General features: G+C 45.6%; 5 protein-coding genes across 18 annotated transcripts in view; 3 read left to right on the forward strand and 2 right to left on the reverse strand.

Moving 5' to 3' along the window:
- Positions 1–16,420: 16,420 nt before the first annotated feature.
- Positions 16,421–22,132, reverse strand: rwdd2b (RWD domain containing 2B). The gene is made up of 5 exons (XM_045704113.2): positions 20,932–22,132; positions 20,282–20,349; positions 19,975–20,189; positions 19,214–19,385; positions 16,421–19,030 (listed from the first exon to the last, which is right to left on the reverse strand). The coding sequence occupies exons 1-5, from the start codon at positions 21,136–21,138 to the stop codon at positions 18,778–18,780; spliced, it is 915 nt and encodes a 304-aa protein (XP_045560069.1). The 5' UTR covers positions 21,139–22,132; the 3' UTR covers positions 16,421–18,777.
- A 1,031-nt stretch (positions 22,133–23,163) lies between these two features.
- Positions 23,164–56,247, forward strand: usp16 (ubiquitin specific peptidase 16). 5 transcript variants are annotated; one of them, XM_082966810.1, is made up of 20 exons: positions 23,164–23,456; positions 23,619–23,732; positions 24,120–24,202; positions 24,325–24,509; positions 24,593–24,696; positions 25,290–25,405; positions 25,636–25,913; positions 26,347–26,445; positions 27,630–27,760; positions 27,917–28,004; positions 28,356–28,431; positions 31,057–31,148; positions 32,967–33,020; positions 34,031–34,213; positions 34,949–35,489; positions 38,917–39,135; positions 46,729–46,823; positions 50,669–50,755; positions 50,986–51,133; positions 54,819–56,247. In XM_082966810.1, the coding sequence occupies exons 3-20, from the start codon at positions 24,148–24,150 to the stop codon at positions 54,932–54,934; spliced, it is 2,667 nt and encodes an 888-aa protein (XP_082822936.1). In that variant the 5' UTR covers positions 23,164–23,456; positions 23,619–23,732; positions 24,120–24,147; the 3' UTR covers positions 54,935–56,247. The 5 variants fall into 5 exon arrangements, with proteins under 5 accessions (XP_082822936.1, XP_082822935.1, XP_082822937.1 ...); XM_082966809.1 differs by lacking the exon at positions 23,164–23,456 and having other exon boundaries at positions 23,466–23,732; XM_082966811.1 differs by lacking the exon at positions 23,164–23,456 and having other exon boundaries at positions 23,471–23,732; positions 24,125–24,202.
- Positions 56,248–57,646: 1,399 nt separating this feature from the next.
- On the forward strand, positions 57,647–73,601 carry LOC106581548 (transcription regulator protein BACH1). 2 transcript variants are annotated; one of them, XM_014163665.3, is made up of 5 exons: positions 57,647–57,780; positions 58,435–58,694; positions 67,389–69,434; positions 69,533–69,739; positions 70,171–73,601. In XM_014163665.3, the coding sequence occupies exons 1-5, from the start codon at positions 57,774–57,776 to the stop codon at positions 70,411–70,413; spliced, it is 2,763 nt and encodes a 920-aa protein (XP_014019140.3). In that variant the 5' UTR covers positions 57,647–57,773; the 3' UTR covers positions 70,414–73,601. The 2 variants fall into 2 exon arrangements, with proteins under 2 accessions (XP_014019140.3, XP_014019139.3); XM_014163664.3 differs by having other exon boundaries at positions 57,653–57,780; positions 58,432–58,694.
- Positions 73,602–115,114: 41,513 nt separating this feature from the next.
- mtus2b (microtubule associated tumor suppressor candidate 2b) lies at positions 115,115–242,157 on the forward strand. Its single transcript, XM_045703428.2, has 14 exons — positions 115,115–117,465; positions 117,654–117,888; positions 132,056–132,247; positions 171,868–172,002; positions 175,794–175,883; positions 196,337–196,533; positions 219,261–219,327; positions 229,902–230,116; positions 232,469–232,574; positions 232,899–232,972; positions 233,057–233,155; positions 234,296–234,415; positions 234,880–234,977; positions 235,497–242,157. The coding sequence occupies exons 1-14, from the start codon at positions 115,435–115,437 to the stop codon at positions 235,741–235,743; spliced, it is 3,906 nt and encodes a 1,301-aa protein (XP_045559384.2). The 5' UTR covers positions 115,115–115,434; the 3' UTR covers positions 235,744–242,157.
- Positions 242,158–259,262: 17,105 nt separating this feature from the next.
- The window catches only part of slc25a15a (solute carrier family 25 member 15a), a 33,377-nt gene continuing 4,281 nt past the window's right edge, over positions 259,263–288,358 (reverse strand). For 3 of the 9 annotated variants that reach the window (XM_045704117.2, XM_045704116.2, XM_045704115.2), the window contains exons 2-8: positions 275,342–275,435; positions 267,088–267,199; positions 263,601–263,747; positions 262,350–262,490; positions 261,943–262,118; positions 261,352–261,510; positions 259,702–259,880 (exon numbers count right to left, since the gene is read on the reverse strand). In XM_045704117.2, the coding sequence (XP_045560073.2) occupies positions 259,717–259,880; positions 261,352–261,510; positions 261,943–262,118; positions 262,350–262,490; positions 263,601–263,747; positions 267,088–267,199; positions 275,342–275,396 (954 nt within the window). In that variant the 5' untranslated portion in view covers positions 275,397–275,435 and the 3' untranslated portion in view covers positions 259,702–259,716. Of the gene's footprint in view, positions 259,644–259,701; positions 259,881–261,351; positions 261,511–261,942; positions 262,119–262,349; positions 262,491–263,600; positions 263,748–267,087; positions 267,200–275,341; positions 281,708–288,358 lie in introns of those variants that run through there. The other 6 variants (XM_045704120.2, XM_045704119.2, XM_045704118.2 and 3 more) reach the window with 3 other exon arrangements.

Below are 288,358 nucleotides of genomic sequence, written 5' to 3' on the forward strand. Positions count from 1 at the left end.
AAGGAGTGTGGGGGCTGGGCGTTCCTCATTGAGGACCGTGTATGTTACATTGATCCGATCTGATGGGGAAGGAGTAGGAGGGGCTGGGCGTTCCTCATTGAGGACCATGTATGTTACATTGATCCGATCTGATGGGGAAGGAGTGTGGGGGCTGGGCGTTCCTCATTAAGGACCGTGTATGTTACATTGATCCGATCTGATGGGGAAGGAGTGTGGGGGCTGGGCGTTCCTCATTAAGGACCGTGTATGTTACATTGATCCGATCTGACGGGGAAGGAGTGGAGGGGCTGGGCGTTCCTCATTGAGGACCGTGTATGTTACATTGATCCGATCTGACGGGGAAGGAGTGTGGGGGCTGGGCGTTCCTCATTGAGGACCATGTATGTTACATTGATCCGATCTGATGGGGAAGGAGTGTGGGGGCTGGGCGTTCCTCATTAAGGACCGTGTATGTTACATTGATCCGATCTGATGGGGAAGGAGTAGGAGGGGCTGGGCGTTCCTCATTGAGGACCATGTATGTTACATTGATCCGATCTGATGTTGAAGGAGTGGGGGGGCTGGGCGTTCCTCATTGAGGACCATGTATGTTACATTGATCCGATCTGACGGGGAAGGAGTGTGGGGGCTGGGCGTTCCTCATTAAGGACCGTGTATGTTACATTGATCCGATCTGACGGGGAAGGAGTGTGGGGGCTGGGCGTTCCTCATTAAGGACCGTGTATGTTACATTGATCCGATCTGACGGGGAAGGAGTGTGGGGGCTGGGCGTTCCTCATTGAGGACCGTGTATGTTACATTGATCCGATCTGACGGGGAAGGAGTGTGGGGGCTGGGCGTTCCTCATTGAGGACCATGTATGTTACATTGATCCGATCTGATGGTGAAGGAGTAGGAGGGGCTGGGCGTTCCTCATTGAGGACCATGTATGTTACATTGATCCGATCTGATGGTGAAGGAGAGTGGGGGCTGGGCGTTCCTCATTGAGGACCATGTATGTTACATTGATCCGATCTGACGGGGAAGGAGTGGAGGGGCTGGGCGTTCCTCATTGAGGACCATGTATGTTACATTGATCCGATCTGATGGGGAAGGAGTGTGGGGGCTGGGCGTTCCTCATTGAGGACCGTGTATGTTACATTGATCCGATCTGATGGGGAAGGAGTGTGGGGGCTGGGCGTTCCTCATTGAGGACCGTGTATGTTACATTGATCCGATCTGATGGGGAAGGAGTAGGAGGGGCTGGGCGTTCCTCATTGAGGACCATGTATGTTACATTGATCCGATCTGATGGGGAAGGAGTGTGGGGGCTGGGCGTTCCTCATTAAGGACCGTGTATGTTACATTGATCCGATCTGATGGGGAAGGAGTGTGGGGGCTGGGCGTTCCTCATTAAGGACCGTGTATGTTACATTGATCCGATCTGACGGGGAAGGAGTGGAGGGGCTGGGCGTTCCTCATTGAGGACCATGTATGTTACATTGATCCGATCTGACGGGGAAGGAGTGGAGGGGCTGGGCGTTCCTCATTGAGGACCATGTATGTTACATTGATCCGATCTGATGGGGAAGGAGTGTGGGGGCTTGGCGTTCCTCATTAAGGACCATGTATGTTACATTGATCCGATCTGACGGGGAAGGAGTGGAGGGGCTGGGCGTTCCTCATTGAGGACCATGTATGTTACATTGATCCGATCTGACGGGGAAGGAGTGTGGGGGCTGGGCGTTCCTCATTGAGGACCATGTATGTTACATTGATCAGATCTGATGGGGAAGGAGTGTGGGGGCTGGGCGTTCCTCATTAAGGACCGTGTATGTTACATTGATCCGATCTGATGGGGAAGGAGTAGGAGGGGCTGGGCGTTCCTCATTGAGGACCATGTATGTTACATTGATCCGATCTGATGTTGAAGGAGTGGGGGGGCTGGGCGTTCCTCATTGAGGACCATGTATGTTACATTGATCCGATCTGACGGGGAAGGAGTGTGGGGGCTGTGCGTTCCTCATTAAGGACCGTGTATGTTACATTGATCCGATCTGACGGGGAAGGAGTGTGGGGGCTGGGCGTTCCTCATTAAGGACCGTGTATGTTACATTGATCCGATCTGATGGGGAAGGAGTGTGGGGGCTGGGCGTTCCTCATTGAGGACCGTGTATGTTGCATTGATCCGATCTGACGGGGAAGGAGTGGAGGGGCTGTGCGTTCCTCATTGAGGACCATGTATGTTACATTGATCCGATCTGATGGGGAAGGAGTGTGGTGGCTTGGCGTTCCTCATTAAGGACCATGTATGTTACATTGATCCGATCTGATGGGGAAGGAGTGTGGGGGCTGGGCGTTCCTCATTGAGGACCATGTATGTTACATTGATCCGATCTGATGGGGAAGGAGTGTGGGGGCTGGGCGTTCCTCATTGAGGACCGTGTATGTTACATTGATCCGATCTGACGGGGAAGGAGAGGAGGGGCTGTGCGTTCCTCATTGAGGACCATATATGTTACATTGATCCGATCTGATGGGGAAGGAGTGGAGGGGCTTGGCGTTCCTCATTGAGGACCGTGTATGTTACATTGATCCGATCTGATGGGGAAGGAGTGGAGGGGCTGGGCGTTCCTCATTGAGGACCATGTATGTTACATTGATCCGATCTGATGGGGAAGGAGTGTGGGGGCTGGGCGTTCCTCATTAAGGACCGTGTATGTTACATTGATCCGATCTGATGGTGAAGGAGTGGGGGGGCTGGGCGTTCCTCATTGAGGACCATGTATGTTACATTGATCCGATCTGATGGGGAAGGAGTGTGGGGGCTGGGCGTTCCTCATTGAGGACCGTGTATGTTACATTGATCCGATCTGATGGGGAAGGAGTGTGGGGGCTGGGCGTTCCTCATTGAGGACCGTGTATGTTACATTGATCCGATCTGATGGGGAAGGAGTAGGAGGGGCTGGGCGTTCCTCATTGAGGACCATGTATGTTACATTGATCCGATCTGATGGGGAAGGAGTGTGGGGGCTGGGCGTTCCTCATTAAGGACCGTGTATGTTACATTGATCCGATCTGATGGGGAAGGAGTGTGGGGGCTGGGCGTTCCTCATTAAGGACCGTGTATGTTACATTGATCCGATCTGACGGGGAAGGAGTGGAGGGGCTGGGCGTTCCTCATTGAGGACCATGTATGTTACATTGATCCGATCTGACGGGGAAGGAGTGGAGGGGCTGGGCGTTCCTCATTGAGGACCATGTATGTTACATTGATCCGATCTGATGGGGAAGGAGTGTGGGGGCTTGGCGTTCCTCATTAAGGACCATGTATGTTACATTGATCCGATCTGACGGGGAAGGAGTGGAGGGGCTGGGCGTTCCTCATTGAGGACCATGTATGTTACATTGATCGGATCTGACGGGGAAGGAGTGTGGGGGCTGGGCGTTCCTCATTAAGGACCGTGTATGTTACATTGATCCGATCTGACGGGGAAGGAGTGTGGGGGCTGGGCGTTCCTCATTAAGGACCGTGTATGTTACATTGATCCGATCTGATGGTGAAGGAGTAGGAGGGGCTGGGCGTTCCTCATTGAGGACCATGCATGTTACATTGATTTGATCTGATGGTGAAGGAGTGTGAGGGCTGGGCGTTCCTCATTGAGGACCGTGTATGTTACATTGATCCGATCTGACGAGGAAGGAGTGGAGGGGCTGGGCGTTCCTCAATGAGGACCATGTATGTTACATTGATCCGATCTGATGGGGAAGGAGTGTGGGGGCTGGGCATTCCTCATTGAGGACCATGTATGTTACATTGATCCGATCTGATGGTGAAGGAGTGTGGGGGCTGGGCGTTCCTCATATAGGACCATGTATGTTACATTGATCCGATCTGACGGGGAAGGAGTGTGGGGGCTTGGCGTTCCTCATTAAGGACCGTGTATGTTACATTGATCCGATCTGACGGGGAAGGAGTGGAGGGGCTGGGCGTTCCTCATTGAGGACCATGTATGTTACATTGATCCGATCTGATGGTGAAGGAGTGTGGGGGCTTGGCGTTCCTCATTAAGGACCGTGTATGTTACATTGATCCGATCTGACGGGGAAGGAGTGGAGGGGCTGGGCGTTCCTCATTGAGGACCATGTATGTTACATTGATCCGATCTGATGGTGAAGGAGTGTGGGGGCTGGGCGTTCCTCATTGAGGACCATGTATGTTACATTGATCCGATCTGATGGTGAAGGAGTGTGGGGGCTGGGCGTTCCTCATTGAGGACCATGTATGTTACATTGATCCGATCTGATGGTGAAGGAGTGTGGGGGCTGGGCGTTCCTCATTGAGGACCATGTATGTTACATTGATCCGATCTGATGGTGAAGGAGTGTGGGGGCTGGGCGTTCCTCATTGAGGACCATGTATGTTACATTGATCCGATCTGATGGGGAAGGAGTGGAGGGGCTGGGCGTTCCTCATTGAGGACCATGTATGTTACATTGATCCGATCTGATGGGGAAGGAGTGTGGGGGCTGGGCGTTCCTCATTGAGGACCGTGTATGTTACATTGATCCGATCTGATGGGGAAGGAGTGTGGGGGCTGGGCGTTCCTCATTGAGGACCGTGTATGTTACATTGATCCGATCTGATGGGGAAGGAGTAGGAGGGGCTGGGCGTTCCTCATTGAGGACCATGTATGTTACATTGATCCGATCTGACGGGGAAGGAGTGGAGGGGCTGGGCGTTCCTCATTGAGGACCATGTATGTTACATTGATCCGATCTGATGGGGAAGGAGTGTGGGGGCTGGGCGTTCCTCATTAAGGACCATGTATGTTACATTGATCCGATCTGATGGTGAAGGAGTAGGAGGGGCTGGGCGTTCCTCATTGAGGACCATGTATGTTACATTGATCCGATCTGATGGTGAAGGAGTGTGGGGGCTGGGCGTTCCTCATTGAGGACCATGTATGTTACATTGATCCGATCTGATGGGGAAGGAGTGGAGGGGCTGGGCGTTCCTCATTGAGGACCATGTATGTTACATTGATCCGATCTGATGGGGAAGGAGTGTGGGGGCTGGGCGTTCCTCATTGAGGACCGTGTATGTTACATTGATCCGATCTGATGGGGAAGGAGTGTGGGGGCTGGGCGTTCCTCATTGAGGACCGTGTATGTTACATTGATCCGATCTGATGGGGAAGGAGTAGGAGGGGCTGGGCGTTCCTCATTGAGGACCATGTATGTTACATTGATCCGATCTGATGGGGAAGGAGTGTGGGGGCTGGGCGTTCCTCATTAAGGACCGTGTATGTTACATTGATCCGATCTGATGGGGAAGGAGTGTGGGGGCTGGGCGTTCCTCATTGAGGACCATGTATGTTACATTGATCCGATCTGACGGGGAAGGAGTGTGGGGGCTGGGCATTCCTCATTGAGGACCATGTATGTTACATTGATCCGATCTGACGGGGAAGGAGTGTGGGGGCTTGGCGTTCCTCATTAAGGACCGTGTATGTTACATTGATCCGATCTGACGGGGAAGGAGTGTGGGGGCTGGGCGTTCCTCATTGAGGACCATGTATGTTACATTGATCCGATCTGACGGGGAAGGAGTGTGGGGGCTGGGCGTTCCTCATTAAGGACCATGTATGTTACATTGATCCGATCTGATGGTGAAGGAGTAGGAGGGGCTGGGCGTTCCTCATTGAGGACCATGTATGTTACATTGATCCGATCTGATGGTGAAGGAGTGTGGGGGCTGGGCGTTCCTCATTGAGGACCATGTATGTTACATTGATCCGATCTGATGGGGAAGGAGTGGAGGGGCTGGGCGTTCCTCATTGAGGACCATGTATGTTACATTGATCCGATCTGATGGGGAAGGAGTGTGGGGGCTGGGCGTTCCTCATTGAGGACCGTGTATGTTACATTGATCCGATCTGATGGGGAAGGAGTGTGGGGGCTGGGCGTTCCTCATTGAGGACCGTGTATGTTACATTGATCCGATCTGATGGGGAAGGAGTAGGAGGGGCTGGGCGTTCCTCATTGAGGACCATGTATGTTACATTGATCCGATCTGACGGGGAAGGAGTGGAGGGGCTGGGCGTTCCTCATTGAGGACCATGTATGTTACATTGATCCGATCTGATGGGGAAGGAGTGTGGGGGCTGGGCGTTCCTCATTAAGGACCATGTATGTTACATTGATCCGATCTGATGGTGAAGGAGTAGGAGGGGCTGGGCGTTCCTCATTGAGGACCATGTATGTTACATTGATCCGATCTGATGGTGAAGGAGTGTGGGGGCTGGGCGTTCCTCATTGAGGACCATGTATGTTACATTGATCCGATCTGATGGGGAAGGAGTGGAGGGGCTGGGCGTTCCTCATTGAGGACCATGTATGTTACATTGATCCGATCTGATGGGGAAGGAGTGTGGGGGCTGGGCGTTCCTCATTGAGGACCGTGTATGTTACATTGATCCGATCTGATGGGGAAGGAGTGTGGGGGCTGGGCGTTCCTCATTGAGGACCGTGTATGTTACATTGATCCGATCTGATGGGGAAGGAGTAGGAGGGGCTGGGCGTTCCTCATTGAGGACCATGTATGTTACATTGATCCGATCTGATGGGGAAGGAGTGTGGGGGCTGGGCGTTCCTCATTAAGGACCTTGTATGTTACATTGATCCGATCTGATGGGGAAGGAGTGTGGGGGCTGGGCGTTCCTCATTAAGGACCGTGTATGTTACATTGATCCGATCTGACGGGGAAGGAGTGGAGGGGCTGGGCGTTCCTCATTGAGGACCATGTATGTTACATTGATCCGATCTGACGGGGAAGGAGTGGAGGGGCTGGGCGTTCCTCATTGAGGACCATGTATGTTACATTGATCCGATCTGATGGGGAAGGAGTGTGGGGGCTTGGCGTTCCTCATTAAGGACCATGTATGTTACATTGAGCCGATCTGACGGGGAAGGAGTGGAGGGGCTGGGCGTTCCTCATTGAGGACCATGTATGTTACATTGATCCGATCTGACGGGGAAGGAGTGTGGGGGCTGGGCGTTCCTCATTGAGGACCATGTATGTTACATTGATCCGATCTGATGGGGAAGGAGTGTGGGGGCTGGGCGTTCCTCATTGAGGACCATGTATGTTACATTGATCCGATCTGATGGTGAAGGAGTGTGGGGGCTGGGCGTTCCTCATTGAGGACCATGTATGTTACATTGATCCGATCTGATGGTGAAGGAGTGTGGGGGCTAGGCGTTCCTCATTGAGGACCATGTATGTTACATTGATCCGATCTGATGGTGAAGGAGTGTGGGGGCTGGGCGTTCCTCATTGAGGACCATGTATGTTACATTGATCCGATCTGACGGGGAAGGAGTGTGGGGGCTGGGCATTCCTCATTGAGGACCATGTATGTTACATTGATCCGATCTGATGGTGAAGGAGTGTGGGGGCTGGGCGTTCCTCATATAGGACCATGTATGTTACATTGATCCGATCTGACGGGGAAGGAGTGTGGGGGCTTGGCGTTCCTCATTAAGGACCGTGTATGTTACATTGATCCGATCTGACGGGGAAGGAGTGTGGGGGCTGGGCGTTCCTCATTGAGGACCATGTATGTTACATTGATCCGATCTGACGGGGAAGGAGTGTGGGGGCTGGGCGTTCCTCATTAAGGACCATGTATGTTACATTGATCCGATCTGATGGTGAAGGAGTAGGAGGGGCTGGGCGTTCCTCATTGAGGACCATGTATGTTACATTGATCCGATCTGATGGTGAAGGAGTGTGGGGGCTGGGCGTTCCTCATTGAGGACCATGTATGTTACATTGATCCGATCTGATGGTGAAGGAGTGTGGGGGCTGGGCGTTCCTCATTGAGGACCATGTATGTTACATTGATCCGATCTGACGGGGAAGGAGTGGAGGGGCTGGGCGTTCCTCATTGAGGACCATGTATGTTACATTGATCCGATCTGACGGGGAAGGAGTGGAGGGGCTGGGCGTTCCTCATTGAGGACCATGTATGTTACATTGATCCGATCTGATGGGGAAGGAGTGTGGGGGCTGGGCGTTCCTCATTAAGGACCATGTATGTTACATTGATCCGATCTGATGGTGAAGGAGTAGGAGGGGCTGGGCGTTCCTCATTGAGGACCATGTATGTTACATTGATCCGATCTGATGGTGAAGGAGTGTGGGGGCTGGGCGTTCCTCATTGAGGACCATGTATGTTACATTGATCCGATCTGATGGGGAAGGAGTGGAGGGGCTGGGCGTTCCTCATTGAGGACCATGTATGTTACATTGATCCGATCTGATGGGGAAGGAGTGTGGGGGCTGGGCGTTCCTCATTGAGGACCGTGTATGTTACATTGATCCGATCTGATGGGGAAGGAGTGTGGGGGCTGGGCGTTCCTCATTGAGGACCGTGTATGTTACATTGATCCGATCTGATGGGGAAGGAGTAGGAGGGGCTGGGCGTTCCTCATTGAGGACCATGCATGTTACATTGATCCGATCTGATGGGGAAGGAGTGTGGGGGCTGGGCGTTCCTCATTAAGGACCGTGTATGTTACATTGATCCGATCTGATGGGGAAGGAGTGTGGGGGCTGGGCGTTCCTCATTAAGGACCGTGTATGTTACATTGATCCGATCTGACGGGGAAGGAGTGGAGGGGCTGGGCGTTCCTCATTGAGGACCATGTATGTTACATTGATCCGATCTGACGGGGAAGGAGTGGAGGGGCTGGGCGTTCCTCATTGAGGACCATGTATGTTACATTGATCCGATCTGATGGGGAAGGAGTAGGAGGGGCTGGGCATTCCTCATTGAGGACCATGTATGTTACATTGATCCGATCTGATGTTGAAGGAGTGGGGGGGCTGGGCGTTCCTCATTGAGGACCATGTATGTTACATTGATCCGATCTGACGGGGAAGGAGTGTGGGGGCTGGGCGTTCCTCATTAAGGACCGTGTATGTTACATTGATCCGATCTGACGGGGAAGGAGTGTGGGGGCTGGGCGTTCCTCATTAAGGACCGTGTATGTTACATTGATCCGATCTGATGGGGAAGGAGTGTGGGGGCTGGGCGTTCCTCATTGAGGAACGTGTATGTTACATTGATCCGATCTGACGGGGAAGGAGTGGAGGGGCTGTGCGTTCCTCATTGAGGACCATGTATGTTACATTGATCCGATCTGATGGGGAAGGAGTGTGGGGGCTTGGCGTTCCTCATTAAGGACCATGTATGTTACATTGATCCGATCTGATGGGGAAGGAGTGGAGTGGCTGGGCGTTCCTCATTAAGGACCGTGTATGTTACATTGATCCGATCTGATGGGGAAGGAGTGTGGGGGCTGGGCGTTCCTCATTGAGGACCATGTATGTTACATTGATCCGATCTGATGGGGAAGGAGTGTGGGGGCTGGGCGTTCCTCATTGAGGACCGTGTATGTTACATTGATCCGATCTGACGGGGAAGGAGTGGAGGGGCTGTGCGTTCCTCATTGAGGACCATGTATGTTACATTGATCCGATCTGATGGGGAAGGAGTGTGGGGGCTTGGCGTTCCTCATTAAGGACCGTGTATGTTACATTGATCCGATCTGACGGGGAAGGAGTGGAGGGGCTGGGCGTTCCTCATTAAGGACCATGTATGTTACATTGATCCGATCTGACGGGGAAGGAGTGTGGGGGCTGGGCGTTCCTCATTAAGGACCATGTATGTTACATTGATCCGATCTGACGGGGAAGGAGTGTGGGGGCTGGGCGTTCCTCATTGAGGACCATGTATGTTACATTGATCCGATCTGACGGGGAAGGAGTGTGGGGGCTGGGCGTTCCTCATTAAGGACCATGTATGTTACATTGATCCGATCTGATGGTGAAGGAGTAGGAGGGCTGGGCGTTCCTCATTGAGGACCATGTATGTTACATTGATCCGATCTGACGGGGAAGGAGTGTGGGGGCTGGGCGTTCCTCATTGAGGACCATGTATGTTACATTGATCCGATCTGATGGGGAAGGAGTGTGGGGGCTTGGCGTTCCTCATTAAGGACCGTGTATGTTACATTGATCCGATCTGACGGGGAAGGAGTGGAGGGGCTGGGCGTTCCTCATTGAGGACCATGTATGTTACATTGATCCGATCTGATGGTGAAGGAGTGTGGGGGCTGGGCGTTCCTCATTGAGGACCATGTATGTTACATTGATCCGATCTGATGGTGAAGGAGTGTGGGGGCTGGGCGTTCCTCATTGAGGACCATGTATGTTACATTGATCCGATCTGACGGGGAAGGAGTGTGGGGGCTTGGCGTTCCTCATTAAGGACCGTGTATGTTACATTGATCCGATCTGACGGGGAAGGAGTGTGGGGGCTGGGCGTTCCTCATTGAGGACCATGTATGTTACATTGATCCGATCTGACGGGGAAGGAGTGTGGGGAAGCGTTCCTCATTAAGGACCATGTATGTTACATTGATCCGATCTGATGGTGAAGGAGTGTGGGGGCTGGGCGTTCCTCATTGAGGACCATGTATGTTACATTGATCCGATCTGACGGGGAAGGAGTGTGGGGGCTGGGCATTCCTCATTGAGGACCATGTATGTTACATTGATCCGATCTGATGGTGAAGGAGTGTGGGGGCTGGGCGTTCCTCATTGAGGACCATGTATGTTACATTGATCCGATCTGACGGGGAAGGAGTGTGGGGGCTTGGCGTTCCTCATTAAGGACCGTGTATGTTACATTGATCCGATCTGACGGGGAAGGAGTGTGGGGGCTGGGCGTTCCTCATTGAGGACCATGTATGTTACATTGATCCGATCTGACGGGGAAGGAGTGTGGGGGCTGGGCGTTCCTCATTAAGGACCATGTATGTTACATTGATCCGATCTGATGGTGAAGGAGTAGGAGGGGCTGGGCGTTTCTCATTGAGGACCATGTATGTTACATTGATCCGATCTGATGGTGAAGGAGTGTGGGGGCTGGGCGTTCCTCATTGAGGACCATGTATGTTACATTGATCCGATCTGATGGGGAAGGAGTGGAGGGGCTGGGCGTTCCTCATTGAGGACCATGTATGTTACATTGATCCGATCTGATGGGGAAGGAGTGTGGGGGCTGGGCGTTCCTCATTGAGGACCGTGTATGTTACATTGATCCGATCTGATGGGGAAGGAGTGTGGGGGCTGGGCGTTCCTCATTGAGGACCGTGTATGTTACATTGATCCGATCTGATGGGGAAGGAGTAGGAGGGGCTGGGCGTTCCTCATTGAGGACCATGTATGTTACATTGATCCGATCTGATGGGGAAGGAGTGTGGGGGCTGGGCGTTCCTCATTAAGGACCGTGTATGTTACATTGATCCGATCTGATGGGGAAGGAGTGTGGGGGCTGGGCGTTCCTCATTAAGGACCGTGTATGTTACATTGATCCGATCTGACGGGGAAGGAGTGGAGGGGCTGGGCGTTCCTCATTGAGGACCATGTATGTTACATTGATCCGATCTGACGGGGAAGGAGTGGAGGGGCTGGGCGTTCCTCATTGAGGACCATGTATGTTACATTGATCCGATCTGATGGGGAAGGAGTGTGGGGGCTTGGCGTTCCTCATTAAGGACCATGTATGTTACATTGATCCGATCTGACGGGGAAGGAGTGGAGGGGCTGGGCGTTCCTCATTGAGGACCATGTATGTTACATTGATCCGATCTGACGGGGAAGGAGTGTGGGGGCTGGGCGTTCCTCATTGAGGACCATGTATGTTACATTGATCCGATCTGATGGGGAAGGAGTGTGGGGGCTGGGCGTTCCTCATTAAGGACCGTGTATGTTACATTGATCCGATCTGATGGGGAAGGAGTAGGAGGGGCTGGGCGATCCTCATTGAGGACCATGTATGTTACATTGATCCGATCTGATGTTGAAGGAGTGGGGGGGCTGGGCGTTCCTCATTGAGGACCATGTATGTTACATTGATCCGATCTGACGGGGAAGGAGTGTGGGGGCTGGGCGTTCCTCATTAAGGACCGTGTATGTTACATTGATCCGATCTGACGGGGAAGGAGTGTGGGGGCTGGACGTTCCTCATTAAGGACCGTGTATGTTACATTGATCCGATCTGATGGGGAAGGAGTGTGGGGGCTGGGCGTTCCTCATTGAGGACCGTGTATGTTACATTGATCCGATCTGACGGGGAAGGAGTGGAGGGGCTGTGCGTTCCTCATTGAGGACCATGTATGTTACATTGATCCGATCTGATGGGGAAGGAGTGTGGGGGCTTGGCGTTCCTCATTAAGGACCATGTATGTTACATTGATCCGATCTGATGGGGAAGGAGTGGAGGGGCTGGGCGTTCCTCATTAAGGACCGTGTATGTTACATTGATCCGATCTGATGGGGAAGGAGTGTGGGGGCTGGGCGTTCCTCATTGAGGACCATGTATGTTACATTGATCCGATCTGATGGTGAAGGAGTGTGGGGGCTGGGCGTTCCTCATTAAGGACCATGTATGTTACATTGATCCGATCTGACGGGGAAGGAGTGTGGGGGCTGGGCGTTCCTCATTGAGGACCGTGTATGTTACATTGATCCGATCTAACGGGGAAGGAGTGTGGGGGCTGGGCGTTCCTCATTAAGGACCATGTATGTTACATTGATCCGATCTGATGGTGAAGGAGTAGGAGGGGCTGGGCGTTCCTCATTGAGGACCATGTATGTTACATTGATCCGATCTGATGGTGAAGGAGTGTGGGGGCTGGGCTTTCCTCATTGAGGACCATGTATGTTACATTGATCCGATCTGACGGGGAAGGAGTGTGGGGGCTGGGCGTTCCTCATTGAGGACAGTGCATGTTACATTGATCCGATCTGATGGTGAAGGAGTGGGGGGGCTGGGCGTTCCTCATTGAGGACCGTGTATGTTACATTGATCCGATCTGATGGTGAAGGAGTAGGAGGGCTGGGCGTTCCTCATTGAGGACCATGTATGTTAAATTGATCCGATCTGACGGGGAAGGAGTGTGGGGGCTGGGCGTTCCTCATTGAGGACCATGTATGTTACATTGATCCGATCTGATGGGGAAGGAGTGTGGGGGCTGGGCGTTCCTCATTGAGGACCGTGTATGTTACATTGATCCGATCTGACGGGGAAGGAGTGTGGGGGCTGGGCGTTCCTCATTAAGGACCATGTATGTTACATTGATCCGATCTGATGGGGAAGGAGTGTGGGGGCTGGGCGTTCCTCATTGAGGACCATGTATGTTACATTGATCCGATCTGACGGGGAAGGAGTGGGGGGGCTGGGCGTTCCTCATTGAGGACAGTGTATGTTACATTAATCCGATCTGTAATATACTATGTCAGTATAGCGTATGGTTCAGCAGCCCGGACCTCATTGGAAAGGCTAAGAGGTCATACAGGATGAATGGATTAGGAGACAGCAGCAGGCAATGAATTATTGGGTCAACCTACAGGGACATGGGATGTCCCATCCTGCGAAACGGATTTTACAGGCGTGCTGGGAACATGAGCGAGGACAGAACACTTTGGGTGGGTAATACAGGACTGTATGGAAGGGAGTTTAGTCCAACGGTAGGTATTCCTGTCACTCCACCATGACTCCTCCCACCTCCAGTAGTAGATCTAGAAGAGTTGGAGAGACTACGGAAAGATAGGGAGGGTGATGATCCATCTGGAGAGACTACAGAGAGATGGGGAGGGTGGTGATCCATCTGGAGAGACTACAGAAAGATGGGGAGGGTGATGATCCATCTGGAGAGACTACAGAAAGATAGGGAGGGTGGTGATCCATCTGGAGAGACTACAGAAAGATGGGGAGGGTGTTGATCCATCTGGAGAGACTACAGAAAGATAGGGAGGGTATTGATCCATCTGGAGAGACTACAGAAAGATAGGGAGGGTGTTGATCCATCTGGAGAGACTACAGAAAGATGGGGAGGGTATTGATCCATCTGGAGAGACTACAGAAAGATAGGGAGGGTATTGATCCATCTGATTGGAGAGACTACAGAAAGATAGGGAGGGTATTGATCCATCTGATTGGAGAGACTACATAAAGATAGGGAGGGTGTTGATCCATCTGGAGAGACTACATAAAGATAGGGAGGGTGTTGATCCATCTGGAGAGACTACAGAAAGTTAGGGAGGGTGTTGATCCATCTGGAGAGACTACAGAAAGATAGGGAGGGTGTTGATCCATCTGGAGAGACTACAGAAAGACAGGGAGGGTGGTGATCCATCTGGAGAGACTACAGAAAGATAGGGAGGGTGTTGATCCATCTGGAGAGACTACAGAAAGACAGGGAGGGTGGTGATCCATCTGGAGAGACTACAGAAAGATAGGGAGGGTGTTGATCCATCTGGAGAGACTACAGAAAGATAGGGAGGGTATTGATCCATCTGGAGAGACTACAGAAAGTTAGGGAGGGTGTTGATCCATCTGGAGAGACTACAGAAAGATAGGGAGGGTGTTGATCCATCTGGAGAGACTACAGAAAGATAGGGAGGGTGTTGATCCATCTGGAGAGACTACAGAAAGACAGGGAGGGTGGTGATCCATCTGGAGAGACTACAGAAAGATAGGGAGGGTGTTGATCCATCTGGAGAGACTACAGAAAGATAGGGAGGGTATTGATCCATCTGGAGAGACTACAGAAAGATAGGGAGGGTGTTGATCCATGTGGGGGCAGAGGGGAACGAGGCAGATGATGATGTACTGGCTAAACAAGCACTCAGTAGTAAACAGAGGCTAAAAGTCTGATACGGACATGATGCTAGCTAGTGATGGTGCAGAGATGGCAGGAGCAGTGGAATAGAGATACTAAGGGGAGGCATTTATTTCAAGTACAGAGGAAAGTCGGGGAGGGGAGGATGGCAGGAAGGGACAGAAGGGAGGAGGCTATTTGTACAAGATTCAAGATGGGACACAGCAGGTTGAATACATCTTTAAATGTGATGGGAAAGCATCCAACAGGAAAGTGTGATTATTGCCTGGAAACAGAGGCTGTGGAGCATGTACTGATACAGTGTGGTCAGTATGAGAGGGAAAGAAAGAGACTGAAATCCAGCGTGAGGGAGAAGGGGATACAGGAAATCAGTTTAAAGAGTATACTTAGAAACGTCGCCATTAGAAACAGTGGCAAATATTGGCCCACACTCCAGTACACTAGGTGGCGGTAATGCGCCACGACAAACCCCAGCGAAGAACAATTTACAAGAAGTTTTATTTACTTTTTTTATTTAAAAGAAGTACATTATATATATTTTCCTAGATGTGTGATAATTAACTTGTTTTCAGTAATATCGTATAGCTTTGGAATCGTGACATTACGTACTTTCGAAGATAAAATGGCAGGTTTCTCGACTCATACCGTTGACTTTGATGAAGGGATTTTGCGTTACTTGAGTTTGACAACTTGGATCAGTCTGCTGAGTGGGGCGTTATACGTTCTCTCTCCATTTATTACCCACAGGGATTCCCATCTCCTCCATTCTATAATAATCTCTGTTACAGCTGTCATTTTAGTTAGTTAGCAAGAAATGACAAGTACGTAGCTAGAAACCACAAGATGCAGGCTAGCCAGAAGCCTCTAAATGTTAGCTCCCTCGCTAACCAGCCATGTTATATGCCAATAGAAAAGAGGCTGGCTAGCCAGAAGCCTCTAAATGTTAGCTCCCTCGCTAACCAGCCATGTTATATGCCAATAGAAAAGAGTCTGGCTAGCCAAAAGCCTCTAAATGTTAGCTCCCTCGCTAACCAGCCATGTTATATGCCAATAGAAAAGAGGCTGGCTAGCCAGAAGCCTCTAAATGTTAGCTCCCTCGCTAACCAGCCATGTTATATGCCAATAGAAAAGAGTCTGGCTAGCCAAAAGCCTCTAAATGTTAGCTCCCTCGCTAACCAGCCATGTTATATGCCAATAGAAAAGAGGCTGGCTAGCCAGAAGCCTCTAAATGTTAGCTCCCTCGCTAACCAGCCATGTTATGCCAATAGAAAAGAGTCTGGCTAGCTAGCATTAGCTTTGTAGCGGTTATGCTATGTGGAACCACTAGTTTTAATTCTTCTCTTCGTCAGTAACGCCTTGTCGTAACTTCCAAATTCTTTGAATATCATGTAGCTAGCTGGAAATTTTAACAAATTTGATCCACATTTAGCACGATGGAAAGTGTGCTTCCAGACCGGAACCGTGTGAAACGTGAAAGCCCGTTCAGGAAGGACAACAACTGACCGGATTGATCAGAAGAAAACACACTGTCCACCAGACCTCGTGTTATTCTCTGGTGCTTGTTTGCAGCTACAAAACTTTTGGCAGAGGTTAGACGCTAAATTAGTGCCAAAACTCAGAGCACACAGATTCGACATTGACAAATGTAGTTTTGCTTCACAGAAGATTCACCAGTTGCAAGTTTAGTAAATTAGTTGCATTCATTTTCAAATGTAGTTGTATGCTTGCAATTCCTATTGAATTTATTCACATATCAATTTACATGCTTACAAGTGTTGTATTTATTCACACACAGATTATGTGCTTGCAAGTGTTGCATTTATCCTCAAATATTTTTTTGTAACTACAAAATCATTATACAGGTGCAACTCATACTGTATTTCACATGCGCAAATCATGATGAACTGTGCTGAAGCCAAGACATTGGTTCAGGAAGCGAACATACGTTTTCAGTACTAAGGCAAGGTTACTCATCTCCCAGGCCAAACCATTCATAGCCATTAGCACAGTATTCTCTATCCAAGCACCATTGAGGTTTTTAACTCAGTCATTTAGGTGGTGCTAGTTAGGTAAGTAGTGGGTAGGTCACCAGGTGGTGCTAGTTAGGTAAGTAGTGGGTAGGTCACCAGGTGGTGCTAGTTAGGTAAGTAGTGGGTAGGCAGGTAAGGTAGGAGAGGGGCTTTGATATTTACTTTCTTTGCTTTGGTTCCGTCCGGCCCCTTTTCCCCAAAATTACCGTGCGACGGAATAAATTCTCTGTAAACGGTATTCTCTGCCTTTTGTCATCCTTACTCACACCTACAGTCCCATACCTCTTTACCTCCACCTACAGTCCATACCTCTATACCTCCACCTACAATCATACCTCTATACCTCCACCTACAGTCCCATACCTCTATACCTCCACCTACAGTCCCACACCTCTATACCTCCACCTACAGTCCCATACCTCTATACCTCCACCTACAGTACCATACCTCTATACCTCCACCTACAGTCCCATACCTCTTTCACACCACGGAGAGTTGAGTTGTAGCAGGGTGTTGCGTTGCCTCTTACTAGAGGTGTGCGTAATAGACCCCTATTCATACAGTTTACATATTTTACATGTTGTTGTTTTGCGTTTGTATTTTGCTTGTAGAATGTATTGAGATGTATTAAAACCATAAAATAAAGTTTGATCAGACTTGTGACAAATCTGTAAAACTACTCTCACTTTGTGTTTGTGTGTTCCATTTGACTGCTAGTATGGTCCAAACTACCATCCCACCTTTCAGGTGATCCTGGACTCACAATACAAAGGATTTGGAGCTGACGCTTCTGAAAATAGGGGCTGAAGGAGACGAGGTGTGGAAACCAGGCGTACACAAATCTGAGCAATGATATCCACAGCACTGGTGATTTTCTTTTCTCCCTGGTAGTTAGGGATTCACCCCCTACCTGGTGTCACAGTTCTGAATCTTAACTGTGTTTAGAGGGGAAGGATAAACTTCCAGTCGGGTTCAGACTTCAAGGCCTGTATTTGAGAAGGGGTTGAATAAACCCCCACTCAACCACCATTCTCACTTTACTGTGGACTCATCTCTGTGTGGATTAGCTATGGTTTTAAAAGGCTAGCAGACGGGATCAGCAGCACCCTCTCTCTTCATTTCTGTTGTCCCTGACTCCTAAGGCGCTACATCGGTCGGTGAGTGTCAGGCTAAGAACAGTCAGAGGGATTTTGCCGAGAACCAACTGTGTTCTGTATGTAAGGACTTTGTGGATCGTGTGTCTGTGTTCAATAATACAAAATGGTCTGTAGTTTTGAGCTCAACCTGTAGATTGTTTTGGTATAAAGCAGATTTCTTTAACATTCAAAAATAACACCCCATAGACAATGGCCGTGTCCAAAACCTGTCTTGCATACTACTTACTGAAACAACATACTGTGCTAATCGTACTATTTAGAAGGTACTGTTTAGTAATGAACGCAGTAAACAACAAATAAAGTCATACTAGACTCCTACTGAGAATGCATCATCTACTGTGCAATTGCTTTGATTCCTGCCATTGGTTCATTTGGGTACTTGATTCCCTCCATTGGTTCATGTGGGTACTTGATTCCCGCCATTGGTTCATGTGGGTACTTGATTCCCGCCATTGGTTCATATGGGTTCTTGATTCCTGCCATTGGTTCATATGGGTTCTTGATTCCTGCCATTGATTCATTTGGGTTCTTGATTCCTGCCATTGGTTCATGTGGGTACTTGATTCCTGCCATTGGTTCATGTGGGTACTTGATTCCCTCCATTGGTTCATGTGGGTACTTGATTCCTGCCATTGGTTCATGTGGGTACTTGATTCCCTCCATTGGTTCATGTGGGTACTTGATTCCCTACATTGGTTCATTTGGGTACTTGATTCCCTCCATTGGTTCATGTGGGTACTTGATTCCCTCCATTGATTCATTTGGGTACTTGATTCCTGCCATTGGTTCATTTGGGTACAGTGTTCATTTGGGTACAACCAACAGTTATGGGACCAACCCTACCAACTATACTATCTTCCTTCAATTCCAAAGTAAAGCTGAAAGACGTCTCCACATCCTCTCTCGTTGAGGTACTGATAGAGCTGGCCCAGGTTCATATGGTTTCCTCTGTTCCCGTGTGGATCAAACATGGCCTCCTCGAACCCTGTGAACCTACGGAGGGAATCCATGTTGTCCACCATGCTGGCCTCAGCACTCGGACTGTCCACAGCAACATCCTCTCTGTGGCGAATAATGATCTTCTTCCAGGTTAGAACCTTCACCCTGTAAGACAGACAGAGGAGTGTGTTCTAGAACCTTTAGAGTGGTGTTATGCTATATCTGATGTTAATGGTATTCCTATTGAGCCGTTTTATGTTTGTAAAAAACTATATACATGTTAAGGTGGAATGGATGGAGAGTCGTCCCCCCCCCAAAACAAACACATTAAACATTTATAACCCCTACCTGGCCCAGAAGTCTTCGCAGGCCGACTGAGGGCCTTCCACACAGATGATCCCAGGCTTGCCAGGCATACAGAACCCTGACAGACACAGCTCCTTGGACCACTCCAGAATGTTCTTCCTCTTCCTCTTATTATAGATGTGGTGGCTGTAGATCCACAGGCGACTGAACTGCTCTATAATAATAATCATTATAATAATAATACATTACAATGATATATACTGTTGGGTTCTGAAAATATGAAATGTACTTATTCATGTCACTGAGGGAGAGAGGGGAATGTATAACGTTTACATTATGTCAGGACATGTTATTGTCAGCCATCAGGGATCCTCTGGGAGGAGAAGAGACACTGTCTAGTACGAGTCAACATGACAGCGGTGAGTTGGGGAGGAGTGAGCACTTTGGGGTGAGAGGTCAGGTCAGATGAAGAACAGATATCGTTAAGGTTCTGTCTAGCAACCGAGATGTATTGGCTGTTCAGATGTGTAGAGGGAGACTCAGCATAGGAGAAAGGGTTAAATATCAGTGCTTGTGTGAATGTCTTGTGTCTTATGCAGCTGTATTGACCCAATGGGTGAATAAACTTGCTTTAAGCTTTACTAATCATCTGAGTTTTAATAGGTTCATTTTAGAACATAACAATACATTTTAGTTATTTATTTGTCAAAATTCCAAAGTGCTAAGGGTTATGTTTATTGGAACATATGCATTAACATACAGAAAATAATGTCATACAATAAATAAACCAGGTAAAAAGATACCTTTGGGCTGCGGAGATGAGGAGGTAGACCGAGACGCTTTCTTGCCAGGGGCTGCTGTTGATGATGTGCTCTTGTCGGTCAGGTACAGGTGTACGTTGTCTTTGATCCACTCCACGGCAGAGAGGACGCAGACATCTCCATGGCAGTTCTCTGAGAGGTAGGTGTTCATGTCTGAGTGAAGCTGGGCCTGCTGGGATCGGCTAAGGTCAGGACACCTGGAGGGGAGGAGGAGAACTCAATTCAAACAACTTCATTTGTGTCCTTCAGACAATTCTATTAAGGCTATAGGGTTACAGAACTGGCTTACCGTACAGCTATTTCAGGTAAGACATTAGGGTAGTCAGATGAGTAGGTGCAAGATATGGTCACGTTCACCTGAGCGGAAGAGGACAAAGGAAGGTCATTCATGTTTAAATGAATAAATATAAAATGCCGTAAATATTGGTAAGCTGATCCAAGTCAATAGATATCCCTAGCTACTGTATGACAGTCAGTGAATATAGAATATAATGTAGTGATTGTCAGGTTCTGTGTTTATATACCCTATAGCCCTCAAACTCAACTCTGGACCTCCAAGTCAGTTCCACTGCATTGTTTCATTGTTCTCTTCTAATCAGGGACTGGTTTTGACCCTGGGACACCACATGTGTGCAATTAATTATTAGGTAGAACAGAAAACCAGCAGGCTCTGGACCTCAAATGGCAATAGTTGAAAACCCCTGCCCTATATGTTGTGATGTGTGTTTTGTTCTATATTTATATTATTATTTTTATTTTTTTAATCCCAGGCCCCGTCCCCCGCAGGAGGCCTTTTGCCAGGCCTTCATTGTAAATAAGAATGTGTTCTTAACTGATTTGCCTAGTTAAATAAAAACAATTAAAAATGGTCTCAGCTGTGTGAATCAGTCATGCCAAGTGAATGTAGAATGATTATCATGTTCTGTGCTTTTAGCCTACCCCCTTCACAGTGTCCGTGTCCATCTTCTGTTTGATGAGGATGTGTGGTCTGGACAGAGGATAGGTATCTGTTGCTCCCTCCACATACTCCCTGAGCTCAGCTACAGCTAGTTGGTCAGTAATCACCAGCTCGTCTTCATCGGGGTACATACTAGAGAGTAGCTCTATCTCAGCCAGATGAGATTCTGCCTGCTCTAGATGGGCCATAAATATTCTCAAGATTCCTGCAGAAAGTATGTATTTGAAGCCTTGTTGCAAGACTCCTTTTTCAGAATTAGCCTATAAGGACATGTGGGGCAGTGATTATTTCAGCACCTGCAGATGTCAAAAAAAGATTGAAAGAACTGAAGTTACACGTCACCACCAGGTAGTGAGTGTCATGTTCTCTTGATAAGGCGAGCCGGAACAGATAACAGCATGCTTTTCATGGGCGGAGGACACAAACTAATTCGTTGTTAGCCATCAGCATGCTAGTTGCAAATCGTTAAAAAAATAAAAATTAGTTAGCTATCTATCTATGGCTAGCTGGACAGAAAATCCGATTCTGTAAGAGTGAATCAGTGATTATTTGCACCACGTCAACTTGACACACTACCAAATAGAATTAATTAAAATCCCTGCGATTTAGTTTACAAATGCTAGCGTGGCGTTTTAACAACCCGGTTACATTTACTTACTGGATCGTCTGTACACCGGGACAGATATAATGTAACACATATACCGTCGTCACAGATATAACAGTAAGACAGATATTTCACTGGACGTATAACTGTGAAGCTTCCGCTTGGCATTTCCATGAGAGGAAATGGATCGAGATGGATTTTGGCCGATATTCTGCAAAATGTTCTCATCGATTAAATAATTGTTCTCAATACAGTTGTCTGTTCCCAAAACTAAAATGTGTTATGAACAGATTGGACTAAGTTTTGTAGACTTTACCCTTTGCAAACGTTTTAATAAATCGCGTTGTTTAGAAGGTGCGAAAGGGCGAATTGAGTTTATTGTACAGAGAAGGCGTTTCCTAACAGAAATAGGAACTCTGCTTGGCTCCTTGCTTGTTCTGACCAGAATGACTCATTTGTTCCCGTTGGAAACTACAGACTGGGGTCTATCTTGGTTTAGTTATACAAAATATTTGGTTGTTATTAAAAATAAAAGATGTCCGATTATATTTAAACTGATTCGCCACTCTTTAAGGGGCCTTTAAAATGAGCAGCGACGCTCCTCTGGGTGTGAACTCTGTGGATTTGGAAACTAGAAGTGCTCCGGAGTAAAAATGTACCCCGTTTTACTGCGACACAATGTACAGCAAACGTTTAACTCTGTGCAATAAATGATTGGAATACACATAAAAAAACATTGTTCACCATTTAGACGAGAAAATAATAATAAAAATATATCTCATAAATAATTGTAATTATTATTTGTATGATAACTAGTATAAAATATCGATCATATTGTAGATGTCACCTAATGTTCGCTGTAATTAATAATTTACAAAGCATACAGGACGAGCCTCTTATTCTGAAGAATTCCACAAATTGGTGACCCGGAAGTATTTATTTATTGCCTACTTCAGGGAACGCAGCTACGACCGGAAGTAACTTTTTCGTATTTGGTTAGGAGAATGTATGTAGAAGGTTAGGATAATTCACGTGGCAGGTTAGGCGACCTGCATTGTTGGTTAAGTGTTTGTAAATAAGCCTTTCACTGTAAGGTCTACACCTGTTGTATTCGGCGCATGTGACAAATACCATTTGATTTGAATTATGTTAAGGTTAGGAAAAGGGTTCGGCTTAGTTAAAAATGCTCTTCTAACCTGCAACGAATAGTCATTTCCGGTCGTAGCCGTACTCCCTCTAGTCACAACCTTTCTTCACAATGGTACCAAAGATTTCTAACTAAACCAAGATAGACCACAGCCTGTCGTTTCCAACGGGAAGAAATGAGTCACACTTAGGCGGAACAAGCAAGGAGGTGGGCGGCGCCAAGCAGAGCTAGCGAGATCCTATTGGCGCGTTTCAGCATTATCTGCATATTTCCGTTAGGGAACGCCTACTCGGAAGTGCGCGTGAACATTAACTTAATTCGACGTTGTACTCCTAAACAACGCGATTTATTGTATTTTTTTCTTGCAAAGGGTAGCCTACAAACACTTAGTCCACTCTGTTCATAACAGATTTCGTTTTGGGAACAGAAAACTATTGAAATATGTTTTTATCTATGAGAAAATGTGCAGAATGTTGGCCAATATCTTCTCCCACTGCCGGCTTCCTCGACATTTACATTTGAGTCATTTTGCAGACGCTCTTATCCAGAGCGATTTACAGTAGTGAATACATTTAATTTCATGCATTTTTATTATATATTTATTATTATATATATATTTTTTGTACTGGCCCCCCGTGGGAACCCACAACCCTGGCGTTGCAAACACCATGCTCTACCAACTGAGCCACAGGGAAGACTCTCACACGCATATTTGATGGAAACACCAAGCGGATGCTTCACATTTTCTACATCCGGTAAAATATCTGTCTCATTGTTCTATCTGTGACCGTTACACCACCACAGCACTTCTTCTTCTTTTATTTTTTTGTTCAAGTATATGTGGCAACTGGCTTATTAAAGATGTTGTTTTAAAATATGGATAGTTATCATTTAGTTTGGTGTATTTTTTTCTTAAGGTCGTTAGCTATAGATGGGGACTCGGCACAAAGATATGCATAGTTTGAAGTCTTACTCAAAGAAGGAAAAACGAAACTGCCGACTGTGATTCACAAATAACGCTGCTTTGCCGGGTAGGTTGGTGACGGTTACCTATTTAACCACGTTACTGGCTGTGTTTGATATATTGTGTGATCTCTTTCTTGCAATTAGACAAATACATGAATCAAAACATTGTAGTGGATGCTTGAGACGCCCATGGACGGTAACGATAGCTACAGTAACAATGGCTGTTCTTATGAACTAACTAGCTAGCGTTACATAGCTTATAAGTAGGCTAACTAAATCTGTTCCTAGAATTGACAACTAGGTAGTAACGTTAAGTTAACTAAAGTTATTTTTTTCTTTCTTCCAAGTCCAGAAGTTTTTTTAAATTGATCTGAGTAACATGAAACTGCTAGCTAACGTTACACTCCTCTCTGGCTAACCTGCAGTTTGTGACGACTCCTCATTCTGTCTAGGTCAGGTGTCTAAAGTCTTCCAGACAAGATGGGGAAGAGGCGACAGAAAGGTCCTAGAGAGGACGAAGTCATAGACCTGACTGGTAGGGTCTTTCTCTCACACACACACACACACACACACACACCAATACAGGACAGATACAATGTCATTATTAACTACCACGAACTAGCCGAACTCCTCTCTGGTGTGTCCCTCTCACCGCAGGTCCGTCGTGCAACCATATCCGTAAAGGTGTAGACTCCAGCTTCCTGAAGAAGACTGGGATCGACTCCGCCTGTAACAGCTGCCAAGACTGTAAGGGTGAAGAGCCGGCAGCCGCTGTACAGGCTCCATCAGAGGAGATGAGAGAAACACCAACGATATGGATGTGCTTAAAATGCGGACACAGAGTAAGGTTCCTTGAATACATTAGTTTGTAGAGATGTGTGTGTGTGTGAAATGTACTTGACTAACAGTCTTTCTGGTTTGCCAGGGGTGTGGGCGTACCTCTGAGGATCAGCATGCTGTCAAGCACTACGAGAAGCCTCGGTCAGACCCTCACTGTCTGGTGCTCAGCCTGGACAACTGGAGCGTCTGGTGAGCCAAAGAACACTGTGTCTGCGAGCTATGTGTCCCAAATGGGATCCTATTCCCTACATAGTGCACTACGTATGGGCTCTGGTCAAAAGCAGTGTAAGATGTAGGGAATCGGGTGCAATTTGGGACGGGCCCTGTTCCTCTTATCGTACTGGGTCCAGGAGGTTTAACTGACCATTGTCCCAATGACCAGAAGAAAAATAGACCAGAGTTTTTCCTGAGAAAGTTGTGTGGTCAGGGTGAACTCCAGACCCTGCATCACTCTCACTGAAGACTGCACATGTAGAAGAACGACATATTGTACACAAGGATCAGTGAATTGTATTGAATAAAAGCTTGGTGACGGGCCCAATAACTAGGGACAGGAGTTTTACCTGACTACGTGAGTTGACCAGGCAAAACTCTGGGTCAAAGTTTAGAACCATGATAATAAAAATATTTATAATTTCATATTTTAAAGTGCGTTTTACCACATAACACTACACAATACGCTTGTTTTTTTTTTTGTGGGGGGGGGGTTTGGTTGTCAAAAACATCACCTTTTTTTGCCCCTCAACATTTTTTACATCCCTGACCATTGTCTTGTGATACAGGTGTTACATCTGTGATGATGATGTCCAGTACTCTAAAACAGGCCATCTGGCTCAGTTGGTGAACAACATTAAGAAACAGGCCTTGTCTGAGCCTCGGAAACAAAGTCCACAGAGAAGTGAGTCCCATATCCAGCCTACGTTTCCTGTTGGGCTTTAGTGTGTCGCTTCTTTGATCATTTCTATTGTATGTAATGTTGTCTCTGCTTGGAGCAGCCTTCTACTTTTGAATGATTAAATTAAATCAGTCCATCAATTTTCACAGAATTCTACCGCAATACGACTACATGATTAGATAAGCATCAGATTTGATTAGTATTGTAATGATATTATGTTGTGATTGACTCAGAGCATTCGATAGTGAAGCTGGAGGACAGCATGATAGAAGTGCAACAGGAAACCAAGCCAGAAGAGAAGGAAGAGAACACAGTGACACAACCGAAAGAAAACCAGAAGAAGAACGGCAAGAAAGAAAGTGGATTGAAAGAAAACAGCAGTTTGACTAAAGGACAGAAGGCAGTGGGAGGAGTCAGCAGCGGTGCAGTGGGAGGAGTCAGCAGCGGTGCGTTGTCAGTTAGAGGACTCAGTAACCTTGGAAACACCTGTTTCTTCAACTCCGTTGTTCAGGTAAGGAACCTTGGACTGTGTCCGAAATGGCTACATGGTGTAGTGCACTACTTTGGACCAGAGCTTATAGGGCCCCATATAGTGTACTACTTTGGACCAGAGCTTATAGGGCCCCATATAGTGCACTACTTTGGACCAGAACTTATAGGGCCCCATATAGTGTACTACTTTGGACCAGAGCTTATAGGGCCCCATATAGTGCACTACATTTGACCAGAGTTTATAGGGCCCCCATATAGTGCGCTACTTTGGACCAGAGCCCTATTGGTCCTGGTCAAAAAGTAGCACACACTATGTAGGTATTTGGCATCCCTTTCATACACAGCCTTGGTGTTAATGTGACAATTCAGCTTGTTTATACTGCTATTTATTAGTAGACTTATTTCAGAATTACTAGAGTAATAAACCATTATTCTCCATGTTTCTATTACAGACCCTCTCTCAGACACAGATGTTGAGACAGGTCATCAACAAGGTGACAGCTGAAGTGAAGACCAGTGTCACCATCACACCTGAAGTCTCCTCAGACCTGGTAGGTTCCCTTCCTCTCCTGTTAGACCTCCTCACCTCTCTTCACCTGGAGTCTCCTCAGACCTGGTAGGTTCCCTTCCTCTCCTGTTAGACCTCTCTTCACCTGGAGTCTCCTCAGACCTGGTAGGTTCCCTTCCTCTCCTGTTAGACCTCCTCACCTCTCTTCACCTGGAGTCTCCTCAGACCTGGTAGGTTCCCTTCCTCTCCTGTTAGACCTCCTCACCTCTCTTCACCTGGAGTCTCCTCAGACCTGGTAGGTTCCCTTCCTCTCCTGTTAGACCTCCTCACCTCTCTTCACCTGGAGTCTCCTCAGACCTGGTAGGTTCCCTTCCTCTCCTGTTAGACCTCCTCACCTCTCTTCACCTGGAGTCTCTTCAGACCTGGTAGGTTCCCTTCCTCTCCTGTTAGACCTCTCTTCACCTGGAGTCTCCTCAGACCTGGTAGGTTCCCTTCCTCTCCTGTTAGACCTCCTCACCTCTCTTCACCTGGAGTCTCCTCAGACCTGGTAGGTTCCCTTCCTCTCCTGTTAGACCTCCTCACTTCTCTTCACCTGGAGTCTCCTCAGACCTGGTAGGTTCCCTTCCTCTCCTGTTAGACCTCTCTTCACCTGGAGTCTCCTCAGACCTGGTAGGTTCCCTTCCTCTCCTGTTAGACCTCTCTTCACCTGGAGTCTCCTCAGACCTGGTAGGTTCCCTTCCTCTCCTGTTAGACCTCTCTTCACCTGGAGTCTCCTCAGACCTGGTAGGTTCCCTTCCTCTCCTGTTAGACCTCTCTTCACCTGGAGTCTCCTCAGACCTGGTAGGTTCCCTTCCTCTCCTGTTAGACCTCTCTTCACCTGGAGTCTCCTCAGACCTGGTAGGTTCCCTTCCTCTCCTGTTAGACCTCTCTTCACCTGGAGTCTCCTCAGACCTGGTAGGTTCCCTTCCTCTCCTGTTAGATCTCCTCATCTTACTGTTCTGTACTTGTTATGTAGTTGTATATTTTATGTAGACCCCAGGAAGAGTAGCTGCTGCATGTGCAGTAGCTAATAGAGATCCTAATGAACTAAACCTGGAGGTTCAGTAGATCACACTGTAACTAAATGTTTTCTCCTGACTGCCCCCCCCCCCCCCCCTCAGCCAAGTCTGGTTTATACTTCAACGGAATACCCTGTTCTGTTGTTACTGATGATGCTGTTTCCTCCAGGAACCCATCCTGGTGCAGCTCGGTCCTCCGGGTTCTCTGACCGTGGCCATGTGTCACATCCTGAATGAGATCCAGGAGACTAAGAAGGGGGTGGTCACCCCGAGAGAACTTTTCAGTCAGGTCTGCAAGAAGTGAGTAGTGAGATTATACATATTAATGTAGCTTTTTTTTTTTTTTTCTTTTTTGGATTTCTGCCTTCAAGTGAAGTTTCTGTTGAAATCAGCACTCTTACATCAGAACGTTTTTTTTATTTATTTTTAATCGCCCCCCCCACTTCACCTCATCAGAGCGGCGCGGTTTAAAGGGTTCCAGCAGCAGGACAGCCAGGAGCTTCTCCGCTACTTGCTGGATGGGATGAGAGCTGAGGAGATGAAAGTAAGACTGTTTTTACCAGATCTCATTCCTGGTACACTGGTAACCAATAATAGACTACAGACACACAGGAGAACTGTTTTAGTGTCATTTTTTTTTATTGTTATTATTATTATTTTTTTAAAGAGATAATGATCTCTTTTTCATAATTCAACATCTTTAGTTTGGACATTTTAGATGTAAAGTCATTAGGGTTATTTAGCTGAACAGGAAGTGTACCTAACCTCCAAATAAGACTTCCCTTTCCCCTCTAAATGGAATCCTGTTCTGCTGTAGCATATATATATATATATATATATATATATATATATATATATATACATACACCTGTATCATTCCTTTTTTTTTCTCCAGAGACTGAGCTCTGGAATATCGGAAGCACTGAAAAAACATGGAAGAGATGCTGAACAATGGAAGAAGTTAGTCAAGGGTAAGGCTAGGGGTTCTGCCTCTGCGTTGCTTCTTCTTCGGGGGTTTTAGGCTGGGTATCTGGAAAGCACTTTGACAACTGCTGACGTAAATAGGGCTTTATACAGGGCATTCGGAAAGTATTCAGACCCCTTGACTTTTTCCACATTTTGTTACGTTACAGCCTTATTCTAAAATGGATTCCATTAGTTTTTTCCCCCCTCATCAATCTACACACCACCCTATAATGACAAAGCAAAAACACGTTTTTAGAGATTTTTGCTCATTTATATATATATATAAGATATCACATTTACATAAGTATTCAGACCCTTTACTCAGTACTTTGTTGAAGCACCATTGGCAGTGATAACAGCCTCGAGTCTTCTTGGGTATGATGCTACAAGCTTGGCACACCTGTATTTGGGGAGTTTCTCCCATTCTTCTCTGCAGATCCTCTCAAGCTCTGTCAGGTTGGATGGAGGGCGTTGCCGCACAGCTATTTTCAGGTCTCTCCAGAGATGATCGATTGGGTTCAAGACCGAGCTCTGGCTGGGTCACTCAAGGACATTCAGAGACTTGTCCTGAAGCCACTCCTGCATTGTCTTGGCTGTGCGCTTAGGGTTGTTGTCCTGTTAGAAGGTGAACCTTTGCCTTAGTCTGAGATCCTGAGCGCTCTGGAGCAGGTTTTCATCAGGGATCTCTCTGTACTTTGCTCCGTTCATCTTTCCCTCGATCCTGACTATTCTCCCAGTCTCTGCTGCTGAAAAACATCCCCACAGCATGATGCTGCCACCACCATGCCTCACCGTAGGGATGGTATTGGCCAGGTGAGGAGCGGTGTCTGGTTTCCTTCAGACATGACGCTTGGCGTTCAGGCCAAATAGTTCAATCTTGGTTTCATCAGACCAGCGACTCTTGTTTCTCATGGTCTGAGAGTCCTTTAGGTGCCTTTGGGCCTTTTACTGAGGAGTGGCTTCCGTCTGGCCACTCTACCATAAAGGCCTGATTGGTGGAGTGCTGCAGAGATGGTTGTCCTTCTGGAAGGTTCTCCCATCTCCACAGAGGAACTCTGGAGCTCTGTCAGAGTGACCATTGGGTTCTTGGTCACCTCCCTGACCAAGGCCCTTCACCCCAGATTGCTCAGTTTGGCTGGGCAGCCAGCTCTAGGAAGAGTCTTGGTGGTTCCAAATTTCTTCCATTTAAGAATGATGGAGGTGACTGTGTTCTTGTGGACCTTCAATGCTACAGAAATGTTTTGGTACCTTTCCCCAGATCTGTGCCTCAACACAATCCTGTCTCAGAGCTCTGTGGACAATTTCTTTGACCTCGTGGCTTGGTTTTTGCTCTGACATGCACTGTCAACTGTGGGACCTTATATAGACAGGTGTGTGCCTTTCCAAATCATGTCCAATCAATTGAATTTACAACAGGTGGACTCCAATCAAGTTGTAGAAACATCTTAAGGATGATCAATGGGAACAGGATGCACCTGAGCTCAATTTCGAGTCTCATAGCAAAGGGTCTAAATACTTATGTAAATAAGGTATTTCTGTATTATTTTTTTACATTTGCAAACTTTTCTAAAAACCTGTTTTTGCTTTGTCATTATGGGCTATTGTGTGTAGATTGATGAGCAAATAATTGAATCCATTGTAGAATAAGGCTGTAATGTACATTTAAGTCACATTTAAGTCATTTAGCAGACGCTCTTATCCAGAGCGACTTACAAATTGGTGCATTCACCTTATGATATCCAGTGGAACAACCACTTTACAATAGTGCATCTAAATCTTTTAAGGGGGGGGGGGGGGGGGGGTTAGAAGGATTACTTTATCCTATCCCAGGTATTCCTTAAAGAGGTGGGGTTTCAGGTGTCTCCGGAAGGTGGTGATTGACTCCGCTGTCCTGGCGTCGTGAGGGAGCTTGTTCCACCATTGGGGTGCCAGAGCAGCGAACAGTTTTGACTGGGCTGAGCGGGAACTGTGCTTCCTCAGAGGTAGGGAGGCGAGCAGGCCAGAGGTGGATGAGTGCAGTGCCCACCATGTAACAAAATGTGGAAAAAGTGAAAGGGTCTGAATACTTTCCCGAATGCACTGTAAATACATTTGATTAGATTGATAGTCCACGAATTTGAACATCTTGCATACCAGAGTATATTAAATACCATGTAGTTAGTGTTAGCGGTTGATGTTACTCTTCAATAACAGACCCCAAAGCAAATCAGGGGGAGAAAAAGAGCTTTATTCAAAAGAGGACAAATCATATATATGTTATGCTGAGAGGTAGATGTTCATTCTCCCCTGTCCTCAGTGATTCTCTCCACAGAACGAAGAGACAGGATGTCGTTTTATAACCCAACCCTAGCCTGTGGTTGACCAATTAGAATTCCTTGCAATAAAACTGGGCCAATGGTCAAAGAGCAAGTATCCTGTTTCAGGCTCAATGCCTAGACAAATTCATCCCGTGTCTCTGACCCATTGATCGTTAACTCCCTCTTGACCTTTTTAGTCCTCTGCGTTTTTTTGTGTTTTTATCGTCCAAATATTCTTACGTTAGCCTAGGTAACTCTCCCAGGCGGCCCTAGTCCAATACGTCCCTTGTGTCTATGCTTCGTTATCCATGTCTCGTGGTTTGCCTGTTCCAGAATATGAGAAGAAGGGAGCTCCTAACAACTTCGTAGACCAGGTGTTTGGCGGGGAGATGACCAGCACGGTCATGTGTCAGCAATGCAAGACGGTACGTAAAGCAACTTAACAGGTCTTATCACTCCGCTTCAGTTTCTACCCTATTACACCAACAACTAAACACCTATTGGACTGAACCATACTGAAGATCATCCCCTATAAACACCTATTGAACTGAACCATACTGAAGATCATCCCCTATAAACACCTATTGGACTGAACCATACTAAAGATATTCATCCCCTATAAACACCTATTGGACTGAACCATACTAAAGATCTATCCCCTATAAACACCTATTGAACTGAACCATACTAAAGATATTCATCCCCTATAAACACCTATTGGACTGAACCATACTAAAGATCATCCCCTATAAACACCTATTGAACTGAACCATACTGAAGATCATCCCATCCCCTATAAACACCTATTGGACTGAACCATACTAAAGATCATCCCCTATAAACACCTATTGGACTGAACCATACTGAAGATCATCCCCTATAAACACCTATTGAACTGAACCATACTGAAGATCATCCCATCCCCTATAAACACCTATTGGACTGAACCATACTAAAGATCATCCCCTATAAACACCTATTGGACTGAACCATACTGAAGATCATCCCCTATAAACACCTATTGAACTGAACCATACTGAAGATCATCCCATCCCCTATAAACACCTATTGGACTGAACCATACTAAAGATCATCCCCTATAAACACCTATTGGACTGAACCATACTGAAGATCATCCCCTATAAACACCAATTGAACTGAACCATACTAAAGATCATCCCATCCCCTATAAACACCTATTGAACTGAACCATACTAAAGATATTCATCCCCTATAAACACCTATTGGACTGAACCATACTAAAGATATTCATCCCCTATAAACACCTATTGAACTGAACCATACTAAAGATCTATCCCCTATAAACACCTATTGAACTGAACCATACTAAAGATATTCATCCCCTATAAACACCTATTGGACTGAACCATACTAAAGATATTCATCCCCTATAAACACCTATTGAACTGAACCATACTAAAGATCTATCCCCTATAAACACCTATTGAACTGAACCATACTAAAGATATTCATCCCCTATAAACACCTATTGAACTGAACCATACTAAAGATCATCCCATCCCCTATAAACACCTATTGAACTGAACCATACTAAAGATCATCCCATCCCCTATAAACACCTATTGAACTGAACCATACTAAAGATCCATCCCCTATAAACACTATTGACTGAACCATACTAAAGATCATCCCATCCCTATAAACACCTATTGAACTGAACCATACTAAAGATCATCCCATCCCCTATAAACACCTATTGAACTGAACCTGAACCATACTAAAGATCCATCCCCTATAAACACCTATTGAACTGAACCATACTAAAGATCATCCCATCCCCTATAAACACCTATTGAACTGAACCATACTAAAGATCATCCCATCCCCTATAAACACCTATTGAACTGAACCATACTAAAGATATTCATCCCCTATAAACACCTATTGAACTGAACCATACTAAAGATATTCATCCCATCCCATATAAACACCTATTGAACTGAACCATACTAAAGATATTCATCCCATCCCATATAAACACCTATTGAACTGAACCATACTAAAGATATTCATCCCCTATAAACACCTATTGGACTGAACCATACTAAAGATATTCATCCCCTATAAACACCTATTGAACTGAACCATACTAAAGATATTCATCCCCTATAAACACCTATTGACCTCTAATGCCCAACGACGGCAACACATCCAGAATAATGTTGCATGTCTGTTGTCGTTGATTCTTGTTGTTGTTGTAGGTGTCTTCGGTCAAAGAGATGTTTCTGGATCTGTCCCTTCCTGTCTCGGACCAGGTAATGATGATGATGATGATGACAGATTTGTCTTTTTTTTGTACACTCGCTGGATATGACATCGTGAAAACAACATGTTGCACTAGTGGTGTATGACATCACGAACACATGCTGTCAATCCACGATGGATGAGGACATTTTGTTGACGTTTTTCCAGCTGTTTTATCTTCATGTTATGGCATGTTACCGTTATGTCATGTTGTGCCATGTTATGGCATGTTACCGTTATGTCATGTTGTGCCATGTTATGGCATGTTATGGCATGTTACCGTTATGTCATGTTGTGCCATGTTATGCCATGTTATGGCATGTTACCGTTATGTCATGTTGTGCCATGTTATGGCATGTTACCGTTATGTCATGTTGTGCCATGTTATGGCATGTTACCGTTATGTCATGTTGTGCCATGTTATGGCATGTTACCGTTATGTCATGTTGTGCCATGTTATGGCATGTTACCGTTATGTCATGTTGTGCCATGTTATGTCATGTTGTGTCATGTTATGGCGTGTTATGCCATGTTACCGTTATGTCATGTTATGCCATGTTACCGTTATGTCATGTTATGTCATGTTGTGCCATGTTATGGCATGTTACCGTTATGTCATGTTGTGCCATGTTATGGCATGTTATGGCATGTTACCGTTATGTCATGTTGTGCCATGTTATGGCATGTTACCGTTATGTCATGTTGTGCCATGTTATGGCATGTTACCGTTATGTCATGTTGTGCCATGTTATGGCATGTTACCGTTATGTCATGTTGTGCCATGTTATGGCATGTTACCGTTATGTCATGTTGTGCCATGTTATGTCATGTTATGTCATGTTGTGTCATGTTATGGCGTGTTATGCCATGTTACCGTTATGTCATGTTATGCCATGTTACCGTTATGTCATGTTATGTCATGTTGTGTCATGTTATGGCGTGTTATGCCGTGTTATGGCGTGTTATGCCATGTTACCGTTATGCTCTACTGCTTAACGTCATGGTTGCCGCGGTCTCTCAGACCTACAGGAAGAAGAGTCAGAAGAAAGGAGCGGGGAACCAGAGCAGTGAGGTGAAATATAATAACGGGGACAGCCCTAGCCCTCTCTCCATGACCAACGGTGACACCGATGACCTTCCTACTGGCGTGGGCAGCAAGTACCAGCACAAGAAGCAGAAGAAACAGGCTAAGAAACAGGCCAAGGTACTGTCAGGAGTATTCTGGTAACCTATTCTAAATAAACTTGGGATTTTCTTTGATTATATAGTGCACTACGTCTGACGAGAGCTCAATGAATAGCGTACTGTGAATTTAAGTTTTATTAATGGTATGTACACTATACACATGGTATACACCGTCCAACGAAATCCATTGTCAATGCAGTATTAAAGCAGTAGCAGTGTGGAAGCAGAAGTATTGTAGCAGTGTGGAAGCAGTGTGGAAGCAGTAGCAGTGTGGAAGCAGAAGTATTGTAGCAGTGTGGAAGCAGTATTAAAGCAGTAGCAGTGTGGAAGCAGTAGCAGTGTGGAAGCAGAAGTATTGTAGCAGTGTGGAAGCAGTATTAAAGCAGTAGCAGTGTGGAAGCAGTAGTAGTTTAAAGGAGTCGAAGTATTAAAGCCGTAGCAAGGTGTAAGCAGTAGCATTAATAAAGCAGTTACCGTGTGGAAGAAGTAGCCGTGTGGAAGCGGTAGCCGTGTGGAAGCGGTAGCCGTGTGGAAGCGGTAGCCGTGTGGAAGCGGTAGCCGTGTGGAAGCGGTTGCCGTGTGGAAGCGGTTGCCGTGTGGAAGCGGTAGCCGTATTAAAGCAGTATTTAATCATTAGCACAATTAAAGCAGTAGTAGTGTGGAAGCAGTAGCAGTATTGTAGCAGTGTAGACAGCATTTTCTTTCTGTATTAACTTTGAGCATGTTAACCACGCTGTAATGTCTGTGTCCACAGAACCAGAGACGTCAGCACAAGCTAGTCACCCTGGACAGCTTCACACCTTCAGAGAACACCGCAGAGAGCCAGGCCCCAGCAGAGGAGGGAGAGGAGACAGGAAATAGTACCCAGGGAGAGGAGGAGGAGGAGGAGGAGCCTCTGGTTGAGAACCAATCATCAGAGACCGAGAGGTCCGAGACCGCTCCCTCAGAGCAGGACCAAGAGAAACCTCAGGGGGCAGGGCACACAGAGGAGGAGGATTGTGAACCAGTGTCTGTATATTCTGTGTCCAACAACCACTCCACTGTGATGTCAGAAGAGCAGAGTCCCCCATCCCCTGAGGGGGTTGTAAAAAGAGACGGACACGAGGCTGAACTTAGAGGAGAGGAGGAGGAGGATGATGATGATGATGGTGACGCAGCCAAACCGTCTGGAGATGAGGAAGACACCAAACTGACAGACAAGCTGGGTGAACTATCTCTGAACGAAGCCTTTCTAGCCTCTGAGGACTCAGACCTGGAGCTGGGGTGCAGAGACGGAGACATGTCTGCTGAGACAGGTAATGTTGCGTTTTGTCCAGGGCACTTCTTTCGACCCACTAAGTTTTCTTTGTCACCTCTGCTTCTTTGCGGAGCATAGACGTTTAGGGTCCGGGGAAAAAATGTAATTACAATTTTTTTTTAAACTGGAAAGGTTCTTTGCGACATTTCAAAAGAACATCAGTTTGACCGGTTGTAAGGAAAGCTGTGAAAACCATCCAACATGTTTCTGATCAGGTTTCAGTTTGGTTTGGATGTATATTTTATGTGGTTGAAATACTATTAGCTTTTATGATGCTGATAAAGATGGGGATCGTCTGTAGAGGTGCTAACTGCACATTCACATTCCCTGAAGATGCTGAAAGAAAGAAATCATATTTCTCCACTCCTGTTCCCGAGTAAAAAAATGTTGCTTTACAATTTAGTGTATCATTTTACTGCAAGAAATGTTTCATTCTGCAGGAGTTAATATTAAAGGCTTTATGAGAGGTAATAGACCGACAGTCAGTGTCCAGTTTCCATTTAACCCATCTGAACAGTAGGCTACAGTTCCCTTGAAGTGCCGTAGGCCTGTTTTTGAAGTCCCTGTCTTGTGACTGTTAAATTTGTAGGCTACAGCGCCTCACAATCATCACATCGTAACATAGCTGCTGTCCTGTTCTACCACGTCACCAAATCTTTCCCAAACATGACTTTTCTGGCCCTCTCTTCTCCCGTTCTCAAAAGCATTTGGTGATTGGTGTGTAGGCTAATTTGGTGAGTGGGGCGTAGGCTAATTTGGTGAGTGGGGCGTAGGCTAATTTGGTGAGTGGGGCGTAGGCTAATTTGGTGAGTGGGGCGTAGGCTAATTTGGTGAGTGGGGCGTAGGCTAATTTGGTGAGTGGGGCGTAGGCTAATTTGGTGAGTGGGGCGTAGGCTAATTTGGTGAGTGGGGCGTAGGCTAATTTGGTGAGTGGGGCGTAGGCTAATTTGCTGCATGTACGGTTAGGCCTTTAAAGTTAGGTTTATTTCACTAATGCCAGATAACCTCAAAGTAGCCTATCCAGTGCATTCGGAAAGTATTCAGACCCCTTGACTTTTTCCACATTTTGTTACGTTACAGCCTTATTCTAAAATATATTAAATTGTTTTTTCCCCCTCATCAATCTGGACACAATACCCCATAAAGACAAAGTAAAAACGTATTTTTTTTAAAAATATTATCTTTACTGAAATATCACATTTACATAAGTATTTAGACTTGTCCCTAAGCTGCTCCTGCATTGTCTTGGCTGTGTGCTTCGGGTCGTTGTCCTGTTGGAAGGTGAACCTTCACCCCAGTCTGAGGTCCTGAGAGCTCTGGAGCAGGTTTTCATCAAGGATCTCTCTGTACTTTGCCCCGTTCATCTTTCCGTCGATCCTGACTCATCTCCCTGCCGCTGAAAAACATCCCCACATCTTGATGCTGCCGCCTCCATGCTTCACTGGATGGTGCCTGGTTTCCTGGCATTCAGGCCAAAGAGTTCAATCTTGCGTTTTGGCAAACTCCAAGTGGGCTGTCGTGCATTTTACTGAGGAGTGGCTTCCGTCTGGCCACTCTACCATAAAGGCCTGGTTGGTGGAGTGCTGCAGAGATGGTTGTCCTTCTGGAAGGTTCTCCCATCTCCACAGAGGAACTCTGGAGCTCTGTCAGAGTGGCCATCGGGTTCTTGGTCACCTCCCTGACCAAGGCCCTTCTCCCCCGATTGCTCAGTTTGGTTGGGCGGCCAGCTCTAGGAAGAGTCTTGGTGGTTCCAAACTTCTTCCATTTAAGAATGATGGAGGTGACTGTATTCTTGTGGACCTTCAATGCTGCAGACATTTTTTAGTACCCTTCCCCAGATCTGTGCCTCGACACAATCCTGTCTCAGTTCTACGGACAATTCCTTCAACTTCATGGCTTGGTTTTTACTCTGACATGCACTGTCAACTGTGGGACCTTATATAGACCAGTGTGTGCCTTTCCAAATCATGTCCAATCAATTGAATTTACCACCGATGGACTTCGATCAAGTTGTACAAACATCTCAAGGATGATCAATGGAAACAGGATGCACCTGAGTTCAATTTCGAGTCTCATAGCAAAGGGTCTGAATACTTATGTAAATAAGTTGTTTTTGTTTTTCATTTTTAAAACATTTGCAAAAATGTTTATCCTCGGGGCCTCCCGAGTGGCGCAGCAGTGTAAGGCACTTGAGGCATCACCACAGACCTGGGTTCAATCCCAGGCTGTGTCACAGCCAGCTGTGACCCGAGAGTCCCATGAGGCGGCGCACAATTGGCCCAGCGTTGTCGGGTTTAGGGGAGGGTTTGGCCGGACAGGATATCCTTATCCCATCGCGCTCTAGCGACTCCTTTTGGCCGACCGGACGCCTGGCAAGCTGACTTCGGTCGCCAGCTGGACGGTGTTTCCTCTGACACATTGGTGCGTCTGGCTTCCTGGTTAAGCGGCTACTGTGTCAAGAAGCAGTGCGGCTTGGCAGGGTCGTGTTTCGGAGGACGCATGGCTCTCGACCTTCACCTCTCCCAAGTAAGTAGGGGAGTTGCAGCGATGGGACAAGACTGTAACTACCAATTAGCTATCGCGACATTGGGGAGGGGAAAAAAAGGGGTAGAAGTACAACAAAAACTAAAGTTTAAAAACCCGTTTTGGCTTCATCATTATTGGGGTATTGTATGTAGATTGATGAGGGTAAAAATATGATTTAATCAATTTTAGGATAAGGCTGTAACTTAACGAAAAGGGGAAGAGGTCTGAGTACTTTCCAAATGCACTGTAGATATCAATTGCAAAAAAATTATAAATGTATGGATTTTTTTTAAGGTATTGTTTTCTCTTTATTCATCCCGCTTGCTAGCTTCATACACACTATTTAATGACCCTAAACCAACCCTCCTTTCATCCACACTATTTATTTAATGACCCTAAACCAACCCTCCTTTCAGCCACACTATTTATTTAATGACCCTAAACCAACCCTCCTTTCAGCCACACTATTTATTTAATGACCCTAAACCAACCCTCCTTTCAGCCACACTATTTATTTAATGACCCTAAACCAACCCTCCTTTCATCCACACTATTTATTTAATGACCCTAAACCAACCCTCCTTTCATCCACACTATTTATTTAATGACCCTAAACCAACCCTCCTTTCAGCCACACTATTTATTTAATGACCCTAAACCAACCCTCCTTTCAGCCACACTATTTATTTAATGACCCTAAACCAACCCTCCTTTCAGCCACACTATTTAGTTAATGACCCTAAACCAACCTTCCCTGCAGATATAACCGCTAGTATCGATGTCAATTTCATAAAGTCCTGTTGTATTGTGTTTTAAATTTACGAAATATTAGTAATTTTTTATTTTTTTTTTGTCAATGTTATTTATAAAAAAAAACACTGAAAAAATGTAATTCCTAGAAATGGAGACGAAGCTGGAGGGGAAGGAGTACACGGTCTCTCACCAGGACCCTAAGCTGGCCTTTCACACGCTGGCCACCAGGGCGGCGCCAGAGAAACAGGAGTGCTCTGTGGAGTCCTGTCTGTACCAGTTCACAGAGGTAGAGAACCTCACTCAGAACAACTCTCTTCTCTGTGTCACCTGCACCAAGAGACAGACCAAAAACAAGGCTGCAGAAGGTACGTTTTTGAAATATTTTGTCAATGTATTTATTTTTTCTCTTTTTTTTTTCTTCTCTCTTTTAAACTAATGAACACGAATGGTCATCCTGTTTGGTCCTGTTCCAGGTGTGTGTGTGTGTGTGTGTGTGTGTGTGTGTGTGTGTGTGTGTGTGTGTGTGTGTGTGTGTGTGTGTGTGTGTGTGTGTGTGTGTGTGTGTGTGTGTGTGTGTGTGTATACTATGGTTTAGGTCTATGGATTTCCACGGTTTGTGTGTGTGTGTGTTAAGGTTGGGCGATATTACGATCAGCCATCGTCGATTGTGACGACATTGTGATGTACGATGGTTTAGCCTATTTGAATTTCACTGGCGCCCCACAGTAAAGAATCGAGTCTCGCAGCAGGACAGTACGCAGCCGGACAGCAGGACAGTACGCAGCCGGACAGCAGGACAGTACGCAGCAGGACAGTACGCAGCAGGACAGTACGCAGCAGGACAGTACGCAGCACACAGCAGGACCGTACACAAGTGACATTCAGAGTAATCAGCCTATACCTGCATGCTATAGCCTATTTCAATACATGTTATATAGCCTACAGAACACAAGAGGAGAGTGTAGGCCAGACGGGGTGGGGGGGAGTGTAGGCCAGACAAGGGGTGGGGGAGTGTAGGCCAGACGGGGTGGGGGAGAGTGTAGGCCAGACGGGGTGGGGGAGTGTAGGCCAGACGGGGTGGGGGAGTGTAGGCCAGACGGGGTGGGGGGGAGTGTAGGCCAGACGGGGTGGGGGGGAGTGTAGGCCAGACGGGGTGGGGGGGAGTGTAGGCCAGACGGGGTGGGGGGGAGTGTAGGCCAGACGGGGTGGGGGGGAGTGTAGGCCAGACGGGGTGGGGGGGAGTGTAGGCCAGACGGGGTGGGGGGGAGTGTAGGCCAGACGGGGTGGGGGAGAGTGTAGGCCAGACGGGGTGGGGGAGAGTGTAGGCCAGACAGGGGGAGTGGGGGGGAGTGTAGGCCAGACAGGGGGAGTGGGGGGGAGTGTAGGCCAGACAGGGGGAGTGGGGGGGAGTGTAGGCCAGACAGGGGGAGTGGGGGGGAGTGTAGGCCAGACAGGGGGAGTGGGGGGGAGTGTAGGCCAGACAGGGGGAGTGGGGGGGAGTGTAGGCCAGACAGGGGGAGTGGGGGGGAGTGTAGGCCAGACAGGGGGAGTGGGGGGGAGTGTAGGCCAGACAGGGGGAGTGGGGGGGAGTGTAGGCCAGACAGGGGGAGTGGGGGGGAGTGTAGGCCAGACAGGGGGAGTGGGGGGGAGTGTAGGCCAGACAGGGGGAGTGGGGGGGAGTGTAGGCCAGACAGGGGGAGTGGGGGGGAGTGTAGGCCAGACAGGGGGAGTGGGGGGGAGTGTAGGCCAGACAGGGGGAGTGGGGGGGAGTGTAGGCCAGACAGGGGGAGTGGGGGGGAGTGTAGGCCAGACGGGGTGGGGGGGAGTGTAGGCCAGACAGGGGGGGTGGGGGGGAGTGTAGGCCAGACAGGGGGAGTGGGGGGGAGTGTAGGCCAGACAGGGGGAGTGGGGGGGAGTGTAGGCCAGACAGGGGGAGTGGGGGGGAGTGTAGGCCAGACAGGGGGAGTGGGGGGGAGTGTAGGCCAGACAGGGGGAGTGGGGGGGAGTGTAGGCCAGACAGGGGGAGTGGGGGGAGTGTAGGCCAGACGGGGTGGGGGGGAGTGTAGGCCAGACGGGGGGTGGGGGGAGTGTAGGCCAGACGGGGGTTGGGGGGGAGTGTAGGCCAGACAGGGGGAGTGGGGGGGAGTGTAGGCCAGACAGGGGGAGTGGGGGGGAGTGTAGGCCAGACGTGGGGAGGAGAGTGTAGGCCAGACAGGGGGAGTGGGGGAGAGTGTAGGCCAGACAGGGGGAGTGGGGGAGAGTGTAGGCCAGACGGGGGTGGGGGAGTGTAGGCCAGACGGGGGTGGGGGAGTGTAGGCCAGACGGGGGGTGGGGGGGGAGTGTAGGCCAGACGGGGGAGTGGGGGGGAGTGTAGGCCAGACGGGGGAGTGGGGGGGAGTGTAGGCCAGACGGGGAGTGGGGGGGAGTGTAGGCCAGACGGGGGGTGGGGGGGAGTGTAGGCCAGACGGGGAGTGGGGAGGAGAGTGTAGGCCAGACGGGGGGTGGGGAGGAGAGAGTAGGCCAGACGGGGGGTGGGGAGGAGAGAGTAGGCCAGACGGGGGGTGGGGAGGAGAGAGTGTAGGCCAGACGGGGGGTGGGGAGGAGAGAGTGTAGGCCAGACGGGGGGTGGGGAGGAGAGTGTAGGCCAGACGGGGGGTGGGGAGGAGAGTGTAGGCCAGACGGGGTGGGGGGGAGTGTAGGCCAGACAGGGGGTGGGGAGGAGAGTGTAGGCCAGACGGGGTGGGGGGGAGTGTAGGCCAGACGGGGTGGGGGGGAGTGTAGGCCAGACAGGGGGAGTGGGGGGGAGTGTAGGCCAGACGGGGAGTGGGGGGGAGTGTAGGCCAGACGGGGGGTGGGGGGGAGTGTAGGCCAGACGGGGGGTGGGGAGGAGAGTGTAGGCCAGACGGGGGGTGGGGAGGAGAGGGTGTAGGCCAGACATGGGGGGTGGGGAGGAGAGGGTGTAGGCCAGACATGGGGGGTGGGGAGGAGAGGGTGTAGGCCAGACATGGGGGGTGGGGAGGAGAGGGTGTAGGCCAGACATGGGGGGTGGGGAGGAGAGGGTGTAGGCCAGACGGGGGGTGGGGAGGAGAGAGTGTAGGCCAGACATGGGGGGTGGGGTGGAGAGAGTGTAGGCCAGACATGGGGGGGTGGGGAGGAGAGAGTGTAGGCCAGACATGGGGGGTGGGGAGGAGAGAGTGTAGGCCAGACATGGGGGGTGGGGAGGAGAGAGTGTAGGCTAGACATGGGGGGGTGGGGAGGAGAGAGTGTAGGCTAGACATGGGGGGGTGGGGAGAAGAGAGTGTAGGCCAGACATGGGGGGGTGGGGAGGAGAGAGTGTAGGCCAGACATGGGGGGGTGGGGAGGAGAGAGTGTAGGCCAGACATGGGGGGGTGGGGAGGAGAGAGTGTAGGCCAGACATGGGGGGGTGGGGAGGAGAGAGTGTAGGCCAGACATGGGGGGTGGGGAGGAGAGAGTGTAGGCTAGACATGGGGGGTGGGGAGGAGAGAGTGTAGGCCAGACATGGGGTGTGGGGAGAATTCCACCAAAGCATCACTAAATGTCCGGTCAGAAAATATTGTTTCTCCGTCGGATGCTTGGACATTAGACTACAGCCTAAAACAATTCAATTTTTTTTAAATATAAGGGGACACTCTTTGTAACTATGTTGCGTCTAGTAGTTTCTGAAAAACTTAGCCTATCGAATGAAGAGAGAGGAATATGGAGGCCGTCTTTTTAATTTTTATTCATGGGTTTCTCCCGTTCAAACAACGACTGTAACAGAGTTCCATCTCAGAAGTTATTGTAAAAGCCTAAAAACATAAGGTAGGAACTAATGACAGATCAAACTAATATCAATAGACTGTAGAAACATCTAATGACCAGTTTTAATCAAGTTACAGTTTATTTAGAAAAAGATATGTGGAGGAAAATCCCTCCAAGCGAGGTTGAAAAACCAAATGTCCAATAACCTTAACCTCATTCCTCTTACAGGCCAGTTACGGTCATCAACACTAGTTTATTTCCCCAAAGTATTGTAGTCTACCGAGGTGTTGTCCTAAATTTGGGACTTTCAAAAAGAACAAGAATGAGGGGAAAAAGGAAACCGCACACCGCTCTTGATAATATCACTGATATTTAATAAGCTTTACGTACCGACCTCACGGTCTTCATCAGAGCTTTACGTACCGACCTCACGGTCTTCGTCAGAGCTTTACGTACCGACCTCACGGTCTTCATCAGAGCTTTACGTACCGACCTCACGGTCTTCATCAGAGCTTTACGTACCGGCCTCACGGTCTTCATCAGAGCTTTACGTACCGACCTCACGGTCTTCACGTACCGGCCTCACGGTCTTCATCAGAGCTTTACGTACCGGCCTCACGGTCTTCATCAGAGCTTTACGTACCGACCTCACGGTCTTCCTCAGAGCTTTACGTACCGACTTCACGGTCTTCCTCAGAGCTTTACGTACCGGCCTCACGGTCTTCCTCAGAGCTTTACGTACCGACTTCACGGTCTTCCTCAGAGCTTTACGTACCGACCTCACGGTCTTCCTCAGAGCTTTACGTACCGGCCTCACGGTCTTCATCAGAGCTTTACGTACCGACCTCACGGTCTTCATCAGAGCTTTACGTACAGACCTCACGGTCTTCATCAGAGCTTTACGTACCGACCTCACGGTCTTCATCAGAGCTTTACGTACCGACCTCACGGTCTTCATCAGAGCTTTACGTACCGACCTCACGGTCTTCATCAGAGCTTTACGTACCGACCTCACGGTCTTCATCAGAGCTTTACGTACCGACCTCACGGTCTTCATCAGAGCTTTACGTACCGGCCTCACGGTCTTTCTCTACGCCACAAAATCTAAAGGTAGAAATGTCATGCTTTAGGTCGTTAAAATGTTCTGCGACTGGATAATCCCTGTCGTTTCTCCTGATTGAACTTTTATGTTCACTGATTCTCTGTTTGAGAGAGCGGGAGGTTTTACCGACATAGCAGAGCCCACATGGACATTTAATAATGTAAATAACATGGGTGGTGGTACACGTAATGATATCGTTTATTTGAAACCGTTTTTCCTGTGTGGGGGTGGCAGAAATATTCACACTTCATCATATTGTGTTTTGTGGCGTAGAGAAAGTTAAGACATCAGACAGGGGAGGTGATATTAATAATACTCTGAGTAGAAGATAATGTTTTGAGATTTTCACCCTCCAGACATTAGTTCCTAAAGGACTTAGTGATGAAATGTTATGTTGTGAATTTGAACATGAATTATGTCCCTATTTCAGATGACTGATGTTTTCCGTACGATGTACCCAGTGATTAATGAGAACTTGCTGGGTAGTTCTATGTCCTCGTTGTGGTTTTACAGACGTGTTTAATACGTCATATTTACACACTTTATTCTAATATTTATGAAATGCATGTTGTTATATTTGGTAGTAGTTATTTGTTTATCCTTCGCCTCCAACCCCTTTCGATGTGTGGAACGGATGTGAGAGTGGTGCTCGGTCTACTTAAGGGTGCTAATTTAAAAAAAACTCACAAAAGCTCTGATGAAGACCGTGAGGTCGGTACGTAAAGCTCTGATGAAGACCGTGAGGTCGGTACGTAAAGCTCTGACGAAGACCGTGAGGCCGGTACGTAAAGCTCTGACGAAGACCGTGAGGCCGGTACGTAAAGCTCTGACGAAGACCGTGAGGCCGGTACGTAAAGCTCTGACGAAGACCGTGAGGTCGGTACGTAAAGCTCTGACGAAGACCGTGAGGCCGGTACGTAAAGCTCTGATGAAGACCGTGAGGCCGGTACGTAAAGCTCTGATGAAGACCGTGAGGCCGGTACGTAAAGCTCTGATGAAGACCGTGAGGTCGGTACGTAAAGCTCTGAGGAAGACCGTGAGGTCGGTACGTAAAGCTCTGAGGAAGACCGTGAGGCCGGTACGTAAAGCTCTGAGGAAGACCGTGAGGTCGGTACGTGAAGACCGTGAGGCCGGTACGTGAAGACCGTGAGGCCGGTACGTAAAGCTCTGAGGAAGACCGTGAGGTCGGTACGTAAAGCTCTGATGAAGACCGTGAGGCCGGTACGTAAAGCTCTGATGAAGACCGTAAAGCTCTGATGAAGACCGTGAGGTCGGTACGTAAAGCTCTGATGAAGACCGTGAGGCCGGTACGTAAAGCTCTGATGAAGACCGTGAGGCCGGTACGTAAAGCTCTGATGAAGACCGTGAGGTCGGTACGTAAAGCTCTGATGAAGACCGTGAGGTCGGTACGTAAAGCTCTGATGAAGACCGTGAGGTCGGTACGTAAAGCTCTGATGAAGACCGTAAAGCTCTGATGAAGACCGTGAGGTCGGTACGTAAAGCTCTGATGAAGACCGTGAGGTCGGTACGTAAAGCTCTGATGAAGACCGTGAGGTCGGTACGTAAAGCTCTGAGGAAGACCGTGAGGTCGGTACCTAAAGCTTATTAAACATCAGTGATATTATCAAGAGCGGTGTGCGGTTTCCTTAATCTTGTTCAACTGTTACCACGCACCTGCAAAACAGACTGCTCAGATGTGCCAGTGCCTTTTTGACTATAATAACAAGAATGAAAGGAATCGGCTATTGTCAATCACAGCTTTATGATAGAATAAACCATATAATTAAAAAAAGTACCGTAATTTCCGGACTATTAAGCGCACCTGAATATAAGCCGCACCCACTGAATTATTATTTTTTTATTATTTTAAACATAAATAAGCCGCACATGTCTATAAGCCGCAGGTGCCTACCGGTACATTGAAACAAATGAACTTTACACAGGCTTTAACGAAACACGGCTTGTAACAAAAATAAATAGGCTTTAACGAAACACGGCTTGTAACAAAAAATGTCAAATTAGCAGTAAGCTTTAGTTGTCTTTTTGCACTGAGTCAATTCCTCACGCTGCTGTTTCCAACGTCTTATCATCGACTCATTAAGACCAAGCTCCCGTGCAGCAGCTCTATTTCCTTTTCCAACAGCCAGATCAATCGCCTTCAACTTGAAAGCTGCATCATATGCATTTCTCCGTGTCTTTGCCATGATGAGGGTGACAAAATGACTACCGTAATCAGAATGATGGGAAGTTTGCGAGCGCTCGATTTAATCTAAACACTAAACAACAAAGTTGTTTGACCGTAACCCGTTCGGCAATTTCATTGGTCTAATGAAAGCTTCATGCCGCCAAAAAACTGAGCACGTCACAGAATGTGTTTTTTTGGAAGAAAAAAAATTGAAAGCGGGAAAAATCCATATATTAGCCGCGTCATTGTTTAAGCCACGAGGTTCAAAGCCTGGGAAAAAAGTTGCGGCTTATAGTCCGGAATTTACGGTATATTATTATTCGGTTGTGAAGTCTGGTAGACTGCTTCTATCCAGCCCCGGATGTCACTACGGTAACACAGCCCGTTCCTCGTCCCACCAGTCACTGTTCTGTCACAGCACCACACACAGACAGACAGACAGACAGACAGACAGACAGACAGACAGACAGACAGACAGACAGACAGACAGACAGACAGACAGACAGACAGACAGACAGACAGACAGACAGACAGACAGACAGACAGACAGACAGACAGACAGACAGACAGACAGACAGACAGACAGACAGACAGACAGACAGACAGACACTGAGGCTCCTCCACCAGAAACTCATAGAAAAGATTTGCCTGTACTTAGTCTTCGTCCAGTCTAACGACATTATCTTTCATCCTGATTCGTCCAGTTTGTTCTAAAGGCCAACTGTCGTTTTTAAGCACTTTTTTTTGTTGGTTTTTCTCTCCTTAAACAAATGTTTTGGGTTGACCAATAAGGAGGGGTGATGTTTTATGGGTACATAATCACGATAGGACAATGGTTGATATCGCCCAACCATAGTGTGTGTCATTGTGTATTTACAAGGTGTGTGTGTGTGTGTGCTCGTGGTTTAGGCTCCAAGAAGAATGTGTACACAGATGCTCTGAAGCAAATGCTGATCTCATGTCCCCCTCCGGTGCTTACTCTTCACTTGAAGAGATTCCAGCAGGTAATCCTCTCCAACAACTAGGGCTGTGACGGTCATGGACATTTGGATGATTTTTATTTTTTTTTGTCACAGTTATAATCGTTCAAATAGCTATTTATTTTTATTTTTTATGTTTAGCTTCAAGTCCATAAACTTTATCCAAAAGCAGCAAAGTAAAAGTAAGCCTGGTTTAAATGCATGTTCTCCTCCACTCCTGTGTTATCGCAGCAACAGACTTCCACAACACAACATTTCCGTTTTGTCGCCTCTCTCCTTATATCGGCTGTTGGATGTAAACCACACTTACTTTTACTTTGCTGCTTATGGCTAAAGTTGTTCTACTTTAATATGAAGTACATATTTTTATATATACACTGCTAAAAAAAATAAAGGGAACACTTAAACAACACATCCTAGATCTGAATGAAAGAAATAATCTTATTAAATACTTTTTTCTTTACATAGTTGAATGTGCTGACAACAAAACCACAAAAAAATAATCAATGAAAATCCAATTTATCAACCCATGGAAGTCTGGATTTGGAGTCACACTCAAAATTAAAGTGGAAAACCACACTACAGGCTGATCCAACTTTGATGTAATGTCCTTAAAACAAGTCAAAATGAGGCTCAGTAGTGTGTGTGGCCTCCACGTGCCTGTATGACCTCCCTACAATGCCTGGGCATGCTCCTGATGAGGTGGCGGATGGTCTCCTGAGGGATCTCCTCCCAGACCTGGACTAAAGCATCCGCCAAATCCTGGATAGTCTGTGGTGCAACGTGGCGTTGGTGGATGGAGCGAGACATGATGTCCCAGATGTGCTCAATTGGATTCAGGTCTGGGGAACGGGCGGGCCAGTCCATAGCATCAATGCCTTCCTCTTGCAGGAACTGCTGACACACTCCAGCCACATGAGGTCTAGCATTGTCTTGCATTAGGAGGAACCCAGGGCCAACCGCACCAGCATATGGTCTCACAAGGGGTCTGAGGATCTCATCTCGGTACCTAATGGCAGTCAGGCTACCTCTAGCGAGCACATGGAGGGCTGTGTGGCCCCCCAAAGAAATGCCACCCCACACCATGACTGACCCACCGCCAAACCGGTCATGCTGGAGGATGTTGCAGGCAGCAGAACGTTCTCCAAGGCGTCTCCAGACTCTGTCACGTGCTCAGTGTGAACCTGCTTTCATCTGTGAAGAGCACAGGGCGCCAGTGGCGAATTTGCCAATCTTGGTGTTCTCTGACAAATGCCAAACGTCCTGCACGGTGTTGGGCTGTAAGCACAACCCCCACCTGTGGACGTCGGGCCCTCATACCACCCTCATGGAGTCTGTTTCTGACCGTTTGAGCAGACACATGCACATTTGTGGCCTGCTGGAGGTCATTTTGCAGGGCTCTGGCAGTGCTCCTCCTGCTCCACCTTGCACAAAGGCGGAGGTAGCGGTCCTGCTGCTGGGTTGTTGCCCTCCTACGGCCTCCTCCACGTCTCCTGATGTACTGGCCTGTCTCCTGGTAGCGCCTCCATGCTCTGGACACTACGCTGACAGACACAGCAAACCTTCTTGCCACAGCTCGCGTTGATGTGCCATCCTGGATGAGCTGCACTACCTGAGCCACTTGTGTGGGTTGTAGACTCCATCTCATGCTACCACTAGAGTGAAAGCACCGCCAGCATTCAAAAGTGACCAAAACATCAGCCAGGAAGCATAGGAACTGAGAAGTGGTCTGTGGTCCCCACCTGCAGAACCACTCCTTTATTGGGGGTGTCTTGCTTATTGCCTATAATTTCCACCTGTTGTCTATTCCATTTGCACAACAGTATGTGAAATTTATTGTCAATCAGTGTTGCTTCCTAAGTGGACAGTTTGATTTCACAGAAGTGTGATTGACTTGGAGTTACATTGTGTTGTTTAAGTGTTCCCTTTATTTTTTTGAGCAGTATATATATTTTTATTATAACTTAGGACTTTTTTTATTTTAATTAAGATTTTCATCCATAATTGTTGGTTACATGATTATACAATTAGTGTGCCAGACCTACTATTTTTAATTTTAAATTTTTTTTTAAATTTCACCTTTTTATTTAACTAGGCAAGTCATTTAAGAACAATTTCCTATTTACTAACAACCTTTACCAACACTCTGTTTATACTGCGTCCAGTTATATACAACAACATGAGCTCTTGGTCTGGGTTGAATCTGTACAACACAGTCGACAATACGCATTTTAAATAACCGATGTACCCCGTTTTTTTGCGAAGATGGCATTCACAGTAAACGCTGCAGATCTCGGCTCAATTGGAGATAAAAAATGTTTTAAAGTAAATCGTTAGTTGCTACATCCATTTTTGGACTTATAAATGAATGTTATGTACCCATTGATTCTTGAAGAATATAATTTATAAATGTCTCATGAGTTTAGTTCAACTGTCAACACTCCAGGAGAACCCAAAATATAAGCTTGTTTTACTCCGTTTGTAAACAAACACTATATAGCCTCATAACATGGTTTAAACTATAACGTTGATATCATGGAGGGTCAGTCCTTGCGTCCGTAGCTCTGTCTATTAATTTGAGAGTGGTATCATTTCTCAGCTGTTTACCAAAACAGGACCAGGGAAGGAGATTACTTTATTATTGTTTAAAGTGCTGATTGCTCCTTTTTTAAATGTCATGTCAAGTGCACTACAATGAGGCATCGGATTTGAATCCCGGCACTTGTTAGTAACACTAAATCCCTGAAGAGTTCACTAATGTTCCTGCCTGTGTTTCCCATTGATATGTTCCTTTAGCACTGCTGTGACCAGTGTACAGTGCATTTGGAAAGTATTCAGACCCCTTGATTTTTTTCTCCACATTATGTTACGTTACAGACTCATTCTTAAATTGATTAAATTGTCCCGTTCCCCCCCCCCCCCCCCCCCCCCCCCATGAATCTACACACAAATCAACATAATGACAAAGCAAAAACAGTTTATTTTTTATTTATTTATTTTTTGCAAATATATAAAAATAAGAAACTGAAATATCACATTTACATAAGTATTCAGAAACTTTATTCAGTACTTTGTTAAAGCACCTTTGGCAGCGATAACAGCCTCGAGTCTTCTTGGGTATGATGCTACAAGCTTGGCACACCTGTATTTGGGAAGTTTCTCCCATTCTTCTCTGCAGATCCTCTCAAGCTCTGTAAGGTTGGATGGGGAGCGTCGCTGCACAGCTATTTTCAGGTCTCTCCACAGATGTTTGATCTGGTTCAAGTCCGAGCTCTGGCTGAGCCACTCAAGGACATTCATAGACTTGTCCCGAAGCCACTCCTGCATTGTCTTGGCTGTGTGCTTAGGGTCTTTGTCCTGTAGGAAGGTGAACCTTCGCCCCAAGTCTGAGGTCCTGAGCGCTCTGGAGCAGGTTTTCATCAAGGATCTCCGTACTTTGCTCTGTTCATCTTTGCCTCGATCCTGACTAGTCTCCTAGTCCCTGCCGGTGAAAAACATCCCCACAGCATGATGCTGCCACCACCATGCTTCACCGTAGGGATGGTGCCAGGTTTCCTCCAGATGTGACGCTTGGCATTCAGGACAGAGTCTCATAGCAAAGTGTCTGAATACTTACGTAAAGAAGGAATTCCTGTTTTTATTTTTAATAAATTCTAAAAAAGCTGTTTTTGCTTTGTCATTATGGGGTATTGTGTGTTGATTGATTGACAAACCATTTTTTAAATTTTATTTAATCAATTTTAGAATACGGCTGTAATGTAACAAAATGTGGAAAAAGTCAAGAGGTCTGAGTACTTTCCGAATGCACTCTATGTGATTTCCAAGTGTGTAACTTGTCTCTGCCTCTCTTTGCCTCTGTTCCGGTCCAGATTGGATACAGTGTGTGTAAGGTGAACAGCCATGTTAACTTCCCTCACATTCTAGACGTAGCACCATTCTGCTCTGTCATATGCAAGGTAAAACACACTCAAATAACACCTTTTTTTTTTATGACGCCTTTTTTATAAAACGCTAATAAGTTACATGTGGAAATAAAAAAAAATAAAAAAAAAGTTTTGTTCTGTATCTTAGTGTAAACTATGGGGTATAGAGTCCTGAGTTGTTCCTGGTCTGGTTACAAAATGTCCTACATTAGTATCTGTAGGACATTTTTTGAACGCTGACATTTTGTTTGTTTGTTATTCAGGGTGTGTCGGAGGGAGATTCTCAGGTGCTTTACAGTCTGTATGGTATAGTAGAACACAGTGGGACTATGAGAAGTGGTCATTATACAGCCTACGTCAAAGCCAGACCTTTCTGCCCCTCCACTACACACAACGGAGTGGGCACACAAGGTAGGACTGCTGTTAATGTACAGCTTTAACAGACTGTTAGGTTTGTACTGAGCATGGTGGTCATTGAAACAATCCAAAAATAGATAGTTACATACTGGGATTTTAATTTTGACATATTGTATTATTTTTGCTCAACATTTTACGTTACATTTTAGTAATTTAGCAGACGCTCTTATCCAGAGCGACTTACAGTAGTGAATGCATACATTTCATACATTTTTTTTTTTCTTCTCCGTACTGGTCCCCCGTGGGAATCGAACCCACAACCCTGGCGTTGCAAACACCATGCTCTACCAACTGAGCCACACGGGACCTGTAGTTGGCTGTACCTGCACCAAAAGAATGATGGAGAACAGTAGCTCCACATCAGTCAGAGAGCTGTCTGCTGATAGAATGATGGAGAACAGTAGCTCCACATCAGTCAGAGAGCTGTCTGCTGATAGAATGATGGAGAACAGTAGCTCCACATCAGTCAGAGTGCTGTCTGCTGATAGAATGATGGAGAACAGTAGCTCAACATCAGTCAGAGAGCTGTCTGCTGATAGAATGATGGAGAACAGTAGCTCCACATCAGTCAGAGTGCTGTCTGCTGATAGAATGATGGAGAACAGTAGCTCCACATCAGTCAGAGTGCTGTCTGCTGATAGAATGATGGAGAACAGTAGCTCCACATCAGTCAGAGTGCTGTCTGCTGATAGAATGATGGAGAACAGTAGCTCCACATCAGTCAGAGTGCTGTCTGCTGATAGAATGATGGAGAACAGTAGCTCCACATCAGTCAGAGTGCTGTCTGCTGATAGAATGATGGAGAACAGTAGCTCCACATCAGTCAGAGCGCTGTCTGCTGATAGAATGATGGAGAACAGTAGCTCCACATCAGTCAGAGTGCTGTCTGCTGATAGAATGATGGAGAACAGTAGCTCCACATCAGTCAGAGTGCTGTCTGCTGATAGAATGATGGAGAACAGTAGCTCCACATCAGTCAGAGAGCTGTCTGCTGATAGAATGCTATTGTTGAATTCTCAAGAGTTTAGAAGTGAAACTGAAGCACAAAATGAGTCTGACGCTGAGCAGAAATTACAATAAGAACCATTTTAGATCTGCGTTTACAAAACGCAAAAAAATATTTCTTATGCGTTATACATTTAGGTTGGAGTCATTAAAACTCGTTTTTCAACCACTCCACACATTTTCTTGTTAACAAACTATAGTTTTGGCAGGTCGGTTAGGACAGCTACTTTGTGCATGACACAAGTAATTTTTCCAACAATTGTTTACAGACAGATTATTTCACTTATAATTCACTGTATCACAATTCCAGTGGGTCAGAAGTTTACATACACTAAGTTGACTGTGCCTTTTAAACAGCTTGGAAAATTCCAGAATATGATGTCATAGCTTTAGAAGCTTCTGATAGGCTAATTTACATCATTTGAGTCATTTGGAGGTGTTCCTGTGGATGTATTTCAAGGCCTACCTTCAAACTCAGTGCCTCTTTGCTTGACATCATGGGAAAATCAAAAGAAATCAGCCAAGACCTCAGAAGAAAATTGTAGACCTCCACAAATCTGGTTCATCCTTGGGAGAAATTTCCAAACGCCTGAAGGTACCACGTTCATCTGTACAAACAATATTACGCAAGTATAAACACCATGGGACCACGCAGCCGTCACACCACTCAGGAAGGAGACGCGTTCTGTCTCCTAGAGATGAATGTACTTTGGTGCGAAAAATGCAAATCAATCCCAGAACAACAGCAAAGGACCTTGTGAAGATGCTGGAGGAAACAGGTACAAAAGTATTTATATCCAAAGTAAAACGAGTCCCTTATCGACATAACCTGAAAGGCTGCTCAGCAAGGAAGAAGCCACTGTTCCAAATCCGCCATAAAAAGCTAGACTACGGTTTGCAACTGCACATGGGGACAAAGATCGTACTTTTTGGAGAAATGTTCTCTGGTCTGATGAAACAAAAATAGTACTGTTTGGCCATAATGACCATCGTTATGTTTGGAGTGAAAAGGGGGAGGCTTGCAAGCCGAAGAACACCATCCCAACCATGAAGAACGGGGGTGGCAGCATCATGTTGTGGGGGTGCTTTGCTGCAGGAGGGACTGGTGCACTTCACAAAATAGATGGCATCATGAGGCAGGAAAATTATGTGGATGTATTGAAGCAACATCTCAAGACATCAGTCAGGAAATTAATGCTTGGTTGCAAATGGGTCTTCCAAATGGACAATGACCCCAAGCATACTTCCAAAGTTGTGACAAAATGGCTTAAGGACAACAAAGTCAAGGTATTGGAGTGGCCATCACAAAGCCCTGACCTCAATCCCATAGAAAACGTGTGGGCAGAACTGAAATAGCGTGTGCAAGCAAAGAGGCCTACAAACCTGACTCAGTTACACCAGCTCTGTCAGGAGGAATGGGCCAGAATTCACCCAACTTATTGTGGGAAGCTTGTGGAAGGCTACCCGAAACGTTTGACCCAAGTTAAACAATTTAAAGGCAATGCTACCAAATACTAATTGAGTGTATGTAAACTTCTGACCCACTGGGAATGTGATGATAGAAATAAAAGCTGAAATAAATCATTCTCTCTACTATTATTCTGACCTTTCACATTCTTAAAATAAAGTGGTGATCTTAACTGACCTAAGACAGGGAATTTTAACTCGGATTAAATGTCAGAAATTGTGAATAACTGAGTTTAAATGTATTTGGCTAAGGTGTATGTAAAGTTTTAACTGTATTTATTTTTTTCCCTAACTGTCTTTATTGTGACAAATGTTGATGGATACAATGTTTTTGTTTTGTCTTCAGTTTGTTTTTGTAAATTATATTTGCCAAATAATTTAAGGTATTGCGGGGACATGTTATCAAATATAAAACTCTACATTTTAATTCTAGCTGCTTGCAAAATCAGTTTATTTAACAATAAAATAAATGTGTCTTTGCAGGACAAGGATTGTCTTGACTTTTTAAGAATGCCTGAATTGCTTCACGTTACAATTTTGAAGTTTCACCACCATTGTTATCGCCATGGCGATATGTTGGCACATGAGAACTATTAGAATATGGCAAATGTTAGTCAATTCTTGTATTCTATCCATGCTGCTTTTTTGCGGGATACCAGAGACATGATAGGTGAGCAGGGCATACAGGCTGGCTACTTTATTAATGAGCAAAGGGTGGTACGCTCAGCCGACTGCATCATAACCCTAATGGGAAACACTTCAACCACCTATTTATTTATTTTTTGACATTCTAGCTTTATATTTTTTTTAAGGAGTGAAGATATTACCTCCAGCTGCTTTTATCCACACAAGACACTTCGTGGGAAATGCACCGTGGCAATTCTTGTCTCATTTCTATGCAAACTGTCTAAATATCCACAACAAAAAAACAAATCACTGGACAAATTCATGGAAACATTGCCCTTTTTAAAAAAAAAAAAAATTTTTTAAAAATGTGAGCACACAGTAGCCATCTTGGTACATCCATTTTTGGGCATTTCAATTATTGAGAGATGTATGTATATGACTAGCCATTGATTATTTTTATAGTATAACTTCTAAATGCCTCATGAGCTTAGTTCGATTGTCGGACCTCATCATTGTTTATTTTTATGCTTATAAACAAACTTAACACCCATTACCTCTCCCCTTCCCTTCTCCCCCCAAGGCGAGCCGGTGAAAGGGTCTTGGTTCCACGTGAGTGACAGTAGTGTGCAGCCAGTCACAGAGAGCAAAGTGCAGAGCTCCCAAGCCTACCTCCTATTCTACGAGAGGATCTCCTAGACCTGCCTACGTCCCGACTTCTACCCTATTTACCAACCTACTGTACGCTGTGTTTTACACAGGCAAACCTGGTTCTGATCTTTTTGACAATAATTGTTCTTTTGACCGATCAGATCTTATTCCAATACTTGGGCAAAAGATCAGAATTGGGCTGGCTGTTTAAACGCAGCCATAGTGCACTGCTTTTGGCCAGAGTCTTATTATGCAGCCTTATGAGGCTTTTCCTCAGCCGAACTTAGTGCACTATAAATGCCCTATTCCCTACATAGTGCACTACTTATGGTCTGAGACATTGTACTGGTATTGATATAAGCCAGATGAGATGCAGAGTGACTACGAGTGGAGTATTTTTGTTTTTATAATCAATATGAAAGGGTTACGTCTTTAAATAGAACCCTATTGTCTATGTGGTGCATTACATTTCACCAGAACCTTATTTGCCCTGGTCAAAAGCAGTGCACTAAAATTGAGAATGAAAAAAAATTAGGGTGACATTTGAGATGTTGACAAAGATAATGAATTAAAAGATCAGGACTAGGGGATGTCCCTAACAGAAAAATATTTAGCTTGGAAGTATTTTTTTTGTCAATGAATTAATTGTATCAGCAAGGGACATAAAAAGAATCCCACGTATTTTTTACTGTGCATATGTGATTATACAGTGGGGTTTTTTTTCATTTTTTGGGGGGGAAAAGAGATCATTGTGGGTGTGTCCCAAAGTGCACCGTGTATAAGGGCACTACATTTTGATCAGAGGTCTAAATTGGAAATCGGGTGCCATTCAAAACGCAGCCATGCTATCCTCTTAGACTGGAAACCATAGAAGAGTTTGTTGATTGATCTGTCTGATTGCCTGGTGTGTTACACAGTATAAGCAAAATAAACCTGCCAATACCTTTTTTTTTTAATTATTATTATTGCTGCAATATGTGGCTTTTTGGGCAGACCTGACCAAATTCACATAGAAGTGCAGTTATAGATCTGTCATTCTTATTAAAGCAAGTTTAAGAATTGGTAGATATGTTCTATGTGTTCTATTTCTGAAAATACAATATTTTTGGTTATGGAAAATATATTTCACAGCGGTTAAGATGGTATAATTATTCTCTACACTATACTTGCTTATTTTGTCACGAACTGTAATTAGGCAAATTATTATAATTTTAGCAACCAGGAAATGGCATAGATTTCTGCATAGTGCTCCTTTTTAAATTGTTAAAAACGATCAGTGGAAACCCATACATTTTTTATTTGAGTACTTTTTATATTGTGTTGTCAAGATGCAAATTAAAAAGCTTGAAATACAGGAAAAATTCGCCTGAGTTATTTTGCTGTGACGCAATTAGGGTTGGACGAGTCTGAACAGCCGCTCATGGTCACTGTTTACTTGTCTTTCTGACATGCGCAGTCAAATCAGAGAGGAAGATGCGAAGCGAGAGGTTTTACTCCGCCCAAAATGTGTCTAGTAAAATCATTTTCTACTTGAGGCTTATTTGCTCGAATAGAAGTTTAGTAATGGTTAGGTTGTTAAGAACGCACTGATATACGTGAACACACGTGGAATTTTGGCAACTTTGAAAATATGTGCTTGTTGTCAAAGAGATAAAGGACACATTGCTATAACTTGGAGATTTATTTTATTTCACCTTTATTTAACCAGGTAGGCCAGTTGAGAACAAGTTCTCATTTACAACTGTGACCTGGCCAAGATAAAGCAATGCAGTTCAACACAAACAACAACAACACAGAGTTACACATGGAATAAACAAACACAGTCAATAATACAGTAGAAAAGTCTATATACAGTGTGTGCAAATGAAGTGAACAAGTCAGTTAACCCACTGTTCCCAGGCCGTCATTGAAAATAAGAATTTGTTCTTAACTGACTTGCCTAGTAAAATGCAAAATTAATTAAAAAAAGTAAGATTAGTGAGGTAAGGCAATGAATAGGCCGTAGTGGCAAAATAATTACAACATAGCAATTAAACACTGGAGTGATAGATGTGCAGAAGATGAACGTGCAAGTAGAGATACTGGGGTGCAAAGGAGCAAAATAAATAACAATATGGGGATGAGGTAGTTGGTTGGGATATTGACAGATCGGTCATGTACAGGTGCAACGATCTGTGAGCTGCTCTAACAGCTGATGCTTAAAGTTAGTGAGTGAGATATGAGTCTCCAACTTCAGTGATTTTTGCAATTCGTTCCAGTCATTGGCAGCAGAGAACTGGAAGGAAAGGCGGCCAAAGGAGGAATTGGCTTTGGGGGTGACCAGTGAAATATACCTGCTGGAGCGCGTGCTACGGGTGGGTGCTTCTATAGTGACCAGTGAGCTGAGATAAGGCGGGGCTTTAGCTAGCAAAGACTCATAGATGACCTGGTAGGGCTTCCACCATTTGAAAGTAGTCAACTGAGTGGGAATTCCTATGAGTTGGGCGCAATAAGCCAACAAAGAAAAGAATTGACTACTTTAAAATGGAGATAGCGTCTGTGACAGAACAAGCAGTGCAATTGAGGCTATAATGGCACAGATACAAAGTCATTTATCTCTATGACCTGTTTTTCACTTGCATCTGCCCTCTCATTGGCTAGAATGGAACCACCTGATCTCGCCTGCCTTCCATCTTTGAGGACGTATTTGCATTGTTTGAGCGGTCACTTGACTATCTTGTCAATATAATAGACAATCTTTGGTCAAATAGAGTAACGCCAAATACTTCCTGGTGCATACGTTTATTGTCACATGACATTTTGTTTCACCAGTGGAATGTAGACCAACCGAAAGCAGCATTTTATCATAAACTGATGTAACATTAAATGGAACTGTCATCTCGGTGACATGACAGGTAGGTGAAATAATATGTATATTCTAGACAGTGAGGTAGGAACGAAACGATACATTGTAACTGCTTGCAAACTCTGCCCAATGCGAGAAGAAAGTTATAAATCATGATTGCGCGTTATTCCCGTTGGAACAACGTGAAAGTAGAATATACGTTGTAAAAAAAAAAAAAAACTGTTATTTTATCGGTTGATCCGCTTTCTATAGGGAGGGTATGGGTCCCCCCCATAGTCTAACTCGATGTTTGCTATTCGATACAGTTCTGCTATTATAGATAGAAGTTGCCTATGCATAGGTCTAATTCATGTGTTTTTTGATTTAGTCATATTGAGGAATGAGGATAATTAAAACCTAAGAAATGAAACTCGGCAATATCCAAAACTGTTTTAAAAGAAGTCTAGAACGGAAGAAAACCCCCCCGAGGCTTCTCCTTCACTTGCCTAAGCATGAGTCAGCATTTCCTGCTGTTGCTCAACCCCAGGAAAACACACAAACACACAACGGACACAAAGGCTTTTAATTGGACATCCGATTCGGGCCAATAGTAGAGAATATATTACTAATATACAATGTTTAGAGAGAATTCATAGTTTACAATCCCAACAGTTGTTCATGTCTATTTATCTTGTTTATGTCTGTCTGATATTTGTCCCAGCAGCTTGTCAGGTTGTCACCACCATGTCTCTCAGGGGCCACCGTACCTCCGTGTTCACATTCCAGTCTGCGGTTCATAGCTCCCACGTCCTGACTCGTCTCAACGACCAGAGACTGAGGGATGTGTTGTGTGATGTTACACTAGTGGCAGGTGGCAGGACGTTCAGGGCCCACTGCTCTGTACTGGCTTCCTGTAGTGACTACTTCCACAGCAGGATCATCAACCACACCAGCCCCAGCCTGGTGCTCACTCTTCCTGATCAGGTCAGGGTCATACACTACACTGTGGTTGTGTTCTCCAATGGTACCCTGTATTCAGAAGGTTTACTACCTCGTTGCCCATAGCGCAGGGTAATACAGAACGCGTTATTAAGAAACGCTATCTTACTTCTGAAGTTGCGACAGTTGAATTCAGATCCCCTGATTTTTTAGATTTTTTTCCACATTTTGTTACGTTATTAGCCTTATTAAAAAAAAAATAGTTTATTTCCCTCGTCTATCTACACACAATACCCCATAATGATAAAGCAAAAGTATGTTGTTAGACATTTTTGCACATTTGTTAAAAAGAAAAGTCAATATTACATTTACATAAGTATTCAGACACTTTACTCAGTACTTTTGTTGATGCACCATTGACAGCGATTACAACCTCGAGTCTTCTTGGGTATGACGCTACAAGCTTGGCACACCTGTATTTGGGGAGTTTCTCCCATTCTTCTCTGCAGATCCCTCTCAAGCTCTGTAAGGTTGGATGGGGAGCGTCGCTGCACAGCTATTTTTCAGGTCTCTCCAGAGATGTTTGATCGGGTTCAAGTCCGGGCTCTGGTTGGGCCACTCAAGGACATTCAGAGACTTGTCCTGAAGCCACTCCTGCATTGTCTTGGCTGTGTGCTTAGGGTCGTTGTCCTGTTAGAAGGTGAACCTTCGCCCCCAGTCTAAGGTCCTGAGCTCTCTGGAGCAGGTTTTCATCAAGGATCTGTCTGTACTTTGCTTCGTTCATCTTTCCCTCGATCCTGACTGGTCTCCTAGTCCCTGCCGGTGAAAAACATCCCCACAGCATGATGCTGCCACCGCCATGCTTCACCGTAGGGATGGTGCCAGGTTTCCTTCAGATGTGACGCTTGGTATTCAGGCCAAAGAGTTCAATCTTGGTTTCATCAGACCGGAGAATCTTGTTTCTGATGGTCTGAGAGTCTTTAGGTGCCTTTTGGCAAACTCCAAGCGGGCTGTCATGTGCCGTTTTTACAGAGGAGTGGCTTCTGTCTGGCCACTAACATAAAGTCCTGATTGGGGGAGTGCTGCAGAGATTTTTGTCCTTCTGGAAGGTTCTCCCATCTCCACAGAGGAACTCTAGAGGTCTGTCAGAGTGACCATCGGATTCTTGGTCACCTCCCTGACCAAGGCCCTTCTCCCCTGATTGCTCAGTTTGGCCGGGCGGCCAGCTCTAGGAAGAGTCTTGGTGGTTCCAAACTTCTTCCATTTAAGAATGATGGAGGCCACTGTGTTCTTGGGGACCTTCAATGCTGGAGACATTTTTTAGTACCCTTCACCAGATCTGTGCCTCAACACAATCCTGTCTCGGAGCTCTACGGACAATTCCTTCGACCTCATGTCTTGGTTTTTTCTCTGTCATGCACTGTCAACTGTGGGACCTTATATAGACAGGTATCTTTCCAAATCATGTCCAATCAATTGAATTTACCACAGGTGGACTCCAATCAAGTTGTAGAAACATCTCAAGGATGATCAATGGAAACAGGATGCACCTGAGCTCAATTTTGAGGCAAAGGGTCTGAATACTGATGTAAATAAGGTATTTCTGTTTTTTTTATTTTTAATACTTTTTTTTTTAATGCAAAAAGAAATCTAAAAACCTGTTTTCGCTTTGTTATTATGGCATATTGTGTGTACATTTGATGAGGAAAATGTTTTATTTCATCCATTTTAGAATATGGCTGAGTTATGAAAATGTGGAAAATGTCAAGGGGTCTGAATACTTTCCCGAATGCACTGTATGGTGACATTATATGTAGGGAATACGGTGCCAGGACCCATAGAAGGGCTCTGGTCAAAAGTAATGCACTATGTAGGGAACAAAGGCCCGTAGGGCTCCAGGGTCTGTAGGGAACGAAGGCCCGTAGGGCTCCAGGGTCTGTAGGGAACGAAGGCCCGTAGGGCTCCAGGGTCTGTAGGGAACAAAGGCCCGTAGGGCTCCAGGGTCTGTAGGGAACAAAGGCCCGTAGGGCTCCAGGGTCTGTAGGGAACGAAGGCCCGTAGGGCTCCAGGGTCTGTGGGGAACGAAGGCCCGTAGGGCTCCAGGGTCTGTGGGGAACGAAGGCCCGTAGGGCTCCAGGGTCTGTGGGGAACAAAGGCCCGTAGGGCTCCAGGGTCTGTAGGGAACAAAGGCCCGTAGGGCTCCAGGGTCTGTAGGGAACAAAGGCCCGTAGGGCTCCAGGGTCTGTAGGGAACAAAGGCCCGTAGGGCTCCAGGGTCTGTAGGGAACGAAGGCCCGTAGGGCTCCAGGGTCTGTAGGGAACAAAGGCCCGTAGGGCTCCAGGGTCTGTAGGGAACAAAGGCCCGTAGGGCTCCAGGGTCTGTAGGGAACGAAGGCCCGTAGGGCTCCAGGGTCTGTGGGGAACGAAGGCCCGTAGGGCTCCAGGGTCTGTGGGGAACGAAGGCCCGTAGGGCTCCAGGGTCTGTAGGGAACAAAGGCCCGTAGGGCTCCAGGGTCTGTAGGGAACAAAGGCCCGTAGGGCTCCAGGGTCTGTAGGGAACAAAGGCCCGTAGGGCTCCAGGGTCTGTAGGGAACAAAGGCCCGTAGGGCTCCAGGGTCTGTAGGGAACAAAGGCCCGTAGGGCTCCAGGGTCTGTAGGGAACAAAGGCCCGTAGGGCTCCAGGGTCTGTAGGGAACAAAGGCCCGTAGGGCTCCAGGGTCTGTAGGGAACAAAGGCCCGTAGGGCTCCAGGGTCTGTAGGGAACAAAGGCCCGTAGGGCTCCAGGGTCTGTAGGGAACAAAGGCCCGTAGGGCTCCAGGGTCTGTAGGGAACAAAGGCCCGTAGGGCTCCAGGGTCTGTAGGGAACAAAGGCCCGTAGGGCTCCAGGGTCTGTAGGGAACAAAGGCCCGTAGGGCTCCAGGGTCTGTAGGGAACAAAGGCCCGTAGGGCTCCAGGGTCTGTAGGGAACAAAGGCCCGTAGGGCTCCAGGGTCTGTAGGGAACAAAGGCCCGTTGGGCTCCAGGGTCTGTAGGGAACAAAGGCCCGTTGGGCTCCAGGGTCTGTAGGGAACAAAGGCCCGTTGGGCTCCAGGGTCTGTAGGGAACAAAGGCCCGTAGGGCTCCAGGGTCTGTAGGGAACAAAGGCCCGTAGGGCTCCAGGGTCTGTAGGGAACAAAGGCCCGTAGGGCTCCAGGGTCTGTAGGGAACAAAGGCCCGTAGTGCTCCAGGGTCTGTAGGGAACAAAGGCCCGTTGGGCTCCAGGGTCTGTAGGGAACAAAGGCCCGTAGGGCTCCAGGGTCTGTAGGGAACAAAGGCCGGAGCCCAGATGAATCAGTTGGATGGGCATTTCATTTCCATAGGTGGACATGTTTTATTTGCAGAACCTCCTATGTCATTTTTTAAAAGAGTTTTATAGTAAAGGCATGTAATTCAACTGTAAAAAAATGTATTACCTTTTTTAATGTGGCATGAACACAACCAGTTTGCTCTTTGTTTTGGTTGTGTTTCAGATAATTTTCTGGCAAAAAGAAATGAATGGTAAATAATGTATTGTGACATTTTGGAGTCACTTTAAAAAAAAAAATGTAAATAAGAATACAATGTTTCTAAACACTTCAACATTATTGTCGATGCTACCACGATTACAGATAGTCTGTAATGAATCGTGATTAATAATTAGTGAGAAAGTTACAGACGCACAAATGTCATACCCGCAAGACATGCTAACCTCTCACCATTACAATAACAAGGCAGGTTAGCATTTTATATCATATCCCCAAAACATGCTAACCTCTCACCATTACAATAACAGGGGAGGTTAGCATTTTATATCATACCCCCAAGACATGCTAACCTCTCACCATTACAATAACAGGGGAGGTTAGCATTTTATATCATACCCCCAAGACATGCTAACCTCTCACCATTGCAATAACAAGGCAGGTTAGCATTTTATATCATACCCCCAAGACATGCTAACCTCTCACCATTACAATAACAAGGCAGGTTAGCATTTTATATCATATCCCCAAAACATGCTAACCTCTCACCATTACAATAACAGATGAGGTTAGCATTTTATATCATACCCCCCAAGACATGCTAACCTCTCACCATTACAATAACAGGGGAGGTTAGCATTTTATATCATACCCCCAAGACATGGTAACCTCTCACCATTACAATAACAGGGGAGGTTAGCATTTTATATCATACCCCCAAGACATGCTAACCTCTCACCATTACAATAACAGGGGAGGTTAGCATTTTATATCATACCCCCAAGACATGGTAACCTCTCACCATTACAATAACAGGGGAGGTTAGCATTTTATATCATACCCCCAAGACATGCTAACCTCTCACCATTACAATAACAAGGCAGGTTAGCATTTGGGGGGAGGGGTATGATATTTATTCCTCTGATTGGTGAGTCTTTCTGTCGGCGCGCATCTCGAGGAAAATAAATGATCTATATTTAAATAATTTATTTGGATGGGCAAGAAAGTACGGTAGGGCAGGCCATACCCTCTAAGGCCCACCCAAAATGCAGGCCCTGTAGGGCTCTACTCAAAAGTAGTGCCCTATATAGGGAATAGGGTGTCATTTGGGACGCTGACTAACTCAACATCAAATCAAACTTTTTATTTGTCACATGCGCCGAATACAACATGTGTAGCCCTTAACCAACAGTGCAGTTCAAGAAGAATTAAGAAAATATTTATCAAATAAACTAAAGTAAAAAGTAACACAATAACATAACAATAACGAGGGGGTACAGGTACTGAGTCAGTGTGGAGGCTATATACAGGGGGTACAGGTACTGAGTCCGTGTGGCGGCTATATACAGGGGGTACAGGTACTGAGTCAGTGTGGAGGCTATATACAGGAGGTACAGGTACTGAGTCAGTGTAGAGGCTATATACAGGGGGTACAGGTACTGAGTCAGTGTGGAGGCTATATACAGGAGGTACAGGTACTGAGTCAGTGTAGAGGCTATATACAGGAGGAACAGGTACTGAGTCAATGTGGAGGCTATATACAGGAGGTACAGGTACTGAGTCAGTGTGGAGGCTATATACAGGGGGTACAGGTACTGAGTCAGTGTAGAGGCTATATACAGGGGGTACAGGTACTGAGTCAGTGTGGAGGCTATATACAGGAGGTACAGGTACTGAGTCAGTGTAGAGGCTATATACAGGGGGTACAGGTACTGAGTCAGTGTGGAGGCTATATACAGGAGGTACAGGTACTGAGTCAATGTGGAGGCTATATACAGGAGGTACAGGTACTGAGTCAGTGTGGAGGCTATATACAGGAGGTACAGGTACTAGGTACTGAGTCAGTGTGGAGGCTATATACAGGAGGAACAGGTACTGAGTCAGTGTGGAGGCTATATACAGGAGGTACAGGTACTGAGTCAGTGTGGAGGCTATATACAGGAGGTACAGGTACTGAGTCAGTGTGGAGGCTATATACAGGGGGTACAGGTACTGAGTCAGTGTGGAGGCTATATACAGGAGGAACAGGTACTGAGTCAGTGTGGAGGCTATATACAGGAGGTACAGGTACTGAGTCAGTGTGGAGGCTATATACAGGAGGAACAGGTACTGAGTCAGTGTGGAGGCTATATACAGGGGGTACAGGTACTGAGTCAGTGTGGAGGCTATATACAGGAGGAACAGGTACTGAGTCAGTGTGGAGGCTATATACAGGAGGAACAGGTACTGAGTCAGTGTGGAGGCTATATACAGGAGGTACAGGTACTGAGTCAGTGTGGAGGCTATATACAGGAGGTACAGGTACTGAGTCAGTGTGGAGGCTATATACAGGAGGAACAGGTACTGAGTCAGTGTGGAGGCTATATACAGGGGGCACAGGTACTGAGTCAGTGTGGAGGCTATATACAGGAGGAACAGGTACTGAGTCAGTGTGGAGGCTATATACAGGGAGGAACAGGTACTGAGTCAGTGTGGAGGCTATATACAGGAGGTACAGGTACTGAGTCAGTGTGGAGGCTATATACAGGGGGTACAGGTACTGAGTCAGTGTGGAGGCTATATACAGGAGGAAGGTACTGAGTCAGTGTGGAGGCTATATACAGGAGGTACAGGTACTGAGTCAGTGTGGAGGCTATATACAGGGGGTACAGGTACTGAGTCAGTGTGGAGGCTATATACAGGAGGAACAGGTACTGAGTCAGTGTGGAGGCTATATACAGGAGGTACAGGTACTGAGTCAGTGTGGAGGCTATATACAGGAGGTACAGGTACTGAGTCAGTGTGGAGGCTATATACAGGAGGTACAGGTACTGAGTCAGTGTGGAGGCTATATACAGGAGGTACAGGTACTGAGTCAGTGTGGAGGCTATATACAGGGGGTACAGGTACTGAGTCAGTGTGGAGGCTATATACAGGAGGTACAGGTACTGAGTCAGTGTGGAGGCTATATACAGGAGGTACAGGTACTGAGTCAGTGTGGAGGCTATATACAGGAGGAACAGGTACTGAGTCAGTGTGGAGGCTATATACAGGGGGTACAGGTACTGAGTCAGTGTGGAGGCTATATACAGGAGGAACAGGTACTGAGTCAGTGTGGAGGCTATATACAGGAGGAGCAGGGACTGAGTCAGTGTGGAGGCTATATACAGGAGGAACAGGTACTGAGTCAGTGTGGAGGCTATATACAGGAGGAACAGGTACTGAGTCAGTGTGGAGGCTATATACAGGAGGAACAAGTACTGAGTCAGTGTAGAGGCTATATACAGGAGGAACAGGTACTGAGTCAGTGTGGAGGCTATATACAGGAGGTACAGGTACTGAGTCAGTGTAGAGGCTATATACAGGAGGAACAGGTACTGAGTCAGTGTAGAGGCTATATACAGGAGGAACAGATACTGAGTCAGTGTAGAGGCTATATACAGGAGGAACAGGTACTGAGTCAGTGTGGAGGCTATATACAGGAGGAACAGGTACTGAGTCAGTGTGGAGGCTATATACAGGAGGAACAGGTACTGAGTCAGTGTGGAGGCTATATACAGGAGGAACAGGTACTGAGTCAGTGTGGAGGCTATATACAGGAGGAACAGGTACTGAGTCAGTGTGGAGGCTATATACAGGAGGAACAGGTACTGAGTCAGTGTGGAGGCTATATACAGGAGGAACAGGTACTGAGTCAGTGTGGAGGCTATATACAGGAGGAACAGGTACTGAGTCAGTGTGGAGGCTATATACAGGAGGAACAGGTACTGAGTCAGTGTGGAGGCTATATACAGGAGGAACAGGTACTGAGTCAGTGTGGAGGCTATATACAGGAGGAACAGGTACTGAGTCAGTGTGGAGGCTATATACAGGAGGAACAGGTACTGAGTCAGTGTGGAGGCTATATACAGGAGGAACAGGTACTGAGTCAGTGTGGAGGCTATATACAGGAGGAACAGGTACTGAGTCAGTGTGGAGGCTATATACAGGAGGAACAAGTACTGAGTCAGTGTAGAGGCTATATACAGGAGGAACAGGTACTGAGTCAGTGTGGAGGCTATATACAGGAGGTGCAGGTACTGAGTCAGTGTAGAGGCTATATACAGGAGGAACAGGTACTGAGTCAGTGTAGAGGCTATATACAGGAGGAACAGATACTGAGTCAGTGTAGAGGCTATATACAGGAGGAACAGGTACTGAGTCAGTGTGGAGGCTATATACAGGAGGTACAGGTACTGAGTCAGTGTAGAGGCTATATACAGGAGGAACAGGTACTGAGTCAGTGTAGAGACTATATACAGGAGGAACAGGTACTGAGTCAGTGTAGAGGCTATATACAGGAGGTACAGGTACTGAGTCAGTGTGGAGGCTATATACAGGAGGTACAGGTACTGAGTCAGTGTAGAGGCTATATACAGGATGTACAGGTACTGAGTCAGTGTAGAGGCTATATACAGGAGGAACAGGTACTGAGTCAGTGTAGAGGCTATATACAGGAGGAACAGATACTGAGTCAGTGTAGAGGCTATATACAGGAGGTACAGGTACTGAGTCAGTGTGGAGGCTATATACAGGAGGTACAGGTACTGAGTCAGTGTAGAGGCTATATACAGGAGGAACAGATACTGAGTCAGTGTAGAGGCTATATACAGGAGGTACAGGTACTGAGTCAGTGTGGAGGCTATATACAGGAGGTACAGGTACTGAGTCAGTGTAGAGGCTATATACAGGAGGTACAGGTACTGAGTCAGTGTAGAGGCTATATACAGGAGGAACAGGTACTGAGTCAGTGTAGAGGCTATATACAGGAGGAACAGTACTGAGTCAGTGTGGAGGCTATATACAGGAGGTACAGGTACTGAGTCAGTGTAGAGGCTATATACAGGAGGAACAGGTACTGAGTCAGTGTAGAGGCTATATACAGGAGGAACAGATACTGAGTCAGTGTAGAGGCTATATACAGGAGGAACAGATACTAAGTCAGTGTAGAGGCTATATACAGGAGGTACAGGTACTGAGTCAGTGTGGAGGCTATATACAGGAGGTACAGGTACTGAGTCAGTGTGGAGGCTATATACAGGAGGTACAGGTACTGAGTCAGTGTGGAGGCTATATACAGGAGGTACAGGTACTGAGTCAGTGTGGAGGCTATATACAGGAGGTACAGGTACTGAGTCAGTGTGGAGGCTATATACAGGAGGTACAGGTACTGAGTCAGTGTGCGAGGGTACAGGTTAGATATTAACATATTTCCCTCTCCAGGTAACAGCAGAGGGGTTTGCACCATTGCTACAGTTCTGCTACACCTCTAAGCTGCTCTTCACCAAAGACAATATCGTGGCCATCCACAGGTGTGCCGGGCTCCTGGGGTTTCACAACCTGGAGACTAGCTGCTTCGACTTCCTTCTGCCAAAGTTCCTGGAGGGTAGCGACATTACAGCCCAGGAGGCAAGAAGAAGAAGAAGAGGAGGTTGCTGTCAGGGCAGGTCCCAGATCAGGTCCTCCAACCAGGGAAGATTGCCTAGTGGCAGGTCCCCCAACCAGAGGAGGTCCCCCAGTGCCGATTCAGCCCACTGTACAGGCTGTCAGTCCCAAAGCAGGACCCCTAACCAGAGCATGTCCCCTAGCCAGGGCATGTTGCCTAGTGGCATGACCCCCAGCCAGGGCATGTTGCCTAGTGGCAGTTTAGCCCACAATACAGACACAAACAGAGACAGAGATCAGCAGGTTATACCTCATCCCCAGAACACAGGCCCGGGCCAGACAACAGGAAGTGATGTCAGGAACATAGGAAGTGACTTCAGGGCACAGTGTTCAGATGCCAACCCAAGTGGAACAATGTCACCACAGTCACACCAGAGCTTAACAGTGCCTTCAGACGGAAACTTACAAATAGACTTCCAGTCGTCATCCCAATGTTCAAAGACCCTGGCCTTGCTAGTCAACCCGGTCAGCAGTGCTCGGGAGCAGTTCTGTTTGCAGACCTGTGGCCCCAACATGTCACCCTTATCTCTCGGGGGACTGACGTCCTCCAGTGGTCTTGGTGTCTGTCCCATCCTGGCCATGCCGTGTCCTGGTGGTGTTGACCGTAAGCCAGAACCTGACACCGTGTTCAGCGATAGAGACATCCTAGGGATGGAGGCAGCGGTGTGTCCGATGGCGATGGGTGAGGGGAGTCTGAGAGATTGCCCACTCTCCTGTGAACTGCCGTCCCATGACGATGTGAGCCCATCAGACCTTATTGGGGCAGCGGTTGGAGAGATGGATAATGACCAGCCTGCTGTTGGGAGTCTGATGGCTGATGAAGCTGGGTGTAACCCAGGTTCCTATAGCACGTGCCCACTGAGAGGCTCAGCGGTGGTAGAGGAGGCTGAGCTACAGCTACCTGTATTGGATCTCCTGGCAATACACAAAAGCCCTAGCTCAGAAAATAGTGAGGGGGAGAGCCATGGTGAATGCCTTATGCTCCCAAGGCCACGACGATTAAGTCAAGTAGATCAGCTACCTGTGTTAATGCAGAGAGAGAACCCTGGTCTGGATGGCAGCGTGGCTGTTGGGGGTCATCTCCCTGACTCCGCCCTCTCTGACCCCACCCTCTGTGGTTTTACCCCTGATGGTAGGGGGTACGGACTTGGAGAGCGGAGCAGCGTGGAGAGGGAGGTGGCTGAACATCTGGCCAAAGGTTTCTGGCCTGATTTATGCCCCTCACAGACTGAACCTCTCCCTAGTCTCTCTAATCTGGACACCATGGAGCACAGAGGTCTGGGGAGAGTTCCTAATCTGGACCCCCTGGAGCACGGAGGTCTGGGGAGAGTTCCTAATCTGGACACCATGGAGCACGGAGGTCTGGGGAGAGTTCCTAATCTGGACACCATGGAGCACGGAGGTCTGGGGAGAGTTCCTAATCTGGACACCATGGAGCACGGAGGTCTGGGGAGAGTTCCTAATCTGGACACTATGGACCACAGTGGTCTTGGAAAGGCTGCAGACTTCCCCTGGCAGCTAGACCTGAACTCAAATCCAGCAGACTGTCCCTTCCTTAGAGACCTGGGGACAGGAGAGGCAGGGGAGATGGAGGGGCTGGAAGAGGTAGGGGGGGTGGGGGAGATGGGTAAGGTAGGACAGACAGGTGGGATGGGTGGGGTGGAGGAGACAGGGGAGGCCCAGACCCCCGGGGGGAACCACAGCCTGTCCCAGTCTGAGATGAGTCCCTACATGTCATCTGTTAACTCAGGAGAGGACTCAGACGGAGACCTGGACACAGACGGAGACACGGAGAGAGAGGCCAACAACAGGAGAGCACAAGAGGTCAGAGTTCTTACTGAAAGGTCACAGTGTAATGAGTTCCCATATACTTTTGACCAGAGACCATCTGTCTTTTCATCCATCCCGTGTGTGTTCTCCAGGTTTGTCTGCCCTTCCCGGTGGTTCAGATATCGTCAGTGAGTCGTAGTGCCTTCCAGCAGCTCCTCAGATGCCAGCAGCTGACCCACGAACAGCTGGAATTCGTCCACGACGTCCGACGGCGCAGCAAGAACCGTGTGGCCGCCCAGCGCTGTCGCAAGAGGAAGCTAGAAGGCATCAGTAAACTACAGACTGAGATCGGCACACTGGTACGTCTGTGTTTGCTATCATCTCTCTTGCGGAGTTGGGTCAATTCCATTTCAATTCCAGTCCATTCAGAAAGTAAAACCAAATTCCAATTCCACATTTTCCTCATTGAAATGCATTGGAATTGGAATTTCAGTGTACTTCCTGAATTGACTGGAATTTAAATTAAATTGACCACAAACCCTACTCTTGTCATTTATAATCTCATAATATGGCATTACAGTCTGATTTTATAATCTGGCAATTTGATTTAATTGTAAACATTTCAACAATACATGTTATAAGTAGCGGATTATTCAACTGGAGTTTAGTAAATTGAGAAACACATAAATAATTAACCTCTTATGTGACTAATTACACAATGACATTCATAGCTGAGCTGTGTTTTATTGGTCCAGCGGGTTGTGATGTAACATCCTGTTCTGCCCCACAGAGAGGAGAGAAGAAGAGGCTGCTGGAGGAACGGGGCCACCTGCAGAGGAACATGGAGGAGACGTTACAGAGTCTGACAGGGCTGTGTCAGAGCGTCTGCAACGAGGCAGGGGTCTGTCATGAGCAGGACCAGCTACAGCTCCTAGCCAAGCTCCAGTCTCCTGACGTCCCTGTCTCAGCCCTCCTCAACACTCTGGCCTCCCCCGGCCTCCCCCGGCCTCCCCCTGGGACTGATGCCAGTTAGCTTAGAGCCCCGACCCCTGCCTATACCACCAGCACCAGCACAGCCCTAGACCCAATCACAGCCCCAACACTGCCTTAACCTGCCCTAGAGAACTGCCCCAAGGCTGCCCTGACCTTAACCTCCCTAGAGAACTGCCCCAAGGCTGCCCTGACCTTAACCTCCCTAGAGAACTGCCCCAAGGCTGCCCTGACCTTAACCTCCCTAGAGAACTGTCCCAAGGCTGCCCTGACCTTAACCTCCCTAGAGAACTGTCCCAACCTACCCTAGAGAACTGCCCCGAGGCTGCCCTGACCTTAACCTCCCTAGAGAACTGTCCCAACCTACCCTAGAGAACTGCCCCGAGGCTGCCCTGACCTTAACCTCCCTAGAGAACTGTCCCAACCTACTCTAGAGAACTGCCCCAAGGCTGCCCTGACCTTAACCTCCCTAGAGAACTGTCCCAAGGCTGCCCTGACCTTAACCTCCCTAGAGAACTGTCCCAACCTACTCTAGAGAACTGCCCCAAGGCTGCCCTGACCTTAACCTCCCTAGAGAACTGTCCCAACCTACCCTAGAGAACTGCCCCGAGGCTGCCCTGACCTTAACCTCCCTAGAGAACTGTCCCAACCTACTCTAGAGAACTGCCCCAAGGCTGCCCTGACCTTAACCTCCCTAGAGAACTGCCCCAAGGCTGTCCCAACCTACTCCAGAGAACTGCCCCAAGGCTGCCCTGACCTTAACCTCCCTAGAGAACTGTCCCAACCTACTCTAGAGAACTGCCCCAAGGCTGCCCTGACCTTAACCTCCCTAGAGAACTGCCCCAAGGCTGCCCTGACCTTAACCTCCCTAGAGAACTGCCCCAAGGCTGTCCCAACCTACTCCAGAGAACTGCCCCAAGGCTGCCCTGACCTTAACCTCCCTAGAGAACTGTCCCAACCTACTCTAGAGAACTGCCCCATCCTGCCCTAGAGAACAGCCCCAATGCTGCACCAACCTCAACCTACTATAGAGAACTGCCCCATGCTGCCCCAGAGAACTGCCCCATGCTGCCCTAGAGAACTGCCCCATGCTGCCCTAGAGAACTGCCCCATGCTGCCCCAGAGAACTGCCCCATCCTGCCCCAGAGAACTGCCCCATCCTGTCCCAGAGAACTGCCCCATCCTGCCCCAGAGAACTGCCCCATGCTGCCCTAGAGAACTGCCCCATGCTGCCCTAGAGAACTGCCCCATCCTGCCCCAGAGAACTGCCCCATCCTGCCCCAGAGAACTGCCCCATCCTGCCCTAGAGAACTGCCTAGCGCTACATAGCAACATATAAATCCAGAGCCATATACTGTATAGACTATAGATAATCTAGATCTGTTATTGGATATAACTCTATACTGTATAGATAATCTAGATCTGTTATTGGATATAACTCTATGCTGTATAGATAATCTAGATCTGTTATTTTATATAACTCTATACTGTATAGATAATCTAGATCTGTTATTGGATATAACTCTATACTGTATAGATAATCTAGATCTGTTATTGGATATAACTCTATGCTGTATGGCTCAGATGAACTCTCACTGTTATTCACTGTCTCAGTGTATGTCCCAAATGGCACCCTATTCAGTGCCCTACTTTTGACCAAGAACCGTAGGGCTCTGGTCAAAAGGTAGTGCACTAGATAAGGATCAAATCAAATGTATTTATATAGCCCTTCTTACATCAGTTGATATCTCAAAGTGCTGTACAGAAACCCAGCCTAAAACCCCAAACAGCAAACAATGCTGGTGTAGAAGCACGGAAAAGTCTATTCAGTCTGAAATATGAAGTGGAGCAGAATGACATGATTTTTTAAATTGTATTTATTTTTTTAGACACTTTTGAAGGACTTGGTGTATGAACCTATAGACTTTAGCCCAGTGGGATTACAACACAGTATCGTGACAGCAGGAGACCTGGATTCTAACCCTGGTCGGCGACGGTCACAAACACCTTTTTGAAGGATTTACTGTAACGTTTTCAAGATGCATGTACCTTTTTTCCCCATGATATTTATTGTAACAGTATGCATACCTGTTAGGATGTAGGATGTGGACCTCTTTCTGACTACATTTCCATGTGCTTTTTAGCTGCCTTAACTGTACAGCATAATATCCATGCAATTTAAATGCAGTATTTCTTACTTAACATAATAGCCATTCAATTTAAATACAGTATTTGTCATTAGCATAATAGCCACTCAATTTAGATAGAATATTTCTTACTTAACATAATAGCTATTCAATTTAAATACAGTATTTGTCATTAGCATAATAGCCGCTCAATTTAAATAAGTAAGAAATATTCTAACATAATAGCTATTCAATTTGAATACAGTATTTGTCATTAGCATAATAGCCATTCAATTTAAATAGTATTTGTGATTAGCATAATATCCATTCAAGTTAAATTGAATATTTCTCACTTAACATAATAGCCATTCAATTTAAATAGAATATTTCTCACTTAACATAATAGCTATTCAATTTGAATACAGTATTTGCCGCTAAATTTGAGATTCTCTTGAAGGTGCACAATACCAAGCACAAAGCCAAGAGACTTGGACCATCATCTCTCTTGCATGAATTAATTAATTGAATTCATGAATCTCAGGAAAACACTTAGCTCGTCTATCTGTTCAGCCATTCGTTCATTCGCCCGTCCATCAGTAGTTTTATGCTAATGAAGATCATGAAAGTTGTTGTCATTTTGATCATTTTAACAAGTCATCTATTTGTTTTTAAGAGCATTAATTGAGACATTTTATTATAATATCGATGACATGACATTCTGTCTTGTCAAATACATATAACGGTTTACATTTCGGGATCTGGTATTATAAAATACAGTATTGTAGGGTAGAAGGGATCAATGTGTACGTCCCAAATTGACCACTGTTGCCTATACGTAGGGCCCATTGTAGTTTGCTATAGACAATAGGGTGCCATTTGGGATTTAGCTAATGTGTATAATCTGCTACATTACGTTCCTTACTGATCTATTGCAAACACTTGCACATTCTTCACCTTGAGTGTATTGATTGTAGGCTTACAATTAATTGTTTAGTGTTTTGAATTCAAATTAGATATTTTGACGGCACCTTCATTTCAATAGGCGACATGTTTTACTGTAGATGGTAAAGCCTTCTAATTTCCACATTAAAGGTTTGTTAATGAATCTATTTTCCATTTTATGTTATCCAAAGTTTCTCGACGCCACAGATTATATTGACCAGATACCGCCCTCACAAAAAATAAATGTCTTTAAAAATGGGAAGGCAGTCGGGAGGAGGTAAGATCAGGTGGGATCATTCTAACCAATGAGAGGACAGGTACACATGTGAACAACACGCACAACTTTTTCCACTAGTTACCACAGCCACAAAGTCAAAATCGTCTATATCGTGAAAATTAATGAAAACAAAAAAAAAAACAATATTTTTGGTCCTAATATAAGGTTATGGTTAGCAGGTTACAAGGTTAGCAGTGTGATTAGGTTTAAAATCACCTTTTTAGAAGATCAATTGTAGAAATGTGCGGGGTTTTATGACTTTGTGGATGTGGTAACTAGTGACAATGACGAGGCACAACTCTAATATAAAGAGATATTTCTCCAAGTTGCCTTGATGTCACTTGTCCTATTTATATCAGTACACTCGCAGCAACCTAATCGTTAATAAACTTGAATTTGATCAAATAAGCCATTGCAATTTTTGTTAATCAAATTTGACACTTTCATTGACCTCCGTACAGAAACTACTTGCTTGTTGAGCGGGAAAAACACCTCCTGCTGGAGAAGACTGATTGACTGATTGATTGCCCAAAATCTATCAGTCAATCAATCAATCAATCAATCAGTAAAGCAATCAATCAATCAAATGTATTTATAAAGCCCTTCTTACATCAGCTGATATCTCAAAGTGCTGTACAGAAACCCAGCCTAAAACCCCAAACAGCAAGCAATGCAGATGTAGAAGCATGGTGGCTAGGAAAAACTCCCTAGAAAGGCCAATACCTAGGAAGAAACCTAGAGAGGAACCAGGCTATGAGGGGTGGCCAGTCCTCTTCTGGCTGTGCCGGGTGGAGATTATAACAGAACATGGCCAAGATGTTCAAATGTTCATAGATGACCAGCATGGTCAAATAATAATAATCACAGTAGTTGTCGAGGGTGCAACAGGTCAGCACCTCAGGAGTAAATGTCAGTTGGCTTTTCATAGCACAGCTATCGCTCTCGCTTCAACTCTTCCTCTCTTTGTGGGCTGTACTCGGCCTTGTCTCAGGATGGTAAGTTGGTGGTTGAAGGTATCCCTCTAGTGGTGTGGGGGCTGTGCTTTGGCAAAGTGGGTGAGGATATATCCTGCCTGTTTGGCCCTGTCCGGGGGTATCGTCGGACGGGGCCACAGTATCTCCCGGATGAACTACATACATAAGATTACACCAAATGTACAGCAATAAAGATTCGGTGGAACATGGGCCTTTACCTGGCTTCTACCTAGGGGTATCACCTGAGTGTGTCTCCTGTCTCAGCCTCCAGTATTTATGCTGCAGTAGTTTATGTGTCGGGGGGCTAGGGTCAGTCTGTTATATCTGGAGTATTTCTCCTGTCTTATCCGGTGTCCTGTGTGAATTTAAGTATGCTCTCTCATTCTCTCTCTCTCTCTCTTTTTCTCTCTTTCTTTCTCTCTCTCGGAGGACCTGAGTGTGTAAAACTGCAGAAAACTTGCTTTAAAACTGTAATATGTAACTTCTTGAGCGACTGACAAAATTCACATAGAAATGTGAGTTATAGATCTGTCATTCTCATCGAAAGCAAGTCTAAGAGGCAGAAGATATGTTCTGTGTGCACTATTTCTATGCGTTCTTAAGTTTTATTTTTGTGTCTTTTTGTACACCAACTTCAAACAGCTGAAAATACAATATTTTGGGTTATGGATAATATATTTCACAGCGGTTTAGATGGTACAATAATTCTCTACACTACAGTTGCTTGTTTTGTCACATAAACTGAAATTAGGCAAACTTAGAATTTTATCAACCAGGAAATTTCACATTTCATTTGTATGGAATTATTGTCAAATAGACGAATCGCCCTTCGTCTGCTCATAATGACTACGTTGCTCCGATGATAATACCAACCAGAAGGCGAAATAGTCTTGAAAAATGTTGGCTGTGATCAGTTCTAAAATATAACCTCAATGTCTGCGTTAGGAAGTGGTCAATCAGTAGCCAGTGTTGGTTGCAATTGAGAACTGCAGTGCAGGTTACTTTAGCCCATATTGATCATTTTTTATGAGGCCTGCTATTTACATCAACTAATACGATAGGACAATAAACATAAAAAAAAAAAAAACAAGGATATGACAGGTGTAGGCCATAGCCAAGGGAAGTAGGGTTTGTTGTGGTGCTCCAGCACCCCCTGAAAAATCACAATATATTTTCAATTTTTTTATTAAAATATTTTATTTTGGTGTGTGAATTTTTTCTTCTTCACTAAAGTAGTGAACTGGGCCTTTAATAGTGCTGTATTATGTCTCGATCACATTGCGCAAAATAGTACGCAGCATCATCTGGATATGTGTAGAACTAAAGTTGAACATTCACCTTCTGCTACCGTTTCTGTCAAGCCGTCTACACGCATACAGTTTTGACGCATACGTTCGATAAATCCAACGCACGCACCACACAGAACGCACTGCAACTGCCTCTGCAACGCAACGCTGCAAGGCAAAACGCAGCGTTCCAATGGAAACGAATGTACTTCTGGTGTACGCAAAATGCAGGACGTGGTCAGTGTGATGGAGGCGTTAGCTATAGCGTCTGTAGCGCAGGCAAACATTCTTTCAACACCCCCCCTTTTGAAAATGATAAATACAGCACCCACAACCCCGACACTACTTCCTGGGTTCTGGTATAGCGTATGTCTGCAGATGGGTGTGTAGAACGACCGACTTTTGCCACAGGGCGGCGCTCTAAACTCACTCCTCATTTGGGCGTTAAACCCCCCCCCCCCCACTCCACTCACTAGCGGTTCCCCTCGCACTTCTCCATCCCCGCTCCTGGCTCCTCTGTCTTCTTGTGATGCTGCAGAATGTTCCGTACCTCTCAGGTGTAAGGTTGGATGTACACTTTTGAAGAAGACTTGAGGCTTTTTTTCACACGGACTCTCGTGGATTTAAAGGTGAGGTGAATATTCTGTTAGATATGGGATGGATGTATATCCGAGGGGCGGAGGCATCGTTATACAATACACTATCACGTTGATTTACACTAGAATTGTCTAATAGGAAATCACAGCTCACACCTCCGCTTTGAATCTATAAAATACCCGATGTGATGCGTCTGCGGTCTATCTGGTGTGAAATGTATATTAGGCGCTAACATTATGCCATCTGGCAAATTGATTACCTTTTCAGGTATTCCCACCGTCTATAGCTGTGGAGCCTACCATAATTTAGGCTAAAATAGCAGTCTGTGACTGTCTTTTTTGAAGCATTTTTTCCCATTAGCCTTAGATAGCTAATGCTAATAATAGCCAAACTCAAACGTGATCTTGTGTGTGTGTGTGTGTCTGCTGTCACAGCAGCTTGCTGTGTGTCTGTCTGTCTGTCTGAAGGAGCCCTTGACTTCCTAACCAGTGTCTCTAATCAGCCAAACACATGCTAATGTAATCGGAACTTATCCCAAATGGCACCCTGATTCTCTATAAAGTGCCCTACTTTTGACCAGGGCCCTTTTGGGTTCAGATCAAAAGTAGGACTAGTGCTCTATATAGGGAATAGGATGCCACTTGGAACAGGCCCATGATAAGCACTGCATCATCGGGCTGCAAGGCGACAAATCCAAACCTCTCATTAGTGGTGCTCTCTCTCTCTCTCTCTCTCGCTCTCTCTCTCTCTCTCTCTCTCGCTCTCTCGCTCTCTCTCTCTCTCGCTCTCTCTCTCTGTCTCTCTCTCTCTCGCTCTCGCTCTCTCTCTCTTTCTCTCTGTCTCTGGCTTTCCCCCTCTTTCAATTTAAGGGTTTTATTGGCATATGTTAACATTGCCGAAGCAAGTGAAGTAGATAATAAACAATACAAATTAACAGTAAACATTACTCTCTCTCTCTCTTTCTCTCTTTCTCTCTCCTACACACAAAGATTTGACTTCCCTTATTTCAGTTCTTAAGGCAGAACAGAGCCCGTATGAGTCGGCTGCAAGCTGCTGTTTTTAGAAACATAGATACAGAGGTTCTATAACATAGATACAGAGGTTCTATAACATAGATACAGAGGTTCTATAACATAGATACAGAGGTTCTATAACATAGATACAGAGGTTCTATAACATAGATACAGAGGTTCGATAACATAGCTACAGTGGTTCTATAACATAGATCCAGAGGTTTTATAACATAGATCCAGAGGTTTTATAACATGATACAGAGGTTCTATGACATAGATACAGAGGTTCTATAACATAGATACAGAGGTTCTATAACATAGATACAGAGGTTTTATAACATAGATACAGAGGTTCTATGATATAGATACAGAGGTTTTATAACATAGATACAGAGGTTCTATGATATAGATACAGAGGTTCTATAACATAGATACAGAGGTTCTATAGCAGGTGTTCAGTTCAGTGTGTTATGCACACTGGTTCCCAGAGGTTATCTAGTGATAATTGGCTCAAGGATCAGACAGCTGAATGTTGTGAAGACACAGACAGCTGAATGTTGTGAAGACACAGACAGGTGAATGTTGTGAAGACACAGACAGGTGAATGTTGTGAAGACACAGACAGGTGAATGTTGTGAAGACACAGACAGGTGAATGTTGTGAAGACACAGACAGCTGAATGTTGTGAAGACACAGACAGGTGAATGTTGTGAAGACACAGACAGATGAATGTTGTGAAGACACAGACAGGTGAATGTTGTGAAGACACAGACAGGTGAATGTTGTGAAGACACAGACAGGTGAATGTTGTGAAGACACAGACAGATGAATGTTGTGAAGACACAGACAGGTGAATGTTGTGAAGACACAGACAGGTGAATGTTGTGAAGACACAGACAGGTGAATGTTGTGAAGACACAGACAGGTGAATGTGATCTCAGAGGTCTCTGTGTGTGAAGACAGGGTTTGTCTCTGGAAGACAGGGTTTGTCTCTGGAAGACAGGGTTGACTTTGTGATCACTAACGTTATCTAACCTGATTGGCTGGCGGGCTGACTGGCTGACTGGCTGACTGACTGGCTGGCTGGCTGACTGACTGACTGGCTGACCGGCTGACTGGCTGGCTGGCTGGGTGGGTGGGTGGCTGACTGGCTGTCCGGCTGACCGGCCGGCCGGCTGACCGGCTGGGTGGCTGGCCGACTGGCCGGCTGGCTGACTGGCTGGCTGGCTGACTGGGTGGCTGACTGGCTGGCTGGCTGGCTGACTGGCTGACTGACTGGCTGACTGGCTGGGTGGCTGACTGGCTGACTCGCTGGCTGGCTGGCTGACTGGCTGGGTGGCTGGGTGGCTGACTGGCTGGCTGGCTGGCTGACTGGCTGGCTGGCTGACTGGCTGACTGGCTGGGTGGCTGGCTGGCTGACTGGCTGGGCGGCTGGCTGACTGGCTGGCTGGCTGTCTGGCTGGCTGGCTGGCTGGCTGGCTGACTGGCTGGGTGGGTGGCTGGCTGACTGGCTGGCTGGCTGACTGGCTGGGTGGCTGACTGGCTGGCTGGCTGGGTGGCTGACTGGCTGGCTGGGTGGGTGGCTGACAATGAATCATCTTAGTGCAGACTTATGGAACAACTGCCTCCTCTCTATTTCCATCCAGTGTAGAACCACTCTAATCACCGTAATAGTACATTTCAGTATCAGGTAACTCGTAAAGCCCCGCTCAGTGAACATGCATTTTGTCCATTCCTCAGTGTTAGCACATTTTCTCAGCATGCATTTGAAATGGGTTTTATGTGCTTTACTTGCTTTGAAAGATTCTGAATGTTTGTGTGCTGTGCGTTTGTCTGTAGGCGGGCTGGCAGGTCCATGCTGACTCTGTAGTCTGGTTGTCACCTCTGAGAACTCTGAGTGGTGTAGAGTGTGGCCCCACTAGGGAGACAAAATACACAGGGAGAGAGCAGGTAGTGGATACAGAGAAATTAGGTAGTGGAGACAGAGAGAGGAGGAGGTGGAGACAGAGAGAGTGGAGGTAGAGGAGACAGAGAGAGTGGAGGTAGTGGAGACAGAGAGAGTGGAGGTAGTGGAGACAGAGAGAGTGGAGGTAGTGGATACAGAGAGAGTGGAGGTAGTGGAGACAGAGAGAGTGGAGGTAGTGGAGACAGAGAGAGGAGGTAGTGGATACAGAGAGAGTGGAGGTAGTGGAGACAGAGAGAGGAAGGGGTGGAGACAGAGAGAGTGGAGGTAGTGGATACAGAGAGAGGAGGTAGTGGAGACAGAGAGAGGAGGAGGTGGAGACAGAGAGAGTGGAGGTAGTGGAGACAGAGAGAGTGGAGGTAGTGGAGACAGAGAGAGTGGAGGCAGTGGAGACAGAGAGAGAAGGTAGAGGAGACAGAGAGAGTGGAGGTAGTGGAGACAGAGAGATTAGGTAGTGGAGACAGAGAAAGTGGAGGTAGTGCAGACAGAGAGAGTGGAGGTAGTGGATACAGAGAGAGTGGAGGTAGTGGAGACAGAGAGAGGAGGAGGTGGAGACAGAGAGAGCAGGTAGTGGATACAGAGAAAGGAGGTAGTGGATACAGAGAGAGTGGAGGAAGTGGAGACAGAGAGAGGAGGAGGTGGAGACAGAGAGAGCAGGTAGTGGATACAGAGAGATTAGGTAGTGGAGACAGAGAGAGGAGGTAGAGGAGACGAGAGAGTGGAGGTAGTGGAGACAGAGAGAGTGGAGGTAGTGGAGACAGAGAGAGGAGATAGAGGAGACAGAGAGAGGAGGTAGTGGAGACAGAGAGAGAAGGTAGAGGAGACAGAGAGAGTGGAGGTAGAGGAGACAGAGAGAGTGGAGGTAGTGGATACAGAGAGAGAAGGTAGAGGAGACAGAGAGAGTGGAGGTAGAGGAGACAGAGAGAGTGGAGGTAGTGGATACAGAGAGAGGAGGTAGAGGAGACAGAGAGAGTGGAGGTAGTGGATACAGAGAGAGGCGGTAGAGGAGACAGAGAGAGTGGAGGTAGTAGATACAGAGAGAGAAGGTAGAGGAGACAGAGAGAGTGGAGGTAGTGGATACAGAGAGATTAGGTAGTGGAGACAGAGAGAGTGGAGGTAGTGGAGACAGAGAGAGTGGAGGTAGTGGAGACAGAGAGAGTGGAGATGGTGGAGACAGAGGGAGTAGGAGGTAGTGGAGACAGAGAGAGGAGGTAGTGGAGACAGAGAGAGTGGAGATGGTGGAGACAGAGGGAGTAGGAGGTAGTGGAGACAGAGAGAGGAGGTAGTGGAGACAGAGAGAGTGGAGATGGTGGAGACAGAGGGAGTAGGAGGTAGTGGAGACAGAGAGAGGAGGTAGTGGAGACAGAGAGAGGTGATGGTGGAGACAGAGAGTGGAGATGGTGGAGACAGAGGGAGTAGGAGGTAGTGGAGACAGAGAGTGGAGATGGTGGAGACAGAGAGAGGAGGTAGTGGAGACAGAGAGTGGAGATGGTGGAGACAGAGAGTGGAGATGGTGGAGACAGAGAGTGAAGATGGTGGAGACAGAGAGAGGAGGAGGTAGTGGAGAGAGGAGGTATTACGGGAGAGACACGGAGGGTGGAGGGAGAGTGGAAGGAGGAATATAAGGAAGAGGCCAGAAAGAGAGAGCTGGCAGATGGCAGATTGAACGAGGGAGGAGGGAAGGAAGGGAAGCCATACCTTGATTTTCCTCCATCCTTTTAATATTTCATGAGGAGAGATTTCATCCAGTTGAGAGAGTAGAGAGGAACGGGAATTATTGTCTAAAACGTGGAGGGGGGGAGGGCTCAGGATGGGAAGCGGGGAAGTCAGGGGGGGCTTCGTCCCGTCCCGTCCCCCCCCCCCCCCACACACACACACACACACACACACACACACACACACACACACACACACACACACACACACACACACACACACACACAAAAGGACACGGGTGAAACATGCATCGGGGACGGTTTCCCATCAGCCCATGTTGTATTAACAGGCAGGTGCAGGGGTTAGGTGGGGGGGGGGGGGGGGGGGGGGGGGTTAGCAGACATGCTAGCAGGCTAGCAGACAGGCAGCATCATGGAAGTGTGTTGAAAGCGGAGAGTGTAAATTCTCACCATCTCCCTCGTGCCGTTATTGTGTCACGCCAACAGTGCTATCAGCAGCAGCAGGAAAGAGACCATGACAGAAAATGGAGCGGGGGAAGAAACAATGGTGGGCTGAGGCTTGTGAGGCTAGAGTCCTGACAGGCTGCATGAATGAAATTACATTTTATTCTCGGGTCAAATCGTCCGTTGACAACCCATCCCTTAGGAGATTAATTGACACATAAACAAACATTAGAATAATTGACTGTGGTAATTAAATGACCATTCTTCTTCTGGTGTTCTCTGCTTTGCCCATCGCATAAATAATTAAAAATGTAAGGTTGACATCAGTACATAATAGTAAATGATATCCCAGAGCAGTACAATAATATACATACATACATACACACATACACACTGTATAAATGCACATACATACATACATACACACTGTATAAATACACATACATACATACACACTGTATAAATACACATACATACATACATACACACTGTATAAATGCACATACATACATACACACTGTATAAATACACATACATACACACTGTATAAAAACACACTGTATAAATACACACTGTATAAATTCATACATACACACTGTATAAATAGACACTGTATAAATTCATACATACACACTGTATAAATACACACTGTATAAATACACACTGTATAAATTCATACATACACACTGTATAAATACACACTGTATAAATTCATACATACACACTGTATAAATAGACACTGTATAAATTCATACATACACACTGTATAAATTCATACATACACACATAGCATATGTAAATAAATTGTCACAGGCCTCGTATTGAAGAGACCAAGGCGTGAATAGTGCTCATTCTTGATACTTTAATGAATTACACTTTACAAAATAACAAACGACCAACAGTTCTGTCAGGTATCAACAACTAAACGGAAAATAACTACCCACAAAACCCAAAGGAAAACAGGCTGCCTAAGTATGGCTTCCAATCAGAGACAACGAAAGACACCTGCCTCTGATTGGAAACCATACTCGGCCAAACATGAAAAACGAAACATAGAAATAGAAAACTAGAACAAATTCCCCTAGAAACAAACAAACCCCAAAACACACAAAACAACCCCTCTGCCACGCCCCCTGCCACACCCTCTGCCACGCCCCCTGCCACGCCCCCTGCCACGCCCCGACCATTCTACTATGGCAAAATGACCCTTTTCACTGGTCAGGACGTGACATAAATAAATACACAAAAGTCATTTGAACCCAGTCTGACACAAAGAGAAGATTCATTTGGGAGAGAAGCCTATACACACTCTATTGTAACGGTCTTCGTCGTCCTCAGATGAAGGGGAAGAGAAATCAGACCAAAATGCAGCGTGGGAAGTGTTCGTCATTTTTAATGATAAAACTGAACACTAAATCCGACAAGCAAAGCAAAGCAAAGCAAAACAAAAGAACAACCCGAACAGTCCCGTCAGGTGCAAAACACTAAACAGAAATGATCTACCCACAAACCCCAAAGGAAAACAGGCTGCCTAACTATGACTCCCAATCAGCGACAACGATGTACAGCTGTCCCTGATTGAGAGCCACACCAGGCCAAAACAAAGAAACACAAAGCATAGAAAAAAGGACATAGAATGCCCACCCCAACTCACGCCCTGACCAACCAAAATAGAGACATAAAAGGATCTCTTAAGGTCAGGGCGTGACCTCTATATACACAATATATCTGGTGGTCTGTCTCCTCATCGCTCAGCCACATAATACCAGGGTATATCTGGTGGTCTGTCTCCTCATCACTCAGCCACATAATACCAGGGTATATCTGGTGGTCTGTCTACTCACCACTCAGCCACATAATACCAGGGTATATCTGGTGGTCTGTCTCGCATGGCTCAGCCACATAATACCAGGGTTTATCTGGTGGTCTGTCTCCTCATCACTCAGCCACATAACACCAGGGTATATCTGGTGGTCTGTCTACTCACCACTCAGCCACATAATACCAGGGTATATCTGGTGGTCTGTCTCGCATGGCTCAGCCACATAATACCAGGGTTTATCTGGTGGTCTGTCTCCTCATCACTCAGCCACATAATACCAGGGTTTATCTGGTGGTCTGTCTCCTCACCACTCAGCCACATAATACCAGGGTATATCTGGTGGTCTGTCTCGCATGGCTCAGCCACATAATACCAGGGTATATCTGGTGGTCTGTCTCCTCATCACTCAGCCACATAACACCAGGGTATATCTGGAGGTCTGTCTCTTCATCACTACATAATACCAGGGTATATCTGGTGGTCTGTCTCCTCATCACTCAGCCACATAATACCAGGGTATATCTGGTGGTCTGTCTCCTCATCACTCAGCCACATAATACCAGGGTATATCTGGTGGTCTGTCTCCTCATGGCTACATAATACCAGGGTATATCTGGTGGTCTGTCTCCTCATCACTACATAATACCAGGGTATATCTGGTGGTCTGTCTCCTCATCGCTCAGCCACATAATACCAGGGTATATCTGGTGGTCTGTCTCCTCATCACTACATAATACCAGGGTATATCTGGTGGTCTGTCTCCTCATCACTCATCACATAATACCAGGGTATATCTGGTGGTCTGTCTCCTCATGGCTACATAATACCAGGGTATATCTGGTGGTCTGTCTCCTCATGACTACATAATACCAGGGTATATCTGGTGGTCTGTCTCCTCATGGCTACATAATACCAGGGTATATCTGGTGGTCTGTCTCCTCATGACTACATAATACCAGGGTATATCTGGTGGTCTGTCTCCTCATGACTACATAATACCAGGGTATATCTGGTGGTCTGTCTCCTCATGGCTACATAATACCAGGGTATATCTGGTGGTCTGTCTCCTCATCACTACATAATACCAGGGTATATCTGGTGGTCTGTCTCCTCATGACTACATAATACCAGGGTATATCTGGTGGTCTGTCTCCTCATCACTACATAATACCAGGGTATATCTGGTGGTCTGTCTCCTCATCACTCAGCCACATAATACCAGGGTATATCTGGTGGTCTGTCTCCTCATCACTACATAATACCAGGGTATATCTGGTGGTCTGTCTCCTCATCGCTCAGCCACATAATACCAGGGTATATCTGGTGGTCTTTCTGGAATAAGAGCGAGCGTATATCGTGGTAGAAAGGACAATAGAGGATAAAATGAGTTTCATTCTCTATTTCTTCGAGGTCACAATAGCTACATAGGCTTTCCTCTTCCGTTTCACCACAATACCTGTTTCAATACGCAGAGGCAATATCCCTGATCTGACCTGTTTCAATACGCAGAGGCAATATCCCTGATCTGACCTGTTTCAATACGCAGAGGCAATATCCCTGATCTGACCTGTTTCAATACGCAGAGGCAATATCCCTGATCTGACCTGTTTCAATACGCAGAGGCAATATCCCTGATCTGACCTGTTTCAATATGCAGAGGCAATATCCCTGATCTGACCTGTTTCAATACACAGAGGCAATATCCCTGATCAGACCTGTTTCAATATGCAGAGGCAATATCCCTGATCTGACCTGTTTCAATATGCAGAGGCAATATCCCTGATCTGACCTGTTTCAATACGCAGAGGCAATATCCCTGATCTGACCTGTTTCAATACGCAGAGGCAATATCCCTGATCTGACCTGTTTCAATACGCAGAGGCAATATCCCTGATCTGACCTGTTTCAATATGCAGAGGCAATATCCCTGATCTGACCTGTTTCAATACACAGAGGCAATATCCCTGATCTGACCTGTTTCAATAGGCAGAGGCAATATCCCTGATCTGACCTGTTTCAATACGCAGAGGCCATATCCCTGATCTGACCTGTTTCAATACGCAGAGGCAATATCCCTGATCTGACCTGTTTCAATACGCAGAGGCAATATCCCTGATCTGACCTGTTTCAATACGCAGAGGCAATATCCCTGATCTGACCTGTTTCAATACGCAGAGGCAATATCCCTGATCTGACCTGTTTCAATATGCAGAGGCAATATCCCTGATCTGACCTGTTTCAATACACAGAGGCCATATCCCTGATCTTACCTGTGCACATAATCTGTTATGTCTGTGATCCTGGCTTGGTTTCTAACGGGGAAAACATAATCTCTTATGTCTGTGATCCTGGCTTGGTTTCTAATGGGGAAAACATAATCTCTTATGTCTGTGATCCTGGCTTGGTTTCTAACAGGGGGAAAACATAATCTCTTATGTCTGTGATCCTGGCTTGGTTTCTAACAGGGGGAAAACATAATCTCTTATGTCTGTGATCCTGGCTTGGTTTCTAACGGGGAAAACATAATCTCTTATGTCTGTGATCCTGGCTTGGTTTCTAACAGGGGGAAAACATAATCTCTTATGTCTGTGATCCTGGCTTGGTTTCTAACAGGGGGAAAACATAATCTCTTATGTCTGTGATCCTGGCTTGGTTTCTAACGGGGAAAACATAATCTCTTATGTCTGTGATCCTGGCTTGGTTTCTAACGGGGAAAACATAATCTCTTATGTCTGTGATCCTGGCTTGGTTTCTAACGGGGAAAACATAATCTCTTATGTCTGTGATCCTGGCTTGGTTTCTAACAGGGGGAAAACATAATCTCTTATGTCTGTGATCCTGGCTTGGTTTCTAACAGGGGGAAAACATAATCTCTTATGTCTGTGATCCTGGCTTGGTTTTTAACGAGGTAAACATAATCTCTTATGTCTGTGATCCTGGCTTGGTTTCTAACAGGGGGAAAACATAATCTCTTATGTCTGTGATCCTGGCTTGGTTTCTAACAGGGGGAAAACATAATCTCTTATGTCTGTGATCCTGGCTTGGTTTCTAACGGGGAAAACATAATCTCTTATGTCTGTGATCCTGGCTTGGTTTCTAACGGGGAAAACATAATCTCTTATGTCTGTGATCCTGGCTTGGTTTCTAACAGGGAAAACATAATCTCTTATGTCTGTGATCCTGGCTTGGTTTCTAACAGGGGGAAAACATAATCTCTTATGTCTGTGATCCTGGCTTGGTTTCTAACAGGGGGAAAACATAATCTCTTATGTCTGTGATCCTGGCTTGGTTTTTAACGAGGTAAACATAATCTCTTATGTCTGTGATCCTGGCTTGGTTTCTAACAGGGGGAAAACATAATCTCTTATGTCTGTGATCCTGGCTTGGTTTCTAACAGGGGGAAAACATAATCTCTTATGTCTGTGATCCTGGCTTGGTTTCTAACGGGGAAAACATAATCTCTTATGTCTGTGATCCTGGCTTGGTTTCTAACGGGGAAAACATAATCTATTATGTCTGTGATCCTGGCTTGGTATCTAACGGGGAAAACATAATCTCTTATGTCTGTGATCCTGGCTTGGTTTCTAACGGGGAAAACATAATCTATTATGTCTGTGATCCTGGCTTGGTATCTAACGGGGAAAACATAATCTCTTATGTCTGTGATCCTGGCTTGGTTTCTAACGGGGAAAACATAATCTCTAATGTCTGTGATCCTGGCTTGGTATCTAACGGGGAAAACATTATCTCTAATGTCTGTGATCCTGGCTTGGTATCTAACGGGGAAAACATTATCTCTAAAAGGAGAGTTTGTCTGTAGAAGATCCAACCTTTCCCTCTTTCATCTGTTTTCTTGAGCTCTGAGAGGAATTGATCACGGCTGTGATCGTGTACAGGATTGATCATGTTAATTCATCTCTAACTGCACCAACTCATGTCTAAATATCTGGGAGCTGTCTCTTTCTACAGAGCCTTAGGGTAGGTATCAGCACTGGTGGTCTGTCCAATATGGATTTTTATTTAGGTAGTAATTGAGAGGGGTACTCGGGGCAGTAATCAAGGGTACCGGTGGATAGAGAATCATTTTTCCCTCTCCTGAAATACAACCTAATTTTACAACATGTCACCTTTTGTTGCCAGTAAATCTGCTGTATTAAATACTGAAAATTGTGTTTCAAGGACACCGCACAAGTTCACACTCTCCGTTTTGTAGTAGCAGGCACAATTTTTACCGTTAAGTAATTGTTTGATTGAATATAGGATGGAATGTTAGGTACGTTCTGCATCAATACAGTTCTCTTGTATGAGATAGTAGCCTGGTAGAGACTAGGGAGGAGAGAAGCAGGTGTGTACAGTAAATTATTCTGATGTATGGCTTTTTGTTCTGCACTGCAGGTGCTGAAGCAGCTGCCCTCCCCTCCTCTCCTCTTCTCCTCCTGCCCTCCTCTCCTCTCTCCTCCTGCCCTCCTCTCCTCTTCTCCTCCTGCCCTCCTCTCCTCTTCTCCTCCTGCCCTCCTCTCCTCTTCTCCTCCTGCCCTCCTCTCCTCTTCTTCTCCTGTCCTCTCCTCCTACCCTTCTCACCTCTCTTCTCCTGCCCTCCTCTCCTCTGCCCTCCTCTCCTCTTCTCCTGTCCTTTCCTCCTACCCTTCTCTCCTCTCTCCTCCTACCCTCCTCTCCTCTTCACCTCCTGCCCTCTTCTCCTACCCTCCTCTCCTCTCCTGCCCTCCTCTTCTCCTCCTGCCCTCTCCTCTCTCCTCCTGCCCTCCTCTCCTCTCTCCTCCTCTCTCCTCTCTCCTCCTACCCTCCTCTCCTCTCTCCTCCTGCCTTCCTCTTCTATCTAGTCCTGCCCTCCTCCTCTTCTCTCCTCCCTGTTATACTGCCCTCCTCCTCTCCTCTCCTCTTCTCTCCTCCCTGTTATACTGCCCTCCTCCTCTTCTTTTTACTTTGTACATTTGGCACCACCAGCCGCTCTCACAATACCTCCTCACCCATCATGTTCATCCTATCATTTCCCACTGTGCAAAAATTGGTTGAATCAACATTGATTTTTGGGGTTGAAATTATGAGGAAACAATGTGATGCCTTTGAATCAATGTGGAAAACTGATTATATTTGCAAAAAGTCATTAACTTAGAGGCATTTTGTATTTTTTTCATCCAACTTTTTACCTACTAAATCAATTTTTTATTTAACTAGGCAAGCCAGTTAAGAACAAATTCTTATTTTCAATGACGGCCTAGGAACAGTGGATTAACTGCCTTGTTCAGGGGCAGAACGACAGATTTTTACCTTGGGGATTTGATCTTGCAACCTCTAACCTACCTGCCGCCCCCTTAACTAGGCAATTCAGTTAAGAACACATTCTTATTTACAATGACGGCCTACACCGGCCAAACCCGGACGACGTTGGGCCCAATCACGGCCGATTGTGGATGGATTCGAACCAGGGACTGTAGTGCCACTGAGATGCAGTGCCTTAGACCGCTACGCCACTCGGGAGCCCAATGACAAAGTAAATGTTTTTGTTAAATTCACTTTGGTTGAAAACTCAACCATATTTTACTCAAACCTAGACGTTGAACTGACAGCTGTTCCCAGTGGCACTTCTTGTTCTAGGCTGGGGCCAGTTCTCATTCTCCCAGACAGAGGCATCATTTTACTGAGTGTAATTATCTTAGTATTCTAGCACCCATGTTTTCTTATATCTGACTGTGAACCTGAAAAAAATGCAGTGTGTGTGTGTGTGCATAAAATTATGTAATTTGTTTTCGTAAATGTTGCCAGTGCAAATTAACTCATTGTAACCATTTAACCAGAAATTTGAGGTTCAAATTAACTCATTGTAATCATTCAACCAGAAATTTGAGGTTCAAATTAACTCATTGTAACCATTTAACCAGGAATTCAGGGTTCAAATTAACTCATTGTAACCATTTAACCAGGAATTCAGGGTTCAAATTAACTCATTGTAACCATTTAATCAGGAATTCAGGGTTCAAATTAACTCATTGTAACCATTTAACCAGGAATTCAGGGTTCCCAGACACTGACTAGCTAGGTGAAGGGTTGGCTGCTCGTTAGCCTTTCACAGAAATATTTGTATCGGTAATTATTCCACAGATATAGAATGAACAAATACTGTACATCTGCTCATTTGTGGTCATTTTTAGAAATCTTCAATGGTTACCTGAGGGACTCTACGAGCTGCTCATTGAAAATCATTCAGCCCGTAAGTCACTACGTGAGAGAGAGTGGTTTGACGGTGAGTAGTTTGCCACAGCCAGCGGTAGCGTATTGGAAATAATCAAAAGTACACTTCACCAAACTAAACAGCCCTATCCTCATCACATGTTCACTTAGTTAACGTTAGCTGGCTAGCTCACCGTCATTGTAGATAGCCTCTATCTAGCCAGTAAGGTAATAAGACTAGCTAGCTAGCGATCTGTGCTACTTATGTGCAAACACTGGACTGGCGCCAAAGTGAACACTGACTCATCCTTGATACAAAACTAAGACCATGTGCTTGCATTCATGATGAAGTAAGAGTGTTAGCTAGCTAGCTAAATTACTAAAACCAGTGCTGCAAACATTTTCCTGCATGAATATTTTCGGTCATTAGCGCATGCCATTTGCAGTTGAAATATATATATACTGTACTGTATTTAGCCAACATATTATGTATTGAGTAACAGTGTAATTTTTTTTGTAATGAGCAGCTAGCGTGTGCTTGCATGTCATAACAAGCCCTCATTGTGAGGTTCCCATAAAGTGTTTCTTTACATGACCTTTGACGGTTGTAATGCACTATAGGGACTCTACTCAATACAAATGCTTCCCTCTAGTGGTGACGGTGCCAACTGCATGTTACTGCATTTCACTGCATAGCTCGTGAACTTGTGGACAGTGCCGTTTCAGGTTTACTTTGAGACAAAGTGTAATTCATTCAGCCCGTGTAATTATATTACTGTGCTTGTGGTGTTTCAGCACAAACACTTCTGCATTCCAATCCACTGCCATAAATAGTCACATCTTTAAGTTGTAAAAAAAAAGAAAGAAAACTGAACAAGTGTATTATATTTACGTTCGCATTTATAGAGGATATAGATGCTTTTCGGTGGTTATCTTGGAAACCTCAAATAAAATGTTCTTAAATAATGTTCATCTTAATATTTAATTAAGAAATAATAATTTAGTGTATCTGTTAATCCTTTGAAGTACAATTTGTAAAAAAAATATTTAAAAAAATAAAGGTCTGTTTTACATTCTACCTGTAAAAAAATCACATATCGGTAATGGGGGACGTTTGCCTCCCTAAAATCGGTATCGGACCCAAAAATGCCATATCGATCAGGCTGTAGTGTAGTTATAATCGAATATATATATATACATATATATAGCTCTAACATATGGAGCATGTCTAGATTATGAAATACACATTTTCAAATAAATGTATTCAACATAAAAAAATATGAATATCTCAAAACTACCCTTTTAGGTTTTGTTCCAAGTACATCCAATTTCCAGACTGGGCTCTCTGCTAATTCTGAAGTTCTGATATATGTAATGAGCACCACCAACACAGTGAATGGGAAAATGGATTCAAAGGAAACTCCCTCTGCTGGTGATTTGCTGAATATGCCATCCTAAATGAGGGTTGACCTGTAATGTCAAATTTCTATGTATAAAATGGGTCACATCATTAAAAGTACCAGAGAACATTCTGGAAATGTGATGTGTTTGAAGAGTATATAGTTACAAACAAAAAATGTTTAAAAATTAAGTGAAATATATTTTTTTTTGTAGTTTTGAGATATTCATATTAATATTTGTTATGTTTTATAAATGAATATGAAAATGTGTATTTCTGAATCTAGACATACTCTATAAGTTTGAGCACGCTATAACAAGTATAAATAATGACACCAAGATGTTGCCTGTATCATGTACAGTTCATAAGGTCTTAGGTCCTAAAATGGCCATTTTCATCATGATTTCTCCCCCCCCACCCAACCAAAAAAAAATTGTGATACAAATGTAAAAAAAAAGCATGTCAAACATGCTTTCTCTCAAGTAAGTTTTCATTTGTGAATTGCCAGAACAACCTGAAGTATAAATATATTTCCCGCTCCTGCTGGAGTGGAATCGCCCAGGAATGGCTACTGCAGTTCCCCCTGAATCAACAGACAAAACCCCTTAATGTGTGACAACAACAAAAGACTCTTTAATGAGAGAGAGATTTACCAAAACTAACACAATTAGACCGCCATCGTCTCATTATGGCTCGCTAGCTGGCAGAGGGGCTGCGTTAACCCTGTAATCAGGTTCTAGTATGGCTCCCTATCTGGCAGAGATAGGGAAGTTAGCCCTACTAGGGCTCGTTATCTGGCAGAGATAGGGAAGTTAGCCCTATTAACTAGGGCTCGTTATCTGGCAGAGATAGGGAAGTTAGCCCTATTAACTAGGGCTCGTTATCTGGCAGAGATAGGGAACTTAGCCCTATTAACTAGCGCTCGCTATCTGGCAGAGATAGGGAAGTTAGCCCTATTAACTAGGGATCGCTATCTGGCAGAGATAGGGAACTTAGCCCTATTAACTAGGGCTCGCTATCTGGCAGAGATAGGGAACTTAGCCCTATTAACTAGCGCTCTCTATCTGGCAGAGATAGGGAAGTTAGCCCTATTAACTAGGGCTCGTTATCTGGCAGAGGGGCTGTGGTTGGTAGCAACGATCATTGAAATTGTTGAAAGGTTTTAAAACAATTCAAATAAATGCAACAGTTGGACAATGGATGAAGATATTGAATTTGTATAATCCATCCTATATTGACTGAATTATAACACATAAACATTTTACTGACAAGGACAAATAATAAAAGTTAAGGGATTTTGATGGAAATTCAGTTATTTAATTTACTGTAGAATTCCACATATTTTCTTCTTAGAAAGTACTCATATGAATGTTCTTATTGTATTTTTTTAAATAAAGTCAATGAAATGCGGCTAATTTGCATAAATACACATGGTGTATTTGCATATATGAATACATTAAATATAAATACATTTGATTAGAACATTTGATTTCATTAACATAAAGGGGTGGAACAGGACTGCAACCACCTGCTCTGTCTACCCTACCTGCACTCACCTGCTCTGTCTACCCTACCTGCTCTGTCTACCCTGCCTGCACTCACCTGCTCTGTCTACCCTACCTGTGCTCACCTGCTCTGTCTACCCTGCCTGTACTCTCCTGCTCTGTCTACCCTGCCTGTACTCACCTGCTCTGTCTACCCTGCCTGTACTCACCTGCTCTGTCTACCCTGCCTGTACTCACCTGCTCTGTCGACCCTACCTGTACTCACCTGCTCTGTCTACCCTGCCTGCACTCACCTGCTCTGTCTACCCTACCTGTACTCACCTGCTCTGTCTACCCTGCCTGTACTCACCTGCTCTGTCTACCCTGCCTGTACTCACCTGCTCTGTCTACCCTACCTGTACTCACCTGCTCTGTCTACCCTGCCTGTACTCACCTGCTCTGTCTACCCTGCCTGTACTCACCTTCTCTGTCTACCCTGCCTGTACTCACCTGCTCTGTCTACCCTGCCTGTACTCACCTGCTCTGTCTACCCTGCCTGTACTCACCTGCTCTGTCTACCCTGCCTGTACTCACCTGCTCTGTCTACCCTGCCTGTACTCACCTGCTCTGTCTACCCTGCCTGTACTCACCTGCTCTGTCTACCCTGCCTGCACTCACCTGCTCTGTCTAACCCTAGCCTGTCACTCACCTGCTCTGTCTACCCTGCCTGTACTCACCTTATCTGTCTACCCTGCCTGTACTCACCTGCTCTGTCTACCCTGCCTGTACTCACCTGCTCTGTCTACCCTGCCTGCACTCACCTGCTCTGTCTACCCTACCTGTACTCACCTGCTCTGTCTACCCTGCCCGTACTCACCTTCTCTGTCTACCCTGCCTGCACTCACCTGCTCTGTCTACCCTGCCTGTACTCACCTGCTCTGTCTACCCTGCCTGTACTCACCTGCTCTGTCTACCCTGCCTGTACTCACCTGCTCTGTCTACCCTGCCTGCACTCACCTGCTCTGTCTACCCTCCTGTACTCACCTGCTCTGTCTACCCTGCCTGCACTCACCTGCTCTGTCTACCCTGCCTGTACTCACCTGCTCTGTCTACCCTGCCTGTACTCACCTTGCTCTGTCTACCCTGACCTGTACTCACCTGCTCTGTCTACCCTGCCCGTACTCACCTTCTCTGTCTACCCTGCCTGCACTCACCTGCTCTGCCTACCCTGCCTGTACTCACCTGCTCTGTCTACCCTGCCTGTACTCACCTGCTCTGACTACCCTACCTGATCTCACCTGCTCTGTCTACCCTACCTGCACTCACCTGCTCTGTCTACCCTGCCTCCACTCACCTGCTCTGTCTACCCTGCCTCCACTCACCTGCTCTGTCTACCCTACCTGTACTCACCTGCTCTGTCTACCCTACCTGTACTCACCTCCTCTGTCTACCCTACCTGTACTCACCTGCTCTGTCTACCCTGCCTGCACTCACCTGCTCTGTCTACCCTACCTGTACTCACCTGCTCTGTCTACCCTGCCTGCACTCACCTGCTCTGCCTACCCTGCCTGTACTCACCTGCTCTGTCTGCCCTACCTGCACTCACCTGCTCTGTCTACCCTGCCTGCACTCACCTGCTCTGTCTACCCTGCCTCCACTCACCTGCTCTCTCTACCCTGCCTGTACTCACCTGCTCTGTCTACCCTACCTGCTCTGTTTACCCTGCCTGTACTCACCTGCTCTGTCTACCCTGCCTGCACTCACCTGCTCTGTCTACCCTACCTGCACTCACCTGCTCTGTCTACCCTGCCTCCACTCACCTGCTCTGTCTACCCTGCCTCCACTCACCTGCTCTGTCTACCCTACCTGTACTCACCTGCTCTGTCTACCCTACCTGTACTCACCTCCTCTGTCTACCCTACCTGTACTCACCTGCTCTGTCTACCCTGCCTGCACTCACTTGCTCTGTCTACCCTACCTGTACTCACCTGCTCTGTCTACCCTGCCTGCACTCACCTGCTCTGCCTACCCTGCCTGTACTCACCTGCTCTGTCTGCCCTACCTGCACTCACCTGCTCTGTCTACCCTGCCTGCACTCACCTGCTCTGTCTACCCTGCCTCCACTCACCTGCTCTCTCTACCCTGCCTGTACTCACCTGCTCTGTCTACCCTACCTGCTCTGTTTACCCTGCCTGTACTCACCTGCTCTGTCTACCCTGCCTGCACTCACCTGCTCTGTCTACCCTACCTGTACTCACCTGCTCTGTCTACCCTGCCTGATCTCACCTCCTCCTTCTACCCTGCCTGATCTCACCTGCTCTGTCTACCCTACCTGCTCTGTCTACCCTGCCTGCACTCACCTGCTCTGTCTACCCTACCTGATCTCACCTGCTCTGTCTACCCTGCCTGATCTCACCTGCTCTGTCTACCCTACCTGCTCTGTCCACCCTGCCTGCACTCACCTGCTCTGTCTACCCTGCCTGTACTCACCTGCTCTGTCTACCCTACCTGCTCTGTCTACCCTGCCTGCACTCACCTGCTCTGTCTACCCTGCCTGAACTCACCTGCTCTGTCTACCCTACCTGAACTCACCTGCTCTGTCTACCCTGCCTGATCTCACCTGCTCTGTCTACCCTGCCTGTACTCACCTGCTCTGTCTACCCTGCCTGAACTCACCTGCTCTGTCTACCCTGCCTGAACTCACCTGCTCTGTCTACCCTACCTGAACTCACCTGCTCTGTCTACCCTGCCTGCACTCACCTGCTCTGTCTACCCTGCCTGCTCTGTCTACCCTGCCTGATCTCACCTGCTCTGTCTACCCTGCCTGCACTCACCTGCTCTGTCTACCCTACCTGTACTCACCTGCTCTGTCTACCCTGCCTGATCTCACCTCCTCTGTCTACCCTGCCTGATCTCACCTGCTCTGTCTACCCTACCTGCTCTGTCTACCCTGCCTGCACTCACCTGCTCTGTCTACCCTACCTGATCTCACCTGCTCTGTCTACCCTGCCTGATCTCACCTGCTCTGTCTACCCTACCTGCTCTGTCCACCCTGCCTGCACTCACCTGCTCTGTCTACCCTGCCTGTACTCACCTGCTCTGTCTACCCTACCTGCTCTGTCTACCCTGCCTGCACTCACCTGCTCTGTCTACCCTGCCTGAACTCACCTGCTCTGTCTACCCTGCCTGAACTCACCTGCTCTGTCTACCCTGCCTGATCTCACCTGCTCTGTCTACCCTGCCTGTACTCACCTGCTCTGTCTACCCTGCCTGAACTCACCTGCTCTGTCTACCCTGCCTGAACTCACCTGCTCTGTCTACCCTGCCTGAACTCACCTGCTCTGTCTACCCTGCCTGCACTCACCTGCTCTGTCTACCCTGCCTGCTCTGTCTACCCTGCCTGATCTCACCTGCTCTGTCTACCCTGCCTGTACTCACCTGCTCTGTCTACCCTGCCTGAACTCACCTGCTCTGTCTACCCTACCTGAACTCACCTGCTCTGTCTACCCTGCCTGAACTCACCTGCTCTGTCTACCCTGCCTGAACTCACCTGCTCTGTCTACCCTGCCTGAACTCACCTGCTCTGTCTACCCTGCCTGCACTCACCTGCTCTGTCTACCCTACCTGCTCTGTCTACCCTGCCTGATCTCACCTGCTCTGTCTACCCTGCCTGCACTCACCTGCTCTGTCTACCCTGCCTGCTCTGTCTACCCTGCCTGATCTCACCTGCTCTGTCTACACCTGCTCTGTCTACCCTGCCTGCTCTGTCTACCCTGCCTGAACTCACCTGCTCTGTCTACCCTGCCTGCACTCACCTGCTCTGTCTACCCTGCCTGCACTCACCTGCTCTGTCTACCCTGCCTGTATTCACCTGCTCTGTCTACCCTACCTGAACTCACCTGCTCTGTCTACCCTGCCTGCACTCACCTGCTCTGTCTACCCTACCTGCTCTGTCTACCCTGCCTGATCTCACCTGCTCTGTCTACCCTGCCTGATCTCACCTGCTCTGTCTACCCTACCTGTACTCACCTGCTCTGTCTACCCTGCCTGCACTCACCTGCTCTGTCTACCCTGCCTGATCTCACCTGCTCTGTCTACCCTGCCTGATCTCACCTGCTCTGTCTACCCTACCTGAACTCACCTGCTCTGTCTACCCTGCCTGATCTCACCTGCTCTGTCTACCCTGCCTGATCTCACCTGCTCTGTCTACCCTGCCTGTACTCACCTGCTCTTTCTACCCTGCCTGCACTCACCTGCTCTGTCTACCCTACCTGCACTCACCTGCTCTGTCTACCCTGCCTGCTCTGTCTACCCTGCCTGATCTCACCTGCTCTGTCTACCCTGCCTGATCTCACCTGCTCTGTTACCCTACCTGAACTCACCTTCTCTGTCTACCCTACCTGATCTCACCTGCTCTGTCTACCCTGCCTGATCTCACCTGCTCTGTCTACCCTACCTGTACTCACCTGCTCTGTCTACCCTGCCTGTACTCACCTGCTCTGTCTACCCTACCTGAACTCACCTGCTCTTTCTACCCTGCCTGATCTCACCTGCTCTGTCTACCCTGCCTGATCTCACCTGCTCTGTCTACCCTACCTGTACTCACCTGCTCTGTCTACCCTGCCTGTACTCACCTGCTCTGTCTACCCTACCTGAACTCACCTGCTCTGTCTACCCTGCCTGCACTCACCTGCTCTGTCTACCCTGCCTGCACTCACCTGCTCTGTCTACCCTACCTGAACTCACCTGCTCTGTCTACCCTGCCTGCACTCACCTGCTCTGTCTACCCTGCCTGATCTCACCTTCTCTGGCTACCCTACCTGAACTCACCTGCTCTGTCTACCCTGCCTGCACTCACCTGCTCTGTCTACCCTACCTGAACTCACCTTCTCTGTCTACCCTACCTGAACTCACCTGCTGTCTACCCTACCTGAACTCACCTGCTGTCTACCCTACCTGAACTCACCTGCTGTCTACCCTACCTGAACTCACCTGCTCTGTCTACCCTGCCTGAACTCACCTGCTCTGTCTACCCTACCTGAACTCACCTGCTCTGTCTACCCTGCCTGTACTCACCTGCTCTGTCTACCCTGCCTGTACTCACCTGCTCTGTCTACCCTGCCTGTACTCACCTGCTCTGTCTACCCTGCCTGTACTCACCCGCTCTGTCTACCCTGCCTGTACTCACCTGCTCTGTCTACCCTGCCTGTACTCACCTGCTCTGTCTACCCTGCCTGCACTCACCTGCTCTGTCTACCCTGCCTGTACTCACCTGCTCTGTCTACCCTACCTGTTCTGTCTACCCTGCCTGATCTCACCTGCTCTGTCTACCCTGCCTGTACTCACCTGCTCGGTCTACCCTGCCTGCACTCATCTGGTCTGTCTACCCTGCCTCCACTCACCTGCTCTGTCTACCCTGCCTGTACTCACCTGCTCTGTCTACTGTGCCTGCACTCACTTGCTCTGTCTAGACTGCCTCATTAATTACTGTTGTGGTCACGTTCTCTTGTATAATTCAACAAGTGTGTCATTAGCAGGATACCCCCAGATTACAAAATCTACAGGTTTGGCTCTAGATTACACCTCTAAACATACTTTGCATTATTTGCCAGATCAGACATAATATCACCATAATCCGAATGTTCATTTTCGGAAGTTGCTTTCATTTCAGCTCATAGTTAAATAAAGGTTAATAAAATAAAATAAAATAAATACAAATAAATAAATTAATCTCATCTAATTTGTAAACATTTCAACTGTATTAAATTAGTATTTTTTTCTTTCTACAAAAAATTGACACCCATCAAAATAAAGTTATGTTTCTTGTAAGTGTAAGTGTAAGTGTTGAGACGGTGCGGTAAATCCCAGTGTCACATCCTGACCATGGTAAACTGTTATTTTCTATGGTAGAGTAGGTCAGGGCGTGACAGGGGGGTTTATTCTATGTGTTCTATTTCAATGTTCTTAGGTTCTAGTTTTTGTATTTCTATGTTGGTTTGTTTTGGGATGATCTCCAATTAGAGGCAGCTGGTCCTCGTTGTCTCTAATTGGAGACCATACTTAAGTAGGGGTTTTTCTTCCTGGGTTTTGTGGGTGATTCTTTTTGAGTAGTGTTTGTTTCTCCTCTGCGTCACGGTTTGTTGTTTTGTCTATTCAGTTATTTGATGTATTGCATAGTTTCACAGAGTAAATAAAATGTGGAACTACACACACGCTGCACCTTGGTCCTCTCCTTTTGACAGCCGTGACACCCAGATGAAGCTTTAGCCTCTACAGGATCGGTGTCCCCCCCCCCCCCCCGCAGGACAATTTAGCTAACGTGCACTAATGTGATTAGCAACAGGTTGTAAGTAACAAGAACATTTCCCAGGACATAGCCATATTTGATATGGGCAGAAAGCTTAAATTCTTGTTCATCTAACTGCACTGTCCAATTGACAGTAGCTATTACAGTGAAAGAACACCATGCTATTGTTTGAGGAGAATGCACAGTTATGAACTTGAAAATGCATTAATAAACCAATTAGGCACATTTGGGCAGACTTGATACAACATTTTGAACAGAAATACAATGGTTCATTGCATCAGTCTAAAACTTTGCATATACACTGCTGCCATCTAGTGGCCAAAATGTAAATTGCGCCTAAACTGGTATAATACATTATGGCCTTTGTCTTGCATTTCAAAGATGATGGTACAAAAACAAAATAAAAAAACACAGATCTACCAGATCTATTGTGTTATATTCCACTACATTAATTTAACATTTCCACAAACTTCAAAGTGTTTCCTTTCAAATGGTATCAAGAATATGCAAATCCTTGCTCAGGTCCTGAGCTACAGACGGTTAGATTTTGGGTATGTCATTTCAGGCGGAAATTGGAAAAAAAGCGTCCTATCCTTAAGAGTTTGGTTGTTACAGTGTATTCCATTGAGCCCATTTCAGCCATTACCGGAGTGTGTTTGACAGGTCATTAGAAACATTTCCGAGGTTGTAAAGTTAATTGGGGAAAAACGACAGGCACAAGCGAGAGTATGAAAGAGTGGCAGGAGTCAAGTGAAAACAAACAATCCAGTGAGCTTTAAGTTGATCCCTCAAACAGGAAATACATGTCTGAAAAAGGCAGATTGTCAGGTGGGCCGGGCATGCAAGTTGCTAGTAGTCTCTGTTCAAGGTCTGCTGAACAACTAAGCATAATGCCGTTATAACAGGCACCAGCCAGCCCTCTCCTCTCTTTAAGTAGGTCAGATGGAGAGCTGTGAATGTGGAATGAGCTGGAACTGAACTCAGGGGACCGAGCAGCGTCACTAGTTGCCTCATCATACATAGAGAGAAGATGGTGCTTTAAATCAGGTGTTAAAAAAAAATGCAACCGGGAAGTATCAATTGGCTTATTTGTGCCAATGTTTCCTCCTCATGGACTACTGCTCATGGACTACTACTCATGGACTACTGCTCATGGACTACTGCTCATAGACTACTGCTCATGGACTACTACTCATGGACTACTGCTCATGGACTACTACTCATGGACTACTGCTCATAGACTACTGCTCATAGACTACTACTCATGGACTACTACTCATGGACTACTACTCATGGACTACTGCTCATAGACTACTGCTCATGGACTACTGCTCATGGACTACTGCTCATGGACTACTACTCATGGACTACTACTCATGGACTACTGCTCATAGACTACTGCTCATGGACTACTGCTCATGGACTACTGCTCATGGACTACTACTCATGGACTACTGCTCATGGACTACTACTCATGGACTACTGCTCATGGACTAATGCTCATAGACTACTACTCATGGATTACTACTCATGGACTACTACTCATGGACTAATGCTCATGGACTAATGCTCGTAGACTACTACTCATGGACTACTACTCATGGACTAATGCTCATGGACTAATGCTCATGGACTACTACTCATGGACTACTGCTCATGGACTAATGCTCATGGACTAATGCTCATGGACTACTACTCATGGACTACTGCTCATGGACTACTGTATGTCAGGTGCTTATCAATTCAAATCAAACTTTATTTGTCACATGCATCGAATACAACAGGTGTAGACCTTACCGTGAAATGCTGAATACAACAGGTGTAGAGCTCACAGTGAAATGCTGAATACAACAGGTGTAGTAGACCTTACAGTGAAATGCTGAATACAACAGGTGTAGTAGACCTTACTGTGAAATGCTGAATACAACAGGTGTAGTAGACCTTACAGTGAAATGCTGAATACAACAGGTGTAGTAGACCTTACAGTGAAATGCTGAATACAACAGGTGTAGTAGACCTCACAGTGAAATGCTGAATACAACAGGTGTAGTAGACCTCACAGTGAAATGCTGAATACAACAGGTGTAGTAGACCTCACAGTGAAATGCTGAATACAACAGGTGAGGTAGACCTCACAGTGAAATGCTGAATACAACAGGTGTAGTAGACCTTACAGTGAAATGCTTACTTACGAGCCCCTAAGCAACAATGCAGTACAAGAAATATAGTTAATAAAATATTTACTAAATAAACTCAACTTAAAAAATGAAATCAATCAAAAGGTAACACACATACATTAACATAACAATAACAAGGCTTTATACAGGACTCCTTGTGCCTGGTCTGAAGAAGTCTAGATGATTTGTGGTTAGGCTCATGTTGTTTATTGTTAGCAGCCTGGTCCAACCAGGAATGAGCTCAGACCGTGACAGTCAACATCACATGTGTGTGTGGCATGCTGCTCATCAGCTGTTAGTCACACGCCAGTATGATATGATATAGGATATAGGATTCTGGGCAGTCTGTTATCAAGACAGTCAGTAGGATTCTGGGCAGTCTGTTATCATGACTGTCAGTAGGATTCTGGGCAGTCTGTTATCAAGACAGTCAGTAGGATTCTGCGGCAGTCTGTTATCAAGACAGTCAGTAGGATTCTGGGTAGTCTGTTATCAAGACAGTCAGTAGGATTCTGGGTAGTCTGTTATCAAGACAGTCAGTAGGATTCTGGGCAGTCTGTTATCAAGACAGTCAGTAGGATTCTGCGGCAGTCTGTTATCAAGACAGTCAGTAGGATTCTGGGCAGTCTGTTATCAAGACAGTCAGTAGGATTCTGCGGCAGTCTGTTATCAAGACAGTCAGTAGGATTCTGGGCAGTCTGTTATCATGACTGTCAGTAGGATTCTGGGCAGTCTGTTATCAAGACAGTCAGTAGGATTCTGGGTAGTCTGTTATCAAGACAGTCAGTAGGATTCTGGGCAGTCTGTTATCAAGACAGTCAGTAGGATTCTGCGGCAGTCTGTTATCAAGACAGTCAGTAGGATTCTGCGGCAGTCTGTTATCAAGACTGTCAGTAGGATTCTGGGAAGTCTGTTATCAAGACAGTCAGTAGGATTCTGGGCAGTCTGTTATCAAGACAGTCAGTAGGATTCTGGGCAGTCTGTTATCAAGACAGTCAATAGGATTCTGGGCAGTCTGTTATCAAGACTGTCATTAGGATTCTGGGCAGTCTGTTATCAGGCTCCTCCTCCACAGTCACACTAACAGGCTCCTCCTCCACAGTCACACTAACAGGCTCCTCCTCCACAGTCACACTAACAGGCTCCTCCTCCACAGTCACACTAACAGGCTCCTCCTCCACAGTCACACTAACAAGCTCCTCCTCCACAGTCACATTAACAGGCTCCTCCTCCACAGTCACACTAACAGGCTCCTCCTCCACAGTCACTCTAACTGGCTCCTCCTCCACAGTCACACTAACAGGCTCCTCCTCCAAATCAAATCAAATCAAATCAAATTTATTTATATAGCCCTTCGTACATCAGCTGATATCTCAAAGTGCTGTACAGAAACCCAGCCTAAAACCCCAAACAGCAAGCAATGCATGTGAAAGAAGCACGGTGGCTAGGAAAAACTCCCTAGGAAAAACTCCCTAGAAAGGCCAAAAACCGAGGAAGAAACCTAGAGAGGAACCAGGCTGTGAGGGGTGGCCAGTCCTCTTCTGGCTGTGCAGGGTGGATATTATAACAGAACATGGTCAAGATGTTAAAATATTCATAAATGACCAGCATGGTCAAATAATAATAATCATAGTAGTTGTCGAGGGTGCATCAAGCACGTCCGGTGAACAGGTCAGGGTTTCATAGCCGCAGGCAGAACAGTTGAAACTGGCGCAGCAGCACGGCCAGGTGGACTGGGGACAGCAAGGAGTCATCATACCAGGTAGTCCTGAGGCATGGTCCTAGGGCTCAGGTCCTCCGAGAGAAAGACAGAAAGAGAGAAAGAGAGAATTAGAGAGAGCATATTTAAATTCACACAGGACACCGGATAAGACAAGAGAAATACTCCAGATGTGACAGACTGACCCTAGCCCCCCGACACATAAACTACTGCAGTATAAATACTGGAGGCTGAGACAGGAGGGATCAGAAGACACTGTGGCCCCATCCGATGATACCCCCGGACAGGGCCAAACAGGCAGGATATAACCCCACCCACTTTGCCAAAGCACAGCCCCCACACCACTAGAGGGATGTCTCCAACCACCAACTTACCGTCCTAAGACAAGGCCGAGTATAGCCCACAACGATCTCCGCCATGGCACAACCCAAGGGGGGTGCCAACCCAGACAGGAAGACCACGTCAGTGACTCAACCCACTCAAGTGACACACCCCTCCCATGGACGGCATGGAAGAACACCAGTAAGCCAGTGACTCAGCCCCTGTAAAAGGGTTAGAGGCAGAGAATCCCAGTGGAAAGAGGAGAACCGGCAAGGCAGAGACAGCAAGGGCGGTTCGTTGCTCCAGCCTTTCCGTTCACCTTCACACTCCTGGGCCAGACTATACTTAATCATAGGACCTACTGAAGAGATAAGTCTTCAGTAAAGACTTAAAGGTTGAGACTGAGTCTGCGTCTCTCACATTGGTAGGCAGACCATTCCATAAAAATGGAGCTCTATAGGAGAAAGCCCTACCTCCAGCCGTTTGCTTAGAAATTCTAGGGACAATTAGGAGGCCTGCGTCTTGTGACCGTAGCGTACGTGTAGGTATGTACGGCAGGACCAAATCGGAAAGATAGGTAGGAGCAAGCCCATGTAATGCTTTGTAGGTTAGCAGTAAAACCTTGAAATCAGCCCTTGCCTTAACAGGAAGCCAGTGTAGGGAGGCTAGCACTGGAGTAATATGATCAATTTTTTTTGGTTCTAGTCAGGATTCTAGCAGCCGTATTTAGCACTAACTGAAGTTTGTTTAGTGCTTTATCCGGGTAGCCGGAAAGTAGAGCATTGCAGTAGTCCAGCCTAGAAGTAACAAAAGCATGGATTAATTTTTCTGCGTCATTTTTGGACAGAAAGTTTCTGATTTTTGCAATGTTACGTAGATGGAAAAAAGCTGTCCTTCAAACAGTCTTGATATGTTCTTCAAAAGAGAGATCAGGGTCCAGAGTAACGCCGAGGTCCTTCACAGTTTTATTTGAGACGACTGTACAACCATCCAGATTAATTGTCAGATTCAACAGAAGATCTCTTTGTTTCTTGGGACCTAGAACAAGCATCTCTGTTTTGTCCGAGTTTAAAAGTAGAAAGTTTGCAGCCATCCACTTCTTTATGTCTGAAACACAGGCTTCTAGCGATGGCAATTTTGGGGCTTCACCATGTTTCATTGAAATGTACAGCTGTGTGTCGTCCGCATAGCAGTGAAATTTAACATTATGTTTTCGAATGACATCCCCAAGAGGTAAAATATATAGTGAAAACAATAGTGGTCCTAAAACGGAACCTTGAGGAACACCGAAATTTACAATTGATTTGTCAGAGGACAAACCATTCACAGAGACAAACTGATATCTTTCCGACAGATAAGATCTAAACCAGGCCAGAACTTGTCCATGTAGACCAATTTGGGTTTCCAATCTCTCCAAAAGAATGTGGTGATCGATGGTATCAAAAGCGGCACTAAGATCTAGGAGCACGAGGACAGATGCAGAGCCTCGGTCTGATGTCATTAAAAGGTCATTTACCACCTTCACAAGTGCAGTCTCAGTGCTATGATGGGGTCTAAAACCAGACTGAAGCGTTTCGTATACATTGTTTGTCTACATTGTTTGTCTTCAGGAAGGCAGTGAGTTGCTGTGCAACAGCTTTTTCAATTTTTTTTGAGAGGAATGGAAGATTCGATATAGGCCCGATAGTTTTTTATAATTTCTGGATCAAGATTCGGCTTTTTCAAGAGAGGCTTTATTACTGCCACTTTTAGTGAGCTTGGTACACATCCGGTGGATAGAGAGCCGTTTATTATGTTCAACATAGGAGGGCCAAGCACAGGAAGCAGCTCTTTCAGTAGTTTAGTTGGAATAGGGTCCACAGTCACACTAACAGGCTCCTCCTCCACAGTCACACTAACAGGCTCTTCCTCCACAGTCACACTAACAGGCCTCCTCCTCCCACAGTCACACTAACAGGCTCCTCCTCCACAGTCACACTAACAGGCTCCTCTTCCACAGTCACACTAACAGGCTCTTCCTTCACAGTAACACTCCTCAGTCGTCTCTCTCTCTCTCTCTGTCTCAGCAGTCTATCAATCTGTTACGGCCCAAGTGGACCGCGTACAGAACACATGACAGCATAACACTCTCCCACAGAGAGACATTCGGCATTGTGGAATTGGTGTGACAGGCTCTAAGTCTGCTGTCTGTCTCAGCAGTCAATCCCACAGAGTGAATGTGAAACAGTTTGTTGCTATGGAGAAGGAACAGGACTGGCTGTACCTGAGGTAAAGCATGCTGTTATTATGTCCTTATAAAACACCTGTTCTGCTCTAAGCACAACACAGGGGAGGACCTTCTCTCTCTCTCTCTCTCTCTCTCTTCTCTCTTCTCTCTCTCTCTTCTCTCTCTCTCTCTCCTCTCTCTTTTCTCTCTCTCTTCTCTCTCTCTTCTCTCTTCTCTTCTCTGTCTCTCTCTCTCTCTCTTCTATCTCTCTTCTCTCTTCTCTTCTCTGTCCTCTCTCTCTTCTCTCTCTCTTCTCTCTCTCTTCTCTCTTCTCTTCTCTGTCTCTCTCTCTCTCTCTCTTCTCTCTCGCTCTCTCTTCTCTCTCTTCTCTCTTCTCTGTCTCTCTCTTCTCTCTCTTCTCTCTTCTCTGTCTCTCTCTCTTCTCTCTCTCTTCTTTCTCTCTCTCCTCTCTCTCTTCTCGCTTCTCTGTCTCTCTCTTCTCTCTCTCTTCCCTCTCTCTCTCCTCTCTCTCTCTTCTCTGTCTCTCTCTCTTCTTTCTCTCTTCTCTCTCTCTTCTCTCTCTTCTCTCTTCTGTCTCTCTCTCTCTCTTTTCTCTCTCTCTCTCTCTCCTCTCTCTCTCTTCTCTCTCTTCTCTCTCTTCTCTCTTCTCTCTCTCTCTCTCTTTTCTCTCTCTCTCTCTCTCCTCTCTCTCTCTTCTCTCTCTTCTCTATTCTCTGTCTCTCTCTCTCTCTCTTCTCTCTCTTTTCTCTCTTTTCTCTTCTCTCTCTCTCTTCTCTCTCTCTCAATTTCAATATCAATTTAAGCGGCAGTCTGTTATCAAAACACTTATTGGCATGGGGGAAACATATGTTAACGTTGCCAAAGCATGTGAAATGGATAATAAACAACCAAAATATGAACAGTAAACATTACACTCACAGAAGTTCCAAAAGAATAAAGACATTTCAAATGTCATATTATGTCTATATACAGTGTTGTAATGATGTGCAAATAGTTAAAGTACAAAAGGGAAAATAAATAAAATCTAGGTTGTATTTACAATGGAGTTTGTTCTTCACTGGTTTGACCTTTTCTTGTGGCAACAGGTCACACATCTTGTGACAAGTTAGGGGTGGTATACAGAAGATAGCCCTATTTGGTTAAAGACCAAATCCATATTTTGGCAAGAACAGCTCAAATAAGCAAAGAGAAACGACAGAGATAGTTTGGGATGAGTTGGACCGCAGAGTGAAGGAAAAGCAGTCAACAAGGGCTCAGCGTATGTCACATACACATGGTTAGCAGGTGTTATTGTGAGTGTAGTGAAATGCTTCTAGATCTGACAGTGCAGCAGTATCTAACAGGTAATATCTAACAACTCCACAACAAAACCTAATTTCTAACAATTTCCACAACAAAACCTAATACACACAATCTAGGTAAAGGAATGGGATGAGAATATATAAATATAAAATATATGGATGAGCAGTGACAGAGCGGCTAAGATGCAATAGACAGTATAGAATAGATAGTGAAGGATACAGTATATACATATGAGATGAGTAATGTGAGATATGTAAACATCCTGAAAGTGGCATTATAAAGTGACTAGTGTTCCATTTATTAAAGTGGCCAGTGATATCAAGTCTGTATGTAGGGCAGCAGCCTCTCTGAGTTAGTGATGGCTGTTTAACAGTCTGATGGCCTTGAGATAGAAGCTGTTTTTCAGTCTCTCTGTTCCAGCTTTGATGCACCTGTACTGACCTCGCCTTCTGGATGTTAGCGGGGTGAACAGGCAGTGGTTCGGGTGGTTGTTGTCCTTGATTATCTTTTTTGCCTTCCTGTGACATCGGGTGGTGTAGGTGTCCTGGAGGGCAGGTAGTTTGCCCCCGGTGATGCGTTGTGCAGACCTCACTACCCTCTGGAGAGCCCTGCGGTTGTGGGCGGTGCAGTTGCTGTACCAGGTGGTGATACAGCCAGACAGGATGCTCTCAATTGTGCATCTGTAAAAGTTAGTGAGGGTTTTCGGTGACAAGCCACATTTTTTCAGGCTCCTGAGGTTGAAGTCATTTAGTCATTTACTTCAGTTACCTTAGCTTTCTTGGGAACAGGAACAATGGTAGCCATCTTGAAGCATGTGGGGACAGCAGACTGGGATAGGGAGAGATTTAATATGTCCGTAAACACACCAGCCAGCTGGCATGCTCTGAGGACGCGGCTAGGGATGTCATCTGGGCCGGCAGCCTTGCGAGGGTTAAGACGTTTAAGTGTTTTACTCACGTTGGCCAAGGAGAAGGAGAGCCTACAGTGTTTGGTAGCGGGCCGTGTCAGTGGCACTGTATTGTCCTCAAAGCGCGCAAAGAAGTTGTTTAATTTGTTAATTTGTTGTTTAGAGGTTTTCTTTTTGTAATCCATGATTGTCTGTAGACCCTGCCACATACATCTCGTGTTTGAGCCGCTGAATTGTGACTACACTTTGCCTCTATACGTGATGCTTTGCTTGTTTGATTGCCTTATGGAGGGAATAACTACCCTGTTTGTATTTGGCCATGTTTCCAGTCACCTTGCCATGATTAAATGCGGTGGTATGTGCTTTCAGTTTTGTGGGTACAACATCTCCTATACACTTCCTTATGAACTCGCTCACCGAGTCAGCGTATACGTCAATGTTATTGTCTGAGGCTACCCGGAACATATCCCAGTCCACGTGATCGAAGCAATCTTGACGCGTGGAATCAGATTGGTCAGACCAGCGTTGGATAGACCTAAGCACAGACGCTTCCTGTTTTAGTTTCTAACTATAGGAGGCGAGCAACAAGATGGAGTGATGGTCGGATTTGCCAATAGGAGGGCGGGGGAGGGCCTTGTATGCATTGCGGAAGTTAGAGTAGCAATGGTCGAGCGTGTTACTCGCTCGTGTACTGCAATCGATATGCTGATAGAATTTAGGTAGACTTGTTCTCAAATTAGCTTTGTTAAAATCCCCAGCTACAATAAATGCAGCCTCAGGATATATGGATTCCAGTTTGCATAAAGTCCATTGAAGTTCCTTGATGGCCATCTTGGTATCCGCTTGTGGGGGGGTATACACGGCTGTGACAATAACAGAGGAGAGTTCTCTTGGGAGATAATATGGTCAGCATTTGATTGTGAGGAATTCTAGGTCAGGTGAACAAAAGGACTTGAGTTATTGTATGTTGTTACAATTACACCATGAGTCGTTAATCATGAAACATACAGCCCCGTCCTTCTTCTTACCGGAGAGATGTTTGTTCCTGTCGGCGCGATGCACTGAAAATCCCATTGGCTGTACAGACTCCGACAGCATTTCTCCAGCTAGCCATGTCTCCGTGAAACAGAATATGTTACAATCCCGGATATCTCTTTGGAAAGCAACTCTTGCCCTAATTTCATCGACTTTGTTAACTAGGGACTGGACATTAGCGAGTAATATACTGGGAAGCGGTGGGGGGGTGTGTGCATCCGAAGCCTCACTAGAAGACCGCTCCGGCTCCCTCTCCTCCGACGGCGTTGTTTTGGGTCGGCCTCTGGAATGAGTTCAAATGCCCTGGGAGGTGCAGACAAAGGATCCGCTTTGGGAAAGTCGTATTCCTGGTCGTAGTGCTGGTAAATTGACGTCTCTCTGATATCCAATAGTTCTTCCCGGCTGTATGTAATAACATTTAAGGTTTTCTGGGCTAACAATGTAAGAAATAATACATAAAAAAACTAAATACTGCACAGTTTCCTAAGGACTACAAGCGAACTGCTTCAGGACTGTTGGAAAAGCATTCAAGGTGAAGCTGGTTGAGAGAATGCCAAGTGTGTGAATCTAAAACATGAAATATATTTTGATTTGTTTACACTTTTTTGGTTACTACATGATTCCATGTGTTATTTCATAGTTTTGATGTCTTCACTATTATTCTACCATGTAGAACATAGTAAAAATAAAGAAAAACCTTTGAATGAGTAGGTGTGTCCAAACTACTGACTGGTACTGTAGGTCTCTCTCTCTCTCTCTCGGTCTCTCGGTCTCTCTCTCTCTCTTTGTCTGTTTTTGTCTCTCTGTATCTTTGTCTCTCTCTCTCTTTTCTCTCACTGCCTCTCTCTTAAATCAAATGAAATGTTATTTGTCACATGCGCCGAATACAACAGGTGTAGACTTGATCGTGAAACGCTTACTTCGGAGCCCTTCCCAACGATGCAAAGTTAAAAATAATAACACAAGAGGAATAAAATACACAAGAATGAAGCTATTTACAGGAAGTACCAGATCAATGTGGAGCTATATACAGGAAGTACCAGATCAATGTGGAGCTATATACAGGAAGTACCAGATCAATGTGGAGCTACATACAGGAAGTACCAGATCAATGTGGAGCTATATACAGGGAGTACCAGTACCAGATCAATGTGGAGCTATATACAGGAAGTACCAGATCAATGTGGAGCTATATACAGGGAGTACCAGTACCAGATCAATGTGGAGCTATATACAGGAAGTACCAGATCAATGTGGAGCTATATACAGGGAGGACCAGATCAATGTGGAGCTATATACAGGAAGTACCAGTACCAGATCAATGTGGAGCTATATACAGGGAGTACCAGTACCAGATCAATGAGGAGCTATATACAGGAAGTACCAGATCAATGTGGAGCTATATACAGGAAGTACTAGTACCAATACAACAATATCACTGTACAGGGGTAGAAGGTATTTGAGGTAGAGACAGTGCATTCAGAAAGTATTTTGACCGGTTTACTTTTTCCACATTTTGTTACATTACAGCCTTATTCTAAAATGGATTACATTTGGGTTTTTTACTCATCAATCTACACACAATACCCCATGATGACAAAGCAAAAACAGGTTTTTAGAAATGTTTGCAAATGTATTAAAAATAAACAGAAAAATGACATTTACATAAGTATTCAGACACTTTACTCAGTACTTTGTTGAAGCACCTTTGGCAGTGATAACAGCCTTGAGTTTTCTTGGGTATGACTGCTACAAGCTTGGCACACCTGTATTTGAGGAGTTTTACCCATTCTTCTCTGCAGATCCCTCTCAAGCTCTGTCAGGTTGGTTGGGGAGCGTCGCTGCACAGCTATTTTCAGGTCTCTCCACAGATATTCGATCGGGTTCAAGTCTGGGCCACTCAAGGACATTCAGAGACTTGTCCCGAAGCCACTCCTGCATTGTCTTGGCTGTGTGCTTAGGGTTGTTGTCCTGTTGTAAGGTGAACCTTCGCCTCAGTCTGAGGTCCTGAGCGCTCTGGAGCAGGTTTTCATCAAGGATCTCTCTGTACTTTACTCCGTTCATCTTTGGCTCGATCCTGACTAGTCTCCCAGTCCCTGCCGCTGAAAAACATCCCCACAGCATGATGCTGCCACCACCATGCTTAACTGTAGGGATGGTGCCAGGTTTCCTTCAGATGTGACGCTTAGCATTCAGGCCAAAGGGTTCATCAGAACAGAGAGTCTTGTTTCTCATGGTCTGAGTACTTTATGTGCCTTTTGGCAAACTCCAAGCAGGCTGTCATGTGCCTCTTTACTGACGAGTGGCTTCCGTCTCGCCATTCTACCATAAAGGCATGATTGGTGGAGTGCTGTTGAGATGGTTGTCCTTCTGGGAGGTTCTACCATCTCCACAGAGGAACTCTGGAGCTCTGTCAGAGTGACCATCGGGTTTTTGGTCATCTCCCTGACCAAGGCACTTCTCCCCCGATTGCTCAGTTTGGCCGGGCGGCCAGCTCTCGGAAGAGTCTTGGTGGTTCCAAACTTCTTCAATTTAAGAATGATGGAGGCCACTGTGTTCTTGGGGACCTTCAATGTTGCAGAAATGTTTTGGTACCCTTACCCAGATCTGTGCCTCGACACAATCCTGTCTCAGAGCTATACGGACAATTCCTTCGACCTCATGGCTTGGTTTTTACTCTGACATGCTCTGTCAGCTGTGGGACCTTGTATAGACGGGTGAGTATCTTTCCAAATCATGTCCAATCAATTTAATTTACCACAAGTGGACTCCAATCAAGTTGTAGAAACATCTCAAGGATGATCAATGGAAACAGGATGCACGTGAGCTCAATTTCAAGTCTCATAGCAAAGGGTCTGAATACTTATGTAAATAAGGTATTTCAGCTTTTTTATTTTAATACATTTGCAAAAATTTCTAAAAACTTGTTGTCACTTTGTCATTATGGGCTATTGCATTTAGATTGATGAGGATTTATTTTAATTTTTTTCATTTTAGAATAAGACTGTAACGTAACAAAATTTGGAAAAGTTCAAGGTGTCTGAATACTTTATGAATAAACATAAAGCTCTCTCTCTTAAGTGGTAGTATGTACCTTGTGATAGTTATTGCCTTATCAATACCATTTAGTTCAGCACTGACAAATCTCCCCTCCTCTCCTCTCCTCTCCTCTCCTCTCCTCTCCTCCCTCCTCTCCTCTCCTCTCCTCTCCTCTCCTCTCCTCTCCTCTCCTCTCCTCTCCTCTCCTCTCCTCTCCTCTCCTCTCCTCTCCTCTCCTCTCTGTCCTCTCCTCTCCTTTCCTTCCCTCTCCTCTCTTGTCCACTCCACTCCTTTCCTTCCCTCTCCTCTCCTTCCCTCTCCTCTCCTATTCTTCCCTCTTTACTCCTCCTCTCCTCCCCTCTCTTCTCATGTCCCACTCCTCTCCTCACCCCTCCTTTCCTGTCCACTCCTGTGAATGTCATATTCTGACTCTCTGTAGTTCGCTCATCGTTAGGGAGCTTTTCCAATTAGATGGGTTCGTTCTCTGCCTGGGAATAATCACTTCAGACAGAAAAGAAGGCCCAAACTATTCCTCTGTGTAATCTGCTCTGGTTCCTTTGGAAAATGTTTGTTTGTAGATGTTTGTTTTCTTGAAAATGTTACTGAGGGTTTCTATTCAGTGTCCAGATTTCAGTAGGTGTGTGGGCTTGTGTTCATGTAGTCATGTGTTAGTAAACATGTCTTCTCTTGGGAGAGCTACAGTGTTTCATAAGTAATGCCACTCAAACATCAAAAAGATCTCTAAATGCCTATGGTATATTTTTCATCTTCTTTTTGGAATAATTATTTTTGAGATGAAAGAATAAGTGTTTGAAAACTAGGGCAGACCTCGTAGAGGGAGAGTGGAGGAGGAGAGGGGGAAGGGGGGAAATCCCCAAAGACATTTCTTCACAGGATGTTTTGAATCCGTCTAAATCCCGAGACATTTCTTCACAGGATGTTTTGAATCCGTCTAAATCCCTAGAGACATTTCTTCACAGGATGTTTTGAATCTGTCTAAATCCCCAGAGACATTTCTTCACAGGATGTTTTGAATCCGTCTAAATCCCGAGAGACATTTCTTCACAGGATGTTTTGAATCCGTCTAAATCCCGAGACATTTCTTCACAGGATGTTTTGAATCCGTCTAAATCCCGAGACATTTCTTCACAGGATGTTTTTAATCCCTCTAATATTTCCCCATGCAACACCGTTTTATCAAAAAGAGTGACATGGTAATTTATGGTACCATGTTTTCAGGTACAGTTGTTTTCAAAGCATCCCCAGACATGAATCAGTATGTTAAAAAAATATGCAGTTTACTTCAGAATAATTAGCTTTACTGCTATCAGTGATAGTGAACCAGTGTACAGATAGCAGGTTATGCTATCAGTGGTAGTGAACCAGTGTACAGATAGCAGGTTATGCTATCAGTGATAGTGAACCAGTGTACAGATAGCAGGTTATGCTATCAGTGGTAGTGAACCAGTGTACAGATAGCAGGTTATGCTATCAGTGATATTGAACCAGTGTACAGATAGCAGGTTATGCTATCGGTGATAGTGAACCAGTGTACAGATAGCAGGTTATGCTATCAGTGATAGTGAACCAGTGTACAGATAGCAGGTTATGCTATCAGTGATAGTGAACCAGTGTACAGATAGCAGGTTATGCTATCAGTGATAGTGAACCAGTGTACAGATAGCAGGTTAGCATACCCTACACTCATTGTTATTGCAGTAGTTCCCTGTAGCTTATTCATTGAAGGTGGCTGCTGGCTGGAATATTGCTGACAGTTGGTGTGTGTGTGTGTGTGTGTGTGTGTGTGTGTGTGTGTGTGTGTGTGTGTGTGTGTGTGTGTGTGTGTGTGTGTGTGTGTGTGTGTGTGTGTGTGTGTGTGTGTGTGTGTGTGTGTGTGTGTGTGTACCTTAGGGAATGTCCTCCCACGGATTTGCTGAAGTGTAGCGATGCTCGTTGCTAGGGAGAACCAGTGATATGACAACATATGCATTACCACAGTCATATAGCATATCTATATATATATATATAGCTGAGATGCAGTGCCTTAGACCGCTGTGCCACTCAGGGGAGGGGGGTTACTATAAAGTAGCAAAACCCTCTGTATCAAAATGCATAAAATGTCTTGACATTTTCTGCTAACTTTTTAAGTGTCAATCTTTTGTCATAAAAACTTTACGTAGCATGTCATGATGTGAGATTATTCTACAGAGGTCATTAATACGATATGTCTACATGATTGGTTTGTCTTGTTTTCTGTCAGGTTAAGGATCTCCGATGCCATGCGACCCACCTCCTCTCCTCAGTGAGACAGCCCATACCCTAAACCTCCAGGACCACACAGGACAGGAGAGAGATGTGAAGCCAGCTCTGGGCTCATGCTATAAGGCAGAGAGAGAGAGAGAGACCCAGAGCCCCAGACCCTGAGAGTTGTGGGTACACAGCGTTATCTAATGGATGGCCGAGTGACTAAGTGAAGGAAGGAAATCAGAACAGAACTGACGTGAGGTCATAATGAGTGGCCAGCAAGGCGAGCCGGCCATCGGCCACAGCCATGTTGGTGAGGTCGGGAACAACAACCAGAACAGCCATGTTGGTGAGGTCAGGAGCAACAACCAGAACCAGCAGGCCGGGGGAGGGGGAGTGGGGGCGGTGACACCCGATGGGGATGCTAATGCGAACCAGATGATCCAGACGGGGGAGGGGGGCAGCGACGGCGGAGGGGAGAGTACAGGAGGAGATGTTGACACTCTGCCCCCCCTGATGTCTCAGACCACTGAGGTATGAGGCTCTACATTCATCCACTGACTTAAACATCTGACTGATTTAAACATCTGACTGACTTACAGATCTGACTGACTTAAACATCTGACTGACTTACAGATCTGACTGACTTAAACATCTGACTGACTTAAACATCTGACTGACTTACAGATCTGACTGACTTAAACATCTGACTGACTTACAGATCTGACTGACTTAAACATCTGACTGACTTAAACATCTGACTGACTTACAGATCTGACTGACTTAAACATCTGACTGACTTACAGATCTGACTGACTTAAACATCTGACTGACTTACAGATCTGACTGACTTAAACATCTGACTGACTTAAACATCTGACTGACTTACAGATCTGACTGACTTAAACATCTGACTGACTTAAACATCTGACTGACTTACAGATCTGACTGACTTACAGATCTGACTGACTTAAACATCTGAGTGACTTACAGATCTGAGTAACTTACACATTTAACTTACTTACACACCTGAGTGACTTACAGAACTGAGAAGTACTAAGCGATACACAATCGCCAATAAGCCAGACTGCCACATACTAAAGATCATTCTTAGCAAGAGCACTGAATTCTATTTATTTATTAATTTGACTGTTTGACTCTCCTGATGCCTGTCTATATAGTACACATAGTTGGTATCTCTTTTTTTAAAGTCTTTAATGCTATTTATATAGTGATGATGAATCAAACGTTTACCTGAACAGGTGTCTCAGACAGTCACAGAGGAGCAGAAGAACAAGATTATCATCTGGGGGACAGACTCTCGGTGTGACGACCCGGAGCTGGCCGAGTTTGAGATGTTAGAATGTCAGGAGCTGGAGGCATACCTGGTAGAGGAGGAGGAGGAGGAGGAGAGAGGAGGAGGAGGAGGAGGAAGTATGTGAAGGAGTAGGACTAAGAGTAGGAGTGAAAGGAAGTGCACGGCAGATTCTCCTGGATCAGCCTGTCTCCATAGTGGATCTAGTCTCTGACAGTAGAGAGGGAGGAGGGAGGAGGACTATTCAACGTGGCTCCAACGGGCAGGACGCCGCCACCATGGGCTCTGGAGGAACCAGAGGGACGGCGGAGTATGTGACGAGGACAGAGTTCAGCTCTGAGAACCATGTCTTGGTGTCCCGCCTGTCTACTATGTTCAGTCCGGATGGGAGTCTGGTCAGTGCTCTGGACACCGCTGGACGGACACAGGCCACCACCACAGACTCCTGGCATGTCCCCTCTGGACCCTCAGGACCAGACGGGACCATCTCAGAGGATCTCACCCTGGCCTTCCAGTCTTGTACCACCATCTCAGACCGGTCCAAGGCCTCTCAGCGATCCAAACAACCTCAGGCTCCATCTAAAAGCACAATACAACGAGCTGACCTCGATCTAAACCAGAACACAACTGAGGAGGTTGTCGTTGCGGAAGCACAAGTCAGTAACAACGTCGTAGTGGGTCGTTGTAAATGTCAGCAGAACATGGAGGAAGATCAGGGCAATGAAGAGCACAACCAGAATCTGGAGCAGAGGTACCAGGATGCTAGAGGTAGTGGGGGGAAGGCAGCTGGGGACCACCAGGATGCTAGAGGTAGTGGGGGGAAGGCAGCTGAGGACCACCAGGATGCTAGAGGTAGTGGGGGGAAGGCAGCTGTGGACCACCAGGATGCTAGAGGTAGTGAAGGGAAGGCAGCTGAGGACCACCAGGATGCTAGAGGTAGTGGGGGGAAGGCAGCTGAGGACCACCAGGATGCTAGAGGTAGTGGGGGGAAGGCAGCTGTGGACCACCAGGATGCTAGAGGTAGTGAAGGGAAGGCAGCTGAGGACCACCAGGATGCTAGAGGTAGTGAAGGGAAGGCAGCTGTGGACCACCAGGATGCTAGAGATAGTGGGGGGAAGGCAGCTGGGGACCACCAGGATGCTAGAGGTAGTGGGGGGAAGGCAGCTGAGGACCACCAGGATGCTAGAGGTAGTGGGGGGAAGGCAGCTGGGGACCACCAGGATGCTAGAGGTAGTGGGGGGAAGGCAGCTGAGGACCACCAGGATGCTAGAGGTAGTGAAAGGAAGGCAGCTGAGGACCACAAGGTGATACCCCCTGATATGAACCACAACTTACCCGCCAAGTCAGGCACAAATGGGATTCAATCTGTTGAAACCAGAAGCTTGAAGAAGCATGGCTCTTTTGATAAAACCTCAAAGGAACAAGGCTCCTTCGGACAAAGCATGAAGAAAACGACTTCGTTTGAACAAAGCCTAAAGAAAACAACCTTGTTTGAAAACACCACAAAGAAGTCGGCCTCGTTTGATAGAAGCTTGAAGAAAGAACCTTTCTTAGATAGAACGTTGATGAAAGAGGCATCCTTCGACAGAACGTTGAGGAAGCAGGGCTCGTTTGAACGTAGCTCCAGTCCTTCTAGCCTGGATGGGAGGAAGCCCTGGGGTAGCCCCAGCAGGAGCCCCAGCCGCCCCGCCACCCCTCCCTGGTCCCCCAGGAGACCAGCCCCCTCCTCCCCCGCCAAGACCAGCTCCAGACCTCCCTCCTCCACCTCTCCAGCCAAGGCCAGCAACCGAGCCTCCAGCCAGGACCGCAGCGACTCCCCACAGAGGGGTACCACCAGTGGCCTCAAAGCGCCGAGTAAGGTATGTGTAATCAGCAACATCCCCAAACCCATCTCCCCACAGCCACCTGCAGACCCTAGGAGGGCCTCTCCTCACAAACCCAAACCCGCCCGTCCCAAGATCATCACGTACGTCCGTAAGACCCCTCAGGTGAAGTCCCAGGGGACAGAGGTTGACCCAAATGAAGCCTTGACACTCCCTCTCCGCCTGTCCTTTTCCCACCCCAGCCCTCCTACAGCCCACAGAAAGCCCCACAAGGCAGAGCCCCATTCTAAGGCCTCACAGGTGCTCTGCTCCTCTAATATACTCTTTGATAAGTACCGTCAGGAGATGCAGAAGGCAGGATACTTTCCCCCGGGTACCGGCATGACGTCGCTGGGCATCAAACCTCCCAGCCACCCTCCTCCTCACAACCTCTCTTTGAACTCTGAGAGCTTTCATGGGGAACTGACTGACAGATACATGCATGAGGTGAGAGGGTGTGGTATGGTCTTGTGTGTATTTGTAGAAGCCAAATGTTCACATGCTTGAAAATCAAATCCTTTTCTGCGTGCTGACTGATACAAAACTTTAATGAAATATAATATCATTTAATGAATTGAGCTAAAACTGAAATGAAGCGAACTGATAATAACTGACGTTGTTTGTCTCTGGTCTAGTTGGCTCCAGCACCTTCACAGCTGGCTCCCCAGGAGGGGACAGGCCTCTACCGTTCCCCCAGGCCCAGAGGGCCCCAGCTGGGGTTAGGGGCCGTCACCCGGCAGCCTGCTGCAGCCAAGAACAGGACTATGTTCCAGGGCCAGACCGGTCAGCGGTCAGGGGTCGTGACCCTCAGCCATCCAGGACAGCAGCAGGCACCGCCAGGGAACAACCATGGAAACCATGACTCCACAGGTGAGACAGAGCCCAAGAGGCTGAGGGGAGGCTGGAAGGACAGAGGGAGGGTGAGGGAGAGGGGGAGAGGGGGAGAGGGGGAAAGGGGAGGGAGAGTCTTCTCTACAGCTGCTGTTCACCATTATAGAATTACAGTATGTTGCTGCTAGAATGTTACGCTATGTTCCTGCTGCGTGTTCTAGAACTATCATGTTGATATGTTCCTGCTGCGTGTTCTAGAACTATCATGTTGATATGTTCCTGCTGCGTGTTCTATAATTATCATGTTGATATGTTCCTGCTGCGTGTTCTAGAACTATCATGTTGATATGTTTCTGCTGCGTGTTCTAGAACTATCATGTTGATATGTTCCTGCTGCGTGTTCTAGAACTATCATGTTGATATGTTCCTGCTGCGTGTTCTAGAACTATCATGTTGATATGTTCCTGCTGCGTGTTCTAGAATTATCATGTTGATATGTTCCTGCTGCGTGTTCTAGAACTATCATGTTGATATGTTCCTGCTGCATGTTCTAGAATTATCATGTTGATATGTTCCAGCTGCGTGTTCTAGAACTATCATGTTGATATGTTCCTGCTGCGTGTTCTATAATTATCATGTTGATATGTTCCTGCTGTGTGTTCTAGAACTATCATGTTGATATGTTCCTGCTGCGTGTTCTAGAACTATCATGTTGATATGTTCCTGCTGCGTGTTCTAGAACTATCATGTTGATATGTTCCTGCTGCGTGTGTGTTCTAGAACTATCATGTTGATATGTTCCTGCTGCGTGTTCTAGAACTATCATGTTGATATGTTCCTGCTGCGTGTTCTAGAACTATCATGTTGATATGTTCCTGCTGTGTGTTCTAGAACTATCATGTTGATATGTTCCTGCTGCGTGTTCTAGAACTATCATGTTGATATGTTCCTGCTGCGTGTTCTAGAACTATCATGTTGATATGTTCCTGCTGCGTGTTCTAGAACTATCATGTTGATATGTTCCTGCTGCGTGTTCTAGAACTATCATGTTGATATGTTCCTGCTGCGTGTTCTAGAACTATCATGTTGATATGTTCCTGCTGCGTGTTCTAGAACTATCATGTTGATATGTTCCTGCTGCGTGTTCTAGAACTATCATGTTGATATGTTCCTGCTGCGTGTTCTAGAACTATCATGTTGATATGTTCCTGCTGCGTGTTCTAGAACTATCATGTTGATATGTTCCTGCTGCGTGTTCTAGAACTATCATGTTGATATGTTCCTGCTGCGTGTTCTAGAACTATCATGTTGATATGTTCCTGCTGCGTGTTCTAGAACTATCATGTTGATATGTTCCTGCTGCGTGTTCTAGAACTATCATGTTGATATGTTCCTGCTGCGTGTTCTAGAACTATCATGTTGATATGTTCCTGCTGCGTGTTCTAGAACTATCATGTTGATATGTTCCTGCTGCGTGTTCTAGAACTATCATGTTGATATGTTCCTGCTGCGTGTTCTAGAACTATCATGTTGATATGTTCCTGCTGCGTGTTCTAGAACTATCATGTTGATATGTTCCTGCTGTGTGTTCTAGAACTATCATGTTGATATGTTCCAGCTGCGTGTTCTAGAACTATCATGTTGATATGTTCCTGCTGCGTGTTCTAGAACTATCATGTTGATATGTTCCAGCTGCGTGTTCTAGAACTATCATGTTGATATGTTCCTGCTGCGTGTTCTAGAACTATCATGTTGATATGTTCCTGCTGCGTGTTCTAGAACTATCATGTTGATATGTTCCTGCTGCGTGTTCTAGAACTATCATGTTGATATGTTCCAGCTGCGTGTTCTAGAACTATCATGTTGATAAAAAATGAGCTAGGACTGTGGTCTGAGAGAGGGGCCTAATTGGAGGAGCCTAATGGGAGGGATGTGTAACCTGAAAACTAGCTGTTATTGACAGAGAGGACTTTCTTTACTGTTATTGGTTTATTAACACCCAGTCAAACAAGCTGGCATTTTCAGGTGGGCTTTTCAAACAGCTCTTACACTAAAATGCATTATCATAATTTTCCATTTCTCTAACCACATAGTGTGGAAATATATATAAAACATAAGAAATCTGTTTTTTGACTGCTTTTTCCATTTAATTGGGGTGGCAGGTAGCCTAGTGGTTAGAATGTTGGACTAGTAACCGAAAGGTTGCTAGATTGAAACCCCGAGTTGACAAAATAAAAAAAATCTGTCGTTCTGCCCCTGAACAAAGCAGTTAAACCCACTGTTCCCCGGTAGGCTGTCATTGAAAATAAGAATTTGTTCTTAACTGACTTGCCTAATTAAATAAAGGTTCAATAAAAATAATAATAATTTAGATGGAATACATTAATAAAGACTTGCTAAAGTGCCAAAATTCAGCATTTTGTCTGTGCACCCTCTGTGTCTTCTAGGAAGATTTTAACCCAGTTATACCCCAACATTTCTCCAAGTTTTTACCATCATTGTAAAGCCCTAGTTATTTTGTTTCTTTGACAGTCATTTTTGCTTTGACAGTCATTATTTATTTCATGTTATTAGTGATTCATTTTAAGAAAGACAAAATAAACCTTTCCCTCATTTTAAGGTTAATGAACTGGGTTGACACTAATTTTAATAATGTTTCTAAAGAAACATTGAACATCATAATGTAAAAGTAGCTGAGCTGGTTCCACAGTTTTAGGCCATTTTGTGGTGTAAAACTGAACAGGACGAGCATAACACGTCAACCCTGGCTGGAAATATTTTAACAATGTCAATGTTTTTTGTGAAGTTTTCATTCAATTGCCCCTCACCCTGTTGCACTCAACAAGCTTCCATCCCCTCTGTCACAAGGGCTGATTTATGGCTGATTTAAAGATGAAATTGATTAAACTCTTTTACTTTATTTAGCACTTAATATGAATTTACTGTAGTCTTTTTTTATTTGATTTAAAGGGGCAGTCAAACTAGATTTTCCATTTTTTTTATTTTTTATTGCACACCGAGGTCGAAATAACACTTTGAAACTGGAAAATGATGAAAATGCCCTTTCAGTGTAGAGCTTAAAGAAAGAAGGAAAAAAATGGCACACAGCATGACATCACAATCTGATCGGATTATTCTGACCAATGACCAGTCGTTTTTATTTGCATATGTATCCTCCTACATGAAGGGGTAAGCGGGGTGGGCTCTAGAGTCTAGATCATGGGTGTCAATTATATTTGGCCCGCGAGACAATACCAAATTACTACTAGAGCTGGCCCGCCGGTATTATACAGCGCATTCACCGCTAATACTACGAATCCCATAATGCTCTGCTGTTGTTTTCACGCGCCAATCAGGACAGGACCCAGAAACGCCCTCTCCTCTGTGACAGTAGTCATAGCAACATAGACGCTACAACTGTCAGCGCGCTATCCCTTCCTAAAAATGGCGAAAAGAAAGGCAGAAACAGGAGCTTTCTCGACAAGTGGGAGGCAGAATATCTGTTTACATATGTAAAAGACAAACCTGTTTGTCTTGTTTGTGGAGTCAACGTGGCTGTAAGTAAGGAGTACAACATTAGACGACACTATGAAACGAAACACCATGACAAATACAAGGACCTGGACATGACTCAAAGGAGCCAGAAAGTAGAGGAGATGAAAAGAAGTTTGGTTTCACAACAGAATATGTTCAAAAAAGCCACATCACAAAGTGAGGCTGCTGTAAAGGCTAGTTATATAGTGGCAGCAGAGATCGCAAAATCAGCCCGGCCCTTTAATGAGGGAGAGTTCGTGAAAAAGTGCATGATGAAAGTTTGTGACCTCGTATGCCCAGAGAAAAAGCAAGCATTTTCAAACGTGAGCCTGACCAGGAACACAGTAGCTGATCGCACATGTGATCTTGCCACCAGTCTGTATGACCAGCTGATGGAAAAGGGAAAAGATTTTGTTGCGTTCTCCCTCGCTGTGGATGAGAGCTGCGACGCATCTGATACTGCTCAGCTGTCAGTCTTCATCCGTGGAGTGGACTCAAATCTGTGTGTTACGGAGGAGCTATTGGGATTCAAATCAATGCATGGCACAACCACAGGAAAGGAAATCTTTGAGGAGGTTTCCAAATGTGTAACTGAAATAAAGCTGCCGTGGGATAAACTCGTTGGATTAACGACAGATGGTGCGCCAGCGATGTGCGGTAAAAAGAGTGGACTGGTGGGCATGGTTCGGGAGAAGATGCGGGAAGAGAACTGTGCAGGTGAGCTAACTGTTTACCACTGCATCATACATCAGGAATCACTGTGTGCCAAAGCCCTAAAGATGGAACATGTTATGACCACAGTAACACAACTTTATAAGAGCCAAAGGTCTGAATCACCGCCAGTTTACATTTTTTCTAGAGGAGTGTGGTTCGGAATACGCAGACGTGCCGTATCACACAGAGGTGAGATGGCTAAGCAGAGGAAAAGTACTGAACAGATGTTTCGAGCTGCGTGAGGAAATATGTCAATTCCTGGAAACCAAAGGGAAGGATACAGCAGAGCTCCGGGAGCAAAAGTTTCTGTGTGAGCTGGCCTTTCTCTGTGACATCTCGAGCCATCTCGATGCGCTGAACCTGCAGCTTCAGGGGCGGGGGGCGCATCATCACAGACATGTACGCTGCAGTGAGGGCCTTTAAAACTAAACTGTGCCTGTGGGAGAATCAGATGCTGCAAGGAAACCCTTGCCATTTTCCCTGCTGCCAAACCATAAAAGCGCAGATCTCTACCGCCGTGTTCCCATGCGCACAGTTTGCTGAAAAACTCAGTGTTCTCGCCGCTGAGTTTAGCCGGCGATTTGCCGACTTCAGGTTTGAACTGCTTAGTAATCCCTTCGCAGTTGATGTGGAAAATGCACCAACCAACATCCAAATGGAGCTGATTGAACTCCAGGGCAACGACACGCTGAAGTCAAAGTATGATGCTGTGGGCGCCGCACAGTTTCCACGGTTCATCCCTGACACAATGCCTCAGCTCCGCACCCAAGCTGCTCACATGCTCTCCATGTTCTGCAGCACTTATCTATGCGAGCAACTTTTCTCCTCGATGAAGATGACCAAAACAACTCACAGGAGACGTCTGACTGATGAACACCCTCGCTCGATACTGAGGATTTTTTTCAGCTCAGAGCCTGAGCCCAGACATTGATGAACTAGCATCCAAGAAGAGATGCCAGGTATCTGGCTTGGGCACATCAGATTAGATCAGTGTGCAATAATTAACGTTTTCTTTGTGCACTTTTTCTTGCTACAAGGCATGGGCTTGAATGGTTGATTGATTTATTATCATTTTATTTGTAAAATTATTAGCCAGTGGAAAAAGTTTATTTTGGTATTTAAATCAGAAGGCTGCAAATAGAAAAGAGGCATACGATTTTTATTTACATTTTATTTATTTAATAAATGAATGCCATTGATGTGTTTTTTCATTTGAAATTCGATTTTGCATGTCTCCACTATTAAATTATATATTGTATGGTAATAAGCGATGCTTGTTCCATATTCAATGTTAAAGCAAAACTTGTTTGGGTCCATATTAAAAGGTTCATTTGTTCAATGTTGGCCCGCGACTTTGTTCAGGTTTTACATTTTGGCCCACTGGGTATTTGAGTTTGACACCCCTGGTCTAGATGATCCTATCTGCCACTCAGGGCTGTATATGTAAATATATACTCTTTTTTTTTTTGTATTAACACTCCCACACAGTCAGACTGAGCATTTCAATGGCAAAAGGAAGCTTAGGGAAATAAATTACAAAGAATATATTTTCAGGAAATTAACACACACTATGATTTATTAGACAAACAGTGATGATTAAAAATGTTTTATTAAAAAGACTGCATGGGGACCTTTAACTTCTTGAAATGTGTTTTTAATTAAGTTAAACATTATGACAGAATGTTAAAATTAGGTGAAATAAAATCGGGTTCCCCCCCCCCAACAACTCACACTACTCAAAAGGCACCTAATTAGTGGAATGGTTCATTGACTGGTTATGTTAAGTTAATTTAGTCAGCAATACTTTGATGTTGAAGGATTTTTCTCCTCTCTGCTACCTTCGCCAGCATCGTCCTAGTTACCAAGCCCTGGGGCAGATGGACAAATTTATTTTCTAGAAGTTATTGTAAGAAATACCGTAGTCATTTCAGTTAATAAATATTAATGAGGCTTGACTGCAGACACCTACAGCCTTTGAAGTACAAATGACTGGCAGCAGTGGAACTGGTACATCGCTTGACAGAAGTACCAACTAAAACATAATATTTCTCACTGTGGCAGAACTGACTGGCTCATCTATTCAGCTTACAAACACATGATCGCTGATTGTTTATGAGGCGTTATGAATGTTTATGTACTGCTATGTAGCATTATGTACCATTATAGTGTGTTATGTAGCGTTATAGTGTGTTATGTAGCATTATAGAGCGTTGTGTAGCATTATAGTGTGTTATGTAGCGTTATTTAATTAGGAGATGTAGCGTTATAGAGCTTTATGTAGCATTATAGAGCATTATGTAGCACTGTAGAGCGTTATGTAGCATTATAGAGCGTTGTGTAGCACTATATAGCATTATAGAGCATTATGTAGGCATTATAGAGTCATGTAGCATTATATAACATTATTGGGCGTTATATAGCGTTATAGAGTGTTATGTAGCGTTATGTAATTAGGAGATATTTAAAGTGTTTCAAAACCATGAGTAATCATTCATGTGGCTCTCTCCATCACGGTCTCATCCTCCCTCCATCCCTCCATCCTATCAGACAGAGAGAGAAATGACTCTGACATATTAATAGGCTGTCATCACAGGGACCAGGCCTGCGGTAGGCACATGATCTGAGATTGAGCAGCTGTATGGCCAGCCTGCGGCCATAAGGGAGAACGGAGTAACAGTGTAAGGATGTGCGTCTTTCCCTTTCAAGATGATTCAATACATATCTATAATGAACAAAAATATTAACGCAACATGCAACAATTTCAACGATTTCACTGAGTTACAATTCATATAAGGAAATCAGTCGATTGAAATAAATTAATTAGGCCCTAATCTATGGATTTCACATGACTGGGCAGTGGCGCAGCCATGGATGGGCCTGGGAGGGCATATGCCCACCCACTTGGGAGCCAAGCCCACCCACTGCAGAGCCAGGCCCAGCCAATCACAATTATTTTTTTCTGCACAAATGGGCTTTATTACAGACAGAAATACTCCTCAGTTTCATCAGCTGTCCTGGTGGCTGGTCTCAGGTGACCCCGCAGGTAAAGAAGCCCGGATGTGGAGGACCTGGGCTGCTGTGGTTACGCCTGGTCTGCAGTTGTAAGGCCAGTTGGATGTACTGCCAAATTAGAAGCACCAACAAAAAAAAGAATAATGTTAAACATTTACAGGCTTTAATGGTGATTATTATAGATCTATTGTTGAAAAGTTAAGATTCACTCAACCCCTCTTAAATACAACATTTAAAAAAAGTTAATTGTTACATATTTCAGGGTACAAGAAAAATTCTTTGTTTTGTTCTGTTCTCACTTTGTTTTCTTAAAAAGCTCAGGTTGCCCAGGCTGGCGGAGATACAATCTTCGGCAAAATCATTCGCAAGGAGAGTCCTGCAAAAATATTATTTGAAGAGGCGGCTTATGGTAGAGACATTAGCATTCAAATCTCTGGCAACAGTTCTGGTGGACATTCCTGCAGTCAGCAGGCCAATTGGACAATCCCTCAAAACTTGAGACACCTGTGGAATTGTGTTGTGTGACAAAACTGCACATTTTCGAGTAACCTTTTATTTTCCCCAGCACAAGGTACACCTGTGTAATGATAATGGCGCCGGAGAGGATGGCTGCTGTTTTACGGGCTTCTAACCAACTGTGCTATTATTTTAATTTATTTTTTCTCGCATTGTTTGTAACTTATTTAGTACATAATGTTGCTGCTACCATCTCTTATGACCGTCAAAGAGCTTCTGGATATCAGAACAGCGATTACTCACCTCGAACTGGACAATTCTTTTTTCTTTAATCCCCGTATTCGCGTGAAGAAAATACTGAAATACAGGGGGCGGAGATCGGGGTACCTTGTGAGAATTCACCGGCAAGTTGGTAACCCGCCTCTACCATCCGTTCTGTTGGCCGACGTGTAATCACTTTAGAATAAACTGGATGATCTCTGTTCGAGACTATCCTACCAACGGGACATTAAAAACTATAATATCTTATGTTTCACCAAGTCGTGGCTTAACGACGACATGGATAATATACAGTTGGCTGGGTTTTCCGTGCATCGGCAGGACAGAACAGCTACGTCTGGTAAGACGAGGGGTGGGTGGCTGTGTCTATTTGTCAATAACAGCTGGTGCGCAATGTCTAATATTAAGGAAGTCTCAAGGTATTGCTCGCCTGAGGTAGAGTACCTCATGAACAGCTGTAGACCACACTATCTACCAAGAGAGTTTTCGTCTATATTATTCGTAGCCGTCTATTTACCACCACAAACCGATGCTGGCTCTAAGACCGCACTCAACGAGCTGTATAAAGGCCATAAGCAAACAAGCAGCGCTCCTAGTGGCCAGGGCAAACTTAAATCGGTTTTACCTCATTTCTACCAGCATGTCACATGTGCAACCAGAGGGGAAAAAACTCTAGACCACCTTTACTCCACACACAGAGATGCATACAAAGCTCTACCTCACCCTCCATTTGGCAAATCTGACCATAATTCTATCCTGCTGATTCCTGCTTACAAGCAAAAACTAAAGCAGGAAGCACCAGTGACTCGCTCAATACGGAAATGGTCAGATAATGCGGATGCTACGCTACAGACTGGAATATGTTCATCAAATGGCATTGAGGAGTACACCACCTCAGTCATTGGCTTCATCAATAAGTGCATCGATGACATCATCCCCACAGTGACCATACGTACATATCCCAACCAGAAGCCATGGATTACAGGCAACATCTGCACCGAGCTAAAGGTTAGAGCTGCCGGTTTCAAGGAACGGGACACTGATCTGGACGCTTATAAGAAATCCCGCTATGCCCTCCGATGAACCATCAAACAGGCAAAGCATCAATACAGGACGAAGATTGAATCCTACTACACTGGCTCTGACGCTTGTCGAATGTGACAAGGCTTGCAAACTATTACGGACTACAAAGGTAAACCCAGCCGCGCACTGCCAAGTGACGCGATCCTACAAGACTAGCGAAATGCCTTTTATGCTCGCTTCGAGGCAAGCAACACTGAAGCGTGCAGGAGAGCACCAGCTGTTCCGGACAACTGTGTGATCACGCTGTCCGTAGCCGATGTGAGCAAGACCTTTAAACAGGTCAACATTCACAAGGCTGCGGGGCCAGACAGTTTACCAGGACGTGTACTCAGAGCATGCGTGGACCAACTGGCAAGTGGCTTCACTGACATTTTCAACCTCTCCCTGACCAAGTCTGTAATATCTACATGTTTCAAGCGGACCACCATAGTCCCTGTGCCCAAGAAAGCGATGGTAACCTGCCTAAATGACTAGCACCCCGTAGCACTCACGTCGGTAGCCATGAAATGCTTTGAAAGGCTGGTCACCGCCCAAACAGATCCACAGATGGCACAATCTCTATTGCACTCCACACTGCCCTTTCCCACCTGGACAAAAGGAACACCTGTAAGAATGCTGTTCATTGACTACAGCTCAGTGTTCAACACCATAGTGCCCACAAAGCTCATTACTAAGCTACTTCCTGGTTTGGGGGCTTATCTAAACTTATGAAGGGGAAGCTCCAGATAGCCCAGAATAAGCTGATCAGGGTAGTGTTGAAGGTGAGTCCACGTACTCACATAGGCAGGAGCTGCTTTCAGGACCTAAACTGGCTGCCTGTGTAACAGATGTATATCGTACTCTCCTTGCGTTGCGTTTTCTCCTAATAAATCACATCAGCCAGTGGTCCCAGTTGAGCATCATTTATTCCTGTTGTTAAATGGGAAACAGCACGGTAGTTGTGCAGGGCTTAATGATACTGATGGCTGTCGATGGTAAAATCTGTAGCATGAAGACAACTGTGTTAGCAGTGGGCTTATGTGACCATTACGTCGGTGTCTGCTAGCTAACACACTTATTTACAGCAATTATATGCCAAAGCACATCCCAGAAAGCCCCTCAATCCCTAACAGGTACCATATACCCACACATGTATAAATCAGTAATGCACGGCAAACTTATACACATTGTAAAATATAAAATATAAAACAGTATTAAGAACGTGACCTACCCCTTGCATCACATTTTCATACTGGGAAGACCTGACGTTCACGATCTCCCTCTATCTGCAAGCGGGGCCAATCACAACACGCCTTATTGTCATCAGAGTTGAACCAACCAATAAGAATGCTTGAACATTAAATACACAATTCTTTAGAGGCAAGTGGAAACATAACCAACATAACCAACCCTGTTACACCTGTTGAGGTTAACGTATCCCAGATTAGACTAGATTTGTTTTACAGGAGTATTTATGGTCCTGCGCCCAGATATCTAAGTGATTACTTTCCTCGTGTTACTGGATGCACACAATCACAGCACCAGATCAGGTGTTGCTGATGTGTTCTTATACAGGTTCAGGAGTAATTCTGGGAAAGGTACTTTCTTGTATACTGGAGCCTCAGAATGGAATGAGTTGCCTCTGCCCATAAAAACAACGTCCTCTCTGGACAGCTTTAAAAAATAAAGTAAAAATATGTTTTGATGTCTTCTGTGACCATATGAATAACCCCTATGATGTAACTGGAATGATGAGATAGATGTTCTTCTTCTCTGTTTTCTGTTTTATTATTTCACTGCCGTACTGTGTTCCATCTTGTCCAGCCATCTTGTCTCAAGAGGACCACAATGGAAATAAGTCCCAGACCTTATTGTGTTTTATCCTCCATGATTTTATTAATGTGCATGTATGGCTTTTAAGTTTTATGTGTGCTTGTTTTTTTTAAATGGTCGAATTAATAAACTTAAGTAAACTAAGGACCCTGGGACTAATCACCTCCCTCTGCAACTGGATCCTGGACTTCCTGACGGCCCGCCCCCAGGTGGTGAGGGTAGGTAACAACACATCCGCCACGCTGATCCTCAAGACGGGGGACCCTCAAGGGTGCCTGCTCAGTCCCCTCCTGTACTCCCTGTTCACTCACGACTGCATGGCCAGGCATGACTCCAACACCATCATTAGTGGTAGGCCTGATCACCGACAACGATGAGAGTCGGTGATCAGTGTGGTACCAGGACAGTAACCTCTCCCTCAATGTGAGCAAGACAAAGGAGCTGATCGTGGACTACAAGAAAAGGAGGGCCGAACACGCCCTCATTCAAATCGACAGGGCTGTAGTGGAATGGGTCGAGAGTTTCAAGTTCCTTGGTGTCCATAGCACCAACAAGCTATCATGGTCCAAACACACCAAGACAGTCGTGAAGAGGGCACGACAACACCTTTCCCCCCTCAGGAGACTGAAAAGATTTGGCATGGGTCCCCAGATCCTCAAAAAGTTCTACAGCTGCACCATCGAGAGCATCCTGAGCGTTTGCATCACCGCCTGGTATGGCAACTGCTTGTAATCTGACCGTAAGGTGCTACAGAGGGTTGTGTGTACAGCCCAATACATCAGCGGTGCCAAGCTTCCTGCCATCCAGGACCTATATAATAGGCGGTGTCAGAGGAAGGTAAAAAAAGTTGTCAAAGACTCCAGTCACTCAAGTCATAGACTGTTTTCTCTGCTACCGCACGGCAAGCTGTACCGGAGTGCCAAGTCTAGGTCCAAAAGGCTCCTTAACAGCTTCTAACCCCAAGCTATAAGACTGCTGAACAATTAATCAAATGGCCACCTGGACTATTTACATTGATTTGATTTGATCATGCTGTTTAATCAGCTTCTGGATATGCCACACCTGTCAGGTGGATGGATTATCTTGACCACAGATAAATACTCACTAACAGGGAGGAATGTAAACAAATTTGTGCTTTTTGTGCGTATGGAACATTTCTGGGATAATTTCAGCTCATGAAACATGGGACACTTTACATGTTTATATATATATTATTATATATAGTATTTTTGTTCAGTATAGATACATGGGCTCCGATACGACACAGGAACGATTCGGTGCATTTGGGTTTGATTAGAGGAGCGAATCGATGTGTGTGTGTGTGCGTGTGTGTGTGTGTGTGTGTGTGTGTGTGTGTGTGTGTGTGTGTGTGTGTGTGTGTGTGTGTGTGTGTGTGTGTGTGTGTGTGTGTGTGTGTGTGTTACTACCTTTGTGGGTACCGGAAGTCCCCACTAGGATCGTAAAACAAGGAAAATTCTCCCTCGTGGGGACATTTCCCAGGTCCCTACGAAGGCAAAACCTATTTTAGGCTTTAGGGGGTAGGGTTAGAATTAGGGTGAGGGGTTAGGGAAAATAGTTTTTTTTTAATGGAAATACATTTTAGGTCCCTACAAGGATCGTAATACCAAACATGAAAACATGAAGGTATTGTTTCCCTGGTGTAGAGCATGAACCTGCAGGAGCGTGTCACTGCTTTGATGTTTGCAGAGAACGACAGGGCATTATCCAGGGTCATGCCAAGGTTCTTTGCATTCTGGGAGTGCAACACTGGAGTTGTTAACCGTGATGGAGATGTCTTGGAGCGGGCAGGTCTTCGCCTGGTAGACAAAGACAAAGACTGTTTTTTTCAAGGTTGAGCTTGAGGTTGTAATGAACACGAGGGGAGACAGAGAGCTGGTTTCGAGCGCAGGGCGCAGCAGATGTTTTCCAAGATGGCGTAGCAGTGCAGACGTGGTTTGTCGTCCTCTCGTTTACTTTTTGTATTTTTCGTCTTTTTGTATATATTTCAATTTATTTTCCAATCTCTTTTCTATTTTTAAATTAAATATACCTTCTGGTAACCCGCCTCACTCAATGTGACACAGATCCGCTTTTTCTCTGCCCATTCATCGCCATTTTACCTGTTGTTGTTGTCTTACCCGTTGTTGTCTTAGCTAATCCAATCAACACCTGTGATTGCTTTATGCAATTGCTTTATACCTGCCAGGTAGGATGCAATCCAGGAGTGTGCAGAGCCTGAGACGCCCAACCCTGAGAGGATGGAGAGGAGGATCTGATGGTTCACGGTGTTGAAGGTAGCGCATAGATCTAGGAGGATGAGAACAGAGGAGAGAGAGTGTCAGTTTTGAAAGAGCGGAGAGCCTCAGTTCAATTCTCCGTCTTGAAGCTTGACTGGTTAGGCTCAAGAAGATCATTCTGAGAGAGATAACTAGAGAGTTGGTCAGAGACATCAGCACAATCAAGGGTTTTGGAAAGAAAAGAAAGAAGTGATACCGGACTGTAGTTTTTAACGTTTAACGGGGTCAAGTGTTAGTTTCTTGTGGAGGGGATCTTGAATGCAGGATGCAGCCAGTGGTCAGAGATGAGTTGATGAGGGAAGATGCGCACAGCGCGCTACTGAAATTCCCTGGGGTTGTTCGGCGTGCAAAATGAATTGTTCGATCAATGACTGGCGACATGCTTGGTTAGACACTGAAGGAGAGGACACATCAGTTGTCACAAAGGACGAGAGGTATTTTCGAGAGCTGGAAAGAAAATAATTTGAGCAAAAGGTTGTCAGTGAATCAACTTTGTTTGAATAGATTTTTTTGAGCGATACGTGCTACATTTGGATCGGTTTGGATCGGTTTGGATCGGTTTGGAGTCCCTTATATTTTAAACAAATGAACCAGGGATCGATGTGTATCGGTGAATCGTTCCATCCTATAACAGAATCATCTGTGATGACGATCATGATCTCACGACAGCAGAGTCGAAGCTACGAATATCATCCCAGGTCCCTAGTGGGGTCACAGAGGCTGCGTCCCAAATGGAACCCTATTCCAGATTTGGGACGCAGTGAAGAGAGGGGTGAAGGACCTGAGTGGGGCCAGTCGATAGGATGAATGAATGGATAGGGACGATGGCTGGAATGTGTAGTATTGGTGTAGTATTGGAGTGATGTGTTATTACTCGTGGGACCAATCACAAACAGCCCTCCACCTTGCCTTCTGTAATCCCTTTGCCTCCATATCCCTATTAAATCCTTTCAGATCTGCACACGATCATTTATACAGTATATGACTTTGCCCACACTAAACCCCCTTCCCTCTTCCAGCAGACCAGAGGACGCCAGGTCCAGAGACCACCGTGGCCAGGACCCTGCTGCCTAAACCTGGTCAGTCTCGTTTGCGACCCCCAGGCTTCTCGGCCTTGCCACCTGCCCGTCTGGCTGCCTTCGGCTTTGTACGCAGCTCCAGTGTCTCCTCGGTTTCCAGCAACCACAGCGATCCCTGTCGACCCTCCCAACGTGAGTCACACACACACACACACACACACACACACACACACACACACACACACACACACACACACACACACACACACGCACACACACACACACAACCACACACACACACACACACACACACACACACACACACACACACACACACACACACACACACACAACCACATACAACCACACACACACACACACACACACACCACACACACACACACAACCACACACACACACACACACACACACACACACACACACACACACACACACACACACACACACACACACACACACACACACACACACACACACACACACACACAACCACATACACACACACACACACACATAGAGACACACAACCACACACACACACACACACACACAACCACATACATACACACACACACACACACACATAGGCACACAACACACACACACACACACACACACACACACACGCATGCACAGGAACGGACACACACACACAACCACATATCAAATCAAATGTATTTTTATATAGCCCTTCGTACATCAGCTGATATCTCAAAGTGCTGTACAGAAACCCAGCCTAAAACCCCAAACAGCAAGCAAAGCATGTGAAAGAAGCACGGTGGCTAGGAAAAACTCCCTAGGAAAAACTCCCTAGAAAGGCTCCGTGCAGTCAAGTTCTTCCACACCAATCTCAACAAACCATTTCTGTATGGACCTCGCTTTGTGCACGGGGGCATTGTCATACTGAAACAGGAAAAGTTCTTCCCCAAACTGTTGCCACAAAGTTGGAAGCACAGAATCGTCTAGAATGTTATTGTTTTCTGTAGCATTAAGATTTCCCTTCGCTGGAACTAAGTGGCCCGAACCCTGAAAAACAGCCCCAGACCATTATTCATCCTCCACCAAACTTTACAGTTGGCAATATGCATTCGGGCAGGTAGCGTTCTCCTGGCATCCGCCAAACCCAGATTCCTCCGTCAGACTGCCAGATGGTGAAGCGTGGTTCATCACTCCAGAGAATGCGTTTCCACTGCTTCAGAATCCAATGGTGGCGAGCTTTACACCGCTCCAGCCGATTCTTGGTATTGCGCATGGCGATTTTAGGCTTGTGTGTGGCTGCTCGGCCATTGAAACCCATTTCATGAAGCTCAATTATTGTGCTGACGTTGCTTCCAGAGGCAGTTTGGAACTCGGGGACAGATTATTTTTAGGTGCTTCAGCACTCGGCAGTAACGATATGTGAGTTTGTGTGGCCTACCACTTCGCAGCTGAGCCGTTGTTGCTCCTAGACGTTCCCACGTCACAATAATAGCTCTTACAGTTGACCGGGGAAGCTCTAACAGGGCATAAACTTGACAAACTGACTTGTTGGAAAGATGGCATCCTATGATGGTGCCAAGTTGAAATTCACTGATCTCTTCAGTAAGGCCATTCTACTGGCAATGTCTGTGTACTGATTGCATGGCTGTATGCTACATTTTATACACCTGTACAATCTTCAACAGTTAAATGAAATGTTTTGTTGTCCTGATCATCATCATTGTAATGACATGCTTGAATAATACAGGACTAGAACAAGATGGAGATGGATTTCTAGTCTCTTCATGAAGATTGAATGGCTACAGGTCTGAACAAGCAACAGCTATAGCCTACCACCATCCTGCGTTCTCTCTTCTTTCAGGCTCCACGGCCTACCGCCTACCACCATCCTGCGTTCTCTCTTCTTTCAGGCTCCACGGCTGTGGCCATGTTCTATTGGCTTCTGTATTTAACATTCAGCAAACAAGAGCTTGCTTCCCTCTTCCAATCAAATCAAATCAAATGTATTTTTATATAGCCCTTCGTACATCAGCTGATATTCTCAAAGTGCTGTACAGAAACCCAGCCTAAAACCCCAAACAGCAAGCAAAGCATGTGAAAGAAGCACGGTGGCTAGGAAAAACTCCCTAGAAAGGCCAAAAACCTAGGAAGAAACCTAGAGAGGAACCAGGCTATGAGGGGTGGCCAGTCCTCTTCTGGCTGTGCAGGGTGGATATTATAACAGAACATGGTCAAGATGTTAAAATGTTCATAAATGACCAGCATGGTCAAATAATAATAATCATAGTAGTTGTCGAGGGTGCAACAAGCACGTCCGGTGAACAGGTCAGGGTTCCATAGCCGCAGGCAGAACAGTTGAAACTGGAGCAGCAGCACGGCCAGGTGGACTGGGGACAGCAAGGAGTCATCATACCAGGTAGTCCTGAGGCATGGTCCTAGGGCTCAGGTCCTCCGAGAGAAAGACAGAAAGAGAGAATTAGAGAGAGCATATTTAAATTCACACAGGACACCGGATAAGACAAGAGAAATACTCCAGATGTAACAGACTGACCCTAGCCCCCCGACACATAAACTACTGCAGCATAAATACTGGAGGCTGAGACAGGAGGGATCAGAAGACACTGTGGCCCCATCCGATGATACCCCCAGACAGGGCCAAACAGGCAGGATATAACCCCACCCACTTTGCCAAAGCACAGCCCCCACACCACTAGAGGGATGTCTCCAACCACCAACTTACCGTCCTAAGACAAGGCCGAGTATAGCCCACAACGATCTCCGCCATGGCACAACCCAAGGGGGGGGCGCCAACCCAGACAGGAAGACCACGTCAGTGACTCAACCCACTCAAGTGACGCACCCCTCCCATGGACGGCATGGAAGAACACCAGTAAGCCAGTGACTCAGCCCCTGTAAACAGTGACTCAGCCCCTGTAAAAGGGTTAGAGGCAGAGAATCCCAGTGGAAAGAGGAGAACCGGCAAGGCAGAGACAGCAAGGGCGGTTCGTTGCTCCAGCCTTTCCGTTCACCTTCACACTCCTGGGCCAGACTATACTTAATCATAGGACCTACTGAAGAGATAAGTCTTCAGTAAAGACTTAAAGGTTGAGACTGAGTCTGCGTCTCTCACATTGGTAGGCAGACCATTCCATAAAAATGGAGCTCTATAGGAGAAAGCCCTACCTCCAGCCGTTTGCTTAGAAATTCTAGGGACAATTAGGAGGCCTGCGTCTTGTGACCGTAGCGTACGTGTAGGTATGTACGGCAGGACCAAATCGGAAAGATAGGTAGGAGCAAGCCCATGTAATGCTTTGTAGGTTAGCAGTAAAACCTTGAAATCAGCCCTTGCCTTAACAGGAAGCCAGTGTAGGGAGGCTAGCACTGGAGTAATATGATCAAATTTTTGGGTTCTAGTCAGGATTCTAGCAGCCGTATTTAGCACTAACTGAAGTTTATTTAGTGCTTTATCCGGGTAGCCGGAAAGTAGAGCATTGCAGTAGTCCAGCCTAGAAGTAACAAAAGCATGGATTAATTTTTCTGCGTCATTTTTGGACAGAAAGTTTCTGATTTTTGCAATGCTACGTAGATGGAAAAAAGCTGTCCTTGAAACAGTCTTGATATGTTCTTCAAAAGAGAGATCAGGGTCCAGAGTAACGCCGAGGTCCTTCACAGTTTTATTTGAGACGACTGTACAACCATCCAGATTAATTGTCAGATTCAACAGAAGATCTCTTTGTTTCTTGGGACCTAGAACAAGCATCTCTGTTTTGTCCGAGTTTAAAAGTAGAAAGTTTGCAGCCATCCACTTCTTTATGTCTGAAACACAGGCTTCTAGCGAGGGCAATTTTGGGGCTTCACCATGTTTCATTGAAATGTACAGCTGTGTGTCGTCCGCATAGCAGTGAAATTTAACATTATGTTTTCGAATGACATCCCCAAGAGGTAAAATATATAGTGAAAACAATAGTGGTCCTAAAACGGAACCTTGAGGAACACCGACATTTACAATTCATTTGTCAGAGGACAAACCATTCACAGAGACAAACTGATATCTTTCCGACAGATAAGATCTAAACCAGGCCAGAACTTGTCCACATACACACACACACACACACACACACATAGAGACACACAACCACACACACACACACACACACACACACACACACACACACACACACACACACACACACACACACACACACACACCACACACACACACACACACACACACACACACACACACACACACAGAGACACGTGACACACACACACACACACACACACACACACACACACACACACACACACACACACACACACACACACACACACACACACACACACACACACACCACTCACAAGCACTAACACCATACTTACAGTACATTCAGAAAGTATTCAGACCCCTTGACATATTCCACATTTTGTTACGTTACAGCCTTATTCTAAAATTGATTAAATTGTTTTTTTCTCTCATCAATCTACACACAATACCCATAGTAACAAAGAAAAAACAGGTTTTTAGAAATATTGGCAAGTGTATTACAAATAAAAAACTTAAATATCACATTTACATAAGTATTTGTTGAGGCACCTTTGGCAGTGATTACAGACGAGTCTTCTTGGATATGATGCTACAAGCTTGGCACACCTGTATTTGGGGAGTTTCTCCCATTATTCTCTGCAGATCCTCTCAAGCTCTGTCAGGTTGGATGGGGAGCGTCGCTGCACAGCTATTTTCAGGTCTCTCCAGAGATGTTTGATCAGGTTCAAGTCTGGCCTCTGGCTGGGCCACTCAAGGACATTCAGAGACTTGTCCTGAAGCCACTTCTGCATTGTCTTGGCTTTGTGCTTAGGGTCGTTGTCCTGTTGGAAGGTGAACCTTCACCCCCAGTCTGAGAACCTGCTCCAGGACTTCGTCAAGGATCTGTCTGTACTTGCTCCGTTCATCTTTGCCTCGATCCTGACTAGTTTCCCAGTCTCTGCCGGTGAAAAACATCCCCACAGCATGATGCTGCCACCACCATGATTCACCATAGGGAAGGTATTGAGAGGTGCCAGGTTTCCTCCAGATGTGACGCTTGGCATTCAGGTCAAAGACTTCAATCCTGGTTTCATCAGACCAGTGAATCTTGTTTCTCATTGTCCTTTAGGTGCCTTTTGGCAAACTCCAAGCGGCTGTCATGTGCCTTTTACTGGGCAGTGGCTTCCGTCTACTATAAAGGACTGATTGGTCGAGTGCTGCAGAGATGGTTGTCCTTCTGGAAGGTTCTCCTACCTCCACAGAGGAACTCTAGAGCTCTGTCAGAGTGACCATCAGGTTCTTGGTCACCTCCCTGACCAAGGCCCTTCTCCCCCGATTGCTCAGTTTGGCCGGGCGGCCAGCTCTAGGAAGAGTCTTGGTGGTTCCAAACTTCTTCCATTTAAGAATGATGGAGGCCACTGTGTTCTTGGGGAACTTCAATGCTGCAGACATTTTTTGGTACCCTTCCCAAAATCTGTGCCTCGACACAATCCTGTCAAGGAGCTCTAAGGACAATTTGAGTCTCATAGCAAAGGTCTGAATACTTATGTAAATAAGGTATTTCTGTTTAATTTTTTTTTTTTAAATGTTTGAAATATTCTAAAAACCTGTTTGCGCTTTGTCATGATGGGGTATTGTGTGTAGAATGATGAGGGGGACAAAATAAGGCTGTAACTTTAACAAAATGTGGAAAAGGGGAAGAGGTCTGAGTACTTTCCGAATGCACTGTAATATTGTTGTTTTAACTTTCATTGGAATAGCTAATAGTCATACGCCAAGGTCATAAAATGTAAGATTGAAACAAAGTAAAAGCCAATAACAAGTAAAAAATATTCAATAAGGCCTCCCGAGTGGTGCAGTGGTCTAAGACACTGCATCGCTGTGCCAGTAGAGATCCTGGTTCGTGTCCAGGCTCTGTCGCAGACGGCCGCGACGGGGAGACCCATGGGGAGGCGCACAATTGGCCCAGTTTCGTCCGGGTTAGGGGAGGGTTTGGCCGGCAGGGATGTCCTTGTCCCATCGCGCACTAGCGACTCCTGTGGCGGGCCGGGCGCAGTGCAAGCTGACATGGTCGCCAGATGCACTGTGTTTCCTCTGACACATTGGGTTGTGTTAAGCGGGCATTGTGTCAAGAAGCAGTGCGGCTTGGTTGGGTTGTGTTTCGGAGGACGCACGGCTCTTGACCTTTGCCTCTCCTGAGTCCGTATGGGAGTTGCAGCGATGAGACAAGACTAACTACCAATTGAATACCAAGTTGGGGAGGAAACGGGGTAAAAAAAAATTATAATAAAAACACATGAAAAAAATTATTTAAAAAATAAGAAAAAAATTTGATAAATAAATAATGCAATAATCCTATATATCAACCTCATAATAACTAACTCTTACCAGTCAATATTTATATCCTGTGCTTACTGCTTTTCCTCATCACGCCCACTATAGGTTGACACAGGAGTGAAAATGAATTACTGTCCAGTCTTATCAAATTTTTACATTACCAAACTTTTATGTTCCTTTCCGCTAGAAATCACTAACGTCATGTCCTGTGCTAATTTCTACACGCAGAAATCAGAAATCATTTTCTCCCTTAAGCTGCTCGTATGTCTGTCCCTCGCTCTCTATGTCATCAGTGGAAACTAGTTGTAGCTAAATAGGTATCAGGGACAATTTTGAGGATTTTTTTAGCTAACCTGCTACAAAAAAAACGTCCCTTGTACTGTTCAACACCGTCAGACATACCCTGAGAGCAGAGCGAGTGTCCACTAACGCGATAGTACGATCTGTGTGTGAGTAGCCATAGCAACTGCTCCGCTTGGCTGCTTCTCCGTAGCAACTGCTCCGCTTGGCTGCTTCTCCATAGCAACTGCCCCGCTTGGCTGCTTCTCAGCGCACAGCAGACAGTTGCTTGTACACACAGCTGAAGACTTTGGTAATAAAGGCAGCCCTTCTACTTACCCAATTACGGATTAACTCCTGGTATGAACATGTGCTATTGTCTCTGTGTAAAGTAGTGACTAGCTACAGTGAGCCAACGGAAGGGGAGAGGAGGGGGGTATTTTGTGAAATCGATTTTTATTATGTAAACTCTATTAGACCTACAGACAGTTGTAGTTTTTATGAAATGTTCCACACTACATATAAATATATATATTTTATAACTATTCCTGTACTGCCCATTCCTGTGGACTGTCGATCCTGTCCAGAACTTAACTCTACAACTAAACTCCCATTCCTGCAGGAATCCCGCTGGGGCCACCCACAAGACCAGCGGGATTCTTGTTCCTGTCCTGTGTCGATCTCTTCCTCCCACTCTAGCTCTATAACATTCTGTTAGGGTAGGACACACGACACACACACACACACACACACACACACACACACACACACACACACACACACACACACACACACACACACACACACACACACACACACACACACACACACACACACACACACACACACACACACACACACACACACACTGTTAAAGCCCTGTTGGTGCAGAGTCTGTCTTTCCTCTCCTAACGCTCCTACGTAGCCATTCTACAGGGTAATCAATATCTATATGGGACTGTTGATAAGCCTGGATCTGTGACAGTGTGAAGAGGGACTGTAATGAGCCTGATGATAAGCCTGGATCTGTGACAGTGTGAAGAGGGACTGTAATGAGCCTGTTGATTAGCCTGGATCTGTGACAGTGTGAAGAGGGACTGTAATGAGCCTGATGATAAGCCTGGATCTGTGACAGTGTGAAGAGGGACTGTAATGAGCCTGATGATAAGCCTGGATCTGTGACAGTGTGAAGAGGGACTGTAATGAGCCTGATGATAAGCCTGGATCTGTGACAGTGTGAAGAGGGACTGTAATGAGCCTGTTGATTAGCCTGGATCTGTGACAGTGTGAAGAGGGACTGTAATGAGCCTGATGATAAGCCTGGATCTGTGACAGTGTGAAGAGGGACTGTAATGAGCCTGTTGATAAGCCTGGATCTGTGACAGTGTGAAGAGGGACTGTAATGAGCCTGTTGATAAGCCTGGATCTGTGACAGTGTGAAGTGGGACTGTAATGAGCCTGATGATAAGCCTGGATCTGTGACAGTGTGAAGAGGGACTGTAATGAGCCTGATGATAAGCCTGGATCTGTGACAGTGTGAAGAGGGACTGTAATGAGCCTGTTGATAAGCCTGGATCTGTGACAGTGTGAAGAGGGACTGTAATGAGCCTGATGATAAGCCTGGATCTGTGACAGTGTGAAGAAGGATTGAGACATGAAGAGATGTTTTACAAGCGCCAGTCGTTAGATGCCTCTTTAACCAAGGCACACACTAATTACTCAAATTAACACCTCTCTGTTATTAAGTGTCATGATGTAGTACTCTTATCTCCAGCTGTTACTTAGTCACGTTTTTATTTATTGTTTATTTCATTTTTATTATTTCACCTTTATTTAACCAGGGAGGCCAGTTGAGAACAAGTTCTCATTTACAACTGCGACCTGTCCAAGATAAAGCAAAGCATCGCGACACAAACAACAACACAGAGAGTTACATATGGAATAAACAAACATACAGTAGCTTTGCTTGGCAGCTATGTGTCCAATCACTGCATCTAACTGAAGATGGATAAGCTCTAGTTGCAGGTCAGTGGGAGCGTTATCCACATTGAAGGTGAAAGGAGAGGAAACCAACAGCATGTCATTTTCCAACACTTTGAAATCCTCAAAATGACTAGAAAACTCCCTGTTCAAAGCACGCAGCAGTGATGTATACTTCTCCCCGCTGGTCATCTGATAGGGAACAGACTAGTAGTGTTGGAAGGTGGGTGAGATTGTTCTCATCTGATAGGGAACAGACTAGTAGTGTGGGAAGGTGGATGAGATTGTTCTCATCTGATAGGGAACAGACTAGTAGTGTGGGAAGGTGGGTGAGATTGTTCTCATCTGATAGGGAACAGACTAGTAGTGTGGGAAGGTGGGTGAGATTGTTCTCATCTGATAGGGAACAGACTAGTAGTGTTGGATGGTGGGTGAGATTGTTCTCATCTGATAGGGAACAGACTAGTAGTGTTGGAAGGTGGGTGAGATTGTTCTCATCTGATAGGGAACAGACTAGTAGTGTTGGAAGGTGGGTGAGATTGTTCTCATCTGATAGGGAACAGACTAGTAGTGTGGGAAGGTGGGTGAGATTGTTCTCATCTGATAGGGAACAGACTAGTAGTGTTGGAAGGTGGATGAGATTGTTCTCATCTGATAGGGAACAGACTAGTAGTGTGGGAAGGTGGGTGAGATTGTTCTCATCTGATAGGGAACAGACTAGTAGTGTGGGAAGGTGGGTGAGATTGTTCTCATCTGATAGGGAACAGACTAGTAGTGTGGGAAGGTGGATGAGATTGTTCTCATCTGATAGGGAACAGACTAGTAGTGTTGGAAGGTGGGTGAGATTGTTCTCATCTGATAGGGAACAGACTAGTAGTGTGGGAAGGTGGATGAGATTGTTCTCATCTGATAGAGACTAGTAGTGTGGGAAGGTGGATGAGATTGTTCTCATCTGATAGGGAACAGACTAGTAGTGTGGGAAGGTGGGTGAGATTGTTCTCATCTGATAGGGAACAGACTAGTAGTGTGGGAAGGTGGGTGAGATTGTTCTCATCTGATAGGGAACAGACTAGTAGTGTTGGATGGTGGGTGAGATTGTTCTCATCTGATAGGGAACAGACTAGTAGTGTTGGAAGGTGGGTGAGATTGTTCTCATCTGATAGGGAACAGACTAGTAGTGTTGGAAGGTGGGTGAGATTGTTCTCATCTGATAGGGAACAGACTAGTAGTGTGGGAAGGTGGGTGAGATTGTTCTCATCTGATAGGGAACAGACTAGTAGTGTTGGAAGGTGGATGAGATTGTTCTCATCTGATAGGGAACAGACTAGTAGTTTCGGAAGGTGGGTGAGATTGTTCTCATCTGATAGGGAACAGACTAGTAGTGTTGGAAGGTGGAACAGACTAGTAGTGTGGGAAGGTGGGTGAGATTGTTCTCATCTGATAGGGAACAGACTAGTAGTGTTGGAAGGTGGGTGACATTGTTCTCATCTGATAGGGAACAGACTAGTAGTGTTGGAAGGTGGAACAGACTAGTAGTGTTGGAAGGTGGGTGACATTGTTCTCATCTGATAGGGAACAGACTAGTAGTGTTGGAAGGTGGGTGACATTGTTCTCATCTGATAGGGAACAGACTAGTAGTGTTGGAAGGTGGAACAGACTAGTAGTGTTGGAAGGTGGGTGACATTGTTCTCATCTGATAGGGAACAGACTAGTAGTGTGGGAAGGTGGGTGAGATTGTTCTCATCTGATAGGGAACAGACTAGTAGTGTGGGAAGGTGGGTGAGATTGTTCTCATCTGATAGGGAACAGACTAGTAGTGTTGGAAGGTGGAACAGACTAGTAGTGTTGGAAGGTAGGTGAGATTGTTCTCATCTGATAGGGAACAGACTAGTAGTGTTGGAAGGTGGAACAGACTAGTAGTGTTGGAAGGTGGGTGACATTGTTCTCATCTGATAGGGAACAGACTAGTAGTATGGGAAGGTGGGTGAGATTGTTCTCATCTGATAGGGAACAGACTAGTAGTGTTGGAAGGTGGAACAGACTAGTATTGTTGGAAGGTGGGTGAGATTGTTCTCATCTGATAGGGAACAGACTAGTAGTGTGGGAAGGTGGGTGAGATTGTTCTCATCTGATAGGGAACAGACTAGTAGTGTTGGAAGGTGGGTGCGATTGTTCTCATCTGATAGGGAACAGACTAGTAGTGTTGGAAGGTGGAACAGACTAGTAGTGTGGGAAGGTGGGTGAGTTTGTTCTCATCTGATAGGGAACAGACTAGTAGTGTTGGAAGGTGGGTGAGATTGTTCTCATCTGATAGGGAACAGACTAGTAGTGTTGGAAGGTGGAACAGACTAGTAGTGTGGGAAAGTGGGTGAGGTTGTTCTCATCTGATAGGGAACAGACTAGTAGTGTTGGAAGGTGGAACAGACTAGTAGTGTGGGAAAGTGGGTGAGATTGTTCTCATCTGATAGGGAACAGACTAGTAGTGTGGGAAGGTGGGTGAGATTGTTCTCATCTGATAGGGAACAGACTAGTAGTGTTAGAAGGTGGGTGAGATTGTTCTCATCTGATAGGGAACAGACTAGTAGTGTAGGAAGGTGGGTGAGATTGTTCTCATCTGATAGGGAACAGACTAGTATTGTGGGAAAGTGGGTGAGATTGTTCTCATCTGATAGGGAACAGACTAGTAGTGTTGGAAGGTGGGTGAGATTGTTCTCATCTGATAGGGAACAGACTAGTAGTGTGGGAAGGTGGATGAGATTGTTCTCATCTGATAGGGAACAGACTAGTAGTGTTGGAAGGTGGGTGAGATTGTTCTCATCTGATAGGGAACAGACTAGTAGTGTTGGAAGGTGGGTGAGATTGTTCTCATCTGATAGGGAACAGACTAGTAGTGTTGGAAGGTGGGTGAGATTGTTCTCATCTGATAGGGAACAGACTAGTAGTGTGGGAAGGTGGGTGAGATTGTTCTCATCTGATAGGGAACAGACTAGTAGTGTGGGAAAGTGGGTGAGATTGTTCTCATCTGATAGGGAACAGACTAGTAGTGTTGGAAGGTGGGTGAGATTGTTCTCATCTGATAGGGAACAGACTAGTAGTGTTGGAAGGTGGGTGAGTTTGTTCTCATCTGATAGGGAACAGACTAGTAGTGTTGGAAGGTGGGTGAGATTGTTCTCATCTGATAGGGAACAGACTAGTAGTGTGGGAAGGTGGGTGAGATTGTTCTCATCTGATAGGGAACAGACTAGTAGTGTTGGAAGGTGAGTGAGATTGTTCTCATCTGATAGGGAACAGACTAGTAGTGTTGGAAGGTGGGTGAGATTGTTCTCATCTGATAGGGAACAGACTAGTAGTGTGGGAAGGTGGGTGAGATTGTTCTCATCTGATAGGGAACAGACTAGTAGTTTCGGAAGGTGGGTGAGATTGTTCTCATCTGATAGGGAACAGACTAGTAGTTTCGGAAGGTGGGTGAGATTGTTCTCATCTGATAGGGAACAGACTAGTAGTGTTGGAAGGTGGAACAGACTAGTAGTGTGGGAAGGTGGGTGAGATTGTTCTCATCTGATAGGGAACAGACTAGTAGTGTTGGAAGGTGGGTGAGATTGTTCTCATCTGATAGGGAACAGACTAGTAGTGTTGGAAGGTGGGTGACATTGTTCTCATCTGATAGGGAACAGACTAGTAGTGTTGGAAGGTGGAACAGACTAGTAGTGTGGGAAGGTGGGTGAGATTGTTCTCATCTGATAGGGAACAGACTAGTAGTGTGGGAAGGTGGGTGAGATTGTTCTCATCTGATAGGGAACAGACTAGTAGTGTTGGAAGGTGGGTGAGATTGTTCTCATCTGATAGGGAACAGACTAGTAGTGTGGGAAGGTGGGTGAGATTGTTCTCATCTGATAGGGAACAGACTAGTAGTGTTGGAAGGTGGGTGAGATTGTTCTCATCTGATAGGGAACAGACTAGTAGTGTGGGAAGGTGGGTGAGTTTGTTCTCATCTGATAGGGAACAGACTAGTAGTGTTGGAAGGTGGGTGAGATTGTTCTCATCTGATAGGGAACAGACTAGTAGTGTGGGAAGGTGGGTGAGATTGTTCTCATCTGATAGGGAACAGACTAGTAGTGTTGGAAGGTGGGTGAGATTGTTCTCATCTGATAGGGAACAGACTAGTCGTGTGGGAAGGTGGGTGAGATTGTTCTCATCTGATAGGGAACAGACTAGTAGTGTAGGAAGGTGGGTGAGATTGTTCTCATCTGATAGGGAACAGACTAGTAGTGTGGGAAGGTGGGTGAGATTGTTCTCATCTGATAGGGAACAGACTAGTAGTGTTGGAAGGTGAGTGAGATTGTTCTCATCTGATAGGGAACAGACTAGTAGTGTTGGAAGGTGGGTGACATTGTTCTCATCTGATAGGGAACAGACTAGTAGTGTTGGAAGGTGGAACAGACTAGTAGTGTGGGAAGGTGGGTGAGATTGTTCTCATCTGATAGGGAACAGACTAGTAGTGTGGGAAGGTGGGTGAGATTGTTCTCATCTGATAGGGAACAGACTAGTAGTGTTGGAAGGTGGGTGAGATTGTTCTCATCTGATAGGGAACAGACTAGTAGTGTGGGAAGGTGGGTGAGATTGTTCTCATCTGATAGGGAACAGACTAGTAGTGTTGGAAGGTGGGTGAGATTGTTCTCATCTGATAGGGAACAGACTAGTAGTGTGGGAAGGTGGGTGAGTTTGTTCTCATCTGATAGGGAACAGACTAGTAGTGTTGGAAGGTGGGTGAGATTGTTCTCATCTGATAGGGAACAGACTAGTAGTGTGGGAAGGTGGGTGAGATTGTTCTCATCTGATAGGGAACAGACTAGTAGTGTTGGAAGGTGGGTGAGATTGTTCTCATCTGATAGGGAACAGACTAGTCGTGTGGGAAGGTGGGTGAGATTGTTCTCATCTGATAGGGAACAGACTAGTAGTGTAGGAAGGTGGGTGAGATTGTTCTCATCTGATAGGGAACAGACTAGTAGTGTGGGAAGGTGGGTGAGATTGTTCTCATCTGATAGGGAACAGACTAGTAGTGTTGGAAGGTGGGTGAGATTGTTCTCATCTGATAGGGAACAGACTAGTAGTGTTGGAAGGTGGGTGAGATTGTTCTCATCTGATAGGGAACAGACTAGTAGTGTGGGAAGGTGGGTGAGATTGTTCTCATCTGATAGGGAACAGACTAGTAGTGTTGGAAGGTGGGTGAGATTGTTCTCATCTGATAGGGAACAGACTAGTAGTTTCGGAAGGTGGGTGAGATTGTTCTCATCTGATAGGGAACAGACTAGTAGTGTTGGAAGGTGGAACAGACTAGTAGTGTGGGAAGGTGGGTGAGATTGTTCTCATCTGATAGGGAACAGACTAGTAGTGTTGGAAGGTGGGTGAGATTGTTCTCATCTGATAGGGAACAGACTAGTAGTGTTGGAAGGTGGGTGAGATTGTTCTCATCTGATAGGGAACAGACTAGTAGTGTTGGAAGGTGGAACAGACTAGTAGTGTGGGAAGGTGGGTGAGATTGTTCTCATCTGATAGGGAACAGACTAGTAGTGTGGGAAGGTGGGTGAGATTGTTCTCATCTGATAGGGAACAGACTAGTAGTGTTGGAAGGTGGGTGAGATTGTTCTCATCTGATAGGGAACAGACTAGTAGTGTGGGAAGGTGGGTGAGATTGTTCTCATCTGATAGGGAACAGACTAGTAGTGTTGGAAGGTGGGTGAGATTGTTCTCATCTGATAGGGAACAGACTAGTAGTGTGGGAAGGTGGGTGAGATTGTTCTCATCTGATAGGGAACAGACTAGTAGTGTTGGAAGGTGGGTGAGATTGTTCTCATCTGATAGGGAACAGACTAGTAGTGTGGGAAGGTGGGTGAGATTGTTCTCATCTGATAGGGAACAGACTAGTAGTGTTGGAAGGTGGGTGAGATTGTTCTCATCTGATAGGGAACAGACTAGTAGTGTGGGAAGGTGGGTGAGATTGTTCTCATCTGATAGGGAACAGACTAGTAGTGTTGGAAGGTGGAACAGACTAGTAGTGTGGGAAGGTGGGTGAGATTGTTCTCATCTGATAGGGAACAGACTAGTAGTGTTGGAAGGTGGGTGAGATTGTTCTCATCTGATAGGGAACAGACTAGTAGTGTGGGAAGGTGGAACAGACTAGTAGTGTTGGAAGGTGGGTGACATTGTTCTCATCTGATAGGGAACAGACTAGTAGTGTGGGAAGGTGGATGAGATTGTTCTCATCTGATAGGGAACAGACTAGTAGTGTTGGAAGGTGGGTGAGATTGTTCTCATCTGATAGGGAACAGACTAGTAGTTTCGGAAGGTGGGTGAGATTGTTCACATCTGATAGGGAACAGACTAGTAGTGTTGGAAGGTGGAACAGACTAGTAGTGTGGGAAGGTGGGTGAGATTGTTCTCATCTGATAGGGAACAGACTAGTAGTGTTGGAAGGTGGGTGAGATTGTTCTCATCTGATAGGGAACAGACTAGTAGTGTTGGAAGGTGGAACAGACTAGTAGTGTTGGAAGGTGGAACAGACTAGTAGTGTTGGAAGGTGGGTGAGATTGTTCTCATCTGATAGGGAACAGACTAGTAGTGTAGGAAGGTGGGTGAGATTGTTCTCATCTGATAGGGAACAGACTAGTAGTGTGGGAAGGTGGAACAGACTAGTAGTGTTGGAAGGTGGGTGAGATTGTTCTCATCTGATAGGGAACAGACTAGTAGTGTGGGAAGGTGGGTGAGATTGTTCTCATCTGATAGGGAACAGACTAGTAGTGTTGGAAGGTGGATGAGATTGTTCTCATCTGATAGGGAACAGACTAGTAGTGTGGGAAGGTGGGTGAGATTGTTCTCATCTGATAGGGAACAGACTAGTAGTGTTGGAAGGTGGGTGAGATTGTTCTCATCTGATAGGGAACAGACTAGTAGTGTTGGAAGGTGGGTGAGATTGTACTCATCTGATAGGGAACAGACTAGTAGTGTGGGAAGGTGGGTGAGTTTGTTCTCATCTGATAGGGAACAGACTAGTAGTGTTGGAAGGTGGGTGAGATTGTTCTCATCTGATAGGGAACAGACTAGTAGTGTTGGAAGGTGGGTGAGATTGTACTCATCTGATAGGGAACAGACTAGTAGTGTGGGAAGGTGGGTGAGATTGTTCTCATCTGATAGGGAACAGACTAGTAGTGTGGGAAGGTGGGTGAGTTTGTTCTCATCTGATAGGGAACAGACTAGTAGTGTTGGAAGGTGGGTGAGATTGTTCTCATCTGATAGGGAACAGACTAGTAGTGTTGGAAGGTGGGTGAGATTGTACTCATCTGATAGGGAACAGACTAGTAGTGTGGGAAGGTGGGTGAGATTGTTCTCATCTGATAGGGAACAGACTAGTAGTGTGGGAAGGTGGAACAGACTAGTAGTGTTGGAAGGTGGGTGACATTGTTCTCATCTGATAGGGAACAGACTAGTAGTGTTGGAAGGTGGGTGAGATTGTTCTCATCTGATAGGGAACAGACTAGTAGTGTGGGAAGGTGGATGAGATTGTTCTCATCTGATAGGGAACAGACTAGTAGTGTTGGAAGGTGGGTGAGATTGTTCTCATCTGATAGGGAACAGACTAGTAGTTTCGGAAGGTGGGTGAGATTGTTCTCATCTGATAGGGAACAGACTAGTAGTGTTGGAAGGTGGAACAGACTAGTAGTGTTGGAAGGTGGGTGAGATTGTTCTCATCTGATAGGGAACAGACTAGTCGTGTGGGAAGGTGGGTGAGATTGTTCTCATCTGATAGGGAACAGACTAGTAGTGTGGGAAGGTGGTTGAGTTTGTTCTCATCTGATAGGGAACAGACTAGTAGTGTTGGAAGGTGGGTGAGATTGTTCTCATCTGATAAGGAACAGACTAGTAGTGTTGGAAGGTGGGTGAGATTGTTCTCATCTGATAGGGAACAGACTAGTAGTGTGGGAAGGTGGGTGAGATTGTTCTCATCTGATAGGGAACAGACTAGTAGTGTGGGAAGGTGGGTGAGATTGTTCTCATCTGATAGGGAACAGACTAGTAGTGTGGGAAGGTGGGTGAGATTGTTCTCATCTGATAGGGAACAGACTAGTAGTGTGGGAAGGTGGAACAGCCTAGTAGTGTTGGAAGGTGGGTGACATTGTTCTCATCTGATAGGGAACAGACTAGTAGTGTGGGAAGGTGGGTGAGATTGTTCTCATCTGATAGGGAACAGACTAGTAGTGTTGGAAGGTGGGTGAGATTGTTCTCATCTGATAGGGAACAGACTAGTAGTTTCGGAAGGTGGGTGAGATTGTTCTCATCTGATAGGGAACAGACTAGTAGTGTTGGAAGGTGGGTGAGATTGTTCTCATCTGATAGGGAACAGACTAGTAGTGTTGGAAGGTGGGTGAGATTGTTCTCATCTGATAGGGAACAGACTAGTAGTGTGGGAAGGTGGGTGAGATTGTTCTCATCTGATAGGGAACAGACTAGTAGTGTTGGAAGGTGGGTGAGATTGTTCTCATCTGATAGGGAACAGACTAGTAGTGTGGGAAGGTGGGTGAGATTGTTCTCATCTGATAGGGAACAGACTAGTAGTGTTGGAAGGTGGGTGAGATTGTTCTCATCTGATAGGGAACAGACTAGTAGTGTGGGAAGGTGGGTGAGTTTGTTCTCATCTGATAGGGAACAGACTAGTAGTGTGGGAAGGTGGGTGAGATTGTTCTCATCTGATAGGGAACAGACTAGTAGTGTTGGAAGGTGGGTGAGATTGTTCTCATCTGATAGGGAACAGACTAGTAGTGTTGGAAGGTGGGTGAGATTGTTCTCATCTGATAGGGAACAGACTAGTAGTGTTGGAAGGTGGGTGAGATTGTTCTCATCTGATAGGGAACAGACTAGTAGTGTGGGAAGGTGGGTGAGATTGTTCTCATCTGATAGGGAACAGACTAGTAGTGTAGGAAGGTGGGTGAGATTGTTCTCATCTGATAGGGAACAGACTAGTAGTGTGGGAAGGTGGGTGAGATTGTTCTCATCTGATAGGGAACAGACTAGTAGTGTGGGAAGGTGGGTGAGATTGTTCTCATCTGATAGGGAACAGACTAGTAGTGTTGGAAGGTGGGTGAGATTGTTCTCATCTGATAGGGAACAGACTAGTAGTGTGGGAAGGTGGGTGAGATTGTTCTCATCTGATAGGGAACAGACTAGTAGTGTTGGAAGGTGGATGAGATTGTTCTCATCTGATAGGGAACAGACTAGTAGTGTGGGAAGGTGGGTGAGATTGTTCTCATCTGATAGGGAACAGACTAGTAGTGTTGGAAGGTGGGTGAGATTGTTCTCATCTGATAGGGAACAGACTAGTAGTGTTGGAAGGTGGGTGAGATTGTACTCATCTGATAGGGAACAGACTAGTAGTGTGGGAAGGTGGGTGAGTTTGTTCTCATCTGATAGGGAACAGACTAGTAGTGTTGGAAGGTGGGTGAGATTGTTCTCATCTGATAGGGAACAGACTAGTAGTGTTGGAAGGTGGGTGAGATTGTACTCATCTGATAGGGAACAGACTAGTAGTGTGGGAAGGTGGGTGAGATTGTTCTCATCTGATAGGGAACAGACTAGTAGTGTGGGAAGGTGGGTGAGTTTGTTCTCATCTGATAGGGAACAGACTAGTAGTGTTGGAAGGTGGGTGAGATTGTTCTCATCTGATAGGGAACAGACTAGTAGTGTTGGAAGGTGGGTGAGATTGTACTCATCTGATAGGGAACAGACTAGTAGTGTGGGAAGGTGGGTGAGATTGTTCTCATCTGATAGGGAACAGACTAGTAGTGTGGGAAGGTGGAACAGACTAGTAGTGTTGGAAGGTGGGTGACATTGTTCTCATCTGATAGGGAACAGACTAGTAGTGTTGGAAGGTGGGTGAGATTGTTCTCATCTGATAGGGAACAGACTAGTAGTGTGGGAAGGTGGATGAGATTGTTCTCATCTGATAGGGAACAGACTAGTAGTGTTGGAAGGTGGGTGAGATTGTTCTCATCTGATAGGGAACAGACTAGTAGTTTCGGAAGGTGGGTGAGATTGTTCTCATCTGATAGGGAACAGACTAGTAGTGTTGGAAGGTGGAACAGACTAGTAGTGTTGGAAGGTGGGTGAGATTGTTCTCATCTGATAGGGAACAGACTAGTCGTGTGGGAAGGTGGGTGAGATTGTTCTCATCTGATAGGGAACAGACTAGTAGTGTGGGAAGGTGGTTGAGTTTGTTCTCATCTGATAGGGAACAGACTAGTAGTGTTGGAAGGTGGGTGAGATTGTTCTCATCTGATAAGGAACAGACTAGTAGTGTTGGAAGGTGGGTGAGATTGTTCTCATCTGATAGGGAACAGACTAGTAGTGTGGGAAGGTGGGTGAGATTGTTCTCATCTGATAGGGAACAGACTAGTAGTGTGGGAAGGTGGGTGAGATTGTTCTCATCTGATAGGGAACAGACTAGTAGTGTGGGAAGGTGGGTGCGATTGTTCTCATCTGATAGGGAACAGACTAGTAGTGTGGGAAGGTGGAACAGCCTAGTAGTGTTGGAAGGTGGGTGACATTGTTCTCATCTGATAGGGAACAGACTAGTAGTGTGGGAAGGTGGATGAGATTGTTCTCATCTGATAGGGAACAGACTAGTAGTGTTGGAAGGTGGGTGAGATTGTTCTCATCTGATAGGGAACAGACTAGTAGTTTCGGAAGGTGGGTGAGATTGTTCTCATCTGATAGGGAACAGACTAGTAGTGTTGGAAGGTGGAACAGACTAGTAGTGTGGGAAGGTGGGTGAGATTGTTCTCATCTGATAGGGAACAGACTAGTAGTGTTGGAAGGTGGGTGAGATTGTTCTCATCTGATAGGGAACAGACTAGTAGTGTGGGAAGGTGGGTGAGATTGTTCTCATCTGATAGGGAACAGACTAGTAGTGTTGGAAGGTGGGTGAGATTGTTCTCATCTGATAGGGAACAGACTAGTAGTGTGGGAAGGTGGGTGAGTTTGTTCTCATCTGATAGGGAACAGACTAGTAGTGTTGGAAGGTGGGTGAGATTGTTCTCATCTGATAGGGAACAGACTAGTAGTGTTGGAAGGTGGAACAGACTAGTAGTGTGGGAAGGTGGGTGAGATTGTTCTCATCTGATAGGGAACAGACTAGTAGTGTTGGAAGGTGGGTGAGATTGTTCTCATCTGATAGGGAACAGACTAGTAGTGTGGGAAGGTGGGTGACGATTGTTCTCATCTGATAGGGAACAGACTAGTAGTGTTGGAAGGTGGAACAGACTAGTAGTGTGGGAAGGTGGGTGAGATTGTTCTCATCTGATAGGGAACAGACTAGTAGTGTGGGAAGGTGGGTGAGATTGTTCTCATCTGATAGGGAACAGACTAGTAGTGTTGGAAGGTGGGTGAGATTGTTCTCATCTGATAGGGAACAGACTAGTAGTGTGGGAAGGTGGGTGAGATTGTTCTCATCTGATAGGGAACAGACTAGTAGTGTTGGAAGGTGGGTGAGATTGTTCTCATCTGATAGGGAACAGACTAGTAGTGTGGGAAGGTGGGTGAGATTGTTCTCATCTGATAGGGAACAGACTAGTAGTGTTGGAAGGTGGGTGAGATTGTTCTCATCTGATAGGGAACAGACTAGTAGTGTGGGAAGGTGGGTGAGATTGTTCTCATCTGATAGGGAACAGACTAGTAGTGTGGGAAGGTGGGTGAGATTGTTCTCATCTGATAGGGAACAGACTAGTAGTGTGGGAAGGTGGGTGAGATTGTTCTCATCTGATAGGGAACAGACTAGTAGTGTTGGAAGGTGGAACAGACTAGTAGTGTGGGAAGGTGGGTGAGATTGTTCTCATCTGATAGGGAACAGACTAGTAGTGTGGGAAGGTGGGTGCGATTGTTCTCATCTGATAGGGAACAGACTAGTAGTGTGGGAAGGTGGAACAGACTAGTAGTGTTGGAAGGTGGGTGACATTGTTCTCATCTGATAGGGAACAGACTAGTAGTGTGGGAAGGTGGATGAGATTGTTCTCATCTGATAGGGAACAGACTAGTAGTGTTGGAAGGTGGGTGAGATTGTTCTCATCTGATAGGGAACAGACTAGTAGTTTCGGAAGGTGGGTGAGATTGTTCACATCTGATAGGGAACAGACTAGTAGTGTTGGAAGGTGGAACAGACTAGTAGTGTGGGAAGGTGGGTGAGATTGTTCTCATCTGATAGGGAACAGACTAGTAGTGTTGGAAGGTGGGTGAGATTGTTCTCATCTGATAGGGAACAGACTAGTAGTGTTGGAAGGTGGAACAGACTAGTAGTGTTGGAAGGTGGAACAGACTAGTAGTGTTGGAAGGTGGGTGAGATTGTTCTCATCTGATAGGGAACAGACTAGTAGTGTAGGAAGGTGGGTGAGATTGTTCTCATCTGATAGGGAACAGACTAGTAGTGTGGGAAGGTGGAACAGACTAGTAGTGTTGGAAGGTGGGTGAGATTGTTCTCATCTGATAGGGAACAGACTAGTAGTGTGGGAAGGTGGGTGAGATTGTTCTCATCTGATAGGGAACAGACTAGTAGTGTTGGAAGGTGGATGAGATTGTTCTCATCTGATAGGGAACAGACTAGTAGTGTGGGAAGGTGGGTGAGATTGTTCTCATCTGATAGGGAACAGACTAGTAGTGTTGGAAGGTGGGTGAGATTGTTCTCATCTGATAGGGAACAGACTAGTAGTGTTGGAAGGTGGGTGAGATTGTACTCATCTGATAGGGAACAGACTAGTAGTGTGGGAAGGTGGGTGAGTTTGTTCTCATCTGATAGGGAACAGACTAGTAGTGTTGGAAGGTGGGTGAGATTGTTCTCATCTGATAGGGAACAGACTAGTAGTGTTGGAAGGTGGGTGAGATTGTACTCATCTGATAGGGAACAGACTAGTAGTGTGGGAAGGTGGGTGAGATTGTTCTCATCTGATAGGGAACAGACTAGTAGTGTGGGAAGGTGGGTGAGTTTGTTCTCATCTGATAGGGAACAGACTAGTAGTGTTGGAAGGTGGGTGAGATTGTTCTCATCTGATAGGGAACAGACTAGTAGTGTTGGAAGGTGGGTGAGATTGTACTCATCTGATAGGGAACAGACTAGTAGTGTGGGAAGGTGGGTGAGATTGTTCTCATCTGATAGGGAACAGACTAGTAGTGTGGGAAGGTGGAACAGACTAGTAGTGTTGGAAGGTGGGTGACATTGTTCTCATCTGATAGGGAACAGACTAGTAGTGTTGGAAGGTGGGTGAGATTGTTCTCATCTGATAGGGAACAGACTAGTAGTGTGGGAAGGTGGATGAGATTGTTCTCATCTGATAGGGAACAGACTAGTAGTGTTGGAAGGTGGGTGAGATTGTTCTCATCTGATAGGGAACAGACTAGTAGTTTCGGAAGGTGGGTGAGATTGTTCTCATCTGATAGGGAACAGACTAGTAGTGTTGGAAGGTGGAACAGACTAGTAGTGTTGGAAGGTGGGTGAGATTGTTCTCATCTGATAGGGAACAGACTAGTCGTGTGGGAAGGTGGGTGAGATTGTTCTCATCTGATAGGGAACAGACTAGTAGTGTGGGAAGGTGGTTGAGTTTGTTCTCATCTGATAGGGAACAGACTAGTAGTGTTGGAAGGTGGGTGAGATTGTTCTCATCTGATAAGGAACAGACTAGTAGTGTTGGAAGGTGGGTGAGATTGTTCTCATCTGATAGGGAACAGACTAGTAGTGTGGGAAGGTGGGTGAGATTGTTCTCATCTGATAGGGAACAGACTAGTAGTGTGGGAAGGTGGGTGAGATTGTTCTCATCTGATAGGGAACAGACTAGTAGTGTGGGAAGGTGGGTGCGATTGTTCTCATCTGATAGGGAACAGACTAGTAGTGTGGGAAGGTGGAACAGCCTAGTAGTGTTGGAAGGTGGGTGACATTGTTCTCATCTGATAGGGAACAGACTAGTAGTGTGGGAAGGTGGATGAGATTGTTCTCATCTGATAGGGAACAGACTAGTAGTGTTGGAAGGTGGGTGAGATTGTTCTCATCTGATAGGGAACAGACTAGTAGTTTCGGAAGGTGGGTGAGATTGTTCTCATCTGATAGGGAACAGACTAGTAGTGTTGGAAGGTGGAACAGACTAGTAGTGTGGGAAGGTGGGTGAGATTGTTCTCATCTGATAGGGAACAGACTAGTAGTGTTGGAAGGTGGGTGAGATTGTTCTCATCTGATAGGGAACAGACTAGTAGTGTGGGAAGGTGGGTGAGATTGTTCTCATCTGATAGGGAACAAACTAGTAGTGTTGGAAGGTGGGTGAGATTGTTCTCATCTGATAGGGAACAGACTAGTAGTGTGGGAAGGTGGGTGAGTTTGTTCTCATCTGATAGGGAACAGACTAGTAGTGTTGGAAGGTGGGTGAGATTGTTCTCATCTGATAGGGAACAGACTAGTAGTGTGGGAAGGTGGGTGAGTTTGTTCTCATCTGATAGGGAACAGACTAGTAGTGTGGGAAGGTGGGTGGGATTGTTCTCATCTGATAGGGAACAGACTAGTAGTGTTGGAAGGTGGGTGAGATTGTTCTCATCTGATAGGGAACAGACTAGTAGTGTTGGAAGGTGGGTGAGATTGTTCTCATCTGATAGGGAACAGACTAGTAGTGTTGGAAGGTGGGTGAGATTGTTCTCATCTGATAGGGAACAGACTAGTAGTGTGGGAAGGTGGGTGAGATTGTTCTCATCTGATAGGGAACAGACTAGTAGTGTAGGAAGGTGGGTGAGATTGTTCTCATCTGATAGGGAACAGACTAGTAGTGTGGGAAGGTGGGTGAGATTGTTCTCATCTGATAGGGAACAGACTAGTAGTGTGGGAAGGTGGGTGAGATTGTTCTCATCTGATAGGGAACAGACTAGTAGTGTGGGAAGGTGGGTGAGATTGTTCTCATCTGATAGGGAACAGACTAGTAGTGTGGGAAGGTGGGTGAGATTGTTCTCATCTGATAGGGAACAGACTAGTAGTGTTGGAAGGTGGATGAGATTGTTCTCATCTGATAGGGAACAGACTAGTAGTGTGGGAAGGTGGGTGAGATTGTTCTCATCTGATAGGGAACAGACTAGTAGTGTTGGAAGGTGGGTGAGATTGTTCTCATCTGATAGGGAACAGACTAGTAGTGTTGGAAGGTGGGTGAGATTGTACTCATCTGATAGGGAACAGACTAGTAGTGTGGGAAGGTGGGTGAGTTTGTTCTCATCTGATAGGGAACAGACTAGTAGTGTTGGAAGGTGGGTGAGATTGTTCTCATCTGATAGGGAACAGACTAGTAGTGTTGGAAGGTGGGTGAGATTGTACTCATCTGATAGGGAACAGACTAGTAGTGTGGGAAGGTGGGTGAGATTGTTCTCATCTGATAGGGAACAGACTAGTAGTGTGGGAAGGTGGGTGAGTTTGTTCTCATCTGATAGGGAACAGACTAGTAGTGTTGGAAGGTGGGTGAGATTGTTCTCATCTGATAGGGAACAGACTAGTAGTGTTGGAAGGTGGGTGAGATTGTACTCATCTGATAGGGAACAGACTAGTAGTGTGGGAAGGTGGGTGAGATTGTTCTCATCTGATAGGGAACAGACTAGTAGTGTGGGAAGGTGGAACAGACTAGTAGTGTTGGAAGGTGGGTGACATTGTTCTCATCTGATAGGGAACAGACTAGTAGTGTTGGAAGGTGGGTGAGATTGTTCTCATCTGATAGGGAACAGACTAGTAGTGTGGGAAGGTGGATGAGATTGTTCTCATCTGATAGGGAACAGACTAGTAGTGTTGGAAGGTGGGTGAGATTGTTCTCATCTGATAGGGAACAGACTAGTAGTTTCGGAAGGTGGGTGAGATTGTTCTCATCTGATAGGGAACAGACTAGTAGTGTTGGAAGGTGGAACAGACTAGTAGTGTTGGAAGGTGGGTGAGATTGTTCTCATCTGATAGGGAACAGACTAGTCGTGTGGGAAGGTGGGTGAGATTGTTCTCATCTGATAGGGAACAGACTAGTAGTGTGGGAAGGTGGGTGAGTTTGTTCTCATCTGATAGGGAACAGACTAGTAGTGTTGGAAGGTGGGTGAGATTGTTCTCATCTGATAAGGAACAGACTAGTAGTGTTGGAAGGTGGGTGAGATTGTTCTCATCTGATAGGGAACAGACTAGTAGTGTGGGAAGGTGGGTGAGATTGTTCTCATCTGATAGGGAACAGACTAGTAGTGTGGGAAGGTGGGTGAGATTGTTCTCATCTGATAGGGAACAGACTAGTAGTGTGGGAAGGTGGGTGCGATTGTTCTCATCTGATAGGGAACAGACTAGTAGTGTGGGAAGGTGGAACAGCCTAGTAGTGTTGGAAGGTGGGTGACATTGTTCTCATCTGATAGGGAACAGACTAGTAGTGTGGGAAGGTGGATGAGATTGTTCTCATCTGATAGGGAACAGACTAGTAGTGTTGGAAGGTGGGTGAGATTGTTCTCATCTGATAGGGAACAGACTAGTAGTTTCGGAAGGTGGGTGAGATTGTTCTCATCTGATAGGGAACAGACTAGTAGTGTTGGAAGGTGGAACAGACTAGTAGTGTGGGAAGGTGGGTGAGATTGTTCTCATCTGATAGGGAACAGACTAGTAGTGTTGGAAGGTGGGTGAGATTGTTCTCATCTGATAGGGAACAGACTAGTAGTGTGGGAAGGTGGGTGAGATTGTTCTCATCTGATAGGGAACAGACTAGTAGTGTTGGAAGGTGGGTGAGATTGTTCTCATCTGATAGGGAACAGACTAGTAGTGTGGGAAGGTGGGTGAGTTTGTTCTCATCTGATAGGGAACAGACTAGTAGTGTTGGAAGGTGGGTGAGATTGTTCTCATCTGATAGGGAACAGACTAGTAGTGTGGGAAGGTGGGTGAGTTTGTTCTCATCTGATAGGGAACAGACTAGTAGTGTGGGAAGGTGGGTGGGATTGTTCTCATCTGATAGGGAACAGACTAGTAGTGTTGGAAGGTGGGTGAGATTGTTCTCATCTGATAGGGAACAGACTAGTAGTGTTGGAAGGTGGGTGAGATTGTTCTCATCTGATAGGGAACAGACTAGTAGTGTTGGAAGGTGGGTGAGATTGTTCTCATCTGATAGGGAACAGACTAGTAGTGTGGGAAGGTGGGTGAGATTGTTCTCATCTGATAGGGAACAGACTAGTAGTGTAGGAAGGTGGGTGAGATTGTTCTCATCTGATAGGGAACAGACTAGTAGTGTGGGAAGGTGGGTGAGATTGTTCTCATCTGATAGGGAACAGACTAGTAGTGTGGGAAGGTGGGTGAGATTGTTCTCATCTGATAGGGAACAGACTAGTAGTGTGGGAAGGTGGGTGAGATTGTTCTCATCTGATAGGGAACAGACTAGTAGTGTGGGAAGGTGGGTGCGATTGTTCTCATCTGATAGGGAACAGACTAGTAGTGTGGGAAGGTGGAACAGACTAGTAGTGTTGGAAGGTGGGTGACATTGTTCTCATCTGATAGGGAACAGACTAGTAGTTTTGGAAGGTGGGTGAGATTGTTCTCATCTGATAGGGAACAGACTAGTAGTTTCGGAAGGTGGGTGAGATTGTTCTCATCTGATAGGGAACAGACTAGTAGTGTTGGAAGGTGGAACAGACTAGTAGTGTTGGAAGGTGGGTGAGATTGTTCTCATCTGATAGGGAACAGACTAGTAGTGTGGGAAGGTGTGTGAGATTGTTCTCATCTGATAGGGAACAGACTAGTAGTGTTGGAAGGTGGAACAGACTAGTAGTGTGGGAAGGTGGGTGAGATTGTTCTCATCTGATAGGGAACAGACTAGTAGTGTTGGAAGGTGGGTGAGATTGTTCTCATCTGATAGGGAACAGACTAGTAGTGTGGGAAGGTGGGTGAGATTGTTCTCATCTGATAGGGAACAGACTAGTAGTGTGGGAAGGTGGGTGAGATTGTTCTCAGCTGATAGGGAACAGACTAGTAGTGTTGGAAGGTGGAACAGACTAGTAGTGTGGGAAGGTGGGTGAGATTGTTCTCATCTGATAGGGAACAGACTAGTAGTGTTGGAAGGTGGGTGAGATTGTTCTCATCTGATAGGGAACAGACTAGTAGTGTTGGAAGGTGGAACAGACTAGTAGTGTTGGAAGGTGGGTGAGATTGTTCTCATCTGATAGGGAACAGACTAGTAGTGTTGGAAGGTGGGTGAGATTGTTCTCATCTGATAGGGAACAGACTAGTAGTGTGGGAAGGTGGGTGAGATTGTTCTCATCTGATAGGGAACAGACTAGTAGTTTCGTAAGGTGGGTGAGATTGTTCTCATCTGATAGGGAACAGACTAGTAGTGTTGGAAAGTGGAACAGACTAGTAGTGTGGGAACGTGGGTGAGATTGTTCTCATCTGATAGGGAAAAGACTAGTAGTGTTGGAAGGTGGGTGAGATTGTTCTCATCTGATAGGGAACAGACTAGTAGTGTTGGAAGGTGGGTGAGATTGTTCTCATCTGATAGGGAACAGACTAGTAGTGTTGGAAGGTGGAACAGACTAGTAGTGTTGGAAGGTAGGTGAGATTGTTCTCATCTGATAGGGAACAGACTAGTAGTGTTGGAAGGTGGAACAGACTAGTAGTGTTGGAAGGTAGGTGAGATTGTTCTCATCTGATAGGGAACAGACTAGTAGTGTTGGAAGGTGGGTGAGATTGTTCTCATCTGATAGGGAACAGACTAGTAGTTTCGGAAGGTGGGTGAGATTGTTCTCATCTGATAGGGAACAGACTAGTAGTGTTGGAAAGTGGAACAGACTAGTAGTGTGGGAACGTGGGTGAGATTGTTCTCATCTGATAGGGAACAGACTAGTAGTATGGGAAGGTGGGTGAGATTGTTCTCATCTGATAGGGAACAGACTAGTAGTGTGGGAAGGTGGGTGAGATTGTTCTCATCTGATAGGGAACAGACTAGTAGTGTTGGAAGGTGGGTGAGATTGTTCTCATTTGATAGGGAACAGACTAGTAGTGTTGGAAGGTGGGTGAGATTGTTCTCATCTGATAGGGAACAGACTAGTAGTGTTGGAAGGTGGGTGAGATTGTTCTCATTTGATAGGGAACAGACTAGTAGTGTTGGAAGGTGGGTGAGATTGTTCTCATCTGATAGGGAACAGACTAGTAGTGTAGGAAGGTGGGTGAGATTGTTCTCATCTGATAGGGAACAGACTAGTAGTGTGGGAAGGTGGGTGAGATTGTTCTCATCTGATAGGGAACAGACTAGTAGTGTTGGAAGGTGGGTGAGATTGTTCTCATCTGATAGGGAACAGACTAGTAGTGTGGGAAGGTGGGTGAGAATGTTCTCATCTGATAGGGAACAGACTAGTAGTGTGGGAAGGTGGGTGAGATTGTTCTCATCTGATAGGGAACAGACTAGTAGTGTTGGAAGGTGGGTGAGTTTGTTCTCATCTGATAGGGAACAGACTAGTAGTGTTGGAAGGTGGGTGAGATTGTTCTCATCTGATAGGGAACAGACTAGTAGTGTGGGAAGGTGGAACAGACTAGTAGTGTTGGAAGGTGGGTGAGATTGTTCTCATCTGATAGGGAACAGACTAGTAGTGTTGGAAGGTGGGTGAGATTGTTCTCATCTGATAGGGAACAGACTAGTAGTGTGGGAAGGTGGGTGAGATTGTTCTCATCTGATAGGGAACAGACTAGTAGTGTGGGAAGGTGGGTGAGTTTGTTCTCATCTGATAGGGAACAGACTAGTAGTGTTGGAAGGTGGGTGAGATTGTTCTCATCTGATAGGGAACAGACTAGTAGTGTGGGAAGGTGGGTGAGATTGTTCTCTTCTGATAGGGAACAGACTAGTAGTGTGGGAAGGTGGGTGAGATTGTTCTCATCCGATAGGGAACAGACTAGTAGTGTGGGAAGGTGGGTGAGTTTGTTCTCATCTGATAGGGAACAGACTAGTAGTGTTGGAAGGTGGGTGAGATTGTTCTCATCTGATAGGGAACAGACTAGTAGTGTTGGAAGGTAGGTGAGATTGTTCTCATCTGATAGGGAACAGACTAGTAGTGTTGGAAGGTGGGTGAGATTGTTCTCATCTGATAGGGAACAGACTAGTAGTGTTGGAAGGTGGGTGAGATTGTTCTCATCTGATAGGGAACAGACTAGTAGTGTTGGAAGGTAGGTGAGATTGTTCTCATCTGATAGGGAACAGACTAGTAGTGTTGGAAGGTGGGTGAGATTGTTCTCATCTGATAGGGAACAGACTAGTAGTGTTGGAAGGTGGGTGAGATTGTTCTCATCTGATAGGGAACAGACTAGTAGTGTTGGAAGGTGGGTGAGATTGTTCTCATCTGATAGGGAACAGACTAGTAGTGTTGGAAGGTGGGTGAGATTGTTCTCATCTGATAGGGAACAGACTAGTAGTGTTGGAAGGTGGGTGAGATTGTTCTCATCTGATAGGGAACAGACTAGTAGTGTGGGAAGGTGGGTGAGATTGTTCTCATCTGATAGGGAACAGACTAGTAGTGTGGGAAGGTGGGTGAGATTGTTGGCTTCTACTTGTCGGGTCAGGAGGAGTAATATTCCCTTGAAGGTTATGACCAGGCTGTACATCTGATGTGCAAAAAGGCCCGTCCCTCGTAGTGCAAAAAGGCCCTTCCCTGTGGCTCAGTTGGTAGAGCATGGTGTTTGCAACGCCAGCATGGTGTGTGCAAAGCCAGGGTTGTGGGTTTGATTCCCACGGGGGGCCAGTACAAAAAAAGAAATGCCTGAAATGAAATGGATGCATTCACTACTGTAAGTTGCTCTGGATAAGAGCATCTGCTAAATGACTAAAATGTTAATGTAGTTCATTCATGAGGGTCATGATGTCCACGGTGAAAGCAAAATCAACCAACCATTCTTTATCTTGCAGTTGAGGTAAATCCACATATTTTCCTTTCATTTGCAAAAACTCAGCGATCTCTGACTTTAGGTCCCACACTCTTTTAAGCACCTTCCCCAAACTCAGCCAACTCTCGTTTCTGTGGTAGGGGAGATCAGCATGACCCGACTCTGTCTCTTCCAACAGTGAGACAAACTGCCTGTGGTTTAAAGATTTTCCTCTTATGAAGTTTACCACTTTAGTTACTGTATCCACAACATGGCTCATTTTCAGAACACATTTACAGAGCACCTCCTGATGAATAATGCAGGAAAATCATTTTCTGATCTGGGTTCAGCTCAGCTACTTGATCTTGTATTGTTTTCAAGAGGCCAACGTTTTTACCTGTCAAGTTTGGGCACCCATCAGAGGTCACACTGGATAACTTTTCAAAACTCAGTCCCAGCTTTGCCACACACTTATTAACCTCCAATAAATCTTTCCCTGTGGTTGTGCTCTTCATTGACTGCACTGAAGCTCCTCTGTAATTTCAGTCTGGGGTTCTGGGGTTCTGGAGTTCTGGAGTTCTGGGGTTATGGGGTTCTGGAGTTCTGGGGTTATGGGGTTCTGGAGTTCTGGGGTTCTGGGGTTATGGAGTTCTGGGGTTCTGGGGTTCTGGAGTTCTGGAGTTCTGGGGTTCTGGAGTTCTGGGTTTATGGGGTTCTGGAGTTCTGGAGTTCTGGGGTTCTAGAGTTCTGGGGTTATGGGGTTATGGAGTTCTGGGGTTCTGGGGTTCTGGAGTTCTGGAGTTCTGGGGTTATGGGGTTATGGGGTTCTGGAGTTCTGGAGTTCTGGGGTTATGGGGTTCTGGAGTTCTGGGGTTCTGGAGTTCTGGGGTTATGGGGTTCTGGAGTTCTGGGGTTCTGGGGTTCTGGAGTTCTGGAGTTCTGGGGTTATGGGGTTCTGGAGTTCTGGATTTCTGGGGTTCTAGAGTTCTGGGGTTATGGAGTTCTGGAGTTCTGGGGTTCTGGGGTTATGGAGTTATGGGGTTCTGGAGTTCTGGAGTTCTGGAGTTCTGGGGTTCTGGGGTTCTGGAGTTCTGGGGTTATGGGGTTCTGGAGTTCTGGGTTTCTGGAGTTCTGGGGTTATGGGGTTCTGGAGTTCTGGGGTTATGGAGTTCTGGGGTTCTGGAGTTCTGGGGTTATGGGGTTCTGGGGTTATGGGGTTCTGGAGTTCTGGGGTTCTGGAGTTCTGGAGTTATGCCACGTAACAATATCAACAACTCTGCCGTGTCGTGTGCATCACTGCTCTCATCCAGGACCAAGGAGAAATAGGTGAAATCCTTTACCTCGTCTTTATACTGTTGTTCCACATTCTCTGCGATGTCCTCAACACGCCGTGTCACTGTTCGGCTTGACAGGGAAACATTTTCAAACAGCTCTTTCTTGTCGGTTGCAAGTATCGCTGCAGAGTCAATGAAACATTCTTTAATGAATTCACCCTCAGTGAATGGCTTGCTATGTTTAGCAATTTTGTGGGACAGTACATAGCTAGCTCTCACAATTCCCGTCATTTGCTGAATTCAGTTTTGTGAAAAGTCCTTGCTGCTTTTGCAACTGAGAAAGCAACTCTTTGGATGCACTTGCCCTCTGCTCAGAAGAGATATTTATATATTTCTCTGCATGCTTCGTCTGGAAGTGTCGGGAAATGTTGTAATCTTTCAAGACAGCGATGCTCTCTTTGCAACTAAGCACACAGCTTTCCCTGATACCTCAATAAAGAAATATTTCGATGTCCACTCTTGCTGTAACACCCTACATTCATTGTCTACTTTCCTTTTCTTTGAAATCTTAGAAAAAATATTTTTTTTGCGCAATTTCTAGCTAGCTACTATTTGTAACTGTGACGTGTGTGTCAGTCCTGTCGGTCACTGTCTGTCCTCGTACAGTTGTTATTTATACGTGCTTTCAAAATAAATGTCCCACAAGCATTGTGTAATGGCTGTCTGTGGAAGTAGACCAATGTGCAGCGGAGTTAGTGTTCATCTTGAGTTTTAATAAACGTAAGAACACTATACAACAAAACAAGAAAACCGACAGCCAAACAGTCCTGTCAGGTGCAAGACACTAAAAATAAACAATCCCCCACAAAACCCAAAGGAAAAACAGGCTCCTTATGTGTGACTCCCAATCAGCAACAACGAACTACAGCTGTGCCTGATTGGGAGCCACACACGGCCCAAAACAAAGAAATAAAAAACATAGAAGAATTAACATAGAACGCCCACCCAATGTAACACCCTGGCCTAACCAAAATAAAGAACAAAAACCCCTCTCTATGGCCAGGGCGTTACACGTTGGGAGTTAAATCATTACACAAAGGTGAGTATTTATTGGACTTTTAATTTGAATAACAAATACGTATTTCAAAACTTTACTATCGCAAATTCTTTATGTGATCTGAGCATGATTCTGCGGGCCGTATTGAATCAGGTCCCGGGTCACATACGGCGCCCTGGACCGGCCTTCGCCCAGGCCTGGACTAGATACTATGTCCTTTGATGCGGCTGACGGTGCGTTTTGGCTGCTGTTGCACCATCTACAGTACCAGGAATAGTCTAATAGTCTTTGTTGTTGAACTAGTCTTTGTTGTTGAACTAGTCTATGTTGTTGAACTAGTCTTTGTTGTTGAACTAGTCTTTGTTGTTGAACTAGTCTTTGTTGTTGAACTAGTCTTTGTTGTTGAACTAGTCTTTGTTGTTGAACTAGTCTTTGTTGTTGAACTAGTCTTTGTTGTTGAACTAGTTGTTGTTGTTGATGGTGTTGGTCAACTGTTGTTGTGGAACGTTTAGGGCCCATTGTCAGGACTCCTGACCCTAGGCGTGCTCTGATAGGCAGATATAGTAAAGGGGTGTGTCCCAGCATTTGTTCCCTGATGGAGAGAGACAGACAGCTGGGTCCTAAGAGCGAGGCCCCTGATCCTTTCACTTCACCTGTCTCTCTGTGTTGTCTGGAGTCGGCGGTACTACTGCTACCACAAGGCCAGACTGTGGCACCTGCTGTTCACTTTACTGCTTGGACTGCACCCTCCGTTCTTATTTACATCCACAGACACTGAGACTATGTGGGCCTGGCTGGGTGGGTGTGTGGGTGGCTGGGTGGGTGTGTGTTTCTCTCAGAAGCCATGCCCAGTAGCCTCCAGTTAGATTTTGTAGACTGAAACAGAGAAAACAGCTGTTAACATACCATCCCTGGGTGGACATCATCCCATCCCAGTGTCTGTAGACACTTCTCCTTTCTGTCTCTCTCTCTCTCTCTCTCTCTCTCTCTCTCTGTGTCTCTCTCTCTCTCTCTCTCTCTCTCTCTCTCTCTCTCTCTCTCTCTGTCTCTGTCTCTGTCTCTCTCTCTCTGTCTCTCTCTCTCTCTCTCTGTCTCTCTGTCTCTCGCTCTCTCTCTTTCTCTATATCTATATCTCTCTCTATATCTCTATATATATACATCTACTCGTCCATGAAACAGTAGCCTTGCTTGGTAGCTATGAGTCCAACAGACAGAGAGCCTGGTATGGTATGGTACTTGGTGGTGAGATAAGATAATCTGCCTATAATGTGTTTGGCTGAAGACAGACAGACTGACAAAGAGACAGACAGACAGACAGACAGAGAGAGACAGTCTAGTAGCTTCTGCCATGATAGCCACCAACCTCATTACTTAGAGTGATAAATACTTATACTAATACAAGATGCTACAAGATACTAAAGGAAACGACAAGATAATACATTATACTTGAGCTGACTTGAGCCATGAGTTCCTCTGGAACTTCCTCTGTAGTTCGTCTGGTGACTTACAGAACACTGTCATGGTTTCTGCCCTATCATTGATCTCCTGTAAGAGTGACTAACTATCACGCAGGAAGCTCCAATGTATACATTACTGGGATACTTTGGACCTTTTCTGACAGTGTTTCTTCAGAGGGTATCCACCAATGGGGAGGAGGAAGAACTGCGTACATGTGAGTGTTACTTCTTCACTTTGGTGGTTGATCTTGCAGTTGGCGCTGTTGTCTTGTGGTGCTGAACTTAAGATGCTTGTAGAAGAGATTCAACCATCAATTGAATTGATATTTTGGTTAACACTTTTCTTGAAGCTGCTTCTTATGAAGTGTTACATGTGCTTATTACCATTTATAGCAACTACGTATGCAGTCACAGAGTATTATGAAACAGTTCCATGTGTCTGTATGAAGGCTTAATGTCGTTACCTACAGTGTGTTTCAGTTACATACCATATGTAGTGGTTGTTTACAATCAGACATTGTAATACAGCATGCGTAGTATGTAGCATCTATGCTTGGTGGACCATAATGGTCTAATCACATCACATTTTAATGGTCACATACACATGGTTAGCAGATGTTAATGCAAGTGTAGCGAAATGCTTGTAATAGTCCCCCAGATACCTCTGCTAGGTTAGCACTGAGTTACTGTAATATAGACCCAGATACCTCTGCTAGGTTAGCACTGAGTTACTGTAATATCCACCAGATACCTCTGCTAGGTTAGCACTGAGTTACAGTAATATCCACCAGATACCTCTGCTAGGTTAGCACTGAGTTACTGTAATATCCCCCAGATACCTCTGCTAGGTTAGCACTGAGTTACTGTAATATCCCCCAGATATCTCTGCCAGGTTAGCACTGAGTTACTGTAATATAGACCCAGATACCTCTGCTAGGTTAGCACTGAGTTACTGTAATATCCACCAGATACCTCTGCTAGGTTAGCACTGAGTTACAGTAATATCCCCCAGATACTTCTGCTAGGTTAGCACTGAGTTACTGTAATATCCCCCAGATACCTCTGCCAGGTTAGCACTGAGTTACAGTAATATCCCCCAGATACCTCTGCTAGGTTAGCACTGAGTTACTGTAAGATCCCCCAGATACATCTGCTAGGTTAGCACTGAGTTACTGTAATATCCCCCAGATACCTCTGCTAGGTTAGCACTGAGTTACTGTAATATCCCCCAGATACCTCTGCTAGGTTAGCACTGAGTTACTGTAATATCCCCCAGATACCTCTGCTAGGTTAGCACTGAGTTACAGTAATATCCCCCAGATACCTCTGCTAGGTTAGCACTGAGTTACTGTAATATCCACCAGATACCTCTGCTAGGTTAGCACTGAGTTACAGTAATATCCCCCAGATACTTCTGCTAGGTTAGCACTGAGTTACTGTAATATCCCCCAGATACCTCTGCTAGGTTAGCACTGAGTTACTGTAATATCCACCAGATACCTCTGCTAGGTTAGCACTGAGTTACAGTAATATCCACCAGATACTTCTGCTAGGTTAGCACTGAGTTACTGTAATATCCCCCAGATACCTCTGCTAGGTTAGCACTGAGTTACTGTAATATCCCCCAGATACCTCTGCCAGGTTAGCACTGAGTTACAGTAATATCCCCCAGATACCTCTGCTAGGTTAGCACTGAGTTACTGTAAGATCCCCCAGATACCTCTGCTAGGTTAGCACTGAGTTACTGTAATATCCACCAGATACCTCTGCCAGGTTAGCACTGAGTTACTGTAATATAGACCCAGATACCTCTGCTAGGTTAGCACTGAGTTACTGTAATATCCACCAGATACCTCTGCTAGGTTAGCACTGAGTTACTGTAATATCCCCCAGATACCTCTGCTAGGTTAGCACTGAGTTACTGTAATATCCCCCAGATACCTCTGCCAGGTTAGCACTGAGTTACTGTAATATAGACCCAGATACCTCTGCTAGGTTAGCACTGAGTTACTGTAATATCCACCAGATACTTCTGCTAGGTTAGCACTGAGTTACTGTAATATCCACCAGATACCTCTGCTAGGTTAGCACTGAGTTACTGTAATATCCCCCAGATACCTCTGCTAGGTTAGCACTGAGTTACTGTAATATCCACCAGATACCTCTGCTAGGTTAGCGCTGAGTTACTCTAATATAGACCCAGATACCTCTGCTAGGTTAGCACTGAGTTACTGTAATATCCACCTGATACCTCTGCTAGGTTAGCGCTGAGTTACTGTAATATCCCCCAGATACCTCTGCTAGGTTAGCACTGAGTTACTGTAATATCCCCCAGATACCTCTGCTAGGTTAGCACTGAGTTACTGTAACATCCCCCAGATACCTCTGCTAGGTTAGCGCTGAGTTACTGTAATATAGACCCAGATACCTCTGCTAGGTTAGCACTGAGTTACTGTAATATCCACCAGATACCTCTGCTAGGTTAGCGCTGAGTTACTGTAATATCCCCCAGATACCTCTGCTAGGTTAGCACTGAGTTACTGTAATATCCCCCAGATACCTCTGCCAGGTTAGCACTGAGTTACTGTAATATAGACCCAGATACCTCTGCTAGTTTAGCACTGAGTTACTGTAATATCCACCAGATACTTCTGCTAGGTTAGCACTGAGTTACTGTAATATCCACCAGATACCTCTGCTAGGTTAGCACTGAGTTACTGTAATATCCCCCAGATACCTCTGCTAGGTTAGCACTGAGTTACTGTAATATAGACCCAGATACCTCTGCTAGGTTAGCACTGAGTTACTGTAATATCCACCAGATACCTCTGCTAGGTTAGCGCTGAGTTACTGTAATATCCCCCAGATACCTCTGCTAGGTTAGCACTGAGTTACTGTAATATCCACCAGATACCTCTGCTAGGTTAGCACTGAGTTACTGTAATATCCCCCAGATACCTCTGCTAGGTTAGCACTGAGTTACTGTAATATCCACCAGATACCTCTGCTAGGTTAGCGCTGAGTTACTGTAATATAGACCCAGATACCTCTGCTAGGTTAGCACTGAGTTACTGTAATATCCACCAGATACCTCTGCTAGGTTACCGCTGAGTTACTGTAATATCCCCCAGATACCTCTGCTAGGTTAGCACTGAGTTACTGTAATATCCACCAGATACCTCTGCTAGGTTAGCACTGAGTTACTGTAATATCCACCAGATACCTCTGCTAGGTTAGCGCTGAGTTACTGTAATATAGACCCAGATACCTCTGCTAGGTTAGCACTGAGTTACTGTAATATCCACCAGATACCTCTGCTAGGTTAGCACTGAGTTACTTTAATATCCCCCAGATACCTCTGCTAGGTTAGCACTGAGTTACTGTAATATCCACCAGATACCTCTGCTAGGTTAGCGCTGAGTTACTGTAATATAGACCCAGATACCTCTGCTAGGTTAGCACTGAGTTACTGTAATATCCACCAGATACCTCTGCTAGGTTAGCGCTGAGTTACTGTAATATCCCCCAGATACCTCTGCTAGGTTAGCACTGAGTTACTGTAATATCCACCAGATACCTCTGCTAGGTTAGCACTGAGTTACTGTAATATCCCCCAGATACCTCTGCTAGGTTAGCACTGAGTTACTGTAATATCCACCAGATACCTCTGCTAGGTTAGCGCTGAGTTACTGTAATATAGACCCAGATACCTCTGCTAGGTTAGCACTGAGTTACTGTAATATCCACCAGATACCTCTGCTAGGTTAGCGCTGAGTTACTGTAATATCCCCCAGATACCTCTGCTAGGTTAGCACTGAGTTACTGTAATATCCACCAGATACCTCTGCTAGGTTAGCACTGAGTTACTGTAATATAGACCCAGATACCTCTGCTAGGTTAGCGCTGAGTTACTGTAATATAGACCCAGATACCTCTGCTAGGTTAGCACTGAGTTACTGTAATATCCACCATATACCTCTGCTAGGTTAGCACTGAGTTACTGTAATATCCCCCAGATACCTCTGCTAGGTTAGCACTGAGTTACAGTAATATCCCCCAGATACCTCTGCTAGGTTAGCACTGAATTACTGTCGTATTCTCCATGCTGCACCTTCACACAGCACTGCTGACTAGGAATACTCTTCTCCTTCTCTTTCTCTCTTTCTCCCTCTTGACTATAATAAACACAGGCCTGGTGGCATCATGTCCCATTCATCAGCCTGGACATGACAGCTAGCCTGGGGATCTTCTTGTGTAGTCCTGCTATATTCCAAATTGCACCCTATTCCCTATGTAGTGCACTACTTTTAACCAGGGCCCTATGGCACCCTATTCCTAATGTAGTGCACTACTTTTAACCAGGGCCCTATAGAGAATAGGGTGCCATTTGGGAAAGGACCCTCTCTTTGTCTCCCCTCTGTTCTGCCCAGCTGGCATGTTAGTTTACTGCTGTCTGTTGCTGACTGTCTTAACGAGCTGCCTTTGGCTGGGATGAACTTGAACACGAGACTCAGAGTCATACAGTGTACTGGATATCCAGGCCACGGTTGAACACACACACACACACACACACACTCTCTCACACACACAATCAGATGCTTGCTTCATTATCTATGTGTCTATTGGCTGCCTGGGGGGGAAATAACTGCTCCTGCTGTGGTACCATACCTTTAAATCTCCCAGGAAATACACCAGAGTTGTGTCCCAAATGGTCAAAATTAGTGCACTAAAATAGCTAATAGTGAACCATTTGGGACGCTGATTTTACTCTAGCCTACAGTCATCTCTCTCTTGCTGTTGGTCTGTGAGTTTCACTTAGACATGGGGATGTACATTACACTACCTTATGTATTACAACAACAAAAAAACTATTCATTATATATTTTTTATTATTTATATTTAATTCAACATGACAGTGGCTTGGCTTCTTCTTACACGACTAAGCCAGCCGTGTCAATTCTGCTTTTAAAAAGACAGAGAGCTGAGAAGAAGAGCAAGACTCACTGATGAATGGAGAGAGAGAGAGAGATGGGACATTAATCTGAGGTCAACCTATCAGACGAGCTCTTCTGTCATCTAGGAATTCCGTGTTCTTCCCTTTATCTCCTCCTCCCTGTCACCTCTTGGTTATGTTGTTGTCACTTTGTTCCGTTTCAATGTCCTATTTTTTTGTTGTTGCTGCATTTGAATACTTCTCTTCAGTCCTGATTTTACTGCTCTGACTTCTAACATGTACATCATATACAGTAGAACAAGTCTCTTTGTTTGTTCTGATGTGCCAGTAGTGATTGTGTCAGTGTTATCTGGCTCTCATCCAAGTCTCCTCTGAGAACTGAAGACATTATTCTGCTGTGTTGACGATATTGATCTTCACCATGAAGAGTGCCGCTTCAATCCTATAGATTTTTTTTCAACCTGAAGAATGCTGCTTCGACTCAGCAGGTAAAGCTGAATACTTTCCGCTTCCTGCCAGCTAGTCAGACATGGCTTTATGGAAGCTGATGATTGTCCTGTATGGGGCTAGAGACCTCTGTCTTTAAGAAGGAGCTCATTGAAGATGGAGTAGGTAGGTAGGTAGGTAGGACCAGGAGACTGCCAGTCATTAATACAGACCTAGTGACCCAGCACACCTCCTTCTCAGAGATAGCTGTATTGACACTGAGAATGGGGGAAACCCGGTTATTACTGGTTAAACACTGTATGTTTAGTTTTTTGATGCCGTCATTGTTTTTCAATTCAATAGGATGTTACAACGCTTTCTTGTTGCACTGTTGTATGCAGCGCTAATTCAGCCAACACCAAATGTTGATTGTGGAAACATTTATCATGTTATGAATTATTGAGTTGTGTACAAACCAACTAACCAACAGGCAGCCCCCCCCCCCCCCCCGATTCAGAGGGGTTTGGTTAAATGTGGAAGACACATTTCAGTTGAATGCATTCAGTTGTACAACTGACTAGGTATCCCCCCCTTTCCCACATTCTACCTGGAACCAAAAAGGGTTCTACCTGGAACCAAAAAGGGTTCTACCTGGAACCAAACCAAAAAGGGTTCTACCTGGAACCAAAAAGGGTTCTACCTGGAACCAAACCAAAAAGGGTTCTACCTGGAACCAAAAAGGGTTCTACCTGGAACCAAAAAGCGTTCTACCTGGAACCAAAAAGGGTTCTACCTGGAACCAAAAAGGGTTCTACCTGGAACCAAAAAGGGTTCTACCTGGAACCAAAAAGGGTTCTACCTGGAACCAAAAAGCGTTCTACCTGGAACCAAAAAGGGTTCTACCTGGAACCAAAAAGGGTTCTACCTGGAACCAAAAAGGGTTCTACCTGGAACCAAAAAGGGTTCTCCTATGGAGACAGCCAAATAACCCTTTTTTCTAAGAGTGTACTGTATTCAGTAAATAGGTGTTTTATTGTATTGAGCCTAAACCTAAACCTAACCCTAACGTAACCCTAACGTAACCCTAACGTTTCCCTCCATCTGTCCCCTCTCTAGGTCCCAGCAGTGGTAGCGATGACACCCCCCTTCCCCTGTCCCCTGTACCCCCCAGCCACAGCAGCCCCCAGCCCCCCAACGCCCCTGCCCTCCACCGCCGCTCCGTGCTGCCCCCGGCCCGAGTCTCTCCCACGGGTAAGCTCTACCCCCCCCCACCAAATCCTCCACCCATCCCGTGGGTATCCCCCCCCCCCCCAGCCAGTTTGGTTCAACACTCGTCTCTCCTTAGTGGAGTCTGGTTCAACCCACTATTTGTGTCCTAGTATTGTGATGCCAGACTCCATAGTTTAGTCCTCTCAGGCTCCGATGGTGAGACATGTTGTGTATCAGCGTCTAGGTGGTGTTAACATTACCATTTGTCCCACACTAGTCCAGAACAACTGTCACACCTCGTGGCGCACTGACACACACACACACACACACACACACACACACACACACACACACACACATGCTCTCTCTCTCTCTCGCTCTCTCTCTCTCTCTCACACACACACACGCACACCAGGCATGCTATAACATCAGCTTGCCACTGTCTGTGACCACATGACCATTGGCATCCCCATGTCTGCTCTTACAGATGAACAGATATATTTCCATAAAAGAAGCTTCTCTCTGCATCGTGGTGTAACTCCAACATCTAAACGTGTCAATCACGTGTCAATCACATGTCAATCATGTGTCATTCATGTGTCAATCACGTGTCAATCATGTGTCAATCATGTGTCAATCATGTGTCAATCATGTGTCAATCATGTGTCATTCATGTGTCATTCACATGTCTTTCCTATGTTTAAAACGTGTAAATAAGTTCGGCACCACATTGCTATTACTCTGTTAGTGTCTCTAATGTAGCTGCATAGCAATGCTAGGAATGCTGGGTATGTGAGAAGCAGAGAAGCAGCAGTGGTACACACACACACACACACACACACACACACACACACACACACACACACACACCTGGGTTCAAGAAGTATCTTTTTTCTTCCACACATGATCAAGCTTTCCTGACGCGATAGAACCAATGGCATAGTCCACAAAAGTACAAACCCCGCCCATCTGGCTCAATCGAACGCTCGATAGTATCTGAAAGAAAACAAACGCTATTTAAACCCAAGTCTAGGTTATTCACAGCTCTACCAGTCCACTACAGACACTAATGGAGCTACAGTAGAAAAGGCTGACAAAACTAACTGGCCCATTGGGTCCTATAACGATCCTCAGCTAAATACACATACTTAGCTGTCAACACGCTTTGAACGTTTAAGAGCTTGTTTGTGTAACAGTTTAGCTTCCGTCCCTCTCCTCGCCCCAACCCAGGCTTGAACCAGGGACCCTACTGCATACATCAACAACTGACACCCCACGAAACATCGTCACCCATCGCGCCACAAAAGCCGAGGCCCTTGCAGAGCAAAGGGGAACAACTACTTCAAGGTCTCAGAGCGAGTGACGTCACCCGATTGAAACGCTATTAGCGCTCACCACCGCTAACTAGCTAGCCGTTTCACATCGGTTACATTTGGCATACCGAATCTCTTCAAACCGTTGATAGACGTACGTTCGATATGTCCGCAATTCAGAGGCTTTGAGGAATTAAGCATGAATTCAGCCCTTAGTAGTACTTGGTGTGTAGCATAATATGTATGTGAGAATATTTTATTGAATCCTAGAAGGCAATTGAAGAATGAAAAAATAAAAAAATAAAAAAATAGGTGAGAGACACAGCAATGATTTAAGGGCAAAAAGTCTGTAAGGATCATTACCATTGCGACCTCTTGCATCACGTAGATAGATAGTACTGTGTGTGTCCCCGACGCCATGCTTACTTATGTCAGCATTATCCTAGCAGCTCTGTGCTGTACTGTAGACTTGGGTCCTGCTGCCCTCTAGTGGTAGCATGGTGTACTGTAGGTGTGTTAAGCAGAACACTGCAGTGGTACGGTGGGCTCTGGCCAAGAATCATGGAGGAAAACTGGTACTGTGATGCCTCCTAGTGGCCACCGTTTGTCTCACACACCATCTACCGTACTGTATCATCTCTCTGTTTTTATCAAGTCAATTCAAGAGGCTGTATTGGCATGGGAAACGTGTGTTTACATTGCCAAAGCAAGCGAAATAGATCATGTACAAAAGGTGAAATAGACAATAAAAAATGAACAGTAAACATTACACTCACAGAAGTTTTAAAAGAATAAAGACATTTCAAATGTCATTTTATGTCTGTATACAGTGTTGTAATGATGTGTAAATGGTTAAAGTACAAAAGGGAAAATAAACATAAATATGAATTGTATTTACAACGGTGTTTCTTCTTCACTGGTTGACCTTTTCTTGTGGCAACAGGTCACAAATCTTAGTATTTCACCCAATAGATTCAGGATTTAACCAAAATTGGATTTGTTTTCTAATTCTCTGTGGGTCTGTGTAATCTGAGGGAAATATGTGTCTCTAATATGGTCATACATTTGGCAGGAAGTTAGGAAGTGCAGCTCAGTTTCCATCTCATTTTGTGGGCAGTGTTGCACATGGCCTGTCTTCTCTTGAGAGCCAGGTCTCTCTCTCTCTCTCTCACCTTATTGGTTACGTAACATATTGCCTACTTAACTGAAGAGCTCTTTAGATAAAACAGTTATGTTTTAGAAAAGGTTTGTAATAAACTATTAAGTGATTTCATGTGGAAAGCTCACAGATGTCAGTGTGTCAAGTCAACATGGTGCCAGAGAGAGTTATGGGTATTTAACTGACAGGGTCAAGTCAACATGGTGCCAGAGAGAGTTATGGGTATTTAACTGACAGGGTCAAGTCAACATGGTGCCAGAGAGAGTTATGGGTATTTAACTGACAGGGTCAAGTCAACATGGTGCCAGAGAGAGTTATGGGTATTTAACTGACAGGGTCAAGTCAACATGGTGCCAGAGAGAGTTATGGGTATTTAACTGACAGGGTCAAGTCAACATGGTGCCAGAGAGAGTTATGGGTATTTAACTGACAGGGTCAAGTCAACATGGTGCCAGAGAGAGTTATGGGTATTTAACTGACAGGGTCAAGTCAACATGGTGCCAGAGAGAGTTATGGGTATTTAACTGACAGGGTCAAGTCAACATGGTGCCAGAGAGAGTTATGGGTATTTAACTGACAGGGTCAAGTCAACATGGTGCCAGAGAGAATTATGGGTATTTAATTGACAGGGTCAAGTCAACAAGGTGCCAGAGAGAATTATGGGTATTTAACTGACAGGGTCAAGTCAACATGGTGCCAGAGAGAACTATGGGTATTTAACTGACAGGGTCAAGTCAACATGGTGCCAGAGAGAGTTATGGGTATTTAACTGACAGGGTCAAGTCAACATGGTGCCAGAGAGAACTATGGGTATTTAACTGACAGGGTCAAGTCAACAAGGTGCCAGAGAGAGTTATGGGTATTTAACTGACAGGGTCAAGTCAACATGGTGCCAGAGAGAATTATGGGTATTTAACTGACAGGGTCAAGTCAACATGGTGCCAGAGAGAGTTATGGGTATTTAACTGACAGGGTCAAGTCAACATGGTGCCAGAGAGAACTATGGGTATTTAACTGACAGGGTCAAGTCAACATGGTGCCAGAGAGAATTATGGGTATTTACAGGATCTCATATTCTGTCTATCAGCCTTACAACCATTTCAGTTTTCTTTTGACATGTTTAATTTTCTTTTTTCTTGGATCAATGATATATCTGTTATGAGGTTAGGGATCAAGTCAAAGTGTATTTGTCGTGTATAGAATACAGTATAGTGTACACACTGTAGAATGAAATGCTTACTCGTAAGCACTCGTAAGCACAAACAGTGCATCATCTATGGAGAAGTATTCAGGTGAAACGTAAAGCAAAACGTTGGGTTTTGACTGTTCTATTTCTGACGATGGATGGTTCTATGCTTCAGCTTCTAGGAAGGAGGTTCAGAGGGATGTACCACCCGCAGTCTCCTCCCCTAAACGGTTCGCAGTGGTTTCACCCAAACCCCAGTCCCCTGGTGAGTGCACAGATCATATTACACTCTGTGTGTGTGTGTGTGTGTGTGTGTGTGTGTGTGTGTGTGTGTGTGTGTGTGTGTGTGTGTGTGTGTGTGTGTGTGTGTGTGTGTGTGTGTGTGTGTGTGTGCATAGATAACCAAGGGGGAAGCTAGAGAGAAAGAGTGAGCATATCCCTCATAACCTGTTCCCGTGCGCTGACTGTTGTTGTTATGACAACGGAGAGAGCTTGAATCAAATCAAATCAAGCTTTATTTATACAGACATGGATGCAATGTGCTATGAAAATAAAACCTTAAATATTTACTACACAACAAACATAAGATAAAAATAAAAAAAACAATAACAATAAAAACTGAACAACTAAAAATCCACCAAAGGAAAAGCAAAGTTAAAAAGGTGTGTTTTAAGATCTATTTTAAATATGCCCACAGTTTCGTCCCCCATCAGGTTCTCTGGCAGGCTATTCCAGAGGCTGGGGGCATAGTAACTAAAGGCTGCTCTCTCCATGCCTCTTGGTCCTAGGCTTTGGGATAGTTAAAAGGCTGCTCTCTCCATGCCTCTTTAGTTAAAAGGCTGCTCTCTCCATGCCTCTTGGTCCTGGGCTTTGGGATAGTTAAAAGGCTGCTCTCTCCATGCCTCTTGGTCCTGGGCTTTGGGATAGTTAAAAGGCTGCTCTCTCCATGCCTCTTGGTCCTGGGCTTTGGGATAGTTAAAAGGCTGCTCTCTCCATGCCTCTTGGTCCTGGGCTTTGGGATAGTTAAAAGGCTGCTCTCTCCATGCCTCTTGGTCCTGGGCTTTGGGATAGTCATAAGGCTGTCTCTCCATACCTATTGGTCCTGGGCTGGGATAGTTAAAAGGCTGCTCTCTCCATACCTATTGGTCCTAGGCTGGGATAGTTAAAAGGCCAGAGGACCTGAGGGACCTACTGGGTAGAAAACTTAACATGTGACATGTATTGGGGTGAACAATTGTGGATTGATTTAAAAATCAATAGAAGTGTGGTGTGCTCTCTGTCTGGTCTTGTGCCGTAGCTAGTTCCATGGCTGTAGTACTACCATCCTGTCAGATCATCTCTCTACTAGTTCCATGGCTGTAGTACTACCATCCTGTCAGATCATCTCTCTCTACTAGTTCCATGGCTGTAGTACTACCATCCTGTCAGATCATCTCTCTCTCTACTAGTTCCATGGCTGTAGTACTACCATCCTGTCAGATCATCTCTCTCTACTAGTTCCATGGCTGTAGTACTACCATCCTGTCAGATCATCTCTCTACTAGTTCCATGGCTGTAGTACTACCATCCTGTCAGATCATCTCTCTCTACTAGTTCCATGGCTGTAGTACTACCATCCTGTCAGATCATCTCTCTACTAGTTCCATGGCTGTAGTACTACCATCCTGTCAGATCATCTCTCTCTACTAGTTCCATGGCTGTAGTACTACCATCCTGTCAGATCATCTCTCTCTCTACTAGTTCCATGGCTGTAGTACTACCATCCTGTCAGATCATCTCTCTACTAGTTCCATGGCTGTAGTACTACAATCCTGTCAGATCATCTCTCTCTCTACTAGTTCCATGGCTGTAGTACTACCATCCTGTCAGATCATCTCTCTACTAGTTCCATGGCTGTAGTACTACCATCCTGTCAGATCATCTCTCTCTACTAGTTCCATGGCTGTAGTACTACCATCCTGTCAGATCATCTCTCTACTAGTTCCATGGCTGTAGTACTACCATCCTGTCAGATCATCTCTCTCTCTACTAGTTCCATGGCTGTAGTACTACCATCCTGTCAGATCATCTCTCTCTACTAGTTCCATGGCTGTAGTACTACCATCCTGTCAGATCATCTCTCTCTCTACTAGTTCCATGGCTGTAGTACTACCATCCTGTCAGATCATCTCTCTACTAGTTCCATGGCTGTAGTACTACCATCCTGTCAGATCATCTCTCTCTACTAGTTCCATGGCTGTAGTACTACCATCCTGTCAGATCATCTCTCTACTAGTTCCATGGCTGTAGTACTACCATCCTGTCAGATCATCTCTCTACTAGTTCCATGGCTGTAGTACTACCATCCTGTCAGATCATCTCTCTCTACTAGTTCCATGGCTGTAGTACTACCATCCTGTCAGATCATCTCTCTCTCTACTAGTTCCATGGCTGTAGTACTACCATCCTGTCAGATCATCTCTCTACTAGTTCCATGGCTGTAGTACTACCATCCTGTCAGATCATCTCTCTACTAGTTCCATGGCTGTAGTACTACCATCCTGTCAGATCATCTCTCTCTCTACTAGTTCCATGGCTGTAGTACTACCATCCTGTCAGATCATCTCTCTCTACTAGTTCCATGGCTGTAGTACTACCATCCTGTCAGATCATCTCTCTCTACTAGTTCCATGGCTGTAGTACTACCATCCTGTCAGATCATCTCTCTACTAGTTCCATGGCTGTAGTACTACCATCCTGTCAGATCATCTCTCTACTAGTTCCATGGCTGTAGTACTACAATCCTGTCAGATCATCTCTCTCTCTACTAGTTCCATGGCTGTAGTACTACCATCCTGTCAGATCATCTCTCTCTACTAGTTCCATGGCTGTAGTACTACCATCCTGTCAGATCATCTCTCTCTACTAGTTCCATGGCTGTAGTACTACCATCCTGTCAGATCATCTCTCTCTCTACTAGTTCCATGGCTGTAGTACTACCATCCTGTCAGATCATCTCTCTCTACTAGTTCCATGGCTGTAGTACTACCATCCTGTCAGATCATCTCTCTCTACTAGTTCCATGGCTGTAGTACTACCATCCTGTCAGATCATCTCTCTACTAGTTCCATGGCTGTAGTACTACCATCCTGTCAGATCATCTCTCTACTAGTTCCATGGCTGTAGTACTACCATCCTGTCAGATCATCTCTCTCTACTAGTTCCATGGCTGTAGTACTACCATCCTGTCAGATCATCTCTCTCTCTACTAGTTCCATGGCTGTAGTACTACTCTCTCTACTAGTTCCATGGCTGTAGTACTACCATCCTGTCAGATCATCTCTCTACTAGTTCCATGGCTGTAGTACTACCATCCTGTCAGATCATCTCTCTCTCTACTAGTTCCATGGCTGTAGTACTACCATCCTGTCAGATCAACTCTCTCCAGTAAGTAGTCTAGTTTACAGTTTCACCTCCTGGCATGTTTTAGCTGAAGTAGTCTACATTATCATGTTTTAAATGAGGCATATTTTCCTAATGTACGTAACCGAGTGGTGCAGTGGTCGAAGACACTGCAGTCCCCGGTTCGAATCCAAGCTGCATCACATCCGGCCGTGATTAGGAGTCCCATAGGGCGGCGCACAATTGGCCCAGCATCGTCTGGGTTTGGCAGGGGTTGTCCGTCATTGTAAATAAGAATTTGTTCTTAACTGACTTGCCTAGTTAAATGATGGTTAAATTTAAATTATACAAAAAAACACATTATACTGCACCATTACTACTCATTGATTGCATAATAGTTTCAAATCAAACTTTATTAGTCACTTGCGCCGAAAACAACAGGTGTAGTAGACCTTACAGTGAAATGCTGAATACAACAGGTGTAGTAGACCTCACAGTGAAATGCTGAATACAACAGGTGTAGTAGACCTTACAGTGAAATGCTGAATACAACAGGTGTAGTAGACCTTACAGTGAAATGCTGAATACAACAGGTGTAGTAGACCTTACAGTGAAATGCGGAATACAACAGGTGTAGTAGACCTCACAGTGAAATGCTGAATACAACAGGTGTAGACCTCACAGTGAAATGCTGAATACAACAGGTGTAGACCTCACAGTGAAATGCTGAATACAACAGGTGTAGTAGACCTCACAGTGAAATGCTGAATACAACAGGTGTAGACCTCACAGTGAAATGCAGAATACAACAGGTGTAGTAGACCTCACAGTGAAATGCTGAATACAACAGGTGTAGTAGACCTCACAGTGAAATGCTGAATACAACAGGTGTAGTAGACCTTACAGTGAAATGCTGAATACAACAGGTGTAGTAGACCTTACAGTGAAATGCTGAATACAACAGCTGTAGACCTCACAGTGAAATGCTGAATACAACAGCTGTAGACCTCACAGTGAAATGCTGAAAACAACAGGTGTTGTAGACCTCACAGTGAAATGCTGAATACAACAGGTGTAGTAGACCTTACAGTGAAACGCTGAATACAACAGGTGTAGACCTCACAGTGAAATGCTGAATACAACAGGTGTAGACCTCACAGTGAAATGCTGAATACAACAGGTGTAGACCTCACAGTGAAATGCTGAATACAACAGGTGTAGTAGACCTCACAGTGAAATGCTGAATACAACAGGTGTAGTAGACCTTACAGTGAAATGTTGAATACAACAGGTGTAGTAGACCTTACAGTGAAATACTGAATACAACAGGTGTATTAGACCTCACAGTGAAATGCCGAATATAACAGGTGTAGTAGACCTCACAGTGAAATGCCGAATATAACAGGTGTAGTAGACCTCACAGTGAAATGCTGAATACAACAGGTGTAGTAGACCTCACAGTGAAATGCCGAATATAACAGGTGTAGACCTTACCGTGAAATGCTTACTTACAAGCCTTTAACCAACAGTGCAGTTATATGAAAATAGAGTTAAGAAAATATTTACTAAATAAACTAAAGTAAAAAATATATTAAAAATAGATACTCGGTAAAATAACAATAGCAAGGCTTTATACATGGCTTTATCATGGCTACCGACGTGAGTGCTATGCGGGCGGTAATCATTTATGGAAGGTTACCTTCGCTTCCTTGGGCACAGGGACTTTGGTGGTTTCGCGATCTGCTTAAAACATGTAGGTATTACAGACTCAGTCGTCAGGGAGAGGTTGAAAATGTCAGTAAAGACACTTGCCAGTTGCCATGCTCTGAATACAGGTCCTGGTAATCCGAATGTTGACCTGTTTAAAGGTCTTGCTCACATTGGCTACAGAGAGCGTGATCACACAATCGTCCTCGAGTAGCTGGTGCTCTCATGCATGTTTCAGTGTTGCTTGCCTCAAAGCGAGCATTAAAAAAAAAAAATCTATGTTTTCACCAACCAAAGATGCTTTCTTAAAACTGACTTGTCAAATAAAGTAAATATTAAATAAAGATGTTCAAGTGAATCGGTAGATTCAGATAAAAGTGTGATTGGTTGTTCTTTATTCCATGTCATAGCACAGAGGGGGGGAGGGGGGAAGGGGGAGGGGGGAGAAAAGGAAAGAGAGAGTGAGAAGAGATTTTTTTTTTTGGGGGGGGGAGGGTTGCAGGAAAAATATCTATAACGCTGCAGGCTTTCATTTAATTTTTAATCATTGTGAAAATAAATTAGAATGAAATGATTACCCCCAGGTTTTGGAGAATAACATCTTTCCAGATCTTTCCAGCGTTTGATAAATGCCCTTTACAGTATACACAAAGGATCCTTCAAGCAGTCAATGATCCATCTTCCTTCATCAATATTTTAGTGTGTGTGTGTGTGTGTGTGTGTGTGTGTGTGTGTGTGTGTGTGTGTGTGTGTGTGTGTGTGTGTGTGTGTGTGTGTGTGTGTGTGTACCCCTACTAAAGGAATCTCTCGTGTCTGATCTTCCAGTAATGAGGTCAATAGATCACCCTGTTGGGCTGTATGGTGGGCTGTATGGTGGGCTGTATGGTGGGCTGTATGGTGGGCTGTATGGTGGGCTGTGTGGTGGGCTGTGTGGTGGGCTGTATGGTGGGCTGTGTGGTGGGCTGTATGGTGGGCTGTATAGTGGGCTGTATGGTGGGCTGTATGGTGGACTGTATGGTGGGCTGTATGGTGGACTGTATAGTGGGCTGTATGGTGGGCTGTATGGTGGGCTGTATGGTGGGCTGTATGGTGGACTGTGGTGGGCTGTGTGGTGGGCTGTATGGTGGGCTGTATGGTGGGCTGTATGGTGGGCTGTATGGTGGACTGTATGGTGGGCTGTGTGGTGGGCTGTATGGTGGGCTGTATGGTGGGCTGTGTGGTGGGCTGTGTGGTGGGCTGTATGGTGGGCTGTATGGTGGGCTGTATGGTGGGCTGTATGGTGGACTGTATGGTGGGCTGTATGGTGGGCTGTATGGTGGACTGTATGGTGGGCTGTGTGGTGGGCTGTATGGTGGGCTGTGTGGTGGGCTGTATGGTGGACTGTATGGTGGGCTGTATGGTGGGCTGTATGGTGTATGGATTTTATTTAACCTTTATTTAACTAGGCAAGTCAGTTAAGAACAAATTGTTATTTACAGTGGCGGTCTACCAAAAGGCAAAAGGCTTCTTGCGGTGATGGGGGCTGGGATTAAAAATGTAAAATAATATACAAATATAGGCCAAAACACACATCACGACAAGAGAGACAACACAACACTACATAAAGACAACAACACAGCATGATAGCAACACCACATGACAACAACATGGTAGCAACACCACATGGTAGCATCACAAAACATGGTACAAACATTATTGGGCACAGACAACAGCACAACGGGCAAGAAGGTAGAGACAACAATACATCACACAAAGCAGCCACAGCTGTCAGTAAGAGTGTCCATGATTGAGTCTTTGAATGAAGAGATTGAGATAAAACGTCCAGTTTGAGTGTTTGTTGCAGGTCATTCCAGTCGCTAGCTGCAGCGAACTGAAAGAGGAGGGACCCAGGGATGTGTGTTCTTTGGGGACCTTTAACAGAATGTGACTGGCAGAACGGGTGTTGTATGTGGAGGATGAGGGCTGCAGTAGATATCTCAGATAGGGGGGAGTGAGGCCTAAGAGGGTTTTATAAATAAGCATCAACCAGTGGGTCTTGCGACGGGTTTACAGAGATGTTTACAGAGGAGTATAGGTATGTGTGTAAAGCTATTTTGTAGGCAAACTGAATGCGCACAACAGTAAACCGATAATCTCATAGATAACCTCACCTGAATACCATATTCATAATGTATCAAATATTAGTGACGTGACGTGTCCTAGTGACGTGTCCTATAAGGAGCATTGGTGGCAAATCTGATGGTCGAATGGTAAAGAACATCTAGCCGCTCGAGAGCAGCCTTACCTGCCAATCTATAAATAACGTCTCTGTAATCTAGCATGGGTAGGATGGTCATCTGAATCAGGGTTAGTTTGGCAGCTGGAGAGGAAGAGGAGCGATTACAATTTAACTTTAGCCTGCAGCTTTGATATGTGCTGAGAGAAGGACAGTGTATCGTCTAGCCATACTCCCAAGTACTTGTATGAGCTGACTACCTCAAGCTCTAAACCCTCAGAGTTAGTAATAACACCTGTGGGGAAGATGGACATTCTTCTTACCAAACCGCATTACCTTTGTTTTGGAGCTGTTCAGAACAAGGTTGTGGGCAGAGAAAGCTTGTTGGACACTAAGAAAGCTTTGTTGTAGAGCGTTTAACACCAAATCCAGGGAAGAGCCAGCTGAGTATAAGACTGTATCATCTGCATATAAATGGATGAGAGAGCTTCCTACTGCCTGAGCTATGTTGTTGATGTAAATTGAGAAGAGCGTGGGGCCTAGGATTGAGCCTTGGGGTACTCCCTTGGTGACAGGCAGTGGCTGAGGCAGCAGATGTTCTGATTTTATACACTGCACTCTTGGAGAGAGGTAGTTAGCAAACCAGGCCAAAGACCCCTCAGAGACACCAATGCTCCTTAGCCGGCCCCCAAGAAGGAATGGTCTACCCTATCAAAAGCTTTGGCCGTCAATAAAAATAGCAGCACAACATTGCTTAAAATCAAGGGCAATGGTGACATCATTGAGGACCTTTAAGGTTGCAATGACACACCCATAACCTGAGCGAAAACCAGATTGCATACCAGAGAGAATACTATAGACATCAAGAAAGCCAATCAGTTGATTATTGAAAAGTTTTCCAACGCTTTTGATAAACAGGGTAAAATAGAAATAGGCCTTTATCTTTCCATCTCTCTCTCTCTCCATCTCTCTCGCTCTCTCTTTCCATCTCTCGCTCTCCCATCTCTCTCGCTCTCTCTTCCACTCTCTCCATCTCTCTCTCCATCTCCATCTCTCTCCATCTCTCTCTCTTCTCCACTCTCTCTCCATCTCTCTCTCCCTCTCTCTCTCCATCTCTCTCTCTGTCTTTCCATCTCTCTCTCCTCCTCTCTCCCTCTCTCTCTCTCCATCTCTCTCTCTCTCTCCATCTCTCTCGCTCTCTCTTCCATCTCTCTCTCTCTCTCCATCTCTCTCGCTCTCTCTTCCATCTCTCTCCACTCTCTCTCCATCTCTCTCTCCATCTCTCTCTCTCTCCATCTCTCTCCATCTCTCTCTCTGTCTTTTCCATCTCTCTCTCCATCTCTCTCTCCATCTCTCTCTCCATCTCTCTCTCCATCTCTCTCCATCTCTCTCTCTGTCTTTTCCATCTCTCTCTCCATCTCTCTCTCTGTCTTTTCCATCTCTCTCGCTCTCTCTTTCCATCTCTCTCTCTCTCCATCTCTCTCCATCTCTCTCTCTGTCTTTTCCATCTCTCTCTCCATCTCTCTCTCTGTCTTTTCCATCTCTCTCGCTCTCTCTTTCCACTCTCTCTCTCTCCATCTCTCTCGCTCTCTCTTTCCATCTCTCTCTCCATCTCTCTCTCTGTCTTTTCCATCTCTCTCTCTCTCTCTCTCTCTGTCTTTCCATCTCTCTCTCCATCTCTCGCTCTGTCTTTCCATCTCTCTCTCTCTCCATCTCTCTCGCTCTGTCTTTCCATCTCTCTCTCCATCTCTCTCTCTGTCTTTTCCATCTCTCTCTCTGTCTCTCTCTCTCTCTTTCCATCTCTCTCTCTCTCTGTCTCTCTCTCACTGTCTGTCTTTCCATCTCTCTCTCTGTCTCTCTCTCTCTCTTACCATCTCTCTCTCCCTCTGTCTCTCTCTCTCTCTTTCCATCTCTCTCTCTCTCTGTCTTTCAATCTCTCCATCTCTCTCTCTCTCTCTCTCTCTCTCTCTCTCTTTCCATCTCTCTCTCTCTCTCTTTCCATCTCTCTCTCATCTCTCTCTCGTTGTCTTTCCATCTCTCTCTCTGTCTCTCTCTCTCTCTTTCCATCTCTCTCTCTCTCTCTCTCTGTCTTTCAATCTCTCCATCTCTCTCTCTCTCTCTCTCTCTTTCCATCTCTCTCTCCATCTCTCTCTCGTTGTCTTTCTATCTCTCTCTCTCTCTCCATCTCTCTCTCTCCATCTCTCTCTCTGTCTTTTCCATCCCCCTCTCTGTCTTTTCACATGTGCAAAATACAACAGGGGTAGACCTTACAGTGAAATGCTTACTTACAAGCCCTTAAACAATGCAGTTTAAGAAAAATACCACACAAAAAAAAAGAAATAAAGCAGCAAATAATTAAAGAGCAGCAGTGAAATAACAATAGCAGGGCTATATACAGGGGGTACCGGTACAGAGTCAATGTGGAGGCTATATACAGGGGGTACCGGTACAGAGTCAATGTGGAGGCTATATACAGGGGGTACCGGTACAGAGTCAATGTGGAGGCTATATACAGGGGGTACCGGTACAGAGTCAATGTGGTGGCTATATACAGGGGGTACCGGTACAGAGTCAATGTGGAGGCTATATACAGGGGGTACCGGTACAGAGTCAATGTGGAGGCTATATACAGGGGGTACCGGTACAGAGTCAATGTGGAGGCTATATACAGGGGGTACCGGTACAGAGTCAATGTGGAGGCTATATACAGGGGGGTACCGGTACAGAGTCAATGTGGAGGCTATATACAGGGGGTACCGGTACAGAGTCAATGTGGAGGCTATATACAGGGGGTACCGGTACACAGTCAATGTGGAGGCTATATACAGGGGGTACCGGTACAGAGTCAATGTGGTGGCTATATACAGGGGGTACCAGTACAGAGTCAATGTGGAGGCTATATACAGGGGGTACCGGTACAGAGTCAATGTGGTGGCTATATACAGGGGGTACCGGTACAGAGTCAATGTGGAGGCTGTATACAGGGGGTACCGGTACAGAGTCAATGTGGAGGCTCTATACAGGGGGTACCGGTACAGAGTCAATGTGGAGGCTATATACAGGGGGTACCGGTACAGAGTCAATGTGGAGGCTGTATACAGGGGGTACCGGTACAGAGTCAATGTGGAGGCTGTATACAGGGGTACCGGTACAGAGTCAATGTGGAGGCTATATACAGGGGGTACCGGTACAGAGTCAATGTGGAGGCTATATACAGGGGGTACCGGTACAGAGTCAAAGTGGAGGCTGTATACAGGGGGTACCGGTACAGAGTCAATGTGGAGGCTATATACAGGGGGTACCGGTACAGAGTCAATGTGGACGCTATATACAGGGGGTACCGGTACAGAGTCAATGTGGAGGCTGTATACAGGGGGTACCGGTACAGAGTCAATGTGGAGGCTATATACAGGGGGTACCGGTACAGAGTCAATGTGGAGGCTATATAGAGGGGGTACCGGTACAGAGTCAATGTGGAGGGTATATACTGGGGGTACCGGTACAGAGTCAATGTGGAGGCTGTATACAGGGGGTACCGGTACAGAGTCAATGTGGAGGCTATATACAGGGGGTACCGGTACAGAGTCAATGTGGAGGCTATATAGAGGGGGTACCGGTACAGAGTCAATGTGGAGGCTATATACAGGGGGTACCGGTACAGAGTCAATGTGGAGGCTATATACAGGGGGTACCGGTACAGAGTCAATGTGGAGGCTATATACAGGGGGTACCGGTACAGAGTCAATGTGGAGGCTATATACAGGGGGTACCGGTACAGAGTCGATGTGGAGGCTATATACAGGGGCTACCGGTACAGAGTCAATGTGGAGGCTATATACAGGGGGTACCGGTACAGAGTCAATGTGGAGGCTATATACAGGGGGTACCGGTACAGAGTCAATGTGGAGGCTATATACAGGGTAGTACCGGTACAGAGTCAATGTGGAGGCTATATACAGGGGAGTACCGGTACAGAGTCAATGTGGAGGCTGTATACAGGGGGTACCGGTACAGAGTCAATGTGGAGGCTATATACAGGGGGTACCGGTACAGAGTCAATGTGGAGGCTATATACAGGGGGTACCGGTACAGAGTCAATGTGGAGGCTATATACAGGGGGTACCGGTACAGAGTCAATGTGGAGGCTATATACAGGGGGTACCGGTACAGAGTCAATGTGGAGGCTATATACAGGGGGTACCGGTACAGAGTCAATGTGGAGGCTATATACAGGGTGTACCAGTACAGAGTCAATGTGGAGGCTATATACAGGGGGTACCGGTACAGAGTCAATGTGGAGGCTATATACAGGGGGTACCGGTACAGAGTCAATGTGGAGGCTATATACAGGGGGTACCGGTACAGAGTCAATGTGGAGGATATATACAGGGTGTACCGGTACAGAGTCAATGTGGAGGCTATATACAGGGGGTACCGGTACAGAGTCAATGTGGAGGCTATATACAGGGGGTACCGGTACAGTGTCAATGTGGAGGCTATATACAGGGGGTACCGGTACAGAGTCAATGTGGAGGCTGTATACAGGGGGTACCGGTACAGAGTCAATGTGGAGGCTATATACAGGGGGTACCGGTACAGAGTCAATGTGGAGGCTATATACAGGGGGTACCGGTACAGTGTCAATGTGGAGGCTATATACAGGGGGTACCGGTACAGAGTCAATGTGGAGGCTGTATACAGGGGGTACCGGTACAGAGTCAATGTGGAGGCTGTATACAGGGGTACCGGTACAGAGTCAATGTGGAGGCTATATACAGGGGGTACCGGTACAGAGTCAATGTGGAGGCTATATACAGGGGGTACCGGTACAGAGTCAAAGTGGAGGCTGTATACAGGGGGTACCGGTACAGAGTCAATGTGGAGGCTATATACAGGGGGTACCGGTACAGAGTCAATGTGGAGGCTATATACAGGGGGTACCGGTACAGAGTCAATGTGGAGGCTGTATACAGGGGGTACCGGTACAGAGTCAATGTGGAGGCTATATACAGGGGGTACCGGTACAGAGTCAATGTGGAGGCTATATACAGGGGGTACCGGTACAGAGTCAATGTGGAGGGTATATACAGGGGGTACCGGTACAGAGTCAATGTGGAGGCTGTATACAGGGGGTACCGGTACAGAGTCAATGTGGAGGCTATATACAGGGGATACCGGTACAGAGTCAATGTGGAGGCTATATAGAGGGGGTACTGGTACAGAGTCAATGTGGAGGCTATATACAGGGGGTACCGGTACAGAGTCAATGTGGAGGCTATATACAGGGGGTACCGGTACAGAGTCAATGTGGAGGCTATATACAGGGGGTACCGGTACAGAGTCGATGTGGAGGCTATATACAGGGGGTACCGGTACAGAGTCGATGTGGAGGCTATATACAGAGGCTACCGGTACAGAGTCAATGTGGAGGCTATATACAGGGGGTACCAGTACAGAGTCAATGTGGAGGCTATATACAGGGGGTACCGGTACAGAGTCAATGTGGAGACTATATACAGGGTATTACGGTACAGAGTCAATGTGGAGGCTATATACAGGGTATTACGGTACAGAGTCAATGTGGAGGCTGTATACAGGGGGTACCGGTACAGAGTCAATGTGGAGGTTATATACAGGGGGTACCAGTACAGAGTCAATGTGGAGGTTATATACAGGGGGTACCGGTACAGAGTCAATGTGCAGGCTATATACAGGGGGTACCGGTACAGAGTCAATGTGGAGGCTATATACAGGGGGTACCGGTACAGAGTCAATGTGGAGGCTATATACAGGGGGTACCGGTACAGAGTCAATGTGGAGACTATATACAGGGTATTACGGTACAGAGTCAATGTGGAGGCTATATACAGGGTATTACGGTACAGAGTCAATGTGGAGGCTGTATACAGGGGGTACCGGTACAGAGTCAATGTGGAGGTTATATACAGGGGGTACCAGTACAGAGTCAATGTGGAGGTTATATACAGGGGGTACCGGTACAGAGTCAATGTGCAGGCTATATACAGGGGGTACCGGTACAGAGTCAATGTGGAGGCTATATACAGGGGGTACCGGTACAGAGTCAATGTGGAGGCTATATACAGGGGGTACCGGTACAGAGTCAATGTGGAGGCTATATACAGGGGGTACCGGTACAGAGTCAATGTGGAGGCTGTATACAGGGGTACCGGTACAGAGTCAATGTGGAGGCTATATACAGGGGGTACCGGTACAGAGTCAATGTGGAGGCTATATACAGGGTGTACCGGTACAGAGTCAATGTGGAGGCTATATACAGGGGGTACCGGTACAGAGTCAATGTGGAGGCTATATACAGGGGGTACCGGTACAGAGTCAATGTGGAGGCTATATACAGGGGGTACCGGTACAGAGTCAAAGTGGAGGCTGTATACAGGGGGTACCGGTACAGAGTCAATGTGGAGGCTATATACAGGGGGTACCGGTACAGAGTCAATGTGGAGGCTATATACAGGGGGTACCGGTACAGAGTCAATGTGGAGGCTGTATACAGGGGGTACCGGTACAGAGTCAATGTGGAGGCTATATACAGGGGGTACCGGTACAGAGTCAATGTGGAGGCTATATACAAAGGGTACTGGTACAGAGTCAATGTGGAGGGTATATACAGGGGGTACCGGTACAGAGTCAATGTGGAGGCTATATAGAGGGGGTACTGGTACAGAGTCAATGTGGAGGCTATATACAGGGTACCAGTACAGAGTCAATGTGGAGGCTATATACAGGGGGTACCGGTACAGATTCAATGTGCGGGGGCACCGGTTAGTCGAGGTAATTGAGGTAATATGTACATGTAGGTAGAGTTATTAAAGTGACTATGCATAGATAATAACAGAGAGTAGCAGCAGCGTAGAAGAATGGATGGGGAAACGCAAATAGTCTGGGTAGCCCTTTGATTCGATGTTCAGGAGTCTTATGGCTTGGGAGTAGAAGCTCTTTAGAAGCCTCTTGGACCTAGACTTGGCGCTCCGGTACCGTTTGCCGTGCGGTAGCAGAGAGAACAGTCTATGACTAGGATGGTTGGAGTCTTTGACAATTTTTTGGGCCTTCCTCTGACACCGCCTGGTGTAGAGGTCCTGGATGGCAGGAAGCTTGGCCCCGGTGATGTACTGGGCCGTACGCACTACCCTCTGTAGTGCCTTGCGGTCGGACGCCGAGCAGTTACCATACAAGTCAGTGATGCAACCAGTCAGGATGCTCTCGATGGTGCAGCTGTAGAACCTTTTGAGGATCTGAGGACCCATGCCAAATATTTTCAGTCTCTTGAGGGGGAATAGGTTTTGTCGTGCCCTCTTCACGACTGTCTTGGTGTTCTTGGACCATTATTTATTACAAAAAAACACAAGGAAGGGGTAACATTAAAGTATTAGAACATGAAGGACAAACAATACAGCATCAAGACACTATCAAACATGTATCAGTCTTTCCACAACAGAGCCATCCTTATGTGTGAGGGTGCGTGTGCATGATAGTGATATATACAACAGAGCCATCCTTATGTGTGAGGGTGCGTGGGCATGATAGTGATATATACAACAGAGCCATCCTTATGTGTGAGGGTGCGTGTGCATGATAGTGATATATACAACAGAGCCATCCTTATGTGTGAGGGTGGGTGTGCATGATAGTGATATAAAATATATGTCATAGTTTCCTTTTTCATGATCACAATCTAGTGAAACCTCCAAGATCCCCCCCACAGCTCCCCAATAGCTGTCCCTCAACCCTCCAAGATCCCCCCCACAGTTCCCCAATAGCTGTCCCTCAACCCTCCAAGATCCCCCCACAGTTCCCCAATAGCTGTCCCTCAACCCTCCAAGATCCCCCCCACAGTTCCCCAATAGCTGCTCCCTCAACCCTCCAAGATCCCCCACAGCTCCCCAATAGCTGTCCCTCAACCCTCCAAGATCCCCCCACAGTTCCCCAATAGCTGTCCCTCAACCCTCCAAGATCCCCCACAGTTCCCCAATAGCTACCCTCAACCCTCCAAGATCCCCCCACAGTTCCCCAATAGTTGTCCCTCGACCCTCCAAATAGCTGTCCCTCAACCCTCCAAGATCCCCCCGCAGTTCCCCAATAGCTGTCCCTCAACCCTCCAAGATCCCCCCGCAATTCCCCAATAGCTGTCCCTCAACCCTCCAAGATCCCCCCCACAGTTCCCCAATAGCTCCCCCTCAACCCTCCAAGATCCCCCCGCAGTTCCCCAATAGCTGTCCCTCAACCCTCCAAGATCCCCCCGCAGTTCCCCAATAGCTGTCCCTCAACCCTCCAAGATCCCCCCCACAGTTCCCCAATAGCTGTCCCTCAACCCTCCAAGATCCCCCCCACAGTTCCCCAATAGCTGGTCCCTCAAACCTCCAAGATCCCCCCCACAGTTCCCCAATAGTTGTCCCTCGACCCTCCAAATAGCTGTCCCTCAACCCTCCAAGATCCCCCCACAGTTCCCCAATAGCTGTCCCTCAACCCTCCAAGATCCCCCCCACAGTTCCCCAATAGCTGTTCCTCAACCCTCCAAGATCCCCCCACAGTTCCCCAATAGCTGTCCCTCAACCCTCCAAGATCCCCCCACAGTTCCCCAATAGCTGTCCCTCAACCCTCCAAGATCCCCCCCACAGTTCCCCAATAGCTGTCCCTCAACCCTCCAAGATCCCCCCCACAGTTCCCCAATAGCTGTTCCTCAACCCTCCAAGATCCCCCCACAGTTCCCCAATAGCTGTCCCTCAACCCTCCAAGATCCCCCCGCAGTTCCCCAATAGCTGTCCCTCAACCCTCCAAGATCCCCCCCACAGTTCCCCAATAGCTGTCCCTCAACCCTCCAAGATCCCCCCACAGTTCCCCAATAGCTGTCCCTCAACCATTCGAGAACCCCCCCCCCCCCAATGCACCAACAACCAAGAGAATAAACTGAAGAGAAAAAAGGAAAATACAGAAGAAAACAGTAAACAATGCAAAAAACAATAAAACAAAATAATACATTCCAAACAAAGGACATGAAGGACAACTGAAATCATAACAGCAATGCCAGCTGTATATGTTTGTGTGCATGTCTGGCACTATCACATGTGTGTGTGTGTTCTTGTATGTGTTTATTTGAATGAGAGTGTGTGTATATGCATGTGTACCAACACCTGCACGGCATCAGCCTCAGGCAAACCGGCATTAGTTGTAAAAACACTGCCACCTAGTGTCATTCAAATGTACTTTTATTATGTTTTATTTTGACTTTTTCTCCCTTTATCTTTTGACCATCATTCTCTCTCTCACACAGCAACTCCACTCCCACTTGTCTCCAATTTCACATCCCAACCCTCAGCTTCCCTCAGCCCATCCCATCCATCTCTGCTGGCCACCCACTTCGTGTTTCTACTCAACACATATCTTTCAACTATGCTATGATGTTTAACGTACAATTTCAATCTATCTAATCGAATAGATCCACAGATTGCGAGTTGAAGATAAATACTTTTACTGAGTATTAGTATATTAGTAATTGACTGACCTGGTCTCTCCAGATCTCCTAACAGTACTATTTCTAGAGTCAATTTTAGATCAATGCTATGCATTTTCAGCCATTCCTGATCCTGAGACCAGAAACAGGCTACCTGAGGGCAATACCAAAATAAATGGTCTATTGATTCTGTATCCTCACAACAAAATCTGCAGAGCTTCGATGAATTTATGCCCCAAATATTCAACATTTTGTTGGTGGCAAGAATTCTATATAATAATTTTAGCTGAAAAGCACGAAGTCTTGAATCTTGTGTTGTTTTATATATCAACTCATACACCCTGTACCATGGAATTGGTACATCAAGAATCTCTTTCCAACAATTTTGCAATCTGTATGGCACAGCTGTCAACATCCTGGTCCTCAAATGAAACTGGTATACTTTCCTATTTATGCTATTTTTATTCCTCCGCCAGTTTTGATCCTTTATATTGGGCAGACAGACCAGTTCCCTACCTCCTCCCGCTGCCACCCGCCTCCTCCATTTTTGGGGCAATGCTGTAATCAATTGGTTGTACTCTTGGATTGAGCAGACCTTCCTGTACAATTATGATAACTCCATGAAGGACATAACCCTACCATTACAATTGACAATATCATTTAAGAACCAAATACCCTTTTCAAATATTTTCCATAAAAAAGGTATTTTATCAACCAGCACATTTGAGTTCCGCCATAATATGTGTTGTAATATTTGTTCTATCTTTTCAGGGGGATGAAATTGAAATTGTAGCCAGCTCTGCAATGCTTGTTTGAAAAAGACAGATACTTTGAAAAAAGTATCATTTTCAATTAACCTCTCCAGCGTCTCATCCCGTCAGCGGGATCAAAATCCAGCGAAAAATCATATCGCCAATTAGCATTAAAAAAAATCATAATTAAAAATAAAAAATAATAATATTTTTTTTTTATAGATACACCTCTCCTGAATCGACCCACGTCGTCCGATTTCAAAAAGGTTTTACAGGAAAAGCAAATCATTAGATTATGTTAGATGAGTCCATCGTAAAAAGCAGCTTCATAGCCATTTTCCGACCAACCACTTGCATCACATATAATCAAAAAACAGCTAAATGCAGCACTAACCTTTTACAAACTTCATCAGATGACACACCTAGGACATCATGTTATACAATGCATGCATTCTTTTGTTCAATAAAGGTCATATTTATATATAAAAACAGCATTTTACATCGGCGTCTGACGTTGACTAAATAATTTCCCCTCAAATGCGTCCCGGTAAACAATGCTACAATTCCCTAAATTACTATCCGATAACGATTTTTTAAATTTATATTGTCAATCTAACATTTATAGATGAATATCTCTTGAGAACACCTGTCATGCCAGATTTTAAATTAACTTTACTGGGTAATCACACTTTGCGATAAAAGGAGATGCGATACTCAGAAAATGAGCTAATATACAGAGCTCGGCGCCATCTTGGAACAATCGCATGTCACATCTCATCTTGTATAATATTGTCAATAATCGCCTACCTTTAGTTGTCTTCATCAGAAAGCATCCCAGGTCCACAACAGATGTATTTTCGGTCGAAAAAGTCCATACTTCACGTTCCATTAGCCTGCTGTTGGTAGCGCGTCCTAGGGCTCTCTCCAAGCGCAGGGCTGAAGTTCCGGATAAAATTAGATTCTCCCGCCTGTAGGTTCGTTCAAACATGTCAAACGTTGTAAAACATTAATCTTCAGGGCCTGTAACACCAAGAGAGCCAATAAGATTCGAGGGGGATGATTTCATTGCCTTTAAAACCGTTTCCAAAGGTGGGGGTAGATATGGCCGCCGGCGTCATAATGGTGATGGCCCATCCCCTGTGACCAATTTCCAATGACGCTCATTCACTGAGTTTCGACTGTATAAGGCTCAAACCACTGTGAAAAGACTGGCGACATCTAGTGGAAGCAATAGGAAGTGCTCACTGAACCATGGTTAACGGTGTGATTTATAGGGAAAGATGAGAAGTCGAGTCCACAATTCTGAATTCCACTTCCTGTTTCAATCGGTCTCGGGGTTTTGACTGCCATTTGAGTTCTGTTATACTCACAGACACCATTCAAACAGTTTTAGAAACTTTAGGGTGTTTTCTATCCATATATAATAAGTATATGCATGCCCTAGCTTCTGAGTTTGATTAGTAGGCCGTTGAAAATGGGAACGATTTTTTTTCAAAATGCGCTGTGGCGCCCCCTATCCTAGGGTATCCTCGAAAATGAGACATGGCAATCTGCACAAAGGCAAAAAGGCAATTTTTAAACAATGGATGAGCTTTTCTTAGTAATCTACTTGAGAGCCATTTAGGGTTCAAATAAAACTTTTGAATGAGTGAAGCTTTTAGAGAGAGGTTTAGTGCTTTTATATTTAATAATCTCAACCCACCCAAATCATATTCATTATATAGATAGGCTCGTTTTATTTTGTCTGGTTTAGCGTCCCAGATAAAGCGAAATATTCTTTGCTCATATGATTTGAAAAACGAATCATCAGGAGTTGGCAGCGCCATAAGTAAGTGAGTAAACTGAGATATGACTAAGGAGTTAATCAGGGCAATTTTTCCATAAATAGACAGGTATTTACCTCTCCATGGTTGCAGGATCTTGTCTATTTTTACAAGTTTTCTATGGAAATTCATTATGGAGAGCTTATTTATATATTTTGTGATATGAATACCGAGTATGTCTACTTCACCATCAGCCCATTTTATAGGTAAACTGCAGGGTAATGTAAAAGTTGTATTTTTTAAGGATCCAATACGTAATATTGTACACTTATCATAATTAAGTTTTAGTCCAGAGAGTACAGAAAAGTTATCTAGATCTTTAATTAGACATTGCAGGGATCTAGCTTGCGGACTTAACATAAAACTTGAGTCATCGGCATACATGGACACTTTTGTTTTTAAGCCTTGGATTTCTAATCCTCTAATGTTGTTATTGGATCTGATTTTAATAGCTAGCATTTTGATGGCCATAACGAATAGATATGGTGACAGCGGACACCCTTGTTTAACTCCTGTTGACAATTCAAAACTCTCTGAGAAGTAGCTGTTATTTACTATTTTACACCTGGGGTTGCTATACATTATTTTTACCCATTTTATAAGAGAATTACCGAAATTGAAAAAAATCTAAAACATTTTTTTTAGATAGACCGGGTCTTTATATTTGCCATCTGGGTCTTGTTTTAATAATGGAGAAATCAGACCTTCCTGCTGAGTAGCTGACAGACTACCATTTCTATAGGAGTAGTTAAAACAATCTAACAATGGAGATTTTAGTATATCACAACGAATACCTCTCCGGATGCCATCAGCCCGGGTCCGCTGAAAGGATTTAATAGCCTCAAAAAGTTATTCCTCTGTAATTTGGCCTTCGCACTGGTCTTTCTGTACATTTGTTAATTTTCCATTTTTTATATTATTTGGAAAGAATTCCTTACCATAATCTTCATTCACAGGATGAGACGGAAAAGAGAACATATTGGACCATGTTAGATTGTTGGTGATGTGGACACCAAGGTACTTGAAGATCTCAACCTGCTCCACTACAGCCCCGTCGATGAGAAAGGGGGCGTGCTCTCTCCTCCTTTTCCTGTAGTCCACAATCATCTCCTTTGTCTTGATCACGTCGAGGGAGATGTTGTTGTCCTGGCACCACACGGCCAGGTCTCTGACCTCCTCCCTATAGGCTGTCTCGTCGTTGTCGGTGATCAGACCAACCACTGTTCCATCTCTCTGTCTTTTTTTTATCTCTCATTCTCTCTTGTTTCTCCCCCTTGTTTCACTCTCTGTTTCCCACACTCCCCCCTCTCCTCCCCATCATAACCTCTCTCTCTCTCTCTCCTCTCTCTCTAGTCCGAGGTAGGCCAGCAGATCGTGGTGGTTCAGGGTCAGGGGTCGGAGGTCAGGAGTGTGAGCGTGCCCTGGTGCAGAAGCTGAGAGAGCGCTGTGAGGACCAGGCTAGGCAGCTCCTGTCTCTGCAGGCTGACCTGAAGAAGGCTTCTCTTGGACTAGAGGTGTTTGCCATTACTACACAACACTTCTGCCTGAAGGTAATAAACTGTATAACTTTGCTTATAAAAAATGATTTGTGAAGCAGCTATATAGTGTTTATGAAGCAGCTATATAGTGTTTATGGTTTATGAAGCAGCTATATAGTGTTTATGAAGCAGCTATATAGTGTTTATGGATTATGAAGCAGCTATATAGTGTTTATGAAGCAGCTATATAGTGTTTATGGTTTATGAAGCAGCTATATAGTGTTTATGGTTTATGAAGCAGCTATATAGTGTTTATGAAGCAGCTATATAGTGTTTATGGTTTATGAAGCAGCTATATAGTGTTTATGAGTACTTTACAATGCCTGTTTATAAGTTGTAGTTTGTTTAAAGTGGGACCATAAGTTATCTTGTCTGAGACATAACGTGCCATTGGCCAGGAGACTATCCCCTGTTTCTATATTGAGGAAGCTTGATGTACAGTACACCCCTGGATAGGACTCTAATCTATCTCCTGTTTCTGTAGTGAGACAGCTTGATGTACAGTACACCTGCTGGATAGGACACTAGTCTATCTCCTGTTTCTGTAGTGAGACAGCTGGATGTACAGTACACCCCTGGACAGGACACTAGTCTATCTCCTGTTTCTGTAGTGAGACAGCTGGATGTACAGTACACCTGCTGGATAGGACACTAGTCTATCTCCTGTTTCTGTAGTGAGACAGCTGGATGTACAGTACACCCCTGGACAGGACACTAGTCTATCTCCTGTTTCTGTAGTGAGACAGCTGGATGTACAGTACACCCCCTGGACAGGACACTAGTCTATCTCCTGTTTCTGTAGTGAGACAGCTGGATGTACAGTACACCCCTGGACAGGACACTAGTCTATCTCCTGTTTCTGTAGTGAGACAGCTGGATGTACAGTACACCCCTGGACAGGACACTAGTCTATCTCCTGTTTCTGTATTGAGGCAGCTGGATGTACAGTACACCTGCTGGATAGGACACTAGTCTATCTCCTGTTTCTGTAGTGAGACAGCTGGATGTACAGTACACCTGCTGGATAGGACACTAGTCTATCTCCTGTTTCTGTAGTGAGACAGCTGGATGTACAGTACACCTGCTGGATAGGACACTAGTCTATCTCCTGTTTCTGTAGTGAGACAGCTGGATGTACAGTACACCCCTGGACAGGACACTAGTCTATCTCCTGTTTCTGTAGTGAGACAGCTTGATGTACAGTACACCTGCTGGATAGGACACTAGTCTATCTCCTGTTTCTGTAGTAAGACAGCTGGATGTACAGTACACCTGCTGGATAGGACACTAGTCTATCTCCTGTTTCTGTAGTGAGACAGCTGGATGTACAGTACACCCCTGGACAGGACACTAGTCTATCTCCTGTTTCTGTAGTGAGACAGCTGGATGTACAGTACACCCCTGGACAGGACACTAGTCTATCCCCTGTTTCTGTAGTGAGACAGCTGGATGTACAGTACACCCCCCTGGACAGGACACTAGTCTATCTCCTGTTTCTGTATTGAGGCAGCTTTATGTACCAGTACACCCCCTGGACAGGACACTAGTCCATCTCCTGTTTCTGTAGTGAGACAGCTTTATGTACCAGTACACCCCCTGGATAGGACACTAGTCTATCCCCTGTTTCTGTAGTGAGACAGCTTGATGTACCAGTACACCCCCCCTGGACAGGACACTAGTCTATCTCCTGTTTCTGTATTGAGGCAGCTGGATGTACAGTACACCTGCTGGACAGGACACTAGTCTATCCCCTGTTTCTGTAGTGAGACAGCTGGATGTACAGTACACCCCTGGACAGGACACTAGTCTATCCCCTGTTTCTGTAGTGAGACAGCTGGATGTACAGTACACCCCCCTGGACAGGACACTAGTCTATCTCCTGTTTCTGTATTGAGGCAGCTTTATGTACCAGTACACCCCCTGGACAGGACACTAGTCCATCTCCTGTTTCTGTAGTGAGACAGCTTTATGTACCAGTACACCCCCTGGATAGGACACTAGTCTATCCCCTGTTTCTGTAGTGAGACAGCTTGATGTACCAGTACACCCCCCCTGGACAGGACACTAGTCTATCTCCTGTTTCTGTATTGAGGCAGCTGGATGTACAGTACACCTGCTGGACAGGACACTAGTCTATCCCCTGTTTCTGTAGTGAGACAGCTGGATGTACAGTACACCCCTGGACAGGACACTAGTCTATCTCCTGTTTCTGTAGCATGAGGCAGCTTGATGTACAGTACACCCCTGGACAGGACACCAGTCTATCTCCTGTTTCTGTAGTGAGACAGCTGGATGTACAGTACACCCCTGGACAGGACACTAGTCTATCTCCTGTTTCTGTAGTGAGACAGCTGGATGTACAGTACACCCCCTGGACAGGACACTAGTCTATCCCCTGTTTCTGTAGTGAGACAGCTGGATGTACAGTACACCCCTGGATAGGACTCTAATCTATCTCCTGTTTCTATATTGAGGCAGCTGGATGTACAGTACACCCCCTAGACAGGACGCTAGTCTATCCCCTGTTTCTGTAGTGAGACAGCTGGATGTACAGTACACCCCTGGATAGGACTCTAATCTATCTCCTGTTTCTATATTGAGGCAGCTGGATGTACAGTACACCCTTGGATAGGACTCTAATCTATCCCCTGTTTCTGTATTGAGGCAGCTGTATGTATAACAGGACACTAGTCTATTGCAGGACCATACCTCTTCATTGTCTGAGTATTCTGTCCATCCAGCAACACGCTACCGAGCTACACTATGCCCGCCTGTACCGAAGGCGCCGTCCATCCAGCAACACGCTACCGAGCTACACTATGCCCACCTGTACCGACGGCGCCGTCCATCCAGCAACACGCTACCGAGCTACACTATGCCCACCTGTACCGACGGCGCCGTCCATCCAGCAACACGCTACCGAGCTACACTATGCCCACCTGTACCGACGGCGCCGTCCATCCAGCAACACGCTACCGAGCTACACTATGCCCACCTGTACCGAAGGCGCCGTCCATCCAGCAACACGCTACCGAGCTACACTATGCCCACCTGTACCGACGGCGCCGTCCATCCAGCAACACGCTACCGAGCTACACTATGCCCACCTGTACCGAAGGCGCCGTCCATCCAGCAACACGCTACCGAGCTACACTATGCCCACCTGTACCGACGGCGCCGTCCATCCAGCAACACGCTACCGAGCTACACTATGCCCACCTGTACCGACGGCGCCGTCCATCCAGCAACACGCTACCGAGCTACACTATGCCCACCTGTACCGACGGCGCCGTCCATCCAGCAACACGCTACCGAGCTACACTATGCCCACCTGTACCGACGGCGCCGTCCATCCAGCAACACGCTACCGAGTTACACTATGCCCACCTGTACCGACGGCGCCGTCCATCCAGCAACACGCTACCGAGCTACACTATGCCCACCTGTACCGAAGGCGCCGTCCATCCAGCAACACGCTACCGAGCTACACTATGCCCACCTGTACCGAAGGCGCCGTCCATCCAGCAACACGCTACCGAGCTACACTATGCCCACCTGTACCGACGGCGCCGTCCATCCAGCAACACGCTACCGAGCTACACTATGCCCACCTGTACCGACGGCGCCGTCCATCCAGCAACACGCTACCGAGCTACACTATGCCCACCTGTACCGACGGCGCCGTCCATCCAGCAACACGCTACCGAGCTACACTATGCCCACCTGTACCGACGGCGCCGTCCATCCAGCAACACGCTACCGAGCTACACTATGCCCACCTGTACCGACGGCGCCGTCCATCCAGCAACACGCTACCGAGCTACACTATGCCCACCTGTACCGAAGGCGCCGTCCATCCAGCAACACGCTACCGAGCTACACTATGCCCACCTGTACCGACGGCGCCGTCCATCCAGCAACACGCTACCGAGCTACACTATGCCCACCTGTACCGAAGGCGCCGTCCATCCAGCAACACGCTACCGAGCTACACTATGCCCACCTGTACCGACGGCGCCGTCCATCCAGCAACACGCTACCGAGCTACACTATGCCCACCTGTACCGACGGCGCCGTCCATCCAGCAACACGCTACCGAGCTACACTATGCCCACCTGTACCGAAGGCGCTGTCCATCCAGCGGTGCTGAATCACGGGCGTGGCCTTAATGTGTAGATTTTCTTTTTGTATTTCATGATTTTCTTCATTCCTTGGTGGAGTTTGTTTGTCTTCATTTATCCTTGTCGATTGTAGGCCTAAGTAAGTCCTTTTATGTATGCTTTTTATTTCAATGTGTAGGATTTATCTGGCATAGTTTACATTCGCAGTGAGCTGTTTTATGCTCTGGCTACTTTCACATTGATGTTGGTATTTGACATGGGCCTCGATAGCGTGTATTATGCATCTATTTTATGTTGCACTGTATGAGTACATTATCCACGCCATTACACAGACCTTATATATAAACCTAATATTGCTGTGATAATGTCTGAGGGCATGGTGTTTGCTGTTCTCCAGATAGCATTGTAGAGTTTAAAATGGTGTAAAAGTACAATAGAGCTTCAACTGGTGAAGCCATACCAGGAATAGCTGTATTTCTACACACCCCATTTAACCATAGGGTTAGCTGTATTTCTATACACCCCATTTAACCATACCCAGGTTAGCTGTATTTCTATACACCCCATTTAACCATACCCAGGTTAGCTGTATTTCTACACACCCCATTTAGCCATACCCAGGTTAGCTGTATTTCTACACACCCCATTTAACCATACCCAGGTTAGCTGTATTTCTACACACCCCATTTAACCATACCCAGGTTAGCTGTATTTCTACACACCCCATTTAGCCATACCCAGGTTAGCTGTATTTCTACACACCCCATTTAACCATACCCGGGTTAGCTGTATTTCTACGCACCCCATTTAACCATACCCAGGTTAGCTGTATTTCTACACACCCCATTTAACCATACCCGGGTTAGCTGTATTTCTACACACCCCATTTAACCATACCCGGGTTAGCTGTATTTCTACACACCCCATTTAACCATACCCAGGTTAGCTGTATTTCTACGCACCCCATTTAACCATACCCAGGTTAGCTGTATTTCTACACACCCCATTTAACCATACCCAGGTTAGCTGTATTTCTACACACCCCATTTAACCATACCCAGGTTAGCTGTATTTCTACACACCCCATTTAGCCATACCCAGGTTAGCTGTATTGCTACACACCCCATTTAGCCATACCGTGGGGTTAGCTGTATTTCTACACACCCCATTTAACCATACCCGGGTTAGCTGTATTTCTACGCACCCCATTTAACCATTACCAGGTTAGCTGTATTTCTATACACCCCATTTAGCCATACCGTAGGGTTAGCTGTATTTCTACACACCCCATTTAACCATTACCAGGTTAGATGTATTTCTATACACCCCATTAAGCCATACCCAGGTTAGCTGTATTTCTACACACCCCATTTAACCATACCCAGGTTAGCTGTATTTCCACACCCCATTTAACCATACCCAGGTTAGCTGTATTTCTACACACCCCATTTAACCATACCCAGGTTAGCTGTATTGCTACACACCCCATTTAGCCATACCGTGGGGTTAGCTGTATTTCTACACACCATATTTAGCCATACCCAAGGGTTAGCTGTATTTCTACACACCATATTTAACCATACCCAGGTTAGCTGTATTTCTACGCACCCCATTTAACCATTACCAGGTTAGCTGTATTTCTATACACCCCATTTAGCCATACCGTAGGGTTAGCTGTATTTCTACACACCCCATTTAACCATACCCAGGTTAGCTGTATTTCTACACACCCCATTTAGCCATACCCAGGTTAGCTGTATTTCTATACACCCCATTTAACCATACCCAGGTTAGCTGTATTTCTACACACCCCATTTAGCCATACCCAGGTTAGCTGTATTTCTATACACCCCATTTAACCATACCCAGGTTAGCTGTATTTCTACACACCCCATTTAGCCATACCCAGGTTAGCTGTATTTCCACACACCCCATTTAGTCATACCCAGGTTATCTGTATTTCTACACACCCCATTTAACCATACCCAGGTTAGCTGTATTTCTACACACCCCATTTAGTCATACCCAGGTTAGCTGTATTTCTACACACCCCATTTAACCATACCCAGGTTAGCTGTATTTCTACACACCCCATTTAACCATACCCAGGTTAGCTGTATTTCTATACACCCCATTTAGCCATACCGTAGGGTTAGCTGTATTTCTACACACCCCATTTAACCATTACCAGGTTAGCTGTATTTCTATACACCCCATTTAACCATACCCAGGTTAGCTGTATTTCTATACACCCCATTTAACCATACCCAGGTTAGCTGTATTTCTATACACCCCATTTAACCATACCCAGGTTAGCTGTATTTCTACACACCCCATTTAACCATACCCAGGTTAGCTGTATTTCTACACACCCCATTTAACCATAGGGTTAGCTGTATTTCTACACACCCCATTTAACCATACCCAGGTTAGCTGTATTTCTACACACCCCATTTAACCATACCCAGGTTAGCTGTATTTCTACACACCCCATTTAGCCATACCCAGGTTAGCTGTATTGCTACACACCCCATTTAGCCATACCGTGGGGTTAGCTGTATTTCTACACACCCCATTTAACCATACCCGGGTTAGCTGTATTTCTACGCACCCCATTTAACCATTACCAGGTTAGCTGTATTTCTACACACCCCATTTAACCATACCCGGGTTAGCTGTATTTCTACACACCCCATTTAACCATACCCAGGTTAGCTGTATTTCTATACACCCCATTTAGCCATACCGTAGGGTTAGCTGTATTTCTACACACCCCATTTAACCATTACCAGGTTAGATGTATTTCTATACACCCCATTAAGCCATACCCAGGTTAGCTGTATTTCTACACACCCCATTTAACCATACCCAGGTTAGCTGTATTTCTACGCACCCCATTTAACCATACCCAGGTTAGCTGTATTTCTACACACCCCATTTAACCATACCCGGGTTAGCTGTATTTCCACACCCCATTTAACCATACCCAGGTTAGCTGTATTTCTACACACCCCATTTAACCATACCCAGGTTAGCTGTATTGCTACACACCCCATTTAGCCATACCGTGGGTTAGCTGTATTTCTACACACCATATTTAGCCATACCGTAGGGTTAGCTGTATTTCTACACACCCCATTTAACCATACCCAGGTTAGCTGTATTTCTACACACCCCATTTAACCATACCCAGGTTAGCTGTATTTCTACACACCCCATTTAGCCATACCCGGTTAGCTGTATTTCTATACACCCCATTTAACCATACCCAGGTTAGCTGTATTTCTACACACCCCATTTAGCCATACCCGGGTTAGCAGTATTTCTACACACCCCATTTAACCATAGGGTTAGCTGTATTTCCACACACCCCATTTAACCATACCCGGGTTAGATGTATTTCTACACACCCCATTTAACCATACGGTTAGCAGTATTTCTACACACCCCATTTAACCATAGGGTTAGCTGTATTTCCACACACCCCATTTAACCATACCCAGGTTAGCTGTATTTCTACACACCCCATTTAACCATAGGGTTAGCAGTATTTCTACACACCCCATTTAACCATAGGGTTAGCTGTATTTCTACACACCCCATTTAACCATAGGGCTAGCTGAACTGACGTCGCTGGCCACCCACAAACTACTTAAAGGATACTTGACATTCCTCTAAAGTACTGAGTGTTTGCTTGAGTCTGCCTGGAGTGCCAGATGCACAAGGTTTTCAATTTGAAGGATTTTGCTATTGCTTTTAATGTAATATCCATTGAGAGCTGCTTTGAGGTTTTAGGATGGTAATGCTTTGTCCTTGTACTGTATCTTCTTAAAGATGTCACAATCACAGTGCACTGTCTCTTCCCCATTGGCTCTGAGCCAGAGCTTGGCCCAAGCCATGGAAGAGAAAGTGATCAGATTACTGTTGGATGGCTGAAAGCATTTAGTCTCACTGATACTGGAAAGGCATCACTCCTCCCTCCTTCCCTCCCATCACTCCTCCCTCCTTCCCTCCCATCACTCCTCCCTCCTTCCCTCCCATCACTCCTCCCTCCTTCCCTCCCATCACTCCTCCCTCCTTCCCTCCCATCACTCCTCCCTCCTTCCCTCCCATCACTCCTCCCTCCTTCCCTCCCATCACTCCTCCCTGCTCACCTCACCCTCCCTCCCATTGCTCTTCCGTCCTTCATCCATCCTCACCCATCCTCCCTCCCCCCTCACCCTTCCTCATCCATCCTCCTTCCCTCACCCTTCCTCATCCATCCTCCTTCCCTCACCCTTCCTCATCCATCCTCCCCTCCCTCACCCTTCCTCATCCATCCTCCCCTCCCTCACACCTTCCTCGTTCATCCTTCCTCCCTCCCTTAATCTTCCTCATCCATCCTCCTTCCCTCACCCTTCCTCATCCATCCTCCCCTCCCTCACCCTTCCTCACTCATCCTTCCTCCCTCCTTTAATCTTCCTCATCCATCCTCCTTCCCTCACCCTTCCTCATCCATCCTCCCCTCCCTCATCCTTCCTCCCTCCCTTAATCTTCCTCATCCATCCCCTGTAGTCCAGCACCACCGTTGGTAGTCAGAGGAGGCTGTTGATTGATGTTGGAAGGACTGGTAGTCAGAGGAGGCTGGTTGATTGATGTTGGAAGGGCTGGTAGTCAGAGGAGGCTGGTTGATTGATGTTGGAAGGGCTGGTAGTCAGAGGAGGCTGGTTGATTGATGTTGGAAGGGCTGGTAGTCAGAGGAGGCTGGTTGATTGATGTTGGAAGGACTGGTAGTCAGAGGAGGCTGGTTGATGTTGGAAGGACTGGTAGTCAGAGGAGGCTGGTTGATTGATGTTGGAAGGGCTGGTAGTCAGAGGAGGCTGGTTGATTGATGTTGGAAGGACTGGTAGTCAGAGGAGGCTGGTTTATGTTGGATGGGCTGGTAGTCAGAGGAGGCTGGTTGATGTTGGATGGGCTGGTAGTCAGAGGAGGCTGGTTGATGTTGGAAGGACTGGTAGTCAGAGGAGGCTGGTTGATGTTGGAAGGGCTGGTAGTCAGAGGAGGCTGGTTGATTGATGTTGGAAGGGCTGGTAGTCAGAGGAGGCTGGTTTATGTTGGATGGGCTGGTAGTCAGAGGAGGCTGGTTGATGTTGGAAGGACTGGTAGTCAGAGGAGGCTGGTTGATGTTGGAAGGGCTGGTAGTCAGAGGAGGCTGGTTGATTGATGTTGGAAGGGCTGGTAGTCAGAGGAGGCTGGTTGATGTTGGAAGGACTGGTAGTCAGAGGAGGCTGGTTGGTTGATGTTGGAAGGGCTGGTAGTCAGAGGAGGCTGGTTGATGTTGGAAGGACTGGTAGTCAGAGGAGGCTGGTTGGTTGATGTTGGAAGGGCTGGTAGTCAGAGGAGGCTGGTTGATGTTGGATGGGCTGGTAGTCAGAGGAGGCTGGTTGATGTTGGAAGGACTGGTAGTCAGAGGAGGCTGGTTGGTTGATGTTGGAAGGGCTGGTAGTCAGAGGAGGCTGGTTGATGTTGGATGGGCTGGTAGTCAGAGGAGGCTGGTTGATGTTGGAAGGACTGGTAGTCAGAGGAGGCTGGTTGATTGATGTTGGAAGGACTGGTAGTCAGAGGAGGCTGGTTGATTGATGTTGGAAGGACTGGTAGTCAGAGGAGGCTGGTTGATGTTGAATTGGTTGTGGAGGATATTTGGGCAGCTTATTATGTGTATCATATCGTAAAGTGCATTTCAACCTGACTGCATCACCTCAGCTGTAATTTCTCTCTCTTTGTATTTGTGTGTGTGTGTGTGTTCGCGTGCATTTTTTACATAGACAATTTCCCCCCAAAAAAGATTCACGTGTGAGTTTACTCACTAATATTATGTAAATGTGTAGGTGCTCCCTGTAGAAGTGCCATGCCAGGAAATAGACTAGTTATTGAGTAGTTCCTCCCCCATCTCCCTCTCCACTGTTCTGTTTTAAGACAGACATGGGTAAGCCGGTGTGTATCTGTGTGTGCGCATGTGTGCTTGTGTGTGTGTGGGGCGGGGGGGGCTAGTTACGCTAGGCTAAGGCAGGCAGACAGACAGAGTCGGTGCTCAGCCCTGTTACTTTGGCAGTAGTCTTTTGTTCCAGCAGAGATCACACAGAGCGATCGGACGGGACACAGCAGGAAAAGAGGTGAGGCTGGCTGGCTCTTCAGTCCTCCCGTTTCTCCTGTCTCCATCCCTCCATCCCTCCATCGCTCCATCCTTCCTTCCATCCCTCCATCCCTCCATCGCTCCATCCTTCCATCCCTCCATCCCTCCATCTCTCCCTTCTTCTCCCTCTATCCCTTTCTCTCACTATCTCTGCCAAGATCTCCCTCTATTTCCATCTCTTCTCCTCATTCTATCCTTCTTTTCCCCTCCCCCTCTTTGTTTTGCGTCCCTACCTCCCTCTATTCTGTCTCTCCCCTCCCCCCCACTCTCTTCTGCCTCCTCTATTTTTCTCCCTCTCTATCTGTCTGGGTGTGTGCTGCACCCCAGCAGCATTAGCAGCAGTGTGGATGAATCAGTGTGCTATGGGCCATTACTGCTCTATTCTCTACCTCCGCTGGCTGGACCGCACGGTAAACAGCTTCCAGCAGCTTCTATCCGCAGATAGACAGACAGATGCATCCTTCCTCAGTCAGGACTTTAGCTGACTGCATTTTTCTGTTTGTACGTGAGTGTTTAGAGGGAAAGAGAGAGAGAGACCACCATTTTATATTATTATTTGTTATTCTTTATAATTTTTTTACAATGTAAATTGTATACATTGTTACTTTGGCAATATTGACACAATGTTTATCATGCCAATAAAGCAGCTTGAATTTGAATTTGAGAGAGAGAAAGAGAGTGTGTACTGTATCTAGCTGCTTAGGATCAGAGTTGGCTAGCTATGAGAGTTATTCTGAGTCAAATTAGATTATGCTTTGTATATATCTCTCTTCCTGTTCCATGCACACTCTATCTATCTCTCCCTCTCTCTCTCTCTCTCTCTCTCTCTCTCTCTCTCTCTCTCTCTCTCTTCTTTCTCTCTCTCTCTCTCTCTCTCTCTCTCTCTCTCTCTCCCTCTCTCTCTCTCTCTCTCTCTCTCCCTCTCTCTCTCTCTCTCTCTCTCTCCTCTTTCTCTCTCTCTCTCTCTCTCTCTCTTTCTCTCTCTCTCTCTCTCTCTCTCTCTCTCTCTCTCTCTCCTCTTCTCTCTTCTCTCTCTCTCTCTCTCTCTCTCTCTCTCTCTCTTCTCTCTCTCTCTCTCTCTCTCTCTCTCTCTCTCTCTCTCTCTCTCTCTCTCTCTTCTTTCTTTCTTTCTCTCTCTCTCTCTCTCTCTCTCCCTCTCTTCTTTCTCTCTCTCTATCTCTCTCTCTCTCTCCCTCTCTCTCTCTCTCTCTCTCTCTCTCTCTCTCTCTCTCTCTCTCTCTCTCTCTCCCTCTCTTCTTTCTTTCTTTCTCTCTCTCTCTCTCTCTCTCTCTCTCTCTCTCCTCTCTTCTTTCTCTCTCTCTCTATCTCTCTCTCTCTCTCTCTCTCTCTCTCCAATTTCAATTTCACTTTAACAGGCTTTATTAGCATGGGGGAAACATATGTTAACATTGCCAGAGCAAGTGAAATAGAAAATAAACAAAAGTGAAATAAACAATACAAATTTACAGTAAACATTACACTCACAGAAGTTACAAAAGAATAAAGACATTTCAAATGTCATATTATGTCTATATACAGTGTTGTAATGATGTGCAAATAGTTAAAGTATGAAAGGGAAAATAAACATAAATATAGGTTGTATTTACAATGGTGTTTGTTCTTCACTGGTTGCCCTTTTCTTGTGGCAACAGGTCACAAATCTTACTGCTGTGATGGAACACTGTGGTATTTCACCCAGTAGATATGGGAGTTTATCAGAATTGGATTTGTTTTCGAGTTCTTTGTGGATCTGTGTAATCTGAGGGAAATATGTGTCTTTAATATGGTCATACATTTGGCAGGAGGTCAGGAAGTGCAGCTCAGTTTCCACCTCATTTTGTGGGCAGTGTTGCACATAGCCTGTCTTCTCTTGAGAGCCAGGTCTGCCTACGGTGGCCTTTCTCAATAGCAAGGCTATGCTTACTGAGTCTGTACATAGTCAAAGATTTCCTTAATTTTGGGTCAGTCACAGTGTTTAGGGCCAAATAACATTCTAGTTTGCTCTGTTTTTTGTAAATTCTTTCCAATGTTTTCTCATGATTTGGTTGGGTCTAATTGTGTTGCTGTCCTGGGGCTCTGTGGGGTCTGTTTGTGTTTGTGAACAGAGCCCCAGGACCAGCTTGTTAAGTGGACTCTTCTCCAGGTTCATCTCTCTGTAGGTGATGGCTTTGTTATGGAAGTTTTGGGAATCGCTTCCTTTTAGGTGGTTGTAGAATTTAACGGCTCTTTTCTGGATATGGATAATTAGTGGGTATCGGCCTAATTCTGCTCTGCATTATTTGGTGTTTTACGTTGTACACAGAGGATATTTTTGCAGAATTCTGCATGCAGAGTCTCAATTTGGTGTTTGTCGCATTTTGTTAATTCTTGGTTGGTGAGCGGACCCCAGACCTCACAACCATAAAGGGCAATGGGTCCTATAATTGATTCAAGTATTTTTAGCCAGATCCTAATTGGTATGTTGAATTTTATGTTCCTTTTGATGATATAGAAGACCCTTCTTGCCTTGTCTCTCAGATTGTTCACAGCTTGGGGCTTAAGCTGCATCCCTGTCTCACCCCACCACCCTGTGGAAAGAAATGTGTGTTTTTTGCCAATTTAAACCACACACTTGTTGGTTGTGTACATGTATTTTATAATGTCGGATGTTTTTCCCCCAACACCACTTTCCATTAATTTGTATAGCAGACCCTCAGTGCCAAATTGAGTCCACAGCTTTTTTGAAATCAACAAAGCATGAGAAGACTTTGCCTTTGTTTCGGTTTGTTTGTTTGTCATTTAGGGTGTGCAGGGTGAATATTTACATTTACATTTTTTACATTTTAGTCATTTAGCAGACGCTCTTATCCAGAGCGACTTACAGTAGTGAATGCATACATTTCATACATTTCATTTCATGCATTTTTTTTGTACCGGCCCCCCGTGGGAATCGAACCCACAACGCTGGCGTTGCACACACCATGCTGGCGTTGCAAACACCATGCTCTACCAACTGAACCACATGGAATATGTGTTCTGTTGTACAGTAATTTGGTAAAAAGCCAATTTGACATTTGCTCAGTACATTGTTTTCTCTGAGGAAATGTACAAGTCTGCTGTTAATGATAAAGCAGATGATTTTCCTAAGGTTGCTGTTGATGCATATCCCACAGTAGTTATTGGGGTCACATTTGTCTCCACTTTTGTGGATTGGGGTGATCAGTTCTTGGTTCCAAATATTTGGGAAGATGCCAGAGCTGAGGATGATGTTAAAGAGTTTTAGTATAGCCAATTGGAATTTGTGGTCTGTATATTTTATCATTTCATTGAGGATACCATCAACACCACAGGCCTTTTTGGGTTGGAGGGTTTGTATTTTGTCCTGTAATTCATTCAATGTTACTGGAGAATCCAGTAAGTGCTAGTAGTCTTTAATGTAATTGTAGAATCCAGTGGGTTCTGGAAGTCTTTAATGTAATTGGAGAATCCAGTGGGTTCTGGAAGTCTTTAATGTAATTGGAGAATCCAGTGGGTTCTGGAAGTCTTTAATGTAATTGGAGAATCCAGTGGGTTCTGGTCTTTCTAGTCTTTAATATTTGATTCTAAGATTTGTAATTGATCATGTATATGTTTTTGCTCTTTGTGCTTTGTTATAGAGACAAAAAGACCTCTCTCGCTCTGTCTGTGTTTCTCTCTCTCTCTCTCTGTCTCTAGGAAGTGTGTCATTACAGGAGAGGGAGGAAGTGTGTCATTGCAGGAGAGAGAGGAAGTGAAGAAGTGTGTCATTGCAGGAGAGAGAGGAAGTGAAGAAGTGTGTCATTGCAGGAGAGAGAGGAAGTGAAGAAGTGTGTCATTGCAGGAGAGAGAGGAAGTGAAGAAGTGTGTCATTGCAGGAGAGAGAGGAAGTGGAGAAGTGTGTCATTGCAGGAGAGAGTGGAAGTGTGTCATTGCAGGAGAGAGAGGAAGTGTGTCATTGCAGGAGAGAGAGGAAGTGTGTCATTGCAGGAGAGGGAGGAAGTGGAGAAGTGTGTCATTGCAGGAGAGAGAGGAAGTGTGTCATTGCAGGAGAGAGAGGAAGTGTGTCATTGCAGGAGAGAGAGGAAGTGTGTCATTGCAGGAGAGAGAGGAAGTGTGTCATTGCAGGAGAGAGAGGAAGTGGAGTAGTGTGTCATTGCAGGAGAGAGAGGAAATGGAGAAGTGTGTCATTGCAGGAGAGAGAGGAAGTGAAGAAGTGTGTCATTGCAGGAGAGAGAGGAAGTGTGTCATTGCAGGAGAGAGTGGAAGTGAAGAAGTGTGTCATTGCAGGAGAGAGAGGAAGTGTGTCATTGCAGGAGAGAGAGAAAGTGGAGTAGTGTGTCATTGCAGGAGAGAGAGGAAATGGAGAAGTGTGTCATTGCAGGAGAGGGAGGAAGTGGAGAAGTGTGTCATTGCAGGAGAGGGAGGAAGTGAAGAAGTGTGTCATTGCAGGAGAGAGAGGAAGTGTGTCATTGCAGGAGAGAGAGGAAGTGGAGAAGTGTGTCATTGCAGGAGAGAGAGGAAGTGAAGAAGTGTGTCATTGCAGGAGAGAGAGGAAGTGGAGAAGTGTGTCATTGCAGGAGAGGGAGGAAGTGAAGAAGTGTGTCATTGCAGGAAAGAGAGGAAGTGGAGAAGTGTGTCATTGCAGGAGAGAGAGGAAGTGGAGAAGTGTGTCATTGCAGGAGAGAGAGGAAGTGAAGAAGTGTGTCATTGCAGGAGAGGGAGGAAGTGAAGAAGTGTGTCATTGCAGGAGAGAGGAAGTGTGTCATTGCAGGAGAGAGAGGAAGTGGAGAAGTGTGTCATTGCAGGAGAGAGAGGAAGTGAAAAAGTGTGTCATTGCAGGAAAGAGAGGAAGTGAAGAAGTGTGTCATTGCAGGAGAGAGAGGAAGTGTGTCATTGCAGGAGAGAGTGGAAGTGAAGAAGTGTGTCATTGCAGGAGAGAGAGGAAGTGTGTCATTGCAGGAGAGAGAGAAAGTGGAGTAGTGTGTCATTGCAGGAGAGAGAGGAAATGGAGAAGTGTGTCATTGCAGGAGAGGGAGGAAGTGGAGAAGTGTGTCATTGCAGGAGAGGGAGGAAGTGAAGAAGTGTGTCATTGCAGGAGAGAGAGGAAGTGTGTCATTGCAGGAGAGAGAGGAAGTGGAGAAGTGTGTCATTGCAGGAGAGAGAGGAAGTGAAGAAGTGTGTCATTGCAGGAGAGAGAGGAAGTGGAGAAGTGTGTCATTGCAGGAGAGGGAGGAAGTGAAGAAGTGTGTCATTGCAGGAAAGAGAGGAAGTGGAGAAGTGTGTCATTGCAGGAGAGAGAGGAAGTGGAGAAGTGTGTCATTGCAGGAGAGAGAGGAAGTGAAGAAGTGTGTCATTGCAGGAGAGGGAGGAAGTGAAGAAGTGTGTCATTGCAGGAGAGAGGAAGTGTGTCATTGCAGGAGAGAGAGGAAGTGTGTCATTGCAGGAGAGAGAGGAAGTGGAGAAGTGTGTCATTGCAGGAGAGAGAGGAAGTGAAAAAGTGTGTCATTGCAGGAAAGAGAGGAAGTGAAGAAGTGTGTCATTGCAGGAGAGAGAGGAAGTGAAGAAGTGTGTCATTGCAGGAAAGAGAGGAAGTGAAGAAGTGCGTCATTGCAGGAGAGAGAGGAAGTGAAGAAGTGTGTCATTGCAGGAGAGAGAGGAAGTGAAGAAGTGTGTCATTGCAGGAAAGAGAGGAAGTGAAGAAGTGTGTCATTGCAGGAGAGAGAGGAAGTGTGTCATTGCAGGAGAGAGAGGAAGTGAAGAAGTGTGTCATTGCAGGAGAGAGAGGAAGTGTGTCATTGCAGGAGAGAGAGGAAATGGAGAAGTGTGTCATTGCAGGAGAGTGAGGAAGTGGAGAAGTGAGTCATTGCAGGAGAGTGAGGAAGTGGAGAAGTGAGTCATTGCAGGAGAGAGAGGAAGTGAAGAAGTGTGTCATTGCAGGAAAGAGAGGAAGTGAAGAAGTGTGTCATTGCAGGAAAGAGAGGAAGTGAAGAAGTGTGTCATTGCAGGAGAGAGAGGAAGTGGAGAAGTGTGTCATTGCAGGAGAGAGAGGAAGTGGAGAAGTGTGTCATTGCAGGAGAGAGAGGAAGTGGATAAGTGTGTCATTGCAGGAGAGAGAGGAAGTGAAGAAGTGTGTCATTGCAGGAGAGAGGAAGTGAAGAAGTGTGTCATTGCAGGAGAGAGGAAGTGAAGAAATGTGTCATTGCAGGAAAGAGAGGAAGTGAAGAAGTGTGTCATTGCAGGAAAGAGAGGAAGTGAAGAAGTGTGTCATTGCAGGAGAGAGAGGAAGTGGATAAGTGTGTCATTGCAGGAGAGAGAGGAAGTGAAGAAGTGTGTCATTGCAGGAGAGAGGAAGTGAAGAAATGTGTCATTGCAGGAAAGAGAGGAAGTGAAGAAGTGTGTCATTGCAGGAAAGAGAGGAAGTGAAGAAGTGTGTCATTGCAGGAGAGAGAGGAAGTGGAGAAGTGTGTCATTGCAGGAGAGAGAGGAAGTGGAGAAGTGTGTCATTGCAGGAGAGAGTGGAAGTGGATAAGTGTGTCATTGCAGGAGAGAGAGGAAGTGAAGAAGTGTGTCATTGCAGGAGAGAGAGGAAGTGAAGAAGTGTGTCATTGCAGGAGAGAGAGGAAGTGGAGAAGTGTGTCATTGCAGGAGAGAGAGGAAGTGGAGAAGTGTGTCATTGCAGGAGAGAGTGGAAGTGGATAAGTGTGTCATTGCAGGAGAGAGAGGAAGTTCAGAAGTGTGTCATTGCAGGAGAGAGAGGAAGTGAAGAAGTGTGTCATTGCAGGAGAGAGAGGAAGTGGAGAAGTGTGTCATTGCAGGAGAGAGAGGAAGTGGAGAAGTGTGTCATTGCAGGAGAGAGAGGAAGTGGAGAAGTGTGTCATTGCAGGAGAGAGAGGAAGTGAAGAAGTGTGTCATTGCAGGAGAGAGAGGAAGTGAAGAAGTGTGTCATTGCAGGAGAGAGGAAGTGAAGAAGTGTGTCATTGAAGGAAAGAGAGGAAGTGAAGAAGTGTGTCATTGCAGGAAAGAGAGGAAGTGAAGAAGTGTGTCATTGCAGGAGTGAGAGGAAGTGGAGAAGTGTGTCATTGCAGGAGAGAGAGGACGTGGAGAAGTGTGTCATTGCAGGAGAGAGTGGAAGTGGATAAGTGTGTCATTGCAGGAGAGAGAGGAAGTGAAGAAGTGTGTCATTGCAGGAGAGAGAGGAAGTGAAGAAGTGTGTCATTGCAGGAGAGAGAGGAAGTGGAGAAGTCTGTCATTGCAGGAGAGAGAGGAAGTGGAGAAGTGTGTCATTGCAGGAGAGAGTGGAAGTGGATAAGTGTGTCATTGCAGGAGAGAGAGGAAGTTAAGAAGTGTGTCATTGCAGGAGAGAGAGGAAGTGGAGAAGTGTGTCATTGCAGGAGAGAGAGGAAGTGGAGAAGTGTGTCATTGCAGGAGAGAGTGGAAGTGGATAAGTGTGTCATTGCAGGAGAGAGAGGAAGTTAAGAAGTGTGTCATTGCAGGAGAGAGAGGAAGTGAAGAAGTGTGTCATTGCAGGAGAGAGAGGAAGTGGAGAAGTGTGTCGTTGCAGGAGAGAGAGGAAGTGGAGAAGTGTGTCATTGCAGGAGAGAGAGGAAGTGAACAATTGTGTCATTGCAGGAAAGAGAGGAAGTGAAGAAGTGTGTCATTGCAGGAGAGAGAGGAAGTGGAGAAGTGTGTCATTGCAGGAGAGAGAGGAAGTGGAGAAGTGTGTCATTGCAGGAGAGGGAGGAAGTGTGCCATTGCAGGAGAGGGAGGAAGTGTGTCATTGCAGGAGAGAGAGGAAGTGTGTCATTGCAGGAGAGAGAGGAAGTGTGTCATTGCAGGAGAGAGAGGAAGTGGATAAGTGTGTCATTGCAGGAGAGAGAGGAAGTGTGTCATTGCAGGAGAGGGAGGAAGTGTGTCATTGCAGGAGAGAGAGGAAGTGTGTCATTGCAGGAGAGAGAGGAAGTGGATAAGTGTGTCATTGCAGGAGAGAGAGGAAGTGGAGAAGTGTGTCATTGCAGGAGAGAGAGGAAGTGGAGAAGTGTGTCATTGCAGGAGAGAGAGGAAGTGGAGAAGTGTGTCATTGCAGGAGAGAGAGGAAGTGAAGAATTGTGTCATTGCAGGAAAGAGAGGAAGTGAAGAAGTGTGTCATTGCAGGAGAGAGAGGAAGTGGAGAAGTGTGTCATTGCAGGAGAGGGAGGAAGTGTGCCATTGCAGGAGAGGGAGGAAGTGTGTCATTGCAGGAGAGGGAGGAAGTGTGTCATTGCAGGAGAGGGAGGAAGTGTGTCATTGCAGGAGAGGGAGGAAGTGGGGACAACGTGTAGGCTGTTATCCTTCCTCAATATGGGTCTCACTATCAGTTGTGGAGATCTAAGGACAGGGCCTTATGTTGTGACGTTAGCATTTCTACTAGACAAGTCTGGTTGGTGGTGTTGTTATAGACTGTTGTCGTATCGATCATTACGATCTTATCAGTCTTCCAAAGGACAGATTACATTGCATGTTTCCATAGCCTCTAGTCTGCTGGTCTGCTCTATGTCATGACTCTGGTCTGCTGGTCTGCTCTATGTCATGACTCTGGTCTGCTGGTCTGGTCTGTCATGACTCTGGTCTGCTGGTCTGCTCTATGTCATGACTCTGGTCTGCTGGTCTGCTCTATGTCATGACTCTGGTCTGCTGGTCTGGTCTATGTCATGACTCTGGTCTGCTGGTCTGGTCTATGTCATGACTCTGGTCTGCTGGTCTGCTCTATGTCATGACTATGCTCTGCTCTATGTCATGACTCTGGTCTACTAGTCTGGTCTATGTTGAGGAATCAGCTTGGTGACTCTGGTCTGTATGTAGATATATCAGATGGTTGTACTGGCTGGGTAAGCAACTGGTCTGTATGTGAATGTATCAGATGGGTGTATCAGGTGGGTGTATCAGATGGGTGTATCAGATGGGTGTATCAGATGGGTGTATCAGATGGGTGTATCAGATGGGTGTATCAGATGGGTGTATCAGATGGGTGTATCAGATGGGTGTATCAGATTGGTGTATCAGATGGGTGTATCAGATGGCAGTGTATCCCTGAGGAGAGAAGATTTAATTAATTTTATAGATGGAGCAGCTGTCTCCCTGTCTCCCTGTCTACCTGTCTCCCTGTCTCCCTGTCTCCCAGTGTGTGACGTAGAAGTCCGTCACTGGCCGCGGGCAGCATTTGGTACTTTAACGCACGCACACATTCATCACTCCTCCCTGCTCCGTTATCAGATAAGTTAACAATGTGGGTCGACACACAAGTTAACGTCTCTATCTTAGTACATACATTTCACACTTACTTCAGTAACCGGTTAGGGTATAAAGAAATAAAGACAGGTGTTCATATTTAATATAAGCAATATTTAGTATACTTATCGATGTTATGGATGAGCGCGGTTGTTTGTTCTGTTCCTCTCTCTCTCCATCTCTGTAGCTTCCAGGTATGCTGGATAAGGACCCGAGCTAAGGGAATTGGGCTTACTTTGTAGTGCCTGTCCGGAATGGCTCATTAAAGTAAACGGGCATATTGGAAGACACTGTCAGTAGTGATGTAATTTTGTAAATGTTATATTGTGATGTTGTTTCATAAACGTGTTGCAATGTATATATTTTGGTATGTTTAGATAAATGGAAACTGTATGTTGAATAGGTAATTGCTTAATTAATTAGTGTTAATTGTTCTGAGGGGAGGGGCTACCCCTACAAAAGGAGCCTCTCTTTCAGTTCAAGGAGAGGCATTTTGGATTGAGCTGTGGGTGGGGCAGCTTTGTTTTTAAGCTGTCCCATAAGGTATATGTTTGATGGCAGTACTGTTGTTTTGTTGCGGAATCACTATGTAAATAAACACCTTTGCACAGAAGAACTTTTGCGGCTCCGCCATCTTTTTATTTTTTATAGAGGTTAGGTTTTCCAGTTTAGCCTTCTGGCCTACTCTACGTGACACAGTGTGATGACACTCCCTGTCTCCCTGTCTCCCAGTGTGATGACACTCCCTGTCTCCCTGTCTCCCTGTGTGATGACACTCCCTGTCTCCCTGTCTCCCTGTGTGATGACACTCCCTGTCTCCCTGTCTTCCTGTCTTTCAGTGTGATGACACTCCCTGTCTCCCTGTGTGAAGACACTCTCTGTCTCCCTGTCTCCCTGTGTGATGACACTTCCTGTCTCCCTGTCTCCCTGTCTCCCTGTGTGATGACACTTCCTGTCTCCCTGTCTCCCTGTGTGATGACACTCCCTGTCTCCCTGTCTCCCTGTGTGATGACACTCCCTGTCTCCCTGTCTCCCTGTCTTCCTGTCTTTCAGTGTGATGACACTCCCTGTCTCCCTGTGTGAAGACACTCCCTGTCTCCCTGTCTCCCTGTGTGAAGACACTCCCTGTCTCCCTGTCTCCCTGTGTGATGACACTTCCTGTCTCCCTGTCTCCCTGTGTGATGACACTCCCTGTCTCCTTGTGTGTTTTGTGTTCCAGGAAGTAAATGGATTATGTTGTCGTGGTAAAGGGGAATATGAGATGAGGAAGGAGGGGCTGTTTGGGAGACTGGGCTTCCTTCATCTGCCCTGACCTGAAACCAAACGCTGGATGTCTGCCAAGTATTCCATTTCACTGTTCCAGTTGTTTTATTCATATCAGTGCAGATGAAGGAAAGAAAAAGATGAGGAGAGGAAGCCACTTTAGACCATTGAGGTTCAGCCATAGTTCTGTTGAGGGAGGACCGCATCATAATTACATTATGCTGACTCGTAGTCCACTCTCGTCCTGTTCAGTTGGCTTGTCTATTTAACCTCAGCTTCCTCTGTACATGAGTCCATCGTGGTTATTGTCTATAAACATGTTGAATCACTAAATTCCTGTTGTCTCTCTGCGACTCTCTCTCTTTCTCCTGGTCTATTTAGAACAGTGTTAAGCTACGGGCCTCAACCTGTTGTAATATAAATCATTCACATCAGATGTACATTGTTAAACTGTTGGATTATATTGATCTGATCTTATTTACTACTAGGGAGGGGATCCATTTATTTATTTATTTATTTATTATCAGTGTGATGGTGTTTTGTGTTGTGTTGTGTCAGGCTTTGTGAGTAGGGCTGTTCTGGCTCTAGGAGGGATGCTCTAGCAGGGTGTCACGTTATAAAGAGTCCCCATGCAGGGCTGTTCTGGCTCTGCTCTGACTGGGAATATGATGCTCTAAGCAGGGTGTCACGTTATAAAGAGTCCCCATGCAGGGCTGTTCTGGCTCTGCTCTGACTGGGAAGATGACGCTGTAAGCAGGGTGTCACGTTATAAAGAGTCCCCATGCAGGGCTGTTCTGGCTCTAGGAGGGATGCTCTAGCAGGGTGTCACGTTATAAAGAGTCCCCATGCAGGGCTGTTCTGGCTCTGCTCTGACTGGGAAGATGACGCTGTAAGCAGGGTGTCACGTTATAAAGAGTCCCCATGCAGGGCTGTTCTGGCTCTGCTCTGACTGGGAATATGATGCTCTAAGCAGGGTGTCACGTTATAAAGAGTCCCCATGCAGGGCTGTTCTGGCTCTGCTCTGACTGGGAATATGATGCTCTAAGCAGGGTGTCACGTTATAAAGAGTCCCCATGCATGGCTGTTCTGGCTCTGCTCTGACTGGGAAGATGATGCTGTAAGCAGGGTGTCACGTTATAAAGAGTCCCCATGCAGGGCTGTTCTGTCTCTGCTCTGACTGGGAAGATAACGCTGTAAGCAGGGTGTCACGTTATAAAGAGTCCCCATGCAGGGCTGTTCTGTCTCTGCTCTGACTGGGAAGATGACGCTGTAAGCAGGGTGTCACGTTATAAAGAGTCCCCATGCAGGGCTGTTCTGGCTCTGCTCTGACTGGGAATATGACGCTCTAAGCAGGGTGTCACGTTATAAAGAGTCCCCATGCATGGCTGTTCTGGCTCTGCTCTGACTGGGAATATGATGCTCTAAGCAGGGTGTCACGTTATAAAGAGTCCCCATGCAGGGCTGTTCTGGCTCTGCTCTGACTGGGAATATGATGCTCTAAGCAGGGTGTCACGTCATAAAGAGTCCCCAGGGATGTAGCTAGGAGCACCATTCATCATGTTAACTGCTCACACACACACACACAACAACAATATACTGTCATTTGATGTATGCCCCAAGAGATATGTACACCAGTGGAGGCTGCTGAGGGGAGGACAGCACATAATAATGTCTGGAACGGAGTGAATGGAATGGCATCAAACACCTGGAAACCATTCCACTGATTCCACTCCAGCTATTACCATGAGCCCGGCCTCCTCAATTAAGGTGTCACCAACCTCCTGTGATGTACCGGTGATTTCAGGTCCCCCTCGGAGAAGCAGTTTCAACCTCAAGGGTCCTGCTTTGTTAAAAATAAATAATGAACTGTTAAATACATATCCTCCATGCTTGACGGAAGTGTGTGTGTCTGTGTGTTTCAGAGCGAGAGTGCCATCCTGAAGGAGAGGGAACTGTCCCTGGAGCTTGCCAGGATCAGGGATGAAGTGGGTAAGTAAACACCTGCCATGCCAGCTGGATTGCTAGCTGAATGCTATCTGGATTGCTAGCTGGGTTGCTAGCTGAATGCTATCTGGATTGCTAGCTGGATTGGTGGCTGGATTGCTAGCTGGACTGCCAGCTGAATGCTATCTGGATTGCTAGCTGGATTGCTAGCTGAATGCTATCTGGATTGCTAGCTGGGTTTGCTAGCTGAATGCTATCTGGATTGCTAGCTGGGTTGCTAGCTGAATGCTATCTGGATTGCTAGCTGGGTTGCTAGCTGAATGCTATCTGAATGCTATCTGGATTGCTAGCTGGATTGGTGGCTGGATTGCTAGCTGAATGCTATCTGGATTGCTAGCTGGATGCTATCTGGATTGCCAGCTGGATTGCTAGCTGGATTGGTGGCTGGATTGCTAACTGGATTGCTAGCTGGATTGCTAGCTAGATGCTACATGTTTCTGGAATTGTGACATTTTAAGAGATAGGGGGACTATAGACAAGGCACACTGATACACTGATTGGTTACCAGCTAGGTAGGGAGATGGTGAGTCACTCGGCTGTGGCAGTAGGTATGCTACATTACCATGTCATCTATTATACAGAATATGAACCTGTAACGATAGGGTAGGAGCTAGTCTCCCTAGAGAGGGATCGGGCTGGTGAAGGGTTCAGGTTAGTCATATTACCCTGTCTGATATGTTGGGGGATTCAGGCTAGTCATATTACCCTGTCTGATATGTTGGGGGATTCAGGTTAGTCAGGATACAAGTAAAGATTCAGCATAGAAATGTTACCCTGTATAAGGGCACAAGGCGAGACCCAAATACAGACACAGGAGGCAGATGGTTGAGCTCCGATATTTATTATACCAAAAGGGGTAGGCAAAAGGCAGGTCTGGGACAGGCGAGTGTTCAGTAACCAGGTCAGAGTCCAAACAGTACCAGGCGATAGGCAGGCTCGAGGTCAGGACAGGCAGGGGTTCAGTAACCAGGTCAGAGTCCAAACGGTACCAGACGACAGGCAGGCTCGAGGTCAGGACAGGCAGGGGTTCAGTAACCTGGTCAGAGTCCAAACGGTACCAGACGACAGGCAGGCTCGAGGTCAGGACAGGCAGGGGTTCAGTAACCTGGTCAGAGTCCAAACGGTACAGGACGATAGGCAGGCTCGAGGTAAAATGGATGAAGTAAAAAAATGTCCTCATCAATCTACACACAATACCCCATAATGAGAAAGTGAAAACATGTTTAAAAAAAACTAAACAGAAATACCTAATTTACATCAGTATTCAGACTCTTTGCTATGAGACTCGAAATTGAGCTCAGATGCATCCTGTTTCCATTGATCATCCTTGAGATGTTTCTACAACTTGATTGGAATCCACCTGTTGTAAATTCAATTGATTGGACATGATTTGGAAAGGCACACACCTGTCTATATAAGGTCCCACAGATGACAGTTAATGTCAGAGCCAAAACCAAGACATGAGGTCGAAGGAATTGTCCGAAGAGATCCGAGACAGGATTGTGTCAAGGCACAGATCTTGGAAGGGTAACAAAACATGCAACATTGAAGGTCGCCAAGAACACAGTGGCCTCCATCATTCTAATATGGAAGAAGTTTGGAACCACCAACACTCTTCCTAGAACTGGCCGCCCGGCCAAACTGAGCAATCGGGGGAGAAGGGCCTTGGTCAGGGAGGTGATCAAGAACCTGATGGCGACTCTGACAGAGCTCCAGAGTTCCTCTGTGGAGATGGGAGAACCTTCCAGAAGGACAACCATCTCTGCAACACTCCACCACTCTGACCTTTATGGTAAAGTGGCCAGACGGAAGCCACTCTACAGTAAAAGGCACATGACAACCCACTTGAAGTTTGCCCTAAGGCACCTACAAGATTCTCTAGTTTGATGTTACCAAGATTAAACGTTTGGGCCTGAATGCCAAGCGTCATGTCTGGAGGAAACCTGGCACCATCCCAACAGTGAAGCATGGTGGTGGCAGCATCATGCTGTGGGGATGTTTTTCAGGGGCAGGGAATGGGAGACCAATCAGGATTGAGAGAAAGAACGAAGCAAAGTACAGACAGAAACTTGATGAAATCCTGCTCCAGAGTGCTCAGGACCTCAGACTGGGGCAAAGGTTTACCTTCCAACAGGACAACGACCCTAAGCACACAGCCAAGACAATGCAGGAGTGGCTTCAGAACAAGTCCCTGAATGTCTTTGAGTGGCCCAGCCAGAGCCCGGACTTGAACCCGATCGAACATCTCTGGAGAGACCTGAAAATAGCTGTGCAGCGACGTTCCTCTCCGACCTGAGGGAGCTTGAGAGGATCTGCAGAGAAGAATGGGTGAAACTCCCCAAATACAGGTGTGCCAAGCTTGTAGCGTCATACCCAACACTCAAGGCTGTAATCACTGCCAAAGGTGCTTCAACAAAGTACTGAGAAAAGGGTTCTGAATACTTTGCTTTGTCATTATGGGGTATTGTGTGTAGATTGATGAGAAAAACAGATTTAATCAATTTTAGAATAAGGCTGTAATGTAACAAAAGTGAAGGGTTCTGAATACTTTCAGAATGCACTGTATGTACATGTAAGTGTTGGGGTGAAAATCAGAAAGTCTGGGTAACCGTTTAGTTAACTTATGGCTTTGGGGTAGAAGCTGTTCAGGAGCCTTTTGGTCACAGACTTGATGCTCCGGTATCGCTTCCCGTATGGTTGCAGAGAGAACAGACTGTGACTTGGGTGGTTCAAGTCTTTTTGGGCCTTCCTCTGACACCGCCTGGTATCGACATCCTGGATAGCAGGGAGCTGGGCCCCAGTGATGTACTGGGCTGTATGCCCTACCCTCTGTAGCACCTAGCAGTGATGCAGCCACTCAAGATGCTCTCGATGGTGCAGCTGTATAACTTTTTGAGGATCTGAGGTCCCATGCCAAATCTTTTCAGTCTCCTGAGAGGAAAGAGGTGTTCTCCTCTTCACGACTCTGTTGGTGTGTTTGTACCACGATAAGTCCTTAGTGATGTGTACACCCAGGAACTTGAGGCTGTCGACCATCTCCAATACAGCCCTGTCGATGTGAATGGGGGAGTGCTCGGCCCTCCGTTTCCTATAGTCAATGATCAGCTCCTTTGTCTTGCTGATGTTGAGGGAGAGGTTGTTGTCCTGGCACCACACTGTCAGGTCTCTAACCTCCTCCAGGTAGACTGTCTCAATGTCGTCGATGGTCAGGCTTACCACCGTCGTGTCGTCAGCAAACTTAATGATGGTGTTGGAGTCATGTACGGCCACAGTCATGGGTGAACAGGGAGTACAGGAGGGTGCTAAGCAGGAACCCCTGAGTTGCCCCTGTGTTGAGGGTCAGCGGATGTGTTGTTGCCCGTCAGAACGTCAGGTATTCAGTTGCAGAGGGAGGTGTTTAAATCCCAGGGTTCTTAGCTTAGCGATGCGCTTTGTGGACACTATGGTGTTGAATGCTGAGCTGAAGTCAATGAACAGCATTCTCACATAGGTGTTCCTTTTGTCCACGTGTGAAAGGGCAGTGTGGGGTGCAATAGAGATTGCATCATCTGTGGATCTGTTTGGGCGGTATGCAAATTGGAGTGGGTTGGGATGATGGTGTTGATGTGAGCCATGACCAGCCTTTCAAAGCATTTCATCGACACAAATGTGAGTGCTATGGGGCGATAGTCATTTATACATTTTACCTTGGCGTTCTTGGGAATGGGGACTATAGTGGTCTGCTTGAAACATGAAGGTATTACAGACTGGGTCAGGGAGAGGTTGAAAATGTCAGTGAAGACCCTTGCCAGCTGGTCAGCTCATGCTCTGAGTACACGTCCTGGTAATCCGTCTGGCCCTGCAGCCTTGTGAATGTTAACCTGTTTTAACATCTTACTGACATCGGCTACAGAGAGTGTCCTACAGAGCTGAGATGAAAGGAAGATATCACTGGGCAGCTCGCGGCTGGGTTTCCCTTTGTAATCCGTGATAGTTTCCAAGCCCTGCCACAAAGTTAAATCTAGACTTGGTTTCCTCTATCGTAATCACTCCTCTTTCACCCCAGCTGCCAAACTAACCCTGATTCAGATGACCATCCTACCCATGCTAGATTACGGAGACATCATTTATAGATCAGCAGGTAAGGGTTGCTCTCGAGCGGCTAGATGTTCTTTACTATTCGGCCATCAGATTTGCCACCAATGCTCCTTATAGGACACATCACTGCACTCTATACTCCTCTGTAAACATCTCTGTAAACCCGTCGCAAGACCCACTGGTTGATGCTTATTTATAAAACCCTCTTAGGCCTCACTCCCACCTATCTGAGATATCTACTGCAGCCCTCATCCTCCACATAAAACACGCATTCTGCCCGTCACATTCTGTTAAAGGTCCCCAAAGCACAGACATAATGGGTCGCTCCTCTTTTCAGTGCATGGCAGCTAGCGACTGGAACGAGCTGCAACAAACACTCAAACTGGACAGTTTTATCTCAATCTCTTCATTCAAAGACTCTATCATGGACACTCTTACTGACAGTTGTGGCTGCTTTGTGTGATGTATTGTTGTCTCTACCTTCTTGCCCTTTGTGTTGTTGTCTGTGCCCAATAATGTTTGTACCATGTTTTGTGCTGCTACCATGTTGTGTTGCTACCATTCTGTGTTGTCATGTGTTGCTGCCATGCTATGTTGTTGTCTTAGGTCTCTCTTTATGTAGTGCTCTGTTGTCTCTCTTGTCGTGATGTGTGTTTTGTCTTATATTTATCTTTTATGAATTGTTTTATTTTTAATCTCAGCCCCCGTCCCCGCAGGAGGCCTTTTGCCTTTTGGTAGGCCGTCATTGTAAATAAGAATTTGTTCTTAATTGACTTGCCTAGTTAAATAAAGGTAAAATAAAATTTGTAAAAATCAACCCCAAAAAAATCGAATGAGCATCAGAGCCAGTGTAGTAGGATTCAATTTTCGTCCTGTATTGACACTTTGCTTGTTTTATGGTTCGTTGGAGGGCATAGCGGGATTTCTTATAAGTGTCCGGGTTAGCGTTCCGCTCCTCGAAAGCAACAGTTTTAGCCTTTAGCTGAGTGCGGATGTTGTCTGTAATCCATGGCTTCTGGTTGGGATATGTACGTAAAAGGTCACTGTTGGGACGACGTCATCAATGTGACTGATGTGGTGTGACTCCTTAATACCATCGGATGAGTCCCAGAACATATTCCGGAACATATTCCAGTCTATGCTAGTGAAACAGTCCTGTAGCTTAGCTTTCGCTTAATCGAACCACTTCCGTATTGAGCACGTCACTGGTACTTCCTGTTTGAGTTTTTGCTTGTAAGCTGGAATCAGGAAAATAGAGTTAAGGTCAGATTTTCCAAATGGAGGGAGAGTTTTATATGTGTCTCTCTGTGTAGAGTAGAGGTGATATAGAGTTTTTTTTCGTCTATAGTTGCACAGGTGACATGCTGGTAGAAATGAGGTCAAACTGATTTAAATCACTGGCCAATAGGAGCACCGCCTCTGGATGAGTATTTTATTGTTTGCTTTTGGCCCTATAGAGCTCCAAAATATACAGCTACAAAAATATAGACCAAAACTCTCTTGGTAAATAGTATGGTCTACAGCTTATCATGAGGTATTCTACCTCAGGCGAGACTTTCTTAACATTAGAGATCGCTCACCAGACACACACCACCCCCCTTGAGCTTACCTGAAGCTGTCGTTCTGTCATGCTGATGCAGAGAAAATTAGGATAAGCATATTAGTGCTTTAGGTCCAGTTGATAGGATTGTCTCGAACAGTTTATTCTCCAGGGACATTCTCATTTTTAGTTTCTGTTGTTATACATTCCAGCGCCAGTCGGTCAGTAGCCTAGTCAAACTGTGCCCAGCTTCGCGCGCGACCAATGCGAAGTAGGTCGGCCTGTTCCTGATCTTGCAGAGCATTCAAAATGCTAAAATGGCTTGCATTATATTAGGCTTTATTAGTTGAGGGACCTATGTCATTTACTAGGTTATTGTTATCTATGTGCTGTTGAAAATGTTTTTTTTACTGGTCAGCTACTAGAAATACAACTCTCATCTGGCTTTAATTACAATATATTTTATTTTAATTGTTTAGGTTCACTATCAGCAATAGTTTGGTAGTTTTTCTTTAAACAATCAGTGTATATTTATGGTAATTTTTACATATACAGGGTAAAGTTGATCATTTCATAACGAGAACAGCAATCACTTTTTTGTGAGGCCCAGTATAGTCGTGGCCAAAAGTTTTGAGCATGACACAAATATTAATTTCCACAAAGTTTGCTGCTTCAGTGTCTTCAGATATTTTTGTCAGATGTTACTATGGAATACTGAAGTATAATTACAAGCATTTCATAAGTGTCAAAGGCTTTTATTGACAATTACATGAAGTTGATGCAAAGAGTCAATATTTGTAGTGTTGACCCTTCTTTTTCAAGACCTCTGCTCTCGGAGGATATGTTGGTACCATTCTTTATTCATGTATGTGTTCTTAGGCAAAATTGTGAGTGAGCCCACTCCCTTGGCTGAGAAGCAGCCCACACATGAATGTTCTCAGGATGCTTTACTGTTGGCATGACACAGGACTGATGGTAGCGCTCACCTTGTCTTCTCCGGACAAGCTTTTTTCCGGATGCCCCAAACAAATCGGAAAGGGGATTCACCCCAGAAAATGACTTTACCCCAGTCCTCAGCAGTCCAATCCCTGTACCTTTTGCAGAATATCAGTCTGTCCCTGATGTTTTTCCTGGAGAGAAGTGGCTTCTTTGCTGCCACCAGGCCATCCTCCAAAAGTCTTTGCCTCACTGTGCGTGGAGATGCACTCATACCTGCCTGCTGCCATTCCTGAGCGAGCTCTGTACTGATGGTGCCCCGATCCCGCAGCTGAATCAACTTTAGGAGACGGTCCTGGCGCTTGCTGGACTTTCTTGGGCATCCTGAAGCCTTCTTCACAACAATTGAACCGCTCTCCTTGAAGTTCTTGATGATCCGATAAATGGTTGATTTAGGTGCAATCTTACTGGCAGCAATATCCTTGCCTGTGAAGCCCTTTTTGTGTAAAGCAATGATGACGGCACGTGTTTCCTTGCAGGTAACCATGTTTGACAGAGGAAGAACAATGATTCCAAGCACCACCCTCTTTTTGAAGCTTCCAGCCTGTTATTCGAAGTCAATCAGCATGACAGAGTGATCTCCAGCCTTGTCCTCGTCAACACTCACACCTGTGTTAACGAGAGAATCACTGACATGATGTCAGCTGGTCCTTTTGTGGCAGGGCTGAAATGCAGTGGAAATGTTTTTTGGGGATTCAGTTCATTTGCATGGCAAAGAGGGACTTTGCAATTAATTGCAATTCATCTGATCACTCTTCATAACATTCTGGAGTATATGCAAATTTCCATCATACAAACTGAGGCAGCAGACTTTGTGAAAATTAATATTTGTGTCATTCTCAAAACTTTTGGCCATGACTGTACATGGCCGAAAGAGAGGAGAAGATGACTCCGTAAAAACGTCCAGTTAAAACCAGGGGTTGGAACCAAAATTATTTTCCAATCGTTTAGTTCTGGACAAAAATATTATTTTTGGTGTTCCGTTCCACTGCTCCGAACAGCAAAATAAAGTTCTGAACCGGTTCGAGCACCAAAAAAGTGCAAGTTTATTTCATTCCATTTTTAAAACTCTGAAATCATTTTTTTTTTTTACATTTAGCTTGACATTAAATTACTTAATTAATCAGTGTAGATAGAGCAGATTGTTATGTAAACACACTGAAATATAAACGCTACAATTTCATTGATTTTACTGAGTAACTGTTCATATAAGGAAATCAGTCAATTGAAATAAATAAATTAGGCCCTAATCTATGGATTTCACATGACGGTGAATACAGATATGCATCTGTTGGTCACAGATACCTTTACAACAAAAAGTAGGGGCGTGGATCTGAAAACCAGTCAGTATCTGGTGTGACCACCATTTACCTCATGCAACGCGACACATCTCCTTCACATAGAGTTGATCAGGCTGTTGATTGTGGCCTGTTGGAATGTTGTTCCACTCCTCTTCAATGGCTAGGCGAAGTTACTGGATATTGGCTGGAACTGGAACACGTTGTCATACATGTTGATCCAGAGCATCCCAAACATGCTCAATGAGTGACATGTCTGGTGAGTATGCAGGACATTTTCAACTTCCATTATCATGCTGAAACATGAGGTGATGGCGGCAGATGAATGGCACAACAATGGGCCTCAGGATCTCGTCATGGTATCTTTGTGCATTCAAATTGCCATCGATAAAATACAGTTGTGTTCGTTGTCCGTAGCTTATACCTGCCCATACCATAACCCCACCGATACCGAGCACTCTGTTCACAACATTGACATCAACAAACCGCTAACCCACATGACGCCATACTGCCATCTGCCATCTGCCCTGTACAGTTGAAACCGGGATTTATCCGTGAAGAGCACACTACTCCAGCATGTCAGTGGCCATTGAAGGTGAACATTTTCCTACTGAAGTCAGATATGACACCAAACTGCAGTCAGGTCAAGACCCTGGTGAGGACGACGAGCACGCAGATGAGTTTCCCTGAGACGGTTTCTGACAGTTTGTGCAGAAATTCTTTGGTTGTGCAAACCCACAGTTTCATCAGCTGTCCAGGTGGCTTGTCCGCAGGTGAAGAAGCCGCATGTGGAGGTGCTGGGCTGGCGTGGTTACATGTGGTCTGCGGTTGTGAGGCTGGTTGGACGCACTGACAAATTCTCTAAAACGACGTTGGAGGCGGCTTATGGTAGAGAAATTAACATTCAATTCTCTGGCAATAGCTCTGGAGGACATTCCCGCAGTCAGTATGCCAATTGCACGCTTCAAAACTTGATACATCTGTGGTGTTGTGTAACAAAACTGCACATTTTAGTGGCCTTTTTCCCCTAGCACAAGGTGCACCTGTGTAATGATCATGCTGTTTACTCAGCTTCTTGATATGCCACACCTGTTATTATGTGTAGGCCAGTGACAAAAAAATGTCAATTTAATAAATATTTAATTCAGGCTGTAACAACAAAATGTGGAATAAGTAATGGGGTATGAATACTTTCTGAAGGTACTGTATACCTACGAAGGATAAAATAATTTGTAAATGGTCAATATTGATAGCTCAAACACTTGATCTGCAAAAATGACAAGTTCATTTGTGGGTAATGGGGATTTCAGAACCAAAGTGGGGGGACAAAAAACATAGGTGACATTGCCTCCCACTAATCTGATAGTGGTAGTGGGGTGGTAGATGTCTAGTCTCCCTTATGGCTCTAATCTGGTAGTGGTAGATGTCTAGTCTCCATTATGGCTCTAATCTGATAGTGGTAGATGTCTAGTCTCCATTATGGCTCTAATCTGATAGTGGTAGTGGGGTGGTAGATGTCTAGTCTCCCTTATGGGTCTAATCTGATAGTGGTAGATGTCTAGTCTCCATTATGGCTCTAATCTGATAGTGGTAGTGGGGTGGTAGATGTCTAGTCTCCATTATGGCTCTAGTCTGATAGTGGTAGATGTCTAGTCTCCTTTATGGCTCTAATCTGATAGTGGTAGATGTCTAGTCTCCATTATGTCTCTAATCTGATAGTAGTAGTGGTAGATGTCTAGTCTCCATTATGGCTCTAATCTGATAGTGGTAGTGGGGTGGTAGATGTCTCCATTATGGCTCTAATCTGATAGTGGTAGTGGGGTGGTAGATGTCTCCATTATGGCTCTAATCTGATAGTGGTAGTGGGGTGGTAGATGTCTAGTCTCCATTATGGCTCTAATCTGATAGTGGTAGTGGGGTGGTAGATGTCTCCATTATGGCTCTAATCTGATAGTGGTAGATGTCTAGTCTCCATTATGGCTCTAATCTGATAGTGGGGTGGGGTGGTAGATGTCTAGTCTCCATTATGGCTCTAATCTGATAGTGGGGTGGGGTGGTAGATGTCTAGTCTCCATTATGGCTCTAATCTGATAGTGGTAGTGGGGTGGTAGATGTCTCCATTATGGCTCTAATCTGATAGTGGTAGTGGGGTGGTAGATGTCTCCATTATGGCTCTAATCTGATAGTGGTAGTGGGGTGGTAGATGTCTAGTCTCCTTTATGGGTCAGCTCAGTTGCCTACATAGTACACACACACACACACGCCAGCTCAGACAGACCCAACACCGAATCTCATTGGTTCTCTAATCAAACAGAATCCCACCGAATTGTTTCTAACTAAAACGTACCGTTCATGTATCGCACGTGTCAAACTCATTCCACAGCAGGTATTCGCCCCTCCCTTGGATTGATGAACTAAGGTCACTAATTAGTAAAGAACTCCTCTCACCTGGTTGTCTAGGGTTTAACCGAAAGGAAAAACTCTAAATCCCGCAGACTCTATAAACCCTCCAAGGAATGAGTTTGACACTCCTACTGTATGAAATCAAGATAGGTATTGAATCGTCTTGAAAACGTAAAGATCCCTAGTAACTATACTATCCTTCTTCCCTATGTCTCCCCCCCCCCCCCCCCCCCCTCAACCCCAAGCCTCAAGTGAGTCGCGGTGGGAGATTCTGCAGCAGGACAAGGAGGAGTTGGAGCGGAGGTTTGAGCGGGAGCTGGAGGGTCTGCGTGCCCAGCAGCAGAGTGAGCTGGGCAGGCTGGAGGAGAGACTGAGGCAGTATCACAGCCTAGAGGTACAGCGCCTGGAGACCCAACAACAGGAGCAGCTGGAGAGACTGAGGACACAGCAGCTGGAGCAGGTAGGGAGGGATATATATATATATATATACACACACACACACACACACACACACACACACACACACACACACACACACACACACACACACACACACACACACACACACACACTAGACTACATACACACGCACATAGAGTGAGGGGAAAAAAGTATTTGATCCCCTGCTGATTCTGTACGTTTGCCCACTGACAAAGAAATGATCAGTCTATAATTGTAATGGTAGGTTTATTTGAACAGTGAGAGACAGAATAACAACAACAAAAAAATACAGAAAAACGCATGTCAAAAATGTTATTTGTTGTTATTCTGTCTCTCACTGTTCAAATAAACCTACCATTAAAATTATAGACTGATCATTTCTTTGTCAGTGGGCAAATGTACAAAATCAGCAGGGGATCAAATACTTTTTTCCCTCACTGTACATACATACATACATACATACATACATACATACATACATACAGTGCATTCATAAAGTATTCAGACCCCTTGACTTTTTCCACATTTTGTTACATTACAGCCTTGTTCTAAAATTGATTAAATAAAAAACATTTCCTCATTAATCTAAACACAATATCCCATAATCACAAAGTGAAAAAAGGTTTTTAGACATTTTTGCTAATTTATTTAAAATAAAAAACAGAAATACCTTATTTACATCAGTATTCAGACCCTTTGCTATGAGTCTCGAAATTGAGCTCAGGTGCATCCTGTTTCCATTGATCATCCTTGAGATGTTTCTACAACTTGATTGGAGTCCACCTGTTGTAAATTCAATTGATTGGACATGATTTGGAAAGGCACACACCTGTCTATATAAGGTCCCACAGTTGACAGCAAAAACCAAGCCATGAGGTCCAAGGAATTGTCCATAGAGCTCCAAGACAGGGTTGTGTCAAGGTACCGATCTTGGAAAGGGTGCCAAAACATTTATACAGCATTGAAGGTCCCCAAGAACACAGTGGCCTCCATCATTCTTAAATGGAAGAAGTTTGGAACCACCAAGACTCTTCCTAGAGCTGGCCGCCCGGCCAAACTGAGCAATCGGGGGAGAAGGGCCTTGGTCAGGGAGGTGACCAAGAACCCGATTATCACTCTGACAGAGCTCCAGAATTCCTCTGTGGAGATGGTAGAACCTTCCAGAAGGACAACCATCTCTGCAGCACTCCACCAACCAGGCCTTTATGGTAGAGTACCCAGACGGAAGCCACTCCTCAGTAAAAGGCACATGACAGCCCGCTTGGAGTTTGCCAAGAGGCACCTAAAGGACTCTGACCATGAGAAACAAGATTCTCTGGTCTATGCTACCAAGATTGAACTATTTGGCCCGAATGCCAAGCGTCATGTCTGGAGGAAACCAGACACCGCTCCTCACCTGGCCAATACCATCCCTACGGTGAGGCATGGTGGTGGCAGCATCATGTTGTGGGGATTTTTTCAGCGGCAGGGACTGGGAGACTAGTCAGGATCGAGGGAAACATGAATGGAACAAAGTACAGAGAGATCCTTGATGAAAACCTGCTCCAGAGCGCTCAGGACCTCAGACTGGGGCGAAGGTTCACCTTCCTACAGGACAAAGACCCTAAGCACACAGCCAAGACAACGCAGGAGTGGGTTCGGGACAAGTCTCTGAATGTCCTTGAGTGGCCCAGCCAGAGCCCGGACTTGAACCCGATCGAACATGTCTGGAGAGACTTGAAAATAGCTGTGCAGCGACGCTCCCCATCCAACCTGACAGAGCTTGAGAGGGATCTGCAGAGAAGAATGGGAGAAACTCCCCAAATACAGATGTGCCAAGCTTGTAGCGTCGTACCCAAGAAGACTCGAGGCTGTTATCACTGCCAAAGGTGCTTCAACAAAGTACTGAGTAAATGTGTCTGAATACTTAAATGTGATATTTCAGTTGTTTTGTTTTTATACATTTGCAAAAATGTTTAAAAAGCTTTGTTTTTGCTTTGTCATTATGGGTATTTCTGTGTAGATTGATGAGGGGGAAAAAACGATTTAATCCATTTTTAGAATAAGGCTGTAACGTAACAAAATGTGGAAAAATCAAAGAGTCTGAATACTTTCCGAATGCACCGTATGGATTAAATAAATAAATAAATATAAATAAATAAATGTTTTACAGACACACACACACATAAAATAACAACAGTAGGTTTTGATTGTGCGACTGAATGTGATTGGGACTAGATTGTCAATTAACTTTTCATTTAGATTTGTCATTTTTCTTTTTCGGGGGAGGAGGGGGTGGGGGGGGGGTTACAGTTACATCACAGTCATATAAATACATATAAAGATACCCCCCCCCCCCCTCCTCCTCTACTGTGTTCATGTGTGTCTCCAGATGGAGGAGGTGACGGAGAACCATGAGGAAGCTCTGACTGAAATGGAGGACAACCACAACAACACGCTGGTCACTCTGAAGGAGGAGCATGCCAGGACTGTCAAAAGTACTGACCTTGAAACGCCATATCTTTTTTTTCTTTTTCTATTGTGACCCAGAAAAACTGACTGTAATCCACCATTTAGAAAACACTGCTCTGTGGGAGATGGAGGGAGAGAGGGAGAGAGAGAGGGAGTGAGTGAGTGAGTGAGTGAGTGAGTGAGTGAGTGAGTGAGTGAGTGAGTGAGTGAGTGAGTGAGTGAGTGAGTGAGTGAGTGAGTGAGTGAGTGAGTGAGTGAGTGAGTGAGTGAGTGAGGCCTGTAAGCTTTGCCTTTAAAGAAACTAGACTTGACTACATCCTGACTAAATTTTGTTCTGATGTTTCCATCAGACCTGAAGATGGCCCATGAGCAGCAGAGGAAGTCATTGGAAGAGGACTTTGAGAAGCTCAGACTGTCGCTGCAGGTACAGTAGAGTTAAAGTAATATAATCAATCGATTGATTGTAATGATGGCATATATAATGCTGTGTTTAAACACTTCTGTCCAGGACCAGGTGGACACGCTGACTTTTCAGAACCGCAGCCTGAGAGACCGAGCCAAGCGCTTTGAGGAGGCTCTACGCAGGAGCACCGACGAACAGATAGTGGTAACAGGCAGCCCCGTTTATACCCGCTGCTAACATGCATCCTTTGTCCTAATCTTCTCTACGTGCTAATTGGGATCAGATCTTTTAACGGCTGTAGATGATTAAAAGATTGTGATCAGCTCCTCTCCTGCACTTCTCCGGAGGTAGTCAGACACACATTGTTACCTGGATATCTTATTAAAAGTGTAGACGGATCTAGACAGTGATACCATTTAAATCGTCATTATATCTCCGTCTAAAAACATTGACAGGTGGCACCATTGACTTTAAAATATACTGAACAAAAAAATATAAATGCAACAATTTCAACGATTCCACTGAGTTACAGTTCATATAAGAACCATAATCTATGGATTTTACATGATTGGGCAGGGGCTCAGACATGGGTGGGCTTGGGAGGGCATAGGCCCACCCACTTGGGAGCCAGGCTCATCCACTTTTTCCCACAGTTGAAAAAGCCGGATATGGAGGTCCTGGGCTTGCGTGGATACACGTGGTCTGCGGTTGTGAGGCCCGTTGGACATACTGCCAAATTCTCTAAAACAACATTGGGGGTGGCTTATGGTCGAGAAATGAACATTCAATTATCTGGCAACGGCTCTGGTGGACATTCCTGCAGTCAGCATGCCAATTGCACGCTCCCTCAAAACTTGAGACATCTGTGGCATTGTGTTGTGTGACAAAACTGCACATTTTAGAGGGACCTTTTATTGTCCCCAGCACAAGGTGCACCTGTGTAATGATCATGCTGTTCAATCAGCTTCTTGATATGCCACACCTGTCAGGTGGCTGGATTATCCTGTCAAAGGAGAAATGCTCACTAACAGGGATGTAAACAAAGTTGTGCACAAAATTTGAGAGAAATAAGCTTTTTGGGTGTATGGAACATTTTTTGGTATCTTTTATTTCAGCTCATACATGTTGCGTTTATAGAACAATAATGTGCATAAAGGAAGGGACAGACACATTTTACTGCCACGTGTCGACACATTTCTGGAAATGTGTTCACATTCAGAATGTAGACGCAATCAAGACAAAGGACAACATGTCAGCACCAGGTATAAACGGAACTTTAGAGTTGATCAATGCTTGCATTATAAATGGGATTCAGTCCTTCGTCACTTCTTGGTTTGCTCTCAGGATGCTCTGGCTCCATACCAGCACATCGAGGAGGATCTGAAGAGCTTGAAGGAAGTTCTTTTAATGAAAAACCAACAGATCCACGAACAGGATGTCAAGATCTCGGAGCTGGAGAGAATGGTAGGCTCAAAATGAATGATTATGTATCAGAATGGTAGGCTCAAAATGAATGGTTATGTGTCAGAATGGTTATGTGTCAGAATGGTTATGTGTCAGAATGGTTACAGTATGTATCAGAATGGTTACAGTATGTATCAGAATGGTTACAGTATGTATCAGAATGGTTACAGTATGTATCAGAATGGTTATGTATCAGAATGGTTATGTATCAGAATGGTTACAGTATGTATCAGAATGGTTATGTATCAGAATGGTTATATGAGAACTCAAGCAAATAAGGCAGAGTGACAGAACGATCATTCGTACACCTTCAGAGAGTGGTGGCTTTTTATTGAGCAGAGAAAGCGGTTGGTTTGAATAATTTAATGTTGTGCTGTGTGTGGCCACTTGTGTGCGTGCCTGTGTGTGTGTGTGTGTAATGTTGAATTTAATGTTGGCGCTACTGTCCATGTGTTTTTGAGCAGGCCCAAAAGAACGTGTTCCTGGAGGAAAGAGTACAGATGTTACAGCAGCAGAACGAAGACCTGAGGGCCAGGATAGACAAGAACCTAGCCATGTCCAGGTAAGACACCAGCAGAATGAAGACCTGAGGGCCAGGATAGACAAGAACCTAGCCATGTCCAGGTAACAGACACCAGCAGAATGAAAACCTGAGTGCCAGGATAGACAAGAACCTAGCCATGTCCAGGTAACAGACATCAGCAGAATGAAGACCTGAGGGCCAGGATAGACAAGAACCTAGCCATGTCCAGGTAACAGACACCAGCAGAATGAAAACCTGAGGGCCAGGATAGACAAGAACCTAGCCCACCTGCAGATTCTTTTCAGAGTGTAGTCTGACAACACCTCACCTTTTTTAAAGGTGTTCGTTCTGTCTTTTGTTATCTCATAAATAATGTTGTTTTTTACAACCCCTCAACACTCCCCCTCCTCTATCCCTTCTCCACCCTCCCACTCCTCCCCTGCTCCACCCCGCTTCTATCCCTCTTCCACCCTCCCATTCTCTAACCCTTCCCCCTCCCCCTCTATCCATCCCCTTTCCTCCACCCTTCCTCCCTCCACCCTCTGTTCTCCCATACAGACAACTCTCGGAAGAGAACGCCAACCTCCAGGAGTCAATGGAGAAGGAGAGCAACGAGAAGAAACGGCTGAGTCGGAACAACGAGGAGCTGCTGTGGCGTCTGCAGAGCCCTCACATGTCCCCCACCGGCTCCCCCATCCACCGAGCCTCTCCCATCCTCCACTCCTCCAACACCTCCTCCCCTGGTCACCACCGTTCCTCCGCTGGCCCGGGGTCACCCGCTCGACCGCACTCCTACCACCAATGAGACGCCTCTCCTCAATGCCTCCACATCGCCTCATCTCCCTCATCTCCTTTTTCCAGATGATGATGAGGAGGAGGATGGAGGAACATTTCCCCCTCCCACTACATCCCTTCATCCATCCACTGACTTCATCCATCAGCTGACTTCATCCATCCACTGACTTCATCCATCCACTGACTTCATCCATCCACTGACTTCATCCATCCACTGACTCCATCCATCCGCTGACTTCATCCATTCATTGATTTCATCCATCCATCCACTGACTCCGTCCATCAACTGACTTCATCCATCCACTGACTTCATCCATCCACTGACTTCATCCGTCCGCTGACTTCATCCATCCGCTGACTTCATCCAACCACTGACTCCGTCCATCCACTGACTTCATCCAGCCGCTGACTTCATCCAGCCGCTGACTTCATCCATCCACTGACTTCATCCATCCGTTGACTTCATCCATCCACTGACTTCATCCAGCCGCTGACTTCATCCATCCACTGACTTCATCCATCCACTGACTTCATCCATCCACTGACTTCATCCAGCCGCTGACTTCATCCATCCACTGACTTCATCCATCCACTGACTTCATCCATCCACTGACTTCATCCATTCATTGATTTCATCCATCCATCCACTGACTCCGTCCATCCACTGACTTCATCCATCCACTGACTTCATCCATCCACTGACTTCATCCATCCGCTGACTCATCTTGGGAAGTCCCTTCCTTTTCTCTCCCTTTTTTTTTAAATGGAGGATGGAGGAACACCTCTTCTTCTACACACAACGTCTCTCCTTCCATCCATTCGTCCCTGGAACTCTGGGACTTTTCATCCGTCCTTTTGTCTTTATTTTAATTCTCTTTATTTTATCAACGTTCTATCAACGTTCTATCCCGATGAGGGAGAAATATGTCTCCATCCAGTCAACTCAGAAACGTTTTCCCCCTTTGTGTGTATTAGTCTCCCTGTATCTAAGGATAGTTGGCTTCAATGCTGACCAAACGCGTTTGTGGAAGTTCACTATTGTATCTCTGAGGTGAACGACCCTCTGTCTATAAGACTTGTACAGTCCAGTGTTCCACTACTAGATGAATAGGCAACTCATCTGTGTGACAAATTCTGAAGTGACAGAGCATGTTTCCCAAGTAAGGAACGAGGTCAGAACTCCCTCCATCCATCTGTTTCTATCTCCGCCTTCACGTATTGTAATATCACATGGCCTGTGCTCTTTACCCTCTCTATCAAAAACACGCTGATGCCCCTCCCTTTATGAATTCTATCAAGCAGACAGACTTGATGTAGAAGAAGGACTCACTCCGCCATTTTGGATCTCATGGTGCCTACAGTATCTATCTCCATGTATTTACCTCCAACTGTATCATCAGCTACTGGTCAGAAACGCAACAATGAAATACAAGAAGCGCCTTCGCTGTCCTGCCTTTACTGTCTGCCTTCTGTATACTGTAGGCAGGTCTCTCACCAGCAATATCCTTCTCAAAGACCCCCGGGAATTACATGACAGCATTAAGAAACAACTGCATGTGAATTCATAATGTTAGCCTTGTTATAGTGCATATTACATTTACATGTTAGTCATTAAGAAGAAAGTCTTCTCCAGAGAGACTTACAGGAGCAGTTAGGGTTAAGTGCCTTGCTCAAGAGCACACCGACAGATTTTTGTTTTTCACCTAGTCGGCTCGGGGACCTTTCGGTTACTGGCTGAAGGCTGTTGACCGCTAGGCTACCTCCTGCCTCGCATATGAATAGTTACAGTATATTAGTAAGCAGCACTGCAATTCTACATACTGGTTAAGATCATAAAGTCCTGACGCCCCATTTAATCCAGTTTAGCCCTAGACTGCTACTGAGCCACATGACAGATCAATGTTGGACACAGAAATCTACCGACCTAACACTGACACAGTCCTAGAAAGGCTTGGATCGTCAAGGCATCTGTTCAGTACTTCAATTGAGGGTCACTGTAGGGCTGTGCATTACCTTACAATAGGATAAGGTAATGTACTTTACTTTAAGGTACCAAGTAGAGCTTTGCAGTACTTTACCTTTGGATCCCAGTAAGGCTGTGCAGTACTTTACCTTAGGATCCCAGTAATGCTGTACAGTACTTTACCTTTGGATCCCAGTAATGCTGTACAGTACTTTACCTTAGGATCCCAGTAATGCTGTACAGTACTTTACCTTAGGATCCTGTCTATGGACTCTAAAGTACTGCACAGTACTACTGTCTATGGACCCTAAAGTACTTTACTTTAGGGTCCATAGACAGTACTACTGTAAGGTACTTTAGGGTCCATAGACAGTAGTACTTTGTAGTTCTTTACTTTAGGGTCCATAGACAGTAGTACTGTGTAGTACTTTAGGGTCCATAGACAGTAGTACTGTGCAGTACTTTAGGGTCCATAGACAGTAGTACTGTGCAGTACTTTAGGGTCCATAGACAGTAGTACTGTGCAGTACTTTAGGGTCCATAGACAGTAGTACTGTGTAGTTGTTTACTTTAAAGTTAAATTCACAGTTGGGATGTACTTTACCTAGGGCAGTCTTCTGGCAACGCCTGTATTGGACTACAACACCTCTACTCTCATTTCACCTCGTCTTTCCTGTTTACATAGAGGATTTACAGCAACCCAGAGAATCATGATGGACTGCTTTACATAGAGGATTTACAACAACCCAGAGAATCATGATGAACTGCTTTACATAGAGGATTTACAACAACCCAGAGAATCATGATGAACTGCTTTACATAGAGGATTTACAACAACCCAGAGAATTATAATGAACTGCTTTACATAGAGGATTTACAACAACCCAGAGAATCATGATGGACTGCTTTACATAGAGGATTTACAACAACCCAGAGAATCATGATGAACTGATTTACATAGAGGATTTACAACAACCCAGAGAATCATGATGAACTGCTTTACATAGAGGATTTACAACAACCCAGAGAATCATGATGGACTGCTTTACATAGAGGATTTACAACAACCCAGAGAATCATGATGAACTGCTTTACATAGAGGATTTACAACAACCCAGAGAATCATGATGGACTGCTTTACATAGAGGATTTACAACAACCAAGAGAATCATGATGAACTGCTTTACATAGAGGATTTACAACAACCCAGAGAATCATGATGAACTGCTTTACATAGAGGATTTACAACAACCCAGAGAATCATGATGAACTGCTTTACATAGAGGATTTACAACAACCCAGAGAATCATGATGAACTGCTTTACATAGAGGATTTACAGCAACCCAGAGAATCATGATGAACTGCCAATCAAAATATGTTTTCTCTGATGACATTTGTAACCAATGATCTTGCTCAGTGTAAAGCATTGTGGTGTAGCTGTCTTCCTGGTTGTGGGGTATTCCCATTCTTAGGGACTCCCGCCTACCCAGACGGTCATACAGTATGTCAGTAGGACAATGAATTGAAGTGGATCGTGTCTCGCAAAAGCTTTGACTAACTGTTGTCAAAGAAGTGCAAGCACACCTCTGTTGCAGATGAATAGAAGATGGAGACTCTGTGGATGAATAGAAGATGGAGACTCTGTGGATGAATAGAAGATAGAGACTCTGTGGTCGAATAGAAGATGGAGACTCTGTGGTCGAATAGAAGATGGAGACTCTGTGGTCGAATAGAAGATGGAGACTCTGTGGTCGAATAGAAGATGGAGACTCTGTGGTCGAATAGAAGATGGAGACTCTGTGGTCGAATAGAAGATGGAGACTCTGTGGTCGAATAGAAGATGGAGACTCTGTGGTCGAATAGAAGATGGAGACTCTGTGGATGAATAGAAGATGGAGACTGTGGATGAATAGAAGATAGAGACTCTGTGGATGAATAGAAGATAGAGACTCTGTGGATGAATAGAAGATGGAGACTCTGTGGATGAATAGAAGATGGAGACTCTGTGGATGAATAGAAGATGGAGACTCTGTGGTTGAATAGAAGATGGAGACTCTGTGGTTGAATAGAAGATGGAGACTCTGTGGTCGAATAGAAGATGGAGACTGTGGTCGAATAGAAGATAGAGACTCTGTGGATGAATCCCAAAGTAGTGCACTATAAAGGGTGCCATTTCGGACGCACCCTGTACTTCCGTTCAGGTCCCTTGAAGGAAAAGCCATGTTTTGTGTTCTCACTCCGTACGTCATTAAGCATGATGGATTAATGAGTTCTTAGACCAACCGCGTGGCATAAAAGACATGTCCCCTTGAAATACATTGAACATGTAAAACCTACCACTCTCTGAATGGGTATGGACGTGTTGAGAATCACCTCGAAAAGGACAAGGAGCTGATCCCCCGTTGATGCACAGGTTACATTAGTATCATAGTTGTTTTCCTGCAGCCCCAGGCCTTAGCACTGATGATGCCTGCATTTATTACGTCTGTGTGAGTTAGGTCTGTGATCCTGCAGTGGCTGTGTTTACACAGGCAGCCCATTCTGATCTTTAGTGACTGTGTTTACACAGGCAGCCCATTCTGATCTTTAGTGACTGTGTTTACACAGGCAGCCCATTCTGATCTTTAGTGACTGTGTTTACACAGGCAGCCCATTCTGATCTTTAGTGACTGTGTTTACACAGGCAGCCCATTCTGATCTTTAGTGGCTGTGTTTACACAGGCAGCCCATTCTGATCTTTTGTGACTGTGTTTACACAGGCAGCCCATTCTGATCTTTTGCACTATTATTGGCAAATGAGCTGATCTGATTGGTCAAAAGACCAATTAGTGAAAAGAATATCAGAATTGGGTATCCTGTGTAAACTCAGTCAATCAGGCAAACCTCCCGGGATACAGTTACTGATCTGAAGTGAAAGTTTTAGAAGAATGTTCTGGTACCAGTCTGTTATTTATTTACACATTGTGACCATGGTGAATCTACTCTTGTTGTCACTCTCTGTCCAACTCTACTTATCGTTGCATCTCTTTGCGATCAACTCGAAGAAAAAAAATATATATATGTATTTGCATTCTTTTTGCATAGCCTTTCGTCTTTGTGTGAGTCAAACATTTTTTTTGAGATCCACAAGTGATATCTCGGCAGCTGTGGAAAATCCATCGTGACTTTCAATCTCTTTTTCTCCCATTTGACTGGATCTTTGTCGTGTCATAATACTAGCTAACCAGGAAGTCTAGTTTGGGGAAAAAAATGGTTCAATGGGATATGATTATTCACGATGATTATTGGAAAACAAGCACCATTGTATTCATTTTATTGAACTGTTATACCTCTTGTCTCAAATCAGAGATCAATCTCAGGTCTTGAAGGAATTCATGACTCATAACAGAAAGCCAAGAGACTGCCATTTATTCATTTAAACATTTTTTTTTATTCATTTAAACATTTATTTTACATTTATTCATGATTTTTAAATGTGTTATTGTGACACAACATATTTAAACCTCGTTGTAAAATGTCGACCGGATGTAAAGTATCATACAGTATTTATTATTTAATGTTTTTCTTTAACAATTCGTTTAATTAACAACACTTAGCAATGTAAAATAATATAATATTAGTCGATTCAGAGTTAGACGATGTGGTGTAGAAAAGCACCGCTTTCCCTTGTATAGAATGTCCTATTTACACTGTGTCAATGTAAAAGCATTTGAAGCAGAATAACACCGATATTTGGATGATGATATCTACGTAGATATAGATATAGCAGAATAGATATAGACATAGTAGAACTACAGTAGATTGACTGCATGGCTGCAGAGGAGATGATACCTCCCCATATACCCTTACCAGAGGTTAGCCCTTTGAGCTAAAAGGCTGATAGTTTAGTAACTGGTTGTTTACATAGGGAAAAGGTATTTAAAATGAAGGTTAACCCTTTCAGGCTAAAGGCCCGATTAGTAACTGGGCTAGTAACTGGTTGGTTACATAGGGAGATTTATCTGAAACCTAATGTTCTGTCAGGTTTGGAAGTACACGGATTGTTCTATGTCTTGTGGACGTGACCATTATGACCAATGTACTCTAGAACTCTTTAATGTTCCTTCCATTCTAGAACAGAAAGTTGGGTTCCCAGTAGATGCATATCTAACATGGATGTTGATACCTTGGTTATTGCTATTGTTTTACGTTATGATAATTTTGTTGTAAAGATTGTATGGAATTCTTCTTCTGCACAGGTTCTGCCATGTTGTTGTTGATATGAAAGCATGTCTCTTCAATAAGTGTGTCTTTTGCTTGTTTGTTTTTTTTATAAAAGAACTTGTTTTTATTTCGTTCCAAACTACCACCGTAGCTTGGATGGTAGAAGTTAAACATTGTGGTTTTTATTATGAGACACTAATGTCTGTATATGTGGCACTTTGGATTGAAGTATTAAAATATAATGAAAAAAATAATAAGACTTTGTAAATATAGTGTTTGCTTTTTTTCCCCACAGATATAGCAGTTACGTACTCTATAAATTAGACAATACGTATGGCTCTACAACATAATGTTGTTGCTATTTCACCTACTAGATAGGTGTAAGTAACAGCCATTTCACCTACTAGATAGGTGTAAGTAACAGCCATTTCACCTACTGGATAGGTGTAAGTAACAGCCATTTCACCTACTAGATAGTTGTAACAGCCATTTCACTTACTGGATAGGTGTAAGTAACAGCCATTTCACCTACTAGATAGGTGTAAGTAACAGCCATTTCACCTACTGGATAGGTGTAAGTAACAGCCATTTCACATACTAGATAGGTGTAACAGCCATTTCACCTACTGGATAGGTGTAAGTAACAGCCATTTCACCTACTGGATAGGTGTAAGTAACAGCCATTTCACCTACTAGATAGGTGTAACAGCCATTTCACCTACTGGATAGGTGTAAGTAACATCCATTTCACCTACTGGATAGGTGTAAGTAACAGCCATTTCACCTACTAGATAGGTGTAAGTAACAGCCATTTCACCTACTAGATAGGTGTAAGTAACAGCCATTTCACCTACTGGATAGGTGTAAGTAACAGCCATTTCACCTACTGGATAGGTGTAAGTAACAGCCATTTCACCTACTGGATAGGTGTAAGTAACAGCCATTTCACCTACTAGATAGGTGTAAGTAACAGCCATTTCAGCCATGTTACTTTCACCTATCCAGTCTTATCAGATCTGTGAAGGAGGGCAAAAGGGGAGAGAAGATGCAACACTGCCTCTCTGTGACTCCTCATTTCCTCTGCATGAAGTGTCTGACCACGTCTATGTGCAGAGGGAAGACGATGGTGGTGAGGGTCTGGAGGTATCTCAGCTGAAGGCCTGATGGAGACTCAGCGATCACTAGAGATGCCTCCTTCAGGACCCTGGAGTCATTCATCTCCCCCTCCGCTGCTATCACCCGGGCAGAGAGAGAGAGGAAAGAAACATACAGATAGATTTTCAGTATGGAGAAACATTAATCTTCCTCTCCGCTGCTATCACCCAGGGAGAGAGAGAGAGAGAGAGAGAGAGGTAAGAAACATACAGATAGATTATCAGTATGGAGAAACATTCATCTTCCTCTCCGCTGCTATCACCCAGGGAGAGAGGGGGGAGAGAGAGAGAGAGAGAGGAAAGAAACATACAGATAGATTATCAGTATGGAGAAACATTCATTCTATTGCCCAGAGAAGAGGGACAAGATTGTTGAAAACAGTTACCGTTAAATAAGTGTATTTATTTCACATTGTACATCTCAGTTGACCGTCTTCTGCAGTGTCTCCTCACCTTTAGCCTTGGCCTCACGGCTGCCTTCTGCAGTGTCTCCTCACCTTTAGCCCTGGCCTCACGGCTGGCTTCTGCAGTGTCTCCTCACCTTTAGCCCTGGCCTCACGGCTGGCTTCTGCAGTGTCTCCTCACCTTTAGCCCTGGCCTCACGGCTGGCTTCTGCAGTGTCTCCTCACCTTTAGCCCTGGCCTCACGGCTGCCTTCTGCAGTGTCTCCTCACCTTTAGCCTTGGCCTCACGGCTGGCTTCTGCAGTGTCTCCTCACCTTTAGCCTTGGCCTCACGGCTGGCTTCTGCAGTGTCTCCTCACCTTTAGCCCTGGCCTCACGGCTGGCTTCTGCAGTGTCTCCTCACCTTTAGCCTTGGCCTCACGGCTGGCTTCTGCAGTGTCTCCTCACCTTTAGCCTTGGCCTCACGACTGGCTTCTGCAGTGTCTCCTCACCTTTAGCCTTGGCCTCACGGCTGGCTTCTGCAGTGTCTCCTCACCTTTAGCCTTGGCCTCACGGCTGCCTTCTGCAGTGTCTCCTCACCTTTAGCCCTGGCCTCACGGCTGGCTTCTGCAGTGTCTCCTCACCTTTAGCCCTGGCCTCACGGCTGGCTTCTGCAGTGTCTCCTCACCTTTAGCCTTGGCCTCACGGCTGGCTTCTGAGCTATCATACAGTTAACGAAATAGCTACACCTACTAGTGTATTTGTCCAGAACAGGTGAGTTCGATGTGGGATCAGACTCTATTCATCCACAACAGGTAAGGGACAGATCGACATGTACTAGTTAAGGTGTCACTCAAATAAATTCCCCCCCACCCCCACCTCCACAATTATGAAAATATTTTCACTTGACCCTCCCCTTGTACTGTCACATAAATTGAACACCCTCCTCCTCATAGAATTAACTCAAAATAATGTTTAATACCACAAATAACAATAACTGTAGCGACACTGTGTCCTATAAATGTGGATGCCACGCAGACAATTATCAGCCAAGGGGGAATAAAACATTTTCAAAATGTTGATGCCATATTTGTAATTATATAAAATACACTACATGACCAAACATATGTGGACACCTGCTCGTCAAACATCTCATTCCAAAATCATGGGCATTAATATGGAGGTGGTCCCCCTTTTGCTGCTATAACAGTCTCCAGTCTTCTGGGAAGGCTTTTCACTAGATGTTGGAACATTGCTGCGGGGACTTGCTTCCATTCAGCCACAAGAGCATTAGTGAGGTCGGGCACTGATGTTGGACGATTAGACCTGGCTCGCAGTTTGCGTTACAATTCATCCAAAAGGTGTTTGATGGGGTTGAGGTCAAGGCTCCGTGCAGTCAAGTTCTTCCACACCAATCTCGACAAACCATTTCTGTATGGACCTCGCTTTGTGCACGGGGGCATTGTCATACTGAAACAGGAAAGGTTATTCCCCAAACTGTTGCCACAAAGTTGGAAGCACAGAATCGTCTAGAATGTCATTGTATGCTGTAGCATTAAGATTTCCCTTCACTGGATCTAAGGGGCCCGAACCATGAAACTTTACAGTTGGGTATTATGCATTCGGGCAGTAGCGTTCTCCTGGCATCCGCCAAATCCAGATTCCTCCATTGGACTGCCAGATGGTGAAGCGTGATTCATCACTCCAGAGAATGCGTTTCCACTGCTTCAGAATCCAATGGTGGCGAGCTTTACACCGCTCCAGCCGATTCTTGGTATTGCGCATGGCGATTTTAGGCTTGTGTGTGGCTGCTCGGCCATTGAAACCCATTTCATGAAGCTCCATTATTGTGCTGACGTTGCTTCCAGAGGCAGTTTGGAACTCGGGGACAGATTATTTTTAGGTGCTTCAGCACTCGGCAGTAACGATATGTGAGTTTGTGTGGCCTACCACTTCGCAGCTGAGCCGTTGTTGCTCCTAGACGTTCCCACGTCACAATAATAGCTCTTACAGTTGACCGGGGAAGCTCTAACAGGGCATAAACTTGACAAACTGACTTGTTGGAAAGATGGCATCCTATGATGGTGCCAAGTTGAAATTCACTGATCTCTTCAGTAAGGCCATTCTACTGGCAATGTCTGTGTACTGATTGCATGGCTGTATGCTACATTTTATACACCTGTACAATCTTCAACAGTTAAATGAAATGTTTTGTTGTCCTGATCATCATCATTGTAATGACATGCTTGAATAATACAGGACTAGAACAAGATGGAGATGGATTTCTAGTCTCTTCATGAAGATTGAATGGCTACAGGTCTGAACAAGCAACAGCTATAGCCTACCACCATCCTGCGTTCTCTCTTCTTTCAGGCTCCCTGGCCTATCGCCATCCTGCGTTCTCTCTTCTTTCAGGCTCCCTGGCCTACCACCATCCTGCGTTCTCTCTTCTTTCAGGCTCCCTGGCCTACCACCATCCTGCGTTCTCTCTTCTTTCAGGCTCCACGGCCTACCGCCATCCTGCATTCTCTCTTCTTTCAGGCTCCCTGGCTGTGGCCATGTTCTATTGGCTTCTGTATTTAACATTCAGCAAACAAGAGCTTGCTTCCCTCTTCCCATGGTCTATTAGTATAAGAAATGGTAAAAATAAGTTATTCCAGCAAGCTATTCTAGTCTAGCTTTTCCTGGGATTCCAGAGAGAGAAAGACTGTGACAGAGTGCTCACGTGCGCACAAAGAAAAGAGAACTCTCCCCGGGGCTCCCGCCAGCTTCTCTGGGATCGGTCGCGTTACCGCACTGGACACGAGGTGTCCGTCTCCGCCACTCCGGATTCGGGGATCTGAACTGACTCCCTTTCGACGGAGGCCATCGCCCCTCCCTTCCGAACGGCGTTCGCCCATCTATTAGGACTGACTGACCCATGCTCAACTGCTGTTCACATGGAACCCTTCTCCACTTCGGCCTTCAAAGTTCTCGTTTGAATATTTGCTCCGTTCATCTTTCCCTCGATCCTGACTAGTCTCCCAGTTCCTGCTGCTGAAAAACATCCCCCACAGCATGATGCTGCCACCGCCATGCTTCACCGTATGGATGGTGCCATGTTTCCTCCAGACATGACGCTTGGTATTCAGGCCAAAGAGTTCAATCTTGGTTTCATCAGACAAAATAATCTTGTTTCTCATGGTCTGAGTGTCCTTTAGGTGCCTTTTGGCAAACTTCAAGTGGGCTGCCTTTTACTGAGGAGCGACCAGCTTTAGGAAGAGTCTAGATGGTTCAAAACTTCTTCCATTTAAGAAAAATGGAGACCTTCAATGCTTGGGGGACCTTCAATGCTGCAGAAATGTTTAGTACCCATCCCCAGATCTGTGCCTCAACACAATCCTGTCTCGGAGCTTTATGGACAATTCTTTCAACCTCATGGCTTGGTTTTTGCTCTGACATGCACTGGCAACTGTGGGACCTTATATAGACAGGTGTTTGCCTTTCCAAATCATGACCAATTAATAGAATTTACCCCAGGTGGACTCCAATCAAAGTTGTCGAAACAAGGATGATCAATGGAAACGGGAAACCGTTTTGAGTCTCATAGCAAAGGGTCTGAATACTTATGTAAATAAGGTATTTCTGTTTTTTATTTGTAATATATTTGCAAACATAAAAAAAAAATGTTTCCATTATGGGGTATTGTGTGTAGATAGATGAGGATTTTTTTTTATCTGAAATGCTCATATTGTTTATATGCAGATTTTAGAATATTCCCATGAAAATCTGTTGCCATGGAAACCTAGGTATAGACACCCTAAAGACTCTGGCAGGTGCGCTAGTCCAGTGTCACTTTGATTATGCCTGCACATCATGATTCACCACTAGGCCAAACATCTGAAGAATACGCTACAGATTAGGGTTGAATTTATTTCCCTGTATTTTACAATGGTTCCATCCCGAGAATAATCGCTTTTCTCCCTAAACCGGAAGCGTCATTCTGAAGCATATGTCTGGATTTGAGTGGAGTTTTGATCGGCAATACCTTAGTATCACCAGCCACTTCGGGCATCAGCTCCCCACTTCGGCACCATCCAGCTGAGGATGCGCCACAACCAGCCAAGCTAGCGTGGGTGGCTCCACCTCGGTCTGTCTCGGTTAATTTAGTGCAGTCTTAGTGCCAGCATCGGTTTGTGGTGGTATGTAGACAGTTACGAAAAATACAGATGAAAACTCTCTTGGTAAATAATGTGGTCTAAAGCTTATCATGAGATACTCTACCTCAGGCGAGCAAAAACCTCGAGACTTCCTTAGATTTCGTGCACCAGCTGTTGTTTACAAATATACATAGACCGCCACCCCTTCTCTTACCAGAGGTCACTGTTCTATTCTGCCGAAAAAGCACAAAACCCGCCAGCTGTATGTTATTCATGTCGTCATTCAGCCACAACTCGGTGAAACATAAGATGTTACAGTTTTTAATGTCCCATTGGTAGGATATAGGGGATTGTAGTTAGTCTATTTTATTATTGATTGATTGTACGATGGCTAATAAGACCGATGGTAAGGGTAGATTACCTTCTCGGCGACGGATCCTTCCAAGGCACCCAGACCGTCGTCCACGATACCTCCGTCTCTTTCTCCTGGGGATGACGGGGATGAGGGCTTTATCTAGAAACTCTTTCAGACATAAGATACGGTGGTAGAAACATTATAAACAAAATAACTTACAAATAACGTGAAAAAACATACACAATAGCACAATTGGTTACGGGATCGTAAAAAACAGCAGCCATTTCCTTCGGGGCCATTCTTAAAATTCAGTATCAGTGTAACGGCTGTCGTCGGATTTAGACCAAAATGCAAAGGGGAAATGTGCACTCATCTTCTTTATTATAAACGGACAAGAAGGAGAACCAAAACAAACACGTACACAAAGAAAACACAACGACTATTCACAGGCTGGTCAGGCACAAAGCTATACACAGCATGATCTCCCACAAAGTACTCAACAAACACACACCTATATATAGGACTCTCAATCAGAGGCAACTAGAAAACACCTGCCTCCAATTGAGAGTCCAACCCCAATTAACAAAACATAGAAATACGAAAGACTAGACAGAACATAGAAATACACTAACATATAACAGTGCCCAAACCCCCCCGGAATACATAAATCAAATACCCTACTAAACAAACCACCACCCCGAACCACATAAAACAAATACCCTCTGCCATGTCCTGACCAAACTACAATAACAAATAACCCCCATTACTGGTCAGGACGTGACAATCAGAAGTAAAAATACAGACAGACTTGCCCTTTACTGTACCTTTCTAGACCTTATAAACTGTTGAGAGTAGATCCACAACAGATTCAAAATCAAATTATTCAAATGACATTTTCACTGCAGCCTAGAGTAGAATTTTGGTCTCACTTGAAAACATTAACACAGTTATTAATTATATTGTGGTGTTGTAGGCTACTGTAGTCTAGGTAGGATAGTTGTATTGTCCCTAAACAAGATCAATAGGAGAGCTTTCTGACCTGTGTGTTTCATGTATTCACTGCTACTATTTGTTCATACTGAAAATTGATGCAGGTTCGAATGCTTTTATATATGGTATGATTGTTAGTTAGCCTAACGATACACCTAGCAAATGATACACCTAGCACTATTGTCACTATGAATGGTGGATAGAGGGCAGGATAAACTGTTAGACTGGTAGACTATACTGATCTGTGGTAAAAGTTAGCACATGGTAAAGTCTAGGTCATAAGAGAATAACACCTTGATATAGTGGAGGAGCATGCAAGCAGATGAGGAAATGTGACTAGGATGGAAGACATAATATATTAAAACCTGTAGAAGAGTGAATGTTAACCAGGGAAGAAAAACGAACTCAACCCTCCCCTGTGCCCAATAACAAACCACTCAAACCTCCCCTGTGCCCAATAACAAACCACTCAATCTTCCCCTGTGCCCAATAACAAACCACTCAATCCTCCCCTTTGCCCAATAACAAACCACTCAATCCTCCCCTGTGCCCAATAACAAACCGCTCAATCCTCCCCTTTGCCCAATAACAAACCACTCAATCCTCCCCTTTGCCCAATAACAAACCACTCAATCCTCCCCTGTGCCCAATAACAAACCACTCAATCCTCCCATATTTTGGACTCCCCCTCATACCATAGGTCCACCCCTTATAGGCCCACCCCTCATACCATAGGTCCACTCCTTATAGGTCCACCCCTTATAGGCCCACCCCTCATACCATAGGTCCACTCCTTATAGGTCCACCCCTTATAGGCCCACCCCTCATACCATAGGTCCACCCCTTATAGGTCCACCCCTCATACCATAGGTCCACCCCTTATAGGTCCACCCTTATAGGTCCACCCCTTATAGGTCCATCACTCATACCATAAGTCCACCCTTTATAGGAGGTGGATAGAATTTGTAGATAATTGGCTCTCTTTCTGGGACTCACCCACAAACAGGACCAGGCTGGCTGTTAGCTTCGACCTAGGTTGGGCAAAACTAAACATGGCGGTGTTCGCCTTAGCAATCTCACTGGAATAAAGACCTCCTCCATTCCTGCCATTATTGAAAGAGATCGTGATACCTCACATCTCAAAATAGGGCTACTTAATGTTAGATCCCTCACTTCAAAGGCTGTTATAGTCAATTAACTAATCACGGATCATAATCTTGATGTGATTGGCCTGACTGAAACATGGCTTAAGCCTGATGAATTTACTGTGTTAAATGAGGCCTCACCTCCTGGTTACACTAGTGACCATATCCCCCGCGCTTGAGGTGTTGCTAATATTTCCGATAGCAAATTTCAATTTACAAAAAAAATTAAAATGTTTTCGTCTTTTGAGCTTCTAGTCATGAAATCTATGCAGCCTACTCACTTTTTAAAGCTACTGTTTACAGGCCTCTTGGGTCGTATACAGCGTTCTTCACTGAGTTCCCTGAATTCCTATTGGATCTTGTAGTCATGGCAGATAATATTCGCATTTTTGGTGACTTTAATATTCACATGGAAAAGTCCACAGACCCACTCCAAAAGGCTTTCGGAGCCATCATCGACTTAGTGGGTTTTGTCCAACATGTCTCCGGACCTACTCACTGCCACAGTCATACTCTGGACCTAGTTTTGTCCCATGGAATTAATGTTGTGGATCTTAATGTTTTTCCTCATAATCCTGGACTAATCGGACCACCATTTTATTACGTTTGCAATCGCAACAAATAATCTGCTCAGACCCCAACCAAGGATCATCAAACGTCGTGCTATAAATTCTCAGACAACCCAAAGATTCCTTGATGCCCTTCCAGACTCCCTCTGCCTACCCAAGGACGTCAGAGGACAAAAATCAGTTAACCAACTAACTGAGGAACTCAATTTAACCTTGCGCAATACCCTAGATGCAGTCGCACCCCTAAAAACTAAAAACATTTGTCATAAGAAACTAGCTCCCTGGTATACAGAAAATACCCGAGCTCTGAAGCAAGGTTCCAGAAAATTGGAACGGAAATGGCGCCACACCAAACTGGAAGTCTTCCGACTAGCTTGGAAAGGAAGTACCATGCAGTATCGAAGAGACCTCACTGCTGCTCGATCATCCTATTTTTCCAACTTAAATGAGGAAAATAAGAACAATCCAACATTTATTTTTGATACTGTCACAAAGCTACCTAAAAAGCAGCATTCCCCAAGAGAGGATGGCTTTCACTTCAGCAGTAATAAATTCATGAACTTCTTTGAGGAAAAGATCATGATCATTAGAAAACAAATTATGGACTCCTCTTTAAATCTGCGTATTCCTCCAAAGCTCAGCTGTCCTGAGTCTACACAACTCTGTCAGGACCTAGGATCAAGGGAGACACTCAAGTGTTTTAGTACTATATCTCTTGACACAATGATGAAAATAATCATGGCCTCTAAACCTTCAAGCTGCATACTGGACCCTATTCCAACTAAACTACTGAAAGAGCTGCTTCCTGTGCTTGGCCCTCCTATGTTGAACATAATAAATGGCTCTCTATCCACCGGATGTGTACCAAACTCACTAAAAGTGGCAGTAATAAAGCCTCTCTTGAAAAAGCCAAACCTTGACCCAGAAAATATAAAAAACTATCGGCCTATATTGAATCTCCCATTCCTCTCAAAATGTTTTGAAAAAGCTGTTGCGCAGCAACTCACTGCCTTCCTGAAGACAAACAATGTATACGAAATGCTTCAGTCTGGTTTTAGACCCCATCATAGCACTGAGACTGCACTTGTGAAGGTGGTAACGGACCTTTTAATGGTATCAGACCGAGGCTCTGCATCTGTCCTCGTGCTCCTAGACCTTAGTGCTGCTTTTGATACCATCGATCACCACATTCTTTTGGAGAGATTGGAAACCCAAATTGGTCTACACGGACAAGTTCTGGCCTGGTTTAGATCTTATCTGTCGGAAAGATATCAGTTTGTCTCTGTGGATGGTTTGTCCTCTGACAAATCAACTGTACATTTCGGTGTTCCTCAAGGTTCCGTTTTAGGACCACTATTGTTTTCATTATATATTTTACCTCTTGGGGATGTCATTCGTTACATAATGTTAACTTTCACTGCTATGTGGCTGACACACAGCTATACATTTCGATGAAACATGGTGAAGCCCCAAAATTGCCCTCGCTGGAAGCCTGTGTTTCAGACATAAGGATGGCTGCAAACGTTCTACTTTTAAACTCAGACAAAACAGAGATGCTTATTCTAGGTCCCAAGAAACAAAGACATCTGTTGTGTCACGGTTTTCGTCGGTAGAAATGGAGGACCAAAACGCAGCAGGTATGTGTATACTCATCCTCTTTATTTACGGGAAAAGAAGGAAAAAAAACAAACAAACACGTATACAAAAATAACAAAACGATGAACGACAAAATAACAGTCTTGAAGGCAACACAGCAATCCAAGAACAATCTCCCACAAATACAAGACAAACACACCCAACTAATATAGGACTTCCAATCAAAGGCAACACCAAACAGCTGCCTTCAATTGGAAGTCCAGCCCAATTAACTCAACATAGAAATACATAAACATAGACCATAACTCAAAACCCGGAAATAATAAATCAAACGCCCTCCTAACTAACACACCACCCTGAACCACATAAAACAAATACCCTCTGCCACGTCCTGACCAAACTACAATAACAATTAACCCTTATACTGGCCAGGACGTGACATGTTGAATCGGACAATGAATCTTGATGGTTGTACAGTCGTCTCAAATAAAACTGTGAATGACCTCGGCGTTACTCTGGACCCTGATCTGTCTTTTGACGAACATATCAAGACTGTTTCAAGGACAGCTTTTTTCCATCTATGTAACATTGCAAAAATCAGACATTTTCTGTCCAAAAATGATGCTGAAAAATTAATCCATGCTTTTGTCACTTCTAGGTTAGACTACTGCAATGCTCTACCTTCTGGCTACCCGGATAAAGCACTAAATAAACTTCAGTTAGTGCTAAATACGGCTGCTAGAATCCTGACTAGAATCAAAGAATTTGATCATATTACTCCAGTGCTAGCCTCTCTAAACTGGCTTCCTGTTAAGGCAAGGGCTGATTTCAAGGTTTTACTGCTAACCTACCAAGCATTACATGGGCTTGCTCCTACCTATCTTTCCGATTTGGTCCTGCCGTACATACCTACACGTACGCTACGGTCACAAGACGCAGGCCTCCTAATTGTCCCTAGAATTTATAAGCAAACAGCTGGAGGCAGGGCTTTCTCCTATAGAGCTCCATTTCAATGGAATGCTCTGCCTACCCATGTGAGAGACGCAGACTCGGTCTCAACCTTTAAGTCTTTATTGAAGACTCATCTCTTTTGTAGGTCCTATGATTGAGTGTAGTCTGGCCCAGGAGTGTGAAGGTGAACGGAAAGGCACTGGAGCATCGAACCGCCCTTGCTGTCTCTGCCAGTTCCCCTCTCTCCACTGGGATTCTCTGCCTCTAACCCTATTACAGGGGCCGAGTCACTGGCTTACTGGTGCTCATCCATGCCGTCCCTAGGAGGGGTGCGTCACTTGAGTGGATTGAGTCACTGACGTGGTCTTCCTGTCTGGGTTGGCGCCCCCCTTGGGTTGTGCCGTGGCGGAGATCTTTGTGGGCTATGCTCGGCCTTGTCTCAGGATGGTAAGTTGGTGGTTGAAGATATCCCTCTAGTGCTGTGGGGGCTGAGCTTTGGCAAAGTGGGTGGGGTTATATCGTGCCTGTTTGGCCCTGTACGGGGGGTATCATCGGATGGGGCCACAGTGTCTCCTGACCCCTCCTGTCTCAGCCTCCAGTATTTATGCTGCAGTAGTTTAGGTGTCGGGGGGCTAGGGTTAGTCTGTTATATCTAGAGTATTTTTCCTGTCTTATCCGGTGGCCTGTGTGAATTTAAGTATGCTCTCTCTAATTATCTCTTTCTCTCTTTCTTTCTTTCTTTCTCTCTCTCGGAGGACCTGAGCCCTAGGACCATGCCTCAGGACTACCTGGCATGATGACTCCTTGCTGTCCCCAGTCCACCTGGCCGTGCTGCTGCTCCAGTTTCAACTGTTCTGCCTGCGGCTATGGAACCCTGACCTGTTCACCGGACATGCTACCTGTCCCAGACCTGCTGTTTTCAACTCTCTAGAGACAGCAGGAGCGGTAGAGATACTCTCAATGATCGGCTATGAAAAGCCAAGTGACATTTACTCCTGGTACGAGGTATTTGAGGTAGATCTGTTCATAAAGGCAGGGGTACGAGGTATTTGAGGTAGATATGTTCATAAAGGCAGGGGTACGAGGTATTTGAGGTAGATCTGTTCATAAAGGCAGGGGTACGAGGTATTTGAGGTAGATATGTTCATAAAGACAGGGGTACGAGGTATTTGAGGTAGATATGTTCATAAAGGCAGGGGTACGAGGTATTTGAGGTAGATCTGCTCATAAAGGCAGGGGTACGAGGTATTTGTGGTTGATATGTTCATAAAGGCAGGGGTACGAGGTATTTGAGGTAGATCTGTTCATAAAGGCAGGGGTACGAGCTATTTGAGGTTGATATGTTCATAAAGGCAGGGGTACGAGGTATTTGAGGTTGAGAAAATGGTAAAACACTTCAATGTGAGGCTAAATATGAGTGCAGAGCAAGCAGATGATTGAAAAGAGCCATGGAGTTAATGGATATTCTCCAATGAAAATATATTTAAGTCCAGGACTATGGTTAACCTGTGTCTGGGAAACAATCGCATGTCATAGTATAGTCCACAGGTCAACCATGCATTGCATTGTATTGTATTGTATTGTATTGTATTGTATTGTATGGTATTGTATTGTATGGTATGGTATTGTATTGTATTGTATTGTATTGTATGGTATTGTATGGTATTGTATTGTATTGTATGGTATTGTATTGCATTGATTGTATTGTATAGTATTGTATTGTATGGTATGGTATTTTATTGTATGGTATTGTAATGCATTGATTGTATGGTATTGTAATGCATTGATTGTATGGTATTGTATGGTCTGGTATTGTATGGTATTGTATGGTATTGTATTGTATGTTATTGTATTGTATTTCATGGTATTGTATTGTATGTTATTGTATTGTATTTCATGGTATTGTATTTTATGGTATTGTATTTTATGGAATTGTATTGTATGTTATGGTATTGTATTGTGTTTTATGGTATTGTATTGATTGTATGGTATTGTATTGACTGTATTTTATTATATGGTATGGTATTGTGTGATATTGTATTGTATGGTATTGTGTAGTATTGTATTGTATTGTATTGTATTGTATTGTATTGTATTGTATGGCATTGTAATGTATTGCATTGTATTGTATTGTATGGTATTGTATTGTATGGCATTGTGTTGCTTGGTACTGTACTGTATTGTATTGCATGAAATTGTATTGTATGCTATTGTATGGTATGGTATTGTATTGTATGGTATTGTATTGTATTGTATTGTATGGTATTGTATTGCATGGTGTTGTATTGTATTGTATTGTATGGTATGGTATTGCATCATAATATATGGTATTGTATTGTATGGTATTGTATCGTATGGTATTGTATTGTATGGTGTTGTATTTTATGGTATTGTATTGCATGGTATTGTATTGTCTGGTATTGTATTGTATGGTATGGTATATTATTGTATGGTATTGTATTGTATGGTATGGTATTGTATTGTATGGTATGGTATTGTATTGTATGGTATGGTATTGGATTGTATGGTATGGTATTGTATTGTATTGTATGGTATATTATTGTATGGTATGGTATTGTATTGTATGGTATTGTATTGTATGGTATTGTATGGTATTGTATGGTATGGTATTGTATTGTATGGTATGGTATATTATTGTATGGTATGGTATTGTATTGTATGGTATGGTATTGGATTGTATGGTATGGTATTGTATTGTATTGTATGGTATATTATTGTATGGTATGGTATTGTATTGTATGGTATGGTATTGGATTGTATGGTATGGTATTGTATTGTATTGTATGGTATATTATTGTATGGTATGGTATTGTATTGTATTGTATGGTATATTATTGTATGGTATTGTATTGTATTGTATTTTATGGTATTGTATTTTATGGTATTGTATTTTATGGTATGGTATTGTATTTTATGGTATTGTTCGGTATTGTATGGTATTGTATTGTATTGTATGGTATGGTATTGTATGGTATTGTATGGTATGGTATTTTATGGTATTGTATTTTATGGTATGGTATTGTATTTCATGGTATTGTTCGGTATTGTATGGTATTGTATTGTATGACATGGTATTGTATATTATTGTATTGTATAGTATTGTATGGTTTCTACTGTATTATATTGTATTTTATCTATATCTCTGTCTGGTCTGTCTGTAACTAGTTCACATGTTCTGTGTTCTCTCTGGTCTCTCTGTGACTAGTATCACATGTCCTCTGGTCTCTCTGTGACTAGTATCACATGTCCTCTGGTCTCTCTGTGACTAGTATCACATGTCCTCTGGTCTCTCTGTGACTAGTATCAGCTGTTATCTGTTCTCTCTGGTCTCTCTGACTAGTTTCAGATGTTATCTGTTCTCTCTGGTACTCCTGAGCCATTGTTGTGTCTAGTTGTGAGGCAACACCTTCTCCTCAGAGCCCCCAACGAGCGCTCCCACACACGCACGTACACACATGCACGCAGACACACACACAAACACACATACCACCCTGATAATTAGGTCAAGAATCAATCCTTCCTAAAATGGTCAACACTCATCACTTTTTCAGTTGATAATATCCATGTCATCTACTGTTAAAATTATATTATTCCATTGCATGTATAGAATGTCTCTCTCTCTCTCTCCCCTCATCTCAGTCTCTCTCTCTCTCTCTCCCCTCATCTCTTTCTCTCTTTCTCTTTCTCTCTCTCTCTCTCTCTCCTCTTTCTCTCTCTCTCTTTCTCTTCTTTATTGCCAAAGCAAGTGAAATAGATAATTAACAAAAGTGAAATAAACAATAAAAAATGACCAGTAAACATTACACTCACAAAAGTTCCGAAGGAATAGACATTTCAAATGTCATATTATGTCTATGTACGGTGTTGTAATGATGTCTCTCTCTCCGTCTCTCTCCGTCGCTCTCTCCGTCTCTCTCTCCGTCTCTCTCTCTCTCTCTCTCTCTCTCTCTCTCTCTGAATCATCCCATTTCCATAATTGTAAGGTCTACGTACCTTCTAGGATCTGTTCTGTGCTGCTGCTGATCTGAACCTTACCCTGGGTCACCATGTCTCTCTCTAGTCCTGCCTGGTGCTCTGTACTCAACCTTTATTCAACCCAGTCAGTCCAATAGTTTCAGAAATATGACCTATACCTGCAGCTATTAATACTCAGAGCAACATAAATGTTAATGTTAAAGTCTTAAAACTGGAACTAAGTATATTTGTAGCAGCACCTCCTCAGAAGCCTGGTTGGACAGAGTAAGCTGTCTGTCTGTCTGTCTGTCTGTCTGTCTGTCTGTCTGTCTGTCTGTCTGTCTGTCTGTCTGTCTGTCTGTCTGTCTGTCTGTCTGTCTGTCTGTCTGTCTGTCTGTCTCTGTCTGTCTGTCTGTCTGTCTGTCGATCTCTGTCTGTCTGTCTGTCTGTCGATCTCTGTCTGTCTGTCTGTCTGTCTGTCTGTCTGTCTGTCTGTCTGTCTGTCTGTCTGTCTGTCTGTCTGTCTGTCTGTCTGTCTGTCTGTCTGCCTGTCGATCTCTGTCTGTCTGTCTGTCATTGTGTGTCTGTCGGTCTGCCGGTCTGTGTGTGTGTGTGTGTGTGCGGGGTGTGTGTGTCGGAGGGAAGGTAGGCAGGTGAGGATATTTACCTGTGTCCCCTCTCCCACTAGGGTGTGGCCTATCCCCTTCCCTAATGGTCTGTTTCTGTGCTCTGTCGATGCTGCAGTCCCCCGATACAGTGTGGAAGACAGGAGAGGCTCATTAACAACACAATTCAAATCTACTGGAAGTTGTACTTAGCTAGTGAAGCGTGTTTTATTCTATTGTATATCTTTATATCATATAGTTTTGGCGCTGTCATGAATGTGAGTCCTGTGATGAGTGTATACGCTCATGAATAAACAATAGGTGGTATCTGACACCATGCTAGTGGGGAGAAACTCGATCCAAACACAAGATGATCTCCTGATCACAGAGGCCTCGTGGACTGGAATTGTACTGCCTTACTCTGAACATCTACAGTCAGTGTCGTCTTTAGGTTGTGTAGTCTGTAGATCCTAGGGGAGAGGCAGAGAGGCTGCCACAGTGTCATTACCAGGGAGGGAGGGAGGGAGGGAGGAAGGAAGGAGGGAGGGAGGGAGGGGGTAAGGATGGAAGGGAAGGACGGAGGGAGGGAGGAAGGGAAGAAGGGAGGGGGAGAGAGAGAGCAGGAGGGGAATATAAAATCAGCAGTTATTAGTTTATTGTTATGGTGCTTCCACACCTGCATTACTTGCCATTTGGGGGTTTTAGGCTGGGTTTCTGTACAGCACTTTGTGATATCAGCTGATGTAAGAAGGGCTTTATAAATACATTTTCTTGTTATAAAGAACAGCATCTTCCAGAAGTCATTGTGCTTACCAGAGTATACACTTAATCTAATACCACGACTGACACGTCCTGACCAGTAAAAGGGTTATTTGTTATTGTAGTTTGGTCAGGGCGTGGCAGGGGGTGTTTGTTTTGTGTGTTTCGGGGTTTTTGGTTTATGTTCTATGTTATCTGTTTCTATGTGTTTATTCTAGTTCTTATATTTCTATGTTTGTGTATTTTGGGTTGATCTCTAATTGGAGGCAGCTGAATCTCGTTGCCTCTGATTAGAGATCATATTTAAGTATGTTTTTTTTTTCTTCATGGGTTTTGTGGGTAGTTGTTTTTCGTATAGTCCTAGTGTCCTTACGGAACTGTTGGTTGACGGCGATTTATTTCGTTTAAGTGTTCACTTATATATAAATAAAAGAAGATGAGCACGATACCCGCTGCAACTTGGTCCACTTGCTACGACGTACCTGACAACGACGATGTGCCTCTCAACTTGCCGTGGTCCAGCACCAGTTTGAATGGTAAAACACCACTTTTGAATGCACAATTTGTTTGAATTATACACAGTAGGTTCGAAGTAGATAGGAGTCGAATAGAATAACTGTAAAAAGCATAAGCTGACACACATCTGAAAACCTGTTTTGTAGAAGTGCTGACTAAGCGCGAGGAAAAACGATATAAAAAGAGAGAAATATCCCACTGTATATGGTAGGTTAGGATTAGCCGTGTCAATATAGAGTGTGACTTTATTTAAAGTTTTTACAGAACACCACACACTCTACATTCTCAAATAACTGTGACCTGCTCAACAAATGTAGGCATTATCCTTTCATAGTCAATAGCTACAACAGCAACAAAAAATTACATTCAGACTTTAAAAATAATGTTCAAACGTAAGGTTATATTTTTTGGGGATGGCAACAAAGTGCAGGCATTGGTGGAGGAAACAGGAAGTGTCCGTTGTGAGGAGAAGGGATCAGCCAATCAGACGTCTCCAAACTTCTGCATCATCGCCTTACGGCTGAGCTCATAGGCCAAGAAGAGTGCTCCGTTGGCAGGGAACGTTCTGATCATGGTTGGGGTGAGGCCTGAGTAGAGAGGAGTCACTCCTACAGGAAGAACAGAAATACAGAGGAAGACAGGTTCTGATCATGGTGGGGGTGAGGCCTGAGTAGAGAGGAGTCACTCCGACAGGAAGAACAGAAATACAGAGGAAGACAGGTTCTGATCATGGTGGGGGTGAGGCCTGAGTAGAGAGGAGTCACTCCTACAGGAAGAACAGAAATACAGAGGAAGACAGGTTCTGATCATGGTGGGGGTGAGGCCTGAGTAGAGAGGAGTCACTCCTACAGGAAGAACAGAAATACAGAGGAAGACAGGTTCTGATCATGGTGGGGGTGAGGCCTGAGTAGAGAGGAGTCACTCCGACAGGAAGAACAGAAATACAGAGGAAGACAGGTTCTGATCATGGTTGGGGTGAGGCCTGAGTAGAGAGGAGCCACTCCTACAGGAAGAACAGAAATACAGAGGAAGACACGTTCTGTGTATAATACTTCATTTCACTGAAAATATAAACTGTCGAACATTTCAGGTACCATCTTATATCACAGTGAACCAATGGTGTACTTTACACCAGTAAAAATACTTTAAAGTACTACTTAAGTAGTTTTTGGGGGTATCTGTACTTTACTTTATTATTGATTAACTTTTACTTCACTACATTCCTAAAGACAATTATGTACTTTTTACTCCATACATTTTCCCTGACAGCCAAATGTACTCATTACATTTTGAATGACTAGCAGGACAGGAAAATGGTCCAATTCACGCACTTATCAAGAGAACATCCCTGGTCATCCCTACTGCCTCTGATCTGGAGGACGCACTAAACAGAGAACATCCCTGGTCATCCCTACTGCCTCTGATCTGGAGGACGCACTAAACAGAGAACATCCCTGGTCATCCCTACTGCCTCTGATCTGGAGGACGCACTAAACAGAGAACATCCCTGGTCATCCCTACTGCCTCTGATCTGGAGGACTCACTAAACAGAGAACATCCCTGGGTCATCCCTACTGCCTCTGATCTGGAGGACTCACTAAACAGAGAACATCCCTGGTCATCCCTACTGTCTCTGATCTGGAGGACTCACTAAACAGAGAACATCCCTGGTCATCCCTACTGCCTCTGATCTGGAGGACTCACTAAACAGAGAACATCCCTGGTCATCCCTACTGTCTCTGATCTGGAGGACTCACTAAACAGAGAACATCCCTGGTCATCCCTACTGCCTCTGATCTGGAGGACTCACTAAACAGAGAACATCCCTGGTCATCCCTACTGCCTCTGATCTGGATGACTCACTAAACAGAGAACATCCCTGGTCATCCCTACTGCCTCTGATCTGGAGGACTCACTAAACACATGCTTCGTTTGTAAAGATGTCTGAGTGTGCCCCAGGCTATCCATAAAAAAATGTAAAAAATAAAATGGTGACGTCTGGCTAAATATAAGGAATTTTTTATTATTTATACTTTTACTTTTGATACTTAAGTATATTTTAAACAAAATACATTTAGACTTTTACTCAAGTAGTATTTTACCAGGTGACTATCACTTTTAATTGAGTCATTTTCTATTAAAGTATCTTTTCATTTTACTCAAGTATGACAATTGGGTACTTTTTCCAGCACTGCAGTTTACTGGAAAGAGACACTCCTACTCACTGTGTACAGTATACCCATTTCCATTCACATATATAGTAGTACTATAATTCAGCTATAATGCAGTATCTATTGTATCACTTTGTCCCCTCACCTTCAGTGCGTATGATCCCCATCAAGGTCTTGATGAAGCCTTGCTGTCTGCCTGCGAGGGAGTGGACCTGGATCCTGGACTTCACACAGTCTATGGGATAGACCACCAGCCACAGGCACGCTCCCCCAAACCCACCACTGAACATCAGAGGGACAACGCCTAGAGAGGAGAAGAGGGGAGGGGGGATGTGATGGGATGGGAGGAGTGGGGAGGAGGGAGGAGAGGGGAGTGGGAAGGAGGGGGGAGGGGGGATGGTAGGAGTGGGGAGGAGAGGGGAGGGGGGATGGGAGGAGGGGGGAGGGTAGAAGAGGGGATGGGTGGAGAGAGAGAGAGAGAGAGAGAGAGAGAGAGAGAGAGAGAGAGAGAGAGAGAGAGAGAGAGAGAGAGAGAGAGAGAGAGAGAGAGAGAGAGAGAGAGAGAGAGAGAGAGAGAGAGAGAGAGAGAGAGAGAGAGAGAGAGAGAGAGAGAGAGAGAGAGAGAGAGAGAGAGAGAGAGAGGCCATTTGGAACACAGTGATTACTCAAATAGTTGCATTGCAAAACTTGAATGAACACATAGATACAACAGGTGTTTGTAATTTCACCATCATACCTATGGCATCCTTTTCAGTGCTCAGATGCTTAGCAAATGTCGTGCGACAGAGCTCGTAGGCTCCGAAGAAGCAGAAATACCCGGGCACCTCCCTGACGATGGTTGTAGTCAAACCCTGGTAGAACCCAAGAGGACCGTCCTTCCTCAACACCGTCCGAACCACGGACCACACCGAACTGGACAGACCCAGGGAGACACAACACAGATATTGGAGGTATGAATCCCACTGCCTTGCAGGTATCTTACCAGAGGCCTCCATCTCATGCATCAAATCAAATCAAATGTATTTATAAAGCCCCTTTTTACATCAGCTGATGTCTCAAAGTGCTGTACAGAAACCCAGCCTAAAACCCCAAACAGCAAGCAATGCAGATGTAGAAGCACGGTGTTATGTCATCTTATCTTACCTCTTCTGCCCTGAGGGTACCTTGCCGGAGGCCTCCATCTCATGCATGGCCTGCAGACGACACTTGACCAGCTCCGTGGGACAGAGAGCCAGGGAGGAGAAGATGGAGGCTAGGGAGCCTGAACACGCCTTCTGGAGGTCACTAAGGAGAGGACCAGTGATGAGGAATGAAGAAGGAGAACCATAGCAGAGGGAACATGTTTTGCAGTAAATTGGCACAGAACATAAAATCCTAAGACTGGTTAATGTTACACAACTGATAATTAAAGGCCACGTCATGTGAAAGACTTGGAAAGATCATTGTTGAATTACATGCATATACAATTATCTGCTTGGACAGAATTACAATCATGTAAGATCTAGTATTACACACAATACATACTCTATAAGACCCTGTAGAAAGACCCTGTAGAAAGACCCCGTAGAAAGACCCTGTAGAAAGACCCTGTAGAAAGACCCCGTAGAAAGACCCTGTAGAAAGAGCCTGTAGAAAGACAATGTAGAAAGACCCCGTAGAAAGACCCCGTAGAAAGACCCCGTAGAAAGACCCCGTAGAAAGACCCCGTAGAAAGAGTCTGTAGAAAGTCTGTAGAAAGAGTCTGTAGAAAGACCCCGTAGAAAGAGTCTGTAGAAAGAGTCTGTAGAAAGAGTCTGTAGAAAGACCCCGTAGAAAGAGTCTGTAGAAAGAGTCTGTAGAAAGACCCCGTAGAAAGACCCCGTAGAAAGAGTCTGTAGAAAGACCCCGTAGAAAGAGTCTGTAGAAAGTGTCTGTAGAAAGACAATGTAGAAAGACCCCGTAGAAAGACCCTGTAGAAAGACCCTGTAGAACGACCCCGTAGAACGACCCCGTAGAAAGACCCCGTAGAAAGACCCCGTAGAATGACCCCGTAGAACGACCCCGTTGAACGACCCCGTTGAACGACCCCGTAGAACGACCCCGTAGAACGACCCCGTAGAAAGACCCCGTAGAAAGACCCCGTAGAAAGACCCTGTAGAAAGAGCCTGTAGAAAGAGTCTGTAGAAAGAGTCTGTAGAAAGACCCCGTAGAAAGAGTCTGTAGAAAGAGTCTGTAGAAAGTCTGTAGAAAGTCTGTAGAAAGACAATGTAGAAAGACCCCGTAGAAAGACCCTGTAGAAAGAGTCTGTAGAAAGAGCCTGTAGAAAGACCCCGTAGAAAGACCCCGTAGAAAGAGTCTGTAGAAAGAGCCTAATATGCAAAGGCTTGTCTTGATGGTCCAATATGACAGTCTAACCTGAGTTCTACGGCTCGGTCCATCCCGGTGATTCGCCGCAACACGTCCTGACAGAAACCATAGCTCATGAAAAGGACAGCGTTCTCTGCGATGTTGGCTATGAGTGCTGGGGTGGCTCCCTGGTACAGCCCTCTCAGACCCATCTGTCTACAGACCCACCAGGTAACATTGACAGGAAACAGCTGTTCAGATTCAGAAAGTCTTGGAGGATAATGGAAGTTGGAAAACTTGGAAAAATGTTTCAATGGAAAAATGAATTTTTTTATACTTCAACCAGATCGTTATGGTGTGTACCCTCCGTCAAGATAAACTATATATACAGCAGTATGTGGACACCTCTTCAAATGAGTGGATTCGGCTATTTCAGCCACACCCGTTGCTGACAGGTGTATAAAATCGAGCACACAGTCATGCAACCTCCTTAGACAAACATTGGCAGTAGAATGGCCCTTACTGAAGAGCTCAGTGACTTTCAACGTGGCACTGTTATAGGATACCACCTTTCCAACAAGTCAGTTTGTCAAATGTCTGCCCTGCTAGAGCTGCCCCAGTCAACTGTAAGTGTTGATATTATGAAGTGGAATCGTCTAGGAGCAACAACGGCTCAGCTGCGAAGTGGTAGGCCACACAAGTTCACAGAACGGGACCGCTGAGTGCTGAAGCGCATAGCGCGTAAAATAATTGTCTGTCCCCAGTTGCAACACTCACTACAGAGTTCCAAACTGCCTCTGGAAGCAACGTCAGCACAATAACTGTTTGTCGGAAGCTTCATGAAATGGGTTTCCATGGCCGAGCAGCCGCACACAAGCCTAAGATCACCATGCGCAATGCCAAGCGTCGGCTGGAGTGGTGTAAAGCTCACCGCCATTGGACTCTGGAGCAGTGGAAACGTGTTCTCTGGAGTGATGAATCACGCTTCAACATTTGACAGTCCGACGGAGGAATCTGGGTTTGGCGGATGCCAGGAGAACGTTACCTGCCCGAATGCATAGTGCCAACTGTAATGTTTGGTGGAGGAGGGATAATGGTCTGGGGCTGTTTTTCATGGTTTGAGCCCCTTAGATCCAGTGAAGGGAAATCTTAACGCAACAGCATACAATGACATTCTAGATGATTCTGTGCTTCCAACTTTGTGGCAACAGTTTGGGGAATGACCTTTCTTGTTTCAGCATGACAATGCCACCATGCACAAAGTGAGGTCCATACAGAAATGGTTTGTTGAGATCGGTGTGGAAGAACTTGACTGGCCTGCACAAAGCCCTGACCTCAACCCCATCGAACATCCTTTGGGATGAATTGGAATGCAGACTGCGAGCCAGGCCTAATCGCCCAACATCAGTGCCCCAACCTAACTGTGGCTGAATGGAAGCAAGTCTTGTGGCTGAATGTAAGCTAGTCCCTGCAGCAACGTTCCAACATCTAGTGAAAGCCTTCTCAGAAGAGTAAAGGCTATTATAGCAGCTAATGGGGGACCAACTCCAGATTGATGTCCATGATTTTGGAATGAGATGTTGAACGAGCAGGTAACCACATACTTTTGGTCATGTAGTGTATGTGCAGTATATACAGTACCAGTCAAAAGTTTGGACAAACAAGCTGTCATCAAGGCAAGGGTGTCTAATTTGAAGAAATATATTTAGATTTGTTTAACACTTTTTTGGTTACTACATGATACCATATGTGTTATTTCAAAGTGATGATGCCTTCACTGTTATTCTACAATGTAGAAAACAGTAAAAATAAAGATTAAAACCTGGACTGAGCAGGTGTGTCAACTTTTGACTGGTACTGTATTTATATAAAAGGTAAATACACAGGATTTAGGAATAATACCACTGTAAATACACAGGATTCAGGAATAATACCACTGTAAATACACAGGATTCAGGAATAACACTACTGTAAATACACAGGATTCAGGAATAACACCACTGTAAATACACAGGATTCAGGAATAATACCACTGTAAATACACAGGATTCAGGAATAATACCACTGTAAATACACAGGATTCAGGAATAACACTACTGTAAATACACAGGATTCAGGAATAACACTACTGTAAATACACAGGATTCAGGAATAACACTACTGTAAATACACAGGATTCAGGAATAACACCACTGTAAATACACAGGATTCAGGAATAATACCACTGTAAATACACAGGATTCAGGAATAACACCACTGTAAATACACAGGATTCAGGAATAACACCACTGTAAATACACAGGATTCAGGAATAATACCACTGTAAATACACAGGATTCAGGAATAACACCACTGTAAATACACAGGATTCAGGAATAACACTACTGTAAATACACAGGATTCAGGAATAATACCACTGTAAATACACAGGATTCAGGAATAATACCACTGTAAATACACAGGATTCAGGAATAACACCACTGTAAATACACAGGATTCAGGAATAACACTACTGTAAATACACAGGATTCAGGAATAACACTACTGTAAATACACAGGATTCAGGAATAACACCACTGTAAATACACAGGATTCAGGAATAACACTACTGTAAATACACAGGATTCAGGAATAACACTACTGTAAATACACAGGATTCAGGAATAACACTACTGTAAATACACAGGATTCAGGAATAACACCACTGTAAATACACAGGATTCAGGAATAACACCACTGTAAATACACAGGATTCAGGAATAACACTACTGTAAATACACAGGATTCAGGAATAACACTACTGTAAATACACAGGATTCAGGAATAACACTACTGTAAATACACAGGATTCAGGAATAACACTACTGTAAATACACAGGATTCAGGAATAACACTACTGTAAATACACAGGATTCAGGAATAACACTACTGTAAATACACAGGATTCAGGAATAACACTACTGTAAATACACAGGATTCAGGAATAATACCACTGTAAATACACAGGATTCAGGAATAACACCACTGTAAATACACAGGATTCAGGAATAACACTACTGTAAATACACAGGATTCAGGAATAATACCACTGTAAATACACAGGATTTAGGAATAATACCACTGTAAATACACAGGATTCAGGAATAATACCACTGTAAATACACAGGATTCAGGAATAATACCACTGTAAATACACAGGATTCAGGAATAATACCACTGTAAATACACAGGATTCAGGAATAATACCACTGTAAATACACAGGATTCAGGAATAACACCACTGTAAATACACAGGATTCAGGAATAATACCACTGTAAATACACAGGATTCAGGAATAACACCACTGTAAATACACAGGATTCAGGAATAACACTACTGTAAATACACAGGATTCAGGAATAATACCACTGTAAATACACAGGATTCAGGAATAATACCACTGTAAATACACAGGATTCAGGAATAATACCACTGTAAATACACAGGATTCAGGAATAATACCACTGTAAATACACAGGATTCAGGAATAACACTACTGTAAATACGTGTTTTTACCTGTAGGTGGACATGAAGCAGTGGAGGAAGCCTCGGTACATGGATGGGAAGGTCTGCATTTTCACCTTGGCTGTGTCAAATGGCTGGCCACTGAACACACAGGCTGTCCCACCTAAAGGCAACATGGGTGGAGGGAGAAGATGGAGAGGGTTTGAATCACAGATACTGGCTGTGGTTTCCCCTAGGTACAGATTTAGGATCAGAGGAGGGGAGGAGGGAGATGGAGAGGAGACAGAGGAGGAGGAGAGGAGGAGGAGAGGAGGAGGAGGAGGGACATGGAGAGGAGACAGAGGATGAAGAGAGGAGGAGGGACATGGAGAGGAGACAGAGGAGGAGGAGAGGAGGAGGAGAGGAGGAGGAGGAGGGACATGGAGAGGAGACAGAGGAGGAGGAGAGGAGGAGGGATATGGAGAGGAGACAGAGGAGGAGGAGAGGAGGAGGGATATGGAGAGGAGACAGAGGAGGAGGAGAGGAGGAGGAGGAGGAGGAGGAGAGGAGGAGGGACATGGAGAGGAGACAGAGGAGGAGGAGAGGAGGAGGAGGAGGAGAGGAGGAGGGATATGGAGAGGAGACAGAGGAGGAAAAGAGGAGAGGAGGAGGGACATGGAGAGGAGACAGAGGAGGAGGAGAGGAGGAGGAGGAGGAGGAGGAGAGGAGGAGGGAGATGGAGAGGAGACAGAGGAGGAAAAGAGGAGAGGAGGAGGGACATGGAGAGGAGACAGAGGAGGAAAAGAGGAGAGGAGGAGGGACATGGAGAGGAGACAGAGGAGGAGGAGAGGAGGGAGATGGAGAGGAGGACAACACACAAAATTATATTTTGCTGACTTTTCCTTTTTAACTTTCCCAAAACAGATGACACATTTTAATGTCAGGCCTAGACAGGCCTACTGTAGCCACTCCTAGGCTGGAGGGGTCCTCCTTATTGTTTACAGCCTGCTACACATTGTTAGGGGGGGGGGGGTATCCTTATTGTTTACAGCCTGCTACACATTGTTAGGGGGGGGGGGTATCCTTATTGTTTACAGCCTGCTACACATTGTTAGGGGGGGGGGGGGGTATCCTTATTGTTTACAGCCTGCTATACATTGTTAGGGGGGGGGGGGGGGGTATCCTTATTGTTTACAGCCTGCTACACATTGTTAGGGGGGGGGGGGGGGGTATCCTTATTGTTTACAGCCTGCTATACATTGTTAGGGGGGGGGGGGGGTATCCTTATTGTTTACAGCCTGCTACACATTGTTAGGGGGGGGGGGGGGGGGTATCCTTATTGTTTACAGCCTGCTACACATTGTTAGGGGGGGGGGGGGGGGTATCCTTATTGTTTACAGCCTGCTACACATTGTTAGGGGGGGGGGGGGGGGGGTGTCCTTATTGTTTACAGCCTGCTATACATTGTTAGGGGGGGGGGGGGGTTATCCTTATTGTTTACAGCCTGCTACACATTGTTAGGGGGGGGGGGGGTATCCTTATTGTTTACAGCCTGCTATACATTGTTAGGGGGGGGGGGATATCCTTATTGTTTACAGCCTGCTATACATTGTTAGGGGGGGGGGGTATCCTTATTGTTTACAGCCTGCTACACATTGTTAGGGGGGGGGGGGGGGGTATCCTTATTGTTTACAGCCTGCTACACATTGTTAGGGGGGGGGGGGTATCCTTGTTGTTTACAGCCTGCTACACATTGTTAGGGGGGGGGGGGGGGTATCCTTATTGTTTACAGCCTGCTACACATTGTTAGGGGGGGGGGGGGGGGGGTATCCTTATTGTTTACAGCCTGCTACACATTGTTAGGGGGGGGGGGGGTATCCTTATTGTTTACAGCCTGCTATACATTGTTAGGGGGGGGGGGGGTATCCTTATTGTTTACAGCCTGCAACACATTGTTAGGGGGGGGGGGGGGGTATCCTTATTGTTTACAGCCTGCTACATATTGTTAGGGGGGGGGGGGGGTGTCCTTATTGTTTACAGCCTGCTATACATTGTTAGGGGGGGGGGGGGGTATCCTTATTGTTTACAGCCTGCTATACATTGTTAGGGGGGGGGGGATATCCTTATTGTTTACAGCCTGCTACATATTGTTAGGGGGGGGGGGGGGGGTATCCTTATTGTTTACAGCCTGCTACACATTGTTAGGGGGGGGGGGGGGGGATATCCTTATTGTTTACAGCCTGCTACACATTGTTAGGGGGGGGGGGGGTATCCTTATTGTTTACAGCCTGCTATACATTGTTAGGGGGGGGTATCCTTATTGTTTACAGCCTGCTACACATTGTTAGGGGGGGGGGGGGGTATCCTTATTGTTTACAGCCTGCTATACATTGTTAGGGGGGGGGGGGTATCCTTATTGTTTACAGCCTGCTACACATTGTTAGGGGGGGGGGGGGGGGTATCCTTATTGTTTACAGCCTGCTACACATTGTTAGGGGGGGGGGGGGGGGGGTATCCTTATTGTTTACAGCCTGCTACACATTGTTAGGGGGGGGGGGGAGGTATCCTTATTGTTTACAGCCTGCTACACATTGTTAGGGGGGGGGGGGGGGTGTCCTTATTGTTTACAGCCTGCTACACATTGTTAGGGGGGGGGGGGGTATCCTTATTGTTTACAGCCTGCTACACATTGTTAGGGGGGGGGGGTATCCTTATTGTTTACAGCCTGCTACACATTGTTAGGGGGGGGGGGGTTCCTTATTGTTTACAGCCTGCTACACATTGTTAGGGGGGGGGGGTATCCTTATTGTTTACAGCCTGCTACACATTGTTAGGGGGGGGGGGGGTATCCTTATTGTTTACAGCCTGCTACACATTGTTAGGGGGGGGGGGGGGGTATCCTTATTGTTTACAGCCTGCTACACATTGTTAGGGGGGGGGGGGGGGATATCCTTATTGTTTACAGCCTGCTACACATTGTTAGGGGGGGGGGGGGGTATCCTTATTGTTTACAGCCTGCTACACATTGTTAGGGGGGGGGGGGGGGTATCCTTATTGTTTACAGCCTGCTATACATTGTTAGGGGGGGGGGGGGGTATCCTTATTGTTTACAGCCTGCTACACATTGTTAGGGGGGGGGGGGGGTATCCTTATTGTTTACAGCCTGCTACACATTGTTAGGGGGGGGGGGGGGGGTATCCTTATTGTTTACAGCCTGCTACACATTGTTAGGGGGGGGGGGGGGTATCCTTATTGTTTACAGCCTGCTATACATTGTTAGGGGGGGGGGGGGGTATCCTTATTGTTTACAGCCTGCTACACATTGTTAGGGGGGGGGGGGGGGGGTATCCTTATTGTTTACAGCCTGCTACACATTGTTAGGGGGGGGGGGGGTATCCTTATTGTTTACAGCCTGCTACACATTGTTAGGGGGGGGGGGGGGTATCCTTATTGTTTACAGCCTGCTACACATTGTTAGGGGGGGGGGGGGTCCTTATTGTTTACAGCCTGCTAACATTGTTAGGGGGGGGGGGTATCCTTATTGTTTACAGCCTGCTACACATTGTTAGGGGGGGGGGGGGGTATCCTTATTGTTTACAGCCTGCTACACATTGTTAGGGGGGGGGGGGTATCCTTATTGTTTACAGCCTGCTATACATTGTTAGGGGGGGGGGGGGGGTGTCCTTATTGTTTACAGCCTGCTACACATTGTTAGGGGGGGGGGGGGTATCCTTATTGTTTACAGCCTGCTACACATTGTTAGGGGGGGGGGGGGGTATCCTTATTGTTTACAGCCTGCTACACATTGTTAGGGGGGGGGGGGTATCCTTATTGTTTACAGCCTGCTACACATTGTTAGGGGGGGGGGGGGGGTATCCTTATTGTTTACAGCCTGCTACACATTGTTAGGGGGGGGGGGGGGGTATCCTTATTGTTTACAGCCTGCTACACATTGTTAGGGGGGGGGGGGGGTATCCTTATTGTTTACAGCCTGCTACACATTGTTAGGGGGGGGGGGGGTATCCTTATTGTTTACAGCCTGCTACACATTGTTAGGGGGGGGGGGGGGGGTATCCTTATTGTTTACAGCCTGCTACACATTGTTAGGGGGGGGGGGGGGTATCCTTATTGTTTACAGCCTGCTACACATTGTTAGGGGGGGGGGGGGGGTATCCTTATTGTTTACAGCCTGCTACACATTGTTAGGGGGGGGGGGGGGGTATCCTTATTGTTTACAGCCTGCTACACATTGTTAGGGGGGGGGGGGGGGTATCCTTATTGTTTACAGCCTGCTACACATTGTTAGGGGGGGGGGGTATCCTTATTGTTTACAGCCTGCTACACATTGTTAGGGGGGGGGGGGGTATCCTTATTGTTTACAGCCTGCTACACATTGTTAGGGGGGGGGGGGGGTATCCTTATTGTTTACAGCCTGCTACACATTGTTAGGCCATTGTTAGGGGGGGGGGTATCCTTATTGTTTACAGCCTGCTACACATTGTTAGGGGGGGGGGGGGTATCCTTATTGTTTACAGCCTGCTACACATTGTTAGGGGGGGGGGGGGTATCCTTATTGTTTACAGCCTGCTACACATTGTTAGGGGGGGGGGGGGTGTCCTTATTGTTTACAGCCTGCTACACATTGTTAGGGGGGGGGGGGGTATCCTTATTGTTTACAGCCTGCTATACATTGTTAGGGGGGGGGGGGGGGGGGTATCCTTATTGTTTACAGCCTGCTACACATTGTTAGGGGGGGGGGGGGGGGGGGTATCCTTATTGTTTACAGCCTGCTACACATTGTTAGGGGGGGGGGGGGGGGGGGTATCCTTATTGTTTACAGCCTGCTAACATTGTTAGGGGGGGGGGTTCCTTATTGTTTACAGCCTGCTACACATTGTTAGGGGGGGGGGGGGTATCCTTATTGTTTACAGCCTGCTATACATTGTTAGGGGGGGGGGGGGGGTATCCTTATTGTTTACAGCCTGCTACACATTGTTAGGGGGGGGGGGGGGGGTATCCTTATTGTTTACAGCCTGCTACACATTGTTAGGGGGGGGGGGGGGTATCCTTATTGTTTACAGCCTGCTACACATTGTTAGGGGGGGGGGGGGTATCCTTATTGTTTACAGCCTGCTACACATTGTTAGGGGGGGGGGGGGGTATCCTTATTGTTTACAGCCTGCTACACATTGTTAGGGGGGGGGGGGTATCCTTATTGTTTACAGCCTGCTACACATTGTTAGGGGGGGGGGGGGGGTATCCTTATTGTTTACAGCCTGCTACACATTGTTAGGGGGGGGGGGGGGGTATCCTTATTGTTTACAGCCTGCTACACATTGTTAGGGGGGGGGGGGTATCCTTATTGTTTACAGCCTGCTACACATTGTTAGGGGGGGGGGGGGGGGGTATCCTTATTGTTTACAGCCTGCTATACATTGTTAGGGGGGGGGGGGGGTATCCTTATTGTTTACAGCCTGCTACACATTGTTAGGGGGGGGGGGGGGGGGTATCCTTATTGTTTACAGCCTGCTACACATTGTTAGGGGGGGGGGGGGGGTATCCTTATTGTTTACAGCCTGCTACACATTGTTAGGGGGGGGGGGGGGGGTATCCTTATTGTTTACAGCCTGCTACACATTGTTAGGGGAGGGGGGGGGGGGTATCCTTATTGTTTACAGCCTGCTACACATTGTTAGGGGGGGGGGGGGGTATCCTTATTGTTTACAGCCTGCTACACATTGTTAGGGGGGGGGGGGGGGTATCCTTATTGTTTACAGCCTGCTACACATTGTTAGGGGGGGGGGGGGTATCCTTATTGTTTACAGCCTGCTACACATTGTTAGGGGGGGGGGGGGGGGTATCCTTATTGTTTACAGCCTGCTATACATTGTTAGGGGGGGGGGGGGTATCCTTATTGTTTACAGCCTGCTACACATTGTTAGGGGGGGGGGGGTATCCTTATTGTTTACAGCCTGCTACACATTGTTAGGGGGGGGGGGGTATCCTTATTGTTTACAGCCTGCTACACATTGTTAGGGGGGGGGGGGGTATCCTTATTGTTTACAGCCTGCTACACATTGTTAGGGGGGGGGGGGGGGTATCCTTATTGTTTACAGCCTGCTACACATTGTTAGGGGGGGGGGGGGGTATCCTTATTGTTTACAGCCTGCTACACATTGTTATGGGGGGGGGGGGGTATCCTTATTGTTTACAGCCTGCTACACATTGTTAGGGGGGGGGGGGGGGGGGTATCCTTATTGTTTACAGCCTGCTACACATTGTTAGGGGGGGGGGGGGGGGTATCCTTATTGTTTACAGCCTGCTACACATTGTTAGGGGGGGGGGGGGGGTATCCTTATTGTTTACAGCCTGCTACACATTGTTAGGGGGGGGGGGGGTATCCTTATTGTTTACAGCCTGCTACACATTGTTAGGGGGGGGGGGGGGTATCCTTATTGTTTACAGCCTGCTACACATTGTTAGGGGGGGGGGGGGGGTATCCTTATTGTTTACAGCCTGCTACACATTGTTAGGGGGGGGGGGGGGGGGTATCCTTATTGTTTACAGCCTGCTACACATTGTTAGGGGGGGGGGGGGGGGTATCCTTATTGTTTACAGCCTGCTACACATTGTTAGGGGGGGGGGGGGGGTATCCTTATTGTTTACAGCCTGCTACACATTGTTAGGGGGGGGGGGGTATCCTTATTGTTTACAGCCTGCTACACATTGTTAGGGGGGGGGGGGGGGGGGTATCCTTATTGTTTACAGCCTGCTACACATTGTTAGGGGGGGGGGGGGGTATCCTTATTGTTTACAGCCTGCTACACATTGTTAGGGGGGGGGGGGGGGTATCCTTATTGTTTACAGCCTGCTACACATTGTTAGGGGGGGGGGGGGGTATCCTTATTGTTTACAGCCTGCTATACATTGTTAGGGGGGGGGGGGTGTCCTTATTGTTTACAGCCTGCTACACATTGTTAGGGGGGGGGGGGGTATCCTTATTGTTTACAGCCTGCTACACATTGTTAGGGGGGGGGGGGGGTATCCTTATTGTTTACAGCCTGCTATACATTGTTAGGGGGGGGGGGGGGGGGGGTGTCCTTATTGTTTACAGCCTGCTACACATTGTTAGGGGGGGGGGGGGGGGTGTCCTTATTGTTTACAGCCTGCTACACATTGTTAGGGGGGGGGGGGTATCCTTATTGTTTACAGCCTGCTACACATTGTTAGGGGGGGGGGGGGGTATCCTTATTGTTTACAGCCTGCTACACATTGTTAGGGGGGGGGGGTGTCCTTATTGTTTACAGCCTGCTACACATTGTTAGGGGGGGGGGGGGGGGTATCCTTATTGTTTACAGCCTGCTATACATTGTTAGGGGGGGGGGGGGGGGTATCCTTATTGTTTACAGCCTGCTACACATTGTTAGGGGGGGTATCCTTATTGTTTACAGCCTGCTACACATTGTTAGGGGGGGGGGGGGGGTATCCTTATTGTTTACAGCCTGCTACACATTGTTAGGGGGGGGGGGGGGTATCCTTATTGTTTACAGCCTGCTACACATTGTTAGGGGGGGGGGGGGGTGTCCTTATTGTTTACAGCCTGCTATACATTGTTAGGGGGGGGGGGGGTATCCTTATTGTTTACAGCCTGCTACACATTGTTAGGGGGGGGGGGGGGTGTCCTTATTGTTTACAGCCTGCTACACATTGTTAGGGGGGGGGGGGGGGGGTATCCTTATTGTTTACAGCCTGCTACACATTGTTAGGGGGGGGGGGGGGTATCCTTATTGTTTACAGCCTGCTACACATTGTTAGGGGGGGGGGGGGGGTATCCTTATTGTTTACAGCCTGCTACACATTGTTAGGGGGGGGGGGGGGGGTATCCTTATTGTTTACAGCCTGCTACACATTGTTAGGGGGGGGGGGGGGGGGTATCCTTATTGTTTACAGCCTGCTACACATTGTTAGGGGGGGGGGGGGGGGTATCCTTATTGTTTACAGCCTGCTACACATTGTTAGGGGGGGGGGGGGGTATCCTTATTGTTTACAGCCTGCTACACATTGTTAGGGGGGGGGGGGGGGGTATCCTTATTGTTTACAGCCTGCTACACATTGTTAGGGGGGGGGGGGGGTATCCTTATTGTTTACAGCCTGCTACACATTGTAAGGGGGGGGGGGGGGGTATCCTTATTGCTGCCAGCCTGTTCCACCAAGAGCCCTATAGACCCTGGTCTAAAATAGCGCACTACCCTATGGAACCTGGTTAAAAGTAGTGCACTAGAGGGAAGAGGGTGCAATTCGGGAGGTAATCTAGATGTAGACCTACCTATCGCTCCAGCTGAGAGGTCTATGATGGCCTGGACCACTGGATGAGGTGCCATGATGATGATGATGATGATGATGATGCTAAGCTTTCACCACTGGTTATAGAAGGACACACCACTCACAGTAAACATTCACAGGCTGTTATAGAGGAACAAAACCACTCACAGTAAACATTCACAGGCTGTTATAGAAGGACACACCACTCACAGTAAACATTCACAGGCTGTTATAGAGGAACAAAACCACTCACAGTAAACATTCACAGGCTGTTATAGAAGGACACACCACTCACAGTAAACATTCACAGGCTGTTATAGAAGGACACACCACTCACAGTAAACATTCACAGGCTGTTATAGAGGAACAAAACCACTGTCATGACGTTGGCCTGTGGGTAAGGTTTATGACCCCCCCCCATAAATACCTTTCTCCCTTCCCCTCTCTGACCCTACTGAAGGACTGCTGTCCTGTTAAATATAGAGAGTCTGGGAACATCAAACAAATGGGGAAAGGAACCATATTTTGGTAATAAAACCAGTTGGAAATATGCTTTGGAACGTAATGAGTATGGATGTCAGTTCGGTTGTCATCTGAGACATTATGACTGATGACAGGACGACATAAACTGTACCTGGGAAAGTATACACCCTCTAGTTATCAGAGTCACATGGAATTGTTATGCAATTGAAATGTTTGATATTGAAATTGTTTGTTAGGAGATTAAACGTAATTTTAGCTTCCAAATGAGAGAATTGGGTTTTCATAAGGAAAGTGCCCTGCTTGATCAGTGGCCCACCCCTGTGAAGAGACAGGGGTTATAAACGATGAAACACATCCTTCCCCCTCTCTACTATATAAGCCTTTGATGAAAAGATAACCACATGTTCCAGTACGTGAGGTCTGCAGCCTCTACGTTAGAAGGACACACATGTCAAGTACAGAACTAAGCCAACCTCGGCGTGAGCTTTGGTGGCGAATGGTATGAACTTTGAGCTTATTCACTACAGAAGTGCTACTTCCTAGCCGTTGAGTTAGCAGCGGCCGCTGTAGACGGGGGCTAGGAAAGGACGGACGACGGATCCAGTCTAACAGACAGACGAAGATACCACCACGTATCCAATTTACCACCAGAGACATTCTTCCGAGGACAGGAAGATCTGTTAGCCAACCCGGCCAGCATCTACGACCAATCTACCGAAGCGCAGCTCAGAGTAAATATTTATTGCATTTTCCTTTTCCAAATGGGCGGTAATTTAGAATGCATAAGATAATGTATTTACGATAGGAACAAAGAAACAGCAGCTATGCTAAGTCTTCCCGCTCTTTCATTCAAGCCCAACCCCCTTTCCTTTGTGTAACCAGCCATCATACAGGTTCCGTCCACCGGGACATCATTTGTATTCTGTGTATTTGTAATTCTGTGTGATTAGTTTATTTAGTAAATAAATAATTAAACTCAATTTTACAGTGCCTTCTCCACTTGTTAGCCCAGAGTATACTCTGCTTCCTAAGAATTTAACATTGTTCAATGATCCGAAAAGGGTGTGAACAGACATTTTTGGCGCACCCTGTGTGGACTCTAAAACTAAAACGCACGTTGGGTCATTTTGATAAAACATATTGGAGCCCCCGTGCGAGGAATCTAAAATAGGATGACGCTTTCATTTTGATTCAGCCTATATAAAATTGAAAAGCAGATTACATAATATACCAAGTTTATTATATACATTATGGGAATTGTAGACCGGAATTATTGGTGCGTGTGTGTTCCGGAGAATAGCCTCCGTGTTGTGCTCTGAGGTAGTCAGTGGCGAGCATAAGCTATACAGTTCTGTATGAGGGCTGATAAAGCTGAGAAATAGCGCGTTTTGCCAAACGCTGGGCTATTTCTGCCTCGCGCGTTTCAGACGCGTGTTGGCTAGGTCATTATTAATTACTCGAGCGAGGACAAAGAGCCAGCCGATTGAAATTTAGGAGAGATTAGCTTGACCAGCGATAAGTATCTCTGTCTCTCTCGCGTTTCGATGCGAGTAGACCACGGTGCAGTTCGTTGTTTCCTTCGAGTTCCGGTTAAAACATCGTCAAATATCGCCGAAAAGGGTTTGAACATAATACGTTATAAGTAAAACCTTTCCCTTGCCAAGGGAATCCTATGTTGTGCATTTTTTCAGGCATAAAGTAGCATTAGCTTGCTCGAGATGCTAAGCTAACAAAAGGGAAAACAGCCATTTTGTTTTGTGCCACATTCTAAATCCTCCGCCTTGCTGAACGGAAGTCCCGCCCTGGGTACTTCCGCTTGATTTCAGCGTGTGCCAGCAGGGACCTCTGAAGAGTCACCAGTACTTTCCTTCAAGAAGAATTAGTCAGGTGACACTCAAGTCGTTAGTCGTGATATCCAGACGGATGTCTTATTCAATTGAACTAATAAGTGAAATAGCCAGATTTACATTCTCAAGTGGATCTTTTAAATAATATCCAAATTGATGAGTTTTCTAAATGAGACATTGTAATCTTTTTCCACATTAACCTAGATGAATAAACCTCTCAGGTTAATTCAAGTTTAAATCCCAAATAGCCTATACAGGTTTGATTTATCATTAAAATTGATCAATCAGTAAAATTTGTTTTTTGCAAAACCCATTCAGTAATCCAGTACTGACAGAAGTCCCGCCCCCGCGGGAATCCCATGTGGCTTCGGCCCAAGGAAGAAGTGTACCATAGTGGGGAGTGTTCCCAACATTTGATCGACTGTTTACACTTATGAAATCCAATCAATGGAGATTGTATGGATTATCGTCTCATTCAATTTAATAAGTTAAATTGTTTAACATACCTTAATGTTCTTGCAATCAAATGAGACACTTTTAAACTTCACATCCTCTCAGGTCAATTCAAGTTTAATACCCAGATAGCCTGGCATTGATTAATTAATTCAATTTGCTTTTGCAAATTCATTCACGTCCAACTTCCACATTACTGGTACAGTACTGATGGTTCGTCAACATCTATAAATAGATTAAACTTGTCTTTGCAGCTTCCAATGAATTCCAAACCCAAACATTGAAAAAATTAGGAACATTTTTCCTCTAAATTTTTCGAATAATGTGCAAGCTACCAAAGGAGGTAGTCACCACTCCTCCGCTAATTAGTGAACCTCCACCCATAAAAGGATTGATCTCTGACCTCAGCAGCGATACCAACCCTAATTATGCCATTAGCGAAAAAACAGCCGAAATTGCGAACGCTGTCCAAAATCAATCATCAAACACAGGCTTTGTGACGGTTCTCTCCACTTTAGCACTTATGTATCGCCATCAAAGGTTGGCATCGATCCAATACCACAGTGCACAGCTGAAGCACGTGCAAGACATGGCTAACATGAGGGCAAAGGTGGAGAGAACTGAGCAACTATTGACAAAAGCAGGAAATGAAAACATTCTGCTAGTCGAGGAACTGCGTTTGAAATCGGAAGAATTAAAAGTAATTGCAAATACTTATGACGATGAACGAGCACAAACTCTCCAACAAAATCGTCATCTGCAGGAACAACTCGATTTAGCCAAAACTAAATACGATGATGTCCACGCCAAACTAGATAAATCTGAAGAGTTATCTACAAACAGGAGCGCTCAACTTGACAACATGCATGCTGTTTTGTTGAATGTTACTCAAAATAACACGGTTCTCCTCAAAGCGCTGCAGACCAAAGACGATCAGTTAATGAACACAGTGACAAAGTTGGATGATAAATCAGCAGAACTTATTGAAGTCGCTGACCAAATGAATGATGAGAGAATTCAGGTGATGAGGATGGAAATATTGATTTCTAAGCAAATAGAGGAAATCTCATCACTGAATCTCTCGCTCCGTACTCAAGACCTCTATCTGCAAACCATGACAGATAAGTTTGAGACCGAAAGGAGCAGGTGTGACACTCACGTGTCCAAAATCAGTACTCTAAGCGCTCAAGCGGACTCTGCAATGCAGCAGAATTCCACCCTTAGGTACCATCTGGAGGAAATCCAGAATGGTCACGCTCTACAGCGCGACTACCCATCCAAGCAACTGGAGCCCTGTACTCACAGGAGTGAAGACAATAGGTTTCAGACCTTGCCTCCCTCATGTGTCCCTCAGTCTTCTCCTCTTGGCCCTTCGGCACTGAGTAATATGGCGCCTCTTGGCCAACAACAACAAGGCTTGGCTTCTTCTCTTGGCCTTTCGGCCCCAATTTCTCCACAGGATGAAGCCAACCTTGACAAACTCGTCAAGAATTTCCCCACCTTTGACCCCGTTCCAGGTCAGCCAAACGATACTGAGACATTCCTAGCTGACATAGAGGATGCGTTGGGTGGCTACCCGAATGCTACGGGTTCTGACAGGGTTTACCTGTTGAATCGAACGTCGAATAGACATGTGACGAGGTTCATTCGTCTACAACAGCAACACGTGCTAAATGACTACGCTAAACTTGCCACAGCTTTGAAATTAGAATTCAGTGGTTCTGCGACTCGCAAACACGATAGCTCACTGGCTAACACCGTCAAACAAGCTCGGAACGAACACCCACAAGCTTTCTATCATAGGCTTCGTTCAGCTTACTTTGGCCTACTCACAGAAACAGGAATGGAAGAACTGTTACCATTCAAACAAATGTTTCTGTCGAACATGTATCCCACCTTCATTACCTAGTTGGGCCCTGCCGCCCATGTTGGCTTGCCTATCTTACAACTCAGAGAGCTGGCAAGCACAGCTTTTGAGGCATCAAAAGTTCACAATGCTAAGATCCCTGACCACTCGGTTTTGAAGTTTGACCAGGAGCACTCACTCCAGTTAGAGGGTGCATTATCAAGTATTGGAGCGTTGAGAGATGACGCACAACAACAGTTTCTACCACGAAACCATGGTTCCAATCACCTCCGCGGTCGAAATAACTGTAAAGTACGTAGCCATCAACATGACTACCGCTACAATCGACCTGTTCGCTATGTTCCTGCACCCAACCCACAAAAAGTGTCAGAGCACAAGGGTAACAAAGGGTTGAAGGACGATCAAAACGTAGACCAATGTTCTCCAGAAGTCCCACTACGGGAAGAACTTAAGCGAGAAATATTTGAGAAAAGGGTAAAAGATAAGTCACAAGGACTAGACGGGGAATTACCGGACACCAGGTCCGCAGGAATTAACACCCATAGCATGGACGTTAAAGTTCAAATTTCTCCCGCTCTCATTCAAGACCCTATCCAGGGCCGGCTTGATCAAGAAACAAGCCCCCGGGCTCTGTCTATAGACTCTGATACAAAAGTTGCGAAGATAAAGGTCAAACGCTTCGTTAAAGCCAAGCCCACTCAAAATCGGAAAAGTCAATCTGCTTCCACCTTGAACAGAAAGGGCACATCACGTCGTTGCGAACGACCACTCCACTTTGTGGGGCATATGTCCACTAACCACGAATCTAAACGGCCATACCTGGAAACAGTCCTGGAGGACTGCTTAACTTGTCATGCGCTAATGGATTCGGGTGCGACAATATCACTCATCTCTCAAACATTGTTTGATGATCTCAAAAGCGCTTTGAAGCCAACTAAACGTTGGTTAAAAGTGGAACGATGCGACACTAAACTTCGAGGGGTCACTCAGACTACCTCGCCTCTCACATTGAGCGTCATGCTGAAACTACACTTCCAGGACGTATCGCTCGTTCACCCTGTGTATGTTACCAGCCTCGAAACTGTAACCCTGCTACTTGGAGCAGACTTGATGGATCGGTTACTCCCATTGATGGATTGGAAAACCAACCAGGTATGGTCACAGGCCACGGTGCCATCTCCACTGACCACACTGTCTCCCCCTAACGCTAGCTGCAACGCAGTCCTTCACGAGGGGTATCTGTCGAAAGCACCCCTTGGGAAAAAGACGTTTAGAAACCTCTTGGTGCCGAATCCGATCCAAGGAGATGTTACGATATCTCGACACATTCCATCAGCCAATCTGATTGACCATTCTTTTCATGATTTCGAGCCAGCTGTCTCTGTGAATGAGCAACTTCCCTCCTCCTTGCAGTCGTGCAATACGGTAGTTGAGATGAACTTCTCTTGCCCTTCGGACACTTCCGCAAGCACTGCGGCCGTCTCAGCAAGTAAAACATTGATGCACAGAGTATACTCTGCTTCCGATGATACACCTTCCGCTTTGTTGGGGACTGTCACCCCTTTCAATGACACTAATGGCATCAGTCCAGCAACTGACCCGATGACTCCCACTGGTGAAACACTTTGCGATATCACAGACCGATATCCTCATCTCAGTTCGCAGATAATGAAGAGGTTGCCACACGCGGACGTGATGGTGACTGACATGCCTCGACAGCCACTGAGCGTTTTGAAGCACAAACACCAGGAGATTTGGTTGAAAGGTTACAGCCATTCTCATTTTACATTTTTACATTTTAGTCATTTAGCAGACGCTCTTATCCAGAGCGACTTACAGTAGTGAGTGCATACATTTTTGTATTTTTTTTGTATTGGCCCCCCGTGGGAATCGAACCCACAACCCTGGCATTGCACACACCATACTGGCGTTGCAAACACCATGCTCTACCAACTGAGCCACAGGGAAGGCCGCTGACAACTCGTACATAGGGTCCGACCTTTTCATTTGCGCATCGGACACCAACACCACCCGCTGGTGGGGGGGTCCCGAGGCACAAAGGGGGGGAATAGTAGCCCAGACCCATGATGAGCCTCATCGAGGCCGGTGGGGGGGTCAAGACTACGGACAACACAGTACGAGGCCGCCAGAGCATAAATCAAATCTAGTTGTAAACTCCCCTATGAGAACAGTGAGGAGCAGACAGGCCCCTAGACGGGGATTATCTTAGAAGACATCTAAGATCGTACTGAGGTGTACCACACTGGTCGTAAAGGAAGTCCAGTGGACTTGTCCACCTCCAAAACAAATGGCAACAATAATCATTCTTTGCCATGTGTAGGTTCAACTACAATACAACTAGTAAAATGCTCCAATCATGTGTTCCGGTAGATAATATTTCAGAATAAATCGGTAGGACAACTGGACCCCTTGAATACCAGTACCAATACCACAGTCAGTCCAGCAACACTCAGTAAGAGGATTAGTAACCTCACAAGTTAAATTGCTATTGATAATAGCGACATAGGAGTCACTCAGAGTGCAACACGGGGAAGGGAATCTCCATTGCACTCTTCCAATGGTTAACACATGCCACTAATAAATAGAACCCTCCGTTCAGGAGAAAAGTTATTCGAAGTCATGAACCATGATCACACCACGTATGACTGGTCCAATACTTAAAGAGTACTTCCGTCGTGAGGTTAGCTCCTCCGTGGATAACATAGCTATGAAATAGACTTCATACCTATCGCATCTACAATAGTGGAAGACACAGTGACTTGTAGAAAAACTACTACAGACTCCCTTGACACCAATTCTGACTGACCTCCAGGCATTGACCTGAAAATTACCTGACTACGTCAGACTCATTCTGAACAAGTTGTAATCTGCCCGGATACTTGGTTTTCTTCCCTTGACATGCGCGCTTGTGTAAGCATAAATGCACATGCACAACGGAACATCCAATTAGGATTTATGCTAGGACCACTTAAGGGCCCAAGCAATATACCAGCCTTAGTAAAGTTGAACATTTACTTCTAGGCCTTTGACTCTACAGCACTCACCAGTTTTCTTCCCAGAAGTCCATAGGTCCTCCCTGTAGACTGCCCAAAACTAGTGCATTACAGCTGTAGACTTATCATATAGTTATCAACTTAGGATAGCGCCTAAGCAACACACCAAGTAGGAAAAACCCTAGATATGGCATTAGAGACAATGCCATGATAATCATTTTGCCAGAACATTGGACGTATATAGAATACAGTCCAATTAGATGATTTTTTTTGTGTGAGAACTATATTTTGTATATTTTTTTTGTTTATGCTTTCATTCCTATTCAGTTCAGTTCCTTTGACACGTAGGAAGTGATAGAGCCATAAACAAAGTCCCCATACAACCATCCCTTAGTGCCACAACGCCGCTCATTGGTGAATGAATGTAATTATATATATTTCATGAGTGTGTGTGCGTTGTTAACATCTGCCTAAGTTACTGCCCAGATCTTCCAGTCTGGAAGACGGGTCCGGAACGGCGACCCCAAATCCGGACACCCACAGCCTATCCTTGTGGCGGCATGCCCGCTGTCAGAGAGCCTACCAAGGTAAACCACCAGAGGGGGGGACCGCAACGGCGATCACCAACCAGGACATCCCCTGGCCCTTCCTGGGGTACTTTGCAGCTTCCAGGGAACCTACCAAGGTACACCACTAGAGGAGACCGCAACGGCGACCACCAACCGGACATCAACTGCCCATCCTTGTGGTGGACTGCTCCGCTTCCAGAGAGCCTATAACAGTTCAACCACCAGAGGGGACTGCAACAATGATCTACCAATGGGACATCACGTGGTCATGATTTTATGTTGATTTGTAACTTGCAGGATAAACAAGATCCAAACCACCAGGGGGGGTATGTCATGACGTTGGCCTCTTTGAGTACAGGGAGGACAGTTGACCCCCTCCCCCCTTGCACCATCCCCCAACCTACCTCCCCCCACCCAGGCCCTGTGTGAAAGGGTTGTAAAATTCCAGAGGAGAATCTTACAACCACATGGCCCAGTTGAGACACAGAGGGGTGCCATAGAGAGACACAGGAAATTCTTCCAACTCACAGAATTGGGGAACCGAATGACATTTGTGTTCTGGAGAAGGTATGGAAGATTGGTGAAGAATCCAGCTACGAACTGGTCTGCTTGGTACAATTTTGTGATACTCAGAAGAGACAATATAGCCATATTACCATAAAACGGTTTATATAATAGCCTCAGCCTTGAGACTTGCATCCACATGGTTGTATAGAATGTATTAATAAGGATAAAGCTATTTGTAATACATTGAGATGCTATGTACTGATGTTAATGTGATAGAATTATACTTCTGTACCAAGCTTAACTCAGTCATCGGCACGCCCCCAGGGACACAGACAGGACCAGGTGTCATGTGACATGTTCACTATAAAACCATAGCCTGATCTACTTTCTTCAGACCTGGCCTCCACTCCATTGCGAGTTGGCCAATAGGTTTGACCATCCAAGTACTCTACTGAAAGTGAACTATACCACGTGGTTAACTTTTAGAGTATTGATACCGACAGAATAAGAACAAGTCTTTGATATTAATTAATAGTCTGCAGCTAGAAATGATATCATTGAACGCGAAGACCAACGAAACATCCATTCTATGACGACATTAATGAATGTCGCTTTGAAAGATCCCTTCTAACCGAGAGAGAGAGAGAGAGAGAGAGAGAGAGAGAGAACGCGGACAAAACTCTCCAACCGAACGACGCTCCAACAAGGATCCCGACGACACACTGAGCGTAAATATATATTGATTGCAATTGTTCCCGAATGAGTGAGCGTTCAATTGTCAATTGTTAATATTAATGAACTCTGTGTACCTTCTCAGCTGCCCTTTATGACCCATTGTTCAACAAGACACCAGCCATGCCTGTTTTAGCCCACTAGGGCACATTACTCTACCAATTCTTTGTGATGATAATTACTGTTTGTATACTTTCTGTGAATTAATTAGTTTAGTAAATAAATGATTTTAAGACAATTGATGTATGGATGACTCTTAGTAAAGACTGGGTTCGTGCAGATACAACAATTTACGACGTTTGGAATGAGACTGGACGCGAGGTAAAATACACCATTTAAACCAGAAGATAATCGGCCTATACTATAATAGAATATAATATATAATGTTATAATATAGGAAAGTTATATTAGGAAAATTATAACTTTGTAATCTGAATATTTTCCTTGGTGCCCCGATCTCCTAGTAAATTACAATTAAACGATGAATCAGTTTGATCGCGTGATAATAATTACAGGGAGTTAATTGATAAACATGTCTTCAGTTTAATGTTACCCCAAAGACACGACATTGGTTAACCTGTTGGGTCTAGGGGGCAGCATTTGCACGTCTGGATAAAAAAAATGTACCCGATTTAATCTGGTTACTAATCCTACCCAGTAACTAGAATATGCATATACTTATTATATATGGATAGAAAACACTCTAAAGTTTCTAAAACTGTTTGAATGGTGTCTGTGAGTATAACAGAACTCATTTGGCAGGCAAAACCCTGAGACATTTTCTGACAGGAAGTGGATACCTGATGTGTTGTATTGACTTTAAACCTATCCCATTGAAAAACACAGGGGCTTAGGAATATTTTGGCACTTCCTATTGCTTCCACTAGATGTCACCAGCCTTTACAAAGTGTTTTGAGTCTTCTGGAGGGAGATCTGACCGAACAAGAGCCATGGAACGATGATGTCCCATTAGACACCTGGCGCGCGAGTTCATGTTGGGTACCCTCGTTCCAATACGTTATAAAAGAGTATGCATTCGTCCACCTTGAATATTATTCATGTTCTGGTTAAAAAAGGCCCTAATGATTTATGCTATACAACGTTTGACATGTTTGAACGAACGGAAATATATTTTTTCCCCTCGTTCATGACGAGAAGTCCGGCTGGCTTACATCATGTGCTAACGAGACGGAGATTTTTGGACATAAATGATGAGCTTTTTTGAACAAAACTACATTCGTTATGGACCTGTGATACCTGGAAGTGACATCTGATGAAGAGAATCAAAGGTAATGGATTATTTACATAGTATTTTCGATTTTAGATCTCCCCAACATGACGTCTAGTCTGTATCGCAACGCGTATTTTTCTGGGCGCAGTGCTCAGATTATTGCAAAGTGTGATTTCCCAGTAAGGTTATTTTTAAATCTGGCAAGTTGATTGAGTTCAAGAGATGTAAATCTATAATTCTTTAAATGACAATATAATATTTTACCAATGTTTTCTAATTTTAATTATTTAATTTGTGACGCTGACTTGACTGCCGGTTATTGGAGGGAAACGATTTCCTCAACATCAATGCCATAGTAAAACGCTGTTTTTGGATATAAATATGAACTTGATAGAACTAAAAATGCATGCATTGTCTAACATAATGTCCTAGGAGTGTCATCTGATGGAGATTGTAAAAGGTTAGTGCATCATTTTAGCTGGTTTTATGGTTTTGGTGACCCTGTCTTTGACTTGACAAAACATTACACACAACTCTTGTAAATGTACTGTCCTAACATACTCTAAATTTATGCTTTCGCCGTAAAACCTTTTTGAAATCATAAAACGTGGTTAGATTAAGGAGATGTTTATCTTTCAAATGGTGTAAAATAGTTGTATTTTTTTTAAATTTGAATTTTGACATTTATTTGGATTCAAATTTGCCGCTCTTGAAATGCACCTGCTGTTGATGGAGTGCACCACGGGTGGCACGCTAGCGTCCCACCTAGCCCCAAGAGGTTAAAAGTGGAGCGATGCGAAACTACACTTCGAGGGGTCACTCAGACTACCTCGCCTCTCACGTTGAGAGTCATGCGGAAACTACACTTCAAGGACGTATCGCTCGTTCACCCTGTGTATGTTACCAGCCTCGAAACTGTACCCCTGCTACTTGGAGCAGACTTGATGGATCGATTACTCCCATTGATGGATTGGAAAACCAACCAGGTATGGTCACAGGCCACAGTGCCTTCTCCACTGACCACACTGTCTTCCCCTAACGCTAGCTGCAACGCAGTCATTCACGAGGGGTATCTGTCGAAAGCACCCCTTGGGAAAAAGACGTTTAGAAACCTCTTGGTACCGAATCCGATCCAAGGAGATATTACGATATCTCGACACATTCCATCAGCCAATCTGATTGACCATTCTTTTCATGATTTCGAGCCAGCTGTCTCTGTGAATGAGCAACTTCCCTCCTCCTTGCAGTCGTGCAATACGGTAGTTGAGATGAACTTCTCTTGCGCTTCGGACACTTCCGCAAGCACTGCGGCCGTCTCAGCAAGAAAAACATTGATGCTCAGAGTACACTCTGCTTCCGATGATACTCCTTCTGCTTTGTTGGGGACTGTCACCCCTTACAATGACACTAATGGCGTCAGTCCAGCAACTGACCCGATGACTCCCACTGGTGAAACACTTTGCGATATCACAGACCGATATCCTCGTCTCAGTTTGCAGGTACTGAAGAGGTTGCCACACGCGGACGCGGTGGTGACTGACAGACCTCGACAGCCACTGAGGGTGTTGAAGCACAAACACCAGGAGATTTGGTTGAAAGGTTACAGCCATTCTCATAATAACGCGGCCACTGACAACTCGTACATAGGGTCCGACCTTTTCGTTTGCGCCTTGGACACCAACACCACCCGCTGGTGGGGGGGTCCCGAGACCCAAAGGGGGGGAATAGTAGCCCAGACCCATGATGAGCCTCATCGAGGCCGGTGGGGGGGTCGAGACTACGGACAACACCGTACGAGGCCGCCAGAGCATAAATCAAATCTAGTTGTAAACTCCCCTATGAGAACAGTGAGGAGCAGACAGGCCCCTAGACGGGGATTATCTTAGAACACATCTAAGATAGTACTGAGGTGTACCACACTGGTCGTAAAGGAAGTCCAATGGACTTGTCCACCTCCAAAACAAATGGCAACAAAAATCATTCCTTGCCATGTGTAGGTTCAACTACAATACAACTAGTAATATCCTCCAATCATGTGTTCCGGTAGATAATATTTCAGAATAAATCGGTAGGACAACTGGACCCCTTGAATACCAGTACCAATACCACAGTCAGTCCAGCAACACTCAGTAAGAGGATTAGTAACCTCACAAGTTAAATTGCTATTGATAATAGCGACATAGGAGTCACTCAGAGTGCAACACGGGGAAGGGAATCTCCATTGCACTCTTCCAATGGTTAACACATGCCACTAATAAATAGAACACTCCGTTCAGGAGAAAAGTTATTCGAAGTCATGAACCATGATCACACCACGT

The sequence above is a fragment of the Salmo salar genome, chromosome 20 (assembly GCF_965601325.2).
Source record: "Salmo salar chromosome 20, fSalSal1, whole genome shotgun sequence".
Classification (NCBI taxonomy): Eukaryota; Metazoa; Chordata; class Actinopteri; order Salmoniformes; family Salmonidae; genus Salmo; species Salmo salar.

Coding starts and splice junctions, on each gene's coding strand:
- LOC106581548 (XM_014163664.3), top strand. Junction 69,435..69,532: donor ACAACAGGAGAGCACAAGAG/GTCAGAGTTCTT, acceptor TGTGTTCTCCAG/GTTTGTCTGCCCTTCCCGGT. Junction 69,740..70,170: donor AGACTGAGATCGGCACACTG/GTACGTCTGTGT, acceptor TCTGCCCCACAG/AGAGGAGAGAAGAAGAGGCT.
- mtus2b (XM_045703428.2), top strand. CDS start 115,435: ATGGGCTCTGGAGGAACCAGAGGGACGGCGGAGTATGTGACGAGGACA. Junction 175,884..196,336: donor ACCCAAACCCCAGTCCCCTG/GTGAGTGCACAG, acceptor CTCTCTCTCTAG/TCCGAGGTAGGCCAGCAGAT. Junction 232,575..232,898: donor GCATGCCAGGACTGTCAAAA/GTACTGACCTTG, acceptor TGTTTCCATCAG/ACCTGAAGATGGCCCATGAG.
- rwdd2b (XM_045704113.2), bottom strand. CDS start 21,138: ATGGCCCATCTAGAGCAGGCAGAATCTCATCTGGCTGAGATAGAGCTA. Junction 20,190..20,281: donor TTACCTGAAATAGCTGTACG/GTAAGCCAGTTC, acceptor CCTCCCCTCCAG/GTGTCCTGACCTTAGCCGAT. Junction 19,386..19,974: donor CTCATCTCCGCAGCCCAAAG/GTATCTTTTTAC, acceptor TTATTATTATAG/AGCAGTTCAGTCGCCTGTGG.
- usp16 (XM_082966810.1), top strand. CDS start 24,148: ATGGGGAAGAGGCGACAGAAAGGTCCTAGAGAGGACGAAGTCATAGAC. Junction 26,446..27,629: donor CTGAAGTCTCCTCAGACCTG/GTAGGTTCCCTT, acceptor TGTTTCCTCCAG/GAACCCATCCTGGTGCAGCT. Junction 51,134..54,818: donor CAACGGAGTGGGCACACAAG/GTAGGACTGCTG, acceptor TCTCCCCCCAAG/GCGAGCCGGTGAAAGGGTCT.